Source organism: Nycticebus coucang, chromosome 4 (genome assembly GCF_027406575.1).
Source record: "Nycticebus coucang isolate mNycCou1 chromosome 4, mNycCou1.pri, whole genome shotgun sequence".
NCBI lineage: Eukaryota > Metazoa > Chordata > Mammalia > Primates > Lorisidae > Nycticebus > Nycticebus coucang.
Window position 1 is genome coordinate 52,232,322 of NC_069783.1, and position 202,331 is coordinate 52,434,652.

The 202,331-nt window shown below is 38.1% G+C and overlaps 4 protein-coding genes across 9 annotated transcripts; 3 read left to right on the forward strand and 1 right to left on the reverse strand.

Annotated features, from left to right (window-relative positions):
- Positions 1-6,886: 6,886 nt before the first annotated feature.
- On the reverse strand, positions 6,887-135,553 carry ASB3 (ankyrin repeat and SOCS box containing 3). 6 transcript variants are annotated; one of them, XM_053589914.1, is made up of 11 exons: positions 135,373-135,553; positions 103,306-103,514; positions 95,715-95,873; positions 73,639-73,751; positions 72,902-73,037; positions 69,868-70,045; positions 66,237-66,434; positions 37,985-38,242; positions 32,731-32,864; positions 8,312-8,449; positions 6,887-7,247 (listed from the first exon to the last, which is right to left on the reverse strand). In XM_053589914.1, exons 2-11 carry the CDS (start codon positions 103,499-103,501, stop codon positions 7,042-7,044), a joined length of 1,716 nt encoding a protein of 571 aa, XP_053445889.1. In that variant the 5' UTR covers positions 103,502-103,514; positions 135,373-135,553; the 3' UTR covers positions 6,887-7,041. The 6 variants fall into 6 exon arrangements, with proteins under 6 accessions (XP_053445889.1, XP_053445890.1, XP_053445892.1 ...); XM_053589915.1 differs by lacking the exon at positions 135,373-135,553 and adding an exon at positions 106,060-106,099; XM_053589917.1 differs by lacking the exon at positions 135,373-135,553 and adding an exon at positions 105,303-105,321.
- Positions 31,500-31,972, forward strand: LOC128584785 (guanine nucleotide-binding protein G(I)/G(S)/G(O) subunit gamma-10-like). The gene has a single exon (XM_053589928.1). It carries the CDS (start codon positions 31,518-31,520, stop codon positions 31,722-31,724), a length of 207 nt encoding a protein of 68 aa, XP_053445903.1. The 5' UTR covers positions 31,500-31,517; the 3' UTR covers positions 31,725-31,972.
- CHAC2 (ChaC glutathione specific gamma-glutamylcyclotransferase 2) lies at positions 106,169-114,257 on the forward strand. Its single transcript, XM_053589927.1, has 3 exons — positions 106,169-106,436; positions 111,554-111,589; positions 113,245-114,257. Exons 1-3 carry the CDS (start codon positions 106,272-106,274, stop codon positions 113,608-113,610), a joined length of 567 nt encoding a protein of 188 aa, XP_053445902.1. The 5' UTR covers positions 106,169-106,271; the 3' UTR covers positions 113,611-114,257.
- ERLEC1 (endoplasmic reticulum lectin 1) lies at positions 135,489-168,040 on the forward strand. The gene is made up of 14 exons (XM_053589925.1): positions 135,489-135,923; positions 143,880-143,984; positions 145,340-145,420; positions 146,275-146,352; positions 146,712-146,775; positions 147,719-147,753; positions 150,095-150,318; positions 150,411-150,540; positions 157,547-157,708; positions 158,793-158,852; positions 162,022-162,146; positions 163,901-163,978; positions 164,206-164,281; positions 167,693-168,040. The coding sequence occupies exons 1-14, from the start codon at positions 135,762-135,764 to the stop codon at positions 167,762-167,764; spliced, it is 1,452 nt and encodes a 483-aa protein (XP_053445900.1). The 5' UTR covers positions 135,489-135,761; the 3' UTR covers positions 167,765-168,040.
- Positions 168,041-202,331: the final 34,291 nt, after the last annotated feature.

Consider the following 202,331-nt stretch of genomic DNA (forward strand, 5'->3'; position numbering starts at 1 on the left):
CGGAACGCTGTGGCAAGAGAATTGCCTAAGCCCAGGAGTTGGAGGTTCCTGTGAGCTGTGTGACGCCATGGCATTTTACCAAGGGCAATAAAGTGAGACTCTGTCTCTACAAAATAATAATAAATAAATAAAATAAAAAATAAAAATAAATGACAGCATGGGGATGCAACTGGTAAAATCCAGACTGGGGAAACATACAGGAAAATAACCCAGTATCATCAACCAAAACATTTCAAAGGAAAAAAAAAGTACATCATAGGGATCTTTCTTGGATCTGCAAGCAAAATGTTTAAAAAGTTATACTGACTGGACATTTGATGCTATTAATAAATTATTGATTTTTTTTACTGAAGTGAGTGTGACTGATGGTATTATAGTTATGCTTTAAAAGAGAAGTCCTTGACTTCTAAAGATACATACATAAATAGCTACACATGGTATGACTAGAATTTTCTTCAAAATGTCTATGGGAGGCAATTGGTGGGGAAAAGAAACTAAAATTGGTCATGAGTTGATCATTACTGAAGCTGGGTGATGAGAATATGGAAAGTTTATTATGTAATTCTCTATTTCATATGCTTGAAATTTCCCGTAATAAAAATTTAAAGAGTAAATGTACATTGATATCAATATACAAGTACCACACCATGACATTTAAGAGTGGGCTTAATAAAAAAAAAATTACAAGCAAGATGAACACCATAGGAATTGAATGCATTATTGTCTAAAATAATTAAAAGTAACAATTTTTAAATGTCAAAACTCAAATCCAGACTTCACATTACTAACTAATGAATCTACTTAAGGAAATACTCTGGTATGGAACTGGTATCTTTGACACATATTATTTCTCCAATAATCCACAACTCTAGAAGTATTAAGCCTTCTTTTTAATTGTTTAATTAAAATCATACTCATATTTAGTCACCAGATGGACTTTCTTCTTCACCTATTCCATCACTTAGAAAAAGAGTGTAAATTAGCACCTTATGATGACTCATGACAGACTTTTATCATTCACATAGGAAAGCGGTGAAGAGAAAGTTATGCTAACCATTTGATAGTAAGAGACATAAACAGATGCTATTCACAAGTCTCAGTGCGCCAATGGCAATTACCACCTGTTCTGCTTCATCTATTAAGTGATATGCATGAAAAAGAAGCCAAGAGACAGAAAAATCATGCATACACGAACCTTTACTGCAATAATTGCATTTTAAATTTCTTCATTAAAAAATACACACCAACCATAGTTATAATAGAGTAATGCAAAGGACATGCAATTGCACCACTACCCCAGCCTGAGACCGGATGACTATATCGAGTTCACAAAGGTCTCATCTTCATTCTCCTTTCCTTTACAAATAGGAGGGAGGAGGGCTTATTTGCTTTATGCAAATGTCTTAGGAAAAGAATCAACCCAAGACGCCTCATTATTTCCCATTCTTACCAAACCAGAATCTGTGATAACTCACAGCTTAAGGTTGGTTGTAGGTGTCATTAACATGATAGGGAAAAGGGTTGATCCAGGTACAAAATTGTAAAGATGGCTTGATTCAACTATTAAAGAAAAACTTGTGTGCAGATAATAAAAAAAAACTTGAGACAGCAAATGCAAGCAATATACCCCAGCTCACTGTACCCTCAGTGATTCCGCAACAATTAAAAAAAAAAAAGAAAAAGAAAACATGAGAGAAAAAACATTCCAACCATAGGTTAACATTAACAATGGATGTAGTCCTGGATGATAGGACTACAGGTCTACGTTCCTTCTTCCTTTTTTTCTTTCTGAATTTTAAATGTTTTTTTTTCTTGACTATCATCTATTCCTTTGGTGTGGTTTTTGTTTAATTTAAGACAGGGTCTCACTACAATCATAGTTCACTACAATCTCAGAGACCTGGGGTCAGCTGATCTTTCTCAGCCTCCCAAGTAGCTGATCTATAGATACACTCCACCCTGTTCAGCTAATTTTTCTGGTTTTGTAGAGATGGGATCTCACTATGTTGCCCAGGCTGATCTCAAACTCCTGGCCACTACCCTGTTTCCCCGAAAATAAGACAGTGTCTTATTTTAAGGTGTGCTCCCAAAGATGCGCTAGGTCTTATTTTCAGGGGACATCTTATCTTTCTTGTAAGTAGGTCTTATTTTCAGAGGATGTCTTATTTTCGGGAAAACGGGGTAGTAATTCTCCTATCTCAGCCTCTCAAAGTACTGGGATTACAGGCCTGAGTCAGCCAGCAGGCCTGACCTCATATATTTCTTTTTAAATTAAACACTTAAAATGTGCTATTATTATTATTCCTATATGAGAAGTTTTAAAAAGATTTGTATTAGCATAGTGACAGGCTAATAGATGTCCTTTATTTAAAATTTAAACATTTTACTTACTAAAGTTAACTGCAGAAGATATGAACTTAAAATCTGTGCCCAAGTTATTTCAAAGTATGTTTTCATAACAAATATGATCCAGAATACCTTCTCTCAGTATGAATTATTGACATGTTGCTACAAGATGCTATACACTTTTTCTATCAATCTGTCACAGAGATACTAATCATAATCAGTTCCTTATTTCATTAAAACCACAGCAATTGGCCAGCTAGGTATAGTGGTTCACATCTGTAACCCTAGCACTTTGGGAGGCTAACATGGGTAGACTGCTTGAGCTCACAAGTTCTCAGCAAGAGTAAGACCCCATCTTTACTAAAAATAAAAAAACTAGCGGGGATGGGGGTGGAGTTGTGGCAGGTACCTGTAGTTGTGGCAGGAGGCTGAGTCAAGAGGACCTCCTGAGCCCAAAAGTTTGAGGTTGCCATGAGCTACGATGATGCCAGGGCACTTCACCCAGAGTGACAGAGTAACACTCTGCCTCAAAATAAACAAACAGACTACAAGAATTTACTGAACAGAAATAGTTTGATTACTGCAAGGTATTGTGTCAACAACCATTTGTCATACAACAACAATACAGATGAGAATAAACAGATAATTCAGCCTCAAAGGAAAAAAAAAACATTGAACAAGGAAGCAAAACAAGAAATCTGCTAAGTAGTTATACATACAAATATTAAATTTTCCTTAAGTGTTTTAAAAAATTTTTAAAGGGCAAAAACAGTGGAGTGCTCAGTGGTTAGAGCACTGACTTTGCAAACCAGGGGCTGCCAGTGTGAGCCTCACCTGGCCTGATTATAAAATAAAAAGGGCAGAAAGACAAAAAAAGCATCTATAAAAACCATCATGATAGTCTGTAAACTGGCAAACATGCGCCACAGTTATCCAAAATCATACACAGTAATAAGCACTGTCTTCTCCTAGAGCAGCAGTTCCCAACCTGTGGGTTGCGACCCTTTTGGGGGTCGAACGACCCTTGCACAGGGGTCGCCTAAATACATCCTGCATATCAGGTATTTACATTACGATTCACAAAAGTAGCAAAATTACAGTTATGAAGTAGCAACGAAAGTAATTTTACGGTCAGGGGTCACCACAACATGAGGAACTATATTAAAGATCGCGGCATTAGGAAGATTGAGAACCACTGTCCTAGAGAGGATGTATAGGTATAAACTTAAGAGAGCCAACATTAGCCCTTAATGCAGTGCTTTTCAGCCTCTTCTATCTCATGGCACACTTGAACCTATAGTTAAACTTCCATGGCACACTTAAATTATGTTGATCAAAACAAAGAACAAAAAATAGAACATACTCACTGTGCTTTGAACTTCTTTTGAAAATAATTTAAAATTTTTTGCAGTACACCTCAGATCCTCTCACACCACACCAGTGTGCTACATATACACATGGATTGAAAATCACTGCCTTAATGGAAGGCGGATACATCCACCCTCAGTTACCTTTCAAATAATCACCCAGGCCATACAGAAACATAAGTAATGGAATCTCTTGGTTTGGGCTCCATTTACATGTTAACCTTGAGATCTCAGTTACCTGTGATTGAGATAAGAAAAAAGAGGGGAGGCAAGTGTTTCCAGTACAGGAAACTAAGGGGAATTAATAGCACCCAAGGTGCTAATATTATGTTCCAGCTCAAAGGAAAAGCTTAAGAGATCCTTTTGGCTTTGAGAGTCTCTTCAAATTGAATATATGGATGCAGCCAGTGGGCTGATCTTCCATTTGCTTTGTAAAGAGGATGAACTAATGAAATTGGAAGGTCATATGTAGTTTTTCTGGTTATCGTCCCAGAATGTTAAACGTAGAATACTTGATTTGGGCTATATTACCATAGTAGCACTTCACCAGCCTTTCAATCATCACTTAAAATTTTTCCTCAGTAGCACTCAACATCTGCTGGCAATAATTATACTAAGAGTTCCTCTTCAAACAAATATTTCTATTAACTAATCAGGGAACATAATTAAAGGAATACACTTCTGAGAACACAGACAAGTGTATAATGGAAAATAAACTTTTAGATACATTTTCCAACTTCTTTCTATACATGTATTCCACTCTGATGAAAACTTGATGAACAAGTCCATGTTAACATAAAAGACATGTAATTGTTTATACTCTGACTTATCATTCGTATGTGTTTTGAGGACGTATGTGTTTTGAGGACCAACAAAATTATAGTAGACCAACAAAATTATAGTAGAACTTCAGAGAGTAACCAGTTGAAAGTACTCATATGTCATCAAACAGTATCTCACATAATACTCAAAGATCTATGAAACATCCTCAGGGTTTAAAGTTGGACTGAGGTGGAAAGAGATCCAGAGATGTCAACTGGTCATGTCACCTAAATATGACAACCTGTGAGTAAAGGACTGCCACTGTCACAGGTGGTCATGAGACACAAAAGGAGTGGCACTGATCTCTGGAAAGTAGGCCATCAGAAAGCTGCAGAACAAAACACTTTTTATTTGAGAAAATGGGGAGAGAAATTAGACAAAATCATGCCCCCGTGACTGTTACTGCATTACATGGTCAGAGAACGATATCCTACCGGAAGGATCAGTAGAAAACATAAAAGGAAAACATGGGATCAAGGAAGGCTGAATCTGGGTAATTGTTATTAAACTGCTGATTGGTGCCCTGCTCCAGTAGTACACACCACTATTAGAAAATTACTGTGTTAGGGTTCTTCATGAGGCTTACCGGGACTTTAAACTAAAAGCATTAAAGCACCATTATGCATGTGAGGGAAGGCTTAAGGTTCACATTAACTAGATAACATCATTTTGGTCAGTTGTAACTTATCTACTATACTTTTACATTACATTTCTCACTGAGTCCTTGTAAGTCATAAAAATCATAAATATTTTACTTAACAAAATTAAATCTAAAAGGAGAGTACATTATATACAATGAGGTGAAATCATTTATCAAGTTTAAGTACCAAGTACGTGTCAATGTTTCTGAAATACTAATTTTCAGACATTTAAGAAGTTATAGGTAACAATTTTTATTACATATTTTGAATATGAACAAAACACAAAAAGATTCACCCTCAAATTTAAACATTTTTTGTACATTGGTTCTAACAAAACACTGGTATTCATGATGAAAATCTGGAAGATAAAGACCCTGACAATATTTAAAAATACTACATGGTAAATACACTCTTAGAATTTTCTATTAAATTTAATTATCAGAATTTCCATATCTAACTTTATTCCTGCCTGTATACCCACATTCCACTCTCTCTACCCACCAGCGGCAGCTCTAATGTGAAGTAAGAGCTCTGTTGCCCCCTTGTATCTTAATGCTGCCCTTATTTAGTCCCCCTTCATCACTGGTTCCTGTCAAATACCAAAGGCCCATCAAAGATAGACGTGGCTGACCCACTCCCATCTATTTTAAGTGATGGCATCTCAACAGGAGAGATTGGCCTCCTTTGGGCCCCATCTCTGGTTGTCCTACAGTGACAGTAATGCCTTCCTAACCTTTCTCTCAAGGCTAGTCTTCACGCATCCTACCACAGCTCACTTGATTCATTCAGTACTTAGTTCTTCCTGACTCTAGATTAAGCAATTGTAAAAACCCATGAGGTTCTGAGGTCTTTATTTCATGAACTGTTTGATAACCTATGTGGATAATAAGGAAAAACTCTATAATATTAATAGAACTGGCTATTACTGCTTTATAGGAACAAAACTATCCTCTACTTCTGGGGCTGAATGGAGCTTAAATGGGCTAAACAGAGCCTGAAATTGATACTAAATAATTCAAGAATATGCACTTTTATTTATTTAAAGATGGTGCCAAAGAAATACCCAGTCTCCTAATTAAAATCCTAAATGTAGTAAAATGTTCGTTTATTGAAAAGCTGAGCTTTTCAACTGAACATGTCTTTGAGTTCAGGTTCGTTCTTGCCTTTGTGGACTAGAAATGGGGTATTTTCTAGTCAAAATGTATAAAGAAACTAGAGGGGAAAAACCAGCAATATGATTTTCCGTATTCTTTTTAAAAAAAAATTTCCCCTGAGTTTACATGTGAATATCAATTCTTTACAAAAATGCCTGAATTAAGAGAATGAAATATAAGATAGGAAAATCTGTTCATTTATAAACATAAAGGATAGTCAACCTCAAATATAATAATAATAATATTAATAATAGATTTAACACCACAGCAATATACCTCCAGTGAAGTTATATGCATTCCATTCTAAGCTCCTAGGATCAGGTAGACTTCCAATCATAGGTAGAAATATGCCATGTGTAGTAGCTAGAAGCAGCACCACAGTTCTTTAGCATATTATAGTCAGGTAAATAAATATATTATAACATAAAATGTACTGGTGATGAAACTGCAATAAATTAACATAAGGCAGGTTTAATATATACACACACACACACACACACACACATATATGTATATTAGATATATATGTATACATATGTATATATTATTTTTAATATGGGAAGCCCAGTTGTAAACATTCAAATTAAACTACTATAGCCCCAATCCAACCACACAAACAACAATCATCTTTTGGCTAAAAAATCATGAATAATAATTTGTACGGTATGGCTCTTTTGTCTCAGTAGTTTTCAGAGAAAGAAATGAGCTATGTTAAGTGGATTCACTGATTTCTCCATCTTGAATAGCTGTCAGTTCTGGAACATCATTCATCCTCAGAACATCTGCATAGAGCAAATAATTTTGTAAGCTTCTTGGAAGTGGTAACTGATGAATAAAACCATCAGACTGTAGGTGTTCTCGTTTTAGACTGGATCGAATTTCCAAACGACACAGATGGGTTAAGTATGGGATTGAGGCTGGAGAAAAAAACAAACAACAAAACACAGTGAAACTTTTTAAACAGAAAGATGTAACAGTACATTATAGTAAATGCCCTTTTTTTTTTGAAGTTTCTGACTACGGCTGGGTTTGAATCAGCCACCTCCAGCATATGGGGCCGGCACCTACTCCTTTGAGCCACAAGCACCACCCGCAAATGCCTTTTTATTCATTTTCCCATCTCTGCATAGTAAAAGTGACATGTTGCTTAGAATTACTTTGAAAGAAGACCACACTGAGCCAAGATGACCATAATAAACCTTATCATTCATTCATTCATTCATTCTTTTCTGCAGTCTTCACCTGGTTCTCACACTCCAATTGTTGGTCATATATCTGAATTCTATACCCTAGGGCAGGTGTCCTCAAACTTTTTAAACAGGGGGCAAATTCACTGTCCCTCAGACCATGGGAGGGGTGGACTATAGTTAAAAAAAAAAAACAAAACTATGAACAAATTCCTATGCACACTGCACATATCTTATTTTGAAGTAAAAAAAAACAAAAACAAAGAAACAGGAACAAATACAATCACACCGCCTCCTGTGGTCCGCGGGCCGCAGTTTGAGGACTCCTGCCTAGGGCCACAAACCCTGAACATTCAAATTCTAAATATCTGACAATCCTAGATGGCACATAAAAAAAATGAGTAAGGGGACAGAGATAAGATGGCTGACTGAAGCCAGCTTTCCACAGAGGCTCCCATCCAGAAGGAGAGTTAAAGGACAGAAATTTAGCAAGTAACCTGGCGGATTAGAGCTGCACCAAGACAGAAGGTTGAAGAACGCACATCCACCCTACTGAGGTGAGCCACGACCCCAAGGATACAAACAAAAGGTACAAAATCCATCACGAAGCGGAGGGGAGTCCCCTCCCCAGTGCGAAAAGCTCGGAGTACCCCATAAACAAATGAGCAGAGTTCAAAAGTCCTCCCATTATACTCCATGGGAAAAGACTCTATGAAAACTGGGCCTACTTCGCCTAGGGTGCCATGGCGCTCTCCTGCCAGGCATAAAACTGTAAAACTGTATATATTCTCTACCTGCAATTCTGAGCTCCCAGCACTCCCCTCCACTCTCACTCATTGGTCTGGAGGCCTGTCCCTCTGGAGTCCAGATTCTTGGGTGATTTCTCAAGGGGTGTGGAAAAGGGACTGGACTGCTGCTGGTCAGTGCTGATTCTGCGGCACAGGAGTAAGGAGAGGACGGTCAGCTGAGAGGGAACCAGGCAGGAGCGGCAGTGCCCCGAGGCGCACAGCAGCAGCCATTTTTGACAACAATGGGGCTCACCCCTTGATATTCTGGAGTCATAGCCCCTGTCACTCTGGGCAACCGGAGGAGGCAGGGCATCTTCTCAGGTGGCAACCACCAGCGGAACAGACGTGGGCCGGAAACGCGGACCTCGTGAGTAAAGGGTTTGCCTGAGGTGGTACCTGCCTGGGTGGAGCGCGGGGACTAGAAAAATGTACGGGCAGTGCTGGCTGACTCCCAGGGCGGGGCTGACTCAGAGGACTGCTTTACTAAGCCTAAGACACACCCGGCCCTCAGGGGATCATCAGCTTAGACAAAGGAGGGCAGGAGGCTATAACTGATAGCTAACCATGCTGCGAATACAAACTACCAGGGAGCAGCAAAGACAGGGGCTGAGGCACAAGTTCTGTGAACTGAAAACAGCTTCTCTTCCGCAGGGGAATTTAGCCGGGACAGAAAAAATTCCACAGAGTTGTTCTGTTCTGTCAGTAACATCAATCAGGGGCAGGGCTGGAACTGAGTGAACACCCCCAGCCTCCATTAAGCACCCAAGGTTGTCAGGCCCCACCTCCCCTTGCTGGATAGTGGCAGAGAGCAGCGGCCTGGCTGAGGAGACATAGATTTCCTTGTGATTAAGGCAGGTGCAAACCCCTGGAGTATCTGCTCATTGGAGGGAACTGGGTCACAGCCCTGCAAGGTAATCAGTGGCTATGTGTGACAGAGATGCAAGGTAGGAAAGGAGGCATCAAACTTCCCAGACTAATATATTTGCTGGGTGGGTCCTCCTGCCCTCAACGAGCATGGGAGCAAGTCATATTTAAGTTGTCAGCAGATCCCTGCAATCTAGTTTCCAGAGACCTTTTAAATTCTTCCACCTGAGACAGGTGCTGACTGAGACAATTGATTTGGAACTTTTGACCTCAGCCAATCGCCCAAGGACTATCCAAGTGGTGCCCTGGGTGTGTGGTTATAGGAAGGTTTGATACTCCTTTTCCAATTGTTGCCTGTGGAGGGCGGGGTGACTTAATTGCTGGTATTTCTCCGCAGCTGAGACTTCAACCCAGCGTAACTGTTTCACTAGGGTCGGACAGAGACCAGCTGAAAATTGGACAAAGCCACTTAGCCCCACCACACCAAACAGGTCCCCAGTTTCTCAGGAGGTATCACTGTATGGGTCCTCGGCAAAGCTCCAGGGAAAAAGTCAAATGGTGTAAAATAATCCTGGGGCAAATCAGTGGAAAAATTCTGGTAACATGAATAACTAGAGTAGATCACCCCCCACCCCCAGAAAGATAAGGCAGATATAACTAAAGATCCCATTCATAAACAGATAGCCGAGATGTGAGAACTTGAATTCAGAATTTGAATTGCAAACAAGATTAATAGAATGGAGAAAAATTGGAATTAGAAATTCGAGGAAAGTTGGAATTAGAAATTCGAGGAGAAATTCAAAAGTTGTCTCAAGAATTCAATGAATCAAAAGACAAAACCACAGAAGATTTTGACATATTGAAGCAAGAATTTGCTCAAAGATCTGAAAAATACAGTAGATACCCTCAGTAAGAGTGGAGCAAGAGAAGAAAGGATTCCTGACCTTGACGACAAAGCTTTTGAACGCTCACAAACACTCAAAGAGGAAGAGAAATGGAGAGCAAAAACAGATCATTCTCTCAAAGAGCTCTGGGATAATTCGAAGAAGGCTAAAGAAGGCTAATATCCGCCTCATTGGAATCCCTGAAAGCGATGAACTGGCCTCACAAGGCACAGAGGCTCTTCTCCATGAAATTATGAAGGAGAATTTTCCAGACATGCCAAGAGATTCTGAAAATCAGATCAGTTTCAGAACCCCAGAATGACTCAACCTGAACAAGACATCCCCCAGGCATATCATAATTAACTTCACTAAAGTTAATATATAAGGACAAAATTCTGAAAGAAGTCAGACTTAAGAAAACCATAACCTACAAAGGAAAGAATATTAGAATGACTGCAGATCTCTCTGCTGAAACTTCTCAAGCCACAAAAGGGTGGAAATTGACTTTTAATCTCCTAAAACAAAATAACTTTCAACCCCGGATCCTGAATCCAGCTAAACAGAGTTTCATTTATGATAGAGAAATTAAATATTTTAATGACATTCATATGTTGAAGAAATTTGCCATAATCAAACCAGCTCTTCAGGATATTCTCAGACCTATCCTTCATAATGACCAGCCCAATCCTCTACCACAAAAGTAAACTCACTCAGAAACTTTTGATCAAACTCCAACTTCCACAGTGGCCAAAAGATTACAAATGTCCACTGGACTTTAGATAAACTCGATACCCAAAATTTTATCAGACTTATCAATATCCTCCATTAATGTGAATGGCTTAAACTGTCCTCTAAAGAGGCACAGGTTGGCTGACTGGATACAAAAACTCAGGCCAGATGTTTACTGCATTCAAGAATCTCATCTTACCTTAAAGGATAAATATAGACTCAGGGTAAAAGGATGGTTGTCCATATTTCAGGCAAATTGTAATCAGAAAAAAGCAGGTGTTGCAATTCTATTTGCAGACACAATAGGCTTTAAACCAACAAAAGTAAGGGAGGATAAGAATGGTCACTTCATATTTGTTAAGGGAAATATTCAATATGATGAGATTTCAATTATTAATATTTATGCATCCAACTAAAATGCGCTTCAATTTATAAGAGAAACTCTAACAGACATGAGCAAGTTGATTTCCTCCAGCGCCATAATAGTCTGAGATTTTGACACTCCTTTGGCAGTGTTGGATAGATCCTCCAATAAGAAAATAAGCAAAGAAATTTTAGATTTAAACCTAACATTTGGATTTAGCATCCAACATTTGGATTTAGCAGACATCTACAGAACATTTCATCCTAACAAAACTGAATACACATACTTCTCATCAGCCCACAGAACATACTCCAAAATCGATCACATCTTAGGTCACAAGTCTAACCTCAGGAAATTTAAAGGAACAGAAATTATTCCTTGCATCTTCGAGGACAACCATGGAATAAAAGTTGAACTCAGTAACAACAGGAATCTGCATACTCATACAAAAACATGGAAGTTAAATAACCTTATGTTGAATGATAGCTGGGTCAGAGATGAGATTAAGAAGGAAACTGCCAAATTTTTGGAACAAAACAACAATGAAGATACGAATTATCAGAACCTCTGGGATACTGCAAAGGCAATCCTAACAGGGTAATTTATAGCACTGCAAGCCTTCCTCAGGAGAACAGAAAGAAAGTTAACAACTTAATGGGACATCTAAAGCAACTGTAAAAGGAAGAACATTCCAACCCCAAACCCAGTAGAAGAAAAGAAATAACGAAAATTAGAGCAGAATTAAATGAAATTGAAAACAAAAGAATTTTACAACAGATCAATAAATCAAAAAGTTGATTTTTTTAAAAAGTCAATAAAATAGATAAACCTTTGCCTAACCTAACCAGGAAAAAGAGTAAAACATCTAATTTCATCAATTAGAAACGGCAAAGACGAAATAACAACAGACTCCTCAGAAATTCAAAAAATCCTTAATGAATATTACAAGAAACTTTATTCTCAGAAATATGAAAATCTGAAGGAAATTGACCAATACTTGGAAGCACGTCACCTTCCAAGACTTAGCCAGAATCAAGTGGAAATGTTGAACAGGCCAATATCAAGTTCTGAAATAGCATCAACCATACAAAACCTCCCTAAAAAGAAAAGCCCAGGACCAGATGGCTTCATGTCAGAATTCTACCAAACCTTTAAAGAAGAACTAGTACCTATATTACTAAACCGGTTCCAAAATGTAGAAGAAGAAGGAAGACTACCTAACACGTTCTATGAAGCAAACATCACCCTGATCTCCAAACCAGAAAAAGACCCAACAAGAAAAGAAAATTATAGACCAATATCACTAATGAACACAGATGCAAAACTATTCAACAAGATCCTAACAAACAGAATCCAGCAACACATCAAACAAACTATACATCATGACCAAGTTGGTTTTATCCCAGGGTCTCAAGGCTGGTTCAATATACGTAAATCTATAAATATAATTCAGCACATAAACAAATTAAAAAACAAAGACCATGTGATTCTCTCAATTGATGCAGAAAAAGCTTTTGATAATATCCAGCATCCCTTCATGTTCAGAACAGTTAAGAAAATTGGTATAGAAGGGACATTTCTTAAACTGATAGAGGCCATCTACAGCAAACCCACAGCCAATATCGTATTAAATGGAGTTAAACTGAAATCATTTCCACTCAGATCAGGAACCAGACAAGGCTGCCCATTGTTTCCAATGCTCTTTAACATTGTAATGGAAGTTTTAGCCATCACAATTGGGGAAGAGAAGGCGATCAAGGGTATCCATATAGGGTCAAAAGAGACCAAACTTTCGCTCTTCGCCAATGATATGATTGTATATCTGGAAAACACCAGGGATTCTACTACAAAACTCTTAGAAGTGATCAAGGAATACAGCAACATCTCAGGATACAAAATCAACATTCATAAATCGGTAGCCTTTATATATACCACAATAGTCAAGCTGAAAAAACAGTTAAGGACTCTATTCCATTCACAGTAGTGCCAAAGAAGATGAAATATTTGGGAGTTTATCTAACAAAGGACGTGAAAGATCTCTATAAAGAGAACTATGAAACTCTTAAGAAAAGAAATAGCTGAAAATGTTAAAAAATGGAAAAACATACCATGCTCATGGCTGGGAAGAATCAACATTGTTAAAATGTCCGTACTACCCAAAGCAATATACAATTTTAATGCAATCCCTATTAAAGCTCCACTGTCATACTTTAAAGATCTTGAAAAAATACTTCGTTTTATATGGAATCAGAAAAAACCTCGAATAGCCAAGACATTACTTAGCAATAAAAACAAAGCAGGAGGAATCACACTACCGGACCTCAGACTATACTATAAATCAATAATGATCAAAACAGCATGGTACTGGCACAAAAACAGAGAGGTAGATGTATGGAACAGAATAGAGAACCAAGAGATTAACCCAGCTACTTACCATTATTTGATCTTTGACAAGCCAATTAAAAACATTCAGTGGGGAAAAGATTCCCTATTTAACAAATGATGTTGGGTGAACTGGCTGTCGACCTGTAGAAGAGTGAAACTGGACACACACCTTTCAACATTAACTAAGATAGACTCTCACTGGATTAAAGATTTAAACCTAAGAGATGAAACTCTAAAAATACTAGAAGGGAGTGCAAGGAAAACTCTTGAAGAAACGGATCTGGGCGAGTATTTTATGAGGAGGACCCCCAGGGCAATTGAAGCAGCTTCAAAAATACACTATTGGGACCTGATCAAAGGAAAAAGCTTCTGCACAGCCAAGAACACAGTGAGTAAAGCAAGCAGACAGCCCTCAGAATGGGAGAAGATATTTGCAGGTTATGTCTCCAACAAAGGTTTAATAACCAGAATCCACAAAGAACTCAACGTATTAACGTATTAGCAAGAAAAGAACAAGTGATCCCATCTCAGGGTCGGCAAGAGACTTGAAGAGAAACTTTTCTGAAGAAGACAGAAGCATGGCCTACAGACATATGAAAAAATGCTCATCATCCTTAATCATCAGAGAAATGCAAATCAAAACTACTTTAAGATATCATCTAACTCCAGTAAGATTAGCCCATATCACAAAATCCCAAGACCAGAGATGGAGTAGATGTGGAGAAAATGGAACACTTCTACACTGCTGGTGGGAATGCAAACTAATACGTTCCTTTTGGAAAGATGTTTGGAGAGCACTTAGAGATCTAAAAATAGACCTGCCATTCAATCCTATAATTCCTCTACTAGGTATATACCCAGAAGACCAAAAATCACACTATAACAAAGATATTTGTACCAGAATGTTTATCACAGCCCAATTCATAATTGCTAAGTCATGGAAAAACCCAAGTGCCCATTGATCCATGGATGGATTAATAAATTGTTGTATATGTACACCAGGGAATATTATGCAGCCTTAAAGAAAGATGGAGACTTTACCTCTTTCATGTTTACATGGATGGAGCTGGAACATATTCTTTTTAGTAAAGTATCTCAAGAATGAAAAAAAAATTATCTAATGTATTCAGCCTACTATGAAACTAATGTATGGCTTTCATATGAAAGCTATAACCCAGTTATAACCTAAGAATATGGGGAAGAGGGAGAAGGACGGGAGGGAGGGGGGAGGATGGGCGGAGAGAGGGTGATTGGTGGGATTACACCTACGGTGCATCTTACAAGGGTACATGTGAAGCTTACTAAATGTAGACTATAAATGTCTTAACACGATAAATAAGAAAATGCCAGGAAGGCTATGTTAACCAGTGTGATGAAAATATGTCAAATGGTCTATAAAACCAGTGTATGGTGCCCCATGATCACATTAATGTACACGGCTATGATTTAATTAAGAAAAAATGAGTGAACTAACTTTAGAAATGATAGAAGCTCACAGTAGCAAGTGCTACATCCTTCTTAGTTTGTTCCATTACGAATGGTTTCCACACCTAACACACCAAGTGAATGAATATGTAGCTTGAAAGTTTTCCTATTTTTATATATAACAGAATGAAATTTTAAAATTGGCACCAAAGAAAGGGGTCATTTAATACCTTCTATGCCATATACCCATGTACTTCACACACATCTCTCTTTATCTGCATTAACACTGGAGGCATATTATCATGCTATTACACTTAAAGGAAACACAAGTTTACAAAGAGATTTGAGAAACTTCCAAAAAGTCACAGAGCTACTAAGTGGTAGTGGCAGATTCAAATCGAGATCCAAAGACACTGTGTGTTTGTGTGTGTATTTTCCAAAGTCACACAGTCGAAAGCTAATTACCAATTAAAGGGCAATCCACATGCACTTAATAAGAATTGTATGATGGCAGTTTCATTTTCCAAGATTAAAAGCAGTAACTAAAGAGGTTAATGTCCATGAAAACTCAGAATACTGAAACAGCTAGTGCTTTTACATGAATCAAACTCAAAGCCTTTTGTTAGTACAAGAAATCTTTTATAAATCTTTGTAAAAAAGAACAATGATTATCAGACTAGGATCAGAGCACCTATCAGTATTATCAAGAGCACAGCTAATACCAGACCAGTTAGTCTGATTCCAGGTCTAGGGTTCTTTAAATTTCACTACCCATAGGGCCTAAGACTAATTCTTTAACATCTTCAGTATCTTCCAAACCACTTAAGTTAAGTCATAATCTTAAATTTTGGCTCATTATTTAAGTTTATTTACTCAAACACATGTTTCAAAATGCCAAATAAGAAAACAAAAGTTAACTGATTTTGTACATAAAACCTACATCTAAGAAAAGATGGGTTCTTAAACCATGAATCAAAGACTCCCTATTATAAATAGCAAGACTACAGTATCTATGACATACAGCACATTTATTTCTAACATGTTTTCATATCCACAACTTATTTCAATTTTAACCTTTCCTGAAAAGATAAAGGAGATTATCATTGATCTCACTTAAAAGGCAGGAAAACACAGGTAAAGGGTGCCTTGGAGGAATCAGAAGAGACATATTTGGAGAACCTATCTAAACTGCAAACATCCAAAGATATAAGTAGGATGACTAAGTTCATCTATCAAGCACAAGGAAGCCATCTCACCCAGTAAGGTCAGAACAATAATAGGTCAGTTAATAGACAGCCACCTTAAAGCAGGTGACCAAAACAACACACACTTTGAACATTCTAATTTAAAAGGTATACATGAAGCAAATCCATAACCCATCACCTATGGTTTACAGTTTCACTTTCTTTAAGTTACAGCATTAATTTAAAGATGTGTGAAGGTGAGTACATAATTCTTCCATACTTTTACAATTTTTTCATGTCTTTCAGTTGGCTCTCCTATATCTAATTCAATATCTATTTCTGTTTAATATTCATCTCATCAAGTATTTTTAATGCAATCAATGTTTCTTTAATAGGAAACAATGATTATCTTTTCATACCCATAATTCATTGGCTTATGCAATTTAGAATCATTTAACTATAATCTATGAACAAATGTAATAAAAGTTTAAGACAGAAACATGACTACTTCCTGGTAAGCACACACTTCAGCTGGTAGGGACAATGTATGCTGGCATTCTAGAAAGTTTTCTACCCCCTGCAAACATTGAACATGCCCTATGGGCACAGTCAGATGGACTGAGGGAGAAAATGACAGGACTAGTTAACTTAGTGTGTGTATTAAAAGTGAAGATGGTTAAAAGAATTTCTATGCATAGTCAGTTACAATTTAACACCTGTTAAAATGAATCTCTTCTTTCTGCTGGTAATGTGAATACTTATTACAACCCAGAAGGAAATGAAGGGTGGCTGTGCAACCTGGGGAGGGACGAGGGATCCTTCATGTTGCTCCAGTTTCTGGTACTGGTTTCAAAACCCCTCCAGCTGACTGCCTGTCCCAAAGCCTCTTGCAGAGAGCGCCTATCTTTAAAGCTTAATAAATCGTTCACTTATGCTGATTATGTGTGTGGAAGCTTAACCACTGGAGAACAAGCCAAATTGGACCAGTACACATTTGTTAGGGGAAGCTTAAGTAACTTGCCCACCATACAACAACAAACATAGCTGTTGTTAACCAGATCTAGCATTCTTTAAACTGTGATCAAGCCCAAAACAATTTGCTACTGTCTTCTAAAACCCTGAAACTATGCTAAGTTTCAGAAGATTTTTCCATTTAACAATTAAAAAAAAAAAAAAAAAAGAGTACAGTTACTTCAGATATTAGTTCAAAATTTCATTGCACCATTTTGGTTTTCCTCCTGATAGCACAATAGATTACTGGCCTAATGAACAATTAGAGGTAAGAACTATGTTCAGCTAAACCGAGGGAGCCTTTCATGTGTAGATTATTAACAAAGATAATAATATGCCTGTCAGTGCCATTATAGTTTTATATGCCAATGAACATCAAGGGAATTTTATAACCATATATGCAATATTTCAAAGCACATAGAATTCCTATCAACAAACATTGTAGCGATGAATTGTATTTCCAGATGTGTTACCATTAGGCTGAAAGATCAAGCCATGCCTTGAATTTATAATACAAAAAAGGCACCTAATGTATTAATAAAATATACTTTCAAGAAAACTTGTTAAAACTAGATTTCAATTTGTTAAATAATCTCTATGTTCTTAGATTATGGCACTGATTGTAGCTTAGAAAATAATATTTGAAACCATGCTTTTAAGTCACTTTTCTGACCTAATCATTTTTAGGTATATTAAACCCAGTTTATCTATAAATCTATTACCCTGTTTCCCCAAAAATAAGACATCCTCCGAAAATAAGACCTACTTACAGGAAAGATAAGCCGTTCCCTGAAAATAAGACCTAGCGCATCTTTGGGAGCACACCTTAAAATAAGACACTGCCTTATTTTCGGGAAACAGGGTATCATATATGCCACCTTTAATTTTTCCTCCCTACACAGAATTCTTTCATTTTGTCCATTTTGTTATATGGACTGGCAGAACAATCAAAATATAAGGCTATGTGTTATACAAAGTTTTATTACAATCAAAAGCAAATACAAGTATCAAAATAAACCCCATAATTCTTAATCTATTAAGCTTATTAACTTCAACTTTACTATAGCACAAAACTACATCTATGTCGTACACACCCCCGATTTTTTCCACAACTGTGCCTCTCTAGCCTGCCCTCATGATAGTGTTCCCATGATCTGCCTGGACTATGTGTTTCTCTGGTTCCTTTGCGCTGCTTTCCACACCAAATGTATTCAATTGACTTCTAGGCCATCTACTACCATTTACATTTTCATTATTAATATATTGTCTTTCCAATTGGCTTCTATCCTTTCGTTCCAATTTTCTTAATTGTATAGTAAATTATACTACTTTACCACTGACTTCTCCTTTACAGAAACACACACATACACACACAAACTATCTGAGGACTCTGAAAAATAAATAATAGACAGATTGGGGCATGATGTCAAAACTCAAAGAATGACCAGAATAACAGCAATGAATAGACTAAATAGAAGAAGTCCGCTCTAGTAATAAGACCTGTGCTGGAGTTGAGGACCACTACTAACTAGCTGTGTGAGCTCAGACAAGTCATTTCAATATTCTGACCTTCAGTTCCAACTCTTTAAAGTGACAATGATGCTTCATCTATAAAATGGCGTAATGACACCTTCCTGCATCAAAAGCTTATTGATGAGGCTCAAATTAGAACACATCTGCAAAAGTACTTTATAAGCTGTAAATTACAAACAAATCCTAAGTACTACAGAAACTAGTTAGTAACCTCTGAATGTTTGATCACACATTCAATTAGTAAAGTCTTCTGAGTACGGATCAAATGTATGTATTTAGTTCCACATAAATTACATGTATACTATTAAACTAATATTATTTACACTATAAAATAATACAAAAAAGTAAAAGTTAAAATAAGATATATTTTAAATAACTTCATTTTGTTATCAAAGGCATAAATGCCTTTAAATATTATTTTAACAAGAACAAAGTGACTGTCTAAACTTTATTAATTTAATTCTTAGTGATATGGCATTTACTTTGATACCTGGCTTTTATAAAGGCTGATGTAGCTAAAAAAGTATCTTACAAAAGCATGTAGATCTAAATGGAAGAAATACCTTGTGGTTTAGTTGAACTAAATCAGGATTCTATTTCATCCCATCTACCAATTATGAAAAAGTTTTTATCAAAATTCATCTGTTTTTCCTGGCATCCCTTTAAAAGCTAATTGAAAGTTTTTGATTTTTATTAAATGCTTTCAAAAAACAGGGGAACTATTTGCAAGTATTTTAAGTATGACAATGTAAGAGTTTTCCTAGGTAACACTTGCTGTTTTTGACAAGAAAGTCATATCACAATATATTTTCTAGCTCCAATTTTCAAAATCATCTCCACATAGCAAAAGTTTCTTTCAGAAAGCATTACTTTCTCCTTCAGTTAATAGGTTGTCTTTCCCTTCGATCAACACAATTTTTAGATAATATGTGTTGAGTTACACAGAACTGATAGCTATTTATTGGCAAGGAAAAGATTTTACAACAGCTATATTTTCATAAAAGAAAAGCATATAATTCATCTTTAAGTACAAGGGCTCTTTTATAAATTGTGTCATAAGGCAACAAGGAAATCTTTGGATGTATAAACAATAACCACAGTCACTCCCATCTCATTATAAAGTACCACAAAAACTCCAATACATTTTCCTGTATTAACCTATTACTAATGATGCAATAAACTCACTTCATATGTGCTGTTACCTCCATTACCTTACATTTAGAGAAAAGGCAGCCACTCTCCATCAGTGGTTATTCTTACACAACTTTTCAAAAAACAAAAAACAAAACTATTCAGTTAAATAAGTCATTACTGTTGCAAACACAGTCATGCCCCACATAAAGACGTTTTGGTCAACTATGGACCACATATACAACAGCGGTCATAAGATTATACATTATTAGAGCTGAAAAATTCCATTCACCTAATGATGTAGAAGCCATACTATCATAGTACAATTAATTTCTTATAAATTGTAATCTAGTGTAATCTAAGTACACAGTGTTTATAAAATCCATCGTAGTGTAATGCCCCAGGCCTTCACACTCGCTCACCACTCACTGACTCACCCAGAGCAACTCCCAGTCCTGTAGGCTCCTTTCACAGGAAGTGCCCTACACAGCTATACCATTTTATCTTTTATATTGTATTTTTTACTATACTTTTTCTACATTCAGATACACCTAGATAGACAAATAGTTATCATTGTGTTACTGTATAGCCTGGGTGTGTGCAGTCAGCTATACCATCTAGATTTGTGTAAGGGCACCCTGTGATGTTCACACAATGATGAAATCACCTAAGGAGATAAGAGTCTTGTTCTGAGCTGGGCACTGTAGATAAGTAGTTAAAGCACCGGCACGGCACACCAGGGGAGTGAGTTCAAACCTCTTGTGGGCCTACTTAACAAAACAAACAACAACCACCAAAAAAAAAAAAAAAGAGTCTTGTTCTGTTTGCTCAGGCTGGAATGCAGTGGTACTACCTCAGTTCACTGTAACCTTGAACTCCTGAGCTTGAGGGATCCTCCTGCCTCACACCTCCTAAGTAGCTAGACTATAGGAACATACAGTCACAGATAATCAATTTTTTTTAACATTATTTTTTATAGAGATAGAGGTCTCTCTATATTGCCCAGGCTGGTCTCAAACTCCTGGCCTTATATAATCCTCCTGCCTTGGCTGCCCAAAGTGCTGGGATTACAGAAGTGAGCCACTGCTCTGACCATTATGATTATTTTTAACATTCCTGATGGTAAATAATCCCTAACTGATAAATAAAGGAGATTTTCAGGGTTAAAGTTAGATGAATAGCTTTAAGAGTCTGTCATAATAATTCTCTTAGTTCACCGTTGATCATAAGAAAAAATATTTCTTAAAAAATGTATTGTCGGGCGGCGCCTGTGGCTCAGTCGGTAAGGCGCCGGCCCCATATGCCAAGGGTGGTGGGTTCAAACCCGGCCCCGGCCAAACTGCAACCAAAAAATAGCCGGGCGTTGTGGCGGGCGCCTGTAGTCCCAGCTACTCGGGAGGCTGAGGCAAGAGAATCGCTTAAGCCCAGGAGTTGGAGGTTGCTGTGAGCTGTGTGATGCCACGGCACTCTACCGAGGGCCATAAAGTGAGACTCTGTCTCTACAAAAAAAAAAAAAAAAAAAAAAAAAAATGTATTGTCATTGAAAGCAATTAGGCAGAAGCTGGACTTCCATTATCTAACCTTCAAAAGCTTTTGGATGATCTGGCTCAGCGCCTGCAGCACAGTGGTTACGGTGCCAGCTACATACACTGTGGCTGGCGGGTTTGAACTTGGCCCGGGCCAGCTAAAATAACAATGACAACTGCAACCAAAAAATAGCCGGTGTTGTGGTGGGTGCCCATGGGGCTGAGGCAAGAGAATCGCTTAAGCCCAGAGAGCTGGAGGTTGGATCAAGCTGGTACATCCCAGGTGGTCCCACTGCCTTCCCACCAGGTAGCAGGAAATATCTCATGGAGTTAGGCTGAGAAAGGGTTTTTTATAATAAGATGAGAAGACCATGTTTTTAAGGGGCACACTCTCAAAAATCAGCAAACACAATGCAAAATGAGAGGTTAGTGCCAGGTGTTAGGAAGTGTGATAAGGCCCTTAATATGGCCAATATATAGAGAGGGGGAAACAGTAGAAAAAGTAGCTATTCTGCTTATTCTAGAATAAGAATTGTGTCAGGAAACAAGTGCAACGGACAAGCTGATTTAGAGATGAATTGCTAGAAATAGAGTCAACAAGGTTAAAAGGGGTAGGGGAGGAATACAAGTCAGAAGATATTAAACTCATGGAGAAAATATTAACAAATCTTGTGATGTGTAGAATGTGGGGAAAATAAGTATTAACACAATGGGACTCGTGGAAGGATAAGATGGCATCTCTTGCTAGAGCCTGACCTTTGTTCTGAGGGAAATGGAGTTCTGTTACATTCTGGTTTTTAAGGGACATGGTCTATTCAAATCTGTGTTTTATTTAACAGTGATTTTTAAGATACTAAAGGCTGGGCACTTAACGAAAGTACTGAAGTCAAGTACGTCAGAAATGATGATGGCAATAAACAAAGGCAGTAGCAGAAAGGAAAAAATAAGAATGAGGCCAGGTGCAGAGTTTATGCCTGTAATCCAAATGCTTCGGGAAGCTGAGACAGGAGGACTGCTTGAGGCCAAGAGTTCGAGACCAGACTAGGCAACACAGCAAGTCCTCTACAAAAAAAAAAATAATAATAATAATCATAAAATAAAAATTTAAAAAGAAGAATAGATTTGGAGGATGTTTACAAATTAAAGCTGACAATATATGATGACCTATTGAGTATGAGTGTTTCTCCAAAACTGGAAGGACTTACTTATCTACAACTGAAGCAGGATCACTAAACTAAGAAACTACTTGTCCACCTTTACCCCACCAAAGATAATAGTGTCATCACAGATAACAGTCCTTTCATGTTTCACTTAAATTTCCAACTTTTGAAACATTCTAACCTCCTAACCTTCCCTATGTTAGAATTGTGTGGCCTCTTAATAGTCTCTAAGAAGTAAGTCCATAGGAATATAGGTGATTATGGAAAGAATGCCTTACAAAAAGATGAAGATTAAGACTACTGCCTTTTTCTCTATCTGCATCTACTTCTTTGTCTCCTCAAAATGAATTCTGCACCAACTATGAATCTCTTTCCAAACAACAAAGAATTCTCCCCAGAACCACATACCTCACAGCACAGATCATACACCTAACTTGGAGAAAAGGCACTGGATGACATTTTACATCATCATCATCATATATATATATATATATATATATATATAGAGAGAGAGAGAGAGAGAGAGAGAGAGAGTCTCATTCTATTGTTCTGTTGTCTGTGGATATGTGGAAAGAGAGATACAGGCTTTCAAACAGCATTAGTGACTTGATGCTCAGAACATATAAAAAACTGATTTAACCGTCCTAAAGCAATCATTTCTCCTCACTTAACTTATCAGCATTAGTGATCTAATGACTAGAACACATAAAAAAAGTTTCAGTTGTTCTAGGTAGGATGTCCAACCTTTTTTCTTCTCTACCACACAATGGAAGGAGAGCTGTCTTGGGTCACACATTAAATAAACAATCACTAACAAAAGCTGATGAGCAAAGAAAAGGTCCATGCATAATTTTCATCCTAACCAACACCACATATAGGCAAAATAGTCCTCACATAATTCCCATGTGGCCCACAGGCCACACGTTGGACATCCCCTGCTTAGGGCAATGATTTCTCTTCTCTCAGCTTATCAAAAGACTGCTCATAAGTTCAAAACCATGTCAATAGCAAAATGTCCTGACAAATGTGGATACAACCCATTAGTATCTAGTTCAATAAGGATCTCCCTTCAAAAACAAAAAACTTTGATTAGGTAGGTAGATAGAACAATGTTAAAATTTTAAGTTAACTATAAATTTCTCATTAAAAGACAAAAACAAAGCAGTGTGTGTGGCTCAAAGGAGTAGGATGCCAGCCCCATATGTCAGAAGTGGCGAGTTCAAACCCAGCCCCAGCCAAAAACTGCAAAAATAATAATAATAATAATAATAAGACAAAAAAAAAAAACAAGTCTGGCTCTTAAATCTAGTAATAAGGGCAAAAAACAGAACAGTGTTAACCAACGCATAAATCTGCAAAAGTTGTGAAGGTCCACTATACAGGTGATATTTGGGAGGCTGGAAATTCCCCATTCGACAAATAGAAGATCATATGTCCAACTTTTTAAGGTGATAGGCCATTACTGATTGGATTCTTATTAATAATCAGTATCTGCCTAATCCAGATGCATGGCATCCACAGCAAATGACTAGTCTACCCTGCTTCCCCGAAAATAAGACAGTGTCTTATTTTAAGGTGTGCTCCCAAAGATGTGCTAGGTCTTATTTTCAGGGGACGTCTTATCTTTCCTGTAAGTGGGTCTTATTTTCGGAGGATGTCTTATTTTCGGGGAAACAGGGTAGAATTAAGAACCATATGAATAGTGGGATCTGATTATCACTAAACATTTAGCTTTATTAATTTCATGGGCTTGGCCTCTGTGACTAGACACAACACACAATTTATCGTATATTTTTAAAAGGCTCCCTATTGCCCTACTCCCAAACTTAAGAGACCTTTTAGTTACTGAACATTGTGTTTGAAAACTGTAAGTCTAGGCTTTGCAGATCAATATTTAAAATAGGGCGCACCCACAGAGCATTCACATAAATATTCATTACCAAGTATACTACTCCATTATTTGCAGCTTTAATGGACCTTTCCTTAGTCACCAACACTAGGGTAGGAACTGGTTAGGGGTTAACTTGGTTATAGACTATTATGCCATGGTAACAAATAAACTCTAAATTAGTCTCTTAACACAACAAATAAACTCTAAATTAATCTCTTTTCACACAAAATCCTCTACAGGTCAGGTGATTCTTCTAAAGTTACAATGACTTTTCCAGGTTACATTCATCTTCTGTCACCACCATCTCAAACATGGCTTTCAAGTTTCTCAACATGGGAAGTGAGAGCAAAGACTACTTATACCCAACAGTTTATTCTTTGACTACTTAGCCCATCACATGACAATCAAGGCTGAAAAAGTGGTCTTTGTTCTAAGAAAAAGGAAAATAAAACAGAATACCTTTAATTGAGGTCTGTCTCTGCTACTATGACAAAAGCTATTGTGGGAATGATATGAGGTGGGTACTATCCCTTCTTACACACCCGAGGAGAACCAAGGCTCAGAGACTTTAATAATTTCTGCATAACTAGAAAGTGGTAGAGGGTTGTCTATTTAATTCTAGAGCTCCAATCTTAAACCACTATATTCTGTCTGATGTCTACTCCATTAAGATTCATAGTTGGCAAAGAAGTTTAAAATTTTTCTTTGGGATGGGTCTGGACAGGGGTCTGTGAACTGCATCAGCTGATGGACAGCCAGTTCATGCTCAAAAATGGCACCAAGATACCCATCCTGGTGCCGGGTACCTGGAAGTCCCCTCCAGGCCTGGTGACCCAGGCAGTGAAAGCAGTGACTGACATCAGGTACCATCACATCAACTACGCTCATTTGTGTCAGAATGAAAATGAGGTAGGGATGGCCATCAAGGAGAAGCTGAGGAAGCAGGTGGGGAGGCCTGAGGAGCTCTTTGTAGTCAGTAAGCAGTGGTGCTGATGAAAGGAGCCTGCCAGAACACACTCAGTGACCTGAAGCTGGACTACCTGGACCTCTACCTTACTGACTGGCCAACAGACTATTAGCTTGGGAAGGAATTTTTCCCACTGGACACACTTTGTGCATATGGATGAACTGGTGGATGATGGGCTAGTGGAGGTATCTGCATCTCTAACTTCAACCATATCCAGATTGGGAGGATCTTAAACAGACCTGGTTCAAAGTATAAGCTGAGTGGTTAGGTAGATCAAGTGCCCCCCATAACTAAATCAGGAGAAATTAATCCAGCACTACTGGTCCAAAGGCGTCCTGATGACTGCCTATAATCCCCATGGCTCTCCAGACAGACCCTAAGCTAAGCTTCAGGATCCTTTCCTCCTAGAACAGCAGTTCTCAACCTGTGGTGGGTCATGACCCACAGGAACTGTATTAAAGGGCCACGGCATCAGGAAGGTTGAGAACCACTGTCCTACAGGATCCCAGCCAAGCACAGCATAACTCTAGCCCAGGTTCAATCCAGGTCCCCAATGTAGTATATGGCCTATGTCCCTCAGCAGTGGGACAACCTGTAGACTGGTCAGCCAGGGCTTATCCAGCTTGATGTTGGCTCAGAAAAGCAGTCTCTTCTGCTTTCTTCTTTTTGTCCCTCTAGGGAACATACAACCTAAATACCTTTTTCTGACCAAGGAGAAGCAAAATCTACAAAGTCAAAATAGTGTCACTAGCAGTTGAGTTGTGACTGCTTGAAACTGATAATCCTTTCAACCAGACTTGTCTTTGCCTCACATAAAAGTGCTTTTGGGGGCTTGAAAAATGGTATAAAATATGGTTGGGCCCTAACTCCCATCTTTTTAACAAGAAAGTTAATGATATGTTATCAATTAAGGAAGATACATGCTCTAAAGAAAAAAATAAAAGTAAACATTCTTTAAAAAACTAATACATTTTATTACCTTAAACTAGAAATGACTTGTGTAGATAATTGGGATGCTAGTTAATTATATCCAGAAAACATAGACCAACTATTCCTAAACCTAAGTTTTGTTTCCGTAACTACCAATCTCAAATAAATTATCACATGTGGCTACCCTGGCATACTTACCACAAATGATTTCTCTTAAAGGATATGTGAGAAAAGAGCATTGCTCAAAACTAACAGCACTGCTCAAAGTTTCAAAGGAAACTTTGGCTTAAACTATAAATACCTGTTCAGCCCACCTTATTTAGGAAGGAGTATTCATTATGTTGCTTGAGTTTCATAAGGGAACACTTAACCTACACAGATCAACCTTTATTTTTCATTCGCTCCTACTTTTAAGAACAATTGTTTCTTAACAGTACGTTCTCAACTCAACTTGCAATACAACATAGCTGCACTCTGAAAATTCTCGGATAGTGTAATTTTGAACTCACTGTTACCCAATACTATTAAAAATTGAGTTAAGAGGCACAGTATTTAGAGAGAACTGCTCAAATATCACATGGGCCATCCATTCTCTAGAAATTGTAAAAGCTAATCCTTGGTCAAATAATAGCAGCAGAGACCGAGTACCTGAACCACACTGTACTGACCACTTAAGACAGTGTTTTCAACCTTGTTTATCTCACAGCACACTTGAACCTATAGTTAAACATTCATGGCACACTTAAATTATGTTTATTTTTTTAAAAAGAGTAAAAACATAATATTTACTGTGTTTTGAACTTCTTTTGAAAATAATTTAATTAATGATCCTTAAAATTTTTCATGGCACACCTAAGATCCTCTTATGGCACACCAGTGTGCCACAGCATATTGGTTGAAAAATCATAAAGAACTATTTTTACTTTCATATGATAGTAACAGTCCTCACTGAAGACTCATAAAAGAAAAGTCCCAAGAAACTATGGCTACCAAGATATTATCTACAAAGCTGTAACAGCAGCCAAAATTATTTGTACTTCTAAGCAACAGGTTTGTTTTCTCTTATGAACCTTCTCGCCTAGTGTCAATGACTACAGAGTTCAGTTCTACAGGCAAGTACCAAATTACCATTTCTGTGTTTTCCCTGACTTCATTTTATAACCCTCTCCACCTTTATTTTTTTTTTCCTTCCACTTTTTTGTTTTTTAATTTTTTTGTAGAGACAGTCTCACTCTATCACCCTTAGTAGAGTGCCTTGGCGTCACACAGCTCACAGCAACCTCCAACTTCCTGGGCTTAGGCGATTCTCTTGCCTCAGCCTCCCAAGTAGCTGAGACTACAGGCGCCCACCACAATGCCCAGCTATTTTTTTGTTGTTATTGCAGTTTGGCCGGGGCCGGATTTGAACCTGCCACCCTCGGTATAGGGGGCCGGCACCCTACTCACTGAGCCACAGCCACTGTCCTTCCTTCCACTTTTAACTTCTATACTGTTTTGTGATAATATGTATATATAAACTGTTTTAAATCCTTTTTAGAATGAAGCAGGGAGCACTGGAATAAAAAGATCAAGAGAGTTTCCTAGGACCCTTTTAGGATCCTTTGTAGACTCCAGATCCATTTAACACTCTGGACAGAATTCTATATTTGATCATTAAAGGTTCACACTGAACTAAAGCCAAGGGCTTTTATCCATAAGAATTTAATTACATACATTTCATCTTGGTCAGTTAACTAGGAGTTGATGAATTTTTTGATTAAGACATATGTCTATGGCCACATGGTTGAACTGTAATGGTTGCTAATGTTTCTCAGAGGTTATGTATAAGGCACATTATTAAAAGAATGTTACTAAAACTGAGACCACTGAGTAAATTTTACTTGGTATACATTCCCTTTCTGATATGAAAAACTTCTTGGAGACAAATCTGACTCAATGATTAAAAGATGAAGAGCAAAGAATGTTTCTTTTTTGTTTATAAATGATCATGGCAAGTTGCTACTTCCTTATAGAGGAAAAAGGAGAGGGAAGGAGAATTTTCACTATGTACATGGCACCTCCAGGATTGTGGTGCTCAGAAAAAAAACAGAGAATATATTTTCCAAGGACGGATACCACATACTTAATGGAGCTTGGAGCTGAGATTTCTCTAGGGGTTTACAAACAGTGGCAGAGGTTCATAAAGTAGCTTTTTAAAAATTTGAAAGAAATATATTGACAAGGTAACAGTTGTTAGTACCATAATAAGTTACTGGAAAGCAAGACTGCCACATGTGCAGAGAGGCAATCCAAGAGTTGTCCTTGTAGACTTATTCCCATTGCTGTTAAAACCATGGCCATGCTTCTGCTTAGAAGAGATTCTGCAGCTCAAAATCCAGGTAAAGGAGGGAGTCCAGAGGACCAACATAGAGCATTCTGAAAATTAAAGAGAAAAAGGGTGCCCTAAGAGAGCCCTGAATTGCAGAAAGGAAGAGAATCATAACCCCATCTGAAACTTGGCAAGTAAGTTTGCCTCCCAATTTTACTAAAATTCCAGCATTACAATGGCTCCTGCTATCCGCAGAAGTGGAAACACTGGGGAATACTCTGAGAGGCCAATGTAAGTAAGAGGAGGAATGCAAGCTTTTCCTAAGTAGTTTGCAAAAGAACAAAGTTCAAAAACCTTCCCAAGACAGGACGATACATGAGTCACTGCAGATCAGGATTTCTCTATCGTGGCACCATTGACATTAGCAGCCAGATAGTTCTTTGTTGTGGGAGGCTGTCTGTGCCTTGTAGGACAACGTTTAGCACCAGCCCTGGCCTCTGCCCGCTAGTAGAGATGCTAGATAGTAATAGCATCCATAATAGTTGTAACAACCAAAACATGTTTGCAGACATTGCCAAATGTCCCCATGGGGGCAAAATCACTCCCTCTAAACACCACTGCTATGGTTAAAACAAATAACAAACAGCTACCATGGTTAACCCACTCTCTTTACAAATAACACTCTCAAATCACCTCACTTCCTGAACCAGATAACAGAAAGGAACAGAAGAATTTGTAGAAAAAACGACAAGTTCAATTTTGTATATGTCAAGTTGTGGGATACTAAGTAGAGATGTCCAAAAGGCAGTTGGATATATGGCACTGGCACCAAGAAAAGAGGTTGTGGCTAGAGAAATAGACCAGAAAAGCATTTTAGCTACATTAATACCTCTGAGGAAATTTTTTGCACATCTTCAGCCAAAACAAAATCCTCTTAAGAAATGATGATTATTACTTTACACAAGGTCTACCTAGTGCCTAATTAAACAATAAGCCCTTGATAGATTTAGTCTACTTCAGGGTAATGTACTCCAGCACAATTTTTACCTTCATTTGGACAAACTTGCCATATGTTAAGGTCTTCAGAGTAAACTCTCACATATCTTTACTAATTGATCCGCTGCAATAATTTTCCCAATTGGCATATGTTCTTTCTTTTGACTCTTCATTCCCAAATCCATTGTTCCATATTCTATCTGTTCTGAATAGATATTTGTTCTCTACTGCCACAGATCATAATTAGTAAAAGAAAATGCAATTCTCAACATTAAGAATTACAGGCAGTGAATCTTCCAACATTAATCATTAAAGAAGTTCTGTACTAGAAGGCTCAAAGACTTCAAACAGACTATACTTTTCTTCAACAGAAACCTAAGAGTTTGAATACACCTCGATGCAAGAGTATATTTTCCTGAATATCTGGTTTTGATTGAAAAAATTTGAATGTACTTTTCTAAGAAATTATAGGGCATTTCTACATATGCATGTTTGTTAAAAACATATTTTAAATGTTTTATGTAGAGTTACATTTCATGTAAAATAACAGTTAAGAAACATTTTTTATAACTTCAGACACAATTTGGTTAACAAAATATACTGAAAGCAAAATAAATCTGAATAATTACATACAAATGCTTGGTATATATTATGTTTAAGCCAGTTTCCTTGTGTGAAATCTTCTCCACTGCTGTGTTCTTTAATTGTTTCAATCAGCTTAAAAAAATTTTAATAAGCAGACGTTGAAAAATTTTTTTGTAACAGCATTTTAAAATACTAATCAAACAAAATAAAATAAAACAAAGCAAGACAAAAATATCAATCAGACTGGGCACAGTGGCTCATCCCTATAATCCTAGCACTCCAGGAGACTGAGTTGGGAGTATCACCTGGGGTCAGGAGTTCAAGACCAGCCTGAGCAAAGCAAGGCCCCGTCTATACTAAAAATAGAAAAATTAGCTAGGTGAAGTGGCACATGCCTGTAGTCCCAGATATTCAGAAGGCTGAGGCAGGAAAATTGTTTCAGCCCAGGACTTGGAGGTTGCTATAAGATAGACTGAGGCCATTGCACTCCAGCCCAAACTCTGTCTTTAAAAAAAAAAAGAAGAATTAATTCATAGAATTTCCACCCAGCTCACCTCCACAATTATATCATACCAAAAGACTGGCATACATTCAATAAGGACATGTATAAAGTATGGCAACATTTCCTTTTAAAGGTAATAAAATATTACAAAGAGAACATAAAACCACACAGATTCTAAAGAGGAAAATTAAGTATAGCATTGTGCTGACTACGAACTAAATATTTAATAAGCAGATTTTTAGAATCCACTTTTATTTATATAATAGTTATTAAAATAAAAGAAAAATACCGGTAAACATCTGCTTTTCTTAATTTGTTCCTTAGGCTAACTTATAAAGTCAGATATGATTTCCACTGAAGGAAATTACTATCCCTCTCCTCCTCCATTTTTTCGCATTTGAAAAAAATGCAAATTATGTCCAAATTGACATGTGTTTTCCAATGAATCTTTTCACTTAAAATTACAACACAGTTGGAGAAAAGAAGGAAAAGTAGTTAAGTGTGTTTGAAATTTATTCTTTCTTGGTTCTGTGCCTGTAGCTCAATGGTTAGGGTGCCAGTCACATACACTCAGGCTATCGGGTTGGAACCCGGCGCAGGCCTGCTAAACAACAATGACAACTACAACAACCAATGACAAAAAACAGGCAGGCATTGTGGAGGGTGCCTGTAGTCCCAGCTACTTGGGAGGCTGAGGCAAGAGAACTGCTTGAGGCCAAGAATTTGAGGTTGCTATCAGCTGTGACACCACAGTACTCAACTAAGGATGACAGACTGAGACTCTGTCTCAATTAAAAAAGAAAAGAAAGAGAGCCCTTGGAGCCCAGCGCCGCCGCCATGTCCTCCGGGGCCAGCGCGAGCGCCCTGCAGCGCCTGGTGGAGCAGCTCAAGCTGGAGGCTGGCGTGGAGCGCATCAAGGTCTCTCAGGCAGCCGCAGAGCTTCAGCAGTACTGCATGCAGAATGCCTGCAAGGATGCCCTGCTGGTGGGCGTTCCAGTTGGAAGCAACCCCTTCCGGGAGCCCAGGTCCTGTGCTTTACCCTAGGGAAGAAGTTCTCTGAGGAATGCCTTCAAGTACAAAGTGATGAATGACTGCCTCCAAGTCTCAAGAAAACACTTTCCCCAGCCAATGACTTTTAGATATTTTAGTCCTTTCCGGTGGCCAGGTCCCATAGCCAAAAATCCCACAGGAATTGATGAGTTTCTACTACAAATAAAGAAACTGGAATAGTGAAGGAATAGAGTTTTAAATAATAATAGCCTGAATTTTTTTGTGAAGTACTTTATACTTAAGACAAAACCTTACCACTAGATATACCAAACAGACATCTTTCATAAGTAAATTACTGCTGTTGCTATGCCTGGAATATTAGGTCTATTTTATTTACTGGATGTTTACATTTTAGGAAGGAAAACATTTTTGTTTGTTAAAAAAAAAAAATCAAATATTTGTAATGGTTTTTCCTGACAAGGATTTTTATATCATAACAAAATTTACTCTTTTCTCATGAATTTACAATTTCTAAATGAACAAGAAAGTTACAATTGGGGGAGAAGAACAGGCTTTACGAATCAAAAGATGTCTTAATTTTTCTAAATGAGAAGATTGTTTTATTTTTAACGCTAAACACGAGAGCTGTTTCTTAGCAAACCTGTTTGGAAAGATGAACGTTGTATTTTAGTTTGCCCCTGTCTAAGAAGCAGAATCAGCCTTTGTATTCTTATGTTCGTCTACTTTGTAATTGTATGTGAAAAAAATTTTTACATTATTTCATATCTTTAAACACATTTAAAATGTGACCTACAGAACTTTGTAAATGGTTAAAAATAACATAATTTGAAAATATTACAACTTAAAAGAATTCATAATGACACTAGTACTTTACTTTATGATGTGCCTTTGATTTAATTGGAACACTCTTAGAAGGATACATTATTTGTGTTTGTAATAATCTTTGAAGAGCTTGGAAATAAAATTTCTACTTAACTCATCAAAAAAAAAAAAAAAGAAAAGAAAAAGAAAAGAAAGAAAGAAAATTATTCTTTCTTACCAATATGTTGTTGTAGAGTCCAAGAGGAGTTTGAAGCACGAGCAGAGAGCATCTTTTCAATAGCTGGCGGAAGTCTTTTCCAATTAGTAAACTCCAAAGTAAAGATAAGGGTGTCATCGCTGACTGAGTCAATCCTACATTGGCAAGATGTTAACAAGTCATTAGATATAAAAAATCTCAAGGATTCATCCTGAAAACAAAACACCACATACCTATTCTTATAAAATCTTAATGAGAAAGACAGAAAAACCAGAGCACAGAAAGTATTTATGTGACCAGAGGCATTTTCAGTGCATATGAATAACCTATAGGTTCCCACTAACTGAACTGTGTGTGTAACTGTCCAAAAGCTGCCACGAGGAATTTCTACTCTCAGAGAGAGGAGGAAGTTTCCTTCTCATTGGAAACAGCACCAATATTACCAGTGGAACTGCCATTATCTCCTCCCACTTGGACCATCTCACCAAATGCAGATTACCATCCTTCCAGACACATAATTTAATAATATTAAAAGGCAAACACCCCAAACTATTCCTAAACTGAATGTACAAGACATAGCTTGTTTCTGCCCAACTTCCAGGGAAATATAGCTATTCTACTCTAAGAACCATCTCCATTATAGATTCAAACCTAAAGGATACATCAGAATAAATTCATCATCGAAGACTGAAAGAGGTTCCAGACATAGTTCCTCCTCTGTTCCTTCAAAATAACATCAGATTCCCTACCAATCCACCCAAGCGGCTAATCCAAATCTTATAAGCATTTGAAACCTAATGGAAAGAGCACTAGTTTATGAAATGTCCTGACTGCAAATAATACCTAGACTACTTTGCCTGAATTCTTCAAGCCACAGCACCTGAACTCTAAAATGAGAGCAATACATAACCTGACCATTGCAGGAAACTATTCATAAAAATAAGATAGTAATATAGTAAATATACTTTTAATACTATAAAATGTTATATAGTAGATACGTAACTGAGATTACTAGAACTGATTTGAAAACTTCAGTACTACATTTTAAGGAGTATCAAAACATAGACATAAAATTTTGTCAAGTTTAAAGAGAACTCTAAATTTTAACAAGATTACCCATACCATACTCAATTAGATACCACCCTACCATCACAATGTTTGAAGAAAAACAAAATTATTACAGCCTGTGGTGATTACTACAAAAGAAAAAATTCTTTTCAAGGTCCTCTTTTTAGAGATATTACTGAGCAACAAGAAGGAAAAGAAATAGAAGGAAAGGAAATAAACTGAATACTACTTTAAACTTATCATCTCAAAGACAACCTATTTCTAGTAATTCAGAGTTAAAGTATTCTTGAAATGACTGATTAGAAATTATGAAAATCATTTTTCAAATTCTTAATTCTCCAATATGCATACATATTAAGGGAAGAACTTAAAGTATAGCACAAATGCCTTGGTTAAATATTTTACTTCCCAGTCAACTCACAGCAAAATCACAACTTATCAGGAAATATTGAGACTAAATGAAAGGATAAAACATATCCAAAGACAAACAATGTCAGCTTTCTAGGAGTCCCACACTGAAGGTTACTTGGTTCTAGTTCATTATTTCTTTTTTAATGGCTTCACTTTTCTGCCCTAATGTGCTTTAAGTTTTACTATGACCAAACACAAGTCATTTTTATGCAGTTATCTGAACATACACGTGAGAAGTAAATCTGTTTGCACAGCTTTAGTTAATATAATGGTGAATTTATTTTACCAATACTGATAATGCCACTAAAAATGTATTGTTACTAGTATATCACATTGACCTCTACATTGCACAGAGCAGTTGTACAATCAAAAACAAGTGACAGTTAATCAACTAAATGCACAGATGGACATTTATGTCCTATTATTCTCCTATTACATGGGAAGGAGGGCAGGAGAGGACTTAGTCTTGCATTTAAAGTTGAAAAATATTTCAACTTTTGTGGATTATACTGTGACAGGCAATTATTCAGCCAGATACATTTTAAGACTAAGGCAAGCAATACCTAGGAAAGACATTTATAATTTACATGACAAAGATTAAGCAACAGACTTACATAGAAATAAATAAATAAATAAGAAATAACCAAAATCCATTTTAACAACATATTAGAATTTTTATAGGAGAATCTTTTTATAACAGTTCTTTGAATGTAAATTTGATCAAAGAAGGCAAAACATTTATCATAGTCAGTATGAACACTGGCTTTACCCATTCAATAAAAGATCAGTGAACAAAAATTTTATGACATTAAGCATTTTTACTGCTAGAGTGAAAATTTCCATCATACTATGTATTTTTTTTAATGAATATAAAGTGACTAAAGTTACTCCTTAGGAGTAAAATATATTGCAATTAGCATTCTCAGTTCAGAAAAATGGAAGTTTTATAACTTACTTCAAAATAATCTGTAATTTACTAGTTCTTAACTCTTTTCTGTTACAAATATCCAATAAATATAGCATACATACCACAGTTTATTACCATAAAAATTCTCAATATATCTAGAGGGATAGAGGCTGTATCAGATCTGGAGAAACAGGATATACTTTTAAAAGCCTTCTAAAGAAAAAACTAAATAAATCCCACTTCCTACTAGCAGTCTTATCAAGCAGCTAGGGGTGGGGGGAAGGAAAAGAGGCAATGTTTAATTTTTGTTTTTCCCTGTTTAAGATTTTCCTAATTTAGGGAGCAGGAAAAAGCACGAAAAGATAGCACAAATCCCTAAGGTTAGGCAAGGGATTAAAGTATCTGAAATTAAATGATAAAACTACAGTTGGCCTTCTGGATCCAGATTCAACCAACAGTACATCAAAAATACTAAATAAAAATAATTATAATACACATTTAAAACTACAGGATAACATTTACATAGCGTTAGTGCACATTAGGTACTATAAGTAAAGTATTGAAGATGATATGAATAGTTTATATACAAATAATATGCCATTTTACATGAAGGATTTGAGCATCTGTGGATTTTGGTATCTAAGGGGGGTGAGACTCAAGGCACACTTTAGCTCAAATTCCTTCTGAGAATCTGAGGGACAGGACTCAGGCATCACTTCTGACCAAGGGAGGCAACATCTATTTTTATGCACCTCCTGGAAACAGTCCTTTATTCTCTACCATATAGCCAGGCTGAGGACTTTTCAAATTTTCCCACTCTGCTTCCCTTCTAATTATAAATTCTGTCTTGAAGTCATCCCTTTGCTCTACTCTGTTTGCTCTATTTCTACTTAGACATTTCTTCCCCAGATATCTTATATTCATGGCTCTTATGTTCAACTTTCCATAAAGCCCTCAGGCACATTTCTATGCCAGTTCGTAACAAGGATGGCCTTTACTGCATCTTTCCACAAGATATTCTTCATTTCCATCTGAGACACTGTCAGAATGGCCTTTACTGTCCATATTTCTATCAACATTTTGGTCACTTAAATAATCTTTAAGAAGATTCAGACTTTCCTAGTCTTCTCATTTTAGGAACACTCAGCAGAATCACTCTAAATGCTCTGTTTATTGCAACAGAGGCTTTTTCTAGACTTCTCCAAACTTTTCCAGCTTCTGTGCATTTCCCATTCCAAAGCCACTTCCAGATTTTCAGTTAATCACTGTTATCAAAAGCCGCACTTTTCAGTACCACTTTTCTGTCTTGGTCTGAAAAATTATTGTTATAAATGAATAACTGAGACTGAGTAATTAAAAAAGAAAAGAAATTTATTTCTTTTCTTTTTTTTTTTTTTTTTTTTGTAGAGACAGAGTCTTACTTTATGGCCCTCGGTAGAGTGCCGTGGCATCACACAGCTCACAGCAACCTCCAACTCCTGGGCTTAAGCGATTCTCTTGCCTCAGCCTCCCGAGTAGCTGGGACTACAGGCGCCCACTGCAACGCCCAGCTATTTTTTTTTTTTTGGTTGCAGTTCAGCCGGGGCTGGGTTTGAACCCACCACCCTCGGTATATGGGGCCGGCGCCTTACTGACTGAGCCACAGGCGCCGCCCGAAAAGAAACTTATTTCTAACAGTTCTAGAGGCTGGGAAATCCAAGCTCAAGGAGCCTGTCTGGTAAGGCCGTTCTTGCTGTCACTACATGGCGGTAGGGGCATCACATGGCAAGAACACAAAAACTGGGCCAGCTCAGGTCTCTTCCACTTTGTATAAAGTCACCAGTTTCATCAGCCTGATGACCCTATCTAACTACCTCACAAAAGCTCCGTCTGAACTTTGAAATTAAGTTTCTAACCCAACAAATTTAGAGGACAAGTTCAAACCACAACAGTAAGTGCCAGGCAGTCTTCTGAGTTTTGGTTAAAGTAATAAATAAATTAGAAACCAGAAAGCAGTCTGAAGGCTGATAGTTCTGGACAAGTCATATGGAGTCCAACTTAATAGCTTCATTTGAAAAACACAGAAGGGTGGCTGAGAAGAAAGTGAGTGTCTTAGAAACAGGTACCACTTGGAGTGAAGAGATGAAGCACAAAAATAAAGACTTCTAGAGGTTTTACTGATATTCTATGAAATAACACATTCTCCACTATCCTAAAGACTTCCATTTTACTTTCTCATTTGCCTTATCAGGCCAAAAGAGGCCTCTCACCATCCTACAACTGCCCATCTCAGGACACTAACAATTTCTGCGAAGACTGGAAGCTGGTAAAAACAGTCTTCCTCTTCTTGCCCAGGAAAAACCCTGACTCAACATTCATATAATCACTTGCAGAGCACTGTCCTTCTGTGAATACTACGTGAAGTAAAGAAGCTATATTCTCAGACACTTCAGAAATCAGTATTCATTAACAGAGACAAATTTCAAATAGACAAGATGCAGCAGGGCAGGAATATTCAATCTGGTTGGCTGAGGAACAGATAACAGAAACCTCCAAAGCAGCTACGACCATTCTTTCTTCTGTCATGGGTGTTTTAAGAGGAGCATGAAAGTTGGCCTAATGTAAAAGAAATACTTCTCTCAGAAGAGTTCAATGACATCTATCCCCTCCTATCTCCCTTAGTTACCTCTTACCTTTTTCTAGGTCTCTGTGCTTGAATTCAACCTTATCAGTAGCAGCCCCCAACTCCTTCACCCCAATCCAGCCATCGCCATCAAAATACACACACACGCACACACACAGTTACAGGTAAACCCTCCTCTCAACACAGGGATCTCAAGAAAATGGGGGAAATGAAAGGTAGTATATTCACTCAGAAAGGGTAATCCCGACTATGGTAGGATATCTTACCAAGAACTGCATAGTAGAGTCAGCGGGTCAAATCCAGCAAGCAGGAGATGTGGCAACCATTCCTTATATTTTGTTTGTGCTTTAATTGCATGATTTATAAATTCAGATATATGGTTCCACGATGTCAATGAGCAACCTTTCTTCAGAAAGTAGCGAAATACTGAAAACTTCTCATATTTCAGGCAGTATGCCAAATGAAGTTCATTTAGCTGAGCTCCATATTTCAAAAGAATATTCACAATTCCAAAGAACTCACAGCTCCAACACAAAAAATAAAAATTTAAAAAGACATTAGACTTTTACATAAAATACTCTTACAAATTGTTAATAGCAATTACAGCTAGGAAATAAGAATGGCAGATGGGATGGTGAGAGGTTCTTACAAATCTAGTAGATTGAGATTGGGGGACAGGAACTTTTACTTTTTATACCCTCCAGCATGGTTTTATTACTAAATTTTCAAATGTGACTAGGTATTACCCTTATAATTTAAAACACTCATCTTACATATGTAATTTTAAAAATTATTGACAAATAGAAAATTATATTCAAATTGTTTTATTTTTGTGCAATTAAGTTATCTCTAATACAAAATATCTGCATAACAAAGTTTATTATTATTAACAATGTGATTAGTCTCTAATTGATTCACTCTAGGAATCTCTGAGATATCGTTTCCTCTAGCAATAGTCTTGGCCAATTTCTTTCTTATGTCCAAATTTCCAAGGGCAAAAAAATCATATTATAAAACTCTTTTTTTGTTTTTTTAGAGACAGAGTCTCAAGCTGTCACCCTGGGTAGAGTGCCGTTGCATCACAGCTCACAGCAACCTCAAACTCCTGGGCTTAAGCGATTCTCTTGCCTCAGCCTCCCAGGTAGCTGGGACCACAGGCGCCCGCCACAACACCTGGCTACTTCTTTTTGTTGTTGTTGTTGTTGTTGTTACAGGTGTCATTATTGTTTTAGCTGGCCCAGGCCGGGTTTGAACCTGCCAGCCTGTGCCCTACCCACTGAGCTACAAGTGCTGCCCCTTAATAAACTCTTTTAATGAACAAAATATTAATTACAGCTCTATGTTAATCTTTTTTATCAAATTCTTTTAAATTATTTGGTTCCTATTAAATTAATTTTTTAAAAAATATATCATCAAATATTGGTTAAATTTTGGTGAAACTGATTGAAAATAGGTATAACCCTTAAATGAGAAAGCTAATCAGCAAGATTGTATCAAAAGGGGTGTCATTACAAAGTTATAAAGCTTTATTATAGCCGTTGGAGCAGCTGGCTCAGCCACTTGCTAGTCCTGTAAGGCTGAGAAAGTTATTTAACTTTTCAAGTAGTCAAAATTTAAAGTAAATATCATGTAAACCAAAATAAAATGTAAGATATAAATCTATTTACCTTAATGTTTATGTAAATTTAAATATACCTAAATATGTAAATATAAAAATATAAATAAGTGTTAAAATGTTCTGATGCCTTTGATTCAGTAATACAAATCTCATGAATTTATTCAAGAGACAAAATTCTAAAGAAACTATATTCTATTTGCACAAATATGTTAACTATAATATTATCTATAACAGTCTTTTAAAAAGAGGGAAATGACCTAAATGTTCAACAGAAACAGGTAAATACAAAATATCATATACTAATCAAAAGCTATTTTCTGTCTCAAAAATCCCCCTATTATATACCCACACTTAAAAAAAACCCTATTATATACCCACACTTAAAATAACTATTCATGATATAATTTTAGCTATAATAAAGCACAGTAAACATGTATGTTCACTGTATGGACAACTGTAAAAGAAGATATCAAGGATAAAATTATTGTCCCTTTGAAATTGACATTAATATCATTTTAAAGAATTGTAACTAAAAAGAAACATTTTATTAATCATTAACATTATACAATCTAAAAACATAAAAGGCACAAAAGTTCACATAAACAAATATAAAATATTTAAACCACAGTCAAGTAAGACCACCTGCTTCTGAGGACTCATAGAACTTGAAATCAAGGCTTTAAAGCACTTACATAAAATGCCATGTAACTCATTTATTGTCTCTATAAATAAATTTCACTTTTCTCCAATTTGTGCTTCTTTTCTTCAGTTAAGATTAAACTACTCACTTTACTATTACTTGTATACCAATTAGAAAAGAAAAATCTATGACTTCTTTGTAAAAACTAATAACACTGTTACCTGCCTACCATCTTGGTATTTGTTCCTGATAAGAATTCTACTGTCTTTCATATCATTGTTTTTGAAAACAATCTTTTTTCCTCTGGTTGCTTTCAGATAGACTAAACCTGAGAAAATGTGTTGCCAGCAGTTTTGCACTATAAAAAATGCTAAAGGATGGGTGGCGCCTGTGGCTCAAGGAGTAGGGCGCCAGTCCCATATGCCGGAGGTGGTGGGTTCAAACCTAGCCCTGGCCAAAAACCACAAAAAAAAAAAAAAATGCTAAAGGATATCCTTTTTTTTTTTGAGACACAGTCTCATTATGTAGCCCCCGGTACAGTGCCATGGCGTCACACAGCTTACAGCAACCTCTAACTCTGGGGCTTAAGCAATTCTCTTGCCTCAGCTTCCCAGGTAGCTGGGACTACAGGCTCCCAGCATAAAGCCCTTTTTTTGTTTGTTTGTTTTGTGTGGGGGGTAGTTTTTGGCCGGGACCAGGTTTGAACCTGCCACCTCCGGTATATGGGGCCAGCGCCCTACTCCCCGGCTATATTTTTGTTGCAGTTGTCATTCTTGTTTAGCTGGCCTGGGCTGCGTTCGAACCTGCCAGCCTCAGTGCATGTGGCTGGCACGGTAACCACTGTGCTATGGGCACTGAGTCAAGGATATCCTTTTGAATGACGGTTCTAAACAATTATCACCAATTTATTTCAACCACTTTGACCTTATTTTACTAGGTTCCCATTATTTTGGTACAGTTATTACTTGCTAAGTCTGGTACTGAACAAAACAGCTACACATGAACTGCAGAACAGGTTCCAATAAATAGAGAGGGCAACTGTGGGAAAAAGCTAAAGACATCGCTTTATTACAAACATTATACATAATTCTCAAGAAACCTGGCAATTTTACAGGCATGTATATTCATATGTGTAATTCAGGGACTATCTGAATTTTTCCCTCAAGCATTGGAAACTATCAATAACCTAACTATACCAGTATATATTTTAATTCTTAAAGACTCAGTCTAGAACATACTTTTGCTACGGAACACAAGTTTGTACACTGACATCTCATAAATACCCTCTACAAATAGTTTCCCCAGCCATTTCCTATTTAGAAAAAAACCACAAAACTACAAAAACAAGAAGCTTTCTTATTTAAATTTCTACATATCACCTACACATGTGGTTCATGCTAAGACAATTTTAAAAGTAAGGTCCAAAGATAAAGCAAACGCTTTCTGAAGTATGAGTGGGACATGCAAAAGTACAATTACCTACAATAACAAGCTTTACTGAGTATTTATTCTGTACTGGATACTATGTTAAGGTACATGCAAAATTTGCCTTTGTCTTCACAACAACCCTGAGATGGAAGTTCTATTACTATCTTCATTCTAAATGCAAAAGCTGAAGCTTAGGCACAGAGCTAGTAATTGGTGCAATTAGGATAATAATATTGAACCAAAATCTAACAGTGAATATACGGCACAGTAAATTTCTGAAATATCTCTTCTCTATTATGAAAACTGAACACTTCATGAAATAGTCAAACTAAAGACTTTTAAGGTTAGACCTAATGTTTCCCAAAGTAGGCTGTATGGATCTTTAGCCTCTGAAAGTGATCCAAATACAAAAGGCTCTCTAATGAAAAACTTTGAGAAACCTTATATAGTATACAGTAAGCCTAGCGAAGAGAAATACATGAGGAATGTATTTTTAAACAGTATGTTATATTTTCAAATTGTATGGTCAGTGTTTTTCTTCAACCTCCCAATACCTTTCAGAAAAAGTACCTTTAGACTTAAAGCAATGGATCCAATCATTGATCTTAAAAAAGCATAATAAACAAGGGTATAAAATGCCCGAAAAGTCTGGGAACACAGGAACAATGTCATATATATTGTAAATATAAGTTCACCTTACGTTTCTGGACTTTTCAAACCTTTATAGATCTGAGATCCATTCCCCTCTTAGGAACTGACAAAAGCATGCTTCCATAAAACAAACTGTGTCAAAAATTGAAGATTTCCAGGAAAGAAACTTATTTAACATTGTTTAACCCTGTGTTTACCAAACTTGCTTAACTACAACTCCTTTTATCCCCTATAATATCTATTAACAAATCTATAGAATTGAAATCATACAAAACATGCTTTAGAAAAAAAGCTGTAAACTTCCAATTATGTACACTCCTTGTGTTAGAAGATCAAGAACACACTCTCCAAAGGCTTGTGAAACTTTCTAATGCTATCACAGAGAACTTTTTCCAAAAAAAACTACCAGTTACCCCAGGCAATTGAAGCAGCTTCAAAAATACACTACTGGGACCTGATCAAACTAAAAAGCTTCTGCACAGCCAAGAACACAGTGAGTAGAGCAAGCAGACAGCCCTCAGAATGGGAGAAGATATTTGCAGGTTATGTCTCCGACAAAGGTTTAATAACCAGAATCCACAGAGAACTCAAATGTATAAGCAAGAAAAGAATAAGTGATCCCATCGCAGGCTGGGCAAGCGACTTGAAGAGAAACTTCTCTGAAGAAGACAGGCGCATGGCCTACAGACATATGCAAAAATGCTCATCATCCTTAATCATCAGGGAAATGCAAATCAAAACTACTTTGAGATATTATCTAAATCCAGTAAAGATTAGCCCATATCACAAAATCCCAAGACCAGAGATGTTGGCGTGGATGTGGAGAAAAGAGAACACTTCTACACTGCTGGTGGGAAGGCAAATTAATACGTTCCTTTTGGAAAGATGTTTGGAGAACACTTAGAGATCTAAAAATAGACCTGTCATTCAATCCTACAATTCCTCTACTAGGTATATACCCAGAAGACCAAAAATCACATTATAACAAAGATATTTGTACCAGAATGTTTATTGCAGCCCAATTCATAATTGCTAAGTCATGGAAAAACCCAAGTGCCCATCGATTCACGAACAGATTAATAAATTGTGGTATATGTACACCATGGAATATTATATAGCCTTAAAGAAAGATGGAGACTTTACCTCTTTCATGTTTAAATGGATGGAGCTGGAACATATTCTTCTTGGTAAAGTATCTCAATGCAAGAAAAAGTATCCAGTGTACTCAGCCCTACTATGAAACTAATTTATGGCTTTCATAAGAAAGCTATAACCCAATTATAACCTAAGAATATGAGAAAGGGGGAGAAGGATGGGGGGGAGGATGGGCAGAGGGAGGGTGATTGGTAGGAGCACATCTATGGTGCAGCTTACAAGGGTACATGTGAAACTTAGTAAATGTAGAATATAAATGTCTCAACACAATAACTAAGAAAATGCCAGGAAGGCTAGGTTAACCAGTGTGATGAAAATATGTCAAATGGTCTATAAAACCAGTGTATGGTGCCCCATGATTGCATTAATGTACACAGCTATGGTTTGATTGCATTAATATACACAGCTATGACGTAATAATAAATTTTTAAAAACTACCATTTATATAAATAATAATAAATACAAAATAAACTGAAGAATCACAGAACTTTGTCAGCCTAATCTGAGCTTCTGGAAAGGTTATTAATAAGACCTCAAGCGGTTAGGGCACCAGCCACATACACCGGAGCTGGAGGGTTCGAATCCAGCCTGGGCCCTCCAAACAACAATGACAACTACAACCAAAAAATAGTCAGGCATTGTGGGGGGTGCCTGTAGTCCCAACTATTTGGGAGGCTGAGATAAGGGAATGGCTTAAGCCCAAGAGTTTGAGGTTGCTGTGAGCTGTGACACGACGGCACTCTACCGAGGGCCACAGAGTAAGACTGTCTCGAAAAAGAAAAAAACAAACTAAAATAAGATCTCAAATACATGTGCATTCCTCAGCAATGCAAGCAACTTCAGGGCTCAAGATTACCTTGATTACAACATGTCACTGAGCACATAGAAAATCCTCTGGCTTAGATAATCTATGATTAAAATATAAATTACATGGACATATATATGTATATATATTTCTCTTAACACTTCAATATATTCTCTTTTAAGCCCTGATATCAAATTGGTAAATCTCAGAGATTAAACAACAAAAAAGACTACCTTCCTTATATAAATATCAAGAATTCATTACATAATGAGGTGGCACATTATATAAACAACAAACATAAAATACTGAGAAAGAAGAGAGATTGAAAAATTAAAATGCAATTGTTAGACCTTGATTTGGGTTTGTGCGTTCTCTACCATTCTGCTCTTCCAAGTTCAAAACTGTGCAGAAAAACTGTACCCACATAAAAGAATCACTGTGAGAGAAAATTCAACATGAAAACAGGATTTATTTTAAACAAATAGAAATGGGCAAACATCTTGAGCATTCTTTTTTTTTTTTTTTGTAGAGACAGAGTCTCACTGTATCGCCCTCAGGTAGAGTGCCATGACGTCACACGGCTTATAGCAACGTCTAACTCTTGGGCTTACACGATTCTCTTGCCTCAGCCTCCCGAGCAGCTGGGACTACAGGCGCCCGCCCCAACGCCCAGCTATTTTTTTGTTGCAGTTTGGCCGGGGCTGGATTTGAACCCACCACCCTCGGCATATGGGGCCGGCGCCCCACTCACTGAGCCAGAGGCGCCACCCCACCTTGAGCATTCTATGTTTAATTCAATAAACTATCTAACCAACTTATTAGCTGAATTATAAAGGCAAATATAAACAGTACTGAATGGCTCTCAGCCATGGGCTGTAAACTAAATGCATATATTAGGTTTTGTCAGATATACGATATATATGATATATAGACTTGATAAGTAGAATGGACATAGTAAGTTCTATAAAATTCATGGCAATAGCAATCAGAAAAACAGATAAAATCAGGTCAGCTACGCCATGATCTCCTTCTATAGTGCAGGGGGCAAGGGAAAGTTTTCCCTTTGCTCTCTTAAGATCCACTGAAAAAAATCAATTCACGGGCGGCGCCTGTGGCTCAGTCAGTAGGGTGCTGGCCCCATATGCCAAAGAGGGTAGGTTCAAACCCGGACCCAGCCAAACTGCAACAAAAAAATAGCCAGGCACTGTGATGGGCCCCTGTAGTCCCAGCTACTCGGGAGGTTGAGGCAAGAGAATCACCTAAGCCCAACAGCTGGAGGTTGCTGTGAGCTGTGACATTACAGCACTCTACCGAGGGTGATAAAGTGAGACTCTGTCTTTAAAAAAAAAAAAAAAATCAATTCACAAAAGGAAGATTAACAGGAGAAACTGCATACTAATGTATTATTAACATATACATGGAAGCCTTCACAATGAAGACCCAAAGACTTTGGGGAAATTGTCCATTTTTATGTTTAGGTTAAACAAAATATGAACCACCATATAGAAATGTGATTGGACAAAAATCTATGATCTAATGCTAAAAGACTGAGCAGGGAAACACAGCAAAGTCTGTCTGGCTAGATTCCTCTTGGCCTCTCTGAGCACTCATTTCTTCCTTTTGGGTATGGCAGGACCCTATCTGGAATGAGGGTCTTATGATGTACAGTCAAATAAAGTAGGTCATAAAAAAATTTCTTTTTTAAATCTAGGTGGAGTGGTACATGCCTATAATCCCAGCTACCTGGGAGGCTGAAGTGGGAGGACTGCTTGTGCCCAGGAGTTCAAGATCAGCCTGGGCAACACAGCAAGATTCTTGTCTCTAAAAATAAACAATAACGTAAGTCAGATCATTTCTTTCTGGTCAGTTTTTACATAGAAACGTGGTGGGGCGGGGTGTAAGGGCAATATTTTTAAACTTTATGGCTGATTTAGGAGAAAATAGGTTCGGTTTCTATGACCTGCTTTGAGGGAGGAGGATTCTATTTTCTGTAGCTACCCAACGGAGCTCAGATAGGAGAGTAGCAAACAGTCAAAAAAAAAACTTTTGCTCCTGGGGCCATTTCTGGGACCTTCATTTTGGAGTATTGTTTTCTGAGTCCCAACAACAGTCATACATAAAAGGCTTTAATATTTGTTCAATCTATCCTGAAATTTCTTAACTTCCCTTCTCCTTCCCCATTCCAACTGGCAGAGTCTTTTCCTTATATTTCCTCATTTGAGTTGAATTACTAAGCTGCCACTGAAAGATGGATTTCATGTCAATACAGCCGTTAACTTTTTAGGCCCAAGGAAAAAGACTGCTTTTTCTGTAGGATCTGCCTACAGATCCTTTCCATCATGCCGGAGAGTACTGAGAAGAGCTAAAGGTCGCTGCTTCAAATGGAAGTTTGTCCTTGCAAATGTTTCAGAACACTAAGGCTGAGCTAAGAAGTTGAATGAGTTGAGTAAAATAATAAAAACGTATCACCTTTTGATATTAATTGCACAATTTATAGAGCAGATAAAAGCATATTAGAATACAACAGGCCACTAGCGCAAGAAAGGCCACAAGTACTAAATTTGTAGATTTCAAAGAAATACCAGAAAATGTGCAAATAAGAAAAAAAAGTCTTTCAGTCATTAATACCTAAAGTCAGATAAGTGATGGAATCTTTTTTTTTTTCTTTTTTAGAGATAGAGTCTCACTTTGTTGCCCTCGGTAGAGTGCCGTAGCATCACAGCTCACAGCTCACAGCAACCTCCAGCTCTTGGGCTTAGGCGATTCTCTTACCTCAGCCTCCCGAGTAGCTGGGACTATAGGCGCCCACCACAACACCCAGCTATTTTTTTGTTGTTGTTGCAGTTTGGCCAGGGCCGGGTTTGAACTCACCACTCTTGGTATATGGGGCCGGCGCCCTACTCACTGAGCCACAGGTGCCGCCCAAGTGATGAAATCTTTTTATATGACATTCTTACACAAAATTAACACTATTGCTATAAAAATACAATTTTAAAACTTACATGACTAAGCTTATTTCCCTACCTATTGCAAATCTCTAAAAATTAGAACATCAAATTATTAATTTTGGAAAATGGAGTACTGTAAGTTAGCTGGTACCAATCTTGTGACAAAAATTTGAATTCTTATTAAAAACTGGTTTAAAGGTTTTTGGAGTTTCCTTGCTAAGAAGAGGTCTGTTTAAGAGGGGAAGAGGTTTCTTGCTCAAATTGGTCTCAACTTCCTGAGCTCAGGCAATCTACCCACCTCAGCCTCCCAGAGTGTTAGGATTACAGGCATGAGTCACAGTGCCCAGCCTATGAGATCCTCTTGAATAACTAAAGTAAAACCTACTGGGAGAATGAAAATTTTCTTTCTTAATCAGCAAACCTTTAAGCAGAGACTCAAAATAATCAAATGATTTTCTATATTACATGTACAATGACGTGCAAACTAATAGCTAGACATTAGCAAATATAAATGTAGTATATTGACTAAAATTTTAATTTATGTTGCTTTTGAGATAAATAGAAGATGACGAGAAGTTATTTTATGTGCCAAAAATTGTGCAATATGCTATCCTTAAGTCAACTCCTTTATATACACACATTAAATGCAAACATGATTATCTTATCTTATCTTACTCTGTTTTTAGAGACAAGGTCTTACTCCACTGTCTAACCCAGGCTACAGTGCAGTAGGCAATCATAGCTCACTGCAATCTCAAATTCCTGGGCTTAAGTGAGCCTCCTGCCTCAGATTTCCAAGCAGATAGGCTTGTGCCAGCATGCCTGGCTAATCTGAATTTTTAGAGACAGGGTCTTACTATGTTGCTCAGGCTGGTCTAAAACGCCTGGTCTCAAGTGATCCTCCCTGCCTTGACCTCCCAAAGTGCCAGAATTACAGGCATGAGCCACTATACCTAGCCACTACTATTTTTAGACTTAATCCTTTGAGAAGGGTTCCCCTTTCAATTAAACTCCTTATAAAGCAGGTAATAATAATGGCAATGATGTACCAAAATTTAGTCTATTACCATGGATTCAAAGCAAGCAAATGAAAAGTGGACCAGAAAGACTAGGAGAGGGAACATTCATTCTATTTTATGGAATGAGATGTTACTGGATTCCAGAATCGCAAAGAAAAGCCAATTAAGATCTTTAAACCAAACTGGCTGTAATTTTGTCTTTTGACAGTTTCTGGTGACCAACAAAAGGATTTGAAGGATACTGCTGACAACTCCTGAGACCCCTGGAGGAATCTGAGGAACAAAGGAAAGGTTTTGCTGATCCCTTTGAGGTCCACCATCTTTCCCACAGCACCTTTGGAGTTAAGCTCAGTCAAGCTCTACTCTTTTTGCATTCAGCCCCTTAAGTTTTTTGATTTTCAATTTCTAAGACTAGTCTGAACTGCGAGAAAGTCCAAAACATTGGGTTGGGCACTAAAGGCTACTTTGTGCTGTGAGAGGGCATATGGCCTTTGGGAGTTAGTGGTGGTTTATGAGTCACTTTGAAGAGCAGAAGTGGAGACAGAAACAGCACTGGGCCCAGTAGGGAGGCCTCAGGTATCTGGCTGGGTCAGACAGAAACTGGCAATAAAAGGTAATTACTGCAGGAGGTGTGAACTCTGTTTTTAGAAATTTGCAGAGATTCTTTGCTCTATTCTCTTTTTTTCTTTATCTTGCATTGGCTAAATTGGTGAGGAGATCTCAGAACCAAAATCACAACTGGGGGACAAAGATCAGGCACTTAAAAGCTATTAAAACACTCACTACTTAGTTTATAAAAAACTAAGACCCATTTTATAAAAATCCTGTCACAGAAATGAGTTAGTTGACATTAGGTCACTTGCAGAATCAAGAAAACATCCCTGCCACAAGGTATGTGGTAAAGAAAGTATTTTAAGACCAACTCCATGGTCTTTCCATCTTAAGACTTTAATCTTGGCTCAGAGAGATCCAACATCCAATGTAAAAATGGGACCCTTAATTTCTCTTCTTTCTTTTTTTTAAGACAGAGCCTTACTTTGTTGCCCTTGGTAGACGTCCATGACGTCATAGCTCACAGTAACCTCAAACACTTGGGCTCAAGCAATCCTCTTGCCTCAGCCTCACCAATTAGCTGGAACTACAGGCGCCTGCCTGAACTCCTCACTAGATTTTCTATTTTTAGTAGGGAGGGGGTCTCACTCTTGCTCAGGCTGAACACTTAATTTCTAAAAAACTAAATACTCCACTTTCAGGCTATGTCTACATTTTATATGTATAATTATTAGGCCCCAGAAGCTGCAAATGCTTAAAAAGGGGGGGAGGGTGTCTTATCAAAGATAATTTAGTACTACGACAGTCATTATTTGAAAACTTCCCAATGGACAGTATGCTTTAAGAAATGTATTTTAAATTGAGGGCTTCTGAATCCTAATTTAAGATACCTATCAGTGTGCAAAAACTTCTAAAAAAGATTTCAAAATTTTTATTGGCTCTTTTAAAGGAGTCTTTACAAAAGACAAATGACGGCATCACACCTATAATCCTAGCCCTGTAGGAGACTGAGGCAGGAGGATCACTTGAGGCCAGGAGTTCAAGACCAGCCTGGACAAAATAGTAAGACTTCATCTCTGTCTATAAAAAATAAAGAAATATCAGCTGGGCATGGTGATGCATGCCTGTAGTCCCAGCTACTCAGGAGGCTGAGCCAGGCAGACTGCATGAGGTGAAGAATCTGACACTGCAGTGAGCTATGATGACACCACTGCACTGTGACCCAAGACATGCTTTGGTAAGTGAAGCTATGAGATACAGAAGACTTGTTTTGTTAAGAGAAAAAGGGAGTAATTTTTGTCCTAAAGAAGAATGACTGGGGCTCAGCACCTGTAGCTCAGCAGCTAGGGTGCCAGCCACATACAGTGGAGTTGGTAGGTTCGAACCCAGTCCAAGCCTGCCAAACAACAACGACAATTACAACAAAAAATAGCCAGGCATTGTCACAAGCACCTGTAGTCCTAGCTACTTGGGAGGCTGAGGCTAGAGAATTGCTTAAGCCCAAGAGTTTGAGGTTGCTGTGAGTTGTGATGCCACAGCACTCTACTGAGGGCTACATAGTGAGACTCTGTCTCAAAGAAAAAAAAAAGAAGAAGAATGATCGGTTGCTTTAAAATGAGCAAGTAGAATAGTATACGGGAGGGGGACCAAATGACCATAAAAAAGTTACAGAAAGCCTATAAAGATGAATTTTGTGAAAGGAATTTTGTATGTTTATGTGTGAATAAAGTGGTTAAGATTAGACAAAAATTATTGGGAAAAGGAAGGAGGGAGAGGGATTGGTAAACTCTCACTTAATGGACACAATGTAAGGGCATATAGCACACCTCCTGGGTGAAGGGCTCAACTACAACTCGGACTTTACCTAACAAACGCAAACCATGCCTAATCATTTGTACTCTCAAATTACTGAAATTTAAAAAATATATCTTATGAAGGTTGAAACTAATAAAAAAATTGAACTGGTAAAAAAAAAAAAAGAAAATTATTTGTAAGTTTTTCTAACGTTGAACATTAATTAAAGAGTACACTGATGGCAGAAGGATCACTTGAGGCCAGGAGTTCAAGACCAGCCTAGACAAAATAGCAAGACTTCATCTCTGTCTACAAAAACCAGTCTGTTTGAGACCAGCCTGAGCAAGAGCGAGACACCATCTCTAAAAACAAAAAACACCCTTAACACAACCATGATCAAACTGTACTAACTGTCTCTTTTACACCGGCAGACTTCTAAACCTACTTGTTCTCACTCCCTACTTTAACTTCACCCAGCCATGAGATGCCCAGTTATATATTAGCTGAACAAGGAAGAGTCTGTGCAGCTGCTAACACTGCTCATTACACGTGGATAAACAGGACAAACAGGCTGCTTGGCTAAAACAGGTAGATTCCTCATCTGGCTCATTCTTTCATCTATTTTATTTTAGTTGATTTGCTTCATGAGGACGCTGGCTGAGGAACATACTCTAACTCTTGGTATCATCCTTCCACCAGTCGTAACAGCAGTCTTGGTGGTACACTGTGTCCTCCCAAACGCTGCTTGTAGCCATCTGCTAAATGCTAAATGGTCTCTCTCTGGCTAGAATGACAAAAACTTGAAAAAGCATATAACCAGGACACTATAACCTATGAACGATGTGCTGCTGAGACCAAAAACCCAAAATGATCATGACTGTAAGTTTCGGTCCCACTCTGACCCAAATTAGCCTCACCAAAAGGAGAAAACTATTAAATAAAATGTATAGAAGGCCATTGGTTTGGACTGGGCTCTTCCACTAGGCCCAACATACTAAAGCAAATGGAGTCTTGTGCTGAAGTTCTAAGTCACCAAGCCAAAACTGAGTTGTTATCTGACCTTCCAAGAAATCAGGGGAGAGAGAATAGCCAAATCTCCAAATAGGCCAGTTTTAGCTGGCATGATGGCACATTAAGAAATGCCCCACTGCTTTAACCTTTATAAGATAAGTAACTCTAAAATAATCAATCGACTTTTTGTTCTCTGTTTCTGTTTTCTTCAGCCCTTTTCCTTCCATAAAACCAATTCCTCTGCTCAGCTCATCTGAACACATGCTCTCGATTACAGAATGAGGTATTGCCTAATAATAGAATAATAAATAAAAACACAGATTAGGAGAATATACCCTTATAAAAATGACATGTTGGTGTTTTGATGTTTTTAACAGATTAAAAACAGTATTTCCCAATGACTTTTCTTATTGAAAACATCTACTTTACTAATTCAGAAAACACTGGTCCAGGCTGGGATGTGCCGGCTCACACCTGTAGTTCTAGCAATTTAGAAGGCCAAGAGGGGAGGATAGCTTTAGGTCAGGAGCTCAAGATCAACCTAGCAATAAAACTTACCTGGGTATAGGAAAAAATATAATGTATATAGGCTATGGTACTACCTGTGCTTTTGGGCATCTACTGGTAGTCTTAGAACATATCCACCATGAATAAGGGGGACCTACTGTATTTACAAGATCAAGTAATTCCTTTGAAGTACTACCTTGGTCATCTGGTGACCATGGTAATATTCAGCAATGAGATATATGGCACTTTTTCTAGGTGAATTCATAAACTTAATTATCCAACCTCATATTCCATGCAAACAGAAACCAAAAGAAAGCTGGTGTAGCCATTCTCTTATCGATTAACATAGACGTCAAAGCAACAAAAGTAAAGAAAGACAAAGATGGTCATTAAATAATGGTGAAGGGAATAATTCAACAAGAAGACACAATAATCCTAAATATGCATCTAGCATGAGTGTGCCAGGTTCATAAAGCAAATGATAAAGCAAAAGAAAATGATAAACAGCAGCATCCTAACAGAGTGTTGAGCAGACATCAACACTCTACTGACAGGACAAAAAAGAAACAATGGGCGCAAACAGAACTGTATAGAGTAAATGGACCTGACAGACATTTATAGAACACTATAACCAAAAACCACTGAATATACATTTTTCACATGAGCTCATGAAACATTCTCTAAGGTAGATCATATCCTAGGATGCAAAGCATGTCTCAACAAATTAAAAAAAAAAAAAAAAAACAGAAATTTATACTATGCATCTTCTAGACCACAGTGGAATAAAACTAGAAATCAATTCCAACAGAAACACTCATCCCTACACAAAGTCATAGAAACTAAATCTACTACTGAAGGATGGTTGGGTCAAGGAAGATACTGAGATGAAAATCAGAAGATTCCTCGAACTAAATGACAAAGGGGACAGAAGTTATCAAAACCTGTGGGACTCAGCAAAAGCAGTTCATATGAGGAAAATTTATTGCCCTCAGTGCCTATATCCAAAAGACAGTAAGGTCACAAATAAGCAATTTAATGAATCATCTCAAGGAACTGGAAAAGGAAGGGAAGCCAATCCTAAACCCAGCAGAAGAAAAGAAATAACTAAGGTCAAAGCAGAACAAAATGAAATTGATAACAAAGTAATTATACAGAAGATCAATTAAACAACAAGTTGGCTCTTTGAAAAGATGAACAAAACAGGGCTCTCACTAGATTACCCAGAAACAGTAAAGAGAGGGCCCTAATAAGCTCACTTAGAGACGAAAATGGAGGTGTTAACAACTGACACCACAGACATACAAAATATCATCTCTGAATACCATAAATAAAAATCTCTATGCACATGAACTTGAAAACACTGAGGAAATGGATAAATTCTTGGAAACACACCGACCTCCCTAGGCTCACTCAGGAAAAAACAGAACTCCTGAACAGACCAGTAGCAAGTAACAAAATTGAAACAGCACTAAAAAACCTCCCAATAAATAACAAATAAAAGTCCCAGAACAGGTGGTTTCAAAGCCGAATTTTACCAGACCTACAAAGACCTATACCTATACTGCAGAATTTATTTTATAACATTGAGAAGGAAGGAATCCTCCCCAACTCATTCTACAAAGCCAGTTATCACCTTGAAACCAAACCCAGGAAAGGACACAACAAAAAAAGACAACTACAGACCCTAGTCCTCCTCCATTTGTGGAAACTCATCTGTTCCTCTCTCTCTGGAATGTGTTTTGACATTGTGCCACTTTGTGTACCATCCTGCTTCACTTTCACTTTATATGACTTCTTTCTTTCTCCAATAATAAACTAAGTGGGGAAAAAGAAAAAAGAAAGAAAACTACAGACCAATATCCCTTATAAATATAGATGCAAAAATTCTCAACAAAATTTTAGCAAACTGAATTCAGCTACACATCAAAAACATAATACACCACAATCAAGTGACGTCATCTCAGAGATGCAAGGATTGTTCAACATACAGATTGTTCAATCTATTTATTTAAGAGGTATGTTCTGTATGTTGAACAATCACATAAATAGAAGCAAAACAAAAACCACAAGATACTCTCAATAGACAAAGAAAAAGCATTTGATAAAACTTAGTACCCTTTTGATGATAAGAACTCTCAACAAAATAGGCATACATGGAACAAACCTCAATGTTATAAAAGCCATATATGACAAACACACAGCCAACATCATACTGAACGGAGAAAAACTGAAAGCATTCCTACTTAAAACTAGAACTAGACAAAGCTGCCCACTCATCACTTCTGTTCAAAATAGTACTAGAAGTCCTAGCCAGAGCAATCAGGCAAGAGAATGAAATCAAGGATATCCAAAATGGGAAAGAAGAAGTCAAACTATCACTCTTTGCTGATGATACGATCTTTTATCTAGAAAAGCCCAAAGATTATACCAAGAGACTTCCAGAATTGATAGATTCAGCAAAGTCTCAGATTACAAAATCAATGTACACAAATCAACAGCATTCCTATACACCAACAGTCAAGTTGAGAAATAAATCAAAGATCCAATAGCTTTCACAATAGCAACAAAGAAAATAAAATACTTAAAAATATATTTAACCAAAGAGGTACAGGACCTCTACAGGAAGAACTCAGTGAAATCACAAAGGATGTAAACAAATGGAAAAACATATCATGCTCATGGATTGGCAGAATCAGCATTGTTAAAATGTCCATAATATCCAAAGTGATTTACAGATTCAATGCAATCCCCATTAAAATACCAATGGCATTTTTCATATATCTACAAAAAATAATTTATGCTTCATATGGAACCAGAAAAGACTCTATATAGCCAAAGCAACCTGAAGCAAAAAGAACCAATTGGGAGGCATCACTTTACCAGATGTCAAGCTACACCTCAAGCTATATTACCAAGCTATAATAACCAAAACAGCATAAGAACCCAGGCACAGACCAGTGGATCAGAACAGAGAACCCAGATACAAAACCATCCTCAAATTGCCATCTGATCTTTGACAAAGGAGACAAAAATATACACTGGAGAAAAGAATCCCTATTCAATAAATAGTGCAAGGAAAACTGGATAGTCACATGTAGAAGACTAGAAGAGGATCTACACTGCTCACCATTCACAAAACTTAACCTACAATGGATAAAAGACCTATATCTAAGGCATGAAAGTATAAAAATTCTAGAAGAGATTGGAAAAACTCTTATAGACATTGGCCTAGGCAAAAAATTTATGAAAAAGACCCCAAAGGCAATCGGAGCAACAACAAAAATAAATGGGACCTAATTAAATTAAAAAGCTTCTGCACAGCCAAGAAAACAATAGAATAAATAGACAACCTACAGAATGGGAGAAAACATTTGCATTACATCCCATAAAGGGCTGATAACCAGAATCTACAAAGAACTCCTGCAAATAAGCAACAAACAATTCCATTAAAATGTGGGTAAAAAAATATGAACAGAAGCTCTTCAAAAGAAGACAGACTAAAGTGGCAAATAAACATATGAAAAAATGCTTAAGGTCTTTAATTATCAGGGAAATGCAAATCAAAACCACAATGAGATACTACCTAACTCTAGTAAAAGTGGCTTCAATCCAAAAGTCCCAAAACAATAGATGCTGGTAGAGAGAAAGGAACACTTACACACTACCTCAAAGAACTAAAAGTGGATCTACCATTTGATCTAGCAATCCCACTACTGGACATTTACCCAAAAGGAAAAAAGTCATTCTATAAAAAAGATATGTGCACTGGAATGTTTAAAGCAGTATAACTCATAATCACAAAGATGTGGTAACAACCCAAGTGCCCATCAATACATGAGTGGATTAATAATATGTGATATATGTATACCATGGAGGTCTACCCAGCCATAAAAAAAAAAAAAAAAAAAATGGTGAACTAATACCTTTTGTAACAACCTGGATGGAAATGGAGACCACGCTCCCAAATGAAGTATCCCAAGAATGAAAAAACAAACACCACATGCATACACTTTTAAATTAGAATTAAATGATCAATACACACGTGTACATACATTAGTAAAATTCAATGGAAATCAAGCAGGTAGAAAGGGGGGCTGTAAATTCATACCTAACTGGTACAAAACTCACTATCTGGAGGATGAACACAGTTATAACCTTGACTCAAAATGTACAAAAGTAATACATGTAACCTTGTCCATAATCCTTCTCCAGTAGAACTTCATCAAAGACAGAATGTGTGGAAGTGAATCAGTACTAGCTATAGATTAGTTCTGCAAGTAAGATTCCTGGGTTCTTTGGAGTTTAGTGTTCTTGTACAACCACAAGAATTCTCCACTGCAGTCTAAACAGGAGCAGTTACCGAAAGGTGTAAAGAGTGGCGTAGAGATGTTCAGGCCAGGTTTATTGAAAGGGGAGGGTGACCAATCTGGGCAGTGCAAAGATGGCGTCTACGCCTGGGGACAGATAGAGACCCCTTTCGTATGGGAGTTGGGCACATTACACAGGTTGCCTGTCAGGTTAGGGTCCTTTGGTATGAACTTCTGGTGGGCGGGGCTAGCCAGACCCTTTGTGTCTAAGGGAGAGGGGAAAAGGGTTTGAGTGGGGCTGCGTTAGACCCTCCGACAGTTACCTTATGGTATCTATTGGGCAGTATCCACAGAAAGAAAATGGGGTCCTCTAAATGCAAATTAAACTTATGGTTAAAAAATGTAAATTAAAAAATACGTATAAAATACAACTTTGGAGTACTTGTAAAAGGAAAAGAAAAATAAACATCTATGTCACTATTCAAGAATGATATAATGGATCATATTTATACTTATCCTAGATGAATCAGGAAAAATGGGATCCTTGTCTTTTTTTTTTTTGAGACAGAGTCTTACTTTGTCACCCTCAGTAGAGTGCTATGACATCATAGCTCACAGCAACCTCAAATTCTTGGGCTCAAGTGATTCTTTTGCCTCAGCCTCTCGAGTAGCTAGGCCTATAGGCGCCTGCCACAACATCCAGCTATTTTTAGAGACAGTATCTCCCTCTTGCACAGGCTTGTCTCCAACTCACAAGCTCAGGCAATCCACCATCCTCAGCCTCCCAGAGTTCTAGGATTACAGGTGTGAGCCACAGCACGGGCTGGATCCTTGTCTTTTAGGAGTGTATATTGTTCCACAGTGGACAGGTTTGTATAAACTTACCCCCAAAATCTGAGGAAGTTGAGAGCCAGAAGAAAGAGGCTGATAAATCCATTTTCTCAGAAAGAAACATTTAATAGGGACTTATGAACAGAAGACACTTCCCAGGCAGCTGACTGCAAAACAATATGGCAAATGCCCAAGCCATTACCGCCCCTCCTTCACCCCATAGACCTACGGCTTTGACCACAGGGAAGGAATGTGTAGGACCATTGAAATTGACCTCTCAGGGAAAGACAAGAATGGTAAGGGACATATGGGCAGGGTTGTTCTGATCTGAGGGCAGGTTTTAACAATACAGTAAAGTAGAAATCTTTAAAGCATTCTTATAACAAGGATTAATCAGAAGTCAACATGGAAGATTAGCATCCAAAGAGTTGCTTTAGCCTCCACAGATATATTAAAAACACTTATTTGCTAGACATAGCAGAAGATAGTAGAACAAATGCCACTAAATACAATTTTTCCCATTAGGAAAAATATATTAAGCTTAAAAGGATAGTAAATAGTGCTCTCTTTTGTAACTGGTCAATGAATGTTACTGACTGCATAAATCAAAGGAGAAAATATGTAACCAGCTCCGCGAGCAAATTTCATTGACCCCTGTATGTTTTTTTAAACAATCTTTTCCCTTAACTAACTACTTGGCCTTTTGAGTTGTTTCTCAGACAGGTAGATTATCCATAAGACAACGGAGTTAAGATTCTGACGCCTCCAGGGCCGACTTCCTAATGCCAAGATTTATCATTCCCCTCAACTTGCCCAAAGGCACGTATCCCTCCTAAAAAGTCCAAGCTCTCTCCTGTGGTCAGAGAGACAGATTTGAGGAAGCTTGCCCTATTCTCTCTAAAAGATGTCTGGTCTGTCATAATCCTCCTTCTCTTAATAATTGGATCTTTCCACAACAGAGGGCTGCCCCTTACAATTTCAACTAATCTTAGAAAATACAGCACCCTGTGTAAAACCATTCCCATTAAACTTCATTTATCTAAATCCACACATGGCATGAAACATAGTGCCCAGCTCTCAAGAAGTATCACTGAAGACTCTTAGCAAGATGGCAGCCGAGTAACAGCTTCCTTGCATCTGGGCACCGTGAGTCTGGGGAGATAGGACTCCAGGCATCTCTGGCTGGTGGGATCTGCCTATCATCACCCCTGAGAGGATACAGAGAGTCAGCGAGAGACTTCTGGACCCCAAGAGGAGGACTAAAACAGTGGAAAACCGGCAAGTGGTCAAGTGTGTTCAATCCATCTAAACCCGCCCGCAAATGTAAGTTCAGTAGCAGCGAGACTGCAAACCAGAAAGGCCTTACCTGTGAACTGTTTTGGTGTCTTTGGATTTGGTGTCTTTGGATTTGGCACTCAGCTGAACTGCCTTGAGAGAGCCTGAGCGGGAGTGAGGAGAACTTTGGCCGTTGTCTAGGGCCCCAGTCTGAGCCGCTGAGCCAGACGGAGCTAATAGTGTTTGGCTCTGGGTCACAGGCAGCCATTGTGAGCGATCTGCCGGGGTAAGCTCCGCCCTCAGGGTCCCAGAGCTAGAATTGGGTGGGAGCTGGTAACCCAGTGACCAAGTAGCCTAAGGGTGGGGTCTGAGCGGCCTTGCAGCCCTAACCCTCGGGGGCAGAGGGAGACCAGTTTTGGCACACAGGGTAAGTGGATAGCCACTTCAGCAGTGATTCCAGCGACAAGCACTTCCCTGGGAAAGCTTCTGCTCAGCAAGTGAACAGGTTCAAAGTGCGTTTTAAGTGGGCTGAAGAGATATTTAGGGTGTCTACCTGCTGGGGTTTGAGAAACTAGCAGCCTCCAGTCGTATCAGAACTGTGATTAACATCTCATACCCCAGAAGACTACGTGTTGCCCAGACAATATTCAATAACATATACATACTGCTTTGTTTTTGGTTGTGTTTTTTTTTTGGGGGGGGGGGCTTGGGTTTTTTTTGTTGTTTATTTTGATGTTGTTGATTGTTGTTTTGTTTTTTTAAGTTCAAATTCTTCCATACAGATCCTTTTTCTTTCTCAATTTTTCAAGTTTAATTATACTTTCCCATTGCTGCCTATTTCAATAATTAGAACTTCACTTTTGTTAGTGTTTCTACCGCTATTATTTGGTTTTCCACCCAATTTTATCCCGTAAAGTTTTCAGTTTGCTTGTTTTGGTTTGATTTATAGCATTTTTGTCTTTCCTCTCTACTTGGTGGAGGTGGGGTACTGTGTCTGATCAGGTTAGCAAAGAGCTGCTGACCTCAAGGGAACCACCAAACTGGGCACCCCCAGAAGGTGGTTTTTTTTTAAGGTTGTATCAAAGTACCCTACTGCACACCTATATTGCTCTGTCTCCCTCTTTCTGTGCCTCTCTTCTTTTTGTCAATATTCCTTTTACCCACCCCATCTCCTTTCTCTATTTTTCCTTCTTTTTCTTATCATAAGGTCCTCCTTTCTTTCATCCCTTTTTTGCTCTTCAACCTTCTCACCCTTCTGGTCCTGTAACCCTTAGTCCACAGGCACGAGAACTTAAAGAGCAAGAGAAGTGAAAGGAAAATTAGGGCAAGGAAACAGATAAAAGAAATCACTCATGAGGAAGAATCAGCAGAAAACTCCAGGCAACATGAAGAACCAGTCCAGAACAACCCCGCCAAGGGACCATGAGGTAGCTACTGCAGATGATTCCACCTATAAAGAAATGTTAGGAATGACAGAAAGGGAATTTAGAATACACATGCTGAAAACAATGAAAGAAATGATGGAAACAATGAAGGAAACTGCTAATAAAGTGGAAAATAACCAAAAGCAAATCCAAAAACAGAATCAAATCAGAGATGAACGATATGAAGAATATAAAAAGGATATAGCAGAGCTGAAGGAAATGAAACAGTCAATTAGGGAACTTAAAGATGCAATGGAAAGTATCAGCAACAGGTTAGACCATGCAGAAGAAAGAATTTCAGAGGTAGAAGACAAAGTTCTTGAGATAACTCAGACAGTAAAAGAGGCAGAAAAGAAGAGAGAGAAAGCAGAACGTTCACTGTCAGAATTATGGGACTTTATGAAGCGTTCCAACATACGAGTTATAGGAATCCCAGAAGGGGAAGAAGAATGCCCCAGAGGAATGGAAGCCATACTAGAGAATATTATAAAAGAAAATTTCCCAAATATCACCAAAGATTCTGACACACTGCTTTCAGAGGGATATCGGACCCCAGGTCACCTCAATTCTAACCGAGCTTCTCCAAGACACATTGTGATGAACCTGTCCAAAGTCAAGACAAAAGAAAAGATTTTGCAAGCTGCCAGGAGTAAGCGCCAGTTGACCTACAGGGGCAAATCCATCAGAGTGACCGCAGACTTCTCTAATGAAACTTTCCAAGCAAGAAGACAATGGTCATCTACCTTTAATCTACTTAAACAGAACAATTTTCAGCCCAGAATTCTGTACCCTGCTAAGCTAAGCTTCAAAATTGACGGAGAAATCAATCATTTACAGATATACAAACATAGAGGAAATTCGCCACAACAAGACCAGCTCTACGGGAAATACTTCAACCTGTTCTGCACACTGACCACCACAATGGATCAGCAGCAAAGTAAGAACTCAGAAATTAAAGGACAGAACCAAACCTCCACACTGATGCAAAAGATAAAACTAAGCAATGGACTCTCACAAAATAAGACGAATAGAATACTACCACATTTATCAATTATCTCAATAAATGTTAATGGCTTGAATTCCCCACTGAAGAGACATAGATTGGTTGACTGGATTAAAAAACACAAGCCATCCATTTGCTGTCTACAAGAAACACACCTGGCTTCAAAAGACAAAGCTCCGAGTCAAGGGTTGGAAGACAATTTTTCAGGCAAATGGAATTCAGAAGAAAAGGTGTTGCAATCTTATTTTCAGATACACGTGGATTTAAAACAACTAAAGTCAAAAAAGACTAAGATGGTCACTTTATATTGGTCAAGGGAAAAATACAACAAGAAGACATTTCAATTCTAAATATTTATGCACCCAATTTAAATGCTCCCAGATTCTTGAAACAGACCTTACTCAGTCTGAGCAATATGATATCTGATAATACCATCATAACAGGGGACCTTAACATTCCTCTTACAGAGCTGGACAGATCCTCTAAACAGAAATTAAACAAGCATATAAAAGATTTACATGAGACCCTAGAACAACTGTGCTTGATAGACGCATATAGAACACTCCATCCCAAAGATAAAGAATATACATTCTTCTCATCACCCCATGGAACATTCTCCAAAATTGATCATATCCTGGGACACAAAACAAATATCAACAGAATCAAAAGAATTGAAATTTTACCTTGTATCTTCTCAGACCATAAGGCACTAAAGGTGGAACTCAACTCTAAAAAAAATGCTCGACCCTACCCAAAGGCATGGAAATTAAACAATCTTCTGTTGAATAACAGATGGGTGCAGGAAGAAATAAAACAGGAAATCATTAACTTCCTTGAGCATAACAACAATGAAGACACAAGCTACCAAAACCTCTGGGATACTGCAAAAGCAGTTTTGAGAGGAAAATTCATCGCTTTAGATGCCTACATTCGAAAAACAGAAAGAGAGCACATCAACAATCTCACAAGAGATCTTATGGAATTGGAAAAAGAAGAACAATCTAAGCCTAAACTCAGTAGAACAAAAGAAATATCCAAAATCAAATCAGAGATCAATGAAATTGAAAACAAAAGAATCATTCAGAAAATTAATGAAACAAGGAGTTGGTTTTTTGAAAAAATAAATAAAATAGATAAACCATTGGCCAGACTAACGAGCAATAGAAAAGTAAAATCTCTAGTAACCTCAATCAGAAATGATAAAGGGGAAATAACAACTGATCCCACAGAGATACAAGAGATCATCTCTGAATACTACCAGAAACTCTATGCCCAGAAATTTGACAATGTGAAAGAAATGGATCAATATTTGGAATCACACCCTCTCCCTAGACTCAGCCAGGAAGAAATAGAGCTCCTGAACAGACCAATTTCAAGCACTGAGATCAAAGAAACAATAAAAAATCTTCCAACCAAAAAATGCCCTGGTCCAGACAGCTTCACACCAGAATTCTATCAAACCTTCAAGGAAGAGCTTATTCCTGCACTGCAGAAATTATTCCAAAAAATTGAGGAAGAAGGAATCTTCCCCAACACATTCTATGAAGCAAATATCACCCTGATACCAAAACCAGGAAAAGACCCAAACAATAAGGAGAATTTCAGACCAATCTCACTCATGAATATAGATGCAAAAATTCTCAACAAAATCCTAGCCAATAGATTACAGCTTATCAGCAAAAAAGTCATTCATCATGATCAAGTAGGCTTCATCCCAGGGATGCAAGGCTGGTTTAACATACGCAAGTCTGTAAACGTTATCCACCATGTTAACAGAGGCAAAAATAAAGATCACATGATCCTCTCAATAGATGCAGAAAAAGCATTTGATAAAATCCAGCATCCTTTTCTGTTAGAACACTGAAGAGTATAGGCATAGATGGCACATTTCTAAAACTGATCGAAGCTATCTATGACAAACCCACAGCCAATATTTTACTGAATGGAGTAAAACTCAAAGCTTTTCCTCTTAGAACTGGAACCAGAAAAGGTTGTCCTCAGTCACCTTTACTATTCAACGTAGTGCTGGAAGTTCTAGCCAATACAATTAGGCAAGACAAGGAAATAAAGGGAATCCAAATGGGAGCAGAGGAGGTCAAACTCTTCCTCTTTGCTGATGACATGATCTTATACTTAGAGAACCCCAAAGACTCAACCACAAGACTCCTAGAAGTCATCAAAAAATACAGTAATATTTCAGGATATAAAATCAATGTCCACAAGTCAGTAGCCTTTGTGTACACCAATAACAGTCAAGATGAGAAGCTAATTAAGGACACAACTCCCTTCACCATAGTTTCAAGGAAAATGAAATACCTAGGAATATACCTAACGAAGGAGGTGAAGGACCTCTATAAAGAAAACTATGAAATCCTCAGAAAGGAAATAGCAGAGGATATTAACAAATGGAAGAACATACCATGCTGATGGATGGGAAGAATCAACATTGTTAAAATGTCTATACTTCCCAAAGCAATCTACCTATTCAATGCCATTCCTATCAAAATACCAACATCGTACTTTCAAGATTTGGAAAAAATGATTCTGCGTTTTGTATGGAACCGGAAAAAACCCCGTATAGCTAAGGCAGTTCTCTGTAACAAAACTAAAGCTGGGGGCATCAGCATACCAGATTTTAATCTGTACTACAAAGCCATAGTGCTCAAGACAGCATGGTACTGGCACAAAAACAGAGACATAGACACTTGGAATCGAATTGAAAACCACGAAATGAAACTAACATTTTACAACCATCTAATCTTTGATAAACCAAACAAGAACATACCTTGGGGGAAAGACTCCCTATTCAATGGTGTTGGGAGAACTGGATGTCTACATGTAAAAGACTGAAACTGGACCCACAGCTTTCCCCACTCACAAAAATTGATTCAAAATGGATAAAGGACTTAAATTTAAGGCATGAAACAATAAAAATCCTCCAAGAAAGCATAGGAAAAACACTGGAAGATATTGGCCTGGGGAAAGACTTCATGAAGAAGACTGCCATGGCAATTGCAACAACAACAAAAATAAACAAATGGGACTTCATTGAACTGAAAAGCTTCTGTACAAGCTAAGGAGACAATAACCAAAGAAAAGAGACAACCTACACAATGGGAAAGGATATTTGCATATTTTCAATCAGACAAAAGCTTGATAACTAGGATCTATAGAGAACTCAAATTAATCCACATGAAAAAAGTCAACAATCCCATATATCAATGGGCAAGAGACATGAATAGAACTTTCTCTAAAGATGACAGACGAATGGCTAACAAACACATGAAAAAATGTTCATCATTTCTATATATTAGAGAAATGCAAATCAAAACAACCCTGAGATATCATCTAACCCCAGTGAGAACGGCCCACATCACAAAATCTCAAAACTGCAGATGCTGGCGTGGATGTGGAGAGAAGGGAACACTTTTACACTGCTGGTGGGACTGCAAACTAGTACAACCTTTCTGGAAGGAAGTATGGAGAAACCTCAAAGCACTCAAGCTAGACCTCCCATTTGATCCTGCAATGCTGTTACTGGGCATCTACCCAGAAGGAAAAAAATCCTTTTATCATAAGGACACTTGTACTAGACTGTTTATTGCAGCTCAATTTACAATCGCCAAAATGTGGAAACAGCCTAAATGCCTACTGACCCAGGAATGGATTAACAAGCTGTGGTATATGTATACCATGGAATACTATTCAGCAATTAAAAAAAAATGGAGACTTTACATCCTTCGTATTAACCTGGATGGACGTGGAAGACATTATTCTTAGTAAAGCATCACAAGAATGGAGAAGCATCACAAGAATGGAGAAGCATGTAGCCAGGCGTTGTGGCGGGCGCCTGTAGTCCCAGCTACTCGGGAGGCTGAGGCAGGAGAATCGCCTAAGCCCAGGAGTTGGAGGTTGCTGTGAGCTGTGTGACGCCACGGCACTCTACCGAGGGCCATAAAGTGAGACTCTGTCTCTACAAAAAAAAAAAAAAAAAAAAAAGAATGGAGAAGCATGAATCCTATGTACTCAATTTTGATATGAGGACAATTAATGACAATTATGGTTATGGGGGGAAACAGAAAGAGGGAAGGAGGGAGGGGGGTGGGGCCTGGGTGTGTGTCACACTTTATGGGGGCAAGACATGATTGCAAGAGGGACTTTACCTAACAATTGCAATCAGTGTAACCTGGCTTATTGTACCCTCAATGAATCCCCAACAATAAAAAAAAAAAAAAAAAAGAAGTATCAGTGAAGTATTTTGGGGTTTGCAGTGCACTGTGTGACACGACTTAATTCAAACCATACTTATAAGATGCTGAAGCATGCCTTAGCTACTGTGACCAGAAGGACCAAAACCATCACTCCTCCAAAAGTTAAAGGCCAAAAAAGACCACTGCTACACACACAAGCTATCTAAAACCATTTTCTGTTCTGATCTAGTAAAAAATACTCATTTCTGTAATGAAGTTAGATATGGCAACAAAAGAAGACAAGAGAAACGAAGTCATCAGTGCAGCCTTCCTAAAGGTAAAGTAATTAGGGCTCCTCTGTTTAGAAAGACAAAACTTGAGGGGGTTTCAAGAAAATGCTATGAGATCATGTAAGTTTACATACACCAGGTCCCAGATACTCAGATTAATCAAAACCCTAAATATTGAAACTAAAATATATAGCTGGAAGCTCTAGAAGTTTAAATTTGGAACAAAATAAATAAAATATTTTCATAGCGCGTGTTAAGAGATGGTGAAGTCTGAAAAGCTCAGGAAATAAGTTTTGACAACTATTTAAATTAGAGCACAACAAAAGATCCAAAATGTTGGATTCGAAAAAGCCAATATAATTTAAGGCATACCTGCAACCTCTTCTGCATCATTTTAAAAAATAGCATCCATCTTCCCAACTTATTCCATTACTGGATGGATCACAAATATTACTCAGTATGACTTTTCTTATACATAGCCTTATTTTTACTGTCTATTTTAAAATTTTAGGAGTGTTTTAAACAAAGTTATTGGCCAGAAGCTAACAGAACAACAATTATTTTTGATACTTTTAAAACTTAATTGTTCTGGCTCATATCAAGAAGTGACATACATCAAATACATTAAATATACAATAATATCTATAAAACTAAAGTTTTATTTTTAGTCATAAGAAGTTTTATTAATATAAATTTCAATCAATATAAATTTGATCTGAATCAAAGTCACCGCCTTACTTGATAAACTCCTATTTTTAATTCTCGAATTGTTTTGAAGACCAATAATATCAGAGAATTCCTGTATTTCACTTGGAAGTACTCCCTAAAATTGTTACACTAAAAATGTAACCCAGATTCAAAAAGGGAGAGAAAACAATCTGATATTATCACTTAATTTTGCTACAGCTTGACAGAACAAAGTATGCTACTTAAGAGGGGGCTTTTTGTTTGTTTTCTAAATTAGTAATTTAGCACTAACAAAACTATTAAATTTCACCACAAAATAAAGACACTTGGGAACCCACCTCCACAAATCAAAAACAGAGTAAAAATACAGCAAAGATACATACTCCTTCTGGAAAGCCATGCACATGGGAGAACTGAATCCAAAGACAAGGCACATCTGGGCATCCGGGTGGTAGCCATTCTGCAGCAGTATTTCCAGGCACTGTTCATGTCCTCCAAACACTGCTGAATAAACAGGGCTCACTTTGTCTGGCCCAGTGTCACACACTCGGTTGGTAAGTGGTATTAACAAGTCCAAGATTCTACAAATACACAAACAAGAGCATTTAATGTTTTTATATGTATGAGTGTGGGCAGCATTTCTATAGCACAATTTTTAAGAACCACTGACTGACTGATTTAAAGATGACTTTGTCTTCAGCATACTTTCTACCTACATTAAATTACTGTATTTTACATAGTTATTCTAAAAGTAATACTTACTATTGCTTAAAACAAAGGTCCTTTAGTACATCTGAAACAAAATTAAATAATGCTCCCACAAGTAAATAGGTAATGTGTTTTTCATTTTTATTTTTTTCACTAATTATTTACCTTATCACCACTACAATCTTACCCTCTCCAATTCAAATTTTATGTTCATTTATGATCTAATAAATTATTTAAAACTTCATTATACCAAATACAAACCCATATCAAAAAAACTATTTCCTTCTTAAAATACTAACTAGTTTTACTTTTCCAATTAGTAAAAATGTTTAAAGATAACAACTGACTTGAAATGAAGAATAGAATTTGCATCCAGAATTAGAATTTCTGGATGGCACCCATAGCTTAGTGGTTAGTGCCAGCCACATACACGGAGTCTGACAGTTCAAACCTGGCCCAGGCCACCTAAAACAACAATGATAACTACAACAACAACAAAAATAGCCAGGCGTCGTGGTAGGAGTAGTCCCAACTACTTGGGAGTCCCGGCTACTTGGGAGGCTGAGGGAAGAGAATCGCTTAAGCCCAAGAGTTTGAGGTTGCTGTGAGCTATGATGTCACAGCACTCTACTGAGGGTGACATAGTGAAACTCTGTCTCAAAAAAAAAGAAATTAGAATTTGTGCTAAAATATTTTATTATCTTAAAAGAATATGAGCTCATTAAACACTGAGGTAAAATTATTAAGAAGCTGGTTGCCAGAATCTACACAGAACTCAAATTGATCAACAAAAAAAAGAGCAAACAATCCCATTTATCACTGGGCAAGAGATATGAACATTACCTTCCGCAAAGAAGACAGACAAGTGGGGAAAAACATGAAAAAATGCTCATTGTCCTTACTTATCACAGTAATGCAAATGAAAATCACTCTGAGATATCAGATAATACCAATGAGAAAAGCCCATATCACAAAGTTCCAAATCTGCAGATGCTAAGAAGGGAACACTTTTATGCTAATACTTTGGAAAGGAGTATGGAGAATTCAGAGATATAAAAGTATATCTTCCATTTGATCCCCCAATCCCATTACTAAGTATCTACCTAGAAGGTAGATTTTACCATGAGGACATACGCACTTAAATATTTATCTCAGCTCAATTCACAATTGCCAAGATGTGGAATCAACCCAAGTACCTATCAACTCATGAATGGATTAATAAACTGTGGTATACACACCACATGCACACACACCATAGAACACTATTCAGCCATACAAAAGGTAGAGACATATTGACCTGGATGGAATTGGAATTCTCTTTAGTAAAGTATCACAAGAATGGAAAAGCAAGTATCCAATCGATACTAATATGAAACCAGGAGAGGGACAGACACACCTGTAAAAGAAAAACACAAACTCATGTGGGGAAAGGGGCAACAAAGGAGGGAGATTGGTAAACTCTCACCTAACAGGCACAATGTAAGGCATATCTCCTGGATGAGGGGCACAACTACAACTTGGACTTTACCTAACTAATGCAAACAATGTAACCTAATCATCTATACCCTCATTAATCTGAAATTAAAAAAAAAGAAGCTGGTTGCTAGGCAGAGAAAGGCCTAAGGAAAATCATTAAAACAAAAATTCTTAGATTCTTTGTAAGCTTACTGCTAGCAGTCAGCTAGAGAGTGAAAGGACTTTTCCACTTTCCCAAAAGTGAAAATAAAACTGAAGGGATAAAACTTGATAGTCCCCTCTTTCTGGGAAAAAACCAGGCATAGCTACTCCAAAGCATCTTTATAACATTATATTTCTCTTTGCTACTTTTCCTTATGTAAGGTAGGCCTAAGATACATTTAAGGAGAACTTAACATTCACAGAAGAGGTTGCCTTTGAATAGACTATGAAGGAAAACATCGATGACAAACAGAATTCTCAAAATTGAGAACAAATGAAGACAAATTCCCAAGGGGGTTTTGGTATCAATTTAAAGCTCCGAATATAACTGTATCTAATATTTATCTTAAAATAAATGATCAAGAATTGGGAGCCGGGTGTTGTGGCAGGCGCCTGTAGTCCCAGCTACCTGGGAGGCTGAAGCAAAAGAATCACCTAAGCCCAGGAGATGGAGGCTGCTATGAACTGTGATGCTACAGCACTCTACTGAGTGCAATAAAGTGAGACTTTTGTTTCTTAAAAAAAAAAAGAATTAGGAAAAATATTAAATTTTAAAATCTAAGTATTTTGTTATTAAATAAAGAGTCTGTTTAGTGTCTCTTAAATTTAATAAAGGTATTAAATTATTTCAAATGGGTTGGAAAAAAATCATACTCTCTCCCACAAGGCATAAACATGCTTACAAATATCTTTAAAGAAACAGTAAAATATTGATATCATGCCACCAAGTGGCATAATGGCCAAACCACAGAATTTGTTTTTCTATTATACATACAAATATATGAAATAAAGTAATGACCATTTTAAAATAATAATAATAATATTAACATTATTATTGTTAATAATACTAACAATAATACTAATATTGTTAGTATTATTTAAATTAAATAAATTATTTATTAAATTAAATAATACTAACAATAACAATAAAAAGTATTACTGTATAATTATAACTCTAAAGATTTAAGCATGTATTTTTAAAATTGTTTCATATCAATTTATGATAGGCAGCCATATTCTCACTGGTGTAACCAAGTTATCAGCATCTAAGGTTCCCAGAACCCCCAATTTACTCTATCTCTAAAAAATACCAATAATTTCATGGGAGCTCTAGGCTGAGAAAGAACACAGAAGCAGGGGCAAGTACTGGGTTGGATTTGAGATTGGATAAAGAGAAGTCCAATCAAAAGGCTTAAGATGGGAAGGACTACCTAGCACACAAAAAAGAAAGACTTCACCCCAACAGGCATTACAAACTCAAAAGTTTTTTGGAGTCAAGGAGGAAAAGTAAGTAAGGCCATCAGACTGAGAGCTGAAGATGCCTGAGATGAAACTAGGAAGGAGGGGAGGATGTGGGCACAACTGGAGAAATCAACCAGAAGACACAAGACCCTGGGAAAGCCCCTGAGGCCACCTGGTCTCTAGCACCTATGCTGCATGCTATGAACGTGCAGAACTAAGGGAGCTGAGGATGGCATGGGACAGTTTAGGGTGTACCTAGTCACCTAGCACACTAACAGAGAATGAAATACCATGGACTTTGCCTAGACATAAAAGGTCTGGCCCAGATTTATTTTTTCTTAGCTTTTAATTATGAGACCATTTTTATTTTCTGTTTTAAACACTTACTTCATATGGCCCATTTGTGCAGCTGCATGAATGGGTAACTGCCAATTGTCTTCATTACAGTAAAGGTCAGGATCTGCCCCACTGGACAGCAAAAGCTCTACACATTTTGTGTGACCCTCTTGAGCAGCAATAAACAAGGGAGTAGCTTTGTCCAAGGCTTGACAATTGACATTTGCACCTAATACAAAATAAAACAGATAACAGATAATCTTCCTTTATGTAAAAAAAAAAAAAAAAAGGTAATAATCAACATAAATTTCAAAACAATTGCCACGAAAGGGTTTCATAGTATGACAGCTTTTCCTCCTCACTGGATGTTGTTTTATAAACATACTTCTTGGGTTACTTCTTGGTAAACATTTAAATTGTTTTTGCTTTTATGTTAGCAACAAAACAAATGATTCGTATTTTACAATTCATTTTTAAGTTAAAAAAAATCTTAATGAAGGATTCATTTGATTACAATCCTTCCTCCAACAAGCACTGTGTGGGTCTAATTAAGTAGACATAAAAACTGTAAACCATCAAACATGGGTAACATTTCTAATAATTATTAAAAAGGAAAATCTAAATTATGAGTCTTTAGAGATGCCAGTAATTGATGCAGGCTAAGATTTTTGAAAAATATTACCAAAGATATGACATACATGGGAGCTAAGCCTTAAAACTAATATCAACTATACTCTATTACATCTCTTCCTTCATAACCATTACATGATAAAGCCTACAAAAAGTCTCTGAGAATTTAGAAAACACAAATCTAATCAAGTGATTTAAATACCAGTGTATAAAGATATGAATATGTTGAACTCAATTTTTGTGAAGGTTTTGAAAATAGAAGACATCCTCAAACTTTTCTTATTGGCAAATAATGTATTAAATGTGCTAAGTATGGCATTACTATATGACTATGAGATTTTTTTTTGGCCGGGGCTGGGTTTGAACCCGCCACCTCCAGCATATGGGACCGGTGCCCTACTCCTTGAGCCACAGGCGCCACCCGACTATGAGAATTTTTAAATTTCTGAAATATATCTCAGTAGACAATAATCATCAAGGGAGAAAAGACTATATTTTATTTAAGAGAATATTCCATACATAAATGCACCTTGAATAAACTAAATCCCTGAGATGGATAAAAACTGTAGAAAATACAAATGGCAAGTTAAAGAGTCCATGGAACCTTCAAAAATTCCAAATGCTAGACAACTGGAATCTTGACTTACATGGGGTAGATGCTTCACCTGCTATCAGCTTTAGAAAGAAGTAAACACCATAACTGAGAAAATACTAAGTCAAGGAAAAAAATTTCTTAACCGTCCTATTAAATAATCAATGCTTCATTTTGAGTGACAATTTTGAAGGATCAAAAGAATAAGGAACCAGGGGCGGCGCCTGTGGCTCAGTCAGTAAGGCGCCGGCCCCATATACCGAGAGTGGCGGGTTCAAAACGGCCCCGGCCGAACTGCAACCAAAAAATAACTGGGCATTGTGGCGGGTGCCTGTAGTCCCAGTTACTCAAGAGGCTGAGGCAAGAGAATCGCTGAAGCCCAGGAGTTGGAGGTTGCTGTGAGCTGTGTGAGGCCACGGCACTCTACCGAGGGCCATAAAGTGAGACTCTGTCTCTACAAAAAAAAAAAAAAAAAAAGAATAAGGAACCAGTCCCTATAAGACTAAAGGTGGGAAAGATGGAAAAATGACAGGCAATTCTCTGAAAAGAGAGTCATTTTACAAAGTTGGAAATATATATAGTTACAATGTAATCATACCTTTTCAACTTGCTGTTCATAACAATTCTGAGAGGAGAGAAGGGGGTAAAAAGCAACAAAGCAAAACAAAACAGATGTTTAGAGGTCTAGGTGACAGGAAACAAACTCAGCAGTTAAAGTACTGCTTAACCTATTTTGTTCCAAACATCAATTTAAACACTAATAATTGGAACTCACAGGACTGGAAGTCAGAAAATGAATTAGAAAAGTCCCAAGTAAGGTATGATGTAGTACAAGAAAGAAAATCAGAAGTCAGAAGACCTAGGTCCAAGCCTTGATTCTATTAGGAAACAGTTTCTAGATCTTTGACAAAGCAGTTAAATACATAGGGCCTGGGATTCTTAACCTTAAAAACTACATATACATGTTTAAATAAATGATCTTGAAGATTCCTCCTAACTCAAGATTTACAGACGCATTATTTATAATAGACACTTTAAATTGGCATGTAATTGTTTCTTTTACTTCCTTCTTCAACGTATGTGTTTGAAGATTTATAAGGAGAAAGCAGAACTAAGAAAATATGTGCGCTGCTGTCTAAATAAACTTCTTATTGTCTATATGAAGGCAGTTTGTAAAAAACATAGGTGTTAAAAAAAATTGCCTGGCAGCAAATCTGGTAGTAGTTTCCTTTTCTTGACCATCCATGCTTCATTAGCTTTGGAGGATTTTAAAAACCTCTGCACAATAAACATTTCCGGTCACAAAAATATCACATAAAAGTAAGAATGCCACCTCAACAGCCTCTTCTCTAGGAATACTGAATGTGGAATGATTGTCACAGAAGAACCTTTAAGGGGGTTCATGTTGCTATTAACATAATAAAGCATAAAAATACTTTGAAATAAACCCATTTAAATAATTACACAATTAACAAAACAGAAAACAAAGTTTTAATATACAAAATAACCATATAATAAATTAATTAAGCCTAAACTAGTCTTAAATCCTAGAGTTGGAACTGCTCGGGTCCCTACAAGAAAGGACAGCCTCATCATTCAACTTGCCAATAATCCTGTTTAATGATAGATTCATTATGTTCCTACTCATATATTCTAGCAGCTGTGCATTGCTTTGTTAGTAAAAGACACTTAATAACCAGGTTTCTATGTCAACTTGCATTTACTCTTATTCACCACTTATATAAAAACCATAAATTTCAAAAGCTGATTTATATTTGTGTCGAGAACTGAATAATTCGTAGGAAGATACAAAGTTTAAAGCTCATGATCTTAATAGTGCAAAGGCTAATGGATTAATCTTACCCGATGAAATAAGTATGCTCAAGCTTTCTAGTTTGCCATACTGAGCAGCCACAAATAAAGGTGTGATTCCAAAGTCATCCTGGCATTCCTTGTTTGCTCCTTTTTTAAGAAGCAATTTTATGATCTCAGCATTTTCCTAAAGCACAGATTCATATTTTAAATAAAGAGAAAACAAAGAAAATCTAAGGTAGCTTTTTTCTTACTGTTTTTTTTTTTTCTTTTTTATCCTCTCACTAAAGGACATTGTGAAGATGGAAAAAACAAAACAGTGTATTGCAATACTGATTGGGAAAGAAGTGGCCAATTAGATTATCCTATACCTCTAGGATAGAGGTAAACATGAAATACTGATTTCTAGGAATTATAATCCTTATAAAATCCTGCAAAATTAACTTGTTAACCCAAGTACTAAGGAGCTACCACAATTTCCAAACACACTTTTATAAATACAATAAGCCACTGCTCTTTATCACTTATATCCCTAATATTCTGGTGGTTTCTTAACTATGTTATCAACATTTGAAAAATTTAGATAATCCCTACAGCCCCAAACTGCTATAGCTACGACAGCAGTTGGCTTACTCAGAATGATCATTAGCATTTAGACTGCCTTTTCTGTATTGCACTAACCATCATAAATCACAGGCAAGTAGGAAGCAAAACCGGTATAGAACTGTCATTTTAAAAGGGTAAAACATACAATTTACATGGAAATGAATAATAAAATCAGAAGTTACCTGAAAAGAAGCCTGGTGCAAGGAGTTCCATCCACACATAGAATGGGATCCATTAACATTTGCTCCATGTCGGAGGAGCAGCCTTAACACATCAATCTGTCCATTTTCAACAGCTGCAATACAACAGTCAGAAAAATTACTGTCAGCAAAAAGACATGTTTGTAGGACTGGACCCTTTGGTGATGTTCTCATCACTTATTCACCTCAGCACTCACAATGCTGTGATAACTCGTGAACATTTATCACAATTGTCTCAGCAGAAATCCATTAACACACACATAATCCTTTCTGTACATGTACAGAAGTACTTTCAATAGTATATTAAAAGATTCAGAGGAGGCCTAAAAGACACAGTGACTCATGCCTATAATCCTAGCAACTCTGGGGGGCTTACCTGAGAGGACTGCTTGAGGCTAGAAGTTCTAGATCAGTCTGAGCAACATAGAAAAACTCTGTCTATACAAAAATTTAAAAATTAGATGAGTGTAGTGGCATGCAGCACCTGTAGTCCTGGCTACTCAGAGGGTTGAGGCAAAAAGATCACTTGAGCCTAGGAGTTTAGGTTGCAGTGAGCTATGATGATGCCACTGCACTCTAGCCCAGGCAATAGGAAAAGTCCCAGTTTCCCCTACCCCCACCAAAAAAAAAAAAGACAAAAAGGAATTGGAAGCAAGAGGCAAACATTTATTCTCCCTTATAATAGGGAAAATATGGTTCGAGTTTGTTAGAAATGCAATGGGAGATGATGGGGTGAATAGTTCAGAACAAATAGTTCCAGTCTAAAAAAAACAATCTCAAAAGGATTAAACATTGGTTATTATTATTTGATCATAAATAACAAGAGTCATTGACAAAATGAAAAAGCAAATTCTACAACTTAGATATTTTTGAACATCATAAACAAGTCATTGTTTACAAATGTTCTTATATTCACCAATGAAAACATTGCAAACTTTCTTGCATTTGAACTTAAAGAGGACTTTAGATAAACTAAAGAGTATTATTAAAGAAATGCATATTATGTAAGTACAGTGACTAAAACCAATGACTCCTAAATTGCTGACAAAGTAGATGCTTCAGATGGGGTGTGGCTCAAGCTTATAAACCTAGCACTTTGAGAGGCCCAGAAAGGACTGCTTAAAACCAAAAAATTGAGATCAGCCTGAGCAATGTATTAAGACCTCATCTTTATTTAAAAAAAAAAAAAAAAATAGAATAGATTATCTAGGCGTGATGGCATATACCTGTAGTCTTAGCTACTTAGGTAGGCTGAAGTAGAATCACCTGTGCCCAGGAGTTTGAGGTTGCATGAGCTATGAAGACACATACCACTCCAGCCCGGGCAAAAGAGCAAGACTGTTTCAGTCAATCAATAAATGAAATGAAATTTAGTATTAGGATGGTATCTTTAGTCTAATACTTTGTATGTGTAAGTTTATAAATCCTACCCAGCGAAGATAAGAACAGGTACAATATACTTAGAGAACATGTTAAGTTGATATAAAAAATACAAAGACTTGTTCATTTTTTTTGAGACAGAGTCTCACTTTGTTGCCCTGGCATCATAGCTCACAGCAACCTCAAACTCCTGGGCTCAAGCAATTGTCTTGCCTCTGCCTCCCAAGCAGCTGAGACTACAGACTCCAGCCAAAAAGCCTGGCTAGTTCTTTTCAGAGACAGGGGTCTCATTCTTGCTCAGGCTGGTCTCAAACTCTTGAGTTAAAGCAATCCACCCACCTCAGCCTCCCAGAATACTGAGATTACAGGCATGAGCCAGCGGGCCCAGCCTGATTTATTCATGGTTCTGTTCAAACCATGCCTATACTTAGAAATATATATATATATATTCCCCCCCCACACCTTTGGCCCATTTCCTTTTATTGGAGTACTCTTTGCCCATCCTTACCCTTGCTCTGCTTGGAGATTTTACATATATATATTTTATAAAAATGTAAGAAATAAAAATAAAATAATATATTTTATAAATATATTATAAAAATATATAAATTTTTATGTTATATACAATATATATAATTAAATATATTTTATATTTTATAAATATATTTTTATAATTATATATATATACAATATATATAATTAAATATATTAAATATATTTTAACTATATTTATAAAATAGTTTATATATATAAAATATCTATATATATAAAATCTCCAAGCAGAGCAAGGGTAAGGATGGGCAAAGAGTACTCTAATAAAAGGAAATGGGCCAAAGTCCAAGCAGAGAGCAGCAGCAGTTCTCTAAGCTGAGGAGACAGAGATAAAATTTAAATGGTTGTTATCTGCAGGCTAAAGTTCTAGAGAAGAGAGAATTGTGCAGAGGAGAGGACCTGGTGTATAAATCCCCAAGAGTCCTTGGTTGAAATCTGGGTTGCATATATACAGGGCAAGACTAAACTTACCAGAGAACTACTGCTAGAGAGTTAAGAATGAAACAGAAATAATTAGAGTCAAACAGTACTGAGGGGCAATGGAACCCCTAAGAGTTCTGGCTGAGTCAGAGTGATGAGACCACATAATACAACACCGTGGGCATCCAGCTGAGATACCCAAAGGCAGAGCTCTAGGAGTAAGAACACGCATCTAAGAATAAGGCCTCGTTTAGATCTGCTCTCTAAACTTAAAACAAACCCTGACAAGATCAGAAAGGGAAGCAGAGATTGGGAATTGAATCCTATCAAGTTAGATGGGCTTAGAAAACACCTCAAGCTCTCCATAGATTTCTCCTAACAAAGCATAAAATCAAACCTAGAAAAGTTCAAGGTGACAAACCTATAAATAACGTGCCTATTAAAAACAAAATATTTCTCAGAGTCTTTATAACATATGATCCAAAATGTCTGGCACAGCAGTCAAAAAGCAATCAATAGAAACTGTCCCCAAGATGGCCCAAATATTAGATTTAACATATTAAGTTAAGCAGGTATTATAAAGATGCATTAAAATTTTAAGATAATACATTCAAAGATTTTACTTTTAATATATGTGTTTATGGTATAGAGATAAGAATAGGAAATTTCAACAGAAAAATAAAACTATTAAAAAAGAAGCAAATAGGGCGGCGCCTGTGGCTCAGTCGGTAGGGCGCCGGCCCCATATGCCAAGGGTGGCGGGTTCAAGCCCAGCCCCAGCCAAACTGCAACAAAAAAAATAGCCGGGCGTTGTGGCAGGCGCCTGTAGTCCCAGCTACTTGGGAGGCTGAGGCAAGAGAATCGCTTAAGCCCAAGAGCTGGAGGTTGCTGTGAGCTGTGTGAGGCCACGGCACTCTACCGAGGGCCATAAAGTGAGACTCTGTCTCTACAAAAAAAAAAAAAAAAAAGCAAATAAAAATTCTACACCTGTGGCTCAGTGAGTAGGGCGCCGGCCCCATATACCGAGGGTAGTAGGTTCAAATCCAGCCCCGGCTGCACTGCAACCAAAAAATAGGCGGGCATTGTGGCAGGCGCCTGTAATCCTAGCTGCTCAGGAGGCTGAGGCAGGATATTTGCGGAAGCCCAAGAGCTAGAGGTTGCTGTGAGTCCTGTGACATCATGGCACTCTACCAAAGGTGGTAAAGTGAGACTCTCTACAAAAAAAAAAAAAGAAAAGAAAATTCTAGAGCTGAAAGTTACGAAGACTGAGAAAAAAGAAATGGATGGGCTTAAAAGCAGAATGGAGATGGTGTAACAGTCCGTGAATTCGAAGCTATCAATATAAATCCTTCAATCTACAGAAATAAAAGGGGAGAAAAAGCTAAAGAAAACCAAAAGTGCACCAGGGACCTATGGAAAATGGTAAAATGTACATGAAAGTGGAGTTCCAAAAGGAGAAGAAAATGACAATGGGGCCAAAAAAAAATATTTGAGAAAATTAAGCTAAAAAATTTACAAAATTTGATTTAAAAAACAACATAAAAAAATCAGCAGTTTACAGTACTTTGAAGTCACTATATTTTTTTTTTTTTTGAAGTGACTTTACTTCTGCTTCTAATGACTTCACATTCTATATAAATTGAGGATGTTATGTAAACATACCTGACAGGTCTATGGAAGAATTTCAATGATTATAAAAAAGAGGTCTGCAAAGCACAAACCACTATAATCAACTTAACAGGTATAGCAGTCACCTAAAATTTTTCAGAGTTCCTATTTGTGCTTAAAATCTAATGTCTTGCTCTGTTCTACAAGATTCTGCAAAAATAATTCAATTAATTTAATCATTCAAGAGTGCCATGGACCATTCTAAGCATAGAATTACAGCACTCAACTACAATTACAAAGTATTTGCCTTTGTGGATCATCCACCCTAGTGGGAAAGCCAGATAATACACAGCACACAGATAAATTCACTTTAGATAAAAGTACTAAGAAGGTAAAATAATAGACAGTGACTAAGGATGGTGGTGCTACTTTACAAAAGGGGATAGAAAAGGTCTCTCTGAAACACAGATATTTGAATAGAGAAATTAAAGGTAAGCAAGCAGCAGTAACTGATACAAAGAGGTAAAGAAAGTACTTCAAACAGAGGACACACGACGTAAAGTCAGCAAGGCAGAAAAGAGCTGGATATATTTGAGGAATGGCAAGATAGCCAGTGTGACTAGTGTAAACAGGGACAGGAAAGAAGGCCAGAAAGGTGGGGAAGAGGCAAATTTTGTAGGTCATGGTAAGGAGTCTGAATTTTCTTCCAAGTGCACAAGGAAATTTTCAGGTGGAGCTACTCTGAGGGAATCCGCTTTCTCTCCAGCCTCATCTTGTGAGCCTTTCTCCCCACTTCCACCGAATCTGCGTTTTCTCTGACTATCCTATCTAAAGGTCATCCTCTCATTAGTTTCTAGCATATCATAATTCTCCATTTCTCTGTGTCACTTATTCAAGTCTGTAATTATACTGCACATGTATATATTTTCATTATAAATTCCCCACCAGACTGCAAGATTCACCACTCACTACTATATATTATAGACCTTCAGCACTTCAGAAAGCGTCTCATATGTAAGAGACCCTTAATGAATACTAGACAGATGAACAGAAAACAGCACTGTTCTTATACTGATTAGTCACTTAAAAGAAACAAACACACGATTCCAAATATTAAAAGAATAGAAATGAGCATGGGGAAAGACTACTTGAGATTAAGACTAAGTACGATTCTCAAAATTAACAATTACATCTTTACTATTATATAGGAAAGATAAACTTGGATATGATTCAGATGAAATAGTAATAAAATCTAAAGAAAATATTTATTTGGAACTTATAAGTTAATTAAGATAATTTTCTTTATCTTACCATACCAATGGCCTATAAACACGTGAAAAGATGCTCAACAGCATTAGTCATTAGGAAAATGCAAATCCAAATTATAGCAAGATATGTACCATTTCATACCCAGCAAGATGGCTATAATAAAAAAGATGGTCAAGAACAAGGGATGGGGCTGGGCATCCATAGCACAGCGGTTACAGCGCCAGCCACATATACCAAGGCTGGTGGGTTTGAATCCAGTCTGGGGCCAGCTAAACAACAATGACAACTGTAACAAAAAATAGCCAGGCATTGTGGCAGGCACATGTAGTCCCAGCTACTTGGGAGGCTGAGTCAAGAGAATTGCTTAAGCCCATGAGTTTGAGGTTGGCGGGAGCTGTGACACTACAGCACTCTACGGAGAGTGACATAGTGAGACTGGCTCTGGGTTGGGGTGGGGGTGGGGGGGAAGGGAACAAGTGATGGTGAAGACAAGGAGATACTGAAACCTTCATATACTCTGTTGAAAATGAGAAGCAGTGCAGCCTGGAAGTTCCAAAAATTAAACAGAGATATCACATGACCCAGCAATTCCACCCTTAGAAAGCAAGAATAACATGAGAACATCATTTCCTGCAATGATTTCCAGGAAACATTTTATATGTTTAAAGAAACCAGTTATTCCATTTCCTAAATCAGAGGGTAAGGAAGAAAGCAAAATGAAGTAATCTGGGAAAACATATTCTGAGTAACAAAAAAATTTTGAAAACAAAAAAATCCAAGAACTAAAAGAAGCCTTTGACCCACACAAAACTTTTGCCTAAAATTAAATTAAATTCAACTGTGGTGTGCAACACATTGAGTGCAATCCCAAGCCCCACATGAAGACTTCATGAATGCAAGAACTCAAAATGGGATTTTCATCTGTGAGAAATATGGCACATTAATACATACATCAAGTACTAACTCTAACAAGAGATAATAACAATGATCATTGTTTAACATTTATTAAAAAATAGGTCTTTGGTCAGGAACAGTGGCTCACACCTATAATCCTAACACTTTGAGAGGCCAAGAAAGGAAGATTGCTTGAGCTCAGGAGTTCAAGACCAGCCTGAACTAGAGCAAGATCCCATCTCTATTAAACACAGAAAAATCACCTGGAAACCATGGCCAGAGCCTATACTCCCAGCCACTTGGCAGGTTCAGGCTGAAGGATACTTTGAACCCAGGAGTTTGAGGTTACTATGATCTAGGCTGACATCAGGGTACACTAGCCTAGGCAAAGAGACTCTATCTCAAGAAAATAAATACATTAATAATATCGATAATAGTTTTTTTAAAGAGGGACATTTTTTAAAAATTCAATTATTCTACTGAATGCTCTTTTAGGAAAATGCTTAATGTAACTATGTGTACCAGAGAACTGCTATAAGTAAATTCTGTACCAAATGCAAATCATCCTGAGGACAGTTTTATATCGATAAGCTAGAAAATATATTCTTTCAGCAGAAGAAAGGATTTCTGACATTGAAGACAAAGCTTTTGAATGCTCCCAAACTCTCAAAGAGGAAGAGAAATGGAAAGCAAAAATGGATCATTCTCTCAAGAGAGCTGTGGGATAATTCCAAGAAGGCTAATTCCACCTCATTGGAATCCCTGAAAGCGATAAAGTGGCCTCACAAGGCACAGAGGACCTTCTCCATTAAATTATGAAAGAGAATTTTCCAGACATGCCAAGAGATTCTGAAATTCAGATAGCAGACAGTTCCAGAACCCCAGCATGACTCAATCCGAATAAGACATCCCCCAGGCATATCATAATTAATTTCACTGAAGTTAATATAAAGGAGAGAATTCTGAAAGCATCCAGATGTAAGTAATCCATTACCTACAAAGGGAAGAGTATTAGAATGACTGCAGATCTCTCTGCTAAAACTTTTCAAGCCAGAAGAGGGTGATCATCGACTTTTAATCTCCTAAAGCAAAATAACTTTCAACCCCAGATGCTGTATCCAGCTAAACTGAGTTTCATTTATGATGGAGAAATTAAATCCTTTAATGGTATTCATATGTTGAAGAAATTTGCCATAACCAAACCAGCTCTTCAAGATATTCTCAGACCTATCCTACATAATGACCAGCCCAATCCTCTACCACAAAAGTAAACTCACTCAGAAACTGTTGATCAAACTCCAACTTCCAAAGTGGTGAAAGAATTAAAAATGTCCGCTGGACTTTCAAAAAACTCGATACCCAAAATTTTACCAGACTTATCAATATTCTCCATTAATGTGAACGGCTTAAACTGTCCTCTAAAGAGGTACAGGTTAGCTAACTGGATACCAAAACTCAGGCCAGATATTTGCTGCATACAAGAGTCACATCTTACCTTAAAAGATACAGAGTCAGGGTGAAAGGATGGTCGTCCATATTTCAGCAATGGTAATCAGAAAAAAGCAGGTGTTGCAATTCTATTTGCCGATACAATAGGCTTTAAACCAACAAAAGTAAGGAAGAATAAGAACGGTCACTTCATATATGTTAAGGGTAATACTCAATATGATGAGATTTCAATTATTAATACTTATGCACCCAACCAGAATGCACCTCAATTTATAAGAGAAACTCTAACAGACATAAGCACATGATTTCTTCCAGTTCCATAATAGTCGAAGATTTCAACACTCCTTTGGCAGTGCTGGATAGATTCTCCAATAAGAAGATGAGCAAAGAAATTTTAGATTTAAACCTAACCATTCAACATTTGGATTTAGCAGACATCTACAGAACATTTCATCCCAACAAAACTGAATATACATACTTCTCATCAGCCCACGGAACATACTCCAAAATCGATCACATCTTAGGTCACAAGTCTAACCTCAGTAAATTTAAAGGAATAGAAATTATTCCTTGCATCTTCTTGGACCACCATGGAATAAAAGTTGAACTCAGAAACAACAGGAATCTGCATACTCATACAAAAACATGGAAGTTAAATAACCTTATGCTGAATGATAGCTGGGTCAGAGATGAGATTAAGAAGGAAACTGCCACATTTTTGGAACAAAACGACAATGAAGACATGAATTATCAGAACCTCTGGGATACCGCAAAGGCAGTTCTAAGAGGGAAATTTATAGCACTGTAAGCCTTCCTCAAGAGAACAGAAAGAGAGGAAGTTAACAACTTAATGGGACATCTCAAGCAACTGGAAAAGGAAGAACATTCCAACCCCAAACCTAGCAGAAGAAAAGAAATAACCAAAATTAGAGTAGAATTAAATGAAATTGAAAACAAAAGAATTATACAACAGATCAATAAATGAAAAAGTTGGTTTTTTGAAAAGGTCAATAAAATAGATAAACCTTGGGCTAACCTAACCAGGAATAAAAGAGTAAAATCTCTAATCTCATCAATCAGAAACGACATAGACGAAATAACAACAAACTCCTCAGAAATTCAAAAAATCTTAATGAATATTACAAGAAACTTTATACTCAGAAATATGAAAATCTGAAGGAAATTGACCAATACTTGGAAGCACGTCACCTTCCAAGACTTAGCCAGAATCAAGTGGAAATGTTGAACAGGCCAATATCAAGTTCTGAAACAGCATCAACCATACAAAATCTCCCTAAAAAGAAAAGCCTGGGACCAGATGGCTTCACATCAGAATTCTACCAAACCTTTAAAGAGGAACTAGTACCTATATTACTCAACCTGTTCCAAAATGTAGAAAAAGAAGGAAGACTAACCAATACGTTCTATGAAGCAAACATCACCCTGACCCTCAAACCAGGAAAAGATCCAACAAGAAAAGAAAATTATAAACCAGTATCACTAAGGAATATAGATGCAAAAATATTCAATAAGATCCTAACAAACAGAACCCAGCAACACATCAAACAAATTATACATCATGACCAAGTCCGTTTTATCCCAGGGTCTCAAGGCTGGCTCAATATACGTAAATCTATAAGTATAATTTAGAACATAAACAAATTAAAAAACAAAGACCATATGATTCTCTCAATTGATGCAGAAAAAGCTTTTGATAATATCCAGCGTCTCTTCATGATTACAACACTTAAGAAAATTGGTATAGAAGGGACATTTCTTAAACTGATAGAGACCATCTACAGCAAACCCACAGCCAATATCATATTGAATGGAGTTAAATTGAAATCATTTCCACTCAGATCAGGAACCAGACAAGGCTGTCTATTGTCTCCACTGCTCTTTAACATTGTAATGGAAGTTTTAGCCATCGCAATTGGGGAAGAGAAGGCAATCGAGGATATAGATACAGGGTCAGAAGAGATCAAACTTTCACTCTTCGCAGCTGATATGACTGTCTATCTGGAAAACACCAGGGATTCTACTACAAAACTCTTACCCTGTTTCCCTGAAAATAAGACATCCTCTGAAAATAAGACCTACTTAAAGGAAAAATAAGACGTCCCCTGAAAAGAAGACCTAGCGCATCTTTGGGAGCACACCTTAAAATAAGACACTGTCTTATTTTCGGGGAAACAGGGTAGAAGTGATCAAGAAATACAGCACCATCTCAAGTTTCAAAATCAACATTCATAAATCGGTAGCCTTTATATATACCAACAATAGTCAAGCTGAAAAAACAGTTAAGGACTGTATTCCATTCACAGTAGTGCCAAAGAAGATGAGATATTTGGGAGTTTAACAAAGGACATGAAAGATCTCTATAAAGAGAACTATGAAACTCTAAGAAAAGAAATAGCTGAAGATGTTAACAAATGGAAAAACATACCATGCTCATGGCTGGAAAGAATCAACATTGTTTTTTGTTTTTTTTTTTTTTGTAGAGACACAGTCTCACTGTACTGCCCTCGGGTAGAGTGCCGTGGCATCACATGGCTCACAGCAACCTCTAACTCTTGGGTTTACACGAGAATCAATATTGTTAAAATGTCCATACTACCCAAAGCAATATACAATTTTAATGCAATCCCTATTAAAGCTCCACTGTCATACTTTAAAGATCTTGAAAAAATAATACTGCATTTTATATGGAATCAAAAAAAACTTCGAATAGCCAAAACATTACTCAGCAATAAAAACAAAGCGGAGGAATCATGCTACCGGACCTCAGACTATACTATAAATCAATAGTGATCAAAACAGCATGGTACTGGCACAAAAACAGAGAAGTAGATGTCTGGAACAGAATAGAGAACCAAGAGATGAATACAGCTACTTACCGTTATTTGATCTTTGACAAGCCAATTAAAAACATTCACTGGGGAAAAGATTCCCTATTTAACAAATGGTGCTGGGTGAACTGGCTGGCAACCTGTGGAAGACTGAACTGGATCCACACCTTTCACCATTAACTAAGATAGACTCTCACTGGATTAAAGATTTAAACTTAAGACATGAAACTGTAAAAATACTAGAAGAGAGTGCAGGGAAAACCCTTGAAGAAATGGGTCTGGGTGAGTATTTTATGAGGAGGACCCCCCAGGCAATTGAAGCAGCTTCAAAAATACACTACTGGGACCTGATCAAACTAAAAAGCTTCTGCACAGCCAAGAACAATGTAAGTAAAGCAAGCAAACAGCCCTCAGAATGGGAGAAGATATTTGCAGGTTATTCTCCGATAAAGGTTTAATAACCAGAATCCACAGAGAACTCAAATGTATAAGCAAGAAAAGAATAAGTGATCCATCACAGGCTGGGCAAGGGACTTGAAGAGAAACTTCTCTGAAGAAGACAGGTGCACAGCCTACAGACATAGGAAAAAATGCTCATCATCTTTAATCATCAGAGAAATGCAAATCAAAACTACTTTGAGATATCATCTAAATCCAGTAAGATTAGCCCATATCACAAAATCCCAAGACCAGAGATGTTGGCAATGATGTGGAGAAAAGGGAACACTTCTACACTGCTGGTGGGAATGCAAATTAATACATTCTTTTTGGAAAGATGTTTGGAGAACACTTAGAGATCTAAAAATAGATCTGCCACTCAATCCTATAATTCCTCTACTTGGTATATACCCAGAAGACCAAAAATCACATTATAACAAAGATATTTGTACCAGAATGTTTATTGCAGCCCAATTCATAATTGCTAAGTCATAGAAAAAGCCCAAGTGCCCATCGATCCACGAATGGATTAGTAAATTATGGTATAGGTACACCATGGAATATTATGCAGGCTTAACAAAAGATGGAGACTTTACCTCTTTCATGTTTACATGGATGGAGCTGGAACATATTCTTTAGTAAAGTATCTCAAGAATGGAAGAAAAAGTATCCAATGTACTCAGCCCTACTATGAAACTAATTTATGGCTTTTACATGAAAGCTATAACCCAGTTATAACCTAAGAATATGGGGAAGGGGGTGAGGGAGGGGAGGGAGGGGGGAGGTTGGGTGGAGGGAGGGTGATTGGTGGGATTACACCTATGGTGTATCTTACAAGGGTACATGTGAAATTTAGTAAATGTAGAATATAAATGTCTTAACACAATAACTAAGAAAATGCCAGGAAGTCTATATTAACCAGTGTGATGAAAATGTGTCAAACAGTCTATAAAACCAGTGTGTATGGTGCCCCATGATCGCATTAATGTAGATAGCTATGATTTAATAATAATAAAAAACAAAAAAAGAAAATTTATTCCTCATCTAATGATGAGATTCTGATTTTAAAATGGGAATTTCCATCAATCTAATTGCCCTCCTTCCCTACCCAGCATTCCTGTTAATGTTCTTTTCCTCATAGAGATAAAAACTGCATTTCTGTTTTATATTTATTATTTTACACATTTCTGTGTATTTTTAAAAATATTTTATGATAAAAGAGGAGAAAAGGTAATAAAAGAATATTAACTACTTTATAAAAAAAATGAAAATACATTCTTTCATTTTAAGGCTCAGATTTTGACAGGAATTCTAAGAAACACCATGATCATGAGGCTGTAAACAGTTTAACCACAGGCTATCCATCTCCTATCGTTATAAGAGTAGGTTGGTGATTTTGGAGAGTCTCAGAGATCACCTATATATTCTATCAGTATGTTTGAATTAAATATAAATTTTTAACTGTTTCTATGCTTTTTTGAGTTCTACATATACTCTAGTCTCCATTAGGCATTCCAATTTTGCATACAACTCAATGGTAAAATAATCTTTCTATTGGACAAGATCTGACTATTAAGTTCATGAACTTGCCAGTGTGCACTTATACTGGCAGCACTACACAAACAACACAGTAAGGTTTCATAACCTTGGTGTATCAACGTCTCACAGCTGTGTTACTGTTGAGACGTGGTGGTAACGTGGCTGAGTGGTGTTCATCACTGTTCTTGTGTGTTTTTGTGTACCATTGTGAGTATGTTGGAGCTTTAATAAAAGGAATGAATAAACACTAACTTTCTTGAAAAACTTGGCAAGAGTGGAAATGAAATCAGGAACATGTTAGTCCAAGTTTATGGGGATAATGAAGAAAACTGCAGTGTACAAAGGAATTAAACAATTTTCTGAGGTGAGAGAATGTGTCTGATGAAGAGAGGTCAGGGTGGCCAGCAGTGAACAGAATTGACACAAACATTCCATTACTATGTAGAATTATGCATTAAAAGCATCAACTGAGTATGAAAAGCACAGCAGACAAAGTAAACATCAATAGAGAAACAGTGAAGAAAATCTTAACTGAAAATCTTGGCACAAGAAAGGTGTGGTTCTTGTACATGACAATGTACCACCTCACACAGAACCGTCTGTGAGGGAGGTTTTAGCCAGTAAACATGCAATTGTATTGGAACACCCTTCCTACTCACTTGGTCTGGCCCCTGATGACTTTTTTCTTTACCTTAAAATAAAGGAAATATTGTAAGGATGACATTCAGGACATCAAGGGTAATATGACAACAGTTCTGGTGGCCATTTTAGAGAAAGAGTTCTGAAAATTGCTTTAAAGGGTAGACTAGGTACTGGCATCAGTGCACATCTTCACAAAGGGGAGTGCTTCAAAGGTGATCATCTAGGACAAGTTCACGAACTTAATTATCAGACCTTGTATACCCAGTTTATGTAAAACTTTCCCCCACCTCTTTCATGAAGCAAAAAAGAATGTTCATAAAGCATTACATACTGCAGTATTTTTCTGGTCCTGTGTTTACACTGACATCTGGTGGCACTAGGAAAGAAACTCCACTGCTATAACAAGGGATTATTTTTCCATCGTTATCAATTTATTCTATCTATCCTCAGGTTTATGTTTTTCCAAGGCTTTACCTATCCCCAAGACAGCAGACCTATTAAAGTACCATCCTAACTCCCATTGATAGTATACGTTCGTTGGATCCCTTCGCTGTGGCAACGTGACAGGCAAGGATATAAAATCTTCAATTATTTCAAGAATGTCACTAGCTAAATACAACTGTCCCGCTATTAATTTCATAACTAAAGTCTATGATCAGAATGGTTATAAAGTGAGGCTTTCCCATCAAGGACAGATACATAATTTCAAACTTCTCTCTATATAAAGTAAAATGTACAAGTAAAAATGTTTGAAGCACTAAGATATCTTTATATCCTAAGATATCTTTATATCTTTATATAATCGTTCAGCTGAAAAATCTAAAAATAACCTCAAAAATAAAGTTTAGTTAACATAATATATATTAAGAAATATGAAGATGAAACTTCAAAATTTTTAGCACCTCAAAAAATAGCCTTATGAATGATCACTTATCCATGAAGAGACTATGAAAAGTTAAACACATGATTTGTTCGATTTTGGAATATATCAGCAGAGTCAGAGTTAAAGGATATGCCACGTAAACTAAATAGGACACATCTTAACAGGTAAATATTGAAACAGGCAGCCTCACACTACCCTGTTTATAAAACACCTTGTTCTTATTAAACATTACTGCTATGTTAAGCAGACTCAAAAGAACAAAAAATGAAAAACAATCCATCAAAAGCCAAAAGTGCATGCTGTGCAGTTCTCATAAAAACTGGTCTATGAAATCACACTAGGGTGAATTTCTGCTTCCAGTACATCAATTTATACATACACACACCAACACACACACACATATATAAAACACAGTAAGAAAAGCTATTTCCTAAATAATTAGTTGGATTTTCACTTAAGACTCTGTAATTTTATTGTTATAAATAAGGAGATTTTTATTTCTAAAGCAATTTTACAAGCCTATCCTTAGAATTGTTTGTTAGGTATGTGTATACAGAGCAAGGGGAAGAAGGGAAAGGGAGTGGAGAGCAGAGAAGGCAAAGGCAGAAAAAATTAAAAAGGGAGCAGAAACCTTGTTAAACATAAACTCTAAACTGCATGTTAGCAAAAAGATGTTCTAATGGCCAAGCAAGGTGGCTCATGCCTGTAATCCTAGCACTCTGGGAAGCCGAGGCAGGTGGATTGCCTGAGCTCATGAGTTCGAGACCGGCCTGAGCCAGAGTGAGACCTTGTCTCTAAAAAATAGCTGGGCGTTATGGTAGGCACCTGTAGTCCCAGCTACTTGGGAGGCTAAGACAAGAGAATCGCTTGAGCCCAAGAGTTTGAGGTTGCTGCAAGCTGTGACACGATAGCACTCTACCAGGGGCAACAAAGTGAGACTCTGTAAAAAAAAAAAAAAAGAAAGAAAGTGTTCAAGGACAATATTCGTGTAGAAACATGAGGAGACTCTCCCTGAATTTCCCCTTTCTTGTGAGTTATCTCGTTTTGATTATTACTGCCATTAAGTTAAAGAGTTCCTTTCCATTTTTATTAGCATATTGGTGAGGTCTGGCCAACTACATTGACTGATGCCTGTAATCCTAGCAATCTAGGAGGTGGGGGAATCCTTTGAACTCAGAAGTTTGAAACCAGCCTGAAAAAGTGAGAACCTGTCTCTACTAAAAATAGAAAAATTAGCCAGGAGTTTTGATGGGGTCCCGTAGCTCTAGCTACTCTGGGAGGCTGAAACAGGAGGATTGCTTGAACCCAGGAGTTTGAGGTTGCTGAAAGCTAGGCTAAGGCCATGGCACTCTAGCCGGGGGGACAGAACAAGACTGTGTCTCACATGAAACTGTAAAAATACTAAAAGAGAGTGCAGGGAAAACACTTGAAGAAATTGGTCTGGGAGTGTATTTTATGAGGAGGACCTCCCGAGCAATTGAAGCAACACCAAAAATACATTACTGGGATCTGATCAAACTAAAAAACTTTTGCACAGCCAAGAGTACAGTAAGCAAAGCAAACAGACAACCTTCAGAATGGGGGAAGATTTTTGCAGATTATGCTTCCAACAAAGGTCTGATAACTAGAATCTACAGAGAACTCAAACTAATCATTAAGGAAAGAATAAATAACCCCATTTCTATATGGACCAGAGACTTGAACAGAAACTTCTCTGATGAAGACAGGCACATGGCCTACAAACACATGAAAAAATGCTCATCTTCCTCAATCATCAGAGAAATGCAAATCAAAACTACTTTGAGATATCATCTAACTCCAGTAAGACTAGCCCACATCACAAAATCCCAAAACCAGAGATGTTGGTGTGGATGCGGAAAGATGGGAACACTTCTATGCTGATGGTGGGAATACAAGCTAATACGACCTTTTTGGAAAGAAGTTTGGAGAAGACTCAAGGAACTAAAAGTAGACCTACCATTCAATCCTGCAATTCCTCTACTAGGTATATACCCAGATGATCAAAAATTATTTTACAACAAAGACATTTGCACCAGAACATTTACTGCAGCCCAATTCATAATAGCCAAGATATGGAAACAGCCCAAGGGCCCATCGACCCATGAATGGATTAACAAACTGTGGTACATGTACACCATGGAATACTATACAGCCATAAAAAAGATGGAGACTTCACATCTTTTGTGTTTACCTGGATGGAGCTGGAACATATTCTTCTTAGTAAAGTATTTCAAGAATGGAAAAAAGTATCCAATGTACTCAATACTACTATGAAATCAATATATAACCACCTACGCACGCATAAGAATGGCAAAACATAACCATAGTCCAGAAAGTAGAAGGGAAGAGGAAAGAGAGGGGAGGGGTGGGGGGGATATGGGAGGAGAGAGGGTTTTGGGAGGGAGCTCACCTAACGTGCATGATGCAATGGTACATTTCAAAACTATTAAGAAATTAGTATAATTGTGATAGACGTGTTACTTAGTTCAACGTAAGCATTTCACATTGTATATCGAAGCAGTACCCTGAACCCCATAAATGCATCAATGTTCGACGTTATGATTTAATAAAAAATAATTTAAAAAATAAAAAAAAATCCTTATTAAAAAAAGGCAATGTCTCAAAAAAAAAAAAAAGTTGCCAAGTTGTGTGTCGAGACAATATTCCTAGTACAAATGGTACAGTAGTAGACTTTCTGGCTCTCTACATTTAGCCCTAAATATAATCATAATCATACCCCACATACCACTAATATCAATGACTTTTCCAGTGGCCTAGGAACTTCCCATAGCTCTGTATGCATTTACAACTATCCCTTAATCCTCTAGTTTTTCTGGTTTTATATTCTGTAGCCTCTAACAGACAAGGTAGTAACTGAGACACACCAGAACAGATCCTACAATATGCAAGGAGTGTAGCTTCCCTTCCAGAGGGGAACAAAATACCCCAAACAACACACTCCAAATTTTCAGTTTTGAAACATAAATCTACATATGGGAAAGGAAGCTTTGCTAGATGTACAGCCCACCTTTCTCACTTTAAGTTCAGTTGTTCTAGCTACTCTTCCTTAACTAGATATTATTATCTGTAGTCTGAGGCAAACCTTGAAGTGTTCTGGATTTTGTTTTAATAAAAGAATCTCTCCCACTAAAGACTGAAGCATAGATTACCATACAGTTATTTAAAAGAGATAGAAAGATACAGGTAAGCAAGGTAGATCGCTGAAGTTGGTCATAATACCTACAGGGCAGCAAAGAAAATGGAGCCCAGAAAACTTAACTGAAGAATCGTATGTCCATTCTTCTATACCATACTCGTAAAAAAGCTAAGGCTTTTATTTTCTCTTTCTTTTCCTTTTCAAAAATATCCTACTACCCTCCTAACAAGGACATAATGCAATTGACATAGTACTTGAGTATTTAAAAGTACTATGTGTTGCCCTTTTCTTTGGGCTTAAATCACCTGCTATTAGCCAATACAAAGCATAATTAGAATGGTAAATGTGCTGCTAAAGAAACTAAATAAAGCCTATTATTAAAAATAAGTGATTTAAAGCTATTCACTGGTTTGAATTATCTGAGCAGCTCTTTCTTTGTTAACATAAAAAATTGCAAGTTAACTATATCCTAAAATATAACCCTCTAATAATTCTGCATTGCTAATTTCCTTCAAATACTTACATAAGTAAGCACAATACTGAATTTCATAAATGGTACTTTAATAATATTATTATAAAACTGTAAACTAAGTGACCAAAAGAACAATTCTCAAATAGTCCCATGGAAAATTAATGCTCCTTGAGGAATTTCTAAGTGTTACACAAACAAAAAGAATACATTTCAAAGTGCTATATTGAACAAATGTTTTATGAGAGGTCTTATCAGAAACCTTCATTCTTTTGTTCAACAATTTACTGAACATTCAGGCACAGATCTGAGTTTGAGAGTTACAATAGTAAGTCATTAATGGTACATATTTCACAGTGAACAAGATGACTAAAATTCCTTGCTCTGGTGGAATATTCTTTTTAGTGCCTTCGCTTGGTTAATCAACAAGGGAACAAATAAATAAAATACCCACAGTCAGAGACAGAGGTATGAAGACACTAAAATGGGATAATGTAAAAAGTACAGTGGACACTTCAAACTGGGTGGACACAGTAAAGTACACGGATAATGTTTTCATGTTTCTCTATACAGGGGGATATGGCACACAGTCCTTCCCAAACACATGGATTAGGAAACTTTTTGTCAATGAATATGCATTGACCAATTCACTGAATCGGTTCAGGAAATGCTTTTCTACCTCAAACACTAAAAACAGCAAGATCAAGATTCATATATAGCCTGTCTTTTTACCAGCTCCTCATCTGTAAAAGTAGAAATAATAGCTACATAACCACAATGAAAATTAAATGATCTAATTCATGTAAAATACCCCACAAGGACTTTCAAGTCAATAAATGTTATTGTTACTTCTTTTTTTCTTTTTAGAGACAGGGTCTCACTCTGTCACCCAGTGGCACAGTCATGACTCACTGCAGCCTCAAATACCTGGGCTCACGTGATCCTCCTGCTTCAGTTTCCTAAGTAGCTAGGGGTATAGGTACACAACACTACACTCAGCTAGTTGGTTTATTTTTTAATTTTTTGTAGAGACAGGATCTTTCTATATTGCCCAGGCTGGTTTCAAATTCCCAGCCTCAAGCTATCATCTCACCAAAGTGCTGGGATCATAGGCATGAGCCACTGTGCCCAGACCTACTACTAACTACTAATACAGTCCTCTGCAGATGAAGTTTTCCTCTTTCATTCAAGGGTAACTGACTTTTCCCTTCTTTTAAAATCTTGAACTTATAAATTCACTTTATTTTTTACTCTTCTATATAGAAGATTCTTTGAAGACAGCAAATAGAATAGAATAGAAACCACACATAGCTAAACCTTAATAAATGCTTACTCTGTATTTGTACAGAATATCCAAAGTGCGATAAATGTAGATGTGGGGGAAAAAAGAAACTTGATATAAAAAAAGGAATTACCCCTCTAGAAAACTCAAACCTTATTACACCAAAGGCACCAACAAACATCTATATAATAACACTTTTCATACTTCCAAAGTACTTTCATAAATTAATATTACCAGTACTGGCTCATATTCTTCCTAAGATGTGCTAAGATACCATGTCACTTTTGAGGTATTTTCCCAGAAATGCACACCCTGAACCTAATAAAGAAGAAATATCAGACATACCCAAATTGGAAGATACTCTACAAAATAAAATGTGAAGTCATAAAAAACTGAAAAACTGCTCCAAACTAAAGAAGGCTAAATGGACATGACGACTAAATGTGACAAGTAATCCTGAATCGATCCTGGATCAACAATTTCTTTTTCTTTTGCTACAAATGACATTAGTGGAACTATTAGAAAAATTGAAGAAAGTCTACAGATTGGGCAGCACCTGTGGGTCAGTGGGTAGGGCTCCAGCCCCATATACCGAGGGTGGAGGGTTTGAATCCCACCCCTGGCCAAACTGCAACAAAAAAAATAGTCAGGTATTGTGGCAGGCACCTATAGTCCCAACTACTCGGGAGGCTGAAGCAAGAGAATCGCCTAAGCCCAGGAGTTGGAGGTTGCTATGAGCTGTGACACCACGGCACTCTACCCAGGGCAATAAAGTGAGATTCTGTCTCTTAAAAAAAAAAAAAAAAAAGAACGAAAGAAAGTCTATAGATTAAATAATAGTACTGCATTAATGTTAACATCCTGATTTTGATCACTGTACGATTGCTATATAAGAGAATTTTATTGCTTTTAGGAAATTCACACTAATGTATTTATAGCTAATGGGGCATTATATCTACAATTTAATCTCAATGGGTTCAGAAAAAATAACACATGGATAAATATAAAGAAAAAAAATAAACCTGGGCATGGTGGCTCACGCCTGTAATTCTAGCACTATGGATTGCTTGCGCTCAGGAGTTTGAGATCCTATCTATAAAAAATAGCTGGCATTGTGGCAGGCACCTATAGTCCTAGCTATTCAGGAGGCTGAGGCAAGAGGATCATTTGAGCCCAAAAGTTTGTGGTTGCTGTGAGCTATGACTCCATGGCACTACTCAGAAGGCAACAAAGTGAGACTCTGAAGAAATTAAATGATAAGACAAACATGGCAAAAGAACAAAATTTGGGTGAAAGGTATATAGGAATCTTTTGCACTGATACTATTTCCTTAAGTTTGAAATTATTTCAAAAAACATCAAAACAGAAAAGTAATGTTAAAAAAGGAAAAGAAAGATGGAAAATAGTCATAGAAAAGATGCTCAATAATACTGGCAATTAGGTAAATGCAAATTAAAAACACAGTTGCGTTACCACTAACCCCCTATTGGAATGAACTAAAATGTAAAAGGGAGGGGCAGTGCCTGTGGCTCGAAAGAGTAGGGCGCCGGCCCCATATGCCAGAGGTGGTGAGTTCAAACCCAGCCCCGGCCAGAAACTGCATATAATAACAATAATAATAATAATAAAATAAAATGTAAAAGGGAAAAAGAAAAAACTGGTAATGCCCAGTGTTGGCAAGGATGTGGAGCAAATGATACTCTCAAACTTTACTGAAGAAAATGCCAACTGGTAGAAAGAAACTCCCAACTTATTTTTTAAAATTAAATATACACTTGCCATATTTCACAGCAATCCTAAGTATTGTATTAACCCAAGGAAAATGAAAACTTGTATTCACACAAAACCTGAATGCATATGTTTATATCAGACTTATTCACAATCACCAAACACTGAAAACAACTCAAATGTCCTTCAATTGATGAATGGATAAACTGTAGTATAGCTATACTGCAACGCTTTCAGCAATAAAAAGGAATGGATTACTGATACATGCAAAAATACAGATGAATCTCAAAAGCATTATGCTAGTAAAAGAAGTCAGTCTCAAAGATTACATAGACCATATTATTCCAAATACATACATGACACTGCAAAAAATAAATGTCAGAGATGAGAATAAATCAGTATCCATAAGGGGTGGTGCTGGAGGGGTGAAGGTTGATGAAAAATAGGTACCATGACGAAATTTGGGGAAATGATAAAATGGTTCTACATCTTGAGCAGCACCTGTAGCTATGAGGCCACGGCACTCTGCTGAGGGTGACACAATTGTCTCAAAAAAAAAAAAAAAAGGCTCTACATCTTGATTACTGAATTATAGAATTTTATGTATATATCAAAATTCATGTAACTACATATTAAAAAGTAATTTTTACTGTGAATATTTTTTTAAATAAATATTTTTAAGTTCACAAGAAAAAAGTACTCATCTCATTTTATTCCCAGCCCAATGGCAAAGACTGTGGTAGGTACTATTAGTCTCATTTTATATGTGAGGAAACTGAAGTATACAGTAAATGAATATACAAATTACATGTGGCAGGACCCAAACCGTAGTCTAGATACACTGATTCCATTCTAAATGTTTTACTCTCTTCATTTCCTGTTTTCCACTAAACTTTATGGGATACAACATCCCTGAAGACAAACAGGATAAGAGGGAGGAAGGGAGGGGAAAAAAGAAAATAAAGACTGTTATTGGAAGTGTGTCATACAGGATTTGGCTGTCATCCTTAAGGAATTAAAAGAGTTTTAAATAATGAGGTTTGAAAAGTGATCCATATAGGCAATAAATTAACAAGCATTAAAGGATTAGTTGGTGATTTCTTCCATAAAAGCTTCTTAATGTCTTAATGCTAAGGAAAAAGAAAAAGCAAATATAAAACATTCACAGGTAACCTTGTAACTATTGCTACAATTTAAGAAACACCTGGTCTTCAGAAACAATTATGGTGACTACAATTCAGAACAGATTTTGCAACTTTAAATAAACACGTAAAGTCTCATATGCTACTACCCAAGGGTAGAAAATAAGAATGAAACCTTTAAAAATACCTTTTCAGTTTCAAAAGCAAAGAAGCAGTGAAATAACATTTTCAAAAAGAACATACTGTAAGTACAACAGCTCAGGAAGAAATTAAGCTTAATTTAACAAAATAAAAAATAAAAAAAATTATATCTGTAGCAGAAATAGAATACATCACCTAAAAACAATGGTGTGGTTTCTTCTAAAGTAGTTGTATTAGGATCTGCCCCAGCTTCTAAAAGAATCTGTACACTCCTCCAATGTCCTTGACTGGCAGCAAGATGTAACGCACAGAAGCCTTCAAAAGTCTTTGCCTTGATGTAGTTTTCAGATGAATCTATAGAAGAATAAAAACCCATCAACTAGAAGACACTGCCTCTATTTCTTAGGCTTAAAAAGCAAAGATCCCAAGAGAAATTTAATGAAATATTAAGATGTAAGTAATTTACAAATGAGAGATCTCACAGTTTAGAACTCTCTAGAACAGTGGTTCTCAACCTTCCTAATGCTGTGACCCTTTAATACAATTCCTCATGCTGTGGTGACTCCCAACCATAAAATTATTTTCGTTGCTACTTCATAACTGTAATTTTGCTACTGTTACGAATCGTAATGTAAATATCTGATATTTACATTATGATGAAACAATGTATTTTCATTGTTACAAAGGGGTTGCGACCCACAGGTTGCAAACTGCTGCTCTAGAAAATCAAAAAAAATTTCTCCAGAGATCCAGCTCTTTGGTATCTCACTACACAAATCCTGCCCATTCACTCTCATTCTCTCGTCTCTAATTTTTGATGGGTGAAGGAAAGAGAGTGCCAGGTGTTGAAAGGTAACATTAAAGCAAGATCTGAGGAAGATACAGTGCCAAAGATTTGCTTAACTAAAATTTCTTGAAATATTAATAAATTTTATTTTTTTCTAAGTTTCTATAAGGGACATGGTCTTATATTATTCATCATTACTTCCTTGTGTTCAACTAATAATGAAGGCAGTTTTATGTACTCCTTTGCTAATAATTAATGAAGATTAATAGTCTAATAATTAGATTAGATTATAGTCTAATAATTAATGAAGATTGCACTTCTCAAAGAATAAATGCATTTCCATGAAACCAAACAGTGGCATACAATTTCCAAGGAATTTGTGAGTTAACTTAAGGTTTCTGATGCGTATTTGTTTATTTAAAAAAACCTCAACATTCTGGTAACATTCAAATTATATAAATAACACCTCCATCAAAATTTTGGAAACTGCAGAGCAAAAAATAATATTGAGGGGGGCTTTCTTTTTTTTTTTTTTTTGCCTTTATCAGCTAAAAGTTTTCTTTTTTTTTTTTTTTATTGTTGGGGATTCATTGAGGGTACAATAAGCCAGGTTACACTGATTGCAATTGTTAGGTAAGAGAGGGACTTTCTTACCTTTCCAAAACAATAAAAGTCTACGCCCCTAACACGACAGGCTCTAAAGAGATAAAGGTTATTTCTTTCTTTCTTTTTTTTTTTTTAATTGAGATAGAGTGTCATTTTGTCACCCTCGGTAAAGTACCATAGCATCATACCTCAGAGCAACCTCAAACTCTTGGGCTCAAGTGATTCTCTTGCCACAGCCTCCCTAGTAGCTGGGACTACAGGGGCCCACCATAATGCCCGACTATTTTTTTTTGTTTAGCAGGCCCAAGCTGGGTTCACACCCACCAGCCCCGGAGTATGTGGTAAGCACCCTAACCACTGAGTTACAGGCTCCCGTGAGGAAGGTATTTCTGAGAGTAGTATTGAATAAAGCAGACTAATTTCCCCTAAAAAAAAAAACTTCTAAAAATATTATTTTTTAAAATGCTACAATTGAAATTAATGCTCTTGACTAAATAGTCATCTACTTTAAATAATTCTGGTAATTGTAACACACTGATGAAACATGTAAACTAAACTGTAGTGTTCAAATAACAGTTTATACATACATATATTCAAAGCAAATAGCCTTAAACTTTACAGCATGCACAACAACTGAACAGTAAGACAGGGTCGTCATATTTTTTTTAAATTGCATATCACAGTGTTTCAGAGATTAGTCAGAAATTAATGTTTATTCACATCGGTCAGAGATTAGTCAGCATGACTCTTATTTTCAGTATTAGACTTAGTTTTTTGTTGTTGGCTTTTTGTTTTTTGGGGGTTTTTTGTGACAGAGTCTTACTCCAGCACCCTGGGTAGAATGCCATGGCATTATCATAGCTCACAGCAACTTCAAACTTTTGGGCTCAAGAGATCCTCTTAGCTCAGCCTCCCAAGTAGCTGAGACTACAGGCAAACATCGCAACACCCAATTTTTCTATTTTTAGTAGAGATGGGGTCTCATACTTGCTCAGGCTTGTCTCAAACTCCTGAGCTCAATGGATCCACTGGCCTCAGTCTTCCAAAACACTAGGATTACAGGCATGAGCCACTATACCTGGCCAAACTTACAGTTTTGTGAACAAAAATACTATGAATGTACAGATATGTATAACTGATACAATTCCTAAATGGGAAATTTGAATATTATAAAGGTGCTGATTCTTCCCAAAACAATTAATAAATTTAATACAATTCTAATCAAAATGCCAGTAGAGCTGTTCGTTAGTAAAGTAACTCAAATTGATGAGACTGGGATAATGCAGAGAAGACTAACAAAGAATTTAGGGAAAAAAAGACAAACACGAGGGGAGCCTAGACTTACTACACATTAAACCATGTCTTTAATTTAGAAAAAGTAAAATAATGTGGTCCTGGTAGAAATGCAGAGAAAAGGGTGCCCATCAGGGAGAAGAAGAGTCCATCCACACAGTGACAAGAGACCAAGAGGAAAAAAAAGCTGGAAGATAAGTGAACTAGACTAGGGCAGCGCCTGTGGCTCAAAGGAGTAGGGTGCTGGCCCCATATGCCGGAGTGGTAGGTTCAAACCCAGCCCCAGCCAAAACTGAAAAAAAAAAAAAAAAAAGAGAGAGAGAGAGACCTAGACTAGTGTTGCATTACAGAAGTTCAAAAAAAAAAACAAAAAATGAGGGTATGTCAAAGCCAAGCACCATAGCTTATACCTGTAATTGAGCCTAACGAAGATGAACCCCTACCCCAAGATAGGGTGATACACAATGGGTCTGGTAAAAGGGCCTATTTTCAGGGACAGAGGGAAGGAGGAGGGTGATCTTTGGCTGTTGCTGCTGTTTATGAAAAGTCTGTTATTACTATTTTTATTTATATTAAAGTTTTGTTTCATTTTTTAAATAAAATCAAATAAGCAGGAAGACCCTACCTCTAGAAAAAGAATTTGCTTGCTCTGCACAACTTGAAAAAAAATTGCTGGACACAGTGTCATGCACCCATAGTCCCAGCTACACTGGAAGGTGATGTAGGAGGCTCCTTTGAACCAGGAATTTGAGGATGAATAACAGAGACATCCCTTTCCTATCAGGGAAGTGATGAGAAATACTGAAGGTAATTTACTGCTAACTTGAGATCTTGAAAAATTTTATCTATGGGGAAAAAAAATATATTTAGGAAACTTTAAAACCACTGGACCAGGAAGATAACATTTAGAGTTATATTTAAGATGCAATCCCAGATCTGTAGTTTTTTGGGCAAATTACTTAAAACTCTCTAAGGCTCAAGGTTCCATAACAGTGAAACAAGGATAAAATAGCTGGCCCTACCCTCAAGGGGTTCAACAAAAATCTGTATGATTTGAATATTTGTAAAACACAAAGGCAGATAGATACTTAACCATTACAATATTTATGTACTATTACAGCTGTTAAAAATTTGGTAAAGTTGGGCAGCAGCGCCTGTGGCTCAGGGTGGCAGGTTTGAACCCAGCCCCGGCCCAACAAAACAAAATAGCCAGGCGTTATGGTGGGAGCCCGTAGTCCCAGCTCAGGAGGCTGAGGCAAGAGAATCACCTAAGCCCAAGAGCTGGTCCATCAAGCACCACCCTCTCACTCTCTTCCTTTCCCTACAGGAGGGCTTCTTGAAAGAAACAGCTCATTACACTCACTCTTTTTAATGCCTTAATCTTTATTTACTCTCAATGGAAGGCAAAGTGGTTTCTGCTTCTCATCTTCTTACTGAAACTTTAAATGGCAAGCATATTAAAGACTTCCTACTAGACAAACACAATGAGAGCTTCAGATCTTTCATAACAACTTGTGAGTTCTTTCCTAGCTATACTTCAAGGATCAGGATCATCACAGCTGGACCAACGCCAGTCACTGATGCCTGTGCAGTAATGACAAGAGTTGACTTAAACACTCTGCCAATGGATACCACACCCTAAGTTTGCTGATACAAAGTGTCTTTTAACTTACAAATGATAAACTTGCTTAGTACTTCTTTTAAGAGAGGCAGTGATGGGTAGTAGACTGCTAAGGCTTTTTTTTCTTTTTTTTTTTGCAAACTTCTAACAGGCAAAGCAAAACCACATGGTTTCCAGGAGAAGAGACAGATTAAATATCAAGATCACAACATTTTCTCCACAGCTGAGCTAGAATTTGATGAAGCCACACAAATTTAGTATGTGCCAATAACAAGGATGACAAATGTCAATTTTAGGTATTTATATAGTCAGACCATTTACACAATTTATATCATCTTGTGTTTTATTTAGTAACACTAAATGATCAGACAACTCTTAGGAGAGACTTCATCATGCATACAAGATGCAGAGAAGTCAGTGGAAAGGAAGACATTTAAAGGCATTAAAAGAAATCAAACACCATATGAAAAGTAATAAAAGACAGGAGAGGCTTGATGCCCATAGCTTAGTGGTTAGGGTGCCGGCCACATACACAGAGGCTGGCAGGTTCAAACCCAGCCGGGCCTGCTAAACAACAATGACAACTGCAACAAAAAAAGAGCCAGGTGTTGTGGTGGGCGCCTGTAGTACCAGCTACTTGGGAGGCTGAGGCAAGAAAATTGCTTAAGCCCAAGAGTTTGAGGTTGTTGTGAGCTGTGACACCACAGTACTCTAAAGGGCAACATAGTGAAACTTTGTCTCAAAAAAGAAAAAAAAAAACAGGAGAAAACGTAAAATATCCGAAACACATATAACAGTGAAGGCTTAATATTCAGAATACACATGCAACTCTTTAAAAATGAAGTCAGTCTAGAATGCCCAAAGAGAAATCCTGCCTGGGAATAAAATCAATACAGGGCAAAGTACAGCTGAAACAAAGGGAGACCCAGAGTTTTAATGACATTGCTTTGAACACTGAACTCCAGCAATGCCTAAACAGACCACCACAGACTCAGCATTTACATGAGCGACTATATTCCCTTTCTTTGTTTAAGCTTTTTGAACTAAATTACTTTTACTCACTACTGAGAGCCCTAATTAACACAGCATACAATTTACCAGTATCTATCAATATTTTAACCCGGCATATGTGATGATTTATTTTGTATGTTAACTTGACTGAGTTAAAGATGCCCAGATAGCTGCTAATATATAATTTCTGGATGCCTCTGTGGAAATAATTATGGAAGAGATTAGTATTTCAATCAGTAGACTGAGTAAGAAAGATCCACCCTCATCAATGTGGACAGGCATTATCCAATCCATTCAAAGCCTGATAGAACAAAAACACAGAAGAATTCATGCTTTCTTCTTGAGCTAGAACATCCATATTCTCTCTCCTGATCTTGAACATTGGAGCTCCTGGTTCTCAGGCCTTTGGCCTCAGTTTGAGAGTCAGGTCTTACTACACACTTATATATCTCTCTACATATATACCTATAGAGAATATATATCTAGTTGATTCTGTTTCTCTGAAGAACCCTAACGTATTGACCCACCAATTTCACTTCTAAAATTTCATCGCAGAGAAATGCTCAACCATGTGCACAAAGATACATATATAAGGATGTTCACTGAAGCACTGATGCCTCATTCTAATCTGACTTAAAATCTCATGGAGTTTTGAAAATTAGTTCCAACTTTAAGAATACTACAGAAAACAACCAAACTCTCAGAAGACGAAGCCCAAAAATGTCACCATCTCCTAAAATAATTCCTTTGGCTGCTTCCTCGGCCTCTGCAAACCCTACTTCCTACTTCCTGACTCCTACTCTAATACTTTTGTATGCACTACCCATAAATTAGACTTATCCAGTTTACTTCACGATGATGATCACTAATAAAAATACAGGGAGAAAATTTTATTTGACCATTTATATCAACTATTCACATAACTAACTATGTGCTGTCTTAACCTCCAAAAACATCAAGCTCAAAAAAGAATGGTCACTAATGATGAAGTTGAAATTTTAAATTTCTAAAAGAAAAAAATGAATAAATAAAATTTCTAAAAGAATATACAGTCATCCCTCTGTATCCATGAGTTCTGCATCCAAGGATTCAAACAACAGGGATGAAAAATACAGCATGTGCAAGATGCAGAACCTCCAAATCCAGAGGGCCAACTTTTAGTATCCATGCATACAACACATAAACAATTCTTTGCTACCCATGGGGCAAACTGAGAGACTTGAACATTTTCAGATTTTGGTAACCACAAGGGTTCTGGAACCATTTTTAACAGATAACAAAGGATAATTTTATAGGTGAACCTGAAAAGCCAATTTAAATGCTTTTAGTCAAAAGCTTGCTCAAGTTTACTCAGCAGAAAAACAAACAAAAAGAAAAAAAAAAGTAACACAACAACACTATTCTGATGTGGGAAAGAGATGTAACAGCATATTGGGAATAAATTTTTAACTGGAAAAGAAGATTCAGATTCATGCCTTTGTCACTAGATAGTTGAGAACTCAAGCTTTATAGTTAATTTCAAACAAATTCTGAAAACCTAGCAGGAGGATCGCTTGAGCCCAGGAGTTCAAGAACAGCCTGGGTAACATGGCAAGACCTCTGTCTCTACAACAATATTTTCCTTTTTTTTTTTTTTTTGGAAACAGAGTCTCAAGCTGTCACCCTGGGTAAAGTGCCGTGGCATCAAAGCAACCTCCAACTCCTGGGCTTAAGCGATTCTCTTGCCTCAACCTCCCAAGTAGCTGGGACTACAGGCGCCCACCACAATGCCCAGCTAATTTTTTTTGTTGTTATTGCCATTATCATTGTTGTTTTAGCTGGCCTGGGCCGGCTTCGAACCCACCACCCTCAGTGTATGTAGCCGGCACCCTGCTGACTGAGCTATGGGCACCACCAACAAAATTTGTTTTTAATTAGCAGGTGTAGTGACACACACCAGCAGTCCCAGTTACTTGGGAGGTTAAGCTGGAAGGATTGCCTGGACCCAGGAATTTGAGGCTGCAGTAAGCTATGACTAAGTCACTATATACTAGCCTGAGCAACGGAGCAAGACCCTGTCTCTTAAAAAAAAGAAAAAGACTTAGTCAAACAAAACACTCACATCCTCAATTTCAGTTAACACTGTTCCTTTTGTTTGGAAAAAAAGGAAAGAATAAATGTGACTAATAATTACCAAATGCTTAAATTCAAAGAGCAGGTTACCTCTGCCACATCATCTAGCTCAGTCAATAAAGAGACTAGGCATAATACTTCCATATAAAGAATAACGCTTATGTACGGACATCCAGCTGGAACACCATACTAATTAGATCCAAGGTGGGCGATCTTACTATCCTTAACAAGTAAGTCTAGGCAGTCGTTTTACAGTCACAGAAAGGGAAAAGAATTACAACTATGTATTATCATCATTTTACGTTTTATTAAGCCAGTTCATAGGTATAGCCTCCCATACCTTGAATTTACCTTACCTGCATGAATTAACATCTGCAAACATTCTATAGAGTTGTGATAAGCTGCTTCATGAATTGGCATCCATCCCCTGTTATCAGCAACATCAACACTACGGCCCTTTTTGAGTAGTTTCCTTAAGACTTTAACATTGCCTTCCCTGGCAGCAAGTCCAACTGCAGAGCACGTGTCCGAGTAGGCCTCTGTAAAATCCATTCTTCTTAGTAGTCTACAAATGAAGGTAGAAAGATAACATTGTCAATAAAACAACACTGTACTCCTGGAGATTAGCAGATCACAGTAGGCCTGACTTCTCTCTCACAAGTGCTGAGGAAGAGACCACAGTAGCAACAGCAACTATCATGCCATAGCCTCTGCTGAAGCCTAAATCAGGAAAGTCCCTCTGTCTAGCAAATAAGGATTCCTTGGAACGTTCTTATTACAAATATCAAAGAACTTCTTAAATGTTCTCTTTCCTCCTCTGGAAACATCTCAGCAGTTCTTGCCAACAGGCTTCTGCTCTTGTTCATATCCCACCAAAATGCATTCTTTGGTGCTCTGTTGAGATCTAAAGGCCTCTAGTTAATCCCCAATGTATGATCTATTGTAGAGAAGTGGCCATTTAACTACCACCAATGTTCAGCCTCAATATAGCCCTCTACAGGAAATCCAAAAGGGCTAGAAAAGGAACAAAGGACATTTACTGAGAAAAACAAAGATAATCATTCTAGTTTTTCTGCACCTGCCAGTCCTTTCCAGAGGGGGCTAAACACTCAGGTTCTCTATGCAGGATGAAATAGTGCATTTGACTGAATATACTGAAACCACCATAAAGAGATGAGCCCAGCTTTCCTACACAAGCCCAGGAAGTTCTTCACATTACTGCCCTCAGCAGGATCATCATTTCCCTTTCAAGTTTATGTCAAGTTCTCATGGAAAGTCCACTATAGATTTCATATACAACTCTCTCACAAAGACAATTAGACATATTAAACACAGTGACACTATGAAGCAGGTTGGATACAGAATAGACATCCGATGACTTAACTACTGTTAATTTTCTTAGATGTGATAATGACTTTGTGGTTACTAAAATGTCCTTATTTTAAGACATGTGTACAAATAGTTAAAAGTAAAATGTCATGATACATACAACTTACTTCAAATGTTTTAGATCAGTGGTTCTCAACCTTCTTAATGCCATGACCCTTTAATACAGTTCCTCATGTTGTGGTGACTCCCAACCATAAAATTATTTTCATTGCCACATTTCGTTGCAGCATTAGGAAGGTTCAGAACCACTGTTTTGGATTAAGATGTATATATAAAAAGAAGTAAAGCAAATGCAGCAAAATGGTAATTACTGGATTTAGACAAAGGGTATATAAATGGTCATTCCACTCTTTTCTTTTGGTTTTCTGTATGTTTGAAATTTTTCAAAGGGGGGAGGGAGTAGTAACCATGTCAGATAATGTAAACCTATACCCTGAAGAAAATATAAAAAGATCTGGTTATTCTTAAACTAAGTTTTTCTTTGTAGCAGCCTCTTGTTTCTTCTTCTTTTTTTTTTTTTTGAGACAAAGTCTCATTTTGTCGCCCTCGGTAGAGTGCCGTGGATCCACAGCTCACAGCAACCTCCAGCTCTTGAGCTTAGGCGTTCTCTTGCCTCAGCCTCCCGACTCCTGTTTCTTCTTAAGAGCACAAATAACACTCTTTGAACCTAAGTGTCTTAGCAGTCCTCTCTTTAAAAGATAAGACCATGAAATAGTTAGAAATCCTCAAGAAAGAATAATCATTTTGATAAGGCTTCAGTTTCCATATACCTGGGCACAGCCCTGATAGTCCAAATGACCTTCCTGAAGAACATTTTGGATCTACAGCTCCCATCAGATTTTAACATTTTTCGGGATCCTTGACCCCTTCGAGAAACTATAAAAATCATGAAAGCGAGTAAGTTTCTCCTCAGAAAAATGCACATATACCCCCAATTTTATACACATTTCAGCAGGTTCCCCACCTTTTTTTTCAAAGTCTGTAGTTTAGTTCCAAGAACTTTAGCCTGCCCTTTCCTGAGCAAGCTGAGAATAAAAACGTGTAAAATTTAAACATGCTGGGTGATGCCTGTGGCTCAGTGGGTAGGGGGCCGGCCCCATACACCGAGGGTGGCGGGTTCGAACCCGGCCCCGGCCAAACGGCAACAAAAAATAGCCGGGCGTTGTGGCGGGTGCCTGTAGTCCCTGCTACTTAGGGGCTGAGATAAGAGAATCGCTTAAGCAGAAGAGGTGGAGGTTGCTGTGAGCTGTGACGTCACAGCGCTTTACCGAGGGCAACAAAGCGAGACTCTTGTCTCAAAAAATAAAAAATTCAAACATGCAAACAATGTCCATTGAAATAACAGCTGCTCCTTCACAGGAGTCAAACTGTGCAAATTCTCTTGAAGAACAAAAAGGCAAATCTTTTAAGTACGGAGTGTCAAATATGGATTACGTTCCCGGCTTGCGCTTCTCTGGCGGCTGTTACATGACAGAAGGTCAAGTTTCAAAGCAGAACAAAATGTCCCTCCACGCGCTGCCTGCAGCGTCCGGAGCACAGCTCCGTGGTATCACTTCAGGGCCAGACGCGACTCCAAACCTTTCTCCTCCCTCGCCCGCCAAGGTTCCAACTTCGGAGCCCCGGTCTCCGAAAAGGATTGTGGGCATTGTAGTACTCTGCACACGCGCACCGGCGGCGGGTTACGATGACTCACGGAGCATGTAAGAGAATCCATTGCTTACCATAGAGAAGGCCGATGCCTCTGGACTCCCTACTCAAAGGAAATAACAATTCTGTCTGAGACGGAGTCGAAAAACCCCCCTCCAACTACAATCCCAGCGCGCCTTGCGCCCCAATCCACTACGCGGCTTTCGCGCCTGCGCCCTAAGCAGCCGGTTACTCGCATCTGGGAAGTTGCGGTCTCAGGTGCAGCAGAGACCACAGCGGAGTGTCCATGGACGCTGTGGCAGAGGAGCAGGGAAAGATGTGGGTATTTGGTTACGGGTCTCTGATCTGGAAGGTGGACTTCCCCTATCAGGACAAGCTGGTCGGATACATCACAAACTACAGCAGGCGCTTCTGGCAGGGCAGCACGGACCACCGCGGGGTCCCTGGCAAGGTGAGGCGCCGGCCAACTCACCACACGTACTGCCCCCGAGCGCTGCTCCCCAACTTATGGCCCGTCTGTGCTACACCCACAGGCCACCGCCTCCTGGGGAACGAGCACATGGGTTGGAGTAACTTATCTATATTCCTCGACCACCTGCCCCCATCTCTATACCAAACCAGGGCACCTTTAGAAGCCACTTAAGATGCCGGTGGTTAGTTTCTTGAGGAGGCCAGAAGAACCGGCACAAGCATACAGGCTTGCAAGATGCTGACGTGCTGGAGGGAGTGGGGGGGGGGGGGGGGGCATATCTTGGCAGCCTCCGCCAAAAGAAAACATTAGCAGGAAGATACATTTTCGTGTCACCACGGTTTTGAAATATTAAAGTCAACTTGCAAATTCAGCTTTTAGCTATTTGTTGGTATTTCTGCATTTTAGCACACTTCATTGGTTTGTATTTAATCGTGCATGTTATTTCTAGGGCTTCTTTATATCTTTCAAAAGGTTTTATTTTATGACACCTAAGATCACAGAACAACTTCCTAGTGTCCAAAATTATCTCAGTTTTTAAGGAGCTCTCTTTCAGTACTAGCAAAGTTAACTGAAATACCTGGCTTGTTATATAAGTAACGGTATCAAATCCATTACTATTAGTCACCGTTATTTTAATGTTACTTTGTCCACAGTTCTCAATTATAAATGTGAAATCTAAGTTTTCTGGTCCATCTTCAGTCCGTCATAGAAAGACATTCATCTCATTAAGTCCTTTGATCCATTTTTCAGTCATTCATAGAAAGATACTCATCTCAAAATAGGTGCACAGTGAATTAGTAACACAGCTTATGCAAATCAACTATGTATTGGCTGCAAAAAATCTAATACATAAAGAAAGCTAAGCTGTACACTTGTTTTGGTTAAACTCTTTTGGAAGAATATAAAATTTTTTATTGCTTACATGATCTGTAAAAATACTCTTAAGATTTGCATGAGCTTAATTACTGTTTATTTTAAAAATTAAGATCAGTACAAAAGTACATTATTTAAAAGGCTAGATCAGATGTAGGAATAGATTAGAATTAATTCCAAAAAAACAGAAAAATAACCTGCAGTTATGGAAAGAGAAAGAGATCAAAGCTCTAAAGACTTTTACATCAGCTCATAAAAGAGACATAGGATTTAAATTTTTTTTTTTTTTTGAGACAAGAGTCTCCCTCTGTGCCCTGGGTAGAGAGCTCTGGAGTCCTAGCACACAGTAACCTCAAACTCTTAGGCTCAAGCAATCCTCCTGCCTCAACCTCCTGAGTAGCTGGGACTACAGCCACTCGGCTAGTTTTTTCTATTTTTAGTAGAGAAGAGGTCTCACTTTTGCTGAGGCTGGTCTCAAAAATCCTGAGCTCAGGTGACTCACTTGTCTTGGCCTCCGAGAGTGCTAGGATTACCTGGTCAGCATTTAAATCTTTAAAAGAACTTCAGTTAGAAGCCATTTTACCTCAATTAGAATTGGTTAATTCTAATTGAATTAGGCCTATAAGGTTTACTAGGCCTATTGGGAAACTGGATTGGACAAAATGACTTAGAAGAGGGGGAGTGGCTTACAGAAAATGCACATGTTTAAGCCAACAAAAATGTCATGGCCAAAGTATCTCCAAGAATGTTTTAACACATATAACATATAAAACAATATTCAAGACATTAAAGAACTAAACTATATAAAAAGCCTTTAGAATGTCAGGGTTTTGCTTTTTCTTTTTGTTTGTTTTTTTTTAAGAGATAGTTAGGAGAGATGAAGTTTCATTATGTGTCTGGTTTTGAACTCCTGCACTCAAGCAGTCCTGCCTCAGCCTCCTAAAGCACTGAGATTACAATCAACTAGTAGCTAGGACTACAGGTGCCTGCCAGTGAAGCTTGCTAATTTTTCTATATTTGGTAGAGATAGGGTCTCTCTCTTGCTGAGGTGGGTCTCCAGCTCCTGAGCTCAAGTAATCATCCAGCCTTGGGCTCCCAGAATGCTAAGATATAGGTGTGAGTCACCACACTGGCCCCCTTATTCAGTTTTAATGCTCCCCCCAAAAAAGAGCTTATGTTTTAGAAAAGATGTCCAGCTAAATTTATCATAGTGCCAGTAGTCCATGTCTGTATCATCCAGAGCAGTCACTGGATTCTGTTTATTTCCCCTTAAAATAACTCACATTCGGCTCAGCACCTGTAGCTCAAGCAGCTAGGGAGCCAGCCACATACACCAGAGCTGGCAGGTTCGAATCCAGCCTGAGCCTGCCAAACAACAATGAGAACTAGAACCAAAAAATAGTCAGGCATTGTGGCAGGCACCTGTAGTCCCAGCTACTTGGGGGGCTGAGGCAAGAGAATCGCTTAAGCCCAGGAGTTGGAGGTTGCTGTGAGCTGTGACACCAAGACACTCTACCCAGGGCTACAGCTTGAGACTGTATCCAAAAAAAACAAAAAAAAGAATGGATCACATCCTCCTTGCTTTCTGTTTCCCCTGCCACCACCCAAGTTCAAGTCTTCACTACCCCTCTTTTCTTCCTTTCAGTAATTATTACTGGGCACTTACATAAGTGGGAGATACCTATGCAAACAAAAATACCTGATAGGGAAAATGAATAAAAGAAGCACTAAGAGTTTAGAAGGAGCTGCTAAGTCCACCTGGAGAGTTAGCCAGGACTTTGTGGAGGAGGTGGCTGGATGAAATCCTAGGCATATAAAAGGATAAAGGGCATTCCACAATAGGTACCAGTATATTGAAAGATATGAATGTTTTAGAAAGTTATAAAATACTTAAGTACAACTGAAGGAGAAAAGTGGAAAGAAAAGAGGTTTTTAGTTAAGTAATGCTAAGGAATTTTGACTTTATCTTGTACAATACCTCAACCATGAAAAATATGAAGTGAGTGAGTGGCCCAACTTTTGTGCCAAAAAGTGGTTCTCGGCCCAAGCAGAAAACACACTAAAGGAAAGAAAAACTAAAGGCAGGGAAATCCCTGAGGAAGCTACTGAAGGTATGAAGAGGAACCAGACTCAGAAGATACCAAGAATTGGTGTCTGGATTGCATATGAAGGAAACAAAGTGAGGTAAAGTCTAGAACTTGTCACCTGGATCACTGACATTTCTCATTCTGCTTCTTCCTCCTTCCATCTTAACTTGCGTACTTACACACTTTACCAATCTTTCCAAAACATTTCTTTTATTATGCCAGCCACCTGCTATTCAAATGCCATAATACATGCAGTTCCTTGTTTCAAATTTCAGTGGCTTAATTTTAACTCTGCTTTTCAGATCTGACTATCCTACTTCTCCAGTTATCTTTCTGAACCATCTCCTCTATTTGGGGGATCTTCTGACAGTCAGACACTTGGCCTGATGTAGTCCCTCCTGGGGTCCCTCCTTCATGAATTGTGATCATGATGCCCTTTTGCCAGAACAGCTATCTTTTTGGTCACCTAATACTCAGAATTCTTACTGTATCTAATAAATACATCTTAGTCCTTAAGTATTCTTTACTTATTTGACATGTTAGTTTGTCTTCCAGAATTACAAAACAAGCTCTTGGAAGCAAAAATCAAGGTTTTATTTTCTCCACAGCACAGAATATTCAATAAATAGCTCCTAATTCATTTGAAATTGAAATAAAGCAATAACTACTTGACTCACACGAATATATGTATCCTCACTGCAACATTATCTTAAATAGAAAACAAGTCAGAAACCGAAATGTCCAAGAACTCAGGAATGTTTAAATTAATAGTTCATCAATGACAATATGTTGTAAAAATGTATGAGAAAACTACCTGGAAATTATAATTAAATGACAAGTCACAATCCAAAATCCCATGTATCCCATAATTACAAATTATCTGTACAAGCAGGTAAAGACAAGCAAACAGCAACAAAGATGACACAAATATTGGAATAATTTAGGCCTCACTATGTGTCAGGCATTGGGCATACATGTAGGTAAAATTGTGGCTTAAACCTTAGCATTCTCACTGGGTGATATTAGTTGTCATATGGTAGACACATAGCCTTTGGCACTTACGGTAGTAAATCTTTGAAGAAAAGTTTGCAGTCATGGTAAACTAAAGTCACCTTTGTGACTTAAATTATGGAATATTCCAAGTCTGGACTTTCTGTAAGGCTTTCAATTTATAAACATAGATTTTTTGTTCAATCTTTAAAATGGAAGAACAAATAAAATTTGTTTTGGCTTAACAATATCTCATTTCAATCTCAAGCTTCTTCCCATATAACTGACCTCTGTTAAAACCAAAATGGAAAAGTAAAATTGCCTAGAACACAGGTGGTCAAACTATATGAATAGGCCAGTTCTAATTTTACTCTTTCAATAGGGCAATGTAAAGTTCTTTATGAATGCAGAAAAGATGCTTACCATGATGCACCCATAGCCAAGTATAAAGTAAGAGCATTTCATAACTCAAAAGTGTGAATCACTCGTTTTCTCATACAGGTCAGAATGGGTCTTAAAAGTATGAGCTTCAAAACAATTACTGGAATTACTTGGGAAGTTATTACAAATGCAAATATTTAGACAGCTCCAGACAAGGAATCAGAAACTCTGAAAAGGTGGCCTAAAAATGTGTTTATCAAACCAAGTAATTTTGATCTGCACTAAAGATTTAAAACTCCTAAGGGAAAACTAGAATTTTTATTTATAATTGCTGCCTCCATTTGCCTTCATTTTAGATGAACCTTAATCATTGGTGTGTTTTTTTAATATATCCATTTTAAGTGAACATAATATATCTAACATATACGAATTGATGGAAATCTTTTAGAAAGGCCAAGACAGTTTGGATAAAGTAGATTCTCTCTATTCATTTTAAATTTTATCATAAAAAAAATAAGTACTTTTTGGTACACTTCCTGGGTAAAGAACTCAACCACAACTCAGATGCTACCTAACAACACAATGTAACTTAATCGTCATGTACCCTCATATTAATCTGAAATTTAAAAAAATAAGTCCTTTTTAAAAATAGTGGTTTTGTGAGTAAATGTAGTTAAAATATTCCATGTCAACAAGTTGCTAATGATCAGTTACTTAATGGACTTTATTTAATTCAGAAAATTTCCTTTACCTTTTTTAAAACAGCCCGGAAGAGTGGTGACTCTCATTGAAGATCCTGGGGTATGGTATAATTATTCTTTTTTGAATAGTTTTCAATCATATAGATGTCAAAATGTTTCTCAGTTTTAATAATCAATGAAATTTTACTAATAGTCATCACAAACAATTTGCCTACAGTAGGTCTAGAATTCTTCTATGTATTTGTGGGTTTTTTTTTTTTTTTGAGACAGAGTCTCACTATGTTGCCCTCAGTAGAATGCTGTTGCGTCACAGCTCACAGCAACCTCCAACTCTTGGGCTCAAGCGATTCTCTTGCCTCAGCCTTTCAAGTAGCTGAGACTACAGGTGCCTGCCACAATGCCCAGCTATTTTATTGTTGCAGTTGTCATTACTGTTTAGCTGGCCCAGGCTGGGTTCGAACTCACCAGCCTGGGTGTATGTGGCCAGCACCCCACCCAAAGAGCTTTCAGTGCCACCATTTGTGGGGGGTTTTCATGTTTGTCTGTTTAAAATGAAGTCAGTGGAAAAAGTTGGATGGAATGCAAAATGTAAACTAGACAACAAAATACAACCAAAAGGCATACAGTCTCATTTTGTGGGGAGTTTCTTAATAACTCTGTAGACTAAGAATTTTGTAGTTCCCTTTGACATTAATAGAAATAGCCCGGGCGGCGCCTGTGGCTCAGTGAGTAGGGCGCTGGCCCCATATGCCGAGGGTGGCGGGTTCAAACCCAGCCCCGGCCAAACTGCAACAACAACAAAAAATAGCCGGGCATTGTGGCTGGCGCCTGTAGTCCCAGCTACTCAGGAGGCTGAGGCAAGAGAATCGCTTAAGCCCAAGAGTTAGAGGTTGCTGTGAGCCACGTGACGCCACGGCACTCTACCGAGGGCGGTACAGTGAGACTCTTGTCTCTACAACAAAAAAAAAAAAAAGAAAGAAAGAAATAGCCCCTAGAGTGCTAGGCTACCACTAACAATGAAATGGAATTCTTAAAGCTCTCTTCACATTTGCTAGCCGTCTAATATTTTCAGCAGATATCTAAATTAGGACTTCTCACTTTATTTCTTAATGTTATCAGTAGCACCTATGTTTTTGTATACAGGTTTGGAGCACCAGAAAACTTTTATTTCAGTGACAATCTTCAGTTTCTTAAATATTTTCAATCATTTTATTGGAATACAGACTCAAAATTTTGTATTATGAAATTAAAGATTTAACTTTGGAAAGAACTGTGATATACAAAGATCAAGCAGCTAGTAATAGATAAATAATGGTGTAGATTAGGAGATACTTTCATAATTTATACTATGAAAAGCATCTAGAAAAAGACTTTCACCTGATAACTTTAACTCCAAATTAAACAGTTAATAAACAAATGATACTGTTTCTAAATAGAACTTTTTAATGACCAAATGAAAACCTGAGTAATTTTCATTTCAGTCCCATTAGTTAAAAGGAAAAGACATGACTTAAAAAAAAAATTTTAAGATCAATATTGCACTGTGTTTATGATACAAAGAAATTATTCAGAATGGAAGTTTCAAAATGCTAACTTGTTTTATTGTTTAATATGTTCCTCTTCTGTGCACTGTAAGTGAAGCAAAACTACACTAACTTCTAAAAATGTATTCTTTTCTTAAATCACAACATATATTCACCTATTTTAATTGACCTTTTAAATATTAAATAATATATTCTTTTCATTTTTCAACAGGGTTGTGTATGGGGTGTAGCTTACAAATTGCCAATAGGAAAGGAAGAAGAAGTAAAAGCATACCTTGACTTCAGAGAGAAAGGAGGCTACAGGACCACAACAGTCATTTTTTATCCAAAAGATTCCACAACAAAACCATTCAGTGTGTTGCTATATATTGGAACATGTGATAATCCTAATTATCTTGGTCCTGCACCTCTGGAAGACATTGCTGAACAAATTTTTAATGCAGCTGGTCCAAGTGGAAGAAATACAGAGTATCTTTTTGAACTTGCCAATTCTATTAGGAACCTTGTGCCAGAAGATGCAGATGAGCATCTTTTCTCTTTGGAAAAATTGGTAAAGGAACGTTTAGAAGGAAAATAAAACCTAAATTTCATGTAAAGACTTAGTGACTTTTCCAAAAAAACAGAGCTTTTAATCTTCAGAGAGTTCACTTCAATGTACAATGATAAAATAGTTTGGAAATGTATTTACTTAAAAGTTTTTACTTACTTTTAATGTAGTCAGGATATTATCTAAATTTACATATTAATTTTAAGTGTCCTGAAACACATACATTCAAAAGACTGTGACACAATACGAGAAAAATCCAAGTTTTAATCACATAATAATATCCTAACTATAACATTGAACACTTTGTTCACTAAACATGAATTAATTAGAAAGATACAGTAAAGGATTCAGTTTAGTTCTTGTTTTTATCCGAATAAAAATAATCCTGTTGAATATGATAATACTATTTTGAAGTTATAGAGAATTAAACTAAAAGTCCAATAAATATAAGGTTATGCCTTCAATATATTCCTTTACTGTTCTGTAACCATTAAAATAATGTGATTAGAAATATATGGTAATATAGACATTTTTGCCTTGATTATGTATTTCTTTGTTATTCATATGCTATATGAGACCCTTTCAAATTTAAGGCAGAAACTGGCTTTTTTTAAAATGTAAAAATTTCTTTGGAATTGTAATGTACTATATCTCTCCTTTTTGGAATACATTTTTCTCTGTGGAAAAAAAGCTAAAATTTGTCTAATTTAATTAGATAAATCACATCTACTACTGATGTAATCTGTCATTCATTTTATTTTAATCTTATACTGAAACTGAAAAAAAAGATGGGCTTTCTCATATCTCAAGTTAATGGAAACATATATAAGGGATGTTCAACGTTTGAAACAGTTTTGGAGTTACTTTTTTTTTTAAGAAGTGGCATCACCTGATTATTTGCTACGCAACTTTTTTTTTCTTCTTGTATCTTGTCACCTAAACAAAACTATCAGGTGTTCATGCTGCTACTCAAGTAGGAAACAAGTATTTAAATTATTAATTCGCATTAGCCTTGATTCAAACTAATCAGATTATTCCTGATTATAGGTGGTTTCTTTCCCAATAGGATATATACATATAATCTCTCGAGAATCTTTTAACATTAAAAAAAAAATTTCAATATTACATTAAATCTAATATGAAACTTGCTGAAAACTCCCCAAGCCCAGCCCTAATATCTTAATTAGTACAGAAGTTTTTCACATAAAATTAAGCTGTTCTACATGTCCTTTTCATATTTTTCTATTTATAAATATCATAGTAATTTACTATGCTACATAACTATTCTAAATAGTCTCCAACATTTTAATCATGAATTTTCCAGAAGGCATTTCATCTGTACAAAAGAAAGGGCACTAAATTTATTAATGCATCTCTCATAATAATGTGCTAGGTACTTTATATATGAAGGCATGTGTTCCCATTTTTTGGATAATTTCAGCTTGTTTCCACAGTAATCTGCACTCAGTTACACACCTAACAAATGGCAGAAATCCAGGTCTCTAAAGCACAAGATCCTTCTACATTACATTTAAAAACCCATCTGAACTTAACCATTTTCAATACCCTGCACCTCTATTTTACATGGTAAATAAGATGTCCAACCAGAAGATATGTGAATGTGCATGTGGTGCCACCATCATTTATAGGGAGGCTGCAGTCCAAAGAGCCCAAGGGATACTAATTTTCATTAAGATAAGGAGAAACCTGACTGAAACAGAAAAGTTAAATTCCGAAATTAGAATGAAGCTAGGGTTTGAAGTCTCCATGTTATAGGAAGAAATGTAACTTCACTAAGTATGTTATGTCCATGTTATCTAAAACATAACAATTTTCTTAGCAGAACTGCAAATCTTGCTGGTGCAGTGGCTCACCAAGCACTCTGGGAAACCAAGGCGAGTGGAATGGCTGAGCTCAGGAGTTCAAGACCAGCCTAAGCCATACTGAGACACAGTCTCTAAAAATACCAGGCTGTTGTCTCAGCTACTCAGGAAACTGAGGCAAGAGGATCTCTTGAGCCCAAGAGTTTAAGGCTGCTGTGAGCTATCATGCCATAGCACTCATACTGAGACTCTGTCTCAAAAAAAAAAAAAAAAAAAACCAAAAAACTGCAAATCTCTCCTTATAGCCATTAGATCTCACTTACAGAACATTTTCTCTCATTCTGCCCTTCTTACGTACTCAAAACTCAGACTCATTCCTCAGAGTAAAAATATTAGCTTCGTGTTAGGTGTTAAAAATTCAAGAAAATTGGTCCCGGAGCGCTGCCTGACCGCCTGTGATGGCAGCCGAGTAACAGCTTCCTTGCATCTGGGCACCGTGAGTCTGGGGAGATAGGACTCCAGGCATCTCTGGCTGGTGGGAACTGCCTATCATCACTCCTATGAGGATACAGGGAGTCAGCGAGAGACTTCTGGACCCCAAGAGGAGGACTAAAACAGTGGAAAACCGGCAAGTGGTCGCGTGTGTTCAACCCGTCTAAACCCGCCCACAACTGTAAGTTCAGTAGCAGCGAGACTGCAAACCAGAAAGGCCTTACCTGTGAACTCTTTTGATGTCCTTGGACTTGGCACTGAGTTGAACTGCCTTGGGGAAGGCCTGAGTGGGAGTGCGGAGAACTTTGGCCGTTGTCTAGGGCCCCAGTCTGAGCCGCTGAGCCAGACGGAGCTAATAGTGTTTGGCGGTGGGTCACACGGATCCATTGTCAGTGATCTGCCCCGGCAAGCTCCGCCCTCAGGGTAGCAGAGCTAGAAACGGGTGGGAGCTGGTAACCCAGCAACCAAGTAGCCTAAGGGTGGGGTCTGAGCCGCCTTGCAGCCCTAACCCTCAGGGGCAGAGTGAGACCGGTTTTGGCACACTGAGTAAGTGGATAGCCACTTCAGCAGTGATTCCAGCGAGAAAGCTGGGAAAGCTTCTGCTCAGCAAGTTTACAAGTTCAAAGTGCCTTTTAAGTGGGCTGAAGAGAGATTTAGGGTGTCTACCTGCTGGGGTTTGAGAAATCAGCAGCCTCCAGTCGTATCAGAACTGTGACTAACATCTCATACCCCAAAAGACCACGTGTTGCCCAGACAATATTCAACAACATATACAAACTGCTTTGTTTTTGGTTGTGTATTTTTTTTTCTTTTTTTTTTGTTTGGTTGGGTTTTTTTGTTTGTTTATTTTGACGTTGTTGATGTTCTTTTGTTTCTTAATTTCAATCTTTTCCATACAGATCCCTTTTTCTTTCTCAATTTTTCTAGTTTAATTATAATTTCCCATTGCTGCCTTTTTTAATAACTACAACTTCATTTTTGCTAGTGTTTCTACCGCTATCACTTGGTTTTTCACCCAATTTTATCGCCATAAAGTTTTCTGTTTGCTTGTTTTAGTTTGATTTATAGCATTTTTGTCTTTCCTCTCTACTTGGTGGAGGTGGGGTACTGTGTCTGACCAGGTTAGCAAAGAGCTGCTGACCTCAAGGGAACCACCCAACTGGGCACCCAACCCCCAGAAGGTGGGGTTTTTTAAGGTTGTGTCAAAGTACCCTACTGTACACCTATATTGCCCTGTCTCCCTCTTTCTGTGCCTCTCTTCTTTTTGTCAATATTCCTTATCCCTACCCCCTCTCCTTTCTCTATCTTTCTTTTTTTTCTTATCACTCGGTCCTCCTTTCTTTCATCCCTTTTTTGCTCTTCAACCTTCTCACCTTTCTGGTCCTGTAACCCTTAGTCCACAGGCACAAGAACTTAAAGAGCAAGAGGAAGTGAAAGGAAAATTAGGGCAAGGAAACAGATAAAAGAAATCACTCATGAGGAAGAATCAGCAGAAAACTCCAGGCAACATGAAGAACCAGTCCAGAACAACCCCGCCAAGGGACCATGAGGTAGCTACTGCAGAGGATTCCACCTATACAGAAATGTTAGGAATGACAGAAAGGGAATTTAGAATACACATGTTGAAAACAATGAAAGAAATGATGGAAACAATGAAGGAAACTGCTAATAAAGTGGAAAATAACCAAAAGGAAATCCAAAAACAGAATCAAATCAGAGATGAACGATATGAAGAATATAAAAAGGATATAGCAGAGCTGAAGGAAATGAAACAGTCAATCAGGGAACTTAAAGATGCAATGGAAAGTATCAGCAACAGGTTAGACCATGCAGAAGAAAGAATTTCAGAGGTAGAAGACAAAGTTTTTGAGATAACTCAGATAGTAAAAGAGGCAGAAAAGAAGAGAGAGAAAGCAGAACGTTCACTGTCAGAATTATGGGACTTTATGAAACGTTCCAACATACGAGTTATAGGAATTCCAGAAGGGGAAGAAGAATGCCCCAGAGGAATGGAAGCCATACTAGAGAATATTATAAAAGAAAATTTCCCAAACATCACCAAAGATTCTGACACACTGCTTTCAGAGGGCTATCGGACCCCAGGTCGCCTCAACTCTAACCGAGCTTCTCCAAGACACATTGTGATGAACCTGTCCAAAGTCAAGACAAAAGAAAAGATTCTGCAAGCTGCCAGGAGTAAGCGCCAGTTGACCTACAGGGGCAAATCCATCAGAGTGACCTCAGACTTCTCTAATGAAACTTTCCAAGCAAGAAGACAATGGTCATCTACCTTTAATCTACTTAAACAGAACAATTTTCAGCCCAGAATTCTGTACCCTGCTAAGCTAAGCTTCAAAATTGATGGAGAAATCAAATCATTTACGGATATACAAACATTGAGGAAATTCACCACAACAAGACCAGCTCTACAGGGAATACTTCAACCTGTTCTGCACACTGACCACCACAATGGATCAGCAGCAAAGTAAGAACTCAGAAATCAAAGGACAGAACCTAACCTCCACACTGATGCAAAAGATAAAACTAAGCAATGGACTCTCACCAAATAAGACGAATAGAATACTACCACACTTATCAATTATCTCCATAAATGTTAATGGCTTGAATTCCCCACTGAAGAGACATAGATTGGCTGACTGGATTAAAAAACACAAGCCATCCATTTGCTGTCTGCAAGAAACACACCTGGCTTCAAAAGACAAATTAAAGCTCCGAGTCAAGGGTTGGAAGACAATTTTTCAGGCAAATGGAATTCAGAAGAAAAGAGGAGTTGCAATCTTATTTTCAGATACATGTGGATTTAAAGCAACTAAAGTCAAAAAAGACAAAGATGGTCACTTTATATTGGTCAAGGGAAAACTACAACAAGAAGACATTTCAATTCTAAATATCTATGCACCAAATTTAAATGCTCCCAGATTCTTGAAACAGACCTTACTCAGTCTGAGCAATATGATATCTGATAATACCATCATAACAGGGGACTTTAACACACCTCTTACAGAGCTGGACAGATCCTCTAAACAGAAATTAAACAAAGATATAAGAGATTTAAATGAGACCCTAGAACAATTATGCTTGATAGACGCATATAGAACACTCCACCCCAAAGATAAAGAATATACATTCTTCTCATCACCCCATGGAACATTCTCCAAAATTGATCATATCCTGGGACACAAAACAAATATCAACAGAATCAAAAGAATTGAAATTTTACCTTGTATCTTTTCAGACCATAAGGCACTAAAGGTGGAACTCAACTCTAAAAAAAATGCTCGACCCCATCCAAAGGCATGGAAATTAAACAATCTTCTGTTGAATAACAGATGGGTGCAGGAAGAAATCAAACAGGAAATCACTAACTTCCTTAAGCATAACAACAATGAAGACACAAGCTACCAAAACCTGTGGGATACTGCAAAAGCAGTTTTGAGAGGAAAATTCATCGCTTTAGATGCCTACATTCGAAAAACAGACAGAGAGCACATCAACAATCTCACAAGAGACCTTATGGAATTGGAAAAAGAAGAACAATCTAAGCCTAAACTCAGTAGAAGAAAAGAAATCTCCAAAATCAAATCAGAGATCAATGAAATTGAAAACAAAAGAATCGGGTGGCACCTGTGGCTCAGTGAGTAGGGCACCAGCCCCATATACCGAGGGTGGCGGGTTCAAACCCAGCCCCGGCCAAACTGCAACAACAACAATAAAAAAAAGTGTAAAGTAAAAAAGAAAACAAAAGAATCATTCAGAAAATTAATGAAACAAGGAGTTGGTTTTTTGAAAAAATAAAATAGATAAACCATTGGCCAGACTAACTAGAAATAGAAAAGTAAAATCTCTAGTAACCTCAATCAGAAATGATAAAGGGGAAATAACAACTGATCCCACAGAGATACAAGAGATCATCTCTGAATACTACCAGAAACTGTATGCCCAGAAATTTGACAATGTGAAGGAAATGGATCAATATTTGGAATCACACCCTCTCCCTAGACTTGGCCAGGAAGAAATAGACCTCCTGAACAGACCAATTTCAAGCACTGAGATCAAAGAAACAATAAAAAAGCTTCCAACTAAAAAATGCCCTGGTCCAGATGGCTTCACTCCAGAATTCTATCAAACCTTCAAGGAAGAGCTTATTCCTGTACTGCAGAAATTATTCCAAAAAATTGAGGAAGAAGGAATCTTCCCCAACACATTCTATGAAGCAAACATCACCCTGATACCAAAACCAGGAAAAGACCCAAACAAAAAGGAGAATTTCAGACCAATCTCACTCATGAATATAGATGGAAAAATTCTCAACAAAATCCTAGCCAATAGATTACAGCTTATCATCAAAAAAGTCATTCATCATGATCAAGCAGGCTTCATCCCAGGGATGCAAGGCTGGTTCAACATACGCAAGTCCATAAACGTTATCCACCATATTAACAGAGGCAAAAATAAAGATCACATGATCCTCTCAATAGATGCAGAAAAAGCATTTGATAAAATCCAGCATCCTTTTCTAATTAGAACACTGAAGAGTATAGGCATAGGTGGCACATTTCTAAAACTGATTGAAGCTATCTATGACAAACCCACAGCCAATATTTTACTGAATGGAGTAAAACTGAAAGCTTTTCCTCTTAGAACTGGAACCAGACAAGGTTGTCCTCTGTCACCTTTACTATTCAACGTAGTGCTGGAAGTTCTAGCCAATACAATTAGGCAAGACAAGGAAATAAAGGGAATCCAAATGGGAGCAGAGGAGGTCAAACTCTCCCTCTTTGCTGACGACATGATCTTATACTTAGAGAACCCCAAAGACTCAACCACAAGACTACTAGAAGTCATCAAAAAATACAGTAATGTTTCAGGATATAAAATCAATGTCCACAAGTCAGTAGCCTTTGTATACACCAATAACAGTCAAGAGGAGAAGCTAATTAAGGACACAACTCCCTTCACCATAGTTTCAAAGAAAATGAAATACCTAGGAATATACCTAACGAAGGAGGTGAAGGACCTCTATAAAGAAAACTATGAACTCCTCAGAAAGGAAATAGCAGAGGATATTAACAAATGGAAGAACATACCATGCTCATGGATGGGAAGAATCAACATTGTTAAAATGTCTATACTTCCCAAAGCAATCTACCTATTCAATGCCATTCCTATCAAAGTACCTACATCGTACTTTCAAGATTTGGAAAAAATGATTCTGCGTTTTGTATGGAACCGGAAAAAACCCCGTATAGCTAAGGCAGTTCTTAGTAACAAAAATAAAGCTGGGGGCATCAGCATACCAGATTTGAGTCTGTACTACAAAGCCATAGTGCTCAAGACAGCATGGTACTGGCACAAAAACAGAGACATAGACACTTGGAATCGAATTGAACACCAAGAAATGAAACTAACATCTTACAACCACCTAATCTTCGATAAACCAAACAAGAACTTACCTTGGGGGAAAGACTCCCTATTCAATAAATGGTGTTGGGAGAATTGGATGTCTGCGTGTAAAAGACTGAAACTGGACCCACACCTTTCCCCACTCACAAAAATTGATTCAAGATGGATAAAGGACTTAAATTTAAGGCACGAAACAATAAAAATCCTCAAAGAAAGCATAGGAAAAACACTGGAAGATATTGGCCTGGGGGAAGACTTCATGAAGAAGACTGCCATGGCAATTGCAACAACAACAAAAATAAACAAATGGGACTTCATTAAACTGAAAAGCTTCTGTACAGCTAAGGTGACGATAACCAAAGCAAAGAGACAACCCACACAATGGGAAAGGATATTTGCATATTTTCAATCAGACAAAAGCTTGATAACCAGGATCTATAGAGAACTCAAATTAATCCACATGAAAAAAGCCAACAATCCCCTATATCAATGGGCAAGAGACATGAATAGAACTTTCTCTAAAGACGACAGACGAATGGCTAACAAACACATGAAAAAATGTTCATCATCTCTATATATTAGAGAAATGCAAATCAAAACATCCCTGAGATATCATCTAACCCCAGAGAGAATGGCCCACATCACAAAATCTCAAAACTGCAGATGCTGGCGTGGATGTGGAGAGAAGGGAACACTTTTACACTGCTGGTGGGACTGCAAACTAGTACAACCTTTCTGGAAGGAAGTATGGAGAAACCTCAAAGCACTCAACCTAGACCTCCCATTCGATCCTGCAATCCCATTACTGGGCATCTACCCAGAAGGAAAAAAATCCTTTTATCATAAGGACACTTGTACTAGACTGTTTATTGCAGCTCAATTTACAATCGCCAAAATGTGGAAACAGCCTAAATGCCCACCAACCCAGGAATGGATTAACAAGCTGTGGTATATGTATACCATGGAATACTATTCAGCCATTAAAAAAAATGGAGACTTTACATCCTTCGTATTAACCTGGATGGAAGTGGAAGACATTATTCTTAGTAAAGCATCACAAGAATGGAGAAGCATGAATCCTATGTACTCAATCTTGATATGAGGACAATTAATGACAATTAAGGTTATGGGGGGGGAAGCAGAAAGAGAGAGGGAGGGAGTGGGGTGGGGCCTTAGTGTGTGTCACACTTTATGGGGGCAAGACATGATTGCAAGAGGGACTTTACCTAACAATTGCAATCAGTGTAACTGGCTTATTGTACCCTCAATGAATCCCCAACAATAAAAAAAAAAAGAAAAAAAAAAAATTCAAGAAAATTATGAGTATAAACCTTAGATTTAAAAGAGTGCATTATAACCAATGAGTACCAAAATTTTAAAAACTTTAAAAATTTCTTTTAAATCTCTAACACAGATTTTTTTACTGCCATGTGAATTGTATTTAACTTACACTAGTTTTGAACCCAAGGTTTCATGAAACATATATAACTCACAGATATCTTTACCTGCCTTGATCTCATTGAACACCATGGCCCCAAGGGAAAAAGTTTTTTTCTAGTGTGGCAGTCAATATGTTAAAGTAGGGCTTTCTACTGCTATTCCCACTATTACAGTACTCTTCCCCACTCCCTAAGTGCATTCCCTTACTCTTCAATCTACCAAGAACTGTAAGCACCATCTAGATACCACTACCTGCCTAAATAAAAAATTATTTAGGGAAACAAAGATTGTGATGATGTCAACTCTGAATATTTGAAAGCAATGAATGTGTGCCCATTTAATTTTAATGTATGTAAAGCATTACAATGTATGTAAAGCATTACACAGATATAATACCCAATAACTATTATCTAATGTTACTTTATAGCATATATTCAGAGTACCATAGGTTCAACATCTCTCCAAGATTCGTAATATTACGAATCATGCCTATAGTTTAAGAACCGTAATTGGTATGTTAGATATTTTTCAAACATATTCCACCCCAACATTTCTTTGTTATATTAGATCTCTTTTCCAGGAAGACGTATCTTTAAAGTTAGAACTTCAGAGCATACTCTTAAGTGCTTATCCCTACATCCTGAGCACTTGCAAATATCATGTAAGCATTAGATTCCTATAATTTACCATTCATGATTCTTTCAAGAAAATTATATAAATGTGCTTTAAATTCCCATTCATCACATTATGTTAAAACTTACCTATCATGCCTATACTTTTTCAGCAAGAATACTGTGATTACATTTTCTGTTTATTTATTTAGCTTTTAGCAATCTATTTTTATGCATCTTGAATTGACCTTAAGCATATACTAAAGATCCAAAGACTCTGTAATCCTGTGGCTACACTGTCAAAGAATTTTAACTCCTCCAAATTCTTTGTAGCCTTAAACTGAAATAAAAAACAAACAAAATTTAACTCCTCCAAAGATAACTACTACATTCAAAGTATTTTTCTGTAAGTCAAATTTATATGATAAAAATCAGCTTTATTGGCTTGGCGCTCATAGCTCAGTGATTAGGGCGCCAGCCACATGCATAGGGGATGGTGGGTTCAAACCTGGCTCAGGCCTACTAAACAACAATGACAACAACAAAAAAATAGCTGGGCATTGTGGCGGGCACCTGTAGTACCAGCTACTTGGGAGGCTGAGGCAAGAGAATCACTTAAGCCCAAGAGTTTGAGGTTGCTGTGAGCAGTGACGCCACAGCACTCTACCAAGGGCAACACAGTGAGACTCTGGCTCACAAAAAAAAAAAGAAAGAAAGAAAGAAAAAGAAAAAAGAAAACTAGCTTTATTGAATTTCAGGGTTTTCTCATACTTAACGTTCATTTTACCTTTCTGATATTTCAGTTTCCTTCTTTGTCCCATCTAATTGTATTGACTCCTCTCTTTATAAATGATTTGCCTACACACATATACACACAATAAGTAGGAAAACCACCACTAACACTACAATTATTTTTCCACCGTTCTTACCCTTGACAAATTTTTTTTAACTACACAGTGTTCTAATTATCAACTTACCATAATGTCTCTCTAATCCAACTTTACTCTGCCATACTCCATCCAATCATTATAGCCAATGACCTTTTCCTCATTCAACCAAAAGATTTCAGACACTAGTGATAAAGCAGCCTACATCACTAAGGTCAAAAGAGCAGACTGTTTCATTGTATTTCCATTTATAGCTCTTAGACTGTTCTTTATCAGAAACACAACTCATCAAATCTTAGGCTTAATTTACTTTTTACATGGATTGCTTCTATTCCTTAGCCTACTTTCTCAACCTTTTTACAACTCTACATGCCAGTTACATTAAGGCATCTCACTGAGCTACACAGAATTCATCTCTCTTCCCAATCAAAAAAAAATTTCCCACATTACCTCCCTACATGATACACATTAAACACTGAATAATGGTTAGAACAGGAAAAAAAGGAACAGGCTTTTAAAGATACTAATAAATTTACAAGCTTCTGGAGAAAATAGATGGTATTTTCATCATATTCACAAAATGTTAATTGTGCCTTTTTAATATTACATGTTAGCTGGTATTTCATAAAACTCTATGTACCATTTCTTTAAGAGCTGAAAAAACTTTTAATGGGAGACCATGCAGCTGAGATGGCTCTAGTACCTTGAGTTCCTATGTAAGCAAACTGAAGTCCAATGTAAACAGTAAAACAAAACTTAATGTTTGTTTTCTATTTCTATTTTTTTTAATTAAAAGTTGATAAATTATAGTTGTATACATTTCTGGAGTACAAAGTGATGTTAATATTTATTAATACAATGTGGAATTAAATAAAGCTAATTAACATATCCATCACCTCAAATACTTTTTTTTTGATTTTCCAAAGTTTTAAGAAAATTTTCAAATCCCAAACAATAAAACAAAAAAGAAAAGGAAAATTTTCAGTCAGGTGCAGTGGCTCACTCCTGCAATCCCAGCACTCTGGGAGGCCAAGGTGGGTGGATGGCTTGAGCTCATGAGTTCACGACTAGCCTGAGCAAGATCAAGACCCTGTCTTTAAAAAAAAGAATAGCTGGGCGTTGTGGTGGGCACCTGTAGTTTCAGCTATTTGGGATGCTGAAGCAAGAGGATTGCTTGAGCCCAGGAGTTTGAGCTTGCTGTGAGCTATAATGCCACAGCACTCCACCAAGGGCAACAAAATGAAACACTATCTCAAAAGAAAGAAAGAAAGAAAAGAAAATTTTTAAAGATTCAAGGAAACAAAATTTTGCCATGTATGCTTCCACTACATTAAATATTATAAAGTAATTTACAGGCATAGTTCATCCCCTGAATAATTCTGTAACCTTAGAAAAACCAGGGCATTTCTCTACATTACCACAGCACTATGAACACACCAAAACACAAGTGATATTCTACCCAGTTTTCCCCAAAAGATATTTTATAACTGTTTCATTCAAAGATGCCAGTAAGATCCAATATTCATAATAAATTGTATCTTTTTTGATCTTTAAGAATCTCTCTTCCTCTTCTTTTTTTTCCCCATGATATTGATTATAGGTAAAGGGCTAGCTCTGGATTTGCTTACTGTCTTCTCATGCTGCCATTCAACCTATTTTTTCTTCTGTATTTCACGTAAATTGGAAGTCAGGTGTAATGGCCTGATCAGCTTCAATTTAAACATTTTTGGAAGCAGCACTTGATAGGTAATTCTGTGCACATCAAGGTATGTCACCTCATCAGGCACATAACATCCACATGCTCCCCTTCCTCTCCTCCCCCTTTAAATCTTCTAAGTTAAAGAGGTGACAGCCTGATCATGCCTTCAGAAAGTGACATTTCCTGACTTGAAACCAGCTGATATAATGTGTGGAGAGATAGTATGGTACTACACATGTACCCCATTCTTTACTCATCTTTCATTGATGAAACAGTTTAAACTGATGAACTGTGACTGATTCAATTATTTTATTAGAGATTTCAAAGGGTAATTTTTCTGACTCCTTCATTACTTCTACGTTTATTAGTCAGCAGACGTCTGTTAAAGACAAAAAAATAAAAATAAAAAAAAAAAGCCTTTTCTCATCAAATGTGCATTGGTCACACTACCCTGCACTTTACAGAGGAAAAACAGAATAAATACTTCTTTATCTTTAAATCCCTGGGGGTTTTTTTATTGCTGCCATTATTTGCTTTTAATTTGGATTTGTCTTTTATGAGAATGACTATGGGCTCATGTAATTTTCATAATAATTATGCTTTTATCAATCATAATCATTCATATAGTTATATGAATTTTAATCACTATGGACATTAAGAGCACCCTCAAACTGGCTCTGTGTCTTTTTAAATGACCATATAGTCTTTAAATATTCTTTGCTCTCTATTACAATAGAACATTCCAGTAAGGCCCAGGGCATTTGCTGGATCAGAACTAAAATTAGCCATTTCTCTAAGAGCCTAAATTTTCTTAGTGAGAAATGATATTCAGAGGTCAAAATCTCAGTATCAGAGGTGAGCACTGGTCTTGGAAAGTTCTTGTTTCTTGACTTTTTCAATATAGAGCTAGGAAAGTTAATGTTTTAAAAATTATAAATTCATACCCAATCAAGTCAAAATAAGCATGAGATTTTTATTTATTTATTTATTTTTTTTGTAGAGACAGAGTCTCACTTCATGGCCCTCGGTAGAGTGCCGTGGCCTCACACAGCTCACAGCAACCTCCAGCTCCTGGGCTTAAGCCATTCTCCTGCCTCAGCCTCCCGAGTAGCTGGGACTACAGGCGCCCGCCACAACGCCCAGCTATTTTTTGGTTGCAGTTTGGCCGGGGCCGGGTTTGAATCCGCCATCCTCGGTTTATGTGGCCGGCGCCCTACTGACTGAGCCACAGGCGCCGCCCTTTTATTTAACAGTTATTTTACATTTGCATTTTATGCCTCTTGCACTGGAAATCATATCTTCTAGTTACAATAATGTAACTGTTTATTTACAATCTTTTTTGAGACATTGTCTCACCGTGTTGCCCTCAGCGGAGTACCATGGCCTCACAGCTCACAGAAACCTCAAACTCCTGGGCCCAAGCAATTCTCTTGCCTCAGCCTCCCAAGTAACTGGGACTACAGGCACCTGCCACAACACCTGGCTATTCTTTTGTTGTTGTTGCAGTTGTCATTGTTGCTCATCAGGCCCAGACTGGGTTCAAACCCACCAGCCCCAGTTCATGTGGCCAGTGCTACAACTACTGAACTACAGGTACTAAGCCATACCCTATAATTTTTTTTAATTTTTTACTTGTAATTATTATGGGTACCCCAATAGTTGTGTATATTTATAGGGTACATTTGATGTTTTGATACAGGCATGCAATGGATATTATCAAATCAGAGTAACTGTGATAGCTATTATCTCCAGCACTTATCATTTCTTTGTGTAAAGAACATTCCAATTCCACTACTTTAGCTATTTTAAAGTCTATCATAATTTACCGTTGACTATAGTCATTTTGTTATACTATCAACCTAACTATAGTTTTGCAACCATTAATCATTGCCACTTTAACCATCCCCACCAGCTACCCTTTCCACCCTCTGGTAACCATTATTCTACTATCTCCGTCAGATCAATTGTTTGAATATTTAGTTCTCACATATAAGTGAGAACATGTGAGATTTAGGAAGATTTCTTCCTAAAAACAGGATGAAATAAAATAGGACTTTTAAAAATAATAAAAGGATTCATTTAATTACCTATATCTTACAGCTGTAATTTTTTTTTTAATTTGAACAAAAGTATGCTTTGCCCAATTTCCTCAACAGCATTGATTTATTCAATAAATACCTATGGATTACTCTGCATAATACAAACTAAATACATGCATTTTCTTTTACTTCCTAAGAAAATCTCACTGACATGCATTCATTCATTCTTCAAGACAGAAAGCAGGTGGGATTATATTGCCAATGCAGAGACAACTGCAATTCAGAACAAACATTCATGCACACATGCACATATACATGAGAAGGCTACGGCGATGTAGGTGACATTCCTGTCAGCAAAGCCTGGAAAGATACCAATCACAGGAACAGCAGACATAGAAAGCAAGAGAGAAGATGTAGGACTAAAGTCAGAATAATTAAAATATCTATGAAACAGCCAAGCCAAATCTTTTACCACATCCCTTCACAAATAGAGTCTGGCAAACCACATCTCTTTAAAAAAAATTAACAAGGCTGGGCGTGGTGGCTCACACCTATAATCCTAACACTCTGGGAGGCCCAGGCAGGCGGATCACCTGAGGTCAGGAATTCAAACCAGCCTAAGCAAGAGAGACCCCATCTCTAAAAAATAGCCAGGTGTGGTGGTGGGCACCTATAGTCTCAGCTATTTGGGAGGCTGAGGCAAGAGGATCCCTTGAGCCCAAGACTTTCAGATTGCTGTAAGCTATAATACCATAGCACTCTACAGAGGACCACAAAGTAAGACTTTGTCTCAAAAAAAAATAAAAATAAAAGAGGATCTTCATGCTCCCTAACAAAGCCTTCAATATTTGGATATAGGATGAAAGGAGATGAGGAAAAAGGTAATTTTTCTGGCATTTCACCCAAGGACCACGGTGTGAGGTCCAACAGCTGGTGCTCTGTTCACTTTAATTACTTTTTAATAATTAAAAAAAATGTTTTTAACCAAAAGTATAAATGAAAAGGATGAAAACAAATTAACAACTGACCTAAAGGAAGCACAACTATTTCTAGGAATCCCAGCACTGTGGGAGGCTGAGGCGGGAGAATTGCTTGAGCTCAGGAGTTCAAGACTCACCTGAGCAACAGTGAGACCCCAACTCATGAAAAAAATGGAAAAACCCAGCCGGGCGAAGCAGCAAGCGCCACTAATCCCAGTGGCTTCCAGAGGCTGAGGCAGCGGGGTGCCCACAGCCTGAGTGTGAGGTTGCGGTGAGCTACCATGCCCACTGCACTCTGCTCAGGGGCATAGGGTGGGACTCTGTCTCAACAAAAAATACATATATATATACATATATAATCTCTAAAATTGTAAGTGTTGACTTCAAAGAAATTCATGAAGACATTGTATCCACTGAAACTGAGTAACTGGACCAGGCACAGCAGCTCACACCTGTAATCCTAGTACTCTGGGAGACCAAGGCAGGAGGATCACTTGAGGCCAGGATTCAAGACCTGCTGAAAATGAGTAAGACCTGTCTCTACTAAATAAAATAGAAAAAAATTAGCTGGGTGAGGCCCTATGGTCCAGCAACTAGAAAGGATGAGGTAGGAGGACTGCCTGAGCTCAGGAGTTTGAGGTTACAATGAGCTACACTAATCTGGGCTACAGAGAAAGAATCTATCTCAAAAAAAAAAAAAAAAAAGGCAATTGGAAACTATGGAAACAACAACCACAACCACTAAAAAAAGAAATTCAAACAGAGAACTGAAAGCCAAGGAAATGGACCTCTTAGACCAGTGGTTCTCAACCTTCCTAATGGCAACCCTTTAATACGGTTCCTCATGTTGTGGCAACCCCCAACCATAAAATTATTTTCATTGCTACTAGAAAAAATAGCCGAGTGTTGCGGTGGGCGCCTGTAGTCTCAGCTGCTTGGGAGACTGAGGCAAGACAATCGCTTAAACCCAAGACTTGGAGGTTGCTGTGAGCTGTGACACCAAGGCACTCTACCAAGGGAGGAGGGGAGGAAAGAAAGAAAAGAATCTAATAAAATCTTCCAAAGCAAAAAGTATGTCACCTGCAAAGGAAAGAGACTGGCATGAGGCTTCTCATCAAACAGACTAGATACTAAAAAGCAATGTAATGTCTTTTTTTTTTTCTTTTGAGACAGAGTCTCACTTTGTCACCCTTGGTAGAGTGCCATAGCATCATAGCTCACAGCAAAGTCCTGGGCTTAAGTTATTCTCTTGCCTCAGCCTCCCAAGTGGCTGGGACTACAGGCACCTGCCACAAAGCCCGGTTATTTTTAGAGACAAGGTCTCAATCAAACCAGCTCAGGCTGGTCTGGAACTCCTGAGCTCAGGAGATTTTTTTTTTTTTTTTTTTTTTGAGACAGAGTCTCAAGCTGTCACCCTGGATAGAGTGTCGTAGCATCACAGCTCACAGCAACCTCAAACTCTTGGGCTTAAGCGATCCTCTTGCCTTAGCCTCCCAAGTAGGTGGAACTACAGGTGCCTGCCACAATGCCTGGCTATTTTTTGGTTATAGTTGTCATTGTTGTCTTGCAGGCTCAGGCTACATTCGAACCCACCCACTCCAGTGTATGTGGCTGGCAGCTAGCCACTTGAGCTACAGGGGCTGAGCCTAGATTTTTCTCCTTTAAAAATTAAAGCTATGTGGGTGGCACCTGTGGCTAGTGAACAGGGCATTGGACCCATATACCAGGGGGGTGGGTTCAAACCGACCCCAGCCAAACTGCAACAAAAAAATAGCTGGGCATTGTGGCAGGCACCTGTAGTCCCAGCTACTGGGGAGGCTGAGGCAAGAGAATAACCTAAGCCCAAGAGCTGGAAGTTGCTGTGAGCTGTGATGCCACAGCACCCTACCGAGGGTGACAAAGTGAGACTCTGTCTCTTAAAAAAAAAAAAAAAAATTAAAGCTGTGGGCGGGTTGCGGTGGGTCTCATCTCTAATCAAAGCAATCTGGGAGGCTGAGGTGGGTGGATTGCTTGAGCTCAGGAGTTTGAGACCAGCCCCCGCGAGACCAGCCCCCGCCAGAGCGACACCCCATCTCTAAAAAAGTTGCCTGGCATTGTGGCGGGTGCCTGTAGTCCCAGCTTCTCTGGAGGCTGAGGCAAAAGAATCGCTTGACTCCAAGAGTTAGAGGTTGCTGTGAGCTATGATACCATAGCACTCTACCGAGGGTGACAAAGTGAGACTCTGTCTCAAAAAAAAAAAAAAAATTAAAGCTATGATACATAATTATTTATGCACAAAAATATTTATCATGGCATTATCTATAGTGACAACGAAACCTGGATATCTGATTTTTTTCAACAATAAGGAAATGTCTGAATAAATAATATATGCACACTCTGTACAATTGAATAGTTAGATCCCAAGTGCTGGGATTACAGGCATGAGCCACTGCCCAACCCATCTTTAATTTTTAAAGGAGGAAATAAAAAATTATAAAGGAAAAGAGAACCAAATGCTTAGGTTTTGAGTTAAATTACCCCAAATCTCATTGTTTCTCGTTTAGAGATTAAAAACTGCAAAGCCAGCAAAAAATACAGACATTTGTTTGCCTTAACAGCTGGTGTGCAGACTGAGGTTATATGGCACTAATTACTCCATAGGCTGCCTAAGATGGTAATTGTTCTTGTATCTTAAATTCCAGTACTGATTTTTTGCTCTCCACCTCCTCCTTTTAATATAATTTACTCTTTGGTAATAAGAAATAAGACTTAAGAGGATTGGGATATACATATTGGGAAAAAATAAAGAAAGGCTTTTGAGCTTTGGGCATACATAAACAGGTGACAGAATACCCCAGACAGATAAATGCCATCTGGGAATACTGCACTGATTTCTTAGGTACAAGAAAAAAGAAAGGAAATATACAACACTATCTTTGCAATATTCTTGCTAAATCTGTATGTAATAATAATAAAATAGTCAAGTAAACCCAAATGTGGCATAATCTATAAGACAGCTAGCCTGAACTTCAAAGTTACTGACTAAAAATAAGGAGACTATGGCTGGGCAGTGGCTCATGCCTATAACCCTAGCACTCTGAGAGATGAGGCAGGTAGGTTGCTTGAGCTCAGGAGTTCCAGACCAGCCTGAGCAAGACTAAAAATAGAAAAATTAGCAGGGTGTTGCGGCTGGTGCATGTAGGGAGGGTGAGGCAGGAGGACTGCTTGAAGCTAGGAGTTGGAGGTTTCTGTGAGCTAGGCTGACACCCGAGCACTCTAACCCTGTGAGCAAGATCTGTCAATTATTAATCTACACCTTAGCATGTCATCCATTTTAATCCAGGCCTTTTTCTGCCTCCTCCTCCACACTGTCACACTTATTCTCACTTCATACACATCTCAGCAGCATTTGACCCAGCTAGCTGATCACTCTCCCCCGAAACACTTCCTTCTCTCTACTTCCTTAACATCTCAGTTCTGGGGTTTCTTTCTGTTTTAACTGGGGCACACCTTCTCAGTCGCTTCTGTTAACCCTTCATTGTTGTTTAGTATCTGTGTTGTAATAACCCTAGTCTTCCCTTCCTTATCCTCATTTTTTCCCTAGCTGATCTTAGCCAGTGCATGGTTTTAATCACATTTACATAGCAATAATCCCCAAATTTCTAACTACAACTTTGACCTTCCGTATGACCTTAAATTACATATTTAAAAACACAACTTCCATATGGGTTCACACTCAGAGGTCCCAGGGGTTAGGAATTCAACATATCTTTTGGGGGAACACAATTCAAGTCACAATATCCATTAAAATCAATTTTGTACACAGCAGCCATAATGATCTTCACAAATGTACATCAGTCCCATCTACTCTTCTGCCTACAGGGCTGTGTCCCACTGGCCTCTTCCTACCACTTTCCTCTTATATCCCAACCACATTGGCTTTCTTTCTGTCCCCCCAACATACCAAATTACTCCCTGTCTTACGGCCTCTGCATAGAAATTTCTGTGTAGCTCCCTTCTTCTCTCTCATCATTCAAGTCACAGCTCAAGTGTCACTTCTTCCTGGAAGTCTTCTCTGATCACCTACCAAAGCAACATATCCTACAGGTGGTCTCTTTCACATAACCCTAGTTTCTCTGCAGCATTTACCAATACCAGAAATTATTCCGTTTGGTATTTACATGTGAAGCCCCTCCTTGCTTGAACATAAGCTTCATTGACAGCAGATTCAAGCAGTATAGCCCAAGAGGCTAAAACAGGACCAAAAATTTTTCATCTTTATTTAGCCAAACACCTCTCTTTTCTTTAATGACTTCATGAATTCCTACCTTAAACACCAAGATCATTCAATTACTCTCTTTTTTTTTTTTGTACATTTAGCCATTAATTCATTTGGAATTAATTTTTATATACTTGTGGGTCACCTTAGGTAATTCAAATGCAGTCTACCACCTCAAGAAATTCTGATCTACTTACTCAATAAAGGTCAAACATTTCCCCAAGCCATTTGTAACTTACTTGAACTTACCACCTCTTACCAATCCTAAATGGACGATTCCATCCCACCTTACCATTAGATCACACCAAAATGCCCTAATGGACTATCTAGGAGGATTGTGCTTGAAATGCACTTCCCCATCTGCCTAATGAAAACCTACAAATCCTTAAAACCTTAGTTCTATTGTCATCTCTCCTGGAAGGCCTTTTCTGACCAATCCCAGAGTTCCTTACATTTTTCTTTATACTTCCATGCTAACATTCCTCCACTATATAATCTACAGTATCTGTCTCAGAAGATTATAACCTAATACATATGAAAGAATTTACTACTGCTTAGCATAGAGCAAATGCTAAATAAATGTTAACTACTGTTATTATTACAACAACAGTTTCCAAGTGTTTGTATAACCTTCCTTACTAGACTATGACAAAGGACAGAAACTCAATTATCTGCATTATCAATCTCAGTGGCCTGGCACAGATCAAGGAAGAGTAAGAAGTGCTAAATAGGATCGGCACCTGTAGCACAGTGGTTCTGGAGACAACCTGGCGGGTTCAAACCCAGCCAGGACTAGCCAATAACAACTGCAACAAAAAATAGCCAGTCGTTGTGGCAGGAGCCTGGAGTTCCAGCTACTTGGGTGGCTGAGGCAAAAGAATTGCTTAAGCCCAAGAATTTGAGGTTGCTGTGAGCTGTGACACCACAGCACTCTACCAAGGGCAACAGAGTGAGACTCTATCTCAAAAAAAAAAAAAAAGAAAGAAAAAAGTGCTAAATAGGGTTCAGTGGTGGCTCACGCCTGTAATCCTAGCACTCTGGGAGGCCGAGGGAGGTGGATTGCCTGAGCTCAGGAGTTTGAGACCAGCCTGAGCCAGAGCCAGACTCCAGTCCCTAAAAATACCCAGGTGTTGTGCGGAGCCGGTAGTCCCAGCTCCTTGGGAGGCTGAGGCAAGAGAATTGCTTGAGCCCAAGAGTTTCTGGTTGCTGTGAGCTATACCAAGGCACTCTACCCAGGGCAACAAAGTGAGACTCTTGTTTCCAAAAAAAGAAAAAGAAAATAAGAGCTAAATAAATCAATTACATCTCACTTCTAAAACAGATTAACACTGATTTTCTTTAACAGTAAGTATTCTTTAAAGATGAAAAATGAAATGCTCTTCCTGCTTTTTGATTTGGTTCAAATTTCGGGAGGGAGCAAGACAGCTTTTTCCATCTCCTAGGAAGAGAATTGCAAGTGCTCTGTGACTAACACTTTATAACCTATTAGTTTGTTGTTTAAAGAAGATAATGGCATTTTTGTTTTTAAGACGAGAAATCAAAAAACTTTTTGTCTAATTTTGGAAAACAGTCAGACTTTACGAGCAATCTCACATACACTTATCAACCTCCTTGATGTGAAAAACACCTTGGCGATTCAATTTATAGATGAAGAAGCCCTACTTGGGGTAAAAATGTAGGGACTGTGATGTGTAGCTACCCTCCCCATTAAAGCCTCCATCCCTGCCAGCCCCGGACGATCACGGTATTCTTATATTGGGGAGGAGGGGGTGGCGAGTCTCCTCCCCTTGGGTTCCCCTAACACAAGATTGCAGGAATGAACAAACCGCGCTGCATTAGTCAGAAGCTGCTAACTACCAAGATGACCGCAGCCCACAGGAGAAGAGGTGGAGAGATGCTTCAGGCGGGAAAGATGAAGTGTACAAATGCCAGATGCGGAAAAAGGAGCGAGAGAATTAGTCAAAAACGCCGCCACTTTTCACTTCTCTTCGCTACCTCGAATTTTTTCACTTAAGGTCCTGCTCCCACATGGGCTCACCTTTCTTCCCCCAGCTCTCACAGCAGCACCGGCCAAGCCGCCACCCACCCACTGGAGAGCCCAGCAGGTGGCTGGAGGGGGCGGCCGCCGCTGGGACTCACCAGTTCGTTGTGCTGCCACTTCTCCGCCGAAATGGCCGGCTCGAGACCAGGTCTCCAGGAGCTCTGTCCGGGAAGGCCGCAGCATTCGATCCCCACCACGATGCTGCGGAGGTCGGAAACAACAGACGCTCGACCAGCGTCCCGGCTTCCGTAGGTGGACGGCTCCGCGGTCCCGGATGTTGTTATGCCACCTGCCCCGGAAACGGTGGCCGGAGGCTCAAGGGGGCGGGGGCGGCGTTGCCCGGCTCTCCGGAAGGAGACGTGGCGGCGGTTGGGACCCCGTCTGCCTCGGCGGTTTATAGTCCCGCCGCCTCCTCCTCCTCCTACTGCTCCTCTCCTCCTTGGACAGAGGAGATTGTGGCGGCGGCTGGAGAAAACAGCAGCCGAGGATGGAGGAAGGAGGCGGCGGCGTGCGGAGTCTGGTGCCCGGTGGGCCGGTGTTACTGGTCCTCTGCGGCCTCTTGGAGGCGTCCGGCGGCGGCCGATCGCTCCCTCCGCTCAGCGATGACATCCCTTTTCGAGTCAACTGGCCCGGCACCGAGTTCTCTCTGGTCAGTGCCCTCACATAACCCGCAGCCATCTCACCTTCTACTGGCACTAAGTGTTCGGCCTCGTCACTCGGTTTTCTTTACCTTTCCTTCTCAGAACCTCCTTTGCAGGCGCTTACTTTCTCCACGCCAAAGCTTCTTGTACTCTGGGCTCGTTCGTTCGTTCATTCATTCCTTTGCTCATTAGGTGGATGTGCTCTCCATGCTAACTAAGCCTTAGGAATCCAGCGATTGCTCTTTCTTTTTTAATTCTGTCGCCTTAGAACTTATTTCTCAACTCTCCCATCCTTTGGAAACAGCTTTCTTGGAATCACATCAGGTGTATTTATCTTCCCTTTGGAGAATCAACTGCAGCTCTTCCTCCACCAGCAGCCTTCTTTCCTTCAGTGTTACACACCACCTGGGCCACACAACCATATTACAAACCTGAGTTTCCTCTCTCATCTTCGTTTTTGCTCTCTTGCACACACATAGACATACACAAACCAGAGGGAAGCTTTTCCCTCCACAGTTGTTTCTGAGGGGAATATTTGGCCTGTGACATGTTAAGGACCCTTAATACAGATTATCTTTTACAGTTTTTATGTATAATGACTACTTAAGACTGCAGAACGTGAGACTTTTATGATGAATTTTCCTACAGTAAAGAACAAATTAATAAACTCTGAGGAAAGAAAAGTCAATTTGGGGGAAGTGCACTACTTGAAAAGTCTTATCTACGTGTAGCTACTTGGGGCCCATAAAAAGTGTGCTCCTATGATATTATAAATTAATTCACTTATTTCGAACTTAAGTCCTGGAAAAAGCAAAAGTTAAAAGAAAATTTTATTGTAATTACCTGCACTTATTCAACTTGAGAGACTATGTTTGTATATTGCTCTATTACTATTTGTAAGTGATACCATGATGTCAAAACAAAATTTAGCGAGTTAACAGATGTTATTGTTAGTACATAGCTTTCTGTCTGTACATGTTAGGTTTTGCTTGTATCTCACACCTGGTTTGTTTCTCCACCCCTGCTTTCTCCCATTCTGGTTGTTCAATAATTTTTGAATTTATCTAGGTAAATATTTCTCTGGGAAGTCAGTTTTCTCTTTGTATTGGGAAAATATTGGTACATTAAAATGCTTATTTTATTTTTTTCTTTTTTGAGACAGAGTTATCACTCTGTTACCCTAGGTAGAGTGTTGTGGCATCATCGTAGCTCACAGCAACCTCCAAGTCTTGGGTTCAAGAAATCATCTTGGTTCAGCCTCCCAAGTAGCTGGGACCACAGGTGCGGGCCACAACACCCCCGGTTTTCCTATTTTTTGTAGAGACAGGGTCTTGCTCTTGCTCAGGCTAGTCTCAAAGTCCTGAGCTCAAGCAGTCCACCTGCCTTGGCTTCCCAGAATGCCAGTATTACAGGCATGACCCACCATGCCTGGCCTAAAACTTTGTAATATATCAGAAATAATTTTAGCAGGCTTGGGGTGAGAATGCTTTGATCTCACTTTCCTTTTTGTGTCCAAAGAATGCACTTAAAATGAACATGACAAATGTTCTAAGAATATGATTATTAAAATATTTTACTTTAAAACAATGTTGACTTAAACATTTTCTTTTTTTAATTCAGTTTTTCTCTTGCTTTTTTTTTTCTTCTCCATTGAGGAAGTCTTTTACCTTCCCTACTCACTAAGAAGTATTGACTTCATGGTACACATTCTAAAGTATTTCTGATTTGAATATTTTGTACATTTTTATCAATTATTAAACCTTAAAAAAAGTTTTACTTTATACCTGTGGTTTTTTAATTGAGAAAAAGCACACTGATATGTGACCCTGAAAACTTACAGACCTATGAGTAGATGAGCAGTTTAGAGGTTACTACCAAACTGTTGTTCAATTTTCCTTTATGGCACTGATGTTTGCTTCAATATAAAAAGAAGTTAATGGAAAAAGATTCCAGTCTCGGTATGTGTTATACCAACCTTTTACATATCTACCAGTTTTATTTTGAAATTTTGTTTTTAATTTTCTTCAGTAATACAACACAATCTAAGATGGGCACCTTTGAAGATTTAGGGAGAATTTTTTTCTGTTATTCTTAGAGATTGGGTCTTAACTATATTGCCCAAACTGGAAAGCAGTAGCTATTCATAGATATAAAGGTAGTATACTATAGCTTCAAACTCCCAGGTTCAAGCAATCCTTCTGCCTCAGCCTCTTGATTAGCTGGGAGTACAGGCTTTGTCCACTGCACCTAGCTATTTTCTCTTTAAGCTTGAGTTATTTTGAGAAAAATTTACAGACATTTTTCTATGAATTGGCACAAGGTCAATGGGCCCCATGCAAAAATAAGCCACAATAGTCATTGTCGCTGGTCTTTTGGTTTTTTTATGACTTCTGTAATCTTAATGCTTCCCTTGTCTGCTTTATTTAATTCAAACTACTGCTCTCCTCACCTAGCACTGCCATTTTTTTTTAAATGAGCCAGTTAGTTGGACATTTGTGTCTAAAGCCGCTGAATTAAGTAGGGTGAAGTATTTTATCTTTCTACCATCAGAAATTAGAAGAGAATGGATTAGAAGATCTGAATTTTTTTAGCATTAAAATTCTCTGCTTTAAAAAAACACCCTTCCATTCAGATATGTGAAGATAATATGTAATCTTTTCCAATCTTGCTTTCAAATTTACTTAGAGAAAGTATTAAGCACCAAAAATATGGGCAGCACCTGTGGCTCAGTGCATAGGGCGCCGGCCCCATATACCAAGGGTGACGGGTTTGAACCCAGCCCCAGCCAAACTGCAACAAAAAATAGCTGGGCATTCTGGCAGGAGCCTATAGTCCCAGCTACTTGGGAGGCTGAGGCAAGAGAATCGCCTACGCCCAGAAGTGGGAGGTTGCTGTGACCTGTGATGCTATAGCACTCTACCGAGGGAGATAAAGTGAGACTCTGTCTCTAAAACAAAACAAAAAAGTGTAAATTTTTCAACTTTTACATGAACTAGTTTATACTTAACATTCTTTGCTTACTAATTTAGTGTTCAATTGTTTGTGCATGTATTTTTCCATCTGAAGTATCATCTCTGTCATTATGTTCAATTATTCACTGCTTTGCATAGTTCATGGGTTTCACCAAATTGAACCACAAAATAAAACTAATGTCTACTTACGTTCTTAATAAAGAGTTTGTTCCTACTTGAAATTTTCCCCAAGCATTACTCTTGGAAAGAATGTTGACCCAACTCCATTTTACAGCATGTCAAATACATTAACAGATGGTATCACAAAGTATAGTTTATAGCCTCTCCCAAGATAGAAGTTTTATCTATCATCTAACAATCTTAATTCCTCCGGGCCTATGTCAAGATAATGACAACTGCAGTAGGGATTTCTCCCTTGGCAATTAAATTCTGCAATTTCTAAGTACCCCAATCCAGGCAGCACCTGTGGCTCAGTGAGTAGGGCACCAGCCCCATATACCTAGGGTGGCCGATTCGAACCTGGCCCCAGCCAAACTGCAACAAAAAAATAGCCGGGCATTGTGGTAGGTGCCTGAAGGCAAGAGAATCACCTAAGCCCAAGAGCTGGAGGTTGCTGTGAGCTGTGACGCCATGGCACTCTACCAAGGGTGACAAAATAAGACTCTGTCTCTAAAAAATAAAAAAATAAATAAAGTACCCCAATCCCTTTGATTAATTTCATTGTATTTGAATTTGATTTTATATGAAATTACTAAAATATTATCTATTTTTTTTCTTTTTGAGACAGAGTATCACCCTTGGTAGAGTGCCATAGAGTCATAGATCACAGTAACCTCAAACTTTTGGGCTCAACTGATTATCTTGCCTCAGCCTCCCAAGTATCTGGGACTACAGGTGCCCACCACTATGCCCAGCTATTTTTAGAGATGGGGGGTCTCACTCTGGCTCAGACTCGAACTCCTGAGCTCCGGCAATCCACTTGCGCCAGCCTTCCAGAGTGCTAGGATTACAGGCATGAGCTACCACACCTGGCTTAATATTATCTCTTATACTAAAAAATATATGTTTGAACTAAGTTTTAATACTTTGGTAATTTGGCTCGGCACCTGTAGTTCTGTGGCTTGGACGTCAGCCACATACACCAGAGCTGGCAGGTTTGAATCCAGCCCAGACCTGCCAAACAACAATGACAGCTACAACCAAAAAATGGCCCGGCATTGTAGTGGGTGCCTGTAGTCCCAGCTACTTGGGAGGTTGAGGCAAGAGAATTGCTTAAGCCCAAGAGCTGGAGGTTGCTATGAGCAGTGATGCCATACTCTACTAAGGGTGACACAGTAGGACTCTTGTCTCAAAAAAGAAAAAAAATATACTTTCAGTAATGCTGTATATTCAGAATTTATTATATTTAATTTTTTTTTTTTTTTTTGAGACAGAGTCTCAAGCTGTCACCTTGGTAGATGCCTCACAGCTCACAGTAACCTCAGACTCTTGGGCTTAAGCAATTCTCTTGCTTCAGCCTCCCAAGCAGCTGGAGCTACAGGCTCCTGCCACAACGCAGGGCTGTTTATTTTGTTGTTGTTGTTGTTGGCAGTTGTCAATTGTTTTAGCTGGCCTAGGCCACGTTCGAACCTGCCAGCCTCAGTGTATGTGGCCAGCACCCTAGCCACTGAGCTATAAGCCCGCCTATATTTATTTTCTTAAAGGACCTGTTTATAAAATCAGTAGGAAGGATTTTAGTAGTAGATCCAGAACATTACAAAAAGTTAACATTTTCCCCAGGAATTTCTGTTACCAAAAAGTAGGGTAAAATTTGTTAAAATTATACCTGTGATCTCAATAAATGCTTCACTCACTATTTCAGCAAAGAATTTTCAGATAGAATTGCTATTTCGTCTATTTTATTGAAGAGGAAACCAACCCTTCCTAAATGTCTTTGCACCAAGAATTGTCTTCTTTTTTTTTGGAGACAGATCACAGCTCACAGCAACCTCAAATTCTTGGACTTAAGCAATTCTCTTGCCTTAGCCTCCCAAGTAGCTGGGACTACAGGCACCCACCACAACGCCCAACTATTTTTTGGTTGTAGTTGTCATTGTTATTTGGCAGGCCTGGGCTGGGTTCGAACCCATCAGCTCCAGTGTATGAAGCTGGCACCCTAGCCACTGAACTACAGGGCCAAGCCAAGAATTGTCTTTTTTCTTTACCAAGGTTTTAAACGAGTAGTTCCTATTAACATTAGCATGTTGGTGAACAGTCTTATAAATAAGTCAGTAATCCTATAAGATCCAACTCTGAACATCAGAATTTCGGGTAGTTCACACGTAGGCATGAATACATCTTAGTCATTTCCTAGGGTCTACCTTCATCAGTATATGAATGATTTGACAAGACTTTAGGCCATTCATTGCTAAGTGAATGTGAGTCAGCTTTTCATAACTCACCATCATATATTCGGAATATATCTGAAAAACATCATAAAGCATTATAGGGCGGTGCCTGTGGCTCAGTGAATAGGGTGCTGGCCCCATATACCGAGGGTGGTGGGTTCAAATCCGGCCCTGGCCAAACTGCAACAAAAAATAGCCAGGCATTATAGTGGGCGCCTGTAGTCCCAGCTACTCGGCAGGCTGAGGCAAGAGACTCACCTAAGCCTAAGAGCTGGAGGTTGCTGTGAGCTGTGACACCACAGCACTCTACCGAGGGCAACAAAATGAGACTCTGTCTCTAAAAAAAAAGCGTTATAAATGTCATGTCCCTTTATTATAAATTTGGCTTTTCAGCTGTTAACTATCACATCTCTTTGATTTTCTCATCACTTGTAATGGTCTTATTTTAAACAAGAATTCTTGGCCATAATCTAAAAGTCTACATAGTAATATTAAAAGTCTACAAAGTAGGGTGGCACCTGTGGCTCAAGGAGTAGGGTGCCAGCCCCATATACCAGAGGTGGCAGGTTCAAACCTTAGCTCCAGCCAAAAACTGCTAAAAAAAAAAAGTACTTCAAAAGTCTACAAAGTAATATTAATAAGTATTTTAAAAGTCGATAAAAGCTAATTCAAGTATATTAAGACAGTTAAAGAGCATACAGAATATAGAGCTAGTCTTCTTGGGTTCTTTGAGCTCTGCTGCTTTAAGGTGTTACCTTGGACAAATTATTAAGCTCTCTTCCTCAGTGTTCTTTTCCATAAAAAATGAGTATAATGCTTGTTTAGAAGATTAATGAGTTAATAAATATGAAGCACTGAAACCAGTACTATCACAGAATTAATACAGTTAGTACCTAAGTGTTTCATTTTATTTTATTGTCTTGTAAAAGTATTGCTGTAATTTGCATTTGTGTTCAAGATTGCATTGGTGCCAAGTAATAATAGTTTTATTATAGTTAAGAATTGTTAAATTGGGGGGAAAAAACTAAGTGCTTAATAAAAGAAGTAGTTATTTCCTTGCCAGGAATGGCCAAATAGTACATTGATTTCACAGTACTATAAGAAGAGAAAAGTAAAGATTAGAGAATTGAATTATTATAGAACATGTAGCATAAAACATGAAGGTCTCGGGCGGCGCCAGTAGCTCAGTGAGTAGGGCGCCGGCCCCATATGCCGAGGGTGGCGGGTTCAAACCCAGCCCCGGCCAAACGGCAACAAAAAAATAGCCGGGCGTTGTGGCGGGCGCCTGTAGTCCCAGCTGCTCGGGAGGCTGAGGCAAGAGAATCGCGTAAGCCCAAGAGTTAGAGGTTGCTGTGAGCCGTGTGATGCCACGGCACTCTACCCGAGGGCGGTACAGTGAAACTCTGTCTCTACAAAAAAAAAAAAAAAAAAAACATGAAGGTCTCTTATGTTCATAATTAATACCACATTTGTTACCAGAAAGCAGAGATTTTTTTACTAAAATATTGTCAGTTAATATTAACTATTTATTTGATTTGTATCAGATAATATGAACCAATATGGCTTTGCTTTAGAATCATAGTGCAAAGATCTTTAAGGATAGTTTTGTTGATATATGCCAGGAATCCATGCTGGCCAACAACCTATTTTTAAATAAAGTTTTTTTAGAACAGAGCCATGTCTGTTTGTTTATACATTATCTGTGTACTTTGTTGCTAGAGTGGCAGAGTTGCAACAAAAACCATATGGCCTACAAAGCCTAAAATATTTATTCTCTGACCCTTTAAGGAAAAAGTTTGTTCACCTCTGAGATAATAACTTAAAAAGTTAAGTCAGCCAGGCACTGTGGCTCATGCCTGTAATCCTAGCACTCTGGGAGGTCAAAGCGGGTGGATTGCCTAAGCTTACAGGTTCAAGACCAGCCTGAGCCAGAGCAAGACCTTGTCTCTGAAAATAGCCAGGTGTTGTGGTGGGCTCCATCATTTGAATCCAAAAGTTTGCTGGAGGTTGCTGTGAGCTATGATGCTACAGCACTCTACTGAGGGCAACAAAGTGAAACTTTGTCTCCAAAAATAAAAAGTTAAGTCAGCACTGAGGAACCATAGTAATGTTGCTTTTAAAAGGATTCTATTTATTGATAAATACATATATTCTCCAAAATACAAAAAATACTACATTACGTTATACTCAAGTGTCCCATCCAACAGAATTGACTGTACTGTAAAGTCCTATGAATTGTTATGGATGGATAGTAATTACTATAGTACTAAATATTTAGTGATGGTATATCATGAACATTCATTGCCTCTTAATGCTTTTTAATCAGCATTTTAATATCAACCTCTTTGCATTACTATTTTTTTCTTTATACATCAAACTTTATTTTGTTCAATTTTTTCCTATTATTTTGTAATACCAGGATAAAGTTTGTTGTATTCATTGTCTCATTCAATAATATAGAGGATATTTTGCTGCCTTAGAAAACATGCTTTAAAAATCTTCTGTTGAACAGTTAAATCAGTTTGAGGAACCTTTGTTCTACCTAGGACTAAAATTATTGTGATACAGTTTAACCAGAGAAATTAATGTATATCTTTTGTTCTAGCCCACAACTGGAGTTTTGTATAAAGAAGATAATTATGTCATCATGACAACTGCAGATAAAGAAAAATATAAGTGCATACTTCCCCTTGTGACAAGTGGAGATGACGTAAGTTTTTATAAAGGCATTCATAGAAAATATTGCAACCACATACTTTGAAATAAAGTTGAATAACAGGTTTCTCAGTAACCCTGTGTTAGCATAAGAATATTATTTTTATATTCCTGAATTTTTTGATTTTGCAGCTCATCTTGGAAAAATTAACAACTAATTATTAATGTTATATTTTAAATGAAAATCTAACTTTACACTTGCTTTCTTTGGTACAAATGAGAGTTTTAAAAGAAGATGTAATTTTTAAATATATATAATGTTTTTTATAAAGAATTTCTTATAAATAAATCTATAGTATAGGTACCTTATGTTTTCTTATTACCTTAGCTCATGCCCTTTTCTTCCTCCAAAAGTTCTCTGACTGCCTCTTATTCATCCTTCAAGGCAATGACTTCTACGATAAAACAGAATGGTAAAATGGCAAGGATACCAGCCTAGGAGCCAGGAGGCTGAGGTATATAGGCTATAGTTAGCTGTGGAACCTTAAACAAATTTGAGACTCACTTCCTCCACTCAGTAAATTTGTTAAGCCAATTACATAATATTTTCATGACCTATAAAGTAGAACTTAAACTCAGTGCTTTCTTAGTTTTTCTTCAAATTTTAAAATCCGTCTAAAGATAGTGGTTTTAAATCTCCTTACAACAAAAATAAACATTCACACACAACCACACATATGTATGGCATTCAAATCTGAAATGTAAAAATGTATAGAAAACTGAAAAGCACCTTAAAATTTTCCAATGTATCCTATAAGACTCAACTATACTAAGGCTTTTATAGCTAGAATTTGTTTGGGTCAAGCTTTTAAAAATTCTGAAATAGGTTTATAAGAAGTGTTCAAGAAACTCATACTTAAAAACCCTTTTTTTTTTTTTTTTTTTGTAGAGACAGAGTCTCACTTTATGGCCCTCCGTAGAGTGCCGTGGCCTCACACAGCTCACAGCAACCTCCAACTCCTGGGCTTAAGCGATTCTCTTGCCTCAGCCTCCCGAGTAGCTGGGACTACAGGCGCCCGCCACAACGCCCGGCTATTTTTTGGTTGCAGTTTGGCCGGGGCCGGGTTTGAACCCGCCACCCTCGGTATATGGGGCCGGCGCCTTACCGACTGAGCCACAGGCGCCGCCCTAAAAACCCTTTTTTAAGAGAAGAAAGAATCAATACTGTGGAAGATTATTTTCTGTCTCTGTGTTTTATACTTGAATTCATTTGAAAGAGTAGCATACCACAGGAGCTTATTAAGGGTTCTAACATTTTTCCTATTTTTCCAAGCATTTGTGATTTGACCCAGCAGAGTTGGGTGAAGTTCTAGAAAAACTGTAAGTATTAAACTCCCAATTCTTTTGTAGGAAGAAGAAAAGGATTATAAAGGCCCTAATCCAAGAGAACTTTTGGAACCACTATTTAAACAAAGCAGTTGTTCATACAGAGTATGTATTTTATGTTCCCTTGATAACTAGAAAATAAATTTTCAGCAGCCACAATAGACCTTTGAAAATATTTCTAAACCTAAGTTATTTCTTAATGGTATTTGGTTCATTTAAATTCTTGTGTACTATATGCAGCAGGCACAATAATATCAATATCAAATCATGTAACTTACCAAATTGTTTTGAATGTTTTTCAGTTCAAAAGAAAGTCTCCTTATATAACAGAATTTTAATTTAAAATGCTTATTGTTGTTTTTTGAGCTACCTAGAAAATTATCCCTAAGCCAGGTAGTTGTTATAGACACCAGACATATTCCAGAACTATGTCCTTCACAGAATTTTCACATCTAACTAAAAAATAATGAATAGGCTTCAAAAATTTGATAGTTTTCTGAGGCATAATTGTAAAGTGTCATTTAATGAAAGCTTACTCTAAATCTTGGGGGAAATCTGCTTTACTATTTCAGATATCAAAAAGTAATTCAGGACATAGCGCAGTGACTTACACCTATACTCCCAGCACTTTGAGAGGCCAAAGCAAGAGAATTGTTTGAGGCCAGGAGTTTGAGATCAGCCTGCAACATAGCAAGACGTCATCTGTACAAAAAATTTAAAATTTAGCTGGTCTGGTGATACAGTACCTATAATCCCAGCTACTCAGGAGGTTGACGCAAGAGGATAGCTTGAACCCATGTGTTGGAGGCTACAGTGAGCTATGATCATGCCACTAAACACCAGACTGAAAGACAAAGCAAGACCTTGTCTCTTAAAAAATAATTAAGTAAATAAAATTTTTAAAAAAGTAATTCAATTGATGTCACTTTTGTATATTTGAACATACCCATCTTTCTCAGATTGAATCTTATTGGACTTATGAAGTATGTCATGGAAAACACATTCGGCAGTACCACGAAGAGAAAGAAACTGGTCAAGTATGTGTTTTTCTTCAAAATATAAAGTACAAAATTAAAAGTTTAATAATGAGTGGTGGGATTATACCTGCAGTGCATCTTACAAGGGTACATGTGAAACTTAGTAAATGTAGAATATAAATGTCTTAACACAATAACTAAGAAAATGCCAGGAAGGCTATGTTAACCAGTGTGATGAAAATGTGTCAAACGGTCTATAAAACCAGTGTATGGTGCCCCATGATCTCATTAATGTACATAGCTATGATTTAATAATTAAAAAAAAAAGTTTAATAATGACATTAACAGTTTGAAAGTTACAGCCTTTAAAATGTATTTGCAAAATACTTACTATATTTTTATTTTATTTTTAAATATAGAAAATAAATATTCACGAGTACTACCTTGGGAATATGTTGGCTAAGAACCTTCTATTTGAAAAAGGTTGGTTTCTACATAGTGATGTAACAGTAATGCTGGAATTTCATTTTAAATATATGTTCATATTGGAGTTTAAGAGATTTTTTTTAGAGACCTGTGAGTTTTAAAACACTGAAATAAGTTTCTGAACTATCCATTGGAAAACTTTTTTAAAGAGTTCTTTGTTTCCATTGTTTTTTGCTTTGATAATCATTACGCTTTTTCCCTACTTATTAAGAAAGTTTTTAAAATCTGGTAAGATGCATGTTAGTGTTAATATTGTCAGTTTTCTGTGTGATTTAAGCAAAGTTTTTTTAAATGGAAGCAGTTATATCCTTCAAATTGGGAAATATTTTAATTAATCTATATTAAAGTTGGTCAATTATTATGAGATCAAACTTTTCCCTGAAATTAAAATACTTCAAAAGAAAATTGACCTGGTCAATTTTCTGCCTGAAATAGATTATTGCCTAAGTCAAGATTTGAAAATTAATATGACTGTCCTTTTAGACAAAATCCTTTCAAGGAAACTAGCTTTAAGGTAGTAAGATTTAAGTGGCCAGCAGAAACAAAAGAAGAAGAATCAAATGTTTTGGATCTTCTTTAGAAAGAAGTTTAAGGTGGCACCCATAGCTTAGTCGGAGGCTAGTAGGTTAGAACCCAGCCTGGGCCAGCTAAAACAATGACAACTGCAACCAAAAAAATAGCTGGGCATTGTGGCAGGTGCCTTTAGTCCCAGCTACTTGGGAGGCTGAGGCAAGAGAATCTCTTACGCCCAAGAGTTTGAGGTTGCTGTGAGCTGTGATGCCACAGCACACTACCCAGGGTGACAGCTTGAGACTCTGTCTCAAAAAAAAAAAAAAGTTTAAGGTTATAAAGTTGGTTGAAAACTTAGTCATTTGTATTATATTTTACATGTGTCACTGCTCAGTCTTTACATTTACCTTACTCTTATATTATTCAACAGATCGAGGAGCAGAAGAACAGGAAAAATCAAATGAGGCAAGTGGCAAACATTGATTTGTTTTTTTTGTACTCTTAACATTCATAGTGAGGCATGAATTTATACAGGCTAATTGACAGAATATAGCTATGTGTTCTTTATCAAATACCTCAAAGGGTTGGGTCAAAGAACATTTAAAATATATTTGGTTTTTCTGAGAGAAGATATACTAAGATCCTTCTATTTACTTTTAAGATTACACAAAAATAAACAAATCTATCACTGACATGTCTGGGAAAGATTCTATAATATATCACTTTTGTGCTTAGCAGTGGTTCCCTCTGTTTAACAAGGAAACAATTATTGTAAGAGCTTTTGCTTTTTTTTCCTGTTGTTTGGCCCCATTTATCTGGGTAAAACAGATAAACTATATATGTAAGTAACAACCTACCAGACCACAAGCACCTCACAAGCAGGGACTATCTTTTATCTCTTTACCCCACTGTGCAAAGCAGAGTGCCAGACATATTGTAGGCCCTTCATAAATGTTCACCGAATGAATGGATAAATGATAGCTAAAAAGGAGGGCTTTAAAAGAATTAATTCTTCAGGGTACCTAATCACAATTTTTAAATACCCATGTAGTACAGGGAATGCGTTTTGAATCCTAAGAATTTTTATAGAATTTAAATAACTTATTGATAGAAGATATTTCTATAAATGACTTAGTATCATAATGATACTTTTATTAGAAGTAAAGCAAAATGACAAAGGCTTTGAGAATTACTTAAAAGGGATGCCTATAACTAAAATGGGTGGCTTTGGGGGGAATTGATAAGCTAAGCATAGACACACATAGCATTGCTATTTTAAAAGATTTTAATTTTACAGACTACCTTTGAGATAAAATATTTATTTACTGTGACTCTGGAGGATAGCAAGATGGATTCAAAGTGTGAAATGATAAAGGAAGAGGAATAAAAGGGTAAGGGAAGAAAACTAACATTTTTCGAGCCTCAATTTATAAGCCAGACACTTCCAGGCATGTAACAAAAGCTAATGTTTAATTCTCCCAACAGCCTTTGAGTATATAGTTTTATATAAGTGATCATGAATCACTTAATGACAGGGATATGTTCTGAGAAATGTGACTTTACACAATTTCATCATTGTGTAAACATCAGATGGTATATATATAGATTTATTTTTTCCTGTGGAAAACCAACTGTCCCAGCATCATTACTCAATATAGCTCACTTCCCCTACTTGATCTGCGGTGCCAGTATCAAGTGCTTTATATCAGGTTTCTATATGTGCTCCATTATAATCTTACGAAACCACTGTCGTATCATTGACCTAAACATCGTTATGCAGTGTGACTGACTATATATTATTGTCTAGTTTTCTAAATGATAAAAATTGAAATTTTGTTAGAGTCATAAAGCTAGTAAAATCAAAGCTTGTTTTGAACCCAAGATGTTCTAATTGTAGACACTAGCATGAAAATAGCATCCAAAGAAAAAGTATTTTTTTCCTAGAAATATTTATTTATTGCCTATTTTGGATATGGTGCTGACAAGGTACTAAAGTGATACAAGATGAGATCCCTGCCTCCAAAGAGCTTGCTTGGAGATGTTATCTTATCAAACCCTTACATTAGATTTTTCTTATGTTCTATATAAAGAAAAATATAAGATCTAACTTCTTAGTAATCCTTGCCTTCTCAAATTATATTCTTTATTCTTGCAATCCATGAAAGTTTCTTAATTTGTTTTTGGTGGCCTGAATAGATTTATCAAATAGTGTAAAGGGGGTTATATGCTGAAAAGTAGGTGCTGTTAATAAAAAGATAGCAGAGTAAGCAGATTGATGAACCAATGCTACATATAGATTATTGTTTTAGAAGATAGTGTTTTTACTATATAGCCCTATTTTTTTGGCAAATCAACTTTCAGATCTATAGAATCTAAACTCTAGTGTAGCCATTCACTATAAAAGTTTAGTGAAGAAAGCTCTGAGCAGCCCAGTAAGTAAGTTCCTATATTTTATTTTAGTGTCTTTATTTAGAACTGTTGAGAATAATTAACATTAATCATGATCTTGTAGCCATTTGTATAAATGTACATCTACTTAACATCTTAATTTTAGTACTGAATAATCTTCTTTTTTGCTATATTAAGCTTCTCTGAAACCACATATTTGTTCAAATAAGAACTTAAGAATCAAACAATATTAGAGGGAGAATTTAAAGAAAATACAGAAATGTTACCTTTCGGTTTATAAATAAGAACTTTGAGAATAAGTAAGAACTTCTTCCTTTCAGAATAAGTAACTTCTCCCATCCTCACCCCCACCTTCATTTCTATAATGAAAAGTCTGTCTTATGCTTTTTTTTTTAAGATTCCCACTAAAAATATTGAAGGTCAGATGACACCATACTATCCTGTGGGAATGGGAAATGGTACACCTTGTAGTTTGAAACAGAACCGGCCCAGATCAAGTACTGTGATGTACATATGTCATCCTGAATCTAAGCATGAAATTCTTTCAGTAGCTGAAGTTACAACTTGTGAATATGAAGTTGTCATTTTGACACCACTCTTGTGCAATCATCCTAAATATAGGTAGGATGTGCATTTAATATTTTAAACATAAAATGCACATATGCTTTAAAGTGATCTATGCTTAGCTTTAATGCCATGTTCTTACTGAATAGGTTCAGAGCATCGCCTGTGAATGACATATTTTGCCAGTCACTGCCAGGATCACCATTTAAGCCCCTCACCCTAAGGCAGTTGGAGCAGCAGGAAGAAATACTCAGGGTGCCTTTTAGAAGAAATAAAGAGGTATGAGAATTATCTAATGATAGTGTCTGAGTGCTTCATTTTCTAAATTTCAGAGCATATATCAATATTTTAATGATTTATTTAGTATAGTCATTTATTTTGCTGCACAGATTTTTCAATTTCACTTTTCATTGATTTTAATTCTTTTCCCTATTCCTTATTCTAGTACTTCTTAGAAACTACTCTAATATTCTTTTTTACTCATAATTTTGTAAGTTTGACATCTTATTCATTGTAGTGAGTTTAATTTTTAGGTAGTTGTTCCAGCTAAACCTCTTGAAAAAGGCTGTAACCCCATATCTACCTTCTAACACTTTTATTCTTCATTGCTACCCTTATAGCTACTTTTCTATGCTACTTTTTTCTTTCACACTAACCCTTTTCTTGTCTTCCCGGTTTTTAAGGCAGTATTACACAACTGACCAAGTCAGAAACCTAAGTCATTTTTTTTTTTAAGAGACAGTGTGTGCCCTCGGTAGAGTGCTGTGGGTCTTTGTTGCCCTCGGTAGAGTGCGGTGGGTCTTTGTTGCCCTCGGTAGAGTGCTGTGGCTTAGGCGATTCTCTTGTCTCTGCCTCCTGAGTAGCTGGGACTACAGTCACCTGCCACAGCGCCCGGCTACTTTTTTGTTGCAGTTTGGCCGGGGCCGGGTTCAAACCCGCCACTCTCGGTTTATGGGGCCGGCACCCTACTCACTGGAGCTACAGGCGCCACCTGCTAAGTCATTTTTCTTACCTATCTCTTCATTCATCTCTAACTGTAATCATTCCTAAGAGCCATCAGTGTTATCTTCTAAATGCTTTCCTGATTCATCCTTTAATTAGTTCAGGACCTCGTTATTTCCTAGGGCCAGAAACTGATCTCCTCACAAATCTCCTTTCTAATCCTATCTAGGGAGCTGATAAAATGCTTTTCCTAAAAGGCATATTTGATTATGTGTTTAATCCTTTGGTGGAACATGAACTACACCTCAGGATAAAACCATGGCTTCTATAATAAAAGCCCTTTTGTGTTCTGACTTCAGCCTCATTTTTTTTATCACCATTACCTTTATCCCAGCTATTTCGAACAAGTTAGAGTTTTCTAAAAGTACCATGTCCTTTCTGGCCTCCTTGCTTTTGAATGTACTGTTTTTCTTCTTCTGTTGCCTTGTGCTCTTTCTCCCCTTTACCTTCTACTTATGCTTGAAGATACGCTTCCAGTGTTTCTTCATTTGGAAATGAGGCAGGACTTCCAGGGTTACCTCAGGAGGAAGTGAATGCTTCCTTTCTTCTACAGGGTCTTGTGTTTTATTCAGTCCTCCATTGCAGCACTTATATTTACCCATGGTCTTTTTTTTAGAGACAGTCTCACTTTGTTGCCCTGGGTAGAGTGCCATAGTGTCACAGCTCACAGCAACCTCCAGCTCTTGGGCTTAGGTGATTCTCTTGCCTCAGCCTCCCGAGTAGCTGGGACTACAGGCACCTGCCACAACGCCCCGCTATTTTTTTTTGTTGTTGCAGTTTAGTGCCGTGGCCTCACACAGCTCACAGCAACCTCCAACTCCTGGGCTTAAGCGATTCTCTTGCCTCAGCCTCCCAAGCCGCTGGGACTACAGGCGCCTGCCACAACACCCAGCTATTTTTTGGTTGCAGTTTGGCCGGGGCCGGGTTTGAACCCGCCACCCTCGGTATATGGGGCCAGCGCCTTACCGACTGAGCCACAGGCGCCACCCACCCATGGTCTTAGATTCATTCTGATAGGAGGAAAAAGTAATTTTGACATTAATTGCACAGTTTGGCTTGGAGAGCTGTTTTGAGACCTGGAATTCTCTTCTTGTCGTCTTTTTGGTAGTGAGCTAAATACTAGCAAATAATTAAAAGTTCATTCAATCAAAATGCTTCACAAATCTCAACTTTGGTTATTCTTCAAGAAAAAGTACCAAGGCCAGGCACGATGGCTCACACCTGTGATCCTAGCACTCTGGGAGGCTCAGGAGTTTGAGACCAGCCTAAGAAAGAGCAAGACCCCATCTCTAAAAATAGGCTTTGTGGTGGGTGCCTGTTTATTTCTAGCAACTTAAGAGGCTTGGGGCAAAGGGATCACTTGAGCCCAAGAGTTTGAGGTTGCTGTGATCTATGATGCCAGGGCACTACTGACAGCAATAGAGTGAGACTATCTCAACAAAAAAAGAAGAGAAAAAGAAAAAGTACCAGTTTACTTTTTTTTTTTTGAGACAGAGTCCCACTATGTCGCCCTCAGTAGAGTGCTATGGCATCACAGCAACCTCAAACTCTTGGGCTTAAGCGATTCTCTTGCTTTAGCCTCCCAAGTAGCTGGCGCTACAGGTGCCCCCCACAACACCTGGCTATTTTTTTATTGTAGTTGTCGTTGTTTAGCAGGCCCGGGCTGGGTTCAAACCCTCAAGCCCCGCTGTATGTGGCCGGTGCCCTAACCGCTGACCTATGGGCCCCGAGCCAGTTTACTTTTTTTTTTTTTTTTTGTAATTAGCTTGATTTAATCATTCCACTTTGTATACATGTATCAAAACATCACATTGTACCCCATAAATACTGTGTTTACAATTATGATCTGTCCATTAAAAAATATTAATTTTATAATAAAAATTTTTAAAAGAATGTTCTCTTCGGTTAAATATGTTCCATGGGTCTGGACAGTTTACTTTTCTTTAAATAATGTGTTTAATTTGTAATTGGAGAAATATTTTTAATAAGCTACAGATGATAATGGCTTTAAATTAGTATCTTTAAGGAATATGTACCATACAAAAATTTTAGCTGATACTGTAGGATTAATAGTTTACAACTTACTTTTGGCAGGGCACTTTGGTTCACATCTGTAATCCCAGCACTTTGGAAGGCCAGGGCAGGAGGATTGCTTGAGGCCAGGAGTTGGAGACTAGTGTGGGTAACGTGGCTAGACTCTGTCTCTACAAAAAATTTTCAAAAACAACCAACCATGGTGGTGCGCACGTATAGCCAGCTAACTCAGAAGGCTGAGGCAGGAGGGTCACTTGAGCTCAGGAATTCAAGGCTACAGTGAGCTACGATTGGGGCACTGTACTTCAGCCTATGCAATGAAGCAAGACCTTATCTCTAAAAAACTAAAAATAAAAATTTTACCTGAGAGTCTTTTTTAAATATCTATTACATGTAACTTTTAAAAAATGTATACTTTGCCTTTTAAGGGTGTATCAGGCTTCACCACATAGGTAAACTATTTTTTTTAATTTTTTAAAGGTCATTTATTCATACATTCCATCAAAATTTTCCCTGCAAATGCAAATATAACACAGAGTTATTTATATTTACTAACTCTCTGCAGCAGATGTGTAGGATATATATAAAAAATTCTTTTAAATTTTGACACTTAATTGGTTTTCTATCATACCACCTCACCTTAAATGATACTTATTTTTGTATTTGTTCATTTTTCAAGACAGAGTCTCACTCTAGAGTCTGCTAGAGTGCACTGGCATCATCATAGGTCACTGCAAGCTAAACTCCTAGGCTCAGGCAATTCTCCTGCCTCAGCCTCACCAGTAGCTGGGAATACAGGCACCTGCCACCACACCCTATCTTTTCTATTAATATTTTTAGTAGAGCTAGGTTTGACTGATCCAACCTCCTGACCTAAAGCAATCCTGCCATCTTGGCCTGCGCAGAGTGCTGAGATTATAGGAAGTGAACCTCCATACCCTGTCCTCAAATGGTATTTAAAATCAGACTTGTTGAGGGTTAAGGCATTTGCTTACACAATTGTACATTTGTATTTCAAATTCTGTATTTGAAACTAGAAATAGCTTCCATACATAAGCATTCCTTTTCTATCTAGTAGTATGAAAATGTTTAAAAAAATCTACCCCACTTACAACTACAGAGTTTACTTTGGTTCTTTTAAATAATTCAAATGTAGGGTGACGTCTATAGCTCAGTGGATAGCGTGCCAGCCACATACACTGAGGCTGGCCGGTTTAAACAGTTAAAACAACAAAGACAACTACAACAACAACAACAACAAATAGCTGGGAGTTGTGGCGGGTGCCAGCTACTTGGAAGAGAGAATCACTTACACCCAGGAGTTTGAAGTTGCTGTGAGCTGTGATGCCATGGCACTCTACCCAGGGCAACAGCTTGAGACTCTGTCTCAAAAAAATAAATAAATAGGGTGGTGCCTATGGCTCAGTGAGTAGGGTGCTGGCCCCATATACCAAGGGTTCAAACCCAGCCCCAGACAAATTACAACAAAAAAATAGCCGGGCATTGTGGCGGGCGCCTATAGTCCCAGCTACTCGAGAGACTGAGGCAAGAGAATTGCCTAAGCCCAAGAGCTGGAGGTTGCTGTGAACTGTGATGCCACAGCACTCTACTGAGGGCAATAAATAAATAAATAATTCAAATGTAAAAGTTCACAAAGTTATACAGGCTCCTTTTTCTGTGTTTGCCTTGAAGAACTATAATTGTTCTTACAGACACAAATCTCTACTTAGTTGCCTAAGTTCAGCCAGATAGAAATCTCATAGGATTATTATGAAGCATCTTCAGCTGTATTCATCTGGGTTTTACTTCCTTATTTCAAACACATTTTGAATGGTCCCATCTGAAGTTATATGCAGTGCGTCCTTTATAACATTGTTGGAAAGATACTGAGGTAACCAATTTTTCCTTCTTTTTTAAGTAAAATTACAAATCTGGCTGTCAGAATTTTGGTTTGATGTTCTACCTATGTGATTATCTTACATTAATTTAGAGATTACTGGGAGTATTTGTGAATTTTGTAACCCTACTACATAAACTACTAATCAAATAATTTTCCTTAAAAATGAAATTAGAATTCTTATTCAAAATAAGCAATAATAAAGGATCATACTGTAATTCTTGCTATCACTTCCTGTTATTGTGAAGTATTACTGTTTTTCTTCATCGCCTTTGATATAGGTATTCCAAATCATTAGTGTAGTCTATTAGACCTTTGCTTTTTAGGAGCAATGGCTTTGTCTGCTTCATTTTTAATACTCAGCACTTAAAAGAGTACCAGAACATAGTAGGCTGTGAACATGAAAAGAATTATACAATAAAGTTCAAGGTCTTTTCAAAAAATAAGACAACCGGGCAGCGCCTGTGGCTCAGTGGGTAGGGCACCAGCCCCATATACCAAGGGTGGCAGGTTCAAACCCGGCCCCAGCCAAACTGCAACAAAAAAATAGCTGGGCATTGTGGAAGGCGTCTGTAGTCCCAGTTACTGGAAGGCTGAGGCAAGAGAATCGCCTAAGCCCAGGAGTTGGAGGTTGCTGTGAGCTGTGTGACGCCACGGCACTCTACCAAGGGCAACATAGTGAGACTCTGTCCCAAATAAATAAATAAATAAATAAGACGATCATCTTGGCAATCCTTGTTCTTCCTAACTGTACTGGTGGGGAGAGAGGATATGGTCATCAGTTTCTGCAGTAAACATCCAGTGACTCCTATGAGCTTAAATAGAAGATGAACCACAGCTAGTTAGTAGTAACTACAGAAAGTGAAAGAGACATAATGACATAGTATCTACTATACATTTGTTGCATTTACAATCCAATTTTATGCATTATTAGTTTCAATTATCATCAGAAAATCCATTTCTTTGATTCTAATCTAGATTCATTTCCTACTTACTCATTGTCAATACCCATTAACCACTAAATCTTACCTCTTTTATAATTACCTTTTTCTTACTACCCCAACTCTGTAACTTCTTTCCTCCCTTCCTTCCTTCTTTCCTCCCTCCCTCCCTTTTCTGGCAATTCCTTTACTTTAGATCAGCAGTTCTCAACCTATGGGTCGCAACCCACAAGAACTGTATTAAAGGGCCGCAGCATTAGGAAGGTTGAGAACCACTGCTTTAGATTCTCTTCATCTGACCTGGGTTATTGACTCTCTACCTTTAGGTTTGTCCCTGTTATTCCTTCTTCCCTGCCACTGGTAAAGTAATTACTTAGAAATATGATCACAGCATATCTTTGCCTAAAAGCAATAATATCCAAACCTCTTAGGATATGATTTTCTACCATACAGTGCCTGCTTATCTGTTTAGTTTTAAATATTACACCTCCATATCTTTGTTCTTACTGCTTCAAGTCCATATGCATATACACACAGATATACACATATATCACAAATGATTATTAATATTTCAAGAATTGACCAAGGATTTTCTTTGTGAAATCTTTCATATTTTAGTTTTTGGTCAAAACCTATTTGAATCACCCCAGCCTCTGTGAATCTGCTGTTCTCTACACCCTTGTTAGTTTGTGTATTCCCTATCAAATTTTAGGTTCATCTAGGGCAACGACCTATTATGTTTGAATAATTGTAACTAATGTTCATATTCACTCCCATGCTGCTCCTCTTTACCTGCTTTTTGCCCTTTCTTTCCCTTAGGGACCACATTGTCCACAACTCAATGTAGGGACACAAAGCCTAACAAAGTCCTCACTAAGAATAATGAAACAAAATATACAAAGGGGAAGTTATCTCTGTATGTTTAAGATACTCACCTATCCCACCTGGTACATGGAACTAACATTTGTCTAGAATTTTCTCTATATTGTTAAGTATTGGAAAATTCATTTTCTTTTTTTTTTTTTTTTTTCTGTCTCACTTTGTCGCCCTCCGTAGAGTACTTTGGCATCACAGCTCATAGCAACCTCAAACTCTTGGGCTTAAGCAATTCTTTGCCTTGGCCTCCTGAGTAGCTGGGACTACAGCCAGCCACCGTAACACCCGGCTATTTTTAGAGATGAAGTCTAACTCTGGCTCAGGCAGTCTACCCTCCTCAGCCTCCCAGAGTGCTAGGATTACAGGCATCAGCCACTACATCCAGCCTGGAAAGTTCATTTTCTTAAAACACATCTAAAACAAGTGGACAACTTTTATTTTCCAAATGTTCTATAGTTAAAAAATAACAAGCCATAAACTGAAAAAAATTAAGTGTAGCATAAAAGCCCTTAAACATATGTATGTTTAATTTTAGGAAGATTTGCAGTCAACTAAAGAAGAACGATTTCCAGCAATCCACAAACCCATTGCCGTTGGCTCTCAGCCAATGCTCACTGTTGGAACAACGCACATATCAAAATTGACAGATGATCAACTCATAAAAGAGTTCCTGAGTGGGTCTTACTGCTTTCATGGGGTAAGAAGTAAACTTTGAATTTAAATATTTATCTTATAACTTTTACTTGTCAGTTATTATCAGGAGGCATTGGTAAGCACTGAAAAAAGGTTTTGTCTATAAAGAAAATGGCAGGACCCAGCCATTTCCAATGGACATTTTCTCTCTGCATCTTATACCCCAGCATCTCTATAATCTACTCTTTAGCCTTTATGTTGTCTTTATTAACAAGGTAAAACTTGACCTTTTCTCTGGCAATCATGTGATTCTGGTTGGTTGCTAGAATGGGCTTTAATAATTGTATATTCTACATTTTGGTTACATAGCAATCCCATCCCTGAGTTAACATTTTACAAGAGAGGTAAAATGTTAACTTTTTTAACTTTAAATTTTACAAAGGTAAAATTTTGCCCTGGATTATTAGCGCCTGTTGGAGATACACTTCCACCTGGAGTTATTTTATTTTTATTTTTTTCATTTTACCAAAGTAGTGCAGTAGTTATTCTTATTTTTGTCTTTTTTTATTTTTAAGTAATTTGAGAAGTTTTTTTAAGATGGAATCTCCCTCTGCTACCCACATGGGAGTGCAATAGCACGGTCATACCTCACTGTATACAGGAACTCCTGGGCTCAAGCCATTTTTCTACCTTAGTCTCCCAAGGAGCTGGGACTACAGGCATGTGCCACCATGCCCAGCTATGTTTTTTTTTTTCTTTCTTTTTCTCGGAGATAGGATCTCACTGTGTTACCTGGGCTAGTCTCAAACTCTTAGGCTCAAAAGATCCTGGTGCCTCAGTCTTCCAAGTCACTGGAATTGCAGGCATGAACCACTTTGTCCAGCAATTTCTCAGTAACTTTTTTTTTTTTTTGCAGTTTTGGCCGGAGCTGGATTTGAACCCGCCACCTCTGGCACATGGGGCCAGTACCCTACTCTTTTGAGCCATAGGTGCTGTCCTCTTAGTAACTTCTAATTCTCTACTATACTATAGCTGTTACAGGATTTTTAAGTTACGTGTATTTCCATCATTACCATGTGCCAGAATTGAGACAGGCCTTGTCCCCCTTTCTGGGTGCCTAACTTGATCTAATGTTTTCTTTCTTTTAGGGTGTTGGTTGGTGGAAATATGAATTCTGCTATGGCAAACACGTACATCAATACCATGAGGTATAGAATAGCATTTACATATAATTCTACCCTAGATGGTTTAAAGTTTTAAAAATCTTTTATGGGAAAGAGGGGAATTTGTGTTACTTCTAATTATTAAGTTATTTTAATATGGAATACTAATCAAAATTATTTCCAAATTTTGAAAAATAGAACACTTAGTGTTAACTAAATTAGTCATCTTAAAATGACATTGTGTATTAACTACTCATAATCTTGTATTATTGATAGCCTAGTAGAATAGTAAGCTGTTGCAGCTATATCTCATTAGCTTCAATCAAGATATTAGTCATTCTTAACGATTCATCTTTAAGACAGTAAATGGTAAGGTAGTTCATTATTGTTAAAGTTAGTAAAATTGTATAAATATAGCAAGTTTCTCAGCTGAAAGAATGTATCATATCATACAAAGTAAGTTTTAAGTTTATACATATTGATTTTACTCTTATTTTACAATTCAGCACATTCTTCCATATTTGAGTCAACTTGTTTGAATTCTGAAGATTAAGTTCTAATACTTTTATTTGTCATACTTGTACTTTTGTAAGATAAGCTGCTAAACATGGGAGACCATCTTTAATTAATGAATATTGACTTGCATAAGGCTCTATTCAGTCCCTAAAAAAATGATAATTAGTCATTATAACATCCTGTATTTGCCCACTGAGGATGTTTTGAGCTGTTTTTAAATTCCATGACAGATCATATTGAAACATCATCAGTTTATCTTCCAAATTTACACTATCCAAAATATATGAGGCATCTATAAACTAGGATAATTTTTCTTCACTTAAACGTGAGGAATTTCATTGAGGTATTCTTTGAATTTATTCTCTCTGCCTTGCAGATGTTTTATTTTTAATAACATTTATGAATATAGAAAAAATATAGAGTATCATCTAACTATGACCCATATAACGTCCAGTGAGTTTTTTTCCAAGGGATATGCCAGAAATTTAAAATGAAAAGTAAATTTTCTCTCTGCCATCATCCTGCTTCTCAAAAGTACCTGCTGTTAACATTTTCATTATTAACCCTCCACAGGAAAAAAATGCATATAATAAATGTTGGCATAACCTTTTATTTATAAAAAAGGGATCATGTACTCCTCTGCACTTTTTCTTTCCACTTAGTATCGTGGAAATTATTCTGTGTCAGCAACAACCATTCTCATTCTTTTAAGCAGGTATAGAGAATTATACCTGCACCTACAGTAATTTAACCAGACTTCCATTAATGTACCTTTAAATTTCCAGTTTTTGCTATGCTAGTGTTTCAGTGAGCTTTTTGTTTTGTTTTTTTGTTTTTTGTTCTTTTTTGAGACAAAGTCTGATTCTGTTCCTCGGGCTAAAGTGTAATAGCCTCAGCCTAGCTCACAGCAACCTCAAACCTCTAGGTTCAAGCCATCCTCCTACCTCAGTTTTTCAAGTAGCTGGGGCTACAGGCACCTGCTATGACACCTAGCAAATTTTTTTATTTTTTAGTAGAAACAGGGTCTTGCTTTTGCTCAGGCTGGTCTCCAACTCCTGAGCTCAAGCCATCCTTCCAGAGTGCTAGGATTATAGGTACGAGCCACTGCACCTGTCCCTTAGTGAACATTTTTAAATAATACTGTTGGTATACTTTTAAACAAGTATATTCATTCATAGGGCACACTTATATCAAGCAACTAGATATATTTCCCTCAAAATATACTGAAAAATTGCTTTCCAAAGGGTTGGACCAGTTTACACTCCCATTAACAATGGCTGTTTTCCCATGTACTCACAACACTAGATTTTATCAAACTTATTTTGGCCAGAGTCATATAACCTAGAATGTTCTGAGGGATTCTGCTAGGTGTCTTGAGAGAGATAAAAATAAGAGTAATTAACAAATACTATATACTATACCAGGTACTACTTTACAAATACTAACTCACTTGATCCTCATAACAACGTTAAGAGATGGATTTTGTTATTCCATCTCAGTAACTGCGTGAAATCACATAGGTAGTAAATTGTGAATCCAGAATTCAAACCCAGGCAGTCTTGTTCCATATCCAACCTCTTAAACACTTCATTTTGCTACTTTAATCCCTGTTTATCTTGCTGCTGAAAAAAATGTTAATTGTTATCCCTTCCATTGGGCAATACATTCCACTAGGGCATTGGCCTTACCTATTTCATTTGTCACTGTAGGAGTTTTTAATTCTGCTAATCAGATATATATTACTACTCAGCCTGGTTACCTGACATAAAATATAAAGAAGGAAAAGGGCTCGGTGCCTGTGGTTCAAGCGGCTAAGGCGCCAGCCACATACACCTGAGCTGGCAGGTTCGAATCCAGCCCAGGCCCACCAAACAACAATGATGATGGCTGCAACCAAAAAATAGCCGGGCGTTGTGGCAGGCATCTATGGTCCCAGATACTTGGGAGGCGGAGGCAGGAAAATTGCTTGAGCCAGAAGTTGGAGGTTGCTATGAGCTATAATGCCACGACGCTCTACCCAGGGCGACAGCTTGAGTCTCTGTCTCAAAAAAGAAAAGACAGGAAGGAGGTAGGAAGGAGAGAGGAGAAAGTCCTCATATAGAACAATATGTAGTTTTAAAAAATAATAAAACCAGAATGAGGAAAGGGGTTTCTAGACAATTTTGCTACAGAAATAATTGTGGTATCAGACAAGTAGTGTGAAGACCAGTATAACTTAAAGGTTTGCCTTTGAAGGACCAGAAGTAGGATGAAGATAAGCTGCAGAGCAAGAGATGGAGGTCCAAGATTTAATTAGAATTGCAGTAGTATGTGGTTGTATTATCTAGGTATGAGAGATTAAACTCTTGGTTGGGAAGTGAGGTGTTGACAGCGAAAATGTAGAGGAACAGTCTCAAGCTGAAAAAAATCTCTAAGAAAGAATTAACAGGACCAATCTGTAGGAAAGGAAAGAGATAGAAGAGTCAAAAATAACTACATCTAGAACTAGCCTGACTAGAAATTAGTTACACTATTCAGAGAACCAAGGAATAAAGAAGACCATGAACTTAAATTTTTACTTGAGTTTGATTAACATTATACATGTAAATGTAGATATCCTGTGTGTGGATAAAGACTATAGCTTATAGGAAGGTCAGGTCATCAGCATAAATGTCTACTTGATGTCAAGCATTATCACAAATATTTTTTCATATATTAGGACAAAGATAGTGGGAAAACTTCTGTGGTTGTGGGGACATGGAACCAAGAAGAGCATATTGAATGGGCTAAGAAGAATACTGCTAGAGCCTATCATCTTCAAGACGATGGTACCCAGACAGTCAGGTAAAGATTCGCTTTATTTGCCTGTGGATCTGATTAGTAGAATTTCTAAAACTCAGAATATTGAAAAACACAAAAATTTAAACATTTAAGTATCCCTGGTTAGTTTCTTTTCAGTTTCTTTTCAGGGGACATCCTTTAGCTTTTCAGGGGACATCCTTTAGCTTTGTTTTCTTTTCTTGGGGAAACAACATTGTATAATAGTTAAGAGCACAATCTCTGAAGTTAGACACCCTGGGTTCAAATGCTGGCTCTTTGCTTACTACCTTGAAAGAATTACATAATCTTTTAGCCCTTACTTTTTTGGGGGGGAGAGGAAACAGAGTCTTACTTTGTCACCCTCGATAGAGTGCCATGGCCTCAGAGCTCACAGCAACCTCAAATTTTTGGGCTGAAGCAATTCTCTTGCCTCAGCCCCCCAAGTAGCTAGGACCATAGGCACCTGCCACAACACCTGGCTATTTTTAGAGAGAGGTCTCCCTCTTGCTCGGGGCTGGTCTTGAACCTATGAGCTCAGGCAGTCCACACACCTCAGCTTCCCAGAGGGCTAGGATTACAGGCATGACTCTAATGACATTTGTCTCATAGGATTGTTGTGACATTTAAATTAGGTAATTCATGTAAAGGGCATGGCCTAGCAATAACATGCAGTACCCTTTGGCTGCCATCTTTAACAGTGTGATGGTACATTAATGAGAGTGACAGTGGTATTTGTAATAACGGCTCAATTGTTTTAAAAATGCAGCTGTTATAAAATAATTGCCTCTTTCATGTGTAATCTTTGCCTCTACAAGTTATTTGATTCTATTTAAATATACCTTTTGTTACTTAATCTTTCCAAAGTAATGGTTTAAAATGGTGGAACAGCACCTTTTTCAAAAACTACCTCACATCTCTTTTGAGCTATGTAAGTATATTTTGTCATAACAGAAGTAAGTTAATTTCATTTCCTAAGAATAACTAAATTTTGGCCTTTCTTGTAGTCTCTTTCTTATCCAGTAAATTTTAAAGTACACATTTTTGTTCCTTCTCGGGTTGTTAACTTTGTCCTTCCTGGAACCAATAGTATTGAGAGATTGTTTTCAGAATATACTGACTTTAGGTTGACCAAAATCAGAGTTAGCAAAATTAAGACATAAACATTTAAGTATTAATAAAATATTAAACAGCTTGACTGTTCCTTATCCTTTTAAGTATATGTTTTGTGTGAAAATAGTTTATGGTATTATATGCAATAAATATTGAAGTATGGGAGTGTTAAACTGACAAAATTAAAGCTTTTCTTTGGATCCTGCTCGTTTAAGATTTATAGCTTAGTGTAAGCTCTACCTTTTGTACTATAGTACCTATGCTGCAGTATTTTAATAAGAGTAGCTTAATAGAGGACAGAAACTATTCACAAAACATTGTACTGGACTGGATAACTTTAAAACAACTTTTTAAAAAGGAATCTTAAAAAAAACAAAATAAAAAGGAATCTAACCATAATTATTTATACTTAAATAATATGCAAATTGAAGATCATTATTATTAGTTAAGCTAGTACAGAGTATCTCTAATTTATATTCTCTTTATAGAATCTGAAAGACTGTCTCTGTGACATAACCCTAAAAATACTTTTTAAAAATATTTTATAGTCATTTTTTTTAACTAATGCAAAACTGATCACCTCTAACCATCTTCTCACCCTACCCATTACAGTTATTCTGAATTAGTCAGATTTAGTTTAATAAAGCTTGTGTGTATCTCTGATTCAGGATGGTGTCACATTTTTATGGAAATGGAGATATTTGTGATATAACTGACAAACCACGACAGGTGACTGTGAAACTAAAGTAAGTTAGACCATAAAATCATGCTTTATACCCTTCTCTTTTAATCTGCTTCCTGTGAATAAATGTTTTATATATAAAGTATAACTATGCATAATTATTAAGTTATTTATTAAATACTAAATTATACAGGGTTCGATTGAATAGGATTTTTATAGCTTAAGAAAATCATTAAAAATAATTTTATTTTGTATGATTTAGGCAGTACCTTAAAATACTCTCTGTTTTAGGTGTAAAGAATCAGAATCTCCTCATGCTGTTACTGTATATATGCTAGAGCCTCACTCCTGTCAGTATATTCTTGGGGTAAGTAAAAAGAAAATAATCAGAAATTCATTTTGGGACCATATTTTAATTTTTTTGCATTAAGTCTAAAAAGGACTTTCAGTAGTCTCCAAGACTTAATATAGCCCACATACCACTTCTGTGATATCTGACTTTTTTTATTTTTGAGGTATAATTTACATAAAATAAAATGCACAGATCTTAAGTTTGATCATTTTATGCACCCATGTATCACCCAAAACAAGGTGATACATGGCATGCAGAAAAATTTCTCCTACCCTTTTCTAGTAAATACCCTTAGTACTCTTCAAAGATGCTATTTTCTGATTTTTGATTATTATTTTTATATAATAAATAATAATATTATTATTATTTTCTGATGCCATTGATTAGTTTTGCCAAGTATTTCATGTGAATGTAATCATATGGCTTGCAATTTGTTTATATACTGGCCTGGCCTCTTTGACTCAACATAATTTTTATTTTTAATGTTTTTGATTTGTTGTGCTAATATGTCATATTTTAATATATGTACATGTGTATTTATTGGTTACATGTGATATTTTGTTACCTGCATAGAATGTGTAATGATTAAATCAGGGTATTTATTTATAGGATATTTCTGTTACCATGGACATTTATCATTTCAAGTCCTAACTTTTGGCTGTTTTGAAATATGCAATATAATGTCAACTGTAGTCACCTACTGTGCTATCAAATGTTAGAATTTATTCCTTCTATCTAACTGTACCCATTAACCAACCATCTTCATCTCCCTCTCAAGCTCTTCCCAGCCTTTCTATTTTTTTTTTTTTTTTTTTGTGGTTCTTGGCGGGGCTGGGTTTGAACCCGCCACCTCCGGCATAAGGGACCGGCGCCCTACTCCTTGAGCCACAGGCGCCGCCATTCCCAGCCTTTCTTTATACTCTCTTCCTCCATGGGATCATCATTTTTAGTTCCTACTCGCAAGAATATGCGATACTTGTCTTTCTGTGCCTGCCTTATTTCACTTAACATAATGACTTCCAGTTCTGTCCAGTTCTGTTGCATGTTGCTGCAAATGGCATGATTTCATTCTTTTTTATGGCTGAATAGTAACTATTGTGTAATTTGTTTTTTACTTAATTCATCCATTGGTAGACCACTGAGGTGGATTCCATAACTTTGCTATTGCGAATAGTGCTACAGTAAACACAGGAATGCAGTTTATCCCTTTGATGTACTAATTTCTTTTCCTTGGATAAATACCCAGTAGTAGGATTGCTGGATCATATGGCAGTTATATTTTCTGTTTTTTGAGCAATATCCATACAGTTGTCCCAGTGGTTGTACTAATTTAATATCCCTACCAACAGTGGTGAGAATTTCCTTATATAGCATAACATTCTTGAGACTCAACTATGTTCTTTAATGTATCAGTACTTCATTCTCTTTTTATTGCTGATCAGTATTCTTCTGTATAACTATACAACATGTGCTTATCCATTCTTGTAAAGATGTACATTTCATTTGCTTGGGGAGTTTGATTATTATTATTAATAAGGCTACTATGAACATTTTCTTACAATTCTTATTTGGTTATATTTTCATTTCTTTTTGGTTAATACCTAGGAGTTGAATTGCTGGATTATAGATTAAATGTATGTTTAACTATTACCAAACAGTTCTTCAGCGTTATTGTACCATGTTACACTCCTGCCACCACTGTATGAAAGTTCAGTTGCTTCACACCCTCACTAACATTTGGTCTTGTCATTCTTTTGTGTTGGTCATTTTAGTGGTTTTAATAAGGATGTTGAGCACCTTTTCATGCCATTACTGGCATTCATATATCTTCTCTTGTGAAGTGTATAGACAAATCTTAAAGAAAAATTATTCTGACACTTATTAAAACAGTAAGGAAGAATTTATTCAGGGATATTGCATTATGTGACAAGATTATTAACCACAAAGGAATATAGAGCTCAAGTCTATCAACAAAGATGGCTGGAGATTTATAGCCAACAAACAGAATGGGGAGGAGTGGTGAGTGGATGGAAAATTACTAGGAGGAGGCATCAAGGTAGGGGGATTCTTATTAAACTGGTTTAACAGGATTCTTGCTGGAGGCAGGCCAGGGTACTCAGATATTGAGGGTGGGGGATCTACGTAATCTGACTTGGCAGGATTCTTGCTACAACTGGAGTAGGCAAGCCAAAGACAGGGCCCAAGGGTGAAGCCCTGAAAGAGAGGCCACAGAGGTCTGAATAAAGTTTGGTCAAGGAGAGATTCTTTCTCAGTCTTTTACCCATTTTTTTTTTATTTGTCTTACTGCTTAATTTATAAGAATTCAAATATATTCTGGATATGAGCTCTTTATAATTCTCTTGCACTTTTTTTTTCTCAGTCTATGGCTTGCCTATTCATTTTTTTTTTTTTTTATTGAGACAGAGTCTCACTTTGTCACCGTCGGTAGGGTGCTGTGGCATCATAGCTTACAGCAGCCTCAAACTCATGGGCTCAAGTGATTCTCTTGCCTCAGCCTCCCAGATAGCTGAGACTTCAGGCACTTGCCCCAATGCCCGGCTATTTTTTAGAGATGAAGTCTCCCTCTGGCTCAGGCTGGTCTCGAACCTGTGAGCTCAGGCAGTCTACCCGCCTCAGCCTCCCAAGTGCTCAGATTACAGGCATGAACCACTGTTCCCGGCCTCAGGGTCTCTTTTTATTCCCACTTTTTTTCCTTGTTTTAATCAAGTTCACTTATTCCTTTGCTATGTCAAATCCACTGAATGAATTTATCTCTGAAATAGTTTTCATCTCTAGTATTTCCATTTGGTTCTTTTTTACGGTTGTCTTTTCTCTGCTGAAATTTTCTATCTAGTCGTATATATTGTCTACCTTTTTCCACTGTTTCCTTCATTATATGTATCATAATTATTATAATATCTGATAATTTCAACGTCTGGCCCATCTTTGGGTTACATTTTTCTTTGCTGTTTACTTTAAATACAACTGATTGTTTTATCATTTTTGTTATGTAAGATCTAGCTGTGTATTCCTCTCACCTTCCTGTCCTTTCCTCCTTTTCCCTCTCCCTTCATTTACTTAGAGATTAAAATATTTTCTCCACCTCACCTGTAGTCCCGGCTACTTGGGAGGCTGAGGCAAGAGAATCGCCTGTGCCCATTTGAGGTTGTGAGCTAAGACTCCACAGCTCTACCCAGGACAACAAAATGAGACTCTGTCTCAAGAAGAAGAAAATTTTTTTTTCTCCACCTATCTACTAATATTCTATATGGGTGACTAAGAGTTGTTTTTCAGAAAGCTTAATTTATAGAAATAATGCTGTTGTCCAAAACAAGGACTTATATTCATTTAGCAAAATAATACTGAATAAAGGACACACTCCACTTAGCAACTTTGTAATGACTTTTTGTTGTTCTCATTCTTTAGGTTGAATCTCCAGTGATCTGTAAAATCTTAGATACAGCAGATGAAAATGGACTTCTTTCTCTCCCCAACTAAAGGGTATTAAAGTGGAGGAAGGAAAAGATTGGAAGTCATGATTTCTGTCTGACCATGTGTCTCATTGTAGAGTTCTTAGCCACCTGACCTCACCTAAAGGATCGTAAAAAAGGACTCTCAACCACTTTGTGAATATATGTGTATATAAGAGGTTATTGATAAACTTTTAAGTCAGACGTGTCTTACTTTTTTCATATTTGTTGTCTTATGAACAGATTTTGTTTTTTCTTTGCTTGGATAATGTGATTCCAAAATAAATCTGATCCAAGCACGTTAGAATCCAGCCTAATCACATGTCATAATTGTACCTATTGAAATTTTTTAAATAATAGATTTATTATGTAAATTATAATATATATATAACTAGCTAATGAAGAAGGGAATTGATAGAAGATTGTTTAAATGAGAGACCATGTAAAATATGTAAATTCTAATGCCTAAAATCCTTTCAACAAATTTTTATAAAGCACCTGCTCTCTGCCAGGCTTTAAACTAGAAACTGGGCACATTGTAGAGCCTTTTATGTGCATTTTCCTCACCTTTGTTAATCTCAAGAAATTCTTTTTGTAATAGGTTGCTTTTCTCTCAGAACATTATCTGTTTCTTTCTCCTCCTTATGAGTGTGTTTCTCCCAGAGTATGTATCTGGTGTACATAGTGGATGATTCTTCTCTGACTCAGAATGATTTACTCTAACAAAAGACACTGTGCTGGCTATCCATTGTATTTGCCTCCTGTATATACTGATTAAATTCTGGACACTTTACAGCACGATATTTATTTTAAAATGAATAAAATGTCCACAAGCAGTGTTGTCATGTAGTCAATGGTAGATTATTCAGTTCCTTTCTTTTTTCATTATCCTGTTGAATGCATTTTAAACATACATATCTGAACAAGGACAGAAAGGGGCCATAAATCCTTTACTTTTTCTCCTTTTCAGTAGCACTGGCCAAGGATATTTTAATTTAAGGAATGGTTAATATAATTGACTATTTTAAGGTTATTTGTAGATTTTAGTAGGAAAGAACACATAAAGAGCAGTTCACTTTGAATTCAAACCTAGATCAAAATTCTGTCTTTAAATTACTATGTATACATGGTAAAACAATTAAGTTCACGAACTCATCCTAGAAGAAGCTACGTGCCTCATTGCTGAATACCACTCTGGTCACTTTCAAAGTACTCCCCTTGGCTGTCTGGGATGAATTCACAAACTGAATTGTCAGACCTTGTATAAAAACCAAACTGTTTCTCCTACTCTCGTACTCAGCGCAGCACAGAACACTTTAGTTAACAGAAATGCGAGTTTTTCTTGACACTAACCAATTCTCTGACACCAGTTGCATGCTCTACAGTTCAGTTCAATGCTGACACCTGCCTACTTGGAGACAGCATCAGATCCCACAAGTAAAGGACACAGTCCCACATCATGACCCCCACTTCAAATGCCAATTGCCAGTCTCCATGGCTTTTGACCAACCAGCTCTAAATGAGGAGTTCCCATGATCTCCCTCAGGTTCAGTGATTTGCTAGAATGCCTTACAGAAATTGGGGAAACCCGGGTGTTTACCAGTTTATATAATGTACAACTGAGGAACAGCTAGAGGGAAGAGAGGCATAAGGCAAGGTATGAAAGGGCACAGAGCTTCCAGGCCCTCTCTGGGCATGCCACCTTCCTAGCACCAGGTTCAGTAACCTGCGAGTTCTTAAGATCACAAAAGAGTTTTTACAGAGCTTGACCTTTTCAGGTCAGTGGATGGGACTGAAAGTTCCATTCCTCTAATCCAGTGTTTTTCAACCTTTTCTATCTCACAGCACACTTGAACCTATAGTTAAACTTCCATGGCACACTTAACTTATATTGATCAAATAAAAGAATATACTTACTGTGCTTTGAACTTGTTTTGGAAATAATTAATGATCTTTAAAATTTTTCAGGGCACACCGGTTGAAAATCACTGTTCTAATCCCTTGGTCTTTGTGGTAAGCAACCCAATCCTGAGTAACCTCATTAGCGTAAACTGGTATGATCCTAGAAAAGGGCTTGTTAAGAATAAGACATTCATCAGAAAATTCCCAGGGTTTTAGGTAAGGAGCTCTGTGTCAGGAACCTAGGACAAAGATCAAATATACTTATTTTAGGTAAGGAGCTCTGTGTCAGGAACCTAGGACAAAGATCAAATATACTTACTATAACACATGCTAGCTCTGTGAGCCTGGACATATAAATGAGTCTCTGAGCCTCGTTTACTCTTTTTTTTTTTTGTTTTTGAGATAGAGTTTAACTTTGTTGCCCTTGGTTGAGTGCCGTGGCATTACAGCTCACACTCAACTTGGGCTTAAGCGATTCTCTTACCTCAGCCTCCCGAGTAGCTGGGACTACAGGTGCCCACCACAACGCCCAGCTTTTTTTTGTTGTTGCCGTTTTAGGTGGCCGGGGCCAGATTCGAACACGCCACCCTCAGTACATGGTGCCAGCATCCTACCCACCGAGCCACAGGCACTGCCCTCATTTACTCTTTTGTAGAGAGAATACTTAACTTCATAAAGTGGTTGTATCAGTACCTTAATTTTACTGCATGTGAAAGGTGTAGCCCAGTACTCGCACCAGTTCCCAAGAAGTGTAAACTTACTTCCTTATAGTACTCTTGTCTCCTATTAATATAAGATCAAAGACCAAAGTCATTTAAAATTAATTTATTCCATGAATTATAGAATAATTTGTTATATCAATGAATTAAAACAGAATTACTCTGACATTTAGTCTTGGTGATAAGGGGAGGGAAGTTAGAAGATACTTTGAGAATACTTAGAATAAACTATCTTAAGGCTTGGCACCTGTAGCTCAGTGGCTAGGGCGCCAGCCATATACACCAGAACTGGCGGGTTCGAACCCAGCCTGGGCCTGCCAAACAACAATAATAACAACTACAGCAAAACAAATAGCTGGACATTGTGGCAGACACCTGTAGTCCCAGCTACTTGGGAGGCTGAGGCAAGAGAATCACTTAAGCCCAAGAGTTTGAGGTTGCTGTGAACTGTGATGCCATGGCACTCTACCAAGGGCCACATAGTGAGACTCTGTCTCAAAAAAAAAACAGAATAAACTATCTTAAAAGACTGAAAAAATATCTTAAAAACTGTATTAGAATAGCTTACCAAGGAACAGTCTTTAAAAATATAAGTCATTATTTCAAACTAAAACAGTTTGTTTTTTTTTTTTTTGTAGAGACAGAGTCTCACTGTACCACCCTCCAGTAGAGTGCCGTGGCGTCACACGGCTCACAGCAACCTCCAACTCCTGGGCTTACGCGATTCTCTTGCCTCAGCCTCCCGAGCAGCTGGGACTACAGGCGCCCGCCACAACACCCGGCTATTTTTTTGTTGCAGTTTGGCCGGGGCTGGGTCTGAACCCGCCACCCTCGGCATATGGGGCCGGCACCCTACTCACTGAGCCACAGGCGCCGCCCTCAAACTAAAACAGTTTTATAAGAGCCTTCTAGCTGAGCATGATGGTATATACCTGCAGTCCCAGCTACTCAAGAGGCTGAAGCAGGAGGATCACTACTCAAGAGGCTGAGCCCAGGAGTACAAGGTCACAGTAGCCATAATTTGCCCTGGGCAACATAGCCAGACTATGTCTCTATTTAAAAAAAAAAAAAATAGCCTTCTGTCTTGGCTAACATTATCTCCCAACTTAATTGAGGTTAGCAATTAGTCCAGATATCTCTATATCCCTTCTGGATCTTTTTTTTTTTTTTTTTTTTGAGACAGAGTCTCACTTTGTCACCCTAGTAGAGTGCTGTGCCATCACAGCTCACAACAACCTCATACTCTCGGGCTTAAGCAAATCTCTTGCCTCAGCCTCCCAAGTAGCTGGACTACAGGCGCCGGCCACAACACCCAGCTATTTTATAGAAACAGTCTCACTCTTGCTTAGGCAGGTCTCAAACTCCTGAGCTCAGGCAATCCACCTGCCTCCGCCTCCCAGAGTGCTAGGATTACAGGCATGAGCCACCGCACCTGGCCACCTCCCTTACTGGATCTTGAGTCCACTATCAATAGCCTATGAAACCTAGTTTGGTCTCCAAATCGTTTGCTGCTACCTCCATTATATAGTCAGTCTTTTTTTTTTTTTTTTTTTTTTTTGACGCAATGTCGTTGCATCACAGCTCACAGCAACCTCCAACTCCTGGGCTTAAGTGATTCTCTTGCCTCAGCCTCCCAAGTAGCTGGGACTACAGGTGCCCACCACAATGCCCAGCTATTTTTTGGTTGTAGTTGTTGTTTGGCAGGCCCAGGCTGGATTTGAACCCCCCAGATTCGGTGTATGTGGCTGGTGCCCTAGCCATTGAGCAATAGGCTCTAAGCCATAGACACTCTTCTATATAAGCAGATTGCATTCCTAATGTGGAACAAAAAAGGGTGGAGAATTGTTCAGCTATAATATGCCTGATGCACTTTGAAAAGTCTGTCTCCAGGGCGGTGCCTGTGGCTCAAGGAGTAGGGCGCCGGTCCCATATGCCAGAGGTGGCGGGTTCAAACCCAGCCCTGGCCAAAAAAAAAAAGAAAAGAAAAGTCTGTCTCCAGGTGGGAGTCTCTGTTAAAATCAGTACTATCCACACCTACTAACTCAGATTCTGTAGGACAGGACCTAAGATTCTGCATTTTAAATGAACTTACTGGGTGGTGTCTGTGGCTCAACGGAGTAGGGCACCGGCCCCATATGCTGGAGGTGGCGGGTTCAAACTCAGCCCTGGCCAAAAACTGCAAAATAAATAAATAAACAAACTTACCAAGGCGTTCTCTTTGTTTTAAATAAATTCTTCAGTGATTGAGGCACTGACTTAGGGACTTCACTTTCAATGATTTTATTCCCTGAAATGAGGATTTCTGGGAAATAAATAGTAACTCATCTTCACAAGGAGGTTGAGACATGGAGACTATTGGGTGGGAGAGCATTTTAACTTTAACCTGCTTTTCTTAAAATTGCCACTAGGTGGGGTTTGTATGTCAGCCCTAGTTTATATCCTGATTAAAGGGATGTTGCCAACAAACCGTCTCAAAACTGAATAGTATGCATTGTGTACAGTCCCCAGTGAACTATCCTTTTCAATCAGCAGGATACCAAAAGGCTGACCTGATTTCTGACAATGCTTACTACCTAGTACATAATCAGGCCAAATTATTGACCCAGTAGCAACAAAGGCTTAAACTAAACAGGAAAATAAAATCAAGACAAAATTTTCAATAAATAGGTTTTGCAATTACAGCTTCAAATAAAAATAAATATCAGCTACCCTAGAATCTGATTTGAAACTTTTCCAGTGTTGGGGGATTTTACTTACCAGTGCTTGAATTTCCATTTGAATATACAAAGAACTATCCTTCATGTATATGGATTGTTATAATGAGCTGCTAAGGTAGATCAAAGTATGTTGCCATGGTGACATGGCTTAAAAGAAAGCCTTTTCTTTGTTTCGTTTTGTTTTGTTTTTAATAAAAGGCAGGGTCTGGCTATGTTGCCCCTGCTGGAGTATAGCAGTTATTCACAGGCATGATCCTACTAGTGATCTGCAGGAAAGTTTCGACCTGCATTTCTGACCTGGTCTTGTTCACCCTCCTTAGACAATATAGTGGTCCTTCACTGCCAGGATGTCACCATATTGATGCTGAACTTAGTGTGGACACCCAATCAGCTTAGTGCACTATGGCCCAGAATTCAGAGCTCAAGCCATCCTTCTGCCTCACCCTCCAGAGTACTAGGGACTATAGGTTTGTGCCACCATGCCAAGCTCCATTTCTTTTTCTCACTTGTTTGGCAGGGGTGGTAGAGAAACCATGGACCTCTATGTTCCTAAGAGCATGTTTTATGTTGTATGCCATTTGTCTCAAAAGTGGGTTGTATAAGCAGGCAAGATGATCTGTGGGGTTATTAGAAGAAAATATTAGAAGTTTTACTATGTATTAGTTTTTAATGGGGGAAAGATAAATTAGGCGGGGCATGGTGGCTCACACGTATAAATCCCAGCACTTGGGAGTCTGAGACAGTGGATTGTCTGAGCTCACTTTTTCAAGCCCAGCCTGAGCAAAAGTGAGACCCTGCCTCTAAAAATAGCTGGGCATTGTGGCAGGTGCCTGTAGTCCCAGCTACTTGGACGACTGAGGCAAGAGAATCTCTTAAGCCGAAGAGTTTGAAGTTGATGTGATCTGTGACACCACAGCACTCAACCCAGAGGAACAAAGTGAACGACTGTCTCAAAAGAAAAAAAAAGGTGAATTAAGTTTCACTAATATTTAATATGTGGACTGATGCTGGTTCACAATGTCAATCATAATGAGAAGGTCTCTGCTCATAAACAAAACATCTTGAAGGAAGAGTGGCCATTACATGCATAGAGGAGTTGATGAAGATAACTTCCTTTATCCTTCACCACATTACAGGATTATAGGATAAACTAAGGCCCCCGTTACCTTCCAGAAAATGGAATTTTCACTTTAAGTATTAGTATCAAGAACATATATTATAAATAACCAATCAGAATTATGATGTGAAGGTTAAAAGTTTACTTCCACCAGCCAAGATTCCAATCACTGAGGTCTTGTTATTGCCTCTGTTAGAAATAATGAGAAATGTTTTCTTTAGCAGTTAGAAGAACCTATGATTTACAGATTATTGGAATTCCACTCTTTAACACTTAGAGAAAACAAAGGCAAGCCTGACAATCTCGGAACTAAAATGGAAAAGAGAAGACCAAAATTACAAATACACCCACATGTACATTTTGAAGCATTTACTGTTTTTTTACATTTGAAATAAAAAGTGTTTACCGCAAGCTAGTAAATCAAGCCAGGCTTATAGAAATAGTACAACTCAACCGCCAAAGACTTTTGTAAAACTAAAATAGTGCTAAAATAGTACTAAAACATCTCAGATCTGGTCAGATACTGCTTTCTATATTTCAAGAAATCTATGAAAATGCTTTCCAGTAATGTTGAATAGAAAAATTGTACTTTTCCTTGAATTTAAGAAAAAATACAGCTTTTTGCATAATTTCCCAAAGCATAAACATAATTTTCATTTTGTAAGTGTGTAATATTGAAAGTTAAACTTTTTAAAAATTACAGTATTTTAGTGTTTGGAAACACAGTCAAATTTATATTCTATATTCAGTCAATAATGTAGCCGAAAACAGTGAACTTTGGTTTTAAAAGCTTAGCACCTCTACATCCTCAGTGCAATAGTAGTTTTCAATTAGTCACCATGGTCCTTGATGCCAGTAAAAATGAATTTCTTCATTTAAGAATTTTTTTTTTCCAGCTGGGTGCGGTGACTTACACCTATAATCCTAGCACTCTGGGAGGACAAAGTGGATGGATTGATTGAGCTCAGGAATTTGAGATCAGCCTGAGTGAGAACCTGTCTCTAAAAATAGCTAGGCATTGTGGCAGGCACCTGTAGTACCCCCTACATGGAAGGCTGAGGCAAGAGAATCACTTGAGCCCAAGAGTTGGAGGCTGCTATGAGCTATGGACTCTACCAAGGGTGACAAAATGAGATTCTGTAAATTCTTTTTTTCACTGAAACTGAACCCACACCTCTCACCACCTATCAAAACATTCTCACTAAATAAAAGATTGAAGCTTAAGACATGAAACTAAAAATTCTAGAAAAAAGTATGGAGAAAACTCTTGACAATATCAGCCTGGGAAAAGATTTTATGAAGAAGACCATGAGGTGCAATTGCAGCAACACCAAAAATAAATAAATGGGGCGTGATCAAGCTAAAAAGCTTCTACACAGCTAAGGGTATAACAACCGCAACAGAAGGCAGCACCTGTGGCTCAGTGGGTAGGGCGCCGGACCCAGCCAAACTGCAACAAAAAAATAGCCGGGCATTGAGGCGGACGCCTGTAGTCACAGCTACTCAAGAGGCTGAGGCAAGAGAATCGCCTAAGCCCAGGAGTTGGAGATTGCTGTGAGCTGTGACGCCACAGCACCTACCGAGGGTGACTAAATGAGACTCTGTCTCTGCAAAAAAAAAAACTAAAGCAATAGACAACCTTCAGAATGGGAGAAGAGGGGCGGTGCCTGTGGCTCAGTGAGTAGGGCGCCGGCCCCACATGCTGAGGGTGGCGGGTTCAAACCCAGCACCGGCCAAACTGCAACAAAAAAATAGCCAGGCATTGTGGCAGGTGCCTGTAGTCCCAGCTGCTCGGGAGGCTGAGGCAGGAGAATCGCGGAAGCCCAAGAGTTAGAGGTTGCTGTGAGCCGTGTGACGCCACGGCACTCTACCCGAGGGCGGTACAGTGAGACTCTGTCTCTACAAAAAAAAAAAAAAAAAAAAACAGAATGGGAGAAGATAATTGGATGCTACAAATCTGACAAAGGGCTGATAACAGGAATGATAGAGGATTCAAACTAATCAACAAGCAAAGTGTAAACAATCCCATATATAAGTGGGCAAAAGGCATGAACAGAATCTTCTCTGAAGAAGACAACTGGCCAACAAACACATGAAAAAATGGTATCGTCCCTAATCATCAGAGAAATGCAAATCAAAACCACCCTGAGATATCACCGAAGCTCAGTGAGAATAGCCCACATCACAAAGTCCCAAAGCTTCAGATGCTGGCGTGGATGAGGGGAGAAGGGAGCTCTTTTACATTGCTGGTGAGACTGGAAACTAATAGAGCCTCTATGGAAAGAAGTATGGGGAATCCTCAAAGAGCTAAAAGTAAACCTTCCATTTGATTCTGCAATCCCATTACTAAGTACCCAAAAGAAAAATCATTTTATCATAAGGACATATGCAGTAGAATGTTCATTACAGCTCAGTTCACAATCACTAAGATGTGGAATCAACCCAAGTGCCCATCAACTCATGAAGGGATTGATAAACTGTGGTATATATATACTATTTGGCCATAAAAAAATGGAGACTTTACCTCTTTTGTATTTTTTTTTTTTTTTTTGTAAAGACAGAGTCTCACTTTATCTCCCTCGGTAAAGTGCTATGGCATCACAGCTCACAGCAACCTCCAGCTCCTGGGCTTAGGCGATTCTCTTGCCTCAGCCTCCCAAGTAGCTGTGGGATTATAGGCACCCGCCACAATGCCCAGCTAATTTTTTGTTGCAGTTTGGCCGGGGGTGGGTTTGAAGCCGCCACCCTTGGTATATGGGGCCGTCACCCAACCCACTGAACCACAGGTGCCACCCTACCTCTTTTTTATTAACCTGGATGGAGTTGAAGAACATTCTCTTTGGTAAAATATCAGAGGAATGGAAAAGCAAGTATCCAATGTACTCAATACTAACATGAAACCAATAGATAAACAACTACACCCCCACATGAGAAAAAAAACAAACTCAAGTAGGGGGAAGGGGAAGGAGGGAAGAAGATTGGTGAGCTCTCACCTAATGGGCACAATATTAGGGTATATAGCACACCCCTTGGGTGAAGGGCTCAACTACAACTTGAACCTTACCTAACAAAAGCAAACAATGTAACTTAATCATTTATACCCGCATATTAATCTCAATTTTTTTACTTCACTTATTTTATTTCATTTCATTTTGGCATTGCTTGAATGATTCCTTACTTATGAATTCTATCAAAGCTCTGATATTACCTTATGGACTTAAAAATGTTAGTAGTTGATAGAGGAAATTGGAAGTTGTTCTTCTGCTGGGTTAGTTTTCTACACTTAAAATTATTAATATTTTAAATCCATGTTGACAGAAATCATTTGTTGGAAAAGCTTTTACAACTACTCTCCAAGAAACTGTTTCAACTCCAAAAAGCCAGTTATTATTCCTTGGATTTCAGAAAACAGCTTATTCCAGAATCTGCCTTTCTTATACTAAAATGATAGCTTTCATTTATTAAACACGTATTAAGTACTATGCACTGTGCTAAACATTTAGGATCTTGAGCCTATCAGGGTAGGTTTATTACCTTTAACTCACAAACAAGGAAATTGAGTCTCAAGAGTTGAACTAACTACAGGTGGCTGAAGCCAGTTTTGCAATCAATTCAGAGTCCATGTTTATAAATAGTATGCTATATTGGGCTGGGTGTTGTGGCTCACGCCTGTAATCCTAGCCCTTTGGGAGGGCAAAGCAGGTGGATTGCTTGAGTTCAGGAGTTCCAGACTCGCCTGAGCAAGAGAGAGACCTCATCTCTAAAAAAAATAGTCGGGCATTGTGGTGGGTGTCTGTAGTCTCAGCTACTCGGGAAACTGAGGCAAGAGAATTGCTTAAGCCCAAGAATTTGAGGTGGCTGTGAGCTAGGACACCACAACACTCCCCTAAGGGTGACAAAGTGAGATTCTGTCTAAAAAATAAATAGTATGCTATAGAGCTTTTAATTCACAAAAGCATCTCCCACCCCATGCACCATTCTCTATTATTGTTTCCTATCTGGTAAAACACACAGAAAGGCTCAAAATGCCTTGTCAAATGAGGAAAATTATTTGGTCCTGGCAACATATAACACTCATTTTTTTTTTTTTTTTTTTTTTATTGTTGGGGATTCATTGAGGGTACAATAAGCCAGTTACACTGATTGCAGTTGTTAGGTAGTCCCTCTTGCAATCATGTCTTGCCCCCATAAAGTGATAACACTCATTTTTAACATTATTTTTATTATCACTAACTTTTCTTATGCTAATGAAAACCATTAATAAGATTAAAGGGCCAGGCCAGGCACTATGGCTTACATCTCTGATACCAGAACTTTGACAGGCTAAGGCAGGAGGATTGCTTAAGGCTGGGAGTTCAAGACCAGCCTGAAAAACATAGCTGGGCCTAGTGTCAGAAGCCTGAGGTCCTCAGCTACTCAAGAGGTTGAGGCAGGAGGATTGCTTGAGCCTAGGAGTTTGAGGTTGCAGTGAGCTATGATAACACCACCCTTACTCTAGCCCAGCAAGAGAAAGACCTGTCTCCCAAAAAATAAAAAATAAAGTGTCAGTGTCACCTTGAGAATTCTGGCTTGGTTAAATGCCACCAAATTTTAACCTTCTTTAATAATCTTTGGTGATGCTAAACAATATAAGTGCAGTGGCAATTATAGATCCAGATTATGATTTAAATGATAGAATGACAATTCCTTCATCTTAAATGTATGTATTTCTGTTTTGGAATAAAGAATACATCTTATTTTCATTTCTCCTCAAACCTTGAATAAAATTGACCTTCAACAATTATCTGCTAATTAAATGAATGAACCCTCATCTTTTTTTACCCAAACCTAATAAAATCTTCCCCAACTATTCCAGGTTTTCCTACCAGTCCTTATTTTTCAGTGTTTGGTATTGGTGCTTTGAGGAAAAACATATTTTCTTCAGTTTTACAATGGTTGGGAAAGAAAAGGAATTTTTATTGAATTGTCCCATGTTCCCTTTCACTTGACTTCTGCATGGCATCCTTCAATTCATTTCTTGCCACCTTAACATTGCTTTTTCATGGTCCCGGGTGTTGCTTCTTCTCCCTAACAGGAGTACAGTACCTGCCTGTCCCGTTCCTCTGTTATATTTCCTCACTCCGTGAACTGAAAACATTCCAAATCTGAGGTACTCTGAACTCTTCACAAAAAGTGGCTACCTTTATGGCTTCTCTGTGAAGAACACAATTCCCAGACTTAGATCTTTCCTCAGAGTATTATTAATAAAATTCATTTTTTTTTTTTGGCTCAGTGCCAATAGCACAGTGGTTATGGTGTCAGCCACGTATACTGAGGGTGGTGGGTTCAAACCCAGCCCGAGCCAGATAAACAACAACGTCACCTGCCACAAAAAACAGCCGGGTGTTTTTTGGTGGGCACCTGTAGTCCCAGCTACCTGGGAGGCTGAGGCAAGAGAATCACTTAAGCCCATGAGTTAGAGGTTGCTATGAGCTGTGACTTCATGGCACTCTCCCAAGGGCAACATAGTGAGGCTCTGTCCCAACTAAAAAAATAAAATAAAATTCAATTTTACAATTTCCTTGTCATATATTGTACAAAAAAAAAAAAAAACAAACAAATGATCGAGATGCTTTTGAAAGCCTCTGTAATGTGAGATATGAGATATTCTAGCAGGGGTCCTCAAACTGCGGCCCACAGGCCACATGCAGCAGTGTGATTCTATTTGTTCCCATTTTGGTTTTTTACTTCAAAATAAGATATGTGCAGTGTGCATAAGAATTTGTTCATAGTTTTTTGTTGTTTTTTTTTAACTATAGTCCAGCCCTCCAACATTCTGAGGGACAGTGAACTGGCTCCCTGTTTAAAAAGTTCGAGGACCTCTGCCACAGATTATGAAACCTGTCCCAGTACTTTGGCCCCAGAAGATAGGGATAAGCACTCTTTGTGAATTGCTCAGCTTTGTAAGGTCTCTCTGGCCTGAGAACAGGGTACATTTTGTAAAACATCAGGCTTTGCATGAAAATCAAGATTCCCACAGTGAGTGCCAGTTGAAAGAAGGAACTGAAGGATCAGGAAAATATCAAAAGGGCAACTTTCTCATAAGTGGGACTTAGAGAAACAAATAGAACATATGTCGGCACCGGCTAAGTGTATTATGAAAAAGCAAATTATCTGGTTATTGCGGCAGGGGGAGGAAAATTCGTTAACTTGTCCATAAGCAATAAACTGATATTTTTACCTTGATGAAATTTTTCTCAAAGGTATTGAACCTAAAGAAATTGTTGTTAAATCTCTCGTGTGGAAAGTAAAGTTTCACTAAATCTCTACCTTTATTTAAATTAGTGTAGACTTTAAAGTAATTGGTATCCCCACTTTCTCCCTTTCCACCCCCTTTCTCCTTTAATTCGTTGTGGTTGCTGAAGAGTTTTGTTTCCTATCCAGTGACTGTAGGCAGCGTGTGAGCCAAGGAATCCCAATGAGAATGGAGGCAGGTTATCTAGCAGCTCCCGGGCAGCTACGGTTGTCCCTTGCAAAAGATGCCCTCAGAGCTCGATAATGGTCCCCTGACTGAGTAAACAGTAGGAACAGGACCATGTAATCCTCCTAAGTTAGGACTCAGGTGCCCTTTCATTCGAGTCCTGCTAAAAATCATACTGGGAAAAGAGAGAGGGATACAAAAAAAAAAAAAAAAGGGGGGAAATTGCAAACCAGCCAGCTATTGATTTGGGTTGACATCACTTCTAGGTTTCATCCATTCATTTATTATTTGATTCATCTATTCACCAGTTCTTCAGTGAAAGCCCACTAGGGCCAAGGACTAATAGGTACTGGGGATATGATGCTAACCAAAATAGACAAAGTCTTTTTCCTATTAATTACAGCTTTATCCTAGTGAAAAGACAGTAAACAATTTTATGTAACCATTGTGGACTGAACTGTGTCCTCTCCAAATTCACACATTGAAGTCCTAACTACCACTGTGACTTTATTTGGAAATAGAACCTTTAGGAAGGTAATCAAGGTTAAATGAGGTCATAAGTGTGGGGCTCACATGCTGGGATTAGTGTCCTTATAAGAAAAGACACCAGAGAGCTGGCTTCCATTCTCTCTGTCATGTATGGACACAGCAAGGAGGTGGCCATCTAGCTGTGCTCAGGGGCTCACGCCTATTATCCTAGCACTCTGGGAGGCTTGCCTGCACTCAGGTGGAGGGATCACCTGAGCTTACTAGTTCCAGACCAGCCTGAGCAAGAGTAAGACCCCACCTCTAAAAATAGTTGGGCATTGTGGCAGGCGCCTGTAGTCCCAGCTACTTGGGAGGCTAAGGCAAGAGAATTGCTTGACCCCAGGAGTCTGAGGTTGGTGTAAGCTGTGATGCCACAGCCCTCTACCAGGGGCAACAAAGTGGAACTCTGTCTCAAAGAAATAAAAATTAAAAAATTCTTAAATGTGGCCATCTAAAAGCCAGAAGAAGCCTCACCAGAAACCAAACCCTCAGCACCTTGATCTTCTGCCTCTGGAACCATGAGAAAATAAATTTCTGTTGTTTAAGCCACACATTCTGTGGGTTTTGTCACGTCAGCCTGAGCAGACTAATACCATAACATAATGTCAGGGAATGATACAAACTATGAAGGAAATAAAGTAAAGAGGGGGGATTGACAATGATGGAGGGGGAACTGCACTGAATGTGGCAACTCGGAAAACCACTGGGGAAGGCGTCCAGTGGAACAAAAGGGGAGCATATGAGAAGCAGCCAGAAAAGGCCGGGGACAGTGGCTCACACCTGTGATCCTACCAACCCTAGGTTGAGGTGAAAGGGATTCTAGACCAGCCTGAAAAAGAGCAAGACCCATCTCTACTAAAAATAGAAAAACTAGCCAGCTGGTTGTGGGCGGCGCCTGTAGTCCAACTATTTGGGAGGCTGATACAAGAGTATCTCTTGAGCCCAAGAATTTGAGGTTGCTATGAGCTATGATGCCACAGCACTCTATCCAGGGTGATGGAGTAAGACTTGGTCTCAAAAAAATAAAAGATACAGCCAGACAGTCAAGCATATTGGCCATGAATGAAAGGAAATGGAGACAGAGAGGAAACCAGAAACCAGATGTCATGGCAGGACTTGAGATTTTGTTCTAAGTGGGCTGGAAAGACACTGAAGGGCAGGAGAGTGACATATCTGCTTTACGTTAGAGGAGTTAGATGATGGCTGTTACAGAGGAAAGAGACTATGGGAGAGGAAGACTGGAAGCTGGGAAACAGAGAGAAGGCTGGTTTACTACTCCAGGTGAGAGACCAGGGGAGGCATGACTACAGCAGTGGGGATAGAAGGGGGAGAAACAGTGGTATTTGGAGTATACTATATTTTCAAGATAATTAGGATTCGTCAATAGATTGGATATGGTCTTCAGGAGAAAGGAAAGAGTCAAGGACACCAAATTGAGCTGTACAACCAGGTAATTGTGGTGCCATTTACTGAGGTGATAAAATAATAAAAGGACTCAGTTGGGTGGAGAGCAGAATTGAATCAAGAGTTCAGGTTTGTACATGTTAAATTTTGAGATGCCCATTAGACATCCAAGAGGAAAGGTTAAATAGACAATTGGGTAGACCAGCATGGAGTTAGGGGGAGATCAGGACAGATAACCTTGAGTGTTGTTAGCAATTACATGATAGTTGAAAGCCAGGAGACTGGATATCATCATTATTACTGCTTGCACCTGCTTCTCAATTTACAGGTCCATCTTTAGGGGTAAAGGAAGGTGGGAAAGCTATCTTCCAGTCTTCATGTTCCACCTTCCCTTCTCTACCCACTCAAGATTAACACATCTAGCATCAAGTGGCCATTGTTTTCCCTGTTCCTGAAAGTGACTTTGATTCTCCGGCTGCTCATCACATGTGGGCAGTGCAGCTGGATGAGTAAACGCAGGAGCATGTTCTCAGTCATCTGTTGAGGCAGAGACTCCCCAGCCGTGGCAGTTGGCTGCTTTGCCCATGGTTTTAAAGTCAGTCAAAGCCTGGCCTTGCTAAAGTCTGGTCCATGACGGAGGCCAGCCTGCTCCCGGGAGTCTGCCTGCAACTCCTCGAACTATTCCACAGGCCATAGCGTCTTCACTGACTTGGCTTCCTGCCTCGACTACAGGAGGAGAACCGTGGGGCAAGTTTCTTTTAAGGGGACCATAGGCACCTTTATTAATGGAAAAGAAAAGCAACTATTTTTAGAGAATATGGGAGAAGAGTATGTCCTCTGGGAGAGTCTAAGATCCCACTATAGTCTGTATATTCCCTGCCACCAAACTGTGAAAGATGAGGGTGGCCTTGAAAGAGGTGACTCCATAAACTGGCCTGGATAGATTATGGAGAATTACCTCGGAAAGAGTTGTAATGACAAGTCAGATCTAGAGGGGAGACTGAGACTGCACATCCAATAAGAGCCACTGGTGGCCTAAACCAGAGGTCTTCTGACTGAGGCGAGGACTATGAACACATGCTCACAGATGCTCACCGTTTAGGCTCTGTCGGAACATGTGCTGTTTTTTCTTTGCCATTGCCCATTTCATTACTACCCTCTTCTCATGTTAGAAAAAAAAAACTCTCACCTTGAATCCTATGAGAGTACATTGCTCCTGGATGTAAAGAGCTGCTAAACAGAAACTATACAAAATATTAGTTTCAAAGAAGAATCCCAACCAGGCACAGTGGTTCATGCTTGAAATCCCAGGGCTGTGGGAGGCTGACACAGGTGGATCACCTGAGCTCAGGAGTTCGAGACCAGCCTGAGAAAAGCTAGAACCCGTTTCTACGAAAAATGGAAAAATTAGCTAGGCATTGTTGCAGATACCTATAGTTCCAGCTACTGGGGAGGTTGAGGCAAGAGATTCACTTAAGCCCAAGAATTTGAGGTTGCCATGAGCTATGAAGCCATGGCACTATACCCAGGGTACAGTGTAAGACTTTGTCTCAAAATATTAATAATAATCTCTAAATTATTTATCCATGAACCCTAATTTTGTGTCTCTCCCTGAATTATACACACCACACTTGTAGTATCATCAAGTCTAAGATGTAACTTTTTTTCACATTATAACCTCTCTAAAATTGGTAATCTTTTTTTTTTTTTTTTTGAACCCCTGAGCTCAAGCAATCCACCTACCTCGGCCTCTCAGAGTGCTAAGATTACAGGCATGAGCCACCAGGCCTGGCCATATTTTTTGATGTTAAAAAGAGCCTATATAGGGCAGTGCCTGCGGCTCAAAGGAGTAGGGCACCGGCCCCATATGCCGGAGGTGGTGGGTTCAAGCCCAGCCTCAGCCAAAAACTGCAAAAAATAAATAAATAAATAAAGAGCCTGTATAAGCTGGGTGTGGTGGCTCACGCCTGTAATCCTAGCATCTAAAAGGCTGAGGCAGGTGGATTGTATGAGCTCACAGGTTTGAGACAAGCCTGAGCCAGAGCACCTCATTTGTAAAAATAGCCAGGTGTTATGGTGGGCGCCTATAGTCCCAGCTTGGGAGGCTGAGGCAAGACAATCAGGAGTTGGAGGTTGCTGTAAGCTGTGATGCCACAGCACTCTACCAAGAGCCACAAAGTAAGACTCTGTCTCAATAAACAATAAATAAATAAAAGAGCCTGTATACTCCACTCTGAGAAAATGTACATAAAAATTCACTTGCAAAACAAAAATGAAGGTTTAGGAGTTCCACTTACAGTTCTGAAGGAAGGAATAGCTCATACTGGTCTAACCTTCTGGCAGATAACTGGATGAAACATAAAAGCCGTGTTTTTCAACCTGTTCTATCTCACAGCACACTTGAACCTATAGTTAAACTTCCATAACACACTCGAATTAGGCTGACCAAAAATATATATATATATAATATATATACTTACTGTGCTTTGAACTTCTTTTGATAATAACTTAATGATCTTTAAAAATGTTCATGGCCAATCAGTGTAGCCTGGCTTATTGTACCCTTAATGAATCCCCAACAATAAAAAAAAAAAAATGTTCATGGCACACCTAAGATCTTCTCATGGCACACTGTGTGCTCCAGCATACCACTTGAAAATCACTGCATAAAAGGCGTAAAAAGCAACCAAACTGGAGGGGGGACTTGACACTTGAAGGCAGCCCAGTACACTGGTGTAAGTTTCCTACTTTACAGCTTTTCACCTGAGGACGAGGCCCAGTTAGAGTTGTATCCAGGCTACAACTGGAATAGAATCCTGCAGTTTTACAGTTGAGAAATGAGAAGATAGAGTTCAGGGTACCTACAGTAGCGAGAAAATGATGAAGAAAATCCTGGGAAGGAGATACTCTCAGAGAAAAAGCTCTAAATTCGGTTTATAAACTCTGCCCAAATCCTTGGCTGACCCCAAACTACTTACACACAGGGCAGACTTGAGAATACCAGCTGAGGCTAAGGAAGTCATCTGAGATATCAGTGGCTGCTGACTGCAGGGGAGATAGTGTTTGAAGTTCGAGGGCAGTCAAATTAACTGACTGCTAGATTGAGGGTAACTAAACTGATCTTAACAGCCAAATGTTTGCTATAAGCCTTAACTAGATCTTGAATTTTCTTTTTCTTTTCTTTTTTTTTTGAAACAGAGTCTCACTCAGCCTCCCTGGGTAGAGTGCCATGGTATCAAAGCTCACAGAAACCTCCAATTTTAGTGTATGTGCTGCCGAAGCAAGCACAGAAACCTCAAGCTCTTGGGCTTAAGAGATTCTCTTGCCTCAGCTTCCTGAGTAGCTGGGACTACAGGTGCCTGCCACAATACCTGGCTATTTTTAGTGATGGAGTCTCTCTCTTGCTCAGGCTGGTCTTGAACTTTCTGAGCTCATTGAACTTTCAATTATATCTATATAAGTAAATAACTTTTTTGGAAAAATTAAATAATGAACATTAGGTGACCTTTTTTTGAAGACAGGGTCTTACTTTGTCACCCTCTGTAGAGTGCAAGGCGTCATAGCTCACAGTAACCTCAAACTCTTGGGCTCAAGTGATCCTCTTGTCTCAGCCTCCTGAGTAGCTGGGACTATAGGCACCTGCCACAAAGGGGTCTCACTCTTGATAAGATGCTTGCTCTCGAACTCCTGAGCTCAAGCAATCCGCTGGTCTCAGCTTCCCAGAATGCTAGGATTACAGGCATCTGTCACTGTGCCTGGCCAGATGATGTTATTAATGTTGATTTTTTTGTTGTTATTGTCGTGGTCCTGATTCATCTTTACACAGGAAAATGTCCCTGTTCTTGACAGATGCATATTGAAGTTATTTAGAAGTGAAGTGTACTTCCAGAAGATTTTGAAAGCCTGGTATATGTAATATAAGAAAAAGAGGTAAAGCAAATGTGGAAGATACTGATGAGTCTATGTAAGAGGATGACAGGCACTGTAATAATGTTATTTCATTTTGGGGGGAGAGGGGATGACAGTACTCAAAAAATTTAAAAGAATTGTATTGATTGGGCGGCGCCTGTGGCTCAGTGAGTAGGGCGCCGGCCCAATATGCTGAGGGTGGAGGGTTCAAACCCAGCCCCGGCCAAACTGCAACAACAACAAAAAAAAAAATAGCCGGGCATTGTGGTGGGCACCTGTAGTCCCAGCTGCTTGGGAGGCTGAGGCAAGAGAATCGCGTAAGCCCAAGATTTAGAGGTTGCTGTGAGCCATGTGACGCCACGGCACTCTACCCGAGGGCGGTACAGTGAGATTCTGTCTCTACAAAAAAAAAAAAATAATTTTATTGATTGACTGATGCTTGGAGACAAAGTCTCACTTTGTAGAGTGCCATGGCATCATACCCCTCAAACTCTTGAGCTCAAGTAATTCTCTTGCCTCAGCCTCCCAAATAGCTGGGACTATAAGTGCTCACCACAACACCTGGCTATTTTTTAGAGACAAGGTCTCGCTCTGGCTCAGGCTGGTCTCAAACCTGTGAACTCAGGTAATCCACCCACCAGAGTCTCAAACCTGTGAGCTCAGGCAATCCACCTGCTTTGGCCTCCCAGATTACAGGTGTGAGCCACAACACCCAGTCTTTGTCTGCCATCTCAATAATATCAGAGCTTGAATTAGAGCAACTAACAAACATTGAATTTCTTGTTAAATACAGCATGAGTGGAAGTGAAATCAGGGGCATGTTAGTCCAAGTTTATGGGGATAATGCCATAAAAAAATGGCAGTGTGCAAATAAATTGATTAAACATTTTTCAGAGGGGAGAGAAAGTGTCACTGATGAAAAGAGGTCAGGGTGGCCAGTAATGAACAGAACTGATGGAAAGATTGTAAAAATTCATTGAATTGTGCATTAAAATCAGCAGCTGACTATGAGAAGCATAGCAGACCAAGGAAATATCAATAGAGAAATAGAAAAAATGTAACTGGAAGTCTTGGCATGAGAAAGGTGTGGCTCTTCCATCATGACAATGCACCAGCTCACACAGTAGTGTCTGTGAGGGAGTCCTTAGCCAGTAAACAAATAACTGTATTGGAACATCATCCCTACTCACCTGATCTGGCCCCCAAAGACTTTTTTCTTTACCCAAAGATAAAGGAAATATTGAAAGGAAGACATTTTAATGACATTCACAACATCAAGGGTAATATGACAGCTCTGATGGCCATTCCAGAAAAAGAGTTCCAAAATTGCTCTGAAGGGTGGACTAGACATTGACATTGGTGCATAGCTTCCGGGGGATGGGGGGGGTGGGGAGGGGGCAGTCCTACAGAGATGACCATAGTGATATTTAGCAATGTGGTATGTAGCACTTTTCCCAGGATGAGTTCGCAAACTTACCTGTCATAGATATTTTTGCCCTAAAGACATTTGCTAATCTTACAGAAATTGTTCTTCAGTTTTAATGACACCCTTACCCCACTTAAAAGGACACATACTTCCCATAAGGTGGCACCCCAAAGAGTAACATCCTCAAGGTAGGGATAAACAAGAAGTAGATCTACCCACTCCACTCTACTCCAGGTCCAGAGGACCTCAAGAAAAAAGTGTCTTTTTAACATATAAATAGAAAAAAAATCATCCCTCACAGTTTGTAACCACAAGCTTACTGCCTTATGAAGAAGCAATCTATGTGCCTGCATAGCCTAGGTAGTTCAAAAAGCTTCAAGTTCATTTTAAAGTGGTTCTGAACTTAGGCACATGGAAGAAGCAAATGAAAATTCTTCCTGGAGAAATTAACCTTCATCTAGATTCAAGGAATACAGCAAATCTCAAGGTAAATAAGAAGATACATATCATATTGAAAGTGCAGAACATCAAAGACAAAAAATATAATAAAAGCAGCCAGCCCTATAGTCCCAGCTACTCGGGAGGCTGAGGCAAGAGGATCTCTTGAGCCCAAGAGTTTGAGTTTGCTGTAAGTTAGGATGCCATGGCACTCAACCCAGGTCACAGGGTGAGACTCTGTCTCAAGAAAAACCAGACCAACAAACAAAAAGCAGCCAGGCAATGGAAGTGGAGAGAGAGAATATATTCAAATAAGCAGTGTGTAGTCTAATAGCTGAGTTTTTAATAGCATCAATGCAGGTCAGAAGACAATGGAATAACACTTTCAATGCCCGGAAGAGCTACTTACCTAGGAAAAGAAGCCCTTTTAAGAATGAAGGCAAATGAAAATGTTTCCAAAAAACAGAAATAGAGACATTCACTAAGAGAAAAAAGCATTAAAAGAAATTCTGAATGAAACACTAAAGCAGATGAAAATTGATCTCAAATGAAAGGTTTAAGACAAAGAAGAAATGGTGAGCAAGAAATGTGATAAACATATGGGCAAATGTAAATAAATATGGGCTATATAAAACAATAGCATTATCGTCTTGTCAGTTTAAAAATAAAAACAGGAGAGAATTAAAATATGACAGTGCATGTTCTGCACTTTCAAAAATAACAAAAGTTGTATGGGAATGAATGTGTTTAAATAAGTAGGACAAGTAATAAAGAATAAAAATAGGCTGAGTGTGGTGGCTCATACCTGTAATGCTAGCACTCTGGGAGGCTGAGGCAGGTGGATTGCTTGAGCTCAGGAGTTCCAGATCAGCCTTTGCAAGAACAAGCCCCCATCTCTACTAAAAGCAGAAAAACTAGCTGGACACTGTAGTGGATGCCTGTAATCTCAGCTATGTGGGAGGCTAAGGCAAGAGGATCCCTTGAATCCAAGAGTGAGACCTATAATGCCATGGCGCTCTACCCTAGAGTGACTGAAACGCTGCTTAAAACAAACAAACAAACAAACAAAGAATAAAAATAGAGGGTATATCTTTCATACTAGAAGAAGGGGAAAATGAATTTTAAAAATATTATTTAATTCCAAAAAATGGTGCAAGAGAGACAAGAGAAAGAAGCATGGAAGAGGCTGGGGGGAGCATAAAAATACGCGATTTCTAGAATCAAGTGGAGTCGGGAGGATGGGTAGATGGATGGATAACTTGAACTTAAGACCATGACTTACTCATGACTCCAGTTTTGGTTTCATATCAAGATTATATGTGGAATTTTCATTTACATTATCTTCTAACTATTCTTAGTTTCATGCTTGACACTCTGATATTTATTTAATTCTTCCAAGTGACTACAGGGTGTCTTTGTGTGTATGTGCTTAATGTCATTAATGTTTTATTAAATTTGGATAAGGAAATGTTTTAGTGTTTCTATTTAATTGAAAGGTTTTTTTAAGGTTTATTAATATGCTCAGTGCTTTCCTCTGGTTCTGCTAAAATGTAAAAGAAAGCTTATTTGCTATGAGGTATAAAGTTATATTTAATACCTAGGTACTCATTCTAATTATATTTTCTCAATGTTTTATACTCTTATTTTTGCCTTCTTGATCAATCCTAGACTCAGGGGGATATTAAAATCTCCTGCTTTGCTTGCATTTCTGTCCATTTCTTCTTGTATTTGTAACAGATTTTGCTTTGTACATTTTGTTTTTATTGACATATCTGATTTTAAGCCTCTGATCCCAATCTTGCAATGATTTTCCATTATATATAGAATAAAAATCCAAAACACTGGCCAGGTGCAGTGGCTCACACCTATAATCCCAGCACTTGGGAGGCCGAGGCGGATGGATTGCCTGAGCTGACAGGTTCAAGACTAGCCTGAGCCACAGCGATACCCTGTCTCTAAAATTAAATAGCCAGGTGTTGTGGCGGGTTCCTGTAGTCCCAGCTACTTGGGAGGCTGAGGCAAGAGGATTGCTTGAAAACAAGAGTTTGAGGTTGTTGTGTGCTCTGGCATGGCACTCTACAAGGGTGACGAAATGAAATTATGTCCCCTCCCCTCCAAAAATCCAAAACACTTGTGAATTTCTACAACTGCCCTACACAATCTGCTCCTGGCTACACAATCTGCTCCTGGCTACACAATCATTTCCTGCCACTCTTTACCTAGTTCTTCTCTCTGCTAGAGAAGAGAGAAGAACTTCTAAATTTTTTCTTTTTTTTTATTATTATTATTGTTGGGGATTCATTGAGGGTGTAAGAAACCAGGTTACACTGATTGCATTTGTTAGGTAAAGTCCCTCTTACAAACGTATCTTGCCCCCAAAAGGTGTGTCACACACTAAGACCCCACCCCTCCCTCCTTCCCTCCGTCTGCTCTTCCTTTCCCCACCCCTCCCTCCTTTCTCTCTCTGCTCTCCCCTTCCCCCACCCTCACCGTGTCATTAATTGTCCTCATACCAAAATTGAGTACATAGGATTCATGCTTCTCCATTCTTGTGATGCTTTAATAAGAATAATGTCTTCCACATCCATCCAGGTTAATACGAAGGATGTAAAGTCTCCATTTTTTTAATGGCTGAATAGTATTCCATGGTATACATATACCACAGCTTGTTAATCCATTCCTGGGTTGGTGGGCATTTAGGCTGTTTCTACATTTTGGCGATTGTAAATTGAGCTGCAATAAAAAATCTAGTGCAGGGCGGCACCTATGGCTCAGTCAGTAAGGCGCCGGCCCCATATACCGAGGGTGGCGGGTTCAAACCCGGCCCCGGCCAAACTGCAACCAAAAAATAGCCGGGCGTTGTGGCGGGCGCCTGTAGTCCCAGCTACTCGGGAGGCTGAGGCAAGAGAATCGCTTAAGCCCAGGAGTTGGAGGTTGCTGTGAGCTGTGTGAGGCCATGGCACTCTACCTGAGGGCCATAAAGTGAGACTCTGTCTCTACAAAAAAAAAAAAAAAAAAAAAATCTAGTGCAAGCGTCCTTATGACAAAAGGATTTTTTTCCTTCTGGGTAGATGCCCAGTAATGGGATTGCAGGATCAAATGGGAGGTCTAGCTTAAGTTCTTTGAAGGTTCTCCATACTTCCTTAAAAAAAGGTTGTATTAGTTTTAAGTCCCACCAGCAGTGTAAAAGTGTTCCCTTCTCTACACATCTGCACCAGCATCTGCAGTTTTGAGATTTGTGATGCGGGCCATTGTCGCTGGGGTTAGATGGTATCTCAGGGTAGTTTTGATTTGCATTTCTCTAATAATTAGGGATGATGAGTATTTTTTCATATGTTTATTAGCCATTCATCTGCCTTCTTTAGAGGTTCTATTCATGTCTTTTGCCCAGTGATATATGGGATTGTTGGCTTTTTTCACGTGGATTAATTTGAGCTCTCTACAGATCCTAGCTTTTGTCTGATTCAAAATATGCAAATATTCTTCCCCATTGTGTAGGTTGTCTATTTGCTTTGGTTGTTGTCTCCTTAGCTGTACAGAAGCTTTTCAGTTTAATGAAGTCCCATTTGTTTATTTTTGTTGTTGTTGCAATTACCACGGCAGTCGTCTTTATGAAGTCTTTACCCAGGCTGATATCTTCCAGTGTTTTTTCTATGCTTTCTTTGAGGATTTTTATTGTTCATTGTTCATGCCTTAAATTTTTTCTTTTTTTTTTGAGACAGAACCTCAAGTTGTATACCTGGGTAGAGTGCTCTAGCATCACAGCTCACAGCAACCTCCAATTCCTGGGTTCAAGCGATTCTCCTGCCTCTGCCTCCCAAGTAGCTGGAACTACAGGCACCTGCCACAATGCCTGGCTATTTTTTGGTTGCAGCTGTCATTGTTGTTTGGCCGGCCCAGGCTGGATTCAAACCCTCCAGCTCAGGTGTACGTGGCTGGCGCCTTAGTTGCTTGAGCCAAAGGCACTGAGCCCATGCCTTAAATTTAAGTCTTTTATCCATCTTGAATCAATTTTTGTGAAGGTGCGGGTCCAGTTTCAGTCTTTTATATGTGGATATCCAGTTCCCCCAGCACCATTTATTGTATAGGGAGTCTTTCCCCCCAAAGTATGTTCTTCTTTGGTTTATCAAAGATTAGGTGGTTGTAAGATGTTAAGTTTTATTTCCTGATTTTCTATTTGATTCCAAATGTCTACGTCTCTATTTTTGTGCCAGTACCATACTGTCTTGACCACTATGGCTTTGTAGTATAGCCTAAAATCTGGTATGCTGATGCCACTGGCTTTGTTTTTATTACTAAGAACTGCCTTAGCTATGCGGGTTTTTTTCTGGTTTCATACAAAATGCAGAATCATTTTTTTCCAAGTCTTCAAAGTACGATGTTGGTATTTTAATAGGGATGGCATTGAATTGGTGGATTGCTTTCAGAAGCATAAACATTTTAACAATGTTGATTCTTCCCAGCCATGAGCATGGTATGTTTTTCCATTTGTTAATATCCTCTGCTATATCCTTTCTTCGGATTTCATAATTTTTTTTATAGAGATCCTTCACCTCTTTTGTTAGGTATATTCCTACATATTTCATTTTCTTTGAAGCTATGGTGAAGGGAGCTATGTCCTTAATTAGCCTTTCATCTTGACTATTATTGCCGTATAGAAAGGCTACTGACTTGTGGACATTGATTTTATATCCTGAGACATTACTATATTTTTTGATGACTTCCAAGAGTCTTATGGTTGAGTCTTTGGGGTTCTCTAGGTATAAGATCATGTCATCAGCAAAGAGGGAGAGTTTGACCTCCTCTGCCTTCCTGGATGCCCTTTATTTCCTTGTCTTGCCTAATTGTATTGGCCAGAACTTCCAGCACTACGTTGAATAGTAAAGGTGACAGAGGACAACCTTGTCTGGTTCCAGTTCTAAGAGGAAAAGCTTTCAGTTTTACTCCATTCAGTAAAATATTAGCTGTGGGTTTGTCATAGACAGCTTCAATCAGTTTTAGAAATGTGCCACCTATGCCTATACTCTTCAGTGTTCTAATTGGAAAAGGATGCTGGACTTTATCAAATGCTTTTTCTGCATCTATTGAGATGATCATATGGTCTATGTTTTTGCTTCTGTTAATACATTGGATGTTTATGTACTTGCATATGTTAAACCAGCCTCACATCCCTGGGATGAAACCTACTTGATCATGATGTATGACTTTTTTTATGATAAACTATAATCCATTGGCTAGGATTTTGTTGAGAATTTTTGCATCTATATTCATTAGTGAAATTGGTCTGAAATTCTCCTTTTTAGTTGGTCTTTTCCTGGTTTTGGTATCAGGGTGATGTTTGCTTCATAGAATGTATTGGAGAAAATTCCTTGCTCCTCAATTTTTTGGAATAATTTCTGCAGCACAGGAATAAGCTTTTCTTTGAAGGTTTGATAGAATTCTGGTGTGAAGGAATCTGGACCAGGGGATTTTTTTGTTGGAAGATTTTTTATTGTTTCTTTCATCTCAGTGCTTGAAATTGGTCTGTTCAGGAGCTCTATTTCTTCCTGGCTAAGTCTATGGAGAGGGTGTGATTCCAAATACTGATCCATTTCCTTCACATTGTTAACATTATGGGCATAGAGTTTCTGATAAAATGCAGAGATGATTTCTTGTGGGATCAGTTGTTATTTCCCCTTTATCATTTCTGATTGATGTTACTAGAGATTTTACTTTTCTATTTCCAGTAGTCTGGCCAAAAGTTTATCTATTTTATTTATTTTTTCAAAAAACCAAATCCTTTTTTTATTTCAATAATTTTTATTAATGATATGAATATTTTCCCAGTAAATTCAAACAATTTTGTAAGAGGAAATGATAAACCAGAGCTAGAGCTATAAAAGTTAACACACAGCATTATCTTGAAATTTCAGGGGAAAAAGAGTGGGTGATTAGAACCTTGCCTTTTTTTTTTTTTTAACCAAATGATGTTAAAATAAGCAAATTTTGAATAGAAAACTGTATTTGGTTCTTTCATATTTCAATTGTAGAAGTAGTAGAGAAATTCTGTTTTTCTGCATCAAAAAACCAACTCCTTGATTCATTAATTTTCTGAATGATTCTTTTGTTTTCAATTTCATTGATCTCTGATTTAATTTTGGATATTCCTTTTTTCTGCTGGGTTTAGGCATAGATTGTTCTTGTTTTTCCAATTCCATAAGATGGCTTGTGAGTTTGTGATGTGCTCTCTTTCTGTTTTTTGAATGTAGACATCTAAAGCAATAAATTTTCCTCTCAGAACAGATTTTGCAGTATCCCATAGGTTTTGGTAGCTTGTGTCTTCATTGTTGTTATGCTGAAGGAAATTAATGATTTTATCTTTTATTTCTTCCTGCACCCAACTGTCATTCAACAGAAAGTTGTTTAATTTCCATGCCTTTGTGTGAGGTTGACATTTTTGCTGGAGTTGAGTTCCAGCTTTAGTGCCTCGTGGTCTGAGAAGATACAAGGTAAAATTTTAATTCTTTTGATTCTGTTGAGGTTTGTTTTGTGTCCTAGGATATGATCAATTTTGGAGAATGTTCCATGGGATGATGAGAAGAATGTATATTCTTTATCTTTGGGATGGAGTGTTCTATATGCATCTATCAAGCACAGTTGTTCTAGGGTCTCATTTAAGTCCCTTATATCTTTGTTTAATTTCTGTTTAGAGGATCTGTCCAGCTCTGTAAGAGGAGTGTTAAAGTTCCCTGTTATGGTGTTATAGGATATCATATTGCTCAGACTGAGTAAGGTCTGTTTCAAGAATCAGGGAGCATTTAAATTGGGGCATACATATTTAGAATTGAAACATCTTCTTGTTGTACTTTTCCCTTGATCAATACAAAGTGACCATCTTTGTCTTTTTTTGACTTTAATTGCTTTAAATCCACATGTATCTTAAAATAAGATTGCAACCCCTCTTTTCTTCTGAATTCTGTTTGCCTGAAAAGTTGTCTTCCAACCCTTAACTCAGTTTTAATTTGTCTTTTGAAGCCAGGTGTGTTTCTTGCAGACAGCAAATGGATGGCTTGTGTTTTTTAATCCAGTCAGCCAATCTATGCCTCTCAGTGGGGAATTCTAGCCATTAACATTTATTGAGATAATTGATAAATGTGGTAGTGTTCTATTCATCTTATTTTGTGAGAGTCCATTGCTTAGTTTTATCTTTTGCATCATTGTGGAAGTTAGGTTCTGTCCTTTAATTTCTGAGTTCTTACTTTGCTGATGATCCATTATGATGGTCAGTGTGTAGAACAGGTTGAAGTATTTCCTGTAGAGCTGGTCTTGTGGCGCATTTTTTCAATGTTTGTATATCAGTAAATGATTTGATTTCTCTGCCAATTTTAAAGCTTAGCTTAGCAGGATATAGAATTCTGGGCTGGAAATTGTTCTGTTTAAGTAGTTTAAAGGTAGATGACCATTGTCTTCTTGATTGAAAAGTTTCATTAGAGGGCGGCACCTGTGGCTCAGTCCGTAAGGCGCCGGCCCCATATACCGAGGGTGGCGGGTTCAAACCCAGCCCCGGCCAAACTGCAACGAAAAAAATAGCCGGGTGTTGTGGCGGGCGCCTGTAGTCCCAGCTGCTCGGGAGGCTGAGGCAAGAGAATCGCTTAAGCCCAGGAGTTGGAGGCTGCTGTGAGCTATGTGAGGCCACGGCACTCTACCAAGGGCCATAAAGTGAGACTCTGTCTCTACAAAAAAAAAAAAAAAAAAAAGAAAAGTTTCATTAGAGAAGCCTGCAGTCACCCTGATGGATTTGTCCCTGTAGGTCAACTGGCACTTACTCCTGGCAGCTTGAAGAATCTTTTGTTTTGTCTTGATTTTGAACAGGTTCATCACAATGTGTCTTAGAGAAGCTCAGTTAGAGTTGAGGCAACCTGGGGTCTGATATCCCTGTGAAAGGAGTGTGTCAGAATCTTTGGTGATATTTGGGAAATTTTCATTTATAATGTTCTCTAGTATGGCTTCCATTCCCCTGGGGCATTCTTCTTTCCCTTCTGGGACACCTATAACTCATATGTTTGAATGCTTCATAAAGTCCCATAGTTCTGTCAGTGAATGTTCTGCTTTCTCTCTCTTCTTTTCTGCCTCTTTAACTATCTGAGTTATCTCAAGAGCTTTGTCCTCTACCTCTGAGATTCTTTCTTCTGAATGGTCTAATCTGTTATTGATACTTTTTATTGCATCTTTAAGTTCCCTAATTGACTGCTTCAGTTTTTTTAGCTCTGCTTTATCCTTTCTATATTCTTCATATCAGTCATCTCTTATTTGATTCTGTTTTTGGATTTCCTTTTGGTTATTTTCTACTTCATGAGCCGTTTCCTTCATTGTTTCCATCATTTCTTCTATTGTTTTCATCATCTGTATTCTAAATTCCCTTTCTGTCATTTCTAACATTTCTTTATAGGTGGAATGCTCTGCAGTAGCTATCTCATGGTCCCTTAGGTGGGGTTGCTCTGGACTGGTTTTTCATGTTGCCAGGATTTTTCTGCTGATTCTTCCTCATGAGACTTTTCTTTTATCTGTTTTCTTGCCCTAATTTTCTTTTCTTTTTTTTTTTTTTAAGGTGGCATACAAAATTGAAAATATTTATTAGGACAGAAAAGCAAAATCTTACCATAATTACTATTACTGGAATTATAAAGTAAATAAACACATATTTCAATTGTATAATAGCAGTATTACATCATTAAGGTTTTAGGTCAATAATACATTTATAATCTAACACATTTTGGAAAGACAACGTCATGAAATTGTCTTATAACATTATCTGTTAAGTCATTAACATTTAAGATAACAATACTGTGGCATAATTCTTTATCCTTACCATAATATCATATGATTATCACACTTGTTATCTTTCAAATTTTAGTTTAGTATTCACTCCACTCATCAAATATCAAATTCTATTTTATTGAGTAATATCCAGTTTGCCAATATTTTTGTTTGTTCTAAAACAAAAGCAAAAATCTTTAGGAAAAATGTATCTTTTTCCTTTTTAAGAAAAATAAACTTGTCTTGCCCTAATTTTCCTTTCACTTCTTCTTGCTCTTTAAGTTACCATGCTTCTGGACTAGGCTTCCTTCCTTCCATCCATCCATCTTTCTTTCTTTCCTTTCTTTCTCTCTTTCTCTCTCTCTCTTTTTTCTTTCTTGGAGACAGTCTCAAGCTGTCACCCTGGGTAGTGTGCCGTGGCATCACAGCTCACACCAATCTCAAACTCTTGGGTTAAGCGATTCTCTTGCCTCAGCTTCCCAAGTAGCTGGCACTATAGGCACCCACCAAAGCACCTGGCCATTTTTTGGTTGTAGTTGTCATTGTTGTTTGACAGGCCTGGACTGAATTCAAACCTGCCAGCTTTGGTGTATATGGCTGGCACCCTAGCCACCAGGCTACCGGCGCCAAGCCTGGACTTGGGTTTTTTTTGTTTGTTTGTTTAGACAGAGCCTCAAGCTTTCACCTTGGGTAGAGTGCCATGACATCACAGCTCATAGCAACCTCAAACTCCTGTGCTCAAGCGAGTCTTCTGCCTCCGCCTCCCAAATAAGCTGGGACTACAGATGCCTGCCACAACGCCCAGCTATTTTTTGTTTGCAGCTGTCATTTTTGTTTGACGGGCTTTGGCTGGATTCAAACCCACCAGTGCAGGTGTATGTGGCTGGCACCTTAGCCACTTGAGCCACAGGCACCAGCCTAGACTAGGATTTTCATGAGTCCTTTTGGTATAGGACCAGAAGGATGAGAAGACTGAAGAACAAGAAGGGAAAAAAGAAAGAAAGAAAGAAAAGATAAAAGAGAAAGGAGACAGAGTGAGTAAAAGGGAATATTGACAAAAAGAAGAGAGGCACAGAAAGAGGGCGACAGGAGTAATATAGGTGTACAGAAGGGTACTTTGACCAAACCTTAAACTCTCCCAACCTCTGAGGGTGCCAGGTTGGGTGGTTCCCTTGACGTCAGCAGCTCTTTGCTAGCCTGTTCAGACATAGTACCTTGCCTCCACCAAGTAGAGAGGAAAGACAAAAATGCTATAAATCAAACCAAAACAAGCAAACAAAACTTTACAGGATAAAATTGGTGGAAAAACCAAATCATAGGGGTAGAACCACTAAAATTGAAGAAAGAAAAGAAAGAAAAATATAGAGGGAAAATGTTGAAATTAAAAAAAAAAAAAACAATAGGGTGGTGCCTGTGGCTCAGTGGGTAGGGTGCTGGCCCCATATACCAAGGGTGGCAGGTTCAAACGCAACCCTGGCCAAACTGCAAAATAATAAATAGCCAGGCGTTGTGGTAGATGCCTGCAGTCCCAGCTCCTTGGGAGGCTGAGGCAAGAGAATCACCTAAGCCCAGGAGTTGGAGGTTGCTGTGAGCTGTGCTGCCACAGCAGTCTACCGAGGGTGATAAAGTGAGACTCTGTCTCAAAAACAAAAAACAAAGAAGTATATTTATCTTGCTGAATATTGTCTGGGCAACAGGTGATCATCTGGGGTATGAGATGTTAATCACAATGTTGATACAGCTATATGAGATGGAGACTAGAGGTCTCTGCTGATTCCTCAAACCCTGCAGGGTGGAGATCCTAAATCTCTCCTCAGCCAGCTTAAAAGGCACTTTAAACTGCTAACCTTGGCTAAGAAGAAGCTTTCCCAGGAAAGCACTTGTCACTGGGATCACTCCTAAAGTGGCTGTCCACTTACCCCAGTGTGCCAAAACCAGTCTAACGCTATGCCCCTGAGGGCCAAGGCTGTAATGCGTCTCAGCCCCTTCCTTTAGGCTGCTCAGTCACTAGATTACTCCCCCCAGGTCTCCCATCTAATCCTTGCTCTGCGACCCTGAGAGAAGAGCTAGCCAGGGCAGTTCTCCCTCGTGACTCCATGAGGCCCACAGCCCAACACTATTAGCTCCTTAGGCTCAGTGGCTCAGTCTGGGACCCTAGACAATGCTTAAAGTCCTCCCAATGTAGTTCAGCTGAGTGCCAAGTCCAACAAAAACAAAACAGCTCACAGGTAAAGCCTTTCCAGTTTGCAATCTCACTGCTGCTGTACTTACAGCTGTCAGCAGGATTAGATGGAACGAACATACGCAACCACTTACCAGTTCTCCATTGCTTTTGTCCTCCTCATGGGATCCAGAAGTCTCTCGCTGACTCCCTGTGTCCCCAAAGGGATGGTTCTGGGCAGATCCCACCAGCCAGAGATGCCTGGAGTCTTCTCTCCCCAGTCTCACTGTGCCCAGTTGCAAGAAAGCTATTTACTTGGCCACCATCTTGCTCCTTCCCCTCCTGTGCTACGATTCTTAAACATGTCTAACAAGGGCCTGTCGTGGCCCTTTATTAGGTATTCCCTGAACCTGGAAAGCTCTTGTCCCAACTATTGCCATGACTTAATCCCTTTCTTCATTCAGAATGCAGTGCAAGTATCTCCCATGAGAGACTAACTCTATGCTCCCTATGTGAAAATAACACCCTCTGACACTTTCTCTGCTTTTACTATTTTATGCTTCTTTTTTTTTTGCAGTGTTGGGCCGGGGCTGAGTTTGAACCGCCACCTCTGGTATATGGGGCCGGTGCCCTACTCCTTTGAGCCAAAGGCACCGCCCCTGTTTTATGCTTCTTCACAGAACATTTGACTGCTGTGGTTTCACTTCCCAGGTTTCAGTTACCTGCGGTACAGTACAATAAGCTACTTTGAGGGAGACCACTTTACTTTTATCACCATACAGTTATATTCTATTTTATTATTAATTATTAATCTCTTACTGTGCCTAACTTACAAATTAGACATCATAGTGGGTGCGTATGTATAGGAAAAACTGTTCAGCACTGTCTTTGGTTTCAGACGTCCACTGGGGGTCTTGGAATGCATCCCCTGCAGGTATGGGACAACTACTAGTCTTGAAAATTACATATTTGTTTATCTCCTCAGCACAGTGTGTCATGAGAATAGGAACCTTGTATCTTGTGTTCACTGATGTAGTTCAAGAATACCTGTTGAGGTGGGTGACTCAAGGAGTAGGGCGCCTGTCCCATATGCCGGAGGTGGCGGGTTCATACCCAGCCCCGGCCAAAAACCACAAAGAAAAAAAAAAAGAATACCTATTGAATGAATGGAACTATCAATGCTCCTTATTTCTTGTTCTTCTCATGGTTATCTGCTAAAATGTGGTTTTGCTTTCAGTTCTACTCTGATATTAATATTGCCACCCTAGATTTTGTTCGTGAAGTCTTGTCTACTTTTGCCTATTGATTGATTGATTTTTCAGTTTTGACTGGGGCTGGGTTTGAATCCGCCACCTCTGTTATATGGGGCCAGCACCCTACTCCTTGAGCCACAGGTGCCACCCTCTATCTTTTGATTTTTACTGTCGGTTTATATTACAAGCAGCAAATTTTGCATTTTTTTGCATGTTTTTAAAATCCAAAGATCTGTCTTTTATAAATGACATTAAGTATTTGTTTACTCTGTTTTTATTTCTGTAATCCTAATTTATGTCCCCTAAGTTTTGTTTTTTTAGGATTTAATTCCCTCTGCTATTTTTTAAAACTTTTTTACTTTCTCGGACTATATGATATGCTAGCTAATGGCAGAGGGACAGGAAATGGGAGATGGAGGAAGGAAGCAATAAAATATCAATCACAACTTCCTGACCAGTGGTAGAAGGAAGAAGGCCTATGAGGTTGGACAATTAAGTTTGCAAACTTGTCCTAGAAAAAGTGCTACAGACACACGTCATTGCTGAATATCACTATGTTCATCTTCGAAGTACTCCCATTGGCCATCTTGACTCAGATATTAGCACCTCAAATTTTCTTCTTTATCCCGGTATATGTGTTTGACTCTGAAACATTCCAACCCATTTCTTCCTTTTGTCCTGTTTTCCCTGTAACTTTATATGGATCACTGTGGACAGAGTAAACTAGAACTTAGTATCCCTTCTGAATCTCATTTTAAGGTAACTACACTTTTCTAGATTTCCCTGAAGCAAGGGTTCTAGGTACAAATTAGGTTACCAACAGTGCCACATTTTTTCTACTGCAGTGTTTGGTGTTCGCCTCCTTGCTTTTTTAGGTCTTATGAGGGTTTGGTGTGAGCTGCTGCTCAGGCTTCCTGAGCCCTAGACAACAACTTCACCAATATGTCCCTGGAGTCAAAAATCTAAGAAAGAGCCAGGCACTGTGGCACTCACCTGTAGTCCAAGTTACTCCGGAGGCTGAAGTGGGAGGATTGCTTGAGACCACAAGTTCAAGGTATACTGTGCTATAATAGTGCCTGTGAATAGCCACTGCTCTCCAGCCTAGACAATATACAAGACTCCATTTTTTACCAAAAAAGCCCCCAAAGTCCAAGGAAGGCTTCCCAATTCCCTCCCTGCCTGACTTTAGCAACAGTAGTAGCGTTTCTGGCTCCTCAGGCCTGTAGTGTTTATTGTAGAATCTTTTCTGGAGACTCATCCATCATAGATCCCTGACTGTCTAATCATTTTGTAGATACCTAATTCCTATATTAAATTCTTTCCTGCTTATATTAATGTTTTCTGATTCTTAAAATCAAACCCTGACTAGAAACTAAACAATCCAAAATGTGGTATCTTTTTCCAGGTTAATCTCATTTTAAAGAAGTTGAAATGTTGTTCTCCTAGGTCCGCCTCTTCCCACTAGGTAAGAAATTTAGTTTAGTGAACAATCTTTGGAGTTAACGATTATTAATTAATCTGAGCACATATGTTATTTGTATCTCAAGGAAAAGACCTCTTTCCATCTGAGGGTCAAGGCATTGTTATTTATTGGGTAAAAATAACTGCTGCCATGTTCTGGGGGGTTTTAAATAATTAGGAAAGTCATTATACTGCACTCTGGCATTCCAAAATGTTAGGATTTTTAATAGTTTTATTTTACAAACATTCTTTTAAAAGAAAACAAAAAGCATCCAAAATACAAATGTGGCCTAACGGTTAACAT

What these genes read in the sequence shown, in the direction of transcription:
- LOC128584785 (XM_053589928.1), top strand. Translation starts at nt 31,518, where the DNA reads ATGTCCTCCGGGGCCAGCGCGAGCGCCCTGCAGCGCCTGGTGGAGCAG.
- ASB3 (XM_053589914.1), bottom strand. Translation starts at nt 103,501, where the DNA reads ATGGATTTTACAGAGGCCTACTCGGACACGTGCTCTGCAGTTGGACTT. An exon ending in GCAGATGTTAATTCATGCAG is followed by an intron (nt 95,874 to 103,305) that starts GTAAGGTAAATT and finishes ATTCTTCTATAG; the next exon opens with ATTCATCTGAAAACTACATC. An exon ending in TGCATGGCTTTCCAGAAGGA is followed by an intron (nt 38,243 to 66,236) that starts GTATGTATCTTT and finishes TTTGTGTTGGAG; the next exon opens with CTGTGAGTTCTTTGGAATTG.
- CHAC2 (XM_053589927.1), top strand. Translation starts at nt 106,272, where the DNA reads ATGGACGCTGTGGCAGAGGAGCAGGGAAAGATGTGGGTATTTGGTTAC. An exon ending in ACCGCGGGGTCCCTGGCAAG is followed by an intron (nt 106,437 to 111,553) that starts GTGAGGCGCCGG and finishes TTTTTAAAACAG; the next exon opens with CCCGGAAGAGTGGTGACTCT. An exon ending in CTCTCATTGAAGATCCTGGG is followed by an intron (nt 111,590 to 113,244) that starts GTATGGTATAAT and finishes ATTTTTCAACAG; the next exon opens with GGTTGTGTATGGGGTGTAGC.
- ERLEC1 (XM_053589925.1), top strand. Translation starts at nt 135,762, where the DNA reads ATGGAGGAAGGAGGCGGCGGCGTGCGGAGTCTGGTGCCCGGTGGGCCG. An exon ending in AAAGCAGTTGTTCATACAGA is followed by an intron (nt 145,421 to 146,274) that starts GTATGTATTTTA and finishes CATCTTTCTCAG; the next exon opens with ATTGAATCTTATTGGACTTA. An exon ending in CCTGTCAGTATATTCTTGGG is followed by an intron (nt 164,282 to 167,692) that starts GTAAGTAAAAAG and finishes CTCATTCTTTAG; the next exon opens with GTTGAATCTCCAGTGATCTG.